General features: G+C 36.9%; 1 protein-coding gene and 1 pseudogene across 7 annotated transcripts; both read left to right on the top strand.

The window, feature by feature from the left end:
• The first annotated feature begins 45,190 nt into the window (after positions 1 to 45,190).
• On the top strand, positions 45,191 to 45,789 carry LOC101973489 (transmembrane protein 126A pseudogene; annotated as a pseudogene).
• Positions 45,790 to 79,120: 33,331 nt separating this feature from the next.
• Wnk3 (WNK lysine deficient protein kinase 3) lies at positions 79,121 to 250,483 on the top strand. 7 transcript variants are annotated; one of them, XM_040281244.2, is made up of 24 exons: positions 79,121 to 79,304; positions 104,249 to 104,902; positions 131,002 to 131,174; positions 131,987 to 132,207; positions 132,912 to 133,069; positions 137,949 to 138,037; positions 140,263 to 140,482; positions 145,757 to 146,051; positions 147,484 to 147,677; positions 147,770 to 147,919; positions 149,915 to 152,095; positions 193,327 to 193,391; positions 196,511 to 196,658; positions 198,685 to 198,801; positions 200,003 to 200,158; positions 200,240 to 200,291; positions 201,043 to 201,180; positions 201,530 to 202,464; positions 208,867 to 209,098; positions 209,500 to 209,630; positions 210,205 to 210,827; positions 215,556 to 215,767; positions 241,834 to 242,036; positions 244,952 to 250,483. In XM_040281244.2, exons 2-24 carry the CDS (start codon positions 104,366 to 104,368, stop codon positions 245,279 to 245,281), a joined length of 7,560 nt encoding a protein of 2,519 aa, XP_040137178.2. In that variant the 5' UTR covers positions 79,121 to 79,304; positions 104,249 to 104,365; the 3' UTR covers positions 245,282 to 250,483. The 7 variants fall into 7 exon arrangements, with proteins under 7 accessions (XP_040137178.2, XP_040137195.2, XP_040137170.2 ...); XM_040281261.2 differs by lacking the exon at positions 79,121 to 79,304 and adding an exon at positions 79,333 to 80,026 and having other exon boundaries at positions 208,867 to 208,957; XM_040281236.2 differs by lacking the exon at positions 79,121 to 79,304 and adding an exon at positions 79,333 to 80,026.
• The last annotated feature ends 276 nt before the right edge of the window (positions 250,484 to 250,759 follow it).

The raw sequence follows: 250,759 nt of genomic DNA, 5'->3' as shown, positions 1-250,759 counted from the left end.
TAATTAATCAATTTTAATTAGGCATATATGACAGCAGAATGCATTTTGATTAATTGTACACAATTTCAGCACAACTTTTCATTTCTCTGGATGTACATGATGTATCGTTGCACCATATGTGCAGTCATATATGTAGTTGTTTTGTTTTATCTTGGTTCTAGGTATCAAACTCTGGGCCTTGCACATGTTAAGAATGCACTCTGCCACTGAGCCACACACCCAGCCCTTAATAACAAATTTTTAAAAACTGAAAAATATAACTAGTAAGAACAAATTTTAAAAATGGAAGGAAAAAAATCTTATAAAAATATGTGAAAATCAAAACACCCTGAAAAATATCATGAACATTTTCAAACCCAGAAAAAATTGTTTTATTTATTTATATTTTTATTTTTTGCAGAAAAATAAAATATTTTACTTCATTGTCCAACTCACCTCTATCAATTTTTTTCCTACACTTCTGGGTACTGTAAACTCTTTGCTGTACTTTTTTTGTGTGTGCCATGCTAGGGATTGAACCTATTACCAGCTGCAGGGTATTGGGTGGGTGGTGAGGGGTTGGTTCTTGTCTTCCAGAAAGAAAGATTTCAGTCAAGTAACTCAAGATTTAACAGAAGCAGTTAAAGCAGCAGTGGTTTATGGGTTTTTTGTGGTTCTTGTTTTGTTTTGTTTTAAATGGTGCCAGGGATTGAATCAAGGGTTGCTCTACCACTGAGCTACATCCCAGACATTTTTTTTTTTTTAAGGCAGAGTCTCGCTAAATTGCCTAGCCTGGCCTTGGATTTGCTCTGTTCCTGCCTCAGCTCTTGAATCACTGAAATTACAGGCATGTAATCTCAGTGGATTTGTGATTTATTAACAAAGCAAAAGTACAAACATATGCTCCAATGGAAGTGAAGCAGGCTGCACCAAGGAGTGGTGAGAACCATTACCTGGGTCTGTGTGACTGTTCTTATGCCAGTAAGGATATAAATTAATCCCTTCTTTTTCTTCTAAGTCATTTGATTGACATTTACAAGTTACGTAAATTTAGGCCCCATGTGCTGGTGCTTAGCATAACCATCTATGTGAATACCACAAGGAGAGTCAAAACTAAAATGTAAATGATATCACAATGAACCCCAAGAAAGTTGGGGGCACAAATTTGCAAGCACTGCATGTGCCTAACATTTTTCTTTCTTCTTTTATTTGTTTGTTCTAATCAGTTATACATGACAGCAGAATGCTCTTCGATTCATTGTACACAATGGAGCATAATTTTTCACTTCTCTGTTTGTGCACCAAGGAGGTCACACCATTTGTGCAATCATAGATGTACCTAGGGTGATGATGTCTGTCTCATTCCACCATCTTTCCCACCCCACCCCCTCTCCTCCCTCCTGTTTGGCCAATCCAAAGATCCTCCACTCATCCCATGCCCCCCCCATTATGGATTAGCATCCACTTATCAGAAAAAAATATTCAGTATTTGTTTTGGGGGGGATTATTTCATGATATTAGCATGATATTCTTTAACTCCATGCATTTACCTGCAAATGCCATAATTTTATTCTCTTATCACTGAGTAATATTTCATTGTGTACATATACCACAGTTTCTTTATCCATTCATCTACTGAAGGGCATCTGGGTTGGTTCTACGGTTTAGCTATTGTGAATTGTGCTGCTATAAATATTAATGTGGTTGCGTCACTGTAGTATCTTGTTTTTTTAAATTTATTTATTGTAATTAGTTATATATGACAACAGAATGCAAATAAATTCAAATTACACAAATAGAGCACAAGTAGAATCATACCATTCATGTTTTCATACATGTACTTAGGGTAATGATGTCTGTCTCATTCCACCATCTTTTTAAAAAAATATTTTTTTTAGTTGTAGATTGTCACAATGTCTTTATTTTTATGTGGTGCTGAGGATGGAACCCAGGGCCTCACGCGTTTGAGGCAAGCGCTCTACCACCAAGCTACAACCCCAGCTCTCCACCATCTTTCCTACCCCCATACCCCCTCCCTTCCCCTCCTTCCCCTTTGCACTATCTAAAGTTTGTCTACTCCCCTCATGCTCCCCCCCAATCCCCACTATGAATCAGCATCCTTATTTCAGAAAAGACATTTGGGATTGGCTAACTTCGCTTAGCATGATATTCTCCAACTCCATCCATTTACCTGCAAATTCCATGATTTTATTCTCTTTTAATGCTGAGTAATATTCCATTGTGTATATATACCACATTTTCTTTATCCATTCAACTACTGAAGGGTGTCTACGTTGGATCCACAATTTAGCTGTTGTGAATTGTGCTGCTATAAACATTGATGTGGCTGTGTCCCTGAAGTATGCTGATTTCAAGTCCTTTGGGTATAGACCAAGGAGTGGGATAGCTGGGCCAAATGGTGGTTCCATTCCCAGATTTCCAAGGAATCTCCATACTGCTTTCCATATTGGCTGCACCAATTTGCAGCCCCACCAGCAGTGTGTGAGTGTACCTTTTCCCCCACATTCTCTCCAACACTTATTGTTGTTTGTATTCTTGATAACTGCCATTCTGACTGGAAGGAGATAAAATCTTAGAGTAGTTTTAATTTGCATTTCTATAATTACTAGAGATGTTGAACATCTTTTCATATATTTGTTGATCGATTGTGTATTTTCTTCTGAGAAGTGTCTGTTCAGCTCCTTAGCCCATTTATTGATTGGGCTGTTTGGTTTTGATGTTAAGTTTTTTGAGTTCTTTATATATCCTGGAGATTAGTGCTCTATCTGATGTTCATGTGGCAAAAATTTGCTCCCAAATGTAGACTCTCTCTTCACCTCATTGATTATTATTATTATTTCATTTTTGCTGAGAAGAAGTTTTTTAGTTTGAATTCATCCCATTTATTGATTTTTGGTTTTTTTGGAGATTATGTTCATATTTATTTATTTATTTATTTATTTCATACATGACAATAGTGGAATGCATTACATTCATAATTATCCATTCACAGCACAATTTTTCATAACTCTGTATATAAAGTATGTTCACGGCAAATTATGCCATTGTACATGAGCGCTCTTAGCTCTTATTGATTTTTTTGGCATTACAATTCTTAATACACCTTTATACCACAATTTATCATATCTCTGTATATAAGGTATGTTGACACCAAATTCACATCTTCATACATGTAATTTGTATAATGATGACTGTCTCCTTCCGCCATCCTTGCTGTTCCCCTTCTCCCTTCCTTTCCCTCCCACTCCTATTCCCTATCTAGAGGTAATCTTCCTCCCCTGCTCTCTCTGTACCCCACTTTGAGTCACCCCCCTTATATCAGAGAAAACATTTGGCATTTGTTTTGGGGGGGCTAACTTCACTTAGCATAATCTTCTCTAATACCATCCATTTCCCTGCAAATGCCATGATCTTATTCTTTTTTAGTGCTGAGTAATATTCCATTGTGTATAAATGCCACATTTTTTAATCCATTCATCCACTGAAGGATATCTATCTTGGCTCCACAGTTTAGCTAGTGTGAATTGTGCTGCTATAAACATTGATGTGGCTGTGTCCCTGAAGTATGCTGTTTTTAGGTACTTTGAGTATAGTCTGAGAAGAGGAATAGCTGGGTCAAATGGTGGTTCCATTCCCAGCTTTCCAAGGAATCATCATACTGCTTTCCAAATTGGCTGCACTAGTTTGCAGTCCCACCAGCAGTGTATGAGTGTACCTTTTTACCTGCATCCTCACCAACATCTGTTGTTTGTCTTCATAATGGCTGCCATTCTTACTGGAGTGAGATGGTTTTGATTTGCATTTCTCTGATTGCTAGAGATGATGTGCATTTTTTTGTATATTTGTTGATTGATTGTATATCCTCTTCTGTGAAGTGTCTGTTCAGGTCCTTGGCCCATTTATTAATTGGATTATTTGTTTATTTTGGTGCTTGTCTTGTTGAGTTCTTTACATATCCTAGAGATTAGAGCTCTATTTGATGTGTGAGGAGTAAAAATTTGTTCCCAGGATGTAGGCTCCCTGTTCACCTCACAGATTATTTCTTTTGCTGAGAAAAAACTTTTTAGTTTGAAACCATCCCAGTTGTTGATTTTTGGTTTTAATTCTTGTGGTATAGGCATCTGATTAAGGAAGTTGGAGCCTGGCCCCACGAGATGAAGATTAGGGCCTACTTTTTCTTCTATTAGAACAGAATCTCTGGTTTAATTCCTAGATCCTTGATCCATTTTGATACCACTCTTCCTGCTTAGAATTGCTTTAGCTATTCTGGGTCTCTTATTTTTCCAGATTAATTTCATGATTGCTTTTTCTATTTCTATGAGGAATGCCTTTGGGATTTTGATAGGAATTGCATTGAGCCTGTATAGTGCTTTTGGTAGTATGGTCATTTTAATAATATTAATTCTGCCTATCCAAGAGCAAGGTAGATCTTTCCATCTTCTAAGGTCTTCTTCTATTTCTCTCTTTAGGGTTCTGTAGTTTTTATTGTATAGATCTTTCACCTCTTTTGTTAAGTTGATTCCCAAGTATTTTATTTTATTTTTTTAGGATATTGTGAATGGGGTAATTTTCATCATTCCCCTTTCAGAGTATTAGTCACTGATATACAGAAAATCCTTTGATTTATGGGTGTTGATCTTATATCCTGCCACTTTGTTGAATTCATTTACTAGTTCTAGAAGTTTCCCGATGGAGTTTTTTGAATCTTCTAGGTATAGAATCATATCATCAGCAAATAGTGCTAGTTTAAGTTCTTCTTTTCCTATAGTTATCCTTTAATTTCTTTCATCTAATTGCTCTGGCCAGTGTTTCAAGAACTATGTTGAATAGAAGTGGTGATAGAGGGCATCCCTGTCTTGTTCCAGGTTTTAGAGGGAATGCCTTCAGTTTTTTCTCCATTTAGAATGATGTTGGCCTGAGGCTTAGTGTAGATAGCCTTTACAATATTGAGATAAGTTCCAGATATCCCTAGTTTTTCTAGTGTTTTGAACATAAAAGGGTGCTGTATTTTGTCAAATGCTTTTTCTGCGTCTATTGAGATGATCATATGGTTCTTATCTTTAAGTCTATTGATGTGATGAATTACATTTATTGATTTCTGTATGTTGAACCAACTTTGCATCGCTGGGATGAATCCCATTTGATCATGGTGCATGATCTTTTTGATATGTTTTTATATTCGATCTGCCAGAATTTTATTGAGGATTTTTGCATCTATATTCATTAGAGATATTCGTCTGAAGTTTTACAAAGGAGCAGTGATACTACCATGCATTTTATCCAATCATAATGGAATGAAATTGGAAATCAATGATAAAATAAGGAAGAAAAATTCCTACATCACATGGAGCATGAACAATATGCTACTGAATGAACAATGGGTTACAGAAGACATCAAGGAGGAAATTAAAAAATTCTTAGAGGTAAATGAGAACACAGACATAACATATCTAAATCTCTGGGACACTATGAAAGCAGTACTGAGAGGAAAATTCATTGCATGGAGTTCATTCCTTAAAAGAAGAAAAAGCCAATAAATAAATGACCTCATACTACATCTCAAAGCCCCAGAAAAATAACAAACCAGCAGCAAAAGCAGTAGAAGGCAAGAAATAATTAAAATCAGAGCTGAAATCAATGAAATCGAAACAAAAGAAACAATTGAAAAAATTGACAAAACTAAAAGTTGGTTCTTTGAAAAAATAAATAAGATTGACAGACCCTTAGCCATGGTAACGAAGAAAAGAAGAGAGAGAACTCAAATTATTAGCATATGGGATGAAAAAGGCAATATCACAATAGACACTACAGAAATACAGAATATAACTAGAAATTTCTTTGAAAACTTATACTCTAATAAAATAGAAGATAGTGAAGGCATCAATATATTCCTAGAGTCATATGATTTGCTCAGGTTGAGTCAGGAAGATATACACAACTTAAAACAGACCAATATCAAATGAGGAAATGAAAAAAGCCATCAAAAGATTACCAATCAAGAAAAGCCCAGGACTGGACGAAAATAGAGCCATGTTTTACAAGACCTTTAAGGAAGAACTAATACCAATACTCTACAATCTATTTCAGGAAATAGAAAAAGAGGGAGTACTTCCAAATTCACTCTATGAGGCCAATATCACCCTAATTCCAAAACCGGACAAAGACACCTCAAAGAAAGAAAACTTCAGACCAATGGTTTTTTATTTTATTTCTTGCATTATTCTTGCTCAGTTGGTAGAGTGCTTTCCTCAAATGCACAAGGCCTTGATTTCAATCCCCAGCACCACAAAAAAGGCTACCACGTTCAACGAGGTGCTAAACAACTCATTGAGACCCTGCTTCTAAACAAAATACAAAATTGGGCTGGGGATGTGGCTCAGTGGTTGAGTGCCACTGAGTTTAATCCCCAGTTACCCACCCCCCAAAAATTGGGGCTTACTTTTTCTTGTATTAGATGTAGGATCTCTGGTCTCATTCCTAGGTCCTTGATCCACTTTGAGTTGAATTTTGTGCATGGTGAGAGAGAGGGGTCTAGTTTCATTTTGTTGCATATGGATTTCCAGTTTTCCCAGTACCATTTGTTGAAGAGGCTTTTCTCCAATGTATATTTTTTGCACCTTTGTCTAATATGAGGTAACTATATTTATGTGGGTTTGTCTTTGTGTACTCTATTCTGTACCATTGTCTCTTATTTTTCCAAATGAATTTCAAGATTGATTTTTCTATTTCTATAAAGGAGGACATTGAGATTTAACTGGAATCACATTGAATCTGTATAGTGCTTTGGGTAGTATGGACATTTTGACAATATTAATTCTGCCTATCCAGGAGCATGGGAGATCTTTCAGTCTTCTAAGATCTTCTTCAATTTCTTTCTTTACTGTTCTATAGTTTTCATTGTATAGATCTTTCTGTTTTTTGAGAGAGAGAGAGAGAGAGAGAGAGAGAGAGAGAGAGAGAAAGAGAGAGAATTTTTTTAATATTTATTTTTTAGTTCTCGGTGGACACAACATCTTTGTTGGTATGTGGTGCTGAGGATCGAACCCGGGCTGCACACATGCAGGCGAGCGTGCTACCGCTTGAGCCACATCCCCAGCCCCTGTATAGATCTTTCACTTCTTTTGTTAAATTGATTCCCAAGTATTTTTTTTTTTGAGGCTATTGTGAATGGGGTAGTTTTTCTAATTTCTCTTTCAGAGGATTCATCACTGATGTATAAATGCATTTTGATTTATGGGTATTGATTTTATATCCTGCTACTTTGCTGAATACATTTATTAATTCTGTAAGTTTTCTGGTGGAATTTTTTGGTTCCTCTAAGTATAGAATCATGTCATCAGCAAATAATGATAGTGTAAGTTCTTCTTTTCCTATTTATATCCTTTTAATTTCTTTCATCTATCTAACTGCTCTGGCTACAGTTTCAAGAACTATCTAACAGTTTTCTTTCCTTTCCTGTTTTTTTTTCTTTTTTCTTTCTTTCTTTTTTTTTCTTTTTTTGTGCAGTACAGGAGATGGAATCCAGAGTGCACTCTACCACTGAACTACATCCCTAGCCCTTTCTATTTTTTATTTTGAGAAAAGGTCTTGCTAAATTGCCCAGGCTGGCCTCAAATTTGCCATCATTCTGCCTCAGTCTCCAGAGTAGCTGGAATTATATCCTCCTTATTCGATAATTATTTATGACAATTATTTTATAATATATTCTAGAAACCATACAAAGAATTCAATTGATTTCAGCTCCGTTTGATTGGCCAATTTTTTTTATTAGTAGTAGTTCAGGAAAGTTTCAACTTTGCAACTCATTATTAGTAAATTTTAAGATGATCATTAAATATTAGAAAATATCTAGTTTCTTTTACTTGTGAGCTATGAGTTCAGGACAGTTTAGTTTATTTCTGCAGTGACAGAGCTTAAATACTCTTCAAATTGACCACACTCAATAACCAGAGGCTTGGAAGTGACCTCTGTAAGCACCAGGCCCTGAGGCTTAAGCTATATTCAACGATAAATCATTCAGTATGCAGTGCTAGAGAAGAAAAGGTGTAGATACTCATGGAAACACAGCAGAAGGTTCCTGACCTGGCATTGGGGGTTATGGCAAGTTTCTGATAGGATATGATATCTGTGCTGATTCTTAAAGATTGAGCAGAATTTTGCTGAATGATAGGAGTTTGTGTGTATGGAAGTGGAGGTGTGTTAATAAAAGCAGGGAAGAACCATCCCCTCAGAATCATCCCATTTGAATTTGTATGCAAATACAGTTGAGTTCAAAGAGGACTGAGCAAAACTACTGGGATTGAGCCCAGAGCTGGGGGTGTGGGTTGTTGGTAAAGCATTTGCATAGCATACATGAGGCCCTGGATTTGATCCCCAGTCCCCACTGTTACACACAAAAGTCCTGTGCAATTAATTTGAGTTCCCAGGGTCTGAGGCCTCTAAAATACATATAGAAAGTAGGCCTGCTAGACATTCCCACGTGTGGAGTCCCATTCTGGGGTCTAACAAACTAAGGTCTCTGGATGAACCCTGAGACTTAGCCTGCAGACTGAAATTCAAGGCTGAGTATCCTGTGCAGCAGACTTGTTCATCTTTTTTTGTGCCTTAGCAATCTTAGATGCCAGAATATTGTTTCTAAATGCATAAAATAAAATATAGGATTACAAAAGACATCAAGTATCTTAAAATACAGTTTGAGGTTGGGTTTGGTGGTACACATATACTCCCAGCTATTTGAGAGGCTGAGGCTGGAGGACCATCTGTGAAACCAAGGAAAAAACCTGAATAAACCTTCTAGCTTTATTTGCTTTTGGTCACCTGCTTTGATCACCAATTTTAGAGTTCACATAGCTCAGCAGTATACTCCCATTAGTTTTGTTATAGATAGATAGCTTTGCTACCTCTAAATATCATTCTAAGCAAATATGCCAAACCCCAAAAACCAAAGACTGAATGTTTTCTCTGATAAGCAGATGCTGATCCATAATAGGGGTGGTAGGGAAGAATGAAAGAGCTTTGGTTTGTGCAGAAGGGAGTGAGGGGAAGGGAGGGGTGTGGGGATGAGAAGGACGGTAGAATGAGACAGACATTACCCTATATACATGTATGATTACACTACGGGTGTGACTCTGCACCATGTACAGCTAGAGGAAGGAGAAGTTGTGCTCCATTTGTGTGCAATGTGTGAAAATGCATTCTACTGTCAATGTATAACTAATTGGAACAAATTTAAACATTTTGTAAGATATAAAGGTTTAAGGATGTAGCTCAGTGGTAGAATGCCCTTATGTTCAATCCCACCATCACACACACACACACACACACACACACACACACGCACACACACACACACATACACACAAACACACAAAATATTCATAATGGTGACAAAATCATAGGTACTGTTAACACAAGTGTGATTGGTTGCTGATTATTAAAAGATGCGTTAAATTTCATCAGAGGTTAGAGCCTTAACAACTTAGTGAGGTCTTTAACAACATAGTGAGGTCCTATCTCAAAAACAAAAAAGAAAAAAAGGGTTTTGGATGTAGCTCAGTGGTAAAGCATCCCTGGGTTCAATACCCAATACAAAAAAACTCATTATAGGTTAGTGAGAAAAATATAAATTTTTTCACATCTAAATACACAGACACTCTGAATTCTATGCATAATACTTTGAGTGTTTATATCTCAACTTAAGTGCCCTACTGAAGAGTGAATATTTCAGACTAGATTTTTGTCTTCAGATGGCCATATTGACGTGTCTAACACTGACTCACAAAGCCTAAGCACAATTTTGACCCCCATCATGACACCTCAGAATGAGCTCTAAGATTGAAATACAGATTGAATGGCCACATCAAACTGCTAGTGTGAGTCAGGAGGGAAATTTTTAGCTTAAGACCCAGCCTGAGACCCCAACACAAAGCCCACCTGACAGATCCCCAGGTGAGTTCATCATATGGAGATCCTCTAGGCTTGACCTCAGGCTAAAATATTATAGGACAAGTTCCCAATATCTAAGCCTCCCAAAACATTCCAAACTGAGCCACCCAGATTGAACCCTGAACTTGACACTCTATCAATGAGAGGCTTAGTTGCATCTCAGATCAAATATCAGACTCCAATATCTAATGCTCTAAGTGACTGGGATACTAGAATAAGTATCTCAAGAATGAACTGTCAACATCTAAACTGTCAAATTTATGTCTTCATAATAAGTCTCTAGTTAAGTCATGGAACCAAGCACTTAAATTTAGCTGCTTGAAGAAGTGTGGGGACCAATATCCTGCAGTGAGCCCTGGCTGAGTTCCTATGAGAATTCCATACATACTGACACCACAGGCTCATTTCCAGACTGAGCCCATGTTCTGAAGCAGATTGCCTCAGACCTAAAATCTAATGTTCAAGCCCCCAAATAACATACCTAGAATGAGCCCTAGAGGAGATCCCCAGAGACAACTGCCAGTATGTACCCCATGAGACTACATGTCAGACTTCAAACTACAGCTAAATATAATTGGTTAAAAGCCCTGGATGCTGTCCTGAAATGCATCTCTGTATCTGCACAGACCATGCTTCCATAAACTACTCTCAGCTAATGATAGAGTACAGATTACTTTGGCTCAAGGAATCCCAGACAGCCTTGCCAAATCTCCCTTGCACTGAACAGCAGTCTAGAACCCTGTCACCCAACATCCCTCTGGCCTCACCTTAGTTTGGGTCAGACTGCATCACATTCTTATGGAAGTGATGTCATTTTCTTTCATGATAATTTCTCTAATAAAATCCCTGCACAATGGGGTATGGTGGTGCATGTCTATAATCCCAGTGGCTTGGAAGGCTGAGGCAGGAAGATCTCAAGTTCAAAGCCAGCTTCAGCAATTTAGCAAGGCCCTAAGCAATTTAGCGAGATCCATTCTCAAAATAAAAAACTAAAACAAATGAAATAAAGGTTTGGGATGTGGTTCAGTGGGTAAGTACCTCTGGGGATCTCCTCTAGGGCTAGAGTACAAAGTAATCTATACTCTATCATTAGTTTATCCCTGGTACCAAAAAAAAACCCAAATATTTCACAATTAATATACCTTGTTGTCTGCTTCTGGAGACTAACACAAATTCCCAGATATAAGACCATGAGGCTAATTGCTTCAGACTGAGCTGCCAGTTTCCGAGCTCCTCAACTTCCATTTCCAGAATAAACCCACAAATTGGGATCATGAATCTGAGTCCTCTGAGATGATCCTGCAGAGTCTCAGCCCCAAACTAGTACCCTAGTCTGAATTCTAAAATTTTTATGGAAGAGAGGTAGACCCCAACTGGGCCATCAACTTGAACCTCCACTCTCAAAACCTTGTTTAAGTTTGCAGAATTAGCCTCCAACACTAAATCCTAATCTAAATACCCCAGAATAAGTTCCACCCTGAAGAAGATGCCATGTCATGCTCCTACACTGAGTTCCCAATACCTAAACTCCCAAGTTCTATCCCCAGAACGAATCCCCAGACAAGCATTTAGAGAGGGGAGGCCCATGACAATCCAGTCTGAGGACCTCACACTGAATCCCAAAACTAATGGCAGAGGCCTAATGCTCTAAAATAAGCTGGTTTCTTTAGACTGAACCTCCAAAATCTGGGCCCACAAACCCAAAGTTCAGAAGAAGTACTAGACTGGCAATATAGAGGCTCAAATATGCCGTGAACTGAGCCCTGAGGCCAGAATCACAAAAATCAGGATCTCAGAATGAATTCTCCTCCTCCTCCTCCTCCTCCTCCTCCTCCTCCTCCTTTTGTACTGGGGAATGAACACAGAGGTGCTTAATGTCTTGCTAAGTTGCTGAGACTGGTCTTGAACTTGTGACCCTCCTGCCTCAGCCTCCCAAGTCACTGACATTACAGGTACACACCATGAGCTCAGGCCAGAATAAATTATATGTGTGTATGTGTGCATATGTGTGTGTGAACCCAGTGCCTCATGCATGCTAGGCAAGCACTGTACCTCTGAGCTACATCCTCAGTCCTATTTTTATTTTATTTTGAGACAGGGTTGTCTTACTAAGTTGGTGGCCTCAGACTTGTGATCCAAACTTGCTATCCTCCTGCTTCGGCCTCTTGAGTAGTTGGAATTATAGGCATGTGCCATTGTGCCCAGCTTCTTAGAATGAATTTTTATACTGAAATACTAGAATGATCCTCCAGTCCCACCCAGACCAAGCACAGACTGAGCCCCCAATAAACAGAACGTTAAGAATGGGAATCTGGCCAGGCACAGTGGCACATGCCTATAATCCCAGAGGCTCAAGAGGCTGAGGCAAGAGGATGGAGAGTTCAAAGCCAGCCTCAGCAGCAGCAAGGTGCTAAGCAACTCAATGAGACTCTGTTTCTAAATAAAATACAAAATAGGGCTGGGATGTGGCTCAGTGGTCAAGTGCCCCTGAGTTCAATCCCTGTACCTCCCCCCAAAAAAAGAATGGGAATCTGAGGGGTGAGGGGGTAGCTCAGTGCTAGGGTGATTGCCTAGCATGCAAAAGGCCCTGGGTTCCACCCCAGCACCCTCCCCCTACCTCCAAAAAAGAATGGGAATCTATATGCTCAATCAGCCAGACTGTCTACAGACTCAGAAACTGAACTGAGTCCTTTAGGGTAAAGTCTTTGATCATGAAATTGATTCCCTCAGATTGAGATTCCAATCTACCATTCTCTAAAACCATATTCCCTGAATTGAGTATTCAAAGTGGTATCTATAGAATCAGAGACCCAGACTGAGAATCTTAGGCTGAGACACCTTGTGGCAAGGCTGCTAGCTTTACACCCCAACATCCATTCTCCTTTCCTCCTTTGTAACAAAATCTATATTTTTAGTTAGGTGAACATCTGTCTGCTAAAAGACTACATTTCCCAGCCTTCCTTGCAACAGAGTATAGCCATGTGATATAAGCTTTAGCCAATAAGATTAAAAGGATAGTTCCTTAGGACTGCTTTTACAAGAGAAATATAGAGGCTCCTATCTTGTTTGAATCAACTTTATTTGATAGTTTATGGTTATATGAAATTGCATATGATGTCAACTAAGGCCTTTTGAGTGGGCTAAAATCTGAGCAACAATGACTCAGCATTCTACGTCTGAATCCCAATGCTGAACATCCAACAGTGAGTGATTCAGAAAGAGCTCCTGAATGACCAGTACAGTGAGACTGATCCTGGGCACCAATGCCTGAGCCTCTAGACAGACTACAGTCGTCCAGTTTCTAGACCAAACCCCCACATTGATGTCCCCAGAAAAAAAAAAAAAAAAACCTCACTTGAGTTCCCTGAGGAAGTTCCCCAGAGTATGTACAAAAGATTCCATTTGTAGAATTAAGTTTCATAGGCCATTTTCTTAGCTTTGCAAAATGAAAATCATACTACCAAACTCTGAGTGAAACCCTGGTCAGAGCATCAACCTGTCACATTCTGAGTGAGTCTTTTAACTGGACCAAGCAGACAAAATAACCCAGTCAGAGTACCCAAACTGAGTTCAGCAGAGTAAAATTCCTAGATGAGAGTTCACTGAAACTGATCTGCCAAACTGAGGTCCCAAGATTGAGTTCCTCAGGCAGGCCAAGATCTCAACCTGGCCAGGTACAGTGGCAGACATCCAGCAACTCAGGAGGCTGAGGCAGGATGATCACAAGTTCAAAGCCAGCCTGAGAAATTTAGCAAGATTAAGTCTCAAAAAATAAAATAAAAAGTGTTCTGGATGTAGTTCAGTGGCAGAGCACCCCTGATTTCAATCCCTAGCACCACACAAAATAAACAAAGGAAGAAAATAAGACCTCAGCCTGATTTACTTACAATAATTCAGACAAGAGACAATGGCATACTGATGTTAGGCTAGTGATAGAGGAGATGTTAAAGTAGATAGCTAGAATCCAGGCATGGTGGCACACACCTGTAAAGCCAGTTACTTGGGAGGCTGAAGCAGGAGGATTGCAAGTTCCAGGTCATCCTGGTTAATTTATCAATACACTGTCTTAAAATAAGATTGAGAAAATATGAAGATTGAGTTAGCCAAGGGGACTGGGGGAGATGGAGAATGAATACAGCCTATGCTGGGGAGATTGCCAACATGGTGAAATTGGTGCAGGTGCACTCAATTTAGGCAGGACACAGCTGTAACCACCCACAAATTCATGTAGATTGAGGACTCTAAACAGTCCATAAAAGTCCACAATGCTCTTGGGACAGCACATTATGCATCCTCTCGTGGAGTATAATTTCATTTTGCTAAATAAACCCTTTATACTTATTTTATCTATGTCTCTCTTCTGAAATCTTTCTTTTGGGGAGACAAGAACTGAGGAACCTCTGCCCAGTAACAGATACAGAATGTGGACAGGTTTAATATAACTTTGAGAGGTAGAATCAGTAGTACCCCATAACAAACTAAATGTTGAAGGGATGATGGAAAGGAGTTATTTTCAGCTTTCTAGTTCAATAACTGCTGGGGGAAGGTGGGAGGAGGTATTTGGGGGGAACATGTCAAGATTTCTCTCTTAGACATGTTCAATTTGAGATTCCTGTAAGATATTCAAGTGGAAATGACAAGGAAGCAATTGTGTTTACAGTCTCAGAGAACTTAATATTTAGAGGTCAGCAAAGGAGACAGAGAAGAAGTAGACATGGTCCAAGGAAGAACTGTTGATTGTCAGGTGCTGCTGAAAAGACAATTAGGTTGAGCAAAGAAAATTACCTGTTGACTTTGACAACATGAGATCATTGGTGACCGTGGAGAGAGCAAGTTCCATGGAGTAATACAAAACTAGAGTGAGTTGAAGACTGAAGGGGAGGTAAAGTGGAGACAATAATGTATAATTTATATCTGGAAAAGTTCTACTATGACAGGAACAGAAAAATAGGCAGTATTGAGAATAGCTTATGAAATTCAAGGCGGGGGGGTCTTAAAGATGGGAAATAATAAATCATATGTATGTGCTGATGGGAATGGCCCCAAAGAGGAGAAACTGGTTATGCAGGAGAGACTTTGCTCATCTTTGAGTATGTGAGGTGTGGTCAAAAGCAGAAGTGGAAGGCCTAGTCTTTGATATGAGGAGGGACAGCTCCTTCAAGAAAAGGAGGAAGTTAGGTGCAAAGAAGATTGTAGATTTGGTGATGAGATGAGAAACTCTCACTTTAATTTTTTTTTTCCGGTTCTTGGGGATCAAACCCAGGGCCTTGCACCTGCTGGGCAAGCACTCTATTTCTATATTTCTCAGAAATTAAAAAAAAATAAGAAAGGACTGGAAAGAGTGAAAAAGGTATGAAATAGTTATCTCTGAATGACGGGAAGTGATCATAGCAGGATCGCTGTGCTATTAATAACCGTTTGAGGTCTGCAATCAATAGTTTAGAGAGAAATAAATAGACTTTTTAAATTTTCTCTAATAACATTCAGCTGCTTTCATGGAGATGTGGAGGAGGTGAAGTATTGACTATCCTGGATTGTTTGACCAAATCAGTATACAGATAGTTTCTATGCTGTGCAAAAAAAAAAAAAAAAAAATCACAACTTAGAGACTTAAAACAACACACATTTATTATCTCACTGTTTCTTTGTGTCAGGAGACTGATAACAAATTATCTGGGCCCTCTCCTTTCAATCTAACCAGGCTGCAATGCAGATGTCAATTGGGGTTCTAGTTTCATCAGAGTATTGACTGGGAAAATGTTGCTTCCAAGCTCCCTCAGGCTTTTAGAAAAATTAGCCTTGAAGATATAGAACTGAAGTCCTCATTATTATTGCTAATTTTTGGCCAGAGGTTGCTTTCTATTGCTAGTAGCCAAATTTCTTACCAAAGCCCTTTTACAACATGGCAGTTTACTTCTTCAAAGCTGGTAAAAAGCCTGCCTCAAAATAAAATAAAAAGGCCTGGGGTGGTAGGTCAGTGGTAAGTACCCCTGAGTTCAATCCCTAGTGCCACCCAGAAAATATATCTAGTAAACAGTCTAACTGTAGTCTACCAAGATGGGGTCTTTTTTGTTTGTTCATTTGTTTTGATACCAGGGATTGAATTCAGAGGCTCTTAAACCACTGAGCCACATCCTCAGCCCTTTTATAAAATTTTTTCAGATAGGGTATCACTAAATTGCTTAGGGCCTCACTAAATTGCTGAAACAGGCCTTGAACTTGCAATCCTCCTGCCTTAGCCTCCCAAGGCACTGGGATTATAGGTGTGTGCCACCACACCCAGCCCAAGAAGGAGTCTAAGAGAAGTAACATCCCCATTACCTTTGCCACATACAATTGACTAGAATTGAAGCACAAGCTTTATACACACTCAAGAGAAGGAGGTTACACAGGACATGAAGACCATATAGTAGGGGTCACATTAGCATCTATCAGCCATGAGGGATAAAATAGCATGTTTGCAAGGTAAGGATTATAATGATGGATAATGAAAAATAAACTGGGTGTATTAAAGTTTTCTATTGCTGCATAAAACATTACCACACAGCAGCTTAAAACAACATAGATTTATTACCTCAGTTTACATGGGTTAGAAATTCAGGCACAGCCAGGTGTGGTGGCACATGCTTATAATCCCAGCTACTCAGGATGTTGAAATTGGAGGATCACTTGAGCCCAGGAGTTGTAGACCAGCCTAGGCAACATAGTGAGATTTCACTTTCAAAATAGGGCTTGGGGTGCAGCTCAGTGTCAGAGCACTTGCCTGGCATATGCAAGCAAAAATATAATAAAATAATGAAGAAATTGAGGCACAGCTTAGGTGAGTTCTCTGCTCATGGTCTTAGAGGCTGTAATCAAGATGTTGACCAGGGCTCTTCTCTCATAAGATGTTTGGGTCCTCTTTCAAGCTGATGTGGCTGTGGCTGCTGTAGTAATTTAGTTCTTTGTGGTTGTAGAACTATACCCCTCAAATCCTAGGGCCTACATTCCACATACCCCTCTCCATAGATAGTATGCAACAGCATAATAGTTTCATGCCTTTAAAAAAAAACAGGGATTAAACCCAGGTGCACTCAGCCACTGAGCTGCATACCCAATCCATTTTTATTTAATTTATTTGTTTATTTTTTGAGATAAGGTCTCACTAAATTGCTAAAGGTCTCACTAAGTTACTGCGGCTGACTTCGAACTTGTGATCCTCCTGCCTCAGCATCCTGAGTCTCTGGAATTACAGGCATGCACCGCCACGCTGGGCAGCTCCTTGCCTCTTTAAGGCCAACAGTTGAGTTCTTTACATGCTAGCAAGAGACAGTCCTACCAATATATATATTGAGAAGGGGCAAGAAACAATCAATGGAATGAAATCCCATCACATTGGCCATATACTACTGCTTAGAAGCAAGTCAGAACTTCAATCCACATTCAAGGAAAAGATTTTATACTAGGAATAATACCATAGGATAGAGATGATATTGCAGGGGGTTGAGGATGTAACTTGGTGGTGGAGTGCTTACCTAGCATGCAAAAGGCTCTGAGTTCAAGCTCCAGCGTCACACTCACACACAAGGCATGAGGACAGGCACAGCAGTGCATGCCTATAATCTCCACAACTTGGGAGGCTGAGGCAGGAAGATTTCAAGTTTGAGGCCAGCCTCAGAAACTTAGTGGGATTCTGTCTCAAATAAAAAGTAAAAAAGGGGGCTAGAAATGTAACTCAGTGGTCGAGTGCCCCTGGGTTCAATCCTTGTTACCAAAACAAAAATCAAATAAAGGCAGGCGATGTTTTGGGGGCCATAACAGATTTTTTGCGTACCACACTGGGTAAGACAGGAAGTGAAGACATGAGAGGAAAGAGGGGCCATTAAAAGGTAGAAGGGTTAAAGAAATAAAGATGAGATTTGTTTGTTTGTTTGTTTGTTTTCTGTATTGTGGATTGAACCCAGGGTTTGACGAAACATGCTAGGCAAGCATTGTACCACTGAGCTTCCTTCCTAAACCTGAGGTTTAAGAAATATTTTTTTTTTCCTTTGGTGGTACTGGGGATTGCATCCAGGGCCTTTCACATGCTAAGCATGTACTCTAGCACTGACCTATACTCCAAAGATGGTTTAAGAATTGTTATATTGGGAAGTATGAGAGTAAATTAACCAGAGGACCAGGAAATGATGATTAGAGAGTGATATGTTTGAACTTGAAATTCGGGGAGGAAGTTCAGTTTTTGCTGATAATAATGACTAAGCTGTGATTGTGAAAATGGGAAAAACAGGAGGCTGGAAGATAAATTTGGAGACAAGGAAGTCAGAGAAATAAGAGGTCAGGATGATGGATGGATCATCTACCTCCAAGTTAACCAGCCCGGAGAACCTCATAAACTGACACCCCAATGAAGCTCTCAAAAGATCCTAAGCTACAGCCCCACAGATTCCATATCCTTCCAAATCAAGTCCTAGACTGAGCCTAAAAGTGTCCAGGGGCCTGAGTAAATTTTCATAGAGAGGCTATGTCCCTAGCTCATCAGAATCCTTTCCCCTATACAAGTTCCTGCTCTGAGTATGCACCTGGGCCTCTTACAACATTTTACCTTGTTTCTATCAGGCTTTGTCAAACTAAGAGCCTCTCATCCTGTATTGTCTCATCATTATCCACTCACCCCAACCTACCCCTTTCACACACCTACCTACCCAGACAGATGCAGCAAGTAAGGCTGTTGCCAGCTCACACAGTGTGGTTGTCTGAATTAGAAAGAGGTACTCCACTGGGAGGACAAATTAGAAAAATGAGCTCCTTTCTCCAGATAGACACAGGTTCACAAAGAGGCAGTTGGAGTGGATCATAGGCTAGATGACAGTCCAGATCCTTCTCATCCTCTGGGCTAGGCACTTTGTTCAATGCATGAACTGTACAAAAACACAGCAGCCAAGGTAGCATGCATCAGAGAAATGACCACTACGAGGGAAGTCTCAGTTCTGCCACCTTCCAGCTAGACAACCTAGGGCAGGATACCCTCCTCTCTCTGAGCCTCAGTCTCCTTGTCAGACAAATGGAGGATGTTCACACCAATCTTACAGGATTTTTGTGAGGATTTAGGGAGTTAATTTGGAGGAATGTGGAAAGGAAGAAACTGCACAACAAAATTGACCAAATTATGTTATGGGAACGTATGTATATGTCACAATGAATTACACTTTTTTTTGCACTGGGGGTTGAACCCAGGGGTGCTTTACTACTGAGCTACACTCCCAACACTTTTTATTTTATTTTGAGACAGGCTTTTGCTGAGTTGCTGAGGCTAGCCTTAAACTTGTGGCCCTCCTTCCTCAGCCTCCAGAGTCAAGGGGATCACAGGCATGTGCCACTGTGCCTGGCTTGAATTTCATTTTTATGTATACCTATAATGTACCAACTGAAAACAATAAATAAATAGAAGGAAGACCAGCAGAGTAGAGAAAGGAACTCCAGGGAGGGAGGAGGGGTGGGAAAGGGGAAGCACTGAGGATCGAAGTGGAGCAAATTATGTAAGATGAATTTATGGATGTCAAAATAAACCCACTTTTTCCACATTTTATTGGCTTATTATAATTATACATGATGGTGGGATTCATTGTTACATATTTGTACATGCACACACACTATAACAATATAAAATCCCACTATTATCTACAACTATAATGTTGTGATAAAAAAACACATTAAAAAGGAGCTATTCTATGCAAAACATATGATGGGGACTCCTGGGGAGAACAGTGGGACTGGGGCTCAGCCATAGAGAATACTGAGGCCTGAAAGTATGTGTGTCTCCCTGTCAGGAATCACCTCTGTTTATCTAGTGTCTTCACTGTATTTTGTTTTCTTTTCTGTGAATGGTCTGTCTATATCCCTTGCCATTTTTTTTTCTTTTTCTTTTTTTCTTTTGTGTGTGTGTGTGTGTGTGTGTGTGTGTGTGTGTGTGTGTGTGTGTGTGATGCTGGGGAGCAAACCAGAGAATCATGCATGGTAGGCCACAGAGTAACCACGGAGTAACACCACCAGCTCCCTTTCCCATTTTTTTTATTCGAATGTTGAGACTGGAATCTTGGGTGATGCAAAGAGAGAAAAAAACATAACTGTCATCCATTCATTTTAAGAATGGGTCTGTGAAGCCAGTTGCAGTATTGCATGCCGGTAATTCCAGTGGCTTTGGAGGGTGAGACAGGAGGATAGCAAGTTCAAAGCCAGCCTCAGCAATTTAGTGAGGCCCTAAGTAACTTAGTGAGACCCTTTCTCTAAAGAAAATATAAAAAAGGGCTGAGGGGGCTGGGGTTGTACCTCAGCGGGAGAGCGCTCGCCTGGGATGTGCAAGGCCCTGGGTTTGATCCTCAGCACCACATAAAAATTAACAAATAAAGGTATTGTGTCCAACTACAACTAAAAAAAATTAATATATTTTTTAAAAGGGCTGGGGATGTGGCTCAGTGGTTAATACCCCTGGGTTTAATTCCCAGTATCCTCCCAAAATAGGTCTGTGGGAACCTATTAATAAGTTTCAGCTACTATCAAGTTCCTTTGTAAATAAATGACTTCTGTCTGTCTAGCCTTCCTTTCAATACTGTGACTTCTTCCCTTATCCTTGAAATAATTCCCTTTTTGTTGAAGGTAGCAACCAAAAACTCCTGACCAAAACCCATAGTTATAACTATGGAGATGAGGCTAGGCTGGATTTCTGCCAATCTTAATTTTGAGGGAAGCCCTCTGTGTTAATCATCTTTTCATTGCTGTGACCAAAAATACCTGACAAGAACAACTTAAAGGAGGGAAAGTTTATTTTGGCAGTTTCAGAGGATTAGTCCATGGTCGGCTGACTCCATTGTTCTGAGGTGAGGCAAATCATCATAACATAAGGGCAAAGTGGAGGAAACTATTCACCTCACAGTGGCCAGGAAGCAGAAAGAGAGTGTGGGGCATTGGGGAAAAAAATAGACCACCCCAAAGACACACCCCTAGTGACTAACTTCTTCCCGCCATGCTCAGCCCGCCTGTAGTTACCATCCCATTAGTCCACTGAAATTATTAATCCAGTCAGGTTCTGTGGTATACACCTGTAATCCCAGTGATTCAGGAGGCTGAGGCAAGAAGATTCCAGGTTCTAATTCAGCCTCAGCAATTTAGCAAGACCCTGTCTCAAGATAAAAAGGGCTGGGGATGTAGCTCAGTGGTTCAATCCCCAGTACCAAAAAGATAATTAATCCAGGAAATGGATTAATCCACAGATTAGGTCACAGTTATCATAACCTAATCATTTTACCTCTGAACCTTGTCTCATGTTTTTGGGGGAGGATACCTCATATTCAGACCTTAATATCCTCCCCAGAATAACATTCTGGATTCCAATGAATGAAGTATTATAGATCTAAGTTTTTTTCTTTATGAATGAACACTATTCAATTAATATGTGGCATAAAATATTTATTATAGATTATTTGCTCATTCTATTTGCTGTCAGGAAATTTCTGGAGCCTAAGGACAAATTTATTTGAATAAAATATTGGCCAGACTAGGCGCATCTCTTGTGACAACAGTAGACTTGATCAAAGCTCACTCTGATTTTTTTTCTTTTTGTTTTTTATGATACTGGGGAAACCCAGGGGCAATTTACTACTGAACTACATTCCAAGTCCTTTATTTCTATTATATATATATATATATATATATATATATATATATATATTTTTTTTTTTTTTGTGGTGCTGGGGACTTAACCCAGTGCCTTGTGCATGTGAGGCAAGCATTCTACCAACTGAACTATACCCCTAGCTTCCCAAATCCTTTCTATTTTCTATCTTGAGATAAGGTCTTGCCACATTGCTGAGGATGGCCTCAAACTTGTGATCCTCCTTCCTCAGCTTCCCAAATTCCTGGGGATACAGGTGGGCACCACTGTTCCCAACTCACTCAAATTTTTGCTTCCTCCACTATGGAATCTGCTCCATACCACGAGTAGCCCCAGATGTAAATGCTATAAGAGTATTCACCCTGGAAGAAAACAAAGCTTAATAGTCCCTGGAATTCTCAACTTCTGGGCCTCATCCATAATGATTCCTGTGTTCCCAGGCATCTATTCTTTCTCTGAGAATCAGAGGCTTCACACAAGAACTTTAATCAAAGATCAGTTATGCTGGGTATGGTGACACACACCTGTAATCCCAGTGATTTAGGAGACTGAGACAGGAGAATCAAAAGTTCGAGACCAGCCATAGCAATTTAGCAAGTCCCTAAGCAATTTAGACCCTATCTTAAAAAAATTCACAGAGATGTTAATTTTTTTCATATTTTTATTTATTTCTAAGATAAAGTTTCTGAAATGACCATATCAGTTGGTAGGTATACACTGAGAAATTCATAACTTGTATTAGAGTTGTGTCTTTGACTTTTTTTGGTGTGTGTTGCAATAAAACTTTATATGCACAACAGGCAGAGGTCCACCCTGAACAGTCTCATATAAAGGTCTTTTTTAAATATATTTTTTAGTTGTAAATGGACCTTTATTTAATTTATTTATATGAAGTGCTGGGCGTAGAACCCAGTGCTTTGCATATGCTAGGCAAGTGCTCTACCACTGAGCCCCAACCCCAGCTCTGAGGGAAGTTGATTTTTTTTAAGAGAGAGTGAGAGAGGAGAGAGAGAGAGAGAGAGAGAGAGAGAGAGAGAGAGAGAGAGAGAGAATTTTTAATATTTATTTTTTAGTTCTCGGCAGACATAACATCTTTTGTTTTTGTATGTGGTGCTGAGGATCGAACCCGGGTTGCACACATGCCAGGTGAGCGCGCTACCGCTTGAGCCACATCCCCAAGCCCATATAAAGGTCTTTATGGACATTGTTTTCATGTTCTTAGGCAAATATCTAGAACTCTGATTGCTCTGTAGAGAGGAGGTGTACTGCTAACTTTCTAGAACTCTGTATCTCTGGACATTTCCCACAGGGGTGGCACCATTGGACAGTACACATGCCAAGAGCTCAGGCTATTACTTCTCTTTTTTGTCTTAACCCTTCCAGCTTTGGGCAGGAATACCTCAGTGGGTTTTAGTTTGCAAGACCCTGATGACTGAAGGGGCTGCGCAGATGCTCAGGAGAGGAGTGAGCACTTGATGTTGTAGTACAAAGACCTTAGTGCCTCTTTTGTGCAGGCTCAGTTATCCCATGGGGCTCCTGAGAGTCCTGCCCTGGTTGTGTGCAGTTTGGAAGTCAGCCCTGAGTTTCAGGAGATGTGTGCAGAGTTGGGAGGGTGGCCTCCCTCTGTAGCTCCCTCCATTTCAGAATCTCGCCTCTATTAGTAGCTGCTGGGGCCAACTCTGACCTCTGGCTCCTCATGTGGCTAGACTTGGCTTCCTTATGAAACTCTGAAACTCTCTCCTCCAGTGTAGTGATGCCAATTGGAGCATTCTGGGTAAAACCTGATTGTGGCTCACCTTTCTTTGTCTTGAAAAGACAACAGCACTTGCAGGCTGTTGGCCCAAGTCCTCCAAATGATTGTTCATTTTTGTCCAGAGTTTTGTCCTTGACTATTTTTTTTTTTGGTTACTGGGGATTGAACTCAGGGGCACTTAACCACTGAGCCACATCTCTAGCCCTATTTGTATTTTATTTAGAGACAGGGTCTCACTGAGTTGCTTAGCACCTTGCTTTTGCTGAGGCTGGCTTTGAACTCGTGATCCTCCTTCCTCAGCCTCCTGAGCCTCTGGGATGCACCACCACACCTCGTTGTCTTTGACTTTTGAAGTTAAGAAGATCCAGTTTGTGAAAACAGTGAGTTTGGGACATTAAGCTCTGATCATCCGTTTATCATATCTCCCTGCAGCCACGTAGCCTTTTATAAACCACTGTATTTGTACTGCCCAATTTTTAGAACATGGCCTTCAGCAACTTGATAAATCATAATAATTACTACGTGTGTGTGTGTGTGTGTGTGTGTGTGTGTGTGTGTGTGGTGCTGGGGATTGAACCCAGGGACACTCTACCACTGAGCTACATACAGCCCTTTTAAATTTTATTTTGAGACAGGATCTTGCTAAATTACCTGGACTGGTCTTGAATTTGTGATCTTCTTGCCTCAGTTTCCTCTATTATTTATTTATCTTTGTTCTTTCTTCCTTTCTTTTCTTTTCTTTTTCTTTTTTTTTTTTGTGTGATCCTGCAAGTCAAGCCCAGGGCCATACGTATGATGGGCAAGTGCTCTACCACTGAGTTACACCGCCAGCCCCAGAACAATTATTAATGGAGATTTTGACATCAATGTGAAGAACCCCATTGATGTGCAGACCTTTTTCTTTTTACCCAAGCAACAAAGCTAGAAGAACAAAACCAAGCACTTATATACATGGTACCCCAGAGTTTTCTTCCAATTGTTGTTAAACAAAGAAACTTCTACCAACTTTGAACACTTCCTAAGAGCCTTTACAGTGTCCCAAAGAGGATCACAAAATAGAATGATTTGATGACATTAGCCACACATAAAGGATGAAAATTAGGTGATGGCTATAGGGAAAGGCAATGGTACTTTTGCCGAGTCACATGGGCTGTGTGCTGAAGGGAAATCCCCTCTCCTCTTTCTCTCAATCCCTCCCTCTTTCCCATTCCTCCTTCCATCCTTCTGTTGTAAGCAATAAGAGTCAATTCTATTACCCTACATATAAAAATAATTTACTGTAAGAATATAGGGGGTTGGAGACATAGCTCAATGGGAAAAGACTAGGACTAGGGTTCATTCCCCAGCACAGCAAACATCACACACACACACACACACACACACACACACACACACACACACACACGAGCTTGTAAAATGGAAGAAATGGCTGAAGATTCAGGTTATAAAGGACAGGATCCAGAGCAGATTTGGATTGATTGTCTTTTAAGGTTGCTGCAACTGGATTAAGATACTACAGCTGTTCATTCACATTATTTCCCTTCTCCTCAAAGGATAATGTGTGAACCTGCAGCATTGGCCTCTCCTGGGAGCTTTGTACAGAGGAAGGATCTTAGTCTCCCCTGACTCAGACTGCATGCAACACAACTCCAAGGTGATTTGTATGTTCATTAGAATTCAGAGAATCAATGCCTTATTTTTGACCCAGTTGATTTAGTTTGGATCATGTGCCATCCTTTGACTAGAGGGGGGCAGGATACCATGGCTGAGAGTCCTCCCAGACAATATCCAGCGGGAGAAAGTGATCATTCAAATCTTCCAAATCAAAGCTGTGGGTATATCTCAGTGAATCCATTAAGTGGTAGAATGCTCACCCAGCATATAAGAGGCCCTGGGTGACCCACATCACCATAAAAGAAAAAAACTGAGAAACAAATTTCCTTAATCAGGGTTCTCCTAACAAAAGAATAGGGAGTGAATTCTGAATGGCCAAAAACCACATTAATGTCCACTTCATCCTTGGCCTTCTTTGAGAGATTTAGAAGGTATTTTCCCCCAGAAGAGTATACAATCTCTTGTGCATTCATCAGATGTGGGCGCTCCTTGGAGGCAATTAAGTTATTTTGCCAACGAAAGGGAATGTCAGGTCAGGCATGGTGATGCACACCTATAATCCCAGAGGCTGAGGCAGGAGGACCACAAGTTAAGAGGCCAACCTCAGCAATTTAGCAAGATCTTGTCTCAAAATAAGAGGTAAAAAGGACTGGGGATATAGCTCAGTGAGAAAGTGCCCCTGGGTTTAATCCCTAGTACTCCTCCTGCAAAAAAAAAAAAAAAAGATGGAGGAGGGTAGGGATGTAGCTCAGTAGTAGAGCTCCCCTAAATTCAATCCCTAGCACTGCAAAAAAAAAAAAAAAAAAAAAGAAAGAAAGAAAGAAAGAAAGAAAGAAAGAAAGAAAGAAAGAAAAAGAAATTTCAGGGGCTTGAAAAGAAAGGCTGTAATGTTTTGAACAACCAATAAAAAAAAGAAAAGAAAGGCCCCTCTACTCCTGGGATGAATCCATTAAGGAATACAAAGAGGGAAGGTCCATGATGACCCAACACCTGACTCAATCTGAACCCAATTCCTCTAGACAGTGAGGTCTCTGATGAGAAAAGCTGAGTGTATACCCAGAAAGACTGGTCACTTAGCTGCAACTTGGGGAACCTTTGAGGGATCACATTGACCTCTACTGGAAGGTGAGGTCAATGAAACTTTGCCCTGGAGTAGACCAAGAGCATCAGATGGAAGCAGACCAGTGTTCAATAGCGACACATTGTGGCAGTGAGGAACAATGACAAGCATGACAGGGGAGGCTTTCCCCCCTGAGGAACAGACATCTAGGCAGCCTCATTTGCAGACAGCATAAATTCCTGGATAAACCAGTGGCAAAGAAGAGCCAAAGAGGATGGTAATGAACTTCTTGCCAATCTAGCTCATAAAGGTTCAAACCAGTTTTCATTTAATTGTAGAAATACAAAAGATATGACTACTTCCATCTCAAGAGCTGTAGAGCTGTATGGTACACATATATATTTATGTAATTGTTAGTTCAGTGTCTCTTTTCCAAACCAGAAAACACCAAGAGGACAGGGATTCTGCTTGTTTTATTCATCTCTGTCTCCTCACAACCTAGCTCATGGGAAGTATTCAGCAATTTCTTACTGAATGAATGAATGTGACAGGGGCTTCAATGTTAGAGGGAGATTTAAGTAAGTCATTGTGGGCCTAGGGGTGTGCTCCAGAAGCTGAGCACCTACTTAGCATGCATAAGGTTCTGGGTCAATTACCAGCATCAAAATAAAGATAGGGCATAGATATTGGACAAAACCAGAAATCACCTAAATGCCTTATGGCTGAATATACCGAAATAATTTACAGCCTGATGTTATCTTCTCGTTCTTTAATGCTCTTGTAAAATGACTCAAATCCTAACCAACAAACTATGGAGGAAAAGAAAACTTTCTCTAATACCTCTGATGATTCTAGTCAGAGTCTCACTTAATCTGGTCAGATTTGCTCTGTTTGGGCTCTCCTGCATACTTTGTACTTCCCTTGGTAGGTGCCATAACCACTCCTGTTTCTGCACACATCAGAAGCAGTCTTCTTCCACTGGGGGGCTGTCCTGAGTGCCACCAACAGTGCTCAACACTGGTTTTGCCCATTCTGCGTTCCCCTCAGAAAATAATTTTTTAAAAAAGTAAACCTCTTCTAAGGTCACTGTCACTATTCCTTTCTCCACTTACCAGATCAAGTGACCCTCAAATAGTTTCTGGTAGGAGAACTCCAGAAAGTGTCCTCAATTTTTTTCTTTTCTCCTTCCAAATTTATTATCATGTGTTCTGCTCAAGTCAAGAATTTCTCTTTTGCACAAAGAACAGTTGGCTCCCCATATCTATAGGCTTCATTCACAGATTCAATCAACCATAGATCAAAAATATTCATGAAAAAATTCAGTTGTTTCTGATATGTAATATGCATTTAGACATAAGATGGTTGCATCTATACTGAACATGTACAGACTTTTTTCTTATTATTTCCTAACAATGGAGTATAACAACTATTACATAGCATTCACTTTTTTAGGTATTTTAAGTAATCTAAAGAGATTTAAAGTTCTGGGCATGATGGCAGATGCGTGTAATTCCAGCTAATCTGGAGGCTGAGGAAAGATCACAAATTTGAGGTCAGCCTTGACAACTTAGTAAGACCCTGTTTCAAAATAAAAAATAAAAAAGGACTAGGAATGCAGCTCAGTGGTAGAGCACCCCTGGGGTCAATCCCCAGAACCACAAAATAAAATAAAATGGATTATTCAAAATAGGAGAGTATATGCAAAGGTTATGTGAAAATACTACACCACTTTTTATAAGGGACTGAACATCTGAGTATTTAGATATTCTCAGCAGGTCCTAAAACCAATCCATTAAAGATATCAGAAGAAGGCTATCCATTGCATTTGTTCAAAAGTCTAAATTAGAAACAAAACAAAGCTGGTGCCATGGCACATGCCTGTAATCCCAGTGGCTTGGGAGGCTGAGGCAGGAGGATTGTGAGTTCAAAGCCAGCCTCAGCAATAGTGAGGCGCTAAGCAACTCAGTGAGACCCTTTCTCTAAGTAAAATACAAAGTAGGGCTGGGGATGCAGCTCAGTGGTTGAGTGCCCCTGAGTTCAATACCCGGTTACCCCCCCCCCCAAAAAAGCTAAAGAAAGCCAAAAATTAAACATCATTTACATCTTTCAGTTTATGTTTCTTCTGTAGCAATCCTAATTCTCTTAGAAACAATAATGTATCACATTGAATAGTATCCTACCCATATTTATGTCCACCCAGAATCTGAAAATGTGACCTTATTTGAAAATATCTGATTAAGTTAAGAAAATGTCATACTGGATTAGAGTGGGCCCTAAATTAAATGATTGATATCCTTATAAGGAGAGGGAATTTTGAGGGGGTGGTACCTTACACATGCTAGACAAGTGCTTGACCACTAAGATTTTAAAAATTGTATCCCCAGTCTTTTTATTTTATCATCTTGTTTTTAAGACAGGGTCTCACTAAATTGCAGAACCTGGCCTCTGATTTGTAATCCTCCCACCTCAGGGGATTACAGGCATGCACCACAGTGCCCAGAAAAAGAGGGGATGTTTTAAGGGACAGGAGTATAGCTCAGTGGTATAGCAGTTATTTAGCATGTGGGAGTCTGAGTTCCATCATCCCAATAACTGAAAAAAACAGCTAAATTTTATGTTATGTCTATTTTCCCACAATTTAAAGAAAAAAATTTGGCAGCACTGGAGATTGAACCCAGGGGCACTCTACTGCTGATTCTACCACTGAGTTACATTCCCAACCTTTTCTTTCTTTGTTTTGAGACAAGATCTCCCTAAGTTGCTAAGATTGGCCTCGAAATTGCAATTCTTCTAGGCTAAGAGTAGGATTACAAATTCGAGGCCAGCCTCAGAAACTTACAGAGACTCACCTCAAAGAAAGGGGATGTAGCTCAGTGGAAAAGTGCCCCTGGGTTTAATCTTCAGTACAAAAACAAAGACAACAACAACAAAAACCTTGCCATCCTCCTGTCTCAGCTTCAGCTTCCCAAATCACTGGAATTAGAGGTATGTACCAACACATTTAGTTTTCCAAAATTTAAAAGAATGATTGGCTTACAAAGCCACCTTTTGTCCCTGTCCCATCCCTTGCTTTATTTGATCCTACTCTCCCCCTTACTTTGTGCCCTAACAATCAGGAGTTTCTTTCTGTTCCCCTAGTGTATCACCTCTGGAGTTTGATAAGATGCTGTTCTCACTGCAGAATGTTCCTCCCACCCTTTTGTCTAACATTCAGTGTCCCTTTCTCAGGGCCAACCTTCCCTGACACTAAAATCCAACTTGGATCCTACCAACTTACATTCTTTTTTTTTTTTTTTTTTTTTTTTTTTGGTACTAGGCTACACCCCACCCCTTTTCTATTTTGAGACAGGGTCAAACTAAATTGCTTAGGCTGGCCTCAAACTTGACATCCTCCTGCCTTAGCCTCTTGAGTCACTGCAGGCCTGCATCACCTTGCATGGCTCTCCGACTGCACATCTTAAGTTTCCCTTAAGATGATAAGATGTTTTTCTTCCTAATGTTTACTTCTACTATTATCTTTTCTTTTTTTGTGATACTGGGGATTAAATCCAAGGGCACTCTACCACTGAGCTACATCCTCAGCCTTTTTGATTTTTTATTTTGAGACAGCATCTCATTAATCACCTAGGCTGGCCTCAAACTTGTGATTCTCTTTCCTCAGCCTCAGGAGGATCACAAGTTCAAAACAAACCTAGATGACTTAGCAAGATCCTATGTCAATATAAAAAGGGCTGGGGATGTAGCTCAGTGGTAGTGGACCCTTGGTCCAATCCCTAGAGCTGCAAAATACTTATATACATATATAAGTTTTGGCCTCCAACTGGAATGTCAGTCCCACAAAGACACTGTGTCTATTTTTTTTCAGTACTGGGGCTCAAACCCAGAGCCTAGTGTATACTAGATAAGCATCCTACCACTGAGTCACATCCCCAGCTCTATGTGTCTATTTTTCTTACTGCTATATCTTTATTTTAAAACAGATATGCTGTAAATATTGGCTGATTGAATGGATGACTGATTTTTGCAGGTTCATTCCTGGGCTTGGGGTGTAGCTCAGTAGGAGAGTGTTTTCCTAACCTGCACCAAAAAAAAAAAAAGAAAAAGAAAAAGAAAACAAAGTCTTCATCCAGGGCTGATAAACCTCAAACTTAGTAGTCCAGAAACCTGGCTTTGAAAAACACAAAGCTGATCTAACTCAAAGCTGGATGATACAAGCAAACTGTACACTCAAATACTCCACCAAACCAAATGTCAATTAATTTATGGAGTGATTGCCTCACTGAGTAGAGAACCAGAGCCAGGTGAGATGGACAGTCTTGAGTGACATTTGCCTGATGAAACAAAATGAAACAGAATGCATTTATTAGTGACGGGAATATTCCTGTCTCTGACCCAGAATTCTTGTTGAGGTTATTGGTTATAAAGAACAGAAAACAACTCTGTCTTAACAATTATTGGACTGTTAAGTGTTTACACAACCCGTGTGTTGAGAGTCTGCACAGGAAATAAGGAAGCTTTAAAAATAGAGTGAAAAATTTAAAACTCTTCCTTCCATCATTCTGTGTATTCTCTGCTCCTGATTCAAAGATATCATCCAGTTGGCTAGCCTTAGGTTTTAAGCCTGCTCCTCTCAACACACCAGAGAGAGCAGAGGTAATATGTAGCCTATTCAAGTTTCCATAGTGGGCTTTACTGCCCACTGAGACTGTAAAAAATGGGTATAACAACTTTTTTTGTGGTACTTGAGAGTGAACCTCAGAGAGACACTCTTATCACTGAGCTACACCCCAGTCCTTTTTAAAAATTTTATTTTGAAACAGGTCAGCATCAAATTCATCTCCTGCCTCAATCTCCCAAGTCATTGGGATTACAAATGTCACTGAGATTACAGACATGTGCCACCATGCCCAGCTACTATTAATTAAATAAGCTACACGTGACTTCCAACACCACTTAAGTGGCTTAAATAACAACCAAATACATTATCTCACACAGAAAGTTCCAAAGTAGGGGGACCTCAGGGTTGGTTAATTTACTACCTCAAGGACCCAGGCCTTTCCAAGATGCACTTGTGTGAAACTCTGGCATGATGATGATCTTAGAGGCTCCCTTGCCTCACTGGCTGCCAAGTTGCAAACATAATTTCTAGAAACAAACATCACTTCTAGACCAGGGAATATCGGGAGACGTGTGTGTGTGTGTGTGTGTGTGTGTGTGTGTGTGTGTGTAAGATCAAGGATATTTGAAAAAGAAAAGAAATCAAGGAAGCCTTTCACAGAACATGTTCCATAAAGACCTACTTTTCTCTCTCAGGTGTCATGACAGTATCACATTGCCTTCCTCTAACCAATTCAATTTCTGGAAAGAAGAAAGGAATCTTATGATTGGCTTAAACCAATTTTCAAACGTTTTAGCCTCAGAACATCTTTACACTCTTAAAAATTATTGAGGATCACAAACAGCTTTTGTTTACATGAATAATAGCTGCAAATTTTTATAGTATTCGAAATTAAGAAAGAGATAGTTTAAAAATATAATCATAGAACAACAAAATGTACTTAATTATTGTGTTTCCACATCGATGCAAGGAAAACTTTGGAATTTAAATGTAATGATGTATTGTGTAATGGTTTAGATATGAGGTGTTCCCCAAAAGCTCATTATGAAAAGATGCAAGAATTTTCAAAGGTGAAATGATCAAATTATAAGAGATGTGACCTAATCAGTGATTAATCCACTCATATGGAATAACTGGGTAGTACCTGGGGGCATGTCTTTGGGGTTTATGTTTTGTCTCTAATGATCTCTCTCTCCTTCTGGTTGCCCTGCAGTGTCCTGAACTGCTTTCTTTTATCATGCTCTTCTGCAATGGTGTTCTGGCACACATTGGGTCCAGAGCTATGGAATTGGCCATCTATGGACTGAGACCTTTGAAATTGTAAGCCAAAATAAACTTTTCTTCCCCTAATTGTTCTTGTCATGTCTTATGGTCAGAGTGACAAAAATTTTGACTAAAACATATTATATGATAATAAAATTATAGCATTTATAGCAGGAATAACTGAAAATAGCTAGTGAGAGCACAATAAAAGTACCAAGATCAAACAGACTGAACCTCTAAAAATGCATATGCTATACCTTAGAAAATTCTAGAAAACACAATACATAGTTACATTCTATTAACTGTCAGAGTGTCAACATCCTATGTCACATAATATCAAGAAAACACCTCCACATCCTTGTGAAAGAATGAGAATGAAAAACACAAATAACATCATGAAAAGAGTTGCTGGCTAAACAGGTACTGGGGATCCCCAGGGATTCCCAGACCACACATGGAGCCCTATTGGCTTAAACCAATAAGGACTTTGTCTTTGAGCCAGAGCAGAGTGATGACAGCCTGTGAAAGTGGGGAACTGCCAAGCACAGTATCACATGCCTGTAGCCCAGCAACTTAGGAGTCTGAAGCAGGAGGATGGCAAGTTCTAGACCAGCCTCAGCAACTTAGTGAGACTCTATTTCAAAATAAAATTTGAAAAGGGCTGCAGTTGTAGCTCAGAGATATTGTCACAGGAGAAGGGATGTTTCCAGAGAAAGGTTTGAGGTGTTCCTAGAGAAAAGGAGAAATCAACATAAGACCTGCAGTTCTTGGCATACATGATAGAAAAGAATTTCAGCCTGTGTCAAAGGCATAGACAGAGATTTATTTAGGAACTAGATACACATTCAAGGGAGATTGTGGGCTATCTCCAAAAGAAGACAGCAACTCGTTGGTGTGGGATGTTGTCCTTGATATTTACAGAGGGCCAGTGGTTGGGGCTGAATTATAGGTGGAGCCAGGGCAGAGATACACAATTTCTCCCCAGTGTGTGCCAAGGGCATGCAGCTCAGGAGTTGCAAATTGTTCCTGGGCAATTTCTGCATTTCAATGGTTTATGGGCACTTTGGGGGGGACTAGTATCTTTCTCTTTATCCTAAAGCCCACCTATCTCAGTAGAGTGCTCCTGGGTTCAATTTTCAATACCAAAAATGGGGGGGGTATTGACAAGGGCTCCTACAGCATGGCCAGACAAGTCCCCAAAGGTAATCAGGGTGTGGTTAGGAATGGGGAGAAATGAGCCTGGGCAAGCAAAAATCAACAAGTAATATTGTGACGCTCCAATTTTGTCCTTCATTTTCAAGGCTGGGTACACCTGTCCATTAGAACCATTCTTCCTTCATATGTGTTCCTAGTTCTGATGACTCTGTGCAGATATTTGACCCCCTCCCTATTACATTTTGATTTAATTAGATTAGTGTTTTCCAAACAGCAGCCACTGGAGAACCACCTTAGAATGTTCGCCAGGACCAAGTGCCACCTTGGCTATTATTTAATCTTCATCTTTAAATCAACTTGATTTCAAAAAGAACATTTTATTCACTACCCCAGTGATTGAAAGTCTCTTTAAGCTTCTCCAAGGAGTCCCAGGAAAAATGATCCACCAGACTATTGATTCTTCATTAGAATTACATTTGTGTGTGGCTTAAATTGGTTTTAAAAGCCTCTTCTGTTTTCATTGTCTTATCAGATGCTGTGGTTCACATCAAACCAAGTGTTTAAACGATGTGGTTTCTTAGAAGAGCTTTCTTTCCTAGAAAGACAAACCAACCGCTTAGACCATCATTAATTGCATGGGGCAAGACAAAAGAGGAAGTTTTAAATTCCTCCTGTGTTTCACCATCTCTCTTCAAAATGAATATCAAAAAAGAAGGCTGGGAGGGCTAGGGACGTGGCTTATTGGTAGAGGTTTTGTTCTAGAGAAGTTTGCATTCTCTAGAGGAAAACTTACCCCCACCCTATGATCACTATAGTGAACTACACAGGCCCTAGGTTCAATCCCTGGCAAAAAAGAAAAAGAAAAAGAGAGAAATATCCTGGAGAGTACTATTGTAATGCCCCCTTTTTCTGCTACTTCTTCCCCCTCAGCACCTCAACACAACTATGAGAGTTCCAGACTTTCAAAGAGTGCTCAGTCTTAAACCTGGGCTCCGGGAAGAGAGGCAGATTGGGGACAGAGAGGACACAAAGGAAAAGAGAGCTGGCGGGGGCTGGAGAGGTAGAAAGATTCTAAGAGCCACAATTGAAGGGAAGAAGAAAGAGAGAAAAAATAGAAAAGCATTAATCTGAATTCCAGAAAAAAATAAAAGGACACAACACAGTGGAAGGCCAGAAAGAAGAAAAGGTCAGAAAAAGACCAAGTGAGGGAGACACAGGAATAAAGTAAGAAAGAACAAGGAAAAGTAGGGGAACCAGTTTCCTCTAACTGACCCCTCCTCAATAATCATTGTAGTAGTCTGAGTTCCACTCAACTAAATAATCTGTGGGGCTTTTTTGTTTGTTTGTTTGTTTGTTTTTGGTATCAGGATTGAACCCAGGGGTGCTTAACCACTGAGCCACATCCCAGCCCTTTTTATATTTTGAGATAGGGTCTTACTACATTGCTTAGGGCCTTGCTAAATTGCTGAGGTTGACTTTGAACTTGCAATCCTCCTGCTTCAGCCTCCCAAGCCAGTGGGATTATAAGGCATGTGCCACTGTCCTCTGACTAAACAGTCTTAGGGCAATAACAATTCTGTCCTATTCAAGTCAGTGCAGGGTACCTGGCTGTCACTTCCCTCTACAGAGTCAGTGGGCTCTAGGGTAACTATGCATGTGTGTGTGTGTGCGTTTGAATGTGGTACTGAGGGTCAATCATGTATGCTAGGGAAGCAATCTACCAAAGCTATTTCTCACAGCCCTTTATATTTTATTTATTTATTTTTTAACATTAAAATGGATTATTATTTATTTTCTTTTTTCTTTTTTATTAGTTACACATGACAGTACAATGATCTTGACAATTCATACATTTGAATCAAATGTATAATTGAATCAAATGTGTAATTGGGGTATAATTACTCATTTTTCTGATTGTTCAGGTTGCAGAATCACATTGGTCATACAGTCACCTATATACATACAGCAATAATAATGTCTATTTTATTCTGCTTTATATTTTATTTTGAGACACGTTCTCACTAAATTGCCAAGTTGCTGCTTCTGTGCCTGGCTCATGCCCCAGCTTATTTATTTATTTGTTTGTTTATTTATTTATTTTGCAGTTCTGGGGATGGAATCTAGAGCCTTGCACAGGCGAGGCAAGTGCTCTACCACTGAGCTATATCTCCAATTCCTCTTTTCAGGGAATGTTACAGTGCACAAATGAAAAAAAAACTGTATCTTAGAAAGGTGAAGTGTTTTGTCTAAGAAACCTCAGTGAGTCTATGGAGGAACTAGGACTAGGGCTGAGTCTGAGTGCTCAGTAGGTGCCAAGCTGTCTAGTTACTTTGGAACATTTAATTGATACTTACAATATTAGGTAGGGATTAATCATTTCATTTTGCACAATTTGCATAGAACCACAACTGCTCCTCAACTCCCTTAGGAAGGCAGCTTATTAGCTGTTTTCCTTCCTGAGGAGTAAAGCTTCCTGGACAGGAAGAGAAACTTCTCCCTTGATTCCAGGAAAAAATAAGTCCTCCTAGGGCTCCCACCTCACTCAGAGTCAAAACCAAAACCAAATTCCAGGCTGGGGATGTAGCTCAGTGGTAGAATAAGACCCTAGTATCAATCCTCATCACAAAAGAAAAGTATTTAAAGTGACCTACAAGGCCATACTTGAGCTGACCTTGCAAAACCTCTCACATCTTATCTCCCCTCACCCAATCTCCACTAGGTGTACTGGCCTTCTGGGTTTTTGCAGTGCTTGGCTTCAGGAGCTTGTACATGCTAGTCAGGTGTTCTACCACTGAACTACATCCACAGCCCTAGATTTTCATTCTTTCAGGTTCTTAAATACACCAAACATCCTATCTCAGGGTTGTTTTGTTTTGTTTGTTTAGTGGTATTGGGTAGTGGAGATAAAACCCAGGGCCTCCCACATGCTGGGCATCCACTCTACCACTAAGCTACATCATCCCCACCCTGATTCAGAGTGAGGTAGGAGCCATAGGAGGTTTTTTTTTTTTGTTTTTGTTTTTTTTTTGAGGAACCAGAGATTGAACCAAGGGACACTTAACCACTGAGCTATATCCTCAGATCCTTTTTTTTATTATTATTTTGATACAGGGTCTCACTAAGTTTCTGAGTCTGACTTTGAACTTGCAATCCTCCTGCCCCATGCCCTGAGCCATTGAGATTACAGACATGTGCCATTGCACCTGCCCTGCCATGGGAGGTCTTTAAAATTATTATTATTATTTTTTTTGAGAGAGAGAGAGAGAGAGAGAGAGAGAGAGAGAGAGAGAGAGAGGGAGGAGAGGGGGGATTTTTAAAATATTTATTTAGTTTTTGGTGGACACAACATCTTTATTTTATTTTTATGTGGTGCTGAGGATGGAACCCAGCGCGCCGCGCATACCAGGCGAGCGTGTTACCACTTGAGCCACATCTCCAGCCCTTAAATTATTTTTTTCTGAATTACAGGAAGCTACATCTCCAGCCCTTATTTCAAATTTTATTTTGAAACAGGATCTCCCTAAGTTTCCAAGGCTGGCCTCAAGCTTGTGATTCTCCTGCCTCAGCCTCCCAATTATCTGGGTTTACAGGTATGTGTTACCATGTCTCACCCATTCAGAATCTTCACACTTGCTTTTCTTTCTTCCTGACCTTCTTTTCCTCTAGATACCCACATCACTGATTCTTTATCTTTCCAGTCTCAGCTCAAATGCCACCTTTTTTAAGAGGACTTTCCCCTATATATCTTATTTAATTTTCTCTCCTATACTCCACCTGCAAGTTCCACTGGATTACACTTTTCCCATTATATTTTCTTCATAAAACTTTTACTATCTGAACTCATGTGTTTAAGTATCTGTCTTGCTCAATGGAACATATGCTATTCAGAGCCAACACCATCTCTTTTTATATTGAATTATTTTAGTTGTCAATGGATTTTATTTTATTTATTTATATGCAGTATTGAGAATTGAACTAAGTGTCTCACACATGCTAGGCAAGTGCTGTACCACTGAGTCACATCCCCAGCCTTCATATCTGTCTTATAAATATTATATCACCATGGGCTGGGGATGTGGCTCAAGTGGTACCATGCTCCTCTAGCATGCATGAGGCACTGGGTTCCATTCTCAGCACCACATAAAGATATTGTGTCCACCTAAAACTAAAAAATAAATATTTTTTAAAAAATATTATATCACCTAGAAGAGGAATTTCCCCAAATCTGAATAAACTTGTGCTGAATAAATTTTTGTTGAATGAATCTATGACTTTTCTTTAATAATCAGAAGTGCAGTCTCAGTTAAAGGGTGCCATGTAATAGACTCAAACCTACTGGGGAAGAAAATTCATATTTAGGGGGCAGACTTAGGATATCTTCTCTGTGTGCTACATTCAAGCATAGAACACAAGTTATTTTCATTCTTGATCTGGAAGGGAAGGAAAAAAGGAAATTTTTTGATGGCATTGAAATTGCAATGGACAATCTCACTTCTAAAGTTTCTTTTATCATTGCATCATTCAGTAAGAATTCAAAGTCCTAAGAGTGAGTCAAATTTCGGAAAAGTATCTATAAAGACAGGTAAAGAAAAGATCTGGCCCCTCTGCTTTTGTAATAGGATCCACTAGTGGTGAGCAGGGGTTAGGAATTCCCCTCTTGCTAACACTACACACAGTGGAAAATATGAAATTGGATAGCTCAAAAAAAAAAAAAAAACAACTGTTGAGTTTTTAGGCAATGAAGTGGGCGCCTCAGTCTGAAGCAATCACTTGACAATTTCTATGATGAAGTGAAAGGGACTGGTGAGGTCCTTAAAGGTACTGACTAGTATGCCCATCTTTACAGGATATGCAAAGCCAAAGCCAGATCAAAAGTCAAAACTTGTCAAGTAATATTTACATCCATTTGTGGGAAGCAAGAAGTCTAGAGTTGCCAGGCTTGGTGGCACATACCTGTAATCCCAGTGGCTTGGGAGGATGAGGCAGAGAGATCACAAGTTCAAAGCCAGCATCAGCAACTTAGAGGCCCTAAGCAACTTAGCAAGACCCTGTCTCAAAATAAAAATTAACAAGGGCTGGGGATTTGGCTCAGTGTTAAATTCCCCTGGGTTCAATTCCCAGCACAAAAAAAAGAAAGAAAAAGTGCACAGAGTTGTACAAAGTTGAAGATGGAGCTCATCTGTTTTTTCTTTTTTAATTAAAAAAACAATTTGTTTTGGGTTGGGACTGTAGCTCAGTGGCAGAGTACTTGCCTAGCATATGTGAGGCACTGGGTTTAATCCTCAGTACTGCATAAAAATAAACAAATCAAATAAAGGCATTCTGTCCCTCCACAACTCCAAAAAAATATTTAAAAAACACAGTTTGTTTTAAAAATTATTTAAGCTAGGAGCAGTGTCACACACTTCTAATCTCAGTGACTCTGAGGTTGAAGCAGGAGGATTGCAAGTTCAAGGCCAGCCTGGGCACTATATTGAGAACCTGTCTCAAAAAAAAAAAAAGAAAGAAAGAAAAGAAAAGGATGAGGGATATAGCACAGTGGTAAAACATCCCTGGATTCAATCTCCAGTAAAATTATTATTTAAAATCCTGAATCTCAGGCTACGTGTGTGGTATAACACAATGGTAGACCACTTGACCTAGCATAGGCAAGGCTCTGGGTTTGGTACCCAGCACTGCATAGGACAGAAGTAGAAGGAGGAGGGTGGGGAGGAGGAGGAGAAGGAAGAGAAGGAGAAGAGGAAGAGGAAGAAGAGGAAGAAGGAGGAGGAGGAGGAGGAGGAGGAGGAGGAGGAGAAGGAGAAGAAAGGAAAGAATGAAAGAGGGAAAGGTAGAAAAAAATCCCTGAACTCCAAAGACCAAGATTTGAATTGATTTGTTCAATTATTGTGCCAGACAGACCCTAGGATGAATCCTAAACTCCTGATATCCATGCATTTGTATGATCTCCTCTTGCTTCTAACCAATAGAATATGACAAACCTATCACTTACTTCTAACCAACAGAATATGGCAAAGGTGATGAGTTATGAATGGTTTTTGAAATTTATTCAATTATATGATGATGATGAAGAGGAGGAGGATTAAATGGAGGGCCTCAATCATACTAGGCCAGTGCTCCATCACTGAACTATACCTTTATTGGTTTTTTTTTTTTTTTTTTTTTTTGGTATACTGGAAGGATCAAACCTAGTGGCACTCTCCAACTGAGCTACATCTTCAACACTTTTATTTATTTATTTATTTGGCAGAGTTGAAAAACCTGTTCTTATGGCTGGGGGTGTAGCTCAGTGGTAGAGCATTTGCCTAGCATGTTTAAGGCCCTGAGTTTCCATCCCTAGCACTGAAAACAAAAGCTTTTGTCTTTCCCATTAAAAGGTCCTGGAACTGCTGTTAAAAATCAAATGATCATGGATACATGGTTTTATTTCTGAATTTTAATTCTATTTCACTAAATAGTTGTATTTTTTAACATATTCTCTTGATTACTGAATCTCTGTAGTAATTTTGAAATCAGGGAGTTTGAGTCCTTTTACATTCCTTTTCCAAATCGTTTTGGCTATTTGACAGACCCTTTTAATTTTTTTTTTTTGTACCAGGGATAGAACCAAGATGCACTTAACCACCATGTCACATCCCCAGCCTAGCCATTTATTTTTTTTTCAAAACAGGGTCTTGCTGAGTTGCTTAGGGTCTCACTAAATTGCCGAGGCTGACCTCCTGTCTTAACCTCCAGAGCCACTGGGATTACAGGTATGTGCAACCATGCCCAGGTAGACCCTTTTAATTTTTAACATCCATAGCTTACATCACTCTCAGTAACCTGGAATTAGTTTGGACTTTTAGTAAGAACAATACGACTCCCATTATCTTAAAGCAGCTTGAGAAATATAATCATGTTAATTTCTTGTTACTGGAGATTAAACCCAGGGGTGCTTTACCACTGAGCTATACCCCAAGTCCTTCATTTTATGTTTTTTTTTTTAAATTTTGAAGCAGTGTTTCATTAATTGCTGAGGCTGTCCTTGAAGATGCAATCCTCCTGCCTCAGCCTCCCAAGTAGTTGAGATTACAGGCATGTACCATTCCTGGTATAAGTGGCCTGTCAATTTCTATGAGTTCAAAAGTCTTCAGTTGCCTAGAAATACTAGCAAAGTGTTTTTAAAAGTCATTTCTTCCTTATAGTTTTACAAATTGAAACATGGGGTTGCAATTTTTTTTTTCTGAAGACAACAGGATCAGTGCTTCAGATTTCATTTGCTTAAGGCTGCAGGGCGTTCAACCTGAATTCAATCAAAAGATTTTGTATAAGCTACTTTGTTTTGAGGTAGCATTCTCATCTAGCAATGTAAGCTACAGTGAGACTTACATACACAGTTCAGCTTACGTTTTTCTACCTGTTTCCATAAAATGAAAATGGAATTGTCATGTTAAAGATCAGTCCATATTTCTCTTTTTGGGGGTACCAGGTATTGAACTCAGGGGCACTTGACCTCTGAGCCACATCCCAAGCCCTATCTTGAATGTTATTTAGAGACAGGGTCTCAGTGAATTGCTTAGCACCTTGTTTTTGCTGAGGCTGGCTATGAACTCATGATCCTCTTGCCTCAACCTCCCAAGCCATTGGGATTACAGGTGTGCACCATCACGCTCAGCAATCAGGATCAGTCCATACTTTATGACACAATAATAAGAATAGCATTGCTATTAAATTTAGTTTTTAATTTTTTTAGCAATGCTGGAGATTGAGCCCAGGGATTTGATGCTAAGCACGTTTTACCACTGAGCTACTCCACCCAGTTCATTTTTTTAAAATTTCTAATTGAAAAATGTTTTCACATAATTATAGCTTAACATGCAATTATAAGAAATAATATAGACAAATCTCTTGTACACTTTGCCTAATTCCCCCTAATAGTACCATTTGCAACACTATAGTATGACTGCAAGTTGGAGCCTGCTTGGGCAATTTAACAAGAACCTATCACAAAATAAAATTTTAAAAAGGGCTGGAGATACAGCATAGTAATAGGGACCCTGGTGTTCACTCAAAAAGGAAAAGAAAGAAATTGATTAATTGGATTCCACTGAAATAAAGAACTACTGTTTACTTTTTGCAGTATTAAGACAGTAAAAAGGTAAGGAAGATATTTTTATACACTTTTCTTGGGGGTGCTGGGGATTGAACTCAGTCTTCTGCAAATTAGGCAAGTGCTATCTATACTACTAAGTTGCATCCCCAGCCAAGAAATAATAATAACAATAATAATAATAATAATTATTATTATTATATTATTTTGCTGTATTGGCAATTGAACCCAGAAACATCCTCAGCCACTTCTGTTGATTTTTGAAGAGTTCTTCATCACATTCTAGATGCTAGTTCTTTGTTGGATATATGGATGGGAAATATTTCTTTCCATTTTGAAGCTTATCTTTTCATCCTCCAAATAGCAACTTTCAGAGGCCAAAGTTTTTAGTTTTGTTGCTATTCTTGCTTTGTTTTGTTTTTGCTGAGATAGACAAGCACTCTGAGACTAAGGTACATTTCCAGTGTAATTTTTCAGTTTTTATTCAAATGTAGCATTTTTTTTCTTTTTTGAATTGTGCTTTTGGTGTCACCTAAGATCTCTGCCAAGCCATAGGTCCCAAATATTTTCTACTGATTTTTCCTAAAAGTGTTACTGTTTTATGTTTTAAATTTAAATCTATGGGATTTAATATCAATTCCAAGTTAAATTTTCACATAAGGTTTAGGTTGAGGCTCATATTTTGTCTATGGGTGTCCAATTGTTCTTTCGTTGAAGAACTATCCTCACTCCATTGAATTGGCTTTTGCTTCTTTTTCAAAAATAAATTGGGGAGGGGCTGGGGCTGTAGCTCAGTGGTAAAGCACTTGCCTAACACATGTGAGGCACTGGGTTCGATACTAGGCACCACATAAAAATAAATAAATAAAATAAAGGCTTGCAGTCTATCTACAACTACAAAAAAAAAAAAACTTTAAAAAAATCAATTGGGCCTCGTTTGGTAATGCATGCCTGTAATCCCAGTGACTTGGGAAGCTGAGGCAGGAGGATTTCAAGTTTGAGATTAAGTGATTAGATTCAGCCTCAGCAATTTAGTGAAAACTTGTCTCAAAATAAAAAAGGGCTGAGGCTGAGGATATATAACCCAGTTGGGACTGTCAGGGTACAACCCAGTTTGAGAACCCTTGCCCCGTATTTCCAAGCCCATGGGCTCCATCCCCAGCATCAAAATAAAAATAAATTAGGCATGTGTTTATGGGTCTCTATTCTGTTCCATTGATCTGTGTGCTTAGCCATCTGCCAGTACCACAAAATCCTGATTACTGTAACTACACAATAGAAATTGAATTTGGGTAGGCCAATTCCTTCCACATTATTATTCTTCTTTGTCCAGATTGTTTAGCTCTTCTATGGTGTGTGCCATTTCACTTATACTTTGTTTTTATTTTTATTTTTCCATATTTTTATTGGTGCATTATAGTTGTATATATGGTGAGATTTATTATTACATATTTGTACATGCACACAATATGAAATATAATTTGGCCAATCTCTTTGTCCAGAATTTCTCTTTTCCCTTCCTTCCTCCCTCCCCCAGTCCCTTTCCTCTATTCTACTATTCTACCTTAGATCTTCATGGAATGCACCCCCACAACTTTCTTTTCCTTCTTCCTCACTACCTTCCACATAGGAGAGAAAACATTCAACCTTTGACTTTCTGGGTCTGGCTTATTTCACTTAGCATGATAGTCTCCAGTTCTATATATTTATCAGCAAATGCCATAATTTCATTCTTAATTATGGCTGTAAAATTCCATTGTGTATGTAGACCACATTTTCTTTATTCACTCATCCATTGATGGATACCTAGGTTGGTTCCATAGTTTGGCCATTGTGAATTGTGCTGCTATAACATGGATATGCATTTATTACTATAGTATGATGGCTTTAGGATAAATACTGAGGAGCAGTACATAGCTGGGTCTTATGGTAGTTTCACACCTAGCCTTTTGAGGAACCTCTATACTGATTTCCATAGTGGTTATACTAATTTACATTCCTACCAACAGTGTAAAAGTGTTCCTTTTTCTCCACATCCTCTCCAGAATTTATTATTGTTTGTATTCTTGATGGCTATCATTCTGAGTGGAATGAGATGAAATCTCAGGATAATTTTGAATTGCATTTTCCTAATTTCTAATGATTTTGAACATTTTTTCATATATTTCACATACATTTTGTAATAAACTAGTTTTTGACTATGCTGGGAGTTTGATAGGAATTGCATTATACCTATAATTAATTTTGGGAGAATTGACATCTTTACTTTGTTGAGTCTTCCAATCCATGAACATAGTAAAATGTTAGGATTTCTATTTTACACGTGTGTGTGTGTGTGTGTGTGTGTGTGTGTGTGTGTGTGTGTGTGTTTGATACTGGGAATTGAACCCAGATCTCTAATGTTAGTCAAATGCTCTACCACTGAGCTAAGTCCCAAATCCTTTTAAATTTAAGACAGGTCCTCACTAAATTACCAAGGCTGGTCTCAAATTTTCAATCCTCCTTCCTCAGCCTCCTGATTAGCTGAAGTTACAGGAGTACCACCACCACCAGCTTCATCACCATTTCATAATTCCTAGCATACAAATCCTGTGCACAGGCCAGGCATAGTCACACACTCCATAATCCCAGCAACTCTGGAGGCTGAGGTAAGAGGATTGTAAGCTTAAGGCCATCCTCAGAAATTTTGAGACCCTGTCTCAAAAAAATTAAAAAGAGCTGGGGCTGAGTATGTAACTCAGTGGTAGTGCACCCCTGAGTTCAATACCCTCTACATACACACACACACACACACACACACACACACACACACACACACACACAATCTTTTACACACTTTGGAAGTGTAAACCTATTTAATTTTCCTTGGAATGATTATATTTAATATTGGATTTAATATAGGTTTCTGTGTGTTTATTGTTAGTATATAGAAATGTGATTTTTTATTTGTTTTGGTTTAGCTTTTTTGTAGTTTCTGTGAGACTTTCTATGATAGGTGACTGTATCATCAATAAAATGGCAGGGGGCGGGTAGTTTCTCTTTATCAAGTTGAAGCAATTCTGCTCTATTTCTGGCTTTTGTGAGTTTTTTAATAAATGGATGTTGCATTTTGTCTATTGCTTTTTCCTGTGATAATTGATATGTTCATATTATTTTTTCTTTACCTTGTTGACTTGGTGAGTTATATCAATTTACTTTATTTATTTATTTTGGGGTACTGGGGATTGAACCCAGGGGCACTTAATCACTGGACCTCATCCCCAGCCCTTTTTTATGTTTTATTTAGACACAGGGTCTCACTGAGTTCCTTAGCACCTCACTTTTGCTGAGGCTGGCTTTGAAGTCACAATCCTCCTACCTCAGCCTCCTGAGCCACTGGGATTACAGGTGTGAGTCACCATGCCCGGATGATTTATTATCTTATTTTGAACCAACTTTGCATGCCTAGAAAAAGTTCCACTGGGTCATGGTGTATAAATCTTTTTCATTCACGGTTGGTATAAGTTTATGTTTGAGCAGAACTAGAGGACTTTTTAAATTTTTTTGCCTTTTTGTGTTTGTTTTAATTCCCCAATTTGACTTCTTTCTTTCTTCCTTCCTTTCTTTGTTTTAACCCTCAGACTCTGGTCTCGACACTTTTTGATTATTGTGCTTCTCTCACTTCAATTTTCTTATTCTAGTCCACCTGTATCCTAGTAAAGTTTAACAATGGCTCTCTAGAAAAAAAAGCTCTGATTTGCAGCATTTGCTGATTTATCCAATGTAAATATCCCCATCGTAATTAATTTCAAGCTAACAAGATGTCAATTAGCTTGCAAAATTCCTAACCTTTTAACAATCATCTTTCTTAAGAGCTGATTGGAGCTAGCTCCAGAAAACCACTGGCACAATTAAATCTTTGTACCATCCAGTTTGACCAGATCAGTTCTCTGATAAAACTTTTGAGGTATGCCGAAGATGGCTGCACCGGAAGGAACGGAGTAAAGGTTGTGTCTTAGAAAAACTGGGGAGGTACCAGCTATTGGGAGGAGAGCAGCAGGGTCAAGATGGAAAACCATAAACCACATGATACTATAAAGGAAAACTCAGTTTTTGATATCATAGCCAGAAAAATTGAACTACTACTAGGAGCAGAAAGGAACCTTCTTGAACATGGATCCATGTATATTGGATTTAATGCTGCTCTCTGTGGCCTAATAAAATAGCAAGCAGTCTTTTTCGGTGTGTCTTGCATGTAACACAGGCCAAAATAGCTGCTGGCTTACCAATGGCAGTGCTCCCATTTTTGGCAGTGACTGCATCTTTCAAAGGTTTTGTAAGTTTACCTTTGAGTACAGGTGAGTTGAATTGTGAAACCTGTACCGTGGCACGGGGTGGACTTGTTGGTTTTGTTTTAGGAGGTCTGTACCCTGTTTTCCTGGCTATACCTGTAAATGGTGGCCTAGCAGCCAGCTATCAGTCAGCCCTGTTACCAGAGAAAGGAAACACATCAACTTACTGGATAAAGTTTCTAAGCCTATCTTCAGAAAGATGTTATTTCCCATTTTACTTCAGACTATGTTTGCAGCATACCTTGGGTCTAGAAAATATAAAGTACTTATAAAGGCCCTTCAGTTCCCTGAACCTGGCCTAGAAATTCACTGATTTTGAGCAAATGTGTATACAAAATAAATTGTTAAGATAACCTATCTCTCTAATGTTAAAAATAAACATAGACTTGTAATCAAAAAAAACTTTTGAATACTTCTCCTTCACCAACCAGGATAAAAAAGTTCTCAGCTGGTCTGAGTTGGGGGTGTAGCCCAGTGGTAGAGCCATTATTTAGCTTTGCAGACTCTGGATTCCATCCCCAGAAATGAAAGGGCGGGGAGAGGGAAGGAGGGGAGGAGAGAGGAGGGGGAATGGAGGGAGAGGGAGAAAAGGAAAAACAACTGAAATTCTTTAACCTAGTATTCCCTTTTCTTTATGATTTAGCCCACTACAGATTACATCTGCCTCATTTCTCAACCTTCCATCCTAATGTCCCATTCATTTTCAGTGGTCCAACATTCTTCCACACTTACCAGGTTGTTTCACTTATTTAGATCTTTTCTTTTGCTTCCCTCTGCAGCTGGTGAACACCTATTTATCTTTTCAAGGCTTGGTTGATGCCCTCAGGTAGAACTAGACATGCCTGTATTGATAGCCACTGAGACCACTATCTTAGCACCTGTAAGTCCTTGTCATATCTGTTCTTTTATCTTCCTTTCTCAGCTACCAACCTGTTAAGCTACTTGAGAATGGACAGAATCTCATTGTTATTTATCTCCCTAATGCCTCAGAGCACAGCCTGGTCTATAGATACCATTTAATAAATAGTTATTAGAGGAAAAATAGGTTTGGACTAAGCCTTGAGGAGGAGATAAGAGTTGGCTAGACCATCAAGAGAGCATTGTAGGTGAGAGAACAATGTGTGCAAATATACAAAGATATAAGCTCTCCAGCTCCTTAGAGGGCAAAGGGTGTGTATGCTCCTGGGAAGTTTTTAAATCTTCCTTTGATTAAATAGATGAAAAGGCTAATAGTGAACCTATTACATTGTGGACTTCAATTATGATTAATGGCAAAAAGCACTATAATGCTTTTCACTCCCTACTCCTGGGCTTATTTGCCGAAGGTACAAGAAGCATGCTGCTCTCTGATTAGGCAAAGTACAAATTCCCCCTCCCTTCTTCCTTTTTTTTTTTTTTTTAAATCAATGATCCAAAAAGAAAGAAGGGGAAAAAATGGGGAAAAAGCAGACAGAAAATAGAAAAAACATGGGCTGGGGATGTGGCTCAAGCGGTAGCGCGCTTGCCTGGCATGCGTGCGGCCCAGGTTCGATCCTCAGCACCACATACCAACAAAGATGTTGTGTCCGCCAAGAACTAAAAAATAAATATTAAAAAAAATTCTCTCTCTCTCTCTATCTCCTCTCTCACTCTCTCTAAAAAAAAGAAAATTTAAAAAAAGAAAGAAAATAGAAAAAATAAACATAAATAAACAAAAAAAGAAAAGAAAATCAATGATGCCCCAACCAAGATTCCTTTTTATTTTTTGGTGTTGCTGGGAGTTGAATTCAGCGCTAGGCAAGCATTCTACCACTGAATAACATCCCCAGGCCCCTTCCCAATATTTCTTAATGTAGATAGTGAGAAGTGGAAAGATTTAGGATATATTTTGAAAATGGATCTGGAAAGATTTGATAGATGTGACATAGAGTGCAAAGGAAAGTGAGATATCAAAGATGACAAGCTTTTAATATGAACAACTGGAAGGATGGAGTTGTCATTAACCCAGCTGAATAAGACTGCAACTTAGTGAGGCCCTAAAGCAACTTAGTGAGAATCTGTCTCAAAATGAAAAAGGAGGGGGAGTTGGGATTGTGGCTCAGTGGTAGAGCACTTACCTAGCATGTGTGGAGGCACTGGGTTTGATTCTCAGCACCACATATAAAGAAATAAAATAAATGTCCATCAACAACTAAAAATTAAAAAAAAATGAAAAAGGGGAGGGACTTGCAAATTTGCTGAGGCTGACCTCAAATTTGTGATCCTCCTGCCATAGGCTCATGAGTTGCTGGGATTACAGCAACTATCTTTAGAAAGATGTTATTGCCCATTTTACTTCAGATTATTTATTTATTTATTTATTTATTTATTTATTTATTTATTTATTTTTGGTAGCAGGAATTGAATCCAGGGACACTTAACCACTGAGCCACATCACCAGCCTTTTTTGTGTTTTATTTTGAGACAAGGTCTTGCTAAATTGCTTAGAGCCTCACTAAGTAGCTGAGACTGACTTTGAACTTGCCATCCTCCTGCCTCAGCCTCCTGAGCTGCTGGTATTACAGGTGTGTACCACCATATTCAGCTATTTATTTTTGAAACAGAGTCTCAGCAAATTGCCCAGATTGGCCTAGAACTTGCAATCTTCCACTCTGAAGTATCTGGAATTGTAGGCATGCACTACCACATCTGATTTACTAAATTTTCAAATCAAGAGGTTAGTGACTAGAAATTTGGCAGCAAATATGACAATTGATTGTACACAAGTTAAAAAAAAGTGTATTTTGAGACTTATGCTGTATCACAAAGTCCAACCTCTGGCTTATTAATAACTTATAAACAAAGACAAAATTTTGAAAGAGAAATAAAAAAATATCTGGAAGGAGAGACACACACTTGTAATCCCAGTAATTTCGGAGGCTGAGGCAGGAAGACGAAAGTTCAAGGCCAGCCTCAATAATTTGGCAAGACCTATGTCAAAATAAAGTTAAAAGGGCTGGGGATGTATCTCAGTGGAAAAGTAACCTTGGGTTTAATGAAAGAAAGAAAGGAAGGAACAAAGGAACGAAACCCTTGTATTCAGAAGCTAGCTCAACACTCAAAAATTAGGCTATGATATTCTCCAATTTATATGTAAAAAAATCTCACAAAATGCCAACTTCAAACAAGTTTACTCTGAGACCATAATAAAATGGGACAAAGCAATCATTTCATAATTTTGTCTAAGCATCTTGCCACTCACAAAATACCAAACACCCCCTTTCTTGGCCAAAATAAATGACTGCTACTTCTTTAACAATTACAGATCTATCCTCTTGATATTCCTCCTTCCTATTGACAAGATTTATTGAAAAAAAATTCAATTTAGAATTGTCCCCCACTTCCTGCTAGTATTCAATCTAAATCAAACAACCATTTTCTTAGACACTGCAAATCACCAAACTGAAATCCAGTAAAAGGTTATTTCTGACAGGATCTTACTGACACACTACTTGATTCCTCATGGTGGGTATTCTCCCCTTGCTGCAATGAATAAAAAACTCAACTTGTTCAATTACACCTGTTACTGTTAGTCACTGGCTGGAAGGTCCTGACAAATTTTAAATATTTATTTATTTATTTATTTTTATTTGGGGGCCTTGGGGTTGAACTCAAGGGCACTTGAACACTGAGTTACTCTCCCACTCCTTTTTTTTTTCTTTTTCTATTTTGAGACAGAATCTCACTAAGTTGCTGAGGGTATCTCTAAACCGCTGAGGCTGGCCTGAGACATCCTCTCTCTCTCTCTCTCTCTCTCTCTCTCTCTCTCTCTCTCATTTCTTTCTCTGGATTGCTCACCCCAGAAGAAGTTGATTGTGTGCCATGAGGCAAATCTATGGATAGATATTCATGACAAGACACCGAGGTCATCAACTGCCACATAAGCAAGTTTGTAAGTGGATTTTTCCCTCATTCAAGCCTTCAGATAAGACCCCAACCTCAACCAACACTTTAATTGCAATTGCATGACAGATTCTGAATCAGAAGTTAAAAGACATTTGGAATTCTGATCCACAGACACTGCGAAATAAAAGTTTGTTTTCTTGGGGCTGGGAAATAGTTCAGTAGAGCATTTCCTAACATGTGTGAGGCCTGTGTAAGGCCCATCTCCATCACTGCCCTGCCCCAAATTCTCTAATATGTGGATGTTAATTCACAATAAGGCAGGGGGCACTAGGGAAGAACAGATTAGGTAGAGGGTCACGATGGAATATTACTCAGCATTAAAAGAGAATACAATTATGACATGTGTAGGTTACGGATGAAGTTGGAAACTATCAGGCTAAGTGAAATAAGCCAGTCCCAAAAAACCAAAGGCCAAATGTTTTCTCTTATATGTGGATGCTGATCCATAATGGAGTAGGAAATGCAAGGGAAGAATGGAGAAACTTTGAACTGGGCAGTGGGTAGTGAGGGGAAGGGACAAGGAATGGGGGTAGAAAAGATGGACATCATTATCCTAGGTACATGTGTGATTGGCACCCTGATCTCAGATTTCTTACTTCCAGAACTTTAAGAAATAAATTTATGTTGTTTAAGTTAAAAAAAAAAAAGATTAGGTAGAGGGAAGTGATGGGAGTGGAGGGGAGGGGATGATGTGGGGATAGGAAAGATAGTAGAATAAGATAATAGAATGAAACAGACATTATTACTGTATGTATATATGTGACTACATGACCAATATGATTCTGCAACATGTACACTCAGAAAAATGAGAAATTATAACCCATCTATGTATGATATATCAAAGTGTATAAATGATTCTACTGTCATATATAACTAATTAAAACAGATTTAAAAATTTAAAAAGAAATTTTTTGTCTTAAACCACTAAATCTTTAGGTAGTTTGTTACTTATTGTTAAATATTCATTAAAAGATATGTAATTAGGGCTGGGGTTGTGGCTCAGTGGCAGAGTACTTGCCTCATACATGTGAGGCACTGGGTTCGATCCTTAGCACCACATAAAAATAAATAAAAACAAAGATATTGTGTCCATTTATAACTAAAATATTTTTTTAAAAAAAGACATGTAATTACCAGTGACTTGGGAGGCTGAGGCAGGAGTATCACAAGTTTGAGGCCAACCTCGGCAACTTAGTGAGACCCTGTCTCAAAATAAAAAGGGCAAAGGGCTGGTGATGTAGCTCAGTGGTTAAGTGCCCCTTGTTTCAATCATCCCTGGTATCAAAAAATAAAGTCTTATAATTAAAGTTAAATCATAAGGCTCTAATCTGGGAGATAATATTTTAAATACACATGTTGACAAAAAGATTGATATCCAGAATATAAATCAAGAACTCTCACAAATCAAAATGGGAAAAAAATGACTGAACAGAAAACTGGCAAAGGATAAGAACAGGCATTTCACAGAGTAGAAAACACAAATGTCATATAAACATATGAAAGGATATCATCTGCATTAGTAATAAGAACTATGAAAAATAAGACCTAAATGAGGCACTACATTTTTACTCATTAGAATGCCAAAGGCTTGAAAGTTCGCTTGTGCAAAAGGATAGAAAGCACATTATTTAAATACTGCTGGTGGGAATGTAAATTAGCACAAATTTCAGAAGCATTTTGACATTATTTAAGTAATATAGGTGGTCATTCCCATATTCTTAACCTACTACTCCAATCTTAGGTATAAGTTCTGGAAAATGTCTTTCATTTGTGCCCTATGAGACATGTTCATAATAATAGTATTTGTGATATAAAAAATTACAAACAATCTAAATATCCATTGAGAGAAAAATAAATTGTTATATGTGCACATTCTTTTAAAAAGAATGGACTAAGTTCCATATAACAAAATGGATGAATCTTGGGAACATATTAAGAGTAAGATGCAAAAGGCTACATAGATGAGTCAAGTGTGGCAGCACACACCTATATTCCCAGCAACTCGGGAGGCAAAGACAAGAGGATCACAAGTTTGAGGCAGGCCTCAACAAATTAGGCCCTGTGTCAAAATACAAAATAAAAAGGACTAGGGCTGTAGCTCAGTGACAGAGCGGCCCTGGGATTAGAGTTATGAACCACTATTCCCAGGGGCAATATAACTTTTTTTGGTAGTGTGGATTGAACACAAGGGGTACTTTACCACTGAGCTATATCCCCAGCCCTTTTTATCTTATTATTTTTTTAAATTTTGGGACAGGTTTTTGCTAAATTGCTTAGGGTTTCACTAAGTTGTTGAGGCTGGCCACAATTTTGCCATCCTCCTGCTTCAGCTTTCCCAGTTACTGGGATTACAGGCATGTACCACCATGCCCAGTGGCAATATAACTTAAAAAATGATAAGCATACAATTTAAATTAGTGGATAGCTATATGGGAAGTAGTAGCCAATACTTTCAAACAAATATAAGTTAATGGTCATGTTCTGGTTTTAAAATTTAGCTGTAGGATCATGGGTTTTTATTTTATTATTAAGCTTTATAACTTAGAAATATTTTTCTGTGTGTATTACTTGATTTTAAAATTTAAACTTTTAAAATTTTTTATTTTTTTAACTTTTAAAATTTGTTCTAATTAGTTATATATGATAGTAGAATTCATTTTGACACATTATACATAAATGAGGTAAAATTTCTTATTCTTCTGGTTGTACATGATGTATAATCACACTGGTCATGTATTCATATATGCACATGGGGTAATAATGTCTATTCATTTTACCTTTCTTCCTACCCCCACACCCCTCCCTTCCCTTCATTCCCCTCTTCTTAGTCCAAAGTACCTCTAATATTCCCTAGCCCTCCCCCCACCTTATTTTAAACTTAAAAAATATGTGGGGCTGGGACTGTAGTTCGTGGTATAGCACTTGCCTAGAATTTATGAAGTCCTGGGTTGGATCCCACAAAAAAGAGGAATACTTATAACTTTTTAATTATGGAAATTAAGAGCATTTTTTACATCTAAAGAAAGCAATTAAATTCATTTTGTATTAATAGAAAGGAAAAATACAGGAGGAAGAAATGTTTGATGAGCTCCTTAGAGGATCAACAGAAGGAGTACAATTCAGGGAAAAAGAAAAAAAAACCCTTCCATTTTAAACCTTGTTATTATTTTAATCCTAGATCATTCAGGAAGCTATGCTGGATAAAACTAGAATTTATTAAGAAGATTATACTTTCACCTGCAGTTCACATCAAGTAATTTCCATCAATGTTTGCTGTCCACATCTTTAAATGGTGTTTAATGCTCCCCTTTCTCAGTTGGACCTCAAACTTCAGAAACTTCCATATAGCGAAGTAGATACATTTTCTTTAGCTGGGGCTACAGTTATACTCTTGGGGCTCTCCTAACTTGTTCTGGGATCTTAAGTAATGCCCAAACTTCAGAAGGTGGTAAGGGGGATCATTTGCACCCATTGTTTACGTGGCATCTTTAGATTGGCAGACTTTCTGTGACTTCTCTGCCAAACTTGAACACAGAGATCTCTTATAATATTTGTCAACTCCAGGCCTTGCATTCTTGTCCCGCAGATTCATGAAGCAACTATCACTCTCTTGAGTCTCACCAGGAAGCTGTGGGAAGCAAGGCCCAGGTCCAAGCTGACTTCTCCCCAACCCTACAATCTAAGGGAAATCTCTTTGCTTTGTGTTGTCTTAGCAGTGATGGGGATCAAACCCAGTGCCTCCAGAATGCAAGGAAAGCACTCTACCACTGAGCTATATCCCTAGGCTTTTTTTTTTTTTTTTCATAGTGGCTTTAATTTTTGTTTGTCTGTTTTGCTTTGTTTGCAGTCCTGGGGACCCCCAGCCAAGGACATCTCTTTTTAATCTGATGGAAACCCCATTCTTCTTCAAACCCAATTCTTCTTAATGAACTTAGAAAAGAGAAGCTCGGGGCTGGGGATGTGGCTCAAGTGGTAGCATGCTTGCCTGGCATGCATGCGGCCTGGGTTCGATTCTCTGCACCTCATACAAACAAAAAAAAAATGTTGTGTCTGCCAAGATATTAAAAAAATTCTCTCTCTCTCTCTCAAAAAAGAAAAAGAAAAGAGAAGCCCCAACAAGGCCTTGTGGTGAAGGCCTGTAAATCCCAGGTACACAGGAGGCTCAGGCAGGAGGATCACAAGATCAAGGCCAGCCTGGGCAATTTAGGGAGACCCTGTCTCAAAACTTACAAAAATTTTAAAAATTAAAAAGGACTGGGAGGGGGTTGCAGTTGTAAATTGCTTGCCTAGCATGTGTGAGGCACTAGGTTCCATCCTCAGTGCCATATAAAAATAAATAAATAAAGATATCATGTCCATCTACAATTAAATTTTTTTTAAAAAAAGGGGGGGCTGGGAGGGTAGTTTAGTGGTAGAGTATTTAGCTAGCATGCATGAGGCCCTGGGCTCAATATTCCTAGCAACACAAAGATACAGAGAAACAGAGAGGGTGGCACTAATTTAAGTATCTTGCAGGCTAGCCTGCTTTCATCTTAGTGAGACCCTGTCTTCCTAGAAGGCAATGAAGCACAGAGTTTGCTATCTGGTAGAAAAGTAGAAAAGGAAAACAGTAAAATACAGGAAAGAAAAAAACCTAATATTTCAAAATATTACCTCAAGATAAGCAAAGATATTTTTTAAATGAAACACCAAAAAATGCAAACCATAAGAGTAAAGAAATTGATATATTAAGCCGAGCACAGTGGCACATGAATGCAACCCATGCAGCTGGGGAGGCTGAGGCAGGAGGATCACAAGTTTGAAGACAACCTAGACAACTTAGTGAGAATTTATATCAAAATAAAAAATAAAAAGGGCTTGGAATATAGCTCAGTGGTAGAACACCATTCTGGGTTCAATCTTTGGAAAAAAAAAAGAGAAGAAAAATTGAAAAAATAAAATAAATAGATGAGTTGGATTCCACTAAAAGAACTGCTGTTTACCAAAACTCTGTTAAACTGGTCATAGTGACACATGCCTATAACCCCAGCAATATGGGAGTTTAATTTATAAGGATCACAAGTTCAAGGCCAACCTCAGCAATTTTTTGAGATCCTCAGCAACTTAGCCAGACCCTGTCTCAAAATAAAAAAGGACAGGAGATGTAGTGACCCTGGGTTCAATCTCCAGTACTAAAACCCAAACCAAACCAAGACAGTAAAAAAGCAAGGAAGTTATTTTTCTAGACTTCTTTTTTGGTGCTGAAGATTGAACTCAGTGTCTTCTGCATGCTAGAAAAATGCTCTACCATTGAGGTACACTACTAGCTAAGAGTATATATATATATATATATATATATATATATATATTTATCTCCACCAGTATGGCTGAGATGGAAAAGACTTAGAAAATCCTGATGGGAGAAACATAAAATGGTTCAACCATTTTGGATTTGATTTGTTTTTCTTTCTTTGTACTGGGATTGAACCCAGGGTTGCTCTACCACTGAGCTATATCCCTAGCCCTTATTTTTTTGAGACGGGGTCTTGGTAAATTGTCCAGGCTGGCCTTGAACTTGTGATCACTCCTGCCTTAGCTTCCTGAGTCACTGGAATTACAGACATACACCACCACATCTAGCATTACAACTACTTAGAAAACTGGCAATAAACACTAAACATACGTGTACTCTGTGGCCCAGCAATTCTACTTGGACATATATAGCCAAGAGAAATGTACAATATGTTCATTAATAGATACATAAAAGAATATTTATGACAACACTACCTATAATAGAACAAAATGGAAACTACCCAAATGCTCAATTACAATAAAACAGATAAAGTGTAATACATTCATACAATGGAATAACATACAATGAGAATGAATAAACTATTTCTACATGAAACAGCGTGGAAGATGCAATGTTGAATGAAAGAATCCAGACATGAGTACATTCTGTAGAATTCAATTTATATAAAGTTTTAAAAGGGGCAAACTTAACCTTTGGTCTTAGAAATTAAGATATAGGGGATACCTTTAAGATGAGTAGTGACTGGGATGACACAGGATGAGGTTTTCTTTTTTTTTAATATTTATTTTTTAGTTCTCGGCGGACACAACATCTTTGTTGGTATGTGGTGCTGAGGATCGAACCCGGGTCGCACGCATGCCAGGCGAGCACGCCACCGCTTGAGCCACAACCCCAGCCCGAGGATGAGGTTTTCTGGGGGACCAATCTTGTTCTGTTTGGGGATTGTTGCCAAAAGCTCTATCCTTGTCCCTGAGGCCAATCCAATAATGAGGACACAGTTTTGAGAAAAATGAATAAGAAGTTTTGTTGCTTTGCTAGCAAAGGAGAAACACAGAGGACTCCTGTCCCAAAGGCTGTGATTCTGCCCATCAGCAGGAACTTAGGGGGTGGGGGTAGAAGGAGTTAAAGAGGTGACTCAAGGGCTACATTCCACATGTTCTGTGTGGAGTTGTAATTCACTTATTTGGGAGATAGTCCTTTCTGAGATCTTTGGTACCATCCCCAAAGTCTGAATTACTTTGTTCCTATGGTGGATGTGTACTCAGGAACAGATAAATCTGCTTAGCTGGGTGTGGTGGTACACGCCTATAATACCAGTGACTCAGGGGGCTGAGGCAGGAGGATTGCAAGTTCAAAGCCAGCCTCAGCAAAAGCAAGGCACTAAGCAACTCAGTGAGACCCTGTCTCTATATAAAATACCAAATAATGCTAGGGATGTGGCTTAGTGGTTAAGTGCCCCTGGGTTCAATCCCTAGTACCCCCAAAAACCAACAACAAAAAATCAACTTCCTAGGATGGGGAAGAAAGGTAATTCTGTTTCCCCTGAGACTGCAGAGGGGCAGAAATTAGAGAGGATCAGGGAGAGAGGAAGAGAAAAGAAATATGTCCATTTTAAAAATAAGTTCCAGTGGCAGAGCAGTAAGGGTTATATTCAAAGTATAAAGTGGACCACTGTTACAGGATCTGGGTTCTGCTTACATAAGTATGCTCTCTTAATATTCATTGAGCTCTACAATTGAGATTTGTGCACTTTTCTATATGTATATAATAGTTCATAAAAACTTTTTCTAGGGACTAGAGGTGCAGCTCAGTGGTAGAGTGTAGGCCTCCATCGTGAGTTGAATCGTGTTTCCAAAAGGAAAGCGAGTAACCGGGAGACAGGCTAGGGAGAAATGAAAGACAGAAACCAGGCAAAGATACACATGAGAGTTTTTCAAAGCTGACAAATAAAGGCTATCTCTTCATTGACAGAGAGAGGCAATACAGGCTTGAGTTCTGTGACTTTTATGGGGGGAGGCTCATTAGAGCTGGGTGGGTCCTAATGCAGCAGTTAAGGGTTGGGTTGGTATGAGGAAGTGGTGAGCCTTTCTCAGAAATGCCCTTGGGCAGGAAAGCTAAACTTTTTCTTAAGATGGTGGCTGTCACTTAAGATGGCCATCCAGATGCTAAGCAAGAACCTCATAGTCCCCCATTTTTTGTTTGCTGTTGGGCCCATTAAGGGACAGGGGCATAGACCAATCTTCTGTAGCTTCTTTCTGCTGGGAAGGGGTGGCATCTGGATCCTTGTTAGGGGCACGGGGTGTCATTGAGGCAATGGTGATGGTCAGGAGGTGCCGGGCAATGCTGACTCCAGATGGCCCAGTTTTGGTGAGGGGTTGGGAGTCCTGTAACAAAAGCTTGTTCATGGTTTGGTTAGAGATCCTTTGAATCTGATCTTGAATAAATCTAATGATGCAGGGGGCAAGCATTAACAGAAGGCCTATGACTAGGAGAGAGGTCAGAAAAGGAAGTACCCGCTGGAGAAGGGGGGGTTACTTAGCTGCCATCCCTTCAGTTCCAATGGCAGTGGGAAGCTTTGAGGCCTGAAGGAGATTGGAGATAAAGGGAGATTGGAGATAAGTAATTGAAGTTCTCTTGGTGGTAAGGAATCCGTGCTCCTTCCAAATAGCAGAGTGGGAGAGAAGTATGTGGAAAGCGTATTTAAAATCAGTGTAGACATTGAGAAAGGCTCCCTTTGCCAAAGTGAAGGCTCTGATGAGGACAACAAGTTCAGCCTGCGTATTGGATGTATTATTGGGGAGGGGAGCCACTTCCACAACCAAGGTTAGAGAGACTATAGCATGCCCTGCCTGAGGAACTCCCTCCTGAAGGAAGAAGGAGCCATCTGTGAACCATGTGTATGTTGCCTGGAGCAAGGGCCTTCCTGGGTGTAGGAGGGATGTGGAAGAAGCTCCTCCAGAATTTCAGTGGATGAATCGGTAAGAGGAGAGGTGGAGAGTCCTGAGGAGCAGGGAGGAGAGTAGCAGGGTTTAAAGATGAGCTCATGTGGAAAGTATGACTGGGATCTTCCCACCAAGGAAACCTGTGGAGATAAAGGAATGGAAACCCTTGTAGGTGAGGAGTTCCTTTAGGGGATGGGGAGCCAGGATGGTGAGTGGGGCCCAGAGGGAGTTTCTTTGACTTGGCAATGAGTAGAGAGGCTGTGGCCAACATTCTTCATAGGCAAGGGGACCATCCCTGAGCCGTAGGGTCAAGACCCTTCGATAGATAAGCCACAGGGGCAAAGGTTGGCCCCAGCATGTGTTTGAGGATCCCTAGAGTAAATCCCTGCTTTTCAGTCACGTTAAGGTGAAATGGGCACGTGAGATCAGGGAGATGGAGAGCAGGGGCCTGGAGGAGGGCCTGCTGGAGCCTGGTGACAGAGTGCAATAAGGGGTTCAGAGAGTGGGCCCCAGGCCACATCATATAGAGGCTTAGCCAATATACAGTAGTTAGAAATCCAAGCTTTAAGGAATCTTGCCATACCTAGAAAGGAGAGAATTTCTACTTTAGTAGAGGATGTTGGTATATTAGCAATAAGACCCTTTCTATCAACCGTAATGGCTTTGTGTGTAGAGGTCAGGAGGAGGCCTAGGTATGTTACCATTGCCAAGGAAAGCTGTACCTTGGATGGAGAAACCCTATAGCCATGCGCAGAAAGGAAGTTAAGAAGTTTATAGGTGTCCTGATGACTGACCCCAAAGGAGGGACTGCAAAGAAGGAGGTCATCAACATACTGGAGCACCATAGACTGAGTGAGATGTACGGATGCTAAGTCCTTAGCCAAGGCCTATCTGAAGATATGAAGGCTGTCTTGCAACCCTTGGGGGAGAACTGTCCATGTCATCTGAGTGGAGTTATAAGACTCAGGGTCTGTCCATATAAAAGGCAAAAATGTCTTGAGAGTCAGAATGGAGGAGAGTAGAGAAGAAGGCATCGTTCAGGTTTAGTACTGAGAAGTAAGAGGTCCTGGAAGGAATGGTGGAGAGAAGGGTATAAGGATTGGTTACCATGGGATGAATTGGGACAACTGCAGAGTTGATGGGATGGAGGTCTTGGATCAAGCGGTAGGAACCATTAGTCTTTTTTACTGCCAAGATGGGGATGTTGTAAGGGGAATGAGTAGGTCTAAGGAATCCCTTTTGTAAGAGGCTATAAGTCTAGGAGTTTTTGTTGGGAGAGCGGATATTGTGATTGGGCCAGAAAATGGAGGGGGATCTTTGAAATGGATGTGAGTGGGCTCATGGTGTGAGGTGATAGAAGGACTTGAAACATCCCAGACAGTAGGGTCCACCTTGGAAAGGATTAATGGGAAGGCACTGGCAGACAGAATAAGGGATGGTCCTAAGGTAAGTAAGGGTGAGGATCAAAGGAGTGGCAGGGGAGTCTGGATGGAAGCGTATATGAGGGGAGAAGGAAAGCATAGGCCCCAACTTTGTAAGGATGTCCCTTCCCATGGGGGGACAGGGCACTATGGAATGACCAAAAGGAAAGTGAGCAAAAATTAGGGAGTCAAAAGCCCAATCAAGGCTGGGTGTCTGTAAGGTTGGTAAGGTTTACCCTCTACCCCAACAATAGAGGTCATAGAATGAGTAGTAGGCCCCCAGAACTCCTTGAAGACTAAATTTGTAGCCCCAGTGTCTAGGAGGAAGGAGACAGGCTTATCTGAAGTACACAGAGTTACCCTGGGTTCCCACGGAGTGATGGTAGTGATGGGGATCTGGGCCTTGTCAGTTCTCTGCAGCCAGTCCTAGGAGTTGAAAAGGGGAACCAGAAGGGCCAGATGGCTGGGGGCCACTATAGGCTCGGGGGACAGTCAACTGCTCCTTGACCCATCTGATGGCATTCAGGACAAGGTCCCAGAGGCTTGCAAGACTTAGGACATGTACAAGCCTAGTGACCCATCTGACCCCATTTAAAACAGGATCTGGGTGTTCCCGAGGGACGCTTCTGTGGGCTAGTGGGACCATGGACAGATGCTAAGGCCGGATGGACAGCTTGAGTGAGCATATGATGTTTCTGCTTCCAGGCCTTCTGGTCTCTCTCATTATACACCTCAAAGGCCAATTTCAGAACCTCAGCTTGGGGAATTAGGAGCCCCCTCTCAAGGTGCCTTAGTTTGGCCTTAATATTGGGGAAACTCTGGGAGAAAAAGTAGGTCATTAGTAGTTGTCTCCCATCTGGAGTGTCAGGGTCCAGATTAGTATATTGTAATATAGCCTTGGTCAAGCAGTTTAGAAATGTTGAAGGGTTTTCATTCTTATCTTGGAAGATTTCCTGGAGTCTTTCATAATTGATAGCCTAATGGGCTGCCTTTCTAAGTCCTGCCATGAGGCAAGTACCGAATTGGTTTCTACTAGTTACTCCTCCAGGCTAATTACAATCCAAATTGGGGTCCTGATCAGGGACCACTTCAATGCCAATCGGATGGGCAGGGAGGTCTGATATACCTCATCAGCATAATTTCTAGCTTGCTCCCACACTTGCCTGTGCTCCTCAGGCAGGAGGGTGTTAGACAAAATCATATGGATATGGACATCGTGGAAGATCAAATTATATGACTGAGTCAGATATAGAAACTCTTTGATCTTATGTGGTGGGACTTAAAGTATAGGACCCAAGCCACTTTTCTATCTGTGAAAGATCTGACAAAGAGAAAGACACATGAACCTGGATTACACCATCAACCCCAGCCAACTTGCATAGAGGACACAGAGATATGGATTGGGCAGTGGCAGCCCGTGAGCATTGGCAGGAGGAGAAAAAGGTGGAGGGGACAGTTGCTGCAGCGGCTTCATTAGAAAGAGAATTGTGGTATGGTAGGGGCTCATCTGCTGGGTCAAAGGAGAAGGAGTCCTGGGTAGGATCTTCTGTCCCTTTGGAAGCAGGTATAGGGGAGGTGAGAGCTAAGAGGACTTGTGCAGGAGAGCAAGAGTTGCAGAGAGGGCTTAGAATGTAGAAAGGAGAAGGCCTGAACATATGATGTCTCTTTCCATTTTCCTGAATGCTCACAATAGTTGAAAAGATCCATGATAATATTGGGATCGAGTGTTCTTAAGCAGCCATTTAGAGTCATTATCCAAAAGATATTGAGGCCAGATATGATTGCACAAGTGAATAAGTTTTGGGGGGTTTAAATTCAGGGTGAGAGAGAGACCCTAGGTTATCCAGGAGGCAGCCTAGGGGACTATGGGAAGGAATTGATAAGAAGCCGCCCATGGTGAGATGTAGGAGGTGAGTTTAGAGGTAGGGCATCCCCCAGTCTCTAGTATCACCTAGTCGAGAGGACGGTTATGCTCAGGGGGTCATCACTACTGCTGGGTAAGCATTGGTGCAGGAGTCCATAGAGGTACTTGGGCACCCGGCAGGGACTACATAGTAGGGGCAGAAGCCCATAAAAGGGGCAGAAGCCATAGAGATTAACCCAAGGCAGAGAGGTCTCACCAGGAGCAACATCCCAATCATCCTCCGTGGTTTATTTCTCAAAACCCAGGACCCAAATAAAAGACCATCTACAGACTCAGTTGACAGTAGGGATCAGCCATTACTGTCAAAGCTGTGGCCGTGGCTGCCTCTGACCACATGGTAACCCTGGGAGTGCCAAACGATCAACAGTCCTTCCTGGGGCCCATAGGTCGCTTAGGTTAACCAGAGACAGGGGTCTTACCTGAAATGTCCAGTGGCGGATGCAGAGAGGGCATTCGGCAGAATGGAGAGCCTGGTCCCATAATAGAATCCATATCAGGGCCCAGAGGTGCTCAGTGATCCTTGAAGAGAGGAGCGGGCACACCTGGGAACCTGATCTCTGGTTTTGGCACCAAAATGAAGGGAAAGCAAGGAAGGAGAAACAGGTAATCGAGAATGAAAGAGGGAGACCAGGCAGAGATACATGCAAGAGTTTATTTGTCAGAGCTGACAAATAAAGGCCATGTCTCTATAGGAGAGAAAGGCAATACAGGTTTGAGTTCTGGGACTTTTATGAGGCAGGCTCAGGAATCAGAGCCGGGCAGGTCCTAATGCAGGTTGTTAAGGGTTGGGTTGGTATGAGGGAGTGGTGAGCCTTTCTCAGAAAGACCCTTGGGTGGGAAAGCAAAACTTTTTCCTTAAAATGGGGACTGTCACTTAAGATGGCCATCCAGATGCTAAGCAAGGACCTTATAGAAGGTCCTCACTTTAATCCCTAGTACCAAAACTAAATAAATGAATAAATAAATGCCAATGTGTGTTTAAACAATTAATAAGAAAAAGAAGTAAAGTAGGGGCTGGGGATCATTGGTACAGCTCTCGCCTAGCACCTGCGAGGCACTGGGTTCAATCCTCAGCACCACATAAAAATAAATAAATAAAATATTGTGTCCAACTACAACTAAAAAATATTTTTAAAAAGAAGTAAAATAGCCACTATTTACAGATTTACGTGGTGAAGCTGGTCATAACTTCATTCAATGAATATTATTGTTGTTTTTGTTATTATTATTCTGTGATACCGGGGATCAAATTCAGGGGTGTTCTTCTACTGAGCTTTGTCCCCAGCCCTTTTCATTTTTTTTTTTATCTTGAGACAGGTTCTTGCTAAATTTACAAGTCTGGCCTTGAATATGTGATCCTCTTGCCTCAGCCTTCAGGGTAGTTGAAATTATAGGCATGCACTAGCATGCCTGGACAATAAATATTGTTGAGTGCCTATTATGTACCAGGCATAATGGTGTACTAGGACTACAATGGTGCATAAAAGAAGCATGGGTCCTATCTCTCTGAGATTATAATCTTGTGTGTGTGTGTGTGTGTGTGTGTGTGCACGCGCGCACGTGCACAGTAATGGTGATCAAACCCAGGGCCTCATGCATATTAGGCAAGCACTCTACCACTGGAGTTTATAATATTATATGGGATACAGATATTAAATAGATGAAGACTTGGTTTCTCTGCTAGCTAAGTGCTCATGTGGCCTAAACATGACCCCCATCCCCATCCCCCAAAACAAGATTCCAATTTTTTAAATTAATTAACTTATTTTAATTAGGTATATAAGACTCCAACTTTTTATCTTTATTAGCCTAGCACCTGTATGTAGCTAACTTAATTGTCTGATTACCCATCAAAATTCTTAGAGAAGAGAAGCTAATTAGCGCAGTTTAGGTTAGGTGTCTACCCTGGTCCAATCAGCTGTGGCCTGAGAATGAGGTAGCAATGGCCCATTGCCCACTTAGTGGGGCTTCTGGAAGGCTCTGTAGAAGTGAATATGAGGGCAGGGCTATTAAAAATAATGGATATCTTATTCACCCATCTCTATATATTGGATTTCACACTATGTACAGTAAACTACATACAATAAGTATAATATAATAGTAATAGCAAGTCCTTTCATGAGCAAGTGAATCTTTTCTTCTTAAGAAAAAGTGGAAGCTCCAAATAAATCCAAGCATTCCCTCACCTCTCATTTTTCCTCACCTGAGTGGCTGGCAGGGGGCCTGAATTCCTCTTCTGTTCTTATGGGTAGGCTGTTTTTTTTTTTTTTATCACTGCTGTTTTGTTTGAATTCCTAATTCTGTTCTTATGGGTAGGCTGCTTTTTTTTTTTTTAATCACTGCTGTTTGTTTGACCTTGGGAAAAAGTTCTCAGGAAGGGGAGAGACATGGCTCCACCTCCCCACATCCCAAGGAGCTGGGAATGGAATCTAGCACTTGTCAGGAAAGTGCTCTAGCAGCCCCTAAAATTCCTTTCCCACCATGTTGGCCTATCTAAATCTTTTTTTGTGTATGTGTGTAGTGGGGATTGAACCCAGGGCCTTGTGCATGCAAAGCAAGCACTTTACCAACTGAGCTATATCCCCAGCACCAAGGCTTATCTAAATCTTATGACTCATTCAAAGGCCACAACAATGTTACCCCTACTCAATCCCTCATAACTCCTTTAGCTGTTCTAAGTTCAATTTCTTTTTATAGCACACATTATTTTCTATTAATGTTATTTGAATTCATGGAAGGTTGTCAGATTTCATATATTTGACTTTTATAAAATCTGTATAGTCATAAATTATACATTAACATACCTGAACCATCTTCTTTATGCTGAATTTGGACTTGAATATAACAGGTGACAGACATTTCAAGCTATTGCCTGTGAGCCAACACTCCAGTTTCTACAATAAAGCCATCTTGGTAGAGCAGATTTCACACAGCACTTCAAATATCTTATTACATTTTCTCTTATGAAAATACAAGTGGAAAGCAAAAATAAGAGAAAGGATTACAAGGCTGGGATGTAGCTTAGTGCTACAGCACTTTCCTAGCCTACATGTGGCCTTGGGTTTGATGCCCAGCTCCACCAAAAAAAAAAAAAAAAGTGAGGGGAATAATACTATTGATATTATTAATAATTTAAAAGAATACTATTAAACATGTCAAAATCAATGAATTTCAGTGAAGCATATTAGATTAGCTGGTCAATTGGACATTTGATTGTGAAGAAAAAGAACAAGGTACAATATTTACACATGACTGAAAATACCTAATTGAAAGTAGAGTCAAAATGGTACAGTGTTATGAAGCAAATACAGAATTTTTTAAAATTTTGGACAGAGAATCAGTAGATTACTGATGTATACAGGCTTCCAGAATCAGAAGAATTCACAGCTCCACAGAGCTATTGATTAGGGCACAAGTTATCATACACAATTTTATCATATGAAAAAGAAGGATTGTTTAAATTGATTTGGACAAATTTGACAAGGGATTTTAAAAGATATGTCAACATCAGCATAAAAAATTTTCTGCTCAGTCTTTTAAAAATCATTATCAACAATTCATTCTTCCTGACATTAAAACAGAAAAAATGTTTGAAGAACTAATAGGTGAACATTTTCAAAATTTACTGAAGATTTTAAAACCACAAATCTTTTTCTGATCTCCCAGAGAAAATGTGAGTTCAAATGCTGGGATTTGGCCTAACCCTCTGTCCTGGTTCCCACCTCACATTCACAAATTAATGAGTTTAGTGAATAAATGAACCTCATTGTTTTCCCACGAATGTTTGCTGAGGTCCATAGAAAAGATGACACAGTTCTTGAAAGTAGAATGCTTTCAAGTGTAAGGCTTTCTTATAAAGGGAGCTTCTGTTCCCAATAGATTACATTATTGTTTCCAACAAGAGGTCTATAATTCTTATCATTGTTCTGTACAGACTTCTTCACAAGCTGCTTTTATGATTTTTTCTTTATCATTGGTTTTAAGCAATTTGATTATGACATGCCTTAATGTAATTTTGTGTTTCTTTCTTTCTTTCTTTCTTTCTTTCTTTTTATAGTCCTGGGGTTGGGCCTAGGGATGCTTTACCACTGAGCTACATTTTCAACCCTTTTATTATGTATTTTGAGACAGGTTCTCATGAAGTAGCCACACCTGGCTTAAACTTGGCATCTTTCTGCCTCAGTCCACCAGGTATCTGGGATTACAGGTATGGATCTCCATGCCCTATTTGTAAATTTTGTATGTGGTGGTGGGTTACTGGATTACTTGGGCATGACAAGGCAAAAGCATTCTACCACTGAGCTACTTAGCTATATACCCCCAACCCTCTGTGTGTATGTTTTGCTTTGCTTCCCCCTCCCCCATCTTCTTGAATCTGTAGTTTTCTGGTTTACAACAAATTTGGAAAAATTTCAGCCATTAGTTCTTTCTTTGTTTTTGTGGTACAGAGTGAGGGGTGGTCTTGCACATGCTAGACAATTGCTGTACCAATGAGCTACATACTCAGTCCTAGTTCTTCAAATAATTTTTATAATCCCCCTCTTTTTCTCCTTGGAATCGTTTAACAGTTTATTAATGCTCTGTTCATTTGTCAGTCTTCTTTTTCTTCTGTGTGTTTCATTTTGGATAGTTTCTATCACTAGTTCTTCAAATTCACTTATCTTTTCTGTACTATCATATGTTAATCCCCAGTAGTGTCTGTTTCATTTCAGACAATGCATTTCATTTGAGTTTTTTAAAAATATATTCCATGCTTGTCTTTAACATGCTCGCTCTTCCTTCTATTTTCTTCAACTTACAAAATGCATTTATAATCACTATTTAAATGTCCTTTTCAATGAATTTTATCATCCATGTGATTTCTGGAGTCTCCTTCTGTGGATTGATTTTTCTTTTTGGTATTGGTTGCATTTTTATGCTATTGTATGTACCTGATAAAATTTATTTTTGAAGAGCTGGAGATTGAACCCAGGGCCTATAGCATGCTAGGTAAGTGCTCTATGACTGAGCTACACCTCCATCCCTTGATAATTTTTGATTGGACACCAGACATTGTTAATTTTACCATGTTGGGTTTGGATTTTATTTATTTTTTAAAAATCCATTTTAATGATTTTTTAGCTGTGTTAGGAAGATAAGTTACTTGAAAAATCATTCTTACACTTTTGAGGGTTACTTTCAAGGCATTGTAGATGGGATAAGGAAAGTCTTAGTCTAGGGATAATTTCACCTTATATCTGATACAATACCTCTGAGTATTTTTCCTTATGTCTCTGTTATTGCAAGGTTTCCTCACTCTGTTAAGAATGAGATTGTCTCAGCTCTAGGCAACCTCCAAGAATTTTTACCTCTGCTTTGGACAGTATCCTCACATGCATGTGCTGTTCAGAACTGGGCTGAAGACTCTAGGGGAACCTTCTGAAGGCTTCTGGAATTCTTCCTCTAGGCAGCTCTCTACTTCCCATACTTCTTTCTCTGGTATTCTGCTTTATGAATTCTAGCCATTGTGGCTTCTCTGAATCATCAGCTTCATCTCCTCATCTAAGAGAACTCCATTAGGATTTCCCTTCTCTGTACTGTGGCCTGAAAATTCTCTTAAAGGGTAAGATGTAGGTCAGGCATGGTGGCACATGCCTGTAATCTCAGCCACTTGAGGCACTGAGGCAGGAAGACCATGAGTTCAAAGTCAGCCTCAGCAATTTAGCGAGGCACAAAGCAACTTAGTGAGACCCTGTCTCAAAATAAAAAATAAAATGGTCTGGGGACATGGCTCAGTGGTTAAGCATCCCTGGGCTTAATCCCTGGGATTAAAAGCCTAAGATGGGGCAATCATAGAACAATGTTTCCTGTGTCTCAGGGCTCGCTTCTCTACACTGCTTGATAACAAATATCTGAACACTTTCCTTAAATATATTTTGTCTTTTTTTTTCAAATTATTTAAGGCAGAGGATAAATCTGGTCCTTGTTATTACATTGTGGCTGGAAGCCCATTGAAGGGTTTTAAGCAGGTGAGTGACATGAATGGATCTGTGGGTTGGGAAGGTCACTGATGGTTGATGTGAGAGAGAGATTGGTGGTACTGGACCATAGGCAGAGACTGGCAAGGTTACAGTTTGAATCCACATGAGCAGCATCAAGGAAATCTGGCAGCAAGAAGCACAAGCTTATCTAGTTCAAGAACAGATTTCAGGACCAATTTCGTGGGAAGGAGAAGGACAGGTGAAGGAAAGGCTGGACTCCAAACCCAATGCATAGGACAGATTATGTAGATGATAACAAACCAGCATATCAATCACCTAAACTACAGAACCAGATGAGAAATAAGCTTCAGGAACCTATTTTGAGAAAGGCATAATGCAGAGACAGTTACCCAGTCAGGGTCTAACTGCTTGTGCATTAAAATACTATGAATGAATGAATGAATGAATTCCTGTAGGACTTATTGTAAGCAACATGTGCATGAGAATTAGTTGTTCAATATCCTGTGATAATTCTTGAATTATTATTTTCCTCTCACTTGTTTATGACTTTTCTCTTCATCTGCAATCTAAGTCCGCCACAGGCATGGAAATAATTGCAGGCTTCCCTTTCTTCCAAGTAGCAGCATTAGTGTAATTATTTTTCCCAGGTTTCATGACTCTCAGTCCAATAATTTTTCTTTTGTTTTTTTGTTTTGTGTTTTTAGGTACTGGGGATTGAGCCCAGGACCTCCCACATGCTAGGTAAGCATTCTACTACTGAACTAAATCACCAGCCCTTTTTATTTTTTATTTTGGGACAGGGTATCCTAAATTGCTTAGGGACTTGCTAAATTGCTGAGACTGGCCTCTAACTTTCAGTTCTCCTTCCTCAGCCTCCTGAATTTCTGGGATTATAGGCACACAGCATGCCACCTTGGCTCTTTAAAAATTTTTTTGGACTGGGGATTGAACCCAGGGGCATTTTACCAGTGAGCTATATTTCTAGTCTTTTTTATTTATTGTAATTAATTCATTAATTTTGCTGTACTGAGGATTGAACCCAGAGGTGCTCTACCACTGAGATACATTCCCAGCCCTTTTTACTTTTTATTTTGAGACAAGGTCTCACTAAGTTGTCCAGGCTGGTCTTGAACTTGTGATCCTCCTGCTTCATTTTCTTGAGTTGCTGGGATTACAGGCATGCACTACTTTGCCCAGCCAGACCTTTTTATTTTATTTTAAGACAGTGTCTCACTAAGTTACCCCCAGCTGGTCTTGGACTTGCAATTCTCCTGCCCTAGCCTGCTAAGTAGTTGGAGTTTTCTTGATGTTTTTATTTCTATGGGAAATATTCCAAACAGCTACATCAAAGTGTAAATGTATATAGCAATATGGTGGTTGCCTAATTAGCTAGTATTCTCCCCCTTCTTTCTTGTTAACAGAATGCTAATTTTGTTCAGGTATTAGAGTACCCTGATCTCAAGGAACTTTGTAGGCTGGGGATGTAGCTCAATAGTAGACCTCTTGCCTAGCATTGCCTAGGTTTGATCCTCAGCACCACACATACACACACACACACACACACACACACACACACACACATACACACACACAAAACAAAAACAAAACAACAACAACAACAAAAAACTACTCAAGGAAGATGGTCCTATGCTTTGGTCTATAAGTAGCATGTGATACAGTTAATGGCAAAGAAGAGAGATGGGTAGGTTGTCTCTTCCTCTGAAGATTGCATACATTCTCTCTTGAATGTGCCTCTACTTTCTTAAATAAACATTTATCTGTTAAAAAAACAGATTAATTTATATTGATGAATTTGCTGGGAGTGTGTCTGGAAAACAATTGACTTCCTTGAAAAAAGGAAAGTGATCTTTCTTTTGCTTTCCTGGTCACTGCTATCCCTTTACTCCTACTTCTTCCTTTTAATGTGGTTGTATTATCCAGATTTAGCAGCCCATCTTGTGAGAATGAATTAAAACCCTAGAGACAAAAAGCCAATATGTCAAAGATGGTGAAGTAGAAGAATGGAAAAATCCTAGGTTTGTTTTCTTTCCTCCTCCTCCTCTAACTCCAAAAATTACTGTCAGGCACAGTAATCCCAAAGGCTCAGGAGCTTCATGTAGGAGGATTGCAAGTTCAAAGCCAGCCTCAGCAATTTAGCAAGGCTCTAAGCAACAAGACCCTATCTGAAAATAAATTATTAAAAGGGCTGAGGATGTGGCTCATGGTCAAGTGACCTGGGTTCAATCCTTGGTACAAAAAAACAACAACAACAACAAAAAAAACCCACCTTATTTTAATTTAGGCACCAGAGATTGAACTTGGGGGTGTTTAACAACTGAATCACGATTCCCAGAACTTTTTATTTTTTAAGACAGGGTTTCACTAAGGTAATGAAGGTCTCACTAAATTGCTGAGGCCGACCTTAAACTAATGATCCCCCTCCCTCTGCCTCCCAAGTAGCTGGGATTACAGGTGTGTGCCACTCTGCCCAGGTATTATTTACTTTTTTTTTTTTTTTGGTACCAGGGATTGAACTCAGGGGGCACTCAACCACTGAGCCACATCCCTAGCCCTATTTTGTATTTTATTTAAAGATGGGGTCTCACTGAGTTGGTTAGCACCTCACTTTTACTGAGGCTGGATTAGAACTTGTCATCCTCCTGCCTCAGCCTCCCAAGCTGCTGTGTATTATTTACTTTTTAATTGGCAAATGAATATTATGTGTGTGTATTGTGTGCAACATATTTTGAAATATTTATACATTGTGGGATGGCTAAATCAAACTAATTAATATATATGTTACCCCTTATACTTATCATATTTTGTGGTGAGAACACTTAAAATCTTCTCTTAGAAATCAAGAACACAATACATTCTTATTAACTATAGTCAGCTTGTTATACAATAGATCTCTTGCACCTATTTTTCCTGTCTAGCTGAAATTTTGTATCCTTCAACTTACATTTCATCAATCTCTTTCCCCCCACCCCTGGTAACCACCATTCTACTTCTATGAATTTCTACTTCTATGAACTTTTTCTGTGCTGAGGTTGGAACTCAGGGCTTCATGCATGCCAGGCAAGTGCCCTAAAACCCTGAGCTACACTCCAATGGGCCCTTCAAGACTTTTTAAGACTAAATATTATCCACTGTATTTTTATACTATATTGTCTTTATCCATTCATCATTGATGGACACTTAGTTTGATTCCATACTTTGGCTATTGTGTTTTGTGACTAGTGCTACAATGAACATGGGAATGCAAGTGATTCTTCAATATACTGATTTCATTTTCTTTGGCTACATATCCAGTAGTGGGATTGCTAGATCATATGGTAGTTCTATTTTTAAATTTTTAAGAAATCTCCATATTATTTTCTACAATGTGTGCACTAATTTACATTCCCAACAACACTTTTCTCCTCATCCTCATCAGTACTTTTTTTTGTACTAGAGATTTAACCCAGAGGCGCTTTACCACTGAACTACATCCCCACCCTATCCTTTTTTTTTTTTTAAGACAGGGTCTCACTAAGTTGCTTAGGGCCTTGCTAAATTGCTGAAGCTGGTCTTAAGTTTTCAATCCTCCTGTCTGTGCCTCCCAAGCTGCTGGGATTATAGGCATGCATTACCAAGTCTGACAATACTTATTTTTCTTTTTTATATATAATATACTTTATAACACGTGTGAGGTAAAGCTTAGGGTTTTTGTTGTTGTTGCTATTGCAGCTCTGGGGATCATCAAACCCAAGGCCTTGTGTTTGCTAGGCAAGTGATCTGCCACTGAGCTACATGTCCAGACCATTTTATTATTTTTTATTTATATATTTATAATATTTAAAAATATTTTTTATTTTGATACAGTTGTCTAGAGTGGCCTTAACTTGGGATCTTCCTGCCTCAGCCTCCTGAGTCATTGGGATTACAGGCATCTACCACCACACCTAGTCAAGCCTAGGTTTTTGATTACCTTGTTGAGCAGCCAATCTAATACTGGCATCTGTATTCCTCCAGATTTCTCATTATGTGAGATTTCTTGTTATGTGTTATATATATATAAAACATTATATATATAAATATAACATTTTATATATATATATATATATATATACATATATACATACAATACTTTATATATACATTCAGGGATGGGATCAAAATCTATTTGTTTAAGTCACTATTAATCACATTTTCTGTTACTTGGGACCCAGTCTAAATTGTTCTGAACTGATACTGTAGATTTTTAATTGGATTACATTTTTTTCCAGATTACTTTGGTAAAAAAAATTGGTAGTAATGATTCATATTTCTATCATCAATGGATGGATATAGGGAAATGGACATTCATTTAGAATTTATTTTTGTATATGGCACAAGATAAGGATCTAGCTTTGATTTCTTTTTGCTGGGTTTTTGTTTTGTTTTTGCAGTATTGAGGAATGAATCCAGGGCCTGCTGCATGCTAGGCTAGTGCTCTGCTACTGAGCTATACCCTCAGCCTTTGGTTAATTAATTTTGAAAGTATCATTTGTTAAAATATGTACTTTTGCCACAGAAATGAAATTTAGAAACTTAGATATATTTATAATTTCTGAAGTTATTGCTTTTATTTATTTTAAATTAAAAATTTTTGGTACCAGGGATTGAACCCAGGGGCTCTTATCCACTGAGCAACATCCCCATCCCTTTTTATTTTTTATTTTGAGACAGGGCCTCACAAAGTTGCTTATGGCCTCCCTAAATTGCTAAGGCTGTATTTGAAATTGTTATCCTCCATTCTCTGCCTCATGAGCCTTTGGGATTACAGGCATGGGCCACAGTGCCCCGCTGTAGTTATTGCTTTTAATTTTTATATATCCTCTTTACTCTACCCTGGTTTCTATCATTTTAGGGGAAGGAATCTGGCAAGACAAAAAACAAACAAACAAACAAACCTGAAAGACTTTACTTTCCCATCTTTACTTTCCCATCTCTGGAGTCCTTAGGGGAAAGGGATTAGGGACATAGATAAACTGTTTAGGGCAGGAAATATAAAGGCGGAAGTACTTTATGCAACCAAAAGACAGATTCTGGCCATTCCTGCTCTCTAGGGCTGAGCATAATGCAATGCTATTAGGGAGATCCTTGAGTCCTTAGTAGAGTCCGATCTATGTCCTGCTTCCTGGCACCATCCTTGGGTAGACAGCAAAACTTGAGAGAAAAGGGGCTGTTCTAGGCAGGCTTAACAAAAATTCTCACATCACTGTCATAGCCCCAATGTAACAAGGACCTACATACAGGAACACTGTAGACAGAGGCAATGAACCTTTGACTGTTAACCTGTATAGTCTGATGATCAAGAACTTAATGGACCTTTCCTCCTCAGCTTCAGCCCAGAGTTATGGCTTGAGCCTGGAAGGGAGGAGCATCAAGAATTAAGAGATTATTTTTGGGGGCTGAGGTTGGGGGCTGGGGTTGTGGCTCAGTGGTAGAGCACTTGCCTAGCATGTGTGAGGCACTGGGTTCGATTCTCAGCACCACACAAAATATAAATAAAATAAAGGTATTGTGTCCGTCTATAACTAATAAAAATATTTTTTTAAAAGGAGTTATTTTCTACTGGGTGTGGTGGCACAAGCCTGTAATCCCTGAGGCTCGGTAGGCTGAGGCAGGAGGATAGCAATTTCAAAGCTAGCCTCAGCAAGACCTTATCTCAAAACAAAACAAAACAAAACAAAAAAAAGAGGGTTGGGGATGTGGCTCAGTGGTAAAGCACCCCTGGGTTCATTCCCTGGTACCAAAAAAATGAAGTTATTTTCCAGTCTCAAAGTAATGGAGCTCAATGTTAAATGGAATCAGATAATAAAGACAGAACAAAATGTTTAGGAGTATAGACTTTGAACTAAACTAACTGCGTCCAAATTCTAGTTCTGTCACTTAATTGATGAGTTACCCTGGGCAAGTTATTTTACCACCTTGTGTCTTGGTTTATTCATGTCAAAAATAATATTAATAATAATATCTCATAGGATATACTGGGTTTGTAATAAGCGCACAGTCTTAATTATTAGCTTCCATTATTATTAGCATTATTATACAACTTAGTGGTTACACTTAGTGGTCATACTTGCTTTGTGAGAGATTTCTGACAAGGCTATTTTGTTTTGTTTTGTTTTATGGTGCTGGGGATAGAATCCAGGGCCTTATACATGCTAGGCAAGTTCTCAACCACTGAACTCTATCTCCAGCCCCAGATAAAACTGTTTTGAAAGACTTACAGAATGCTTGGGTAGATAAAAAGGGGTCAGGGGAAGGGACAGAAGAAGAGTGGAAGGAAGGGAAGGCAGGCAGACCAATGAAGCCTAGTTAGTTAGCAAAGGAGACTGAATTTTCTGATTCCCAAAAGATTATACTATGTTAGTCTATATATTTTTTCTTTCCTTTTCCTTCCTTCCTTCCTTTCTTTTTTGTATTGGGGATTGAATCCAGGGACACTTTACCATTGAGCCACGTCTCCAGTCCTTTTTACTTTCTTTTATTTTAAAAGACAGGGGACAGGGTCTCAATAAGTCTCTGTGGCTGGCCTTGATCTTCCTACCTCAGTCTCTTGAGTTGCTGGGATTATAGGTGTGTGCCACCGCCCCCAGCTAGATTGTGCATTTCTAAAAGAACTGATATTCTTCTGGAGAGGAAAGGGGTGTTCTAGCAATCCTAACTTAGGCTTTATAGCCTAGCACTATATGGATTTTACAGAAGAGTTTAGATCTAGGACACTTCACAAGTTTTATAGAAATGATATGGATTTAACAATTTTAAGGTTCTCTAAGAGTCAATTACCAAGGCAACTTGCTCCTGATATATACCCTGGGCACATAAGGAAAGACTGTCTAAGAAGAGGAGACCAGTCTCCATAGAAAAGCTAGAGAAATTGCATTGTCTAGTCAGCGAGGTGGGGAGTGTTTTCAAATTAGTCACTAAACCAAAGAGAGCTATTCACTTCTAAGGTTGGCAATGATCACCTTTACTCAGAGGATATTCCTTATATTGGGAGGAAGGAGAGAGGACAACAGTAACCCCTTGATGATCCATGTGAGAAATTCTCCCAGTGCTAAAGCTTGCTTAGGGAAAAGACCACCCAGGCATATATTTTTTTTAAAGAGAGAGAGAGAGAGAGAGAGAGAGAGAGAGAGAGAGAGAGAGAGAGAGAGAATTTTTTAATATTTATTTTTCAGTTTTTGGCAGACACAACATCTTTGTTTGTATGTGGTGCTGAGGATCGAACCCGGGCCGCACGCATGCCAGGCGAGCGCGCTACTGCTTGAGCCACATCCCCAGCCCACCACCCAGGCATTTAAGCTCTGAGAGTTACTGTCTTGAGCAGGGACCACCTGGATAACAAATACATTTTCTTCATTAGGATATTAAAATTTAATATAGGAAGAATGTTGCTTAGTATTATTTTGAGATATAAATGAACTTTTTTCTTTCCTGTATGTTTCTCCTCCACCTTCCTTTCCACATAGTCAGTTTTGTGGTATATCTCAAGGGAGGGGGGTAACAAGGCAGGAAAACACTCTGCTAGTCTTTCTAGGTTCTTTTTTTGTTTTGCTTTTTACTCTACTGGAAACTAAACCCAGGGCACTCTACCACTGAGTCACATCCCTAGTCCTTTTTAATTTATTTTTATTTTTATTTTGAGAAAAGATCTCACTGATTTTCCCAGTCTGGGCTTGAACTTGTGATCTTCTGGCCTCAGCTTCTGAAGTAGCTTGAAGGTGTGTGCCCCCACACCTGGCTGTCTTTTTAGTTTTTGTGTTCCAAAAGCACAAACTTTCAGATAAGGGGGATTAGGATGCAGGGGCAGAGACCAAGTATTTGGCCAAGAGAACTTGAAAGAAGAAATATTTGCACAAAAGAGACAGACATTATTACTCTATATACATGTGTGATTATATACTGGAGTAACTCTGAGCCATGTAGGGCCAGAGGAATGAGAAATTGTGCTCTACTTGTCTACTATATGTCAAAATGCATTCTACTGTAAAATAAATAAATAAATAAATAAATAAATAAATAAATAAATAAATAAATATTTGCACGAACCCTAAAAAGCAATTATTCTCTTTCTCATTCCACTCTCATTGGGGAGAACAGAGAGAGAACTCTGTGGGAGCTCAAGCAATGCAGACTGGGCTCAGCTTCCCCAGAGAAATACTTGGTTGGTGGGAAGATTCAAGAGAGAAAGAACTTTGTGGAATGTCTTGAAAGACAGATCAATAAATGACTTCAGTAAATTATTTTGTGCCTCAAGTATGTGAAAGACTTGGAGAGGACCTTAGCACTTGAAAGGACTCACATGGGCAGAGGGCATAGCAGTAATTGCCAGTATCTAAGGAATTAGATGCAGGTACACTTATTCTACCTTTACTTTCCACACTCATGTCTGTGCACCTCCTAAGATCCCCAAATTGTGCTATCACCTGGGTTAAGGGAAGTAAATGTGAACAATTATTGATACTGTTCTCCTAATAAGTTGGTAAAAGGAGGGCACAGAACCATAAATTGAGTTTCAGAAGAAGTCACAACTTTACCCACGGCTGCAGTAGTCAGCTCTGAATTCTGAGGTTCACCTTGTTGATGGAAGATGTTACCATCCCATGTGGAAGAAAGGAGACCAACAGCTAGTAGGGTCATAAAACTAATCCCTTGCTCCCACCCCTGTGGGATGCTGGGTTCTAAAAATAATTTCAGTGAAAGCTTTTGTGCTTTCTTGGCACCAGAGCCTCCAAAAATGATGAACTATATTATTGAAAGATGTTTTCCTGGAATAATGTAAAGCCAAACTACAAGTGGTTAATGCAAGTCAAATTTTTCTGTTTGATGGGTAGGAACACCACAAATACCACTTGAGAGACAGTGGAAGCCAGTGGGTAGAGAAGAGAATGTTCCCTGATGTATACTGGTGATTAGCTATAATTGCCCACTCCCCTTTCTGCATACAGTGGCATTTGTGCTGAGTTCTGGATTAGAGCGTCTCAAACAGAAGAGTACATATGCCAATAAGAGGTCTAAATTGAGAAGGGCCTGTACTTGGAGGAGAGCAGACTTATTTGATTTTCAAATTTCTAAAGCTTGTAAAAGTCACACTACTTAACCCATTTTGTCCCATTGTCCAAAATGTGGCACAGCTATAAGAACTTAAATTGAGGAATAAATATACCCCTTATGGTAACTTTTAAGTAGTATTTGAGGGTTCATGGATGTAGCTCAGTGGTAGAGCTTGCCTGGCATGTGTGAGGCCCTAGGGTTCAATTTCTAGCACTGCAAAGACAAACAAACAAAAAACCCCACAAAATAATACAGAATCAAAAACTTGGGACATAATGGGTTAACAGGCATTTTTATTATAATTATTATTGCATATTTATTGTACAAATTAATGTGTTTTGCTGTGACATTTCCATCCATGCATATATCATGCTTTGATCATATTCAACCTCTCTTCTACTTACCATCTTCCTGCTTCCCTGTTCTCCTTCCTTTCTCTAATAGGCCCTCTTATGCTTCCAAGTGATTTTTTTTTCTTTTTGGTTTTCACATATGAAAGAAAACATATCATAATTGTCTTTTTGTGTCTGGCTTATTTTGCTTATATTTAAAAGAGGCTGTCAAAGAGGGACTTCTCAGAAGAGTTCACCTCTGAGCAGGTTGAAGGGCTAACATTTCTATGTATCCTTGTATTGATTACATCATTAGGCTGAGAGACAAAGGTGAGAGGGACAGGGCCATAACTGAGCTAGGTGCCTTGCTTTTCATAAAGGAATGTATGTAGGAGTTTTATGATTTGGTCAACATTGAGAAACAAAAAAGGTGGCCACACATTTCTTACCCTGTGAGAGTCAGGACCTACAAAGACTTGGAACGTATTGGTAATCTTTGAAACTACCCCTTGGTGGTTAGTTAATCTTCCAGAGTTTCCCTCCACAGTAGTCAATAGCTCAACAGAGAATAAGGACTATATTTAGGAGCATTGAGGAAAGAAAGAGTACAGGATAATCCATCCATTCTTCAACTAACTGGGAATGCAGAGAACTTTAAGAGACAAATCTGGTATTATTTAGAGAATACATACTTTGTTCTTCCAAATCTGCCAGAAAGTAACATCTCTACAGGTGGAGTGTCTGGACTTCTTATCCCTGATTATTGTTCACTGTCTCCCTCCATGGTCAAAATTGATTGAAGATAGGAGTTTAAATTTATTAAGTTCATGGTCTTGTTACCTTACAAATTCTGGCAATACTGGGAATAATACGTGAACTTTGGCTGGGTACAGTGGTGCACACTTATAAACCCAGCTATGTGGAAGGCTGAGGCAAAAGGATCACAAGTTGGAGGCCAGCCTGGGTAATTTAGCAAGACCTTGCCTCAAAATAAAATGAAAAGGTCTGGGGATGTAGCTCAGTGGTAGAACAGTTGCCTAGCATATCTGACCTTGAGTTCAATCTCTCTCTCTCTCTCTCTCTCTCTCTCTCTCTCTCTCTCTCTCACACACACACACACACACACACACACACACAGAGAACAATCCTCAAAAAAAAAAAAAAAGGTTGTAGATACAAGAGACAGAGCTACAAGGCCTCCTTCTGTTACATTCCATTTGGACCTTGGAAACTGCAGTTAACTTCATTGATAGTCATATTTATTTATTTGGTGCTGAACCCAGGGGGCTTTTCTTTTCTTTTCTTTTTTAACCAACAAGCTGCATCCCCTGCCTTTTTAAAAATTTGAGACGGGGTATGTCTAAATTTCCCAGTCTGGCCTCAAATTTGTAATTCTCCTGCTTCAGCCTTCTGAGTCCTTTGTGCCACCTTATCCAGCTGATAGTTCTTTTGTGGTGTTGTTTTTGTTCCAGGGAGTGAACCCAGGGGTGCTTAATCACTGAACCACTGAGCCACATCCCCAGCCATTTTTATTTTATTATTATTATTTTTTAAAATTGGAGACAGAGTCTTGCCAAGTTGCTTAGAACCTCACTAATTTGTGGAGGCTGGTCTCGAATTTGTGATCCTCCTGCCTCAGATTCCGGAGTCTTTGAGACTACAGGTATGCGGGGGTGGGGGGGGTACCAGGGATTGAACTCAGGGGCACTCTACTACTAAGCTACATCCCCAGCCCTATTTTCTATTTTATTTAGAGACAGGGTCTCAGTTGTTTAGCTCACCTCCTAGTTGCTGAGGCTGGCTTGCAACTTGCAATCCTTCTGGCTCAGCCTCCACGCCCGGCTGATAGTTTCTTTTTAAAGAGCTGAAAAAGGCTAAGGTTCTGGGAAAAGTTTTTTTAAAAAGTTGGGTAGAGAGGAGAGGTGTGTATAACTCAGAGAATAGGCTCTGAGGGTGGGCAGTTGTAAAGAGTAGCTTGGTATTTTCCATATTGCCTCCTACCCTCAAGACATCCTGTTTGAGGGGCATTGCTAAAGAAATCCTGCCCTTTAAGAGTTTTCATTCAGGTGCTGATACCAGATGCATCCTGGGGGACTGAAAATGCCTAAGCTCTGGAGAAAGCACACCTAAGCTCAAGTTTCACTCTTCCATACATAGTTATGTGAACTTGAGCAAGTCAAGTCCATTTTCCCCTCATGATCCTCAGTTTCCTCTTCTGTCAAGTCAGGATCGTTGATGTGAGCATGACAGAAATAATTCTGCACTGTCTCATACAGCACAGGAAACACTTCTTAAATAAAGCTGCTGGGCTGAGGTTAACATGTAGGGAAAGCTGGAAGAAGGCAGCATCCAGCAAGAGGACCTGGGAATTTTTCAGGAAGGTGGACAGTGGGAGACAGCCAGCCCCAGGGGGTGGCCTCTTCGCATGCGCGCAGTCCAGGAGCCCATAGAGCAGCGAGGAGGCGGGGCCAGGTTTCTGAAGGGGTTGCTATGGCACCGAGGGGCCAGGGGAGGTTAACTGAACCCTTAAAACATTGCTCCCTCCCCCTACCGCCATCGCCAGGGCCTAGGGCCATTGTTCCCGGCAAAATGGCGTCGGTAATCCCCCTCCCGGTCAGAGGCCTGAGTAAAGCTGAGGGTGGGAGTGGGACTGAAGGTGGGAGCAAAAACTACAATTCCCAGGATACACCACACCCGCCTGTGAGGCGCAGGGCACGTGCCCAGGCCTAGCGGTTACATGCCGTCAAAAATCCGTTTCATAGCTTCCCTTTCCCATCCCTGCTTTGGTTGTTGCCCAGCCCCCGCGCGCGCGCACTGCGGTCCTGGGGGGTGGGGGGGACATGCCGTGGCCGTTGCCCTCGCAACGTAACCGGGAGACCGGTATTTGTAAATCTGTGCTTCGACTTCTAATCCCGAAGCCAGCAGGTACGGGTCTCGCGAGAAAAACTGGGAGTTGGAAAAAGGGAGTTAGGGGTGGTGGGTGAAAAGGTACTGGCGGGTACCACTTCTCCACACAGCTACCGCATTTAAAGGCTTGCGGAGAACTGATAGTGGGCGATGGGTGGCTAGGAAGTAGTGTGTACTTAGATTTTTTTTTCTTTTTTGAGGGGAGAGGGCATAGAATTTGTGGAAAGAGCGAGAGCTTCACAACACTCTGGGGGTGTCGCGTGTGGCTCCTCAAAGAGATTTCTTTTTGGAAGGGGGAGAAGCCTTTCTCCTCGACGCGCATCCCTCTCCCGCTGCGTTGAAGAGGGCGGGGGAGGCGTGCGCACGCTCTAGTTGGCTAGCCACTCGGCACCTCGCTGCGATAGGGGCCGTTCGGAGTTGGGGCTGCTCCGTTGGCTTTCTCCGCCCCTCCCCCTCTCCTTTCCTCCCCTCCCTTCCCCGCCCCCCTCCGCCCCTCTCTCCTATCCATCTGAATTCCCTGGCTGGAGTACGCTTGCGCCTGGTCAGCTCCCGGGCGAGCGCGAGCTCGAGCTCGTACCCCGCTCCCCTAACCCCGCCCGCTCTTTACCTACCGGCCGTAGCTGGCCCGGTGGGCTCGCGGGGAGACGCTCACGCGCGCACGCGCACACGACGGGGAGCAAAGCCCCAGACATCGAGGAGGGGAGTAAGAAGCATCCGAGGAGGCGATAGAGGAGGAGACGGTGTGTGTGTATGTCGCTATTCTACAGTGTGGCTCGTCGGGGGGCTGGAGAAGGCTTGAGAGAGGGCAAGGGAGAAGCGAAAAGAGTCAGTCTCCCTCCGTGAGAGTCTCTAGTCTGGTGAGGGTCCCGGGCCGGCCGGGCTGTGGGAGAGAGGGAGGAGGCCGGGGGGCGTGTCTGGGATCGGGCTGAGAGATGAATGGGCCGGGGATGAATGGAGGGAGGCAGCGGCGGCCAAGAGTCTGTTCGGAGTAAGCGCCCTAGTGGGGGGCAGCTTGACCCAGGCAGGATGAGTGCCGTTACCAATAGGTACTGGATGAGGCCAGACTAGGGTCTAAGGGGTTGTCGGAGCTGCTGTCGAAGTGAACCGATAGGCGGGGAGGAAAATTAAGAGGAGAAAGTGGGAAAAGGCAGATTTGAGATTGAGGTGTGTTTTTTGTTTTCTTATCTTTTTTGTTTGGGGGGGGGTTGGTTTGATAGTGGCAACTTTTGAAACTGATGGAAAACCCTGGGACAGGGAAGGTGAGGAGGATACAGGAGAAAAACCAGGAGACGGTTGACAAAGGACTGAATGATCATTTAAAGTGAGATTACGACTGAAGATCGCTTCGGGTGTGGGAAGTTGAGTAAGGTTTCTGTTGGTTGTGTTGATGGAAATGGGATGGGGGAAAGAGGGCATAATTTAGAGATTCAGTTGATTTGTGAGGGTCAATAGCACTGGGTAAGGGTGAAGGATATTGCAGGCTATTTGTGTAAATGTGTTTGTTTCAAGGGAATAGACATGTGTAACTTGCAAAGGGGTGTTGTGTGTTCTGTGACTGACATGACGGGAATGAGATGGTATGATAGGGTTAGGATAAAAGTGGTGAGGTGGCCTCATTGTATTGAAAGAGATTTTGTTTGACTAGAGTGGTGAAACATTTAGGTAGTGGAGTGTGGGTGGGAATACTGCACGTGTGTATCTCCGTATCTTGGGAGTTGATAGACATTCTTAAAATGAGACTGAAGTCTCAAAATAGATGCGAGTGGTATGGCTATTCCTTCCTAAGAGTTACTCTTGAGGCAGTTATATGAATAAAGAGCCTTTGAGTTGTGAGTCTTATATGTAGTGGTGATTGCATCCAATTTTTGGATGCTTTGTTATCTGTTTTTCATCTATAGTAAGTTTTAATACCAAGAGAACTTTCAAAGAGGTCTTAGTATATGACACAGAGCAGCAGGTGTCTTCTAGACAGTATCTAAAAATTGTTTAAACTCAACAGTCCCAGGAAAAGATACCTTGGTTAAAAGATAGCTAAGATGCACTAAAGCTGATTTTGAATGCTTAAATAATTATGTGATTTTTTTGGTCATTCTGAATTTATCTTATTTGAAAATTGGCATTTGCTTTTTGGTGTGAGTTTAAATTATAACCATTGCTTAAACATTTTGTTCTCTGAATACATTTCGTATCTTCTGGTAAGGATGTCTTGTCATGGTTTCATTCTGTTCTGGATCAAGATTAATGGTTATAGATTTTTAACTTTTCATGATAATTTTTACAAATTTTACTGACATGTATTGTGTTCTTTTGGAAATGTTGCAAATTTGAGAACATTTCTTGTATTCTATTTAGATACTGGAAGGAGTGTAATCTTTTTTTGGCTACCCACAGTTTGAATACAAAAGTTAATACTGTGTTCACAGTCTCTCAGATTGAGATGAATACTTAGTATATACATTAAATACAGTAGAAGTGTAATGGCAACTTTAGAGCCTGGAAATGTTACAGCAACTGGGGCAAGGTAGTCTCCCAGTTTTGAACTAGATGTTCCTAGATTGTAAGAACATTAAAGTATGGAGGATTGAAAGTGTAAGCATGATGTATTTGGGAGCAGAATGAGATAAGACTGGAATCTTAGGTTGAGGCTGAGGTGAAGGATTTACTTATGCCTTCATCTATTCTTGAAAGCCTATCTTGGTCCCAACTTTCTTCTTTGTGCAGACATCTTCCAAGAAGCTAGATTAGGGTGCCCCTCTTTAGAGTTCCCATTGTGCATAATTTTATTACTGTATTTCTGTTGGGAGGCAGGCAGGAAATATATTTTCCACATTTTATCTGAAAGAGAAAGCTCAGAAAAATAAGACTTGCCCTAATAAGTGGTAGATCCTGGAGTTTTGATTTCTAGAACAATGTTAATTCTTATATCACAATCTGCATTTGTTGCTCTAATTATTCTAGACTGTTTCAGGATTTAGATTTCTGTAGTGTTAACTTGACTGTCTTCCTTAAAATAGAGGAGTTTGTGTTTTTACCACGTTGTCCATTGCTTAGCCAAGTCAATGATAAAACCAGTGGCTGCAAAGAACCATAGTAAATAGAAATTTTAAAAAAAGGTGTGTGTGTTGACCGGGGGGCTGTTACTTTACCAACAGACTTCTAGTCAGGTAATTGAATTAAAAATAATTAATGGAGTATGTTTTTATGCTGGGGGAGGATTGTGTGAAAGAAAAAACAATCTTTCGTCTCTCAACATAAGTAGACCGGCTTTATTTGCAGGTATACTTGATTACATCTCTTGGCTAAAAGCAGGAATTCTTTCAAAGGAGTTTGTCTTTTTTTGTTGTTTGAGATATCATAAAATTTGTGATATTGTTAGGAGACATTCTATGACTATAAAGGACATCTATAAAGGTATTTATTGAGAAATCCCTTAATCTTCAAAAATAGAATTGATGCCCCCTTCCCTTTTTGGTACTGGGGATTGAATCCAGGGCTGCTTAATCACTGAGCCACATCTCTAGTCCTTTTTCATATTTTATTTAGAGACAGGGTCTCACTGAGTTGCTGAATTGCTGAGGCTGGCTGGACATCGAAATCCTTCTGCCTCAGCTTCCCAAGATGCTGGAATTACAGGCATATGCCACTGTGCTCAGCAATTTATGCCACTTTATATTGTTTTGGTAGAATTTGTTATGAGATATTTGGTTTGAAAAACGTTGATATTGACTTATTGCAGAAATGAGCCTTTAATGCTCTTTTTATTTTTTATATATTTTATATTTTTTCCTGTTTTCTTCTTTTCTTTATTTTTTTTTTATGGTGCTAGGATCAAACCCAGGGCCTCACACATGCTAGGCAAACACTCTACCACTCAGCTATGTCCCCAGCTCTTTTTTAAAAATCTTTTTTATAATATTTGTTTTTTTAGTTGTAGTTGGACACAATACCTTTATTCCATTTATTTATTTTTATATGGTGCTGAGGATCGAACCCAGGGCCCCGTGCATGCTAGGTGAGTGCTCTACCACTGAGCCACAATCCCAGCCCATTTTTTTTATAAAAATCTTAATGGAAATGAAGTACATTGATTTCTGCCTTTTAGCATGGTAACTATTAAAATTGTGATACAATTCCTTAACAATTTACCATTTGAACCATTTTAAAGTATACAATTCGAGTTACAAAAAGCTGACAAAAACACAGGGAAAGTTAAAGAGGGATATCTTCTTTTGTTTCCCTTTTCATCCTCTTGGTACTATTTAACATCTTAAATCATGTTCATGTAGCAATTTTATAATTGAACGGGCTGGGGATATGGCTCAAGTGGTAGCACGCTTGCCTCACATATGTGAGGCATTAGGTTCGATCCTCAGCACCACATAAAAATAAATAAGTGAAATAAAGGCATGCTGTCCATCTACAACTAAAAAATAAATATTTTAAAAAATGATAGAAATGAAGTCAGAGAAATAAAGTGTACAATCAGAGGCATTAGGTAACTTTATGTTATGTAAAGCAGAACCACTGTGTTTTCATCACCACAGAGGGAAATGGTACCCAATAAACAGTCACTCCCCTTTCTTCCTTCCCTCTAGTCCCTGGTGACTTTTTTTTTTTTTTTGGTGTGCTAGGGATTGTACCCAGGGTCTTGTGCATGGAAGGCAAGCACTGTACCAACTGAGCTATATTCCCAGTCCTGTCCTTGTAATTTTAATCCTCCTTCCTGAGCCTTACTACTAGCTGAGATTGTAGGAGTCTGTCACCACACTCATCTCACTTAGCGTGTTTTTGAGATCCACCCATGTTGAGGCATAGTATTAGTATATAATTCCCTTTTAAGACTGAGTAATATTCCATTTTATGGCTTTACCACATTTTGTTTATCTATTCATCTGTCTATGGATATTTGGGATATTTCCACCTTTTATGTGGAGTGCTGTTGTGAACGTTCATGTACATGTTTTTGTTTGAACCCTTGTTTTTAATTCTTCTGGGTGTGTACCTAGAAGTAGAATTTCTGGGTCATATAGTAATCCTGTGTCAAACTTGTCAAGGAACCACCAGTTTTTCCATGGTGACAGCACCATTTTATATTTGTACCAGCAATGCCCGAAGATTCCAATTTCTTCACATCCTCATTAACACTTGTTGCTTTTTAAAAAAATGGCTGTTCTGGTATGTGTGTAAGTATCATTGTGTTTTTAATTTGTATTTCTCTAATGATTAATGATGTTGGGCATCTTCCCCTGTGCTCCAGGATTATTTATTTGTATTTCTTCTTTGGAGAGAGATCTATTTAAGTCCTTTGCTTAATTTTAAAATTTGGGGCTGGGTATGGTGTGGGGCATGCCTATAATACCAGCAGCTCAGGAGGTTGAGGCAGGAGGATCAAAGCCAGCCCCAGTGCCTTCAAGGTGCTAAGAACTCAGTGAGATCCTGTCTCTAAATAAAATGCAAAATAGGGCTGAGGATGTGGCTCAGTGGCCAAGTGCCCCTGAGTTCAATCCCCAGTAACAAAAAAAAAAAAAAAAAAAAAAAAAAAATTCAGTTCTCTTTTTATTTAGTTGTTCTCTTTTTATATTCTAGATACTAGATTCTGATTAGATATGTGATTTGAAAATAGCTTCTTCCATTCTGTGAGTTGTCTTTTTAGTTACTTTCTTCTCTCTCTCTCCCTCTCTCCTTTTTGTTTGGGGCAGGGTGGGGGGTTGGGAACTGGCAATTGAACCCAAGGTTGCTTTACCACTTAGTTAAGTCCCCAGCCTTTTTTTTGTTGTTGTTAAATTGCTTAGGCCGGCCTTAAATTGCAATCCTCCTGCCTCAGCCTCTGGAGTAGTTTGGATCACAGGTGTTTTCCACCATACCTGACTTCATTTTCCCTCTCTTTTTTTTTGGTATTGGGGATTGAACCAAGGAGTGCTTAAACACAGGGCCATATTCCCAGCCCTTTTTATTTTTATTAACTTTTGAGACAGGGTCTCACTAAGTTCCTTAGGACCTCACTAAATTACTGAGGCTGTCTTTGAATTAGCAGTCCTCCTGTCTCAGCCTCCCACTGGGATTACATGGATGTGCCACTGTGCCTGGCTTTTTTTTTTTTTTTTTACTTTCCTTATAGTGTATTTTAGGCACAAAATTTTTGAAATTTGATGAAGTCCAGTTTATCTATTTTTTTCTTTTGTTCTTGTGCTTTTGGTTTATATCTAAGAAATCACAGCCTTCAATGTCATGTCAATTTAAAATTTGACTCTACTATTTAGGTCTTCAATAAATTGTGAGCTTATTTTTGTATATGGTATGAGATAAGGATCCAGCTAGGTACAGGGAATTTAACCCAGGGACTTACACCTGCAAGGCAGGTACTCTACTACTGAAAGCAACATCCTCATCCATTTTTACTTATTTTGATTTGAGGCAGAATATAAGTTGTTGAGGCTGACCTCAAATTTGTGACCCTTCTGTCTCAACCTCCAGTTAGTTGTGAGTATTGGCTAGCTTCATTCTTTTGCAGGTGGATTAACTTGATGTTTTTCAACTATAAAATACATAGCACACAATACTATTTATATTTGTTAAATGAAGCTATTTATGGTGATATCCAATTACTTTTGGGGTAGTGTTGGGGAGAAATATTTTCTGTCTTTGAGCTACATCATCAGCTTTATTTTTAAATTTTATTTTGAGATATCATCTCACTAAATTGTCAAGCCTGGCCTTGAACTTGGGATCCTCCTACTTCAGTCTTCTGTATTACTGGGATTACTGGTGTGGGCTAATGCACTTGACTGGAGGAGAAATATTTCTAAATGCATCCTTTTGTCAGTTTGGGGTTGGAACCACAGGTCTTGTACATACTAGGCAAGTGCTATACCACTCACCTACTTCTGCAGCCCTCTAAATGCATTTTTGAAGGTTGTGCCCTATATTTGCAGTGTGGTGATATTCCAAAGCTTATGAGTCACTGAGACTTTTATGATAAAGAAACTTCAATATGACGAACTAAATAATTCTTATGCTAAAGTTAGTTATATAAGTGATTTTTTATTGAGTATTTTGTTTTCAAATTGTTTGTGTGGGGTGAAATCTTTGCTTAAAACTAAGGAAAACATATATTTGGCCTACAATCTGTTATTTAACCAGAAATGGGTATTAGATATATCTTATAAAGCAATATGTGTTATGTGTTATATAGTTTATGAATGTTCAGATCTGGAGCCTATCCAAACGTCTTCAGCCAGTGTCTTAACTAAAATGTATATCAATCAATATCTTGTGGAGACTTTTCATTTGTAGCTTAGGCTATAATCACCCATGTATTTTCTTGTTTAGGAATAATGTAAGACTTTATTATTTGATTACTTATATAAATCAGAACTAAATTTAGGATAGCACAATTGGTTGATAAATCTCAGCCTTTAGTTAAACATAATTAAAATAGGGACATTAATTTGAATTGCTTTTAAAACAAGGAGATGTGTTTTAAAACAAGAGTAAGAAATCTGTGCTTAATCAGCCCCAAGAGTTATGAGGTGATTGTTTAGCTCTGATTATATCCACTGCTGTCCAGAGAATTATATTTTGCAATATAATTATATTTTGCAATATAATTTGCAATATAGTGCTAGGCAAGCACCCCCTGAGCTACACCCCAGTCCCAAGAGAATAATTTTTGATATGTTGGGCTACTGTGACAAAGGTTTCCAGCAGAAGATAAAAACCCTTGAAGACATGCAGTTCATATATTAAGGAGTCTTTCAAAAGTACTGATAAGTTACTCTGAAGCTATTAGCTTAAGTGAACCACAGTGTATGACTTACCTGACCCAAAGTATTTGTAGGTTCTATTATTCATTCAACAAGTACTCATTGCATTTCTACAATGTGTCAGAGTAGGTGTGTTGGGAGTAGATGAAAAAGAAGCAAAGAAGGCAGTGATCCCTGCCCTCTTGGAGCTTTCGTTACAGTGAAGGAAGACAGTTGGTTAGCAAACAAATCGTTCATAATATAAATACCAAGAAGAATTTTTTTTTTTTTGGTACCAGGGATTGAAGTCAGGGCACTCGACCACTGAGCCACATCTCCAGCCCTATTTTGTATTTTATTTAGAGACAGGGTCTCACTGAGTTGCTTAGTGTCTCACCATTGCTGAGGCTGGCTTTGAACTCTCAATCCTCTTGCCTAAGCCTCCTGAGCCACTGGAATTACAGGCGTGTGCAAGAAGAAAACTTTCATGAGTGTTAGGATGTTGGGGAAGAGCTTCTTTAGCTCAGCTAGGTAGGGAAGGCTTCTTTTAGGAGGTATTTCAATGTTAAGAGTCCTGTTAATGTCTCTTAGTGGAGGCTCTAGGGAATGAAGGGAAAGACCCTGATTTGAACTTCCTCTTTTTACCCTTTTCTCCTTCCCAAGTGCCCAATATATTCTTTAAACTGACTTTATTATTAAATGAAAATTCTTAGTATCTTTTGTTGATTGAATTACATCTTAGATTTTTTTTTTTATTTAAAATGGAGAATTGGGCTGGGGATGTAGTGCAGTGGTAGAGTGCTTGTCTAGCGATTGTGAGCCCCTGGGTTTAATACCTAGTACTGCACCCCCTCCACACAAAGGTGAATTACTGCTTTTTTCCCCTAAAACAACGAAGCAGAAAATAGATACATTCCTGTTTTCCCCAGTATACATGTTACTGGAGGGGAAGTAGGTTCTAGCCTTGCCTGTGTGACTATAATTTTGTGGATCTGTTAGCACCTACTTCCTGTTTTCTTATTAGGTAAAACAAAAACCCTAACTACTTTGCAGGGTTCCTTTCTTAATCAAATTAGAAGTTAGACTTTGTGTAATACATATGAAATGCAATGTATTCTATTATTATACTTTTGGAATCAAAGAATCTCAATTGAGAAGTGTTTTCCTACCAATTTAAAGCTTTTATGTTTCTACCCATCTGGTAAATTTTAGCACCAAATGTCTAAACTCATTGATTAATCCAGAGAGGTTGGATTCTTAGAAAGTGGTAGTATGGTAGAAAGGATTTCAAGCTAGAAAACAGGTGCCAGAATTCTCCCCTTTTACTTACTAGCTCTGTGACTTGGAAAAGCTGTTAAATTTCTCTGAGCCTTCCTGATTTTCACAATTCAGGTTAATACCAACTAGCTCACAGGGTTGTTATTAAAAGTAATTGAGTTAAACAGATGAAAAATTTTTTCCCGTGGTACTGGGGCCTCACATGTACGCTCTACTACTGCACTATGTACTACATCCCCAGTCCCTCAGTCCCTGATGAAATTCTTCTCTCCCACCCCCAGTGCTGGGGATTGAATCTTTGTGCTTGAGGCAAGTATACATCCCCAGTCTTGAGGTTCTTTTGAAAACTACAAAGCAAGGGTCAACAAACTTTTCTGTATTAAGGGCCAGATAATAAATATTTTAGGCTTTGTGGGCCTTAAAGTATCTGGTGGAACAACTCAGCTCTGCTGTTGTGGCAGCCATGGACAGTATGTAAATGAATGAACATGGCTATATTCTAGTAAAACTTTATTTATGGACACTGAATTATGAATTTCAAATAATTTTCATTGATCGCAAAATACTATATTCTTCTTTTGATTTTTTTAACCATTTAAAAATATAAAAACCTGTCTTAGCTGTCTGGCTTCACAAAAACAGGCAGTGAGCTAGATTTGGCCTGAGGGCAATATGTAGTTTGGCTATAGCCATTATAAAGGGTTAAGCAGAGTAAGGTGTTAATTATGGATGAGAGGATAGGTGATTGATACATACAAATTATTATTATTATTATTTGGTACCAAGGATTGAACCCAGGGGTGTTTAAACCCACTGAGCCACATCCCCAGCCTTTTAAGATATTTTATTTAGTATGGGTCTTGCTGAGTTGCTGTTGAGGCTGGCTTTGAACTCTGGATCCTCCTGCCTCAGCCTCCCGAATTGCTAGGATTATAGGCATGCCCAGCTATGAAATTATTTAATTTTGATGACAAAAGAAAGTGGGGATGATTTCAACCCCTCTTCTAATTTGGACCCAGAACTTTTTCACATAAAATGGGCATTTTTAATTGAGGAAATGATTTTACCATAACAAAACTAGAAGATGGAAGCAAGGAAGGAAATATTTTTACTGTTATAAATTCCCATGAACTGTGTGATTTTACAGTATATATATCTGTGCAGTTCAGGGTTGTATATAGTGTGTGCATATGGGTGCACATAATATGCTGCCCCTTACTAGGAGTAGTTACAAATTTTCTTGGGAATGAGATTCCTGGGTTGAATTTGGGCTCTTCACACTCCCTCTTCCTTTTGCTGGGGATCTAACCCAGGGCCTTACATATGCTAGGCAAGCCCTCTGTTCTACCACTGAGCTACAATAGTCCTATCCCTGTGGCTCTGGGTTTGAACCCAGGAGCACTTGGCCACTGAGCCACATCCCCAGCCTTATTTTGTATATTATTTAGATACAGAGTCTCACTGAGTTACTTAGTACCTCACTTTTGCTGAGGCTGGCTTTGAACTTGTGGTCCTCCTATCTCAGCCTCCCTAGCCATTGGGATTACAGGTGTACACCACTGCTGGTTCTGGTTTTTACTAGCTAGTATGATCTTGGTCAAGTACTAAATTTTTTCTTTCTCTTCTCTTTTCTTCTTCCCTCCCTCCTCCCCCTCCCTTCAACCCCAGCCCATCTTCCTTTTTTAAAAAAAACTTTCATTTATTTATTTATTTATTTATTTATTTATTTATTTATTCATTCATTCATTCATTCATTCATTCATTCATTCATTCATTCATTTATTTATTTATTTATTTATTTATTTATATTTATGTGGTGCTGAGGATCAAACCCAGGGCCTTGCATGTGCTAGGCGAACACTCTACTGCTTAGCCACAATCCCAGCTTTTTTTTTTTTTTTGCTATGTTGCCCATGCTGGCCCCAAATTCTTTGGCTCAAAGGATCCTTCTACCTCAGCTTCCCAAGTCTTAGCTGGGACTATCGGTGCCCACACAGTGCCTGGCAAGCTACTTCATTTTTTGTGCCTTAGATTCCACATTTGTAAAATGAGAATAACAATATTACTTAACTCAAGATTCTAGTTATGATTATATGGGAAAATGCATGAAAAGGTTTTCTAGTGCTTGGCACATACACTTAAGTGTGAACTGGTAATATTCATCTGAGTATAGGCTGTACATACCTTGTGTTTTACTTCCTTGTGCTATTTTAAGAGTATTTCTGGGCTGGGGTTGTGGCTCAGTGATAGAGCACTTGTCTTTCATGCATGGGGCACTGGGTTTGATCCTCAGCACCACATAAATAAATAAAGGTATCGTGTCCATCTATGACTAAAAAAAATTTAAAAAAGAAATAGTATTCTTAACTGGTTCTTTGTGCAGGTTGTTAGTGTATAATTTTGTTTTAAATGATTAAATAATCTAGAAATAGATTAAAATCTGAAGGTTAAGCTGCCATAGTGGCTCATACATATAATTCCAGCAACTCGGAAGGCTGAGGCAGGTGGATTGCAAATTTTAGCAGAGCCTAGGCAAATTAGTGAGACTGTCTCAAAAATAAAATAAAAAGGACTGGGGATGTGGCTCAGAGGTAAACTGCTTCTATGTTAAATCCCTAGTATTAGACAAAGAAAAGAAAAAAGAAGCCTTTCTCCAAGGTTATGTTATGCCATGTTTTCCTTTAATAGTTTTGTAGTTTTTAAAAAAATGTTTAGCTCTTTGATCCACATGGAATGTGTTCACTTTTTAGTAGTGCTGGGGATTGAACCCAGGGCCTCACATGTAGCCCTGGAATTTTGGGGGGTGTGTCTGGTTTCAGGTAAGGCTTTCACTTTTCATCTCCAAATGGTATCCATTTATCCCAGCACAATTTATTATACTATTTGTTCTTCACAAATTTGAAGTCATCTTTACCATGAACTGTATTTCTATATATAAATGTTTCTGTTTCTGTGCTGTTTCTTCTATTCCATGAGTTCATTTGTCTGTATCTATGATGAAACCTTACTATTTACATTACTGTACTTATATGTTAATAAGGCAGATTCACATTGTTCTTCTTTTTCAAGATAGTCTTGGTTTTCCTTGTGTTCTTTTGAACAAAAACCTGTTGGTTTGGGATAAAATTCTGTCTTTAGGATTTTGAGTTGTTTTGCAGTGGTTTTGGAATAATCTGAGAGGGTATGTGTTCGAGATTGTAAAAATGTTGATATTGGGTCTTTCCACCAAGGAACATGGTGTAGTTTATGTATTTCAGTAAAATTCAGTTTTCTTTTTCTTTCTTTCTTTTCTTGCTGTACCAGGAATTGAACTCAGGACTCTGCACATGCTAGACAAGTGTTCTACCACTGAGCTACATCCCCTGGCCTTTTTATTTTTTTCAAGACAAGGTCTGACTGCTGAAATTGGCCTTGTGATCCTTCTCCCTCAGCTTCATTATTAGCTGGGATTATAGAAATGTATGCACCACTGCACCTGGCTGGATAGTTGTATTTTTATGCATTTTTCTAATGATTATTACTGATGTATATAGGAGAATATATTTATATATGTTGATTTTGACTGGCATTTCTGCTGAACTCTTTTGTTAGTTACTATTACCATTTTTAGTGATTTGTTTGGATTTTTCTAGATAACAATATTGTACACAAATTTTGGGTTTTGTCTCCTACTTTCTAACTTTTGTACATATTGTTTTATTTCCTTCATTGGTAGCAGTAGTAATAGGAATTTTTGGCTTTTTTTTTTTTGGTAGTGGGAATTGAACCCAGGGGTGCTTTGCCACTGAACTACATCCCCAGTCCTTTTTATTTTTTTGAGACAGGGCCTTGTGAATTTGCTGAGGATGGCCTTGTACTTGGAATCCTCCTTACTCAGTTTCCTGAGTCTCTGGGATTATAGGTGTGCCACAGCTGGCTATGCTTGACTTTAATGATTATTTATTTATGTGAAAGATTCTTAACCTCACTCATAAAGAACATGTTAATTGAAAACATATTGAGATTGTTTTTAGAACTTATCAGAGGCCAGGCATGGTGGTGCATGCCTGTAATCCCAGCAACTCAGGAGGCTGAGGCAGGAGGATGGCAAATTCAAAGCCAGCCTCAGCAACGGCAAGGCGCTAAGCAACTCAGTGAAACACTGTCTCTAAATAAAATACAAAAATAGTGTTGGGGATGTGGCTCAGTAGTCAAGTACCCCTAAGTTCAATCCACAGAACCAAAAAAGAAAAAAAAAAACTAATAGAGTGAGAAAAATGTTTGGGGCTGGGGCTGTGGCTTAGTGGTAGAGCGCTTGCCTAACATGCATGAGGCACTGGGTTCGATTCTCAGCATCACATAAAAATAGACAAATAAAATAAAGGCATTCTGTCCATCTACAACTACAAAAAAATAAAAAATAAATAAAAATGTTGGATAACATTTTTTGTTGTAAAGGATATGGGATGAAAGACCCTCTTGCATTTTGGATGAGAATAACCAACTTCCACTGCCCCATACTGGGCATGGTGGCTGCCTGTAGACCAGGTATTTGGGAGGCTGAGGCAGGAGGATTGCTTAAGCCCAGGAGATTTTGGCCATCCATTCCAGGCAACATAGAGAGGACACCCCCTAGTGATGCTTTACCACTCAGCTATACACCCAGCCCTTTTAATTTTTTATTTTATTTTTATTTTTTAAAACATTTATTTTTTAGTTGTAGTTGGACACCTTTATTTTGTTTTTCTATGTGGTGTTGAGGATCGAACCCAGGGCCTTGCACATGCTGGGTAAGTGCTCTATCACTGAGCCACAACCCCAGCCCCCTGTTTATTTTTATTTTGAGAAAGAGTCTCAGTTAAGTGAGTTGCTGAGACTGACCTCGAATTTGGTGATCCTCTTGCGACAGCTTTCCAAGTAGCTAGTAGTAGTAGGTGTGTACTACTCTGCCTGGCCAAATGAAAGTTGTTATAATGCCCATGAAAGGCAATTAGGCAACACTGTATTAAGATGCATATGTGTTGTGCATTATTTTGTATATATTGGTGTACTTTAATACAAGTTAAAAATGTATTATTTTGTTTGATCCAGCAGTCCTAGTTGAGGGGTGTGTGTGTGTGTGTGTGTGTGTGTGTGTGTGTGTGTGTGTGTATGTGTGTGTTAGTATGCAATATCTGTAATAGCAACCAATTTAATGCTACAAATAAGAATGAGACTTCTGTGTACATCTCAAAATTAAACACAATAAATAAATAAAACAATAAAAGCTTACTATACACTGTATTATTTTTGTGTAGAAAGGGGAGGAGAGGCTGAGCATCATGGTGCATGCCTATATTCCCAGCTACTTGGGAGACTGAATCAGGATTGCAAGTTCAAAGCCAATGTCAGCAACTTAGCAATACCCTAAGCAATTTAGTGAGACTCTGTCTCAAAATAAAAAATGAAAAGAACTGGGGATGTGGCTCAGTGGTTGAGCATCCCTGGGTTCAATCTCCAGTAACAACAACAACAACAACAACAAAGAGAACATATTTGTCTAAAGAGACTCTGAAGGGGTCTGGGGGTGTAAGACAGTTTCCTAGCACATGTAAAGCAATGGCTTGGATCACTAGTACTGCAAAAAATAAACAAAGGACATGACCTGATTAGATAGTACACAGGATGAAAAAAAAGATTGAATAAAAACGAAAGGATGGTAAATTTACTTGTAATCAAGAGCGTTAAAATTAAGAGACACAGAACAAAGGAGATTGGACTTATTCCCACTTCTGTGCAATCACATTAGTAATATTTCATAGCCATAAAGCTTGGAAAAATTATACTTTAAATATAGTTGTCTATTAATACAAAGTGTTGGTAAGAAATCAAAGAAAAGGGAACTCAGAAGTTGATGGGGGGAGTATGAATCAGTATAACCACTTTGAAGATTAATTCAGCAGAACTTAGTAAAGTGAAAGGTTGATATAGTGGCTCAATCCTGTAGTCCTAGGTACTGGACTACTTGTGGGGCTGAAACAAGAGGATAATTTGAGCTCAGGAGTTTGGGGACAGCTTAGGCAACATAGTGAGGCCCCACCTCTTAAAAAATGATAAAAAAGTAGGGTGAGGGTATAGGTCAGTGAAAGAGTGCTTACCTATAATGCCCAAGGCCTTGCATTCAATCCCAGCACTGCAAAATAGACAACACACACAAATAATAGTAATAAAATAAAAGGAATACACAAGAATCTAATGAGTGTTTTTTTTTTTATGGTTCTGGAGTTTGGATACAGGGGTGTTCTACCACTGAGTTATATCACCATCCCTTTTTATTTTATTTATTTATTTTTATTCTTTTGGTACTGGAGATTAAACTCAGAGGTGCTTTACCCTGAGCTGTATTCACAGCCTTTTTGTTTTATTTTTTAAATTTTGAGACAGGGTCTTGCTTAAGTTGCTTAGAGCCTCTCTAAGTTGCTGAGGCTGGTATGGAATTTGTGATCCTCCTGCCTCTGCCTCTTGAGCCACTGGAGTTATAAGTGTACACTAGGCTGCCTACAATTGGTTACCTTTTGAGGGAGTGGTGGGGTCAAATGGATGGGAGACCAGTTTGTACGTGAGTCTGTTTATACATGTCTTTTTTTTTCACTTTTTCATGCAGTTCAGCTTTTATTTGATTTTTATGGTTACATGTAGTAGTAGGTTTATATATCTTTGATTTTTGAGCCATAGGATTGTATTATATTTTTACGTATGAATTTAATTTTGCAGTACATGCTAGGCAAGTGCTCCACTGAGCTATAACCCTATCCCCATATATTATGTTTAAATTTTTTTTTAATTAAAAATTATTCCTTGCTGGGTGTGGTGGCACATGCCTGTAATTCCAGCAACTCTAGCTTGGGAAGCTGAGGCAGGAGGATCTTAAGTTTGAACCGAGCTTCAGGAATTTAGTGAGGCCCTAAGCAACTTAATGAGACTTTATATCTCAAAATAAAAAAGTGTGGAGATGTTGCACCCCTGGGTTCAATCCTCAGTACCCCCCCCAAAAAAAGTTCCTTGAATTATTTCAGCTCCAGAAAGGATTTTTTTTCTTTCTCTTCTGTGTTGTACATTTCTTCATATGGTTGTCTCCTGAGTCTATTCATATTTAAGAATGAGCTAGTGTAGGGCTGCCTAAAAATTCTGTGTACCTGGGTAGTGTTGGTAGTAGGCTTTGTATTGGGGTGTATGGGTGGGCATCTGGTGATTATTAGGAGTGCCCAGATGCCAGAAGGTAGAGGTTTGTTCATTTTCAGCCTTTTTTCCATTTTGTTCTTCTGTGGGATCAATCTTCTCTGGTATATGGAGACAGTCTGGGATTTTGCCCTCAAGTCTTCTTCCTCCTGTGTTGGAACCCTTTTTATTATATATTTTAGGTTGTATCATCCTTTGATTTGTGTTATCAGACCATTCTTTCTGCCTATGCTTTGTCAGAAATTGATAAAATCTTTTGTATGTCATGCTGTTTTCTATTTGTATCACTGATTTGTGATTTATATTTTGGAGTTTTTTAACATCATTTTTTGGGGGTCTTTGAAAAGGTGAGATATAGATGTTCAGTTCACCTTCTTGAACTAGAAGTCTACAATAGTGTATCTTTTTTGCCTTTATTGCAGGGGAGTACCAGGAATTAAACTCAGGGGCACTTTACAACTGATCCACATTCCCAACCCTATTTTGTATTTTATTTAGAGACAGGGTCCTACTGAGTTGCTTAGCGCCTCCCTTTTGCTGAGGCTGGCTTTGAACTTGTGATCCTTCTGCCTCAGCCTCCTGAACCACAAGGATTAAAGGCATGCACTACCGTGCACAGCTCTTTTTTTGCTTTTTTCAATCTTGGGGATCTGACTCAGGCCCTTGAGCATGCTAGGCAGACACTCTTTAACACCCTCAGCCATAGTAGTGTATCTTAAGCTTGGAATAAACTATAGGCACTTTGAGGATAAGGAGTGCTTTCTTTTTATTTCTAGATATTTTCTTTCTTTCTTTTTTGGTAGTACTGGGGATTGAACCCAGAGCCTTATGATTACACTTGCTAGGCAAATAGTCTTATTACTGAGCTACACCTCCAGCCCACAGTAGTATATCTTAAGCTTGGAATAACCTATAGGTGTCTTGAGAACAAGGACTAATTTTTTTTAAGAGAGAGTGAGAGAGGGGGGAGAGAGAGAGAGAGAGAGAGAGAGAGAGAGAGAGAGAGAGAGAGAGAGAGAGAGAATTTTTTTTAATATTTATTTTTTTTAGTTCTCGGTGGACACAACATCTTTGTTGGTATGTGGTGCTGATGCCAGGCGAGCGCGCTACCGCTTGAGCCACATCCCCAGCCCTTTTGTTTTCTTATTCCTAGATATATCTCTTTCTTTCTGTACTGGGGACTGAACCCATGGCCTCATGATCTCACTTACTATGTGGGCACTCTGCTACTAAGCTATATCCCTGCCATTATTCCTAAATCTTGACACAATGTTTGTAGTGTGGTATTTGGTAAATGTTTATTGGCATGAATGTACGTATATTAGAATTGAAGAAGATTGTTAATGGAGAATTTGCAGTGTAATATTGACTTTTTTTCTGTATGAGAGATTGAACCCAGGGTACTTTACCACCAAACTACATTTCCAGCTGTTTTTAATTTTTTTCTTTTTTAGTTTTGAGACAGGATCTCACTAAGTTGCTGAGACGTCCTCAGAAGTGGGATTCTTCTGCCTCAGCCTTCTCAGTCACTAGGATGTGCCATCATACCCAGCTATCATTTTAACAGTTTATGCATTCTTTCAATTGTTGGTTATAAAAGTTGAAGAAATTGGGCCGGGATTGTGGCTCAGTGGTAGAGTGTTTGCCTAGCACATGTGAGGCACTGGGTTTGATTTTCAGCATAAAAATAAACAAAATAAAGTCCATGGACATCTAAAAATATTTTTTAAAAAGTTGAAGAAATTACTTTTATTTATTTTTTAGTTGTAGATAGGCACAATGCCTTTATTTTATTTATTTTCACGTGGTGCTGAGGAATGAACCTAGTGCCTTACACATTCTAGGCAAGCACTCTCACTGAGTTACAACCCCAGCCCTGAAGAAGTTATTTGAGTAATTGGTGGTTTTTTTTTTTTTTTGTAATTGTTGTTTGTTTTGAGATGATTTCTCACCACGTTGCCCAGGCTGATCTTGAACTCCTGGGCTCAACTGATCCTCCTACCTCATCCTCCCAAGTAGCTGGAGGTACAGGTGTGCACCACCATGCCTGGATTGACTAAGTACTCATTTTATGTTGGATTTTCTATAGGTAAAACCAAAATAAGCTACAGGAGGAAATTATTTTGAACTTTCAACTCAAGTGTTCCAAGCTTATAGCAAGCTTGTTGAAGAAGAAGAGATAGGGCATGGATGTGTAAGATTTTCACTGTAATTTGAATGTAATAGAAGTGCTTTGTGGTTCTCTTTATGCATAATTCTTAGCCTTAGATCAATGTATTTGGCATTTTATAACAGTAAAATGGTCACACAGAGGTTATGATATATGAACTTAATAGGAGACTTTAAGTTTGAGGCCTATTTTTTTAAACTGAGCCATGATTCTATGTTGCTTAATGTAAAAGAGATATTATCCTTGTCACTGGGGCATATCCCTTTAGCAATGCCAACATAGTTATTATTGGAAAGCTTTTAAAAATGTATTATATACTTTTCTGCCTTCCCAAATAGAGTCTCCTGAAAATTGCTTAATGTTTTTGAGTATTGTTAAATAGTGCTTTTAATATAGTGCTTCCCCTAGGAGTTCTTATGAGGTCGAAAATAATAGCTTTTATTTATTGATTATTATGTTGTGCCAAGCACTGTGCTAAGTATTATATATATATTTTCCCATAAGTCTTATGAGATTTCACAAATGAAATGAACAAGTGAGGTTAAATTATTTGACCCAAGTGCTGGGTGCATTGGTGCATGTCCATAATCCCAGCAACTCTCTAGGCTGAAGCTGAGGCAGGAAGATAGCACGTTCCTGACCTGCCTTGGCAATTTAGCAAGACCCTGTACCAGAATAAAAATATGAGTCCCCAAACACCTTAACCACTGATGATGGCAAAGTGTACTGCTGGGGACAAGCCTTACATAAATACCATCCAGGAGCTATAGCACAATCGGGTGTCTGACCAGTGACAAAGCAGAAACTGTTGATGGCCTTTTGCCTCTGGTCCTCTGTTTCTCCAGGTCAAGGTCAGTAATGCTGCCTTGGTTTTCTTAACTTACTTCCTGGGGTGCTGAAGTAATGGTAGCCCTTGTGGGGACAGGCCATGCTGGCATTGATGATCACAGTGCCTATATTGTGATTGCCCATCAGTCACTCTGAGTTTTGCAACTTGGGGTTTAGCTGCAATGCAGAGCCTACCTTGTAGCTGGATGATGTTGGTATCCTAACAAGGAAGTGAGTCTTCTGTACCTCTTGTACCACTGGTTCTGTCATAGTACCTGCTTCTGTGTCCAAGTGCATATATGCACCCCTGCAGTGAGTGTTTGCTGGGGTGATACCGCAGTGCTGGGCCTTGTTTCCCTGTTACTGTTCAAAGACATCCTGATATGTGTGTGTGATTTCGTTGTGGCATGTTCATTCACTTAAGTGTTTCTGAGGAAAACAGCTCCATGTGCTTCATGTTCTTTTATTTAAATTTTTAAAGAGTACTTTAAACTTTTGGAAACACACAGCTTATTTGTACATAGAACTATTTTTTAATGAATAAATCAAGCATCACCAACAAATAAAAAGAATTAAAAATGTGAAGAGGGCTGGAGTTATAGCTCAGTGATAGAACACCCCTGGTTTCAATCCCAAGTACTCCCTAAGAATTAGGGAAAAAAATTATTTGCCTGAAGGTAGAACCAAGATTTGATTCCAGATTTCTTCCACTTTAGAGCCTGTGTTCTTTAACTTTGTTTTATGGTAAAAAACCTATTGAATCCACAATGAAAAGGCCTTAAATAGAAGATGCTTAGTGAAGTTCTTGGCCTAATTTTTAAAAATTTAATACTATTATTTTTTTATGGTTCTGGGAGTTGGACCCAAGGCCTCACTCATGCTAGGCCGGTGCTCCACCATTGAACTTGCAGTAGTTATTACATTTTATTATTGTCAGAACTTCTCCCTCTAAGTCAAGGATTTTTTTTATTACTAAAGGGATATTTTATATAAATAGAGAAAAAGCACCACGATGCTGAGGGCAGGTCAGGCTAAAGATGAGAGTGGAAAACTGAGGGTTGACAGGGCAGTACAGTTTTAAAAGGACATATTTGATATTATGATAGCTTTAATTTTAATCCAAGTCAATATCTTTTAAGATTCTTAAAGAGGTACCTCATATTTTATGGAGATATGATTTACACAACATAAAATTCAAAAATACACATTTGGACATGATAGCACATGCTGGAGTCCTCAACTACTTGGAATACTGAGGCAGGAGGAGTTAGAGGCCATACTGGGCAACACAGTAAGATCATATCTAAAAAAAAGTCAGTAGCATAATTTTGTTTATTAATTAATTTTTTTTTAGTTGGAGATGGAAACAATACCTTATTTTATTTATTTTTATGTGATGCTGAGGATCAAACCCAGTGCTTCACACATGTTAGGCAAGTGCTCTACCATGTTGTAACCCCAGCTCTATAATTTATTTTTGTGGTACTGGACATGGTGCTATACCAGTGAACTACATCCCCAACCCTTTTTTTTAAACTTTTATTTATTACTTTTTTTTAAAAAAAAATTGAGACAGTGTCTTGCTAAGTTTCCCAGGCCAGCCTTGAATTTCAGATACTTTGAGATACTCTTGCATCAGCCTCTTGAGTCCTCAACCATTTTTTCTTTATGAAATATCCCTCTTTGTCTCTAGTAATGTTTTTGTCACAGAGTGTTAGTTTTTTGCTTGCTTTCTGTACTGGGGAATCATATTGAGGGTCTCCAGCCTGTGCTATACTACTGAGGTATACTCCTAGCTCTAACCTAGGGTACTGGGTTTTAAAAGACTAAGGAAACACTCCTTTCCCCATCCCTCTTATTTGCTGCTGCTTATTATGTAGCTTGGGAAACCACATATCAAAATTGTCATGCCAGAGCACCATTACTTGCCACTCTTTTTAGTATTAGGTTTTGATTTTGAACCCAGGGGCACTTTACCACTGAGCTACATCCCTAGCCCCTTTTATTTATTTATTTATTTTTTATTTTGGGACAGTGTCTCACTAAGTTGCTTAGGGTTTTGCTAAGTTGCTGAGGCTGGAATCAAACTTTGTATCCTCCAAGTTGCTAGGATTATAGGCATTCATCCCTGTGCCCTCCTAGCATTAGGGTTCTGAGTAAGATTTCTTTCTTACTCTTTGTCTCTTGACTAGGCTGGACTCAAACTTCTTAGCTTCAGTGAGCCTTCCACTACAGCCTTCCTCTTGAGTAGCTGGGACTACAGGTATATGCCAGTGCACCTGGTTAAGACTTCATTTTTAGGACTGGTTTTGTAGCTCAACAGTAGAGCACTTGCCTAGCAATCACAAGGCCCTGAGTTTGATCCCCAGCACTGCCAAAGCAGGGGTGGTGGTGGGGAGATATTTCATTTTTAAAAAAGTGCTCTGCAGTAAATTAAGTTTGAAGACTTTTCCAAAAATTCTCTGACTTTACCTATTTTTGGCCATTAAAAAATCTTTTTGTCTCACTTTTGGATTTCTGCTCTTGAGGTTTCTGGATAATTGACCTTTAGCTAAGTGAAGTGAATAACTATCATTATTCTTACTTAAAAATATCTTACCTAAAATGTTAACATTTAGGGAATTTGGGTGAAAGGTATACTGGATTCTTTGTATACTCTTGCAGGTTTTTTTCCTAGTCAAAAATTATTTCACAGTGGCACATACCTGTAATCCCAGTTACTCTGGAGGCTGAGGTAAGAGGTTCTAAGTTTGAGGCCAGCATAGGCAATTTATTGAGACTCTGACTTAATAAAAGCAAAAAAAAAAAAAACACATGGACACATGGACACTCCCAGTGGTAGAGTGTCCATGTGTTCAATACCCATTACCACAAGAAAAAAATTAAAACAAATAAAATGTTAAAGAAAAAAATCACCCAAGTAAGGCTTTTCTAGGCAATTTTTTTCTTGCAGGCAGTAAGTGACATTGGAAGTATATTGATTTGACAACATAACATTTTGGAGTATTTATGAGTCTTTAGTTCAATTCTGGTATTAACATAGATATATCCTAGTAGTGCCGCCATCTGGTTGACAAAATTTCTGGGAGTTTTCATAAGACTTCATTTTCCCTTGCAGCCATATTCATCCAAGTAGTAAATCTTGCATTTAGTACTTCCTTAATGTATCTTGAATGTATCCCTCCTGCCACTATTTTCATTCAAGCCTCATAATTTTTTATTGCAGTAGCTTTTTAATTGGTCTCCTTATTTTACATCATATGGATAAAAATGTCCTTAGTGACTATCTGCCTCTCTGTCCTCAGCTGCCTGCTTCTAATATGCCAGTAACTGCTCATGGTACCAGTCATGTACTTATTCCATGCCGTTTCATGTTTTTGTTTTTGATCTTCCCTTTGCCAGGATCAGTTAATTTTCTTCCTTTGAGATTCAGCTCAGGGATCTTTTCTAGGAAACCTTGCTAGAGAGTCCAACTTCGTATTTTTCATATGGATATCCAGTTTTCTCAGCACTAATTGTTATTGCCTCTCCCCATTGAGTTTACTTGGCACCCTTGTTAAAAATCAGTTGACCACAAACACATGGGTTTATTTCTGAATTCTTTACATGTATCCTTATGCCACTATGCTTTATTAATATTATAACTTTGTAGTAGGGATGGGGGACAGTTCAGGGATTGAACCCAGGGGCGCTTAACCACTGAGCCACATCTCTAGATTTTTTAATTTTTTAAATTTTGTGACAGGGTCCCACTGAGTTTCTTATGGACTTGCTAAATTGCCAAGGCTGGCTTTGACCTTGCTATCCTCCTGCTTCAGCCTCCTGAGTTGCTGGGATTACAGGTGTGTGCCACCCACCTGGCTTGTTTTTAAATCAGGAAGTATGAGTCCTCCAACTTTGTTCTTTTTCAAGATTTGTATTGGCTTTGGCTGTTATGAGTCCCTTGAAACTCTTTATGTATTTTATAATTAACTTGATATTTTCTGCAGAGAAACCAGCTGGAATTTTGACAGGAAATGAGTTGAATGTATAGAATAATTTAGGGTATTTCTCTTTGTTTTTTTGTTGTAGTTTAGGTTTTTCTCTTTAGTTTTTCAAAATTGATTGTTCTTTTGGTTTGGTATAATTCCTTTTTTAATTTTTTATTTAAATATTTTAAGATAAACTCCATCTAAGGTTAAGTTTGGTGTAATTCTTTTTTTAATATTTATTTTTTAGTTGTAGTTGGACACAATACCTTTATTCATTTATTTATATGTGGTGCTGAGGATCGAATCCAGGGCCTCGTACGTGCTAGGTGAGCGTTTTACTGCTGAGCCACAACCCCAGCCCCGAGTTTGGTGTAATTCTTAATAAATCTTTATGATAAATTGTGACTTTCAAGTTATATGACAGTAATAGTTGTAAAGGCACTACTCCGTGTTACATAATTGTAGTAAGAATGGGGACTATTTGTGTGTGTGTGTGTGTTGTACTATTTATTTATTTATTTTTATGGAGCTGGGGATTGAACGTAGGGCCTCATGCATGCTAGGCAAACACTTTACTACCAAGCTTCATCTCCAGCTCTTTTTTGGTGTTTTGACCATTCACTTGGAATATTTTTCTTCCCTTTTATGTTCTGTGTATTTTCACATATTAATTGGAGGAAGTTTTAGAAAATGTAAAAAGGCAGAAAAAATTCATAATTCCATAATTCAGTAAGTATTATTTATGTATTTGTTTTTCTGGTTTTCATGGTCCTGGAGATGGAAGTCAGGGCCTTGCAAATGATAGGCAAGTGCTCTACTGCTGGGCTACATTCGCAGCCCTTTTCCAAAAGATTTATTTTGAGGCTTTCCCAGGCTAGCCTCGAACTTGCAATCCTCCTGCCTTAGCTTCCTGAGTAGCTGGAATTACAAGAGATTATTTGTGTATTTGGAAACTTGCATAAATTTTTTTTTTCATTGACCCATATAATATGTAGGAAACATCTTTTTTATCTCACTGAAAACTATAGTGTTGGGCTGGGGATGTATTTCAGTGTTAAGGAATTTGCAAAGTTTAATGCACGGCCCTTGGTTTAATCCCTGCACTGGAGAAAAAGAAATTTTGTTTTTGTGGTACTGGTGACTGAACCTGGGGTGTTCTACCTCTGAGCTATATCCTCAGTCCTTTTTGTTTTATTTTGAGTTAGGGTCTCACTGAGTTGTCCAGGTTGATTTGGAAATTGCTGTTGTCCTGCCTCAGCCTCCCAGGTAGCTGGGATTACAGGTGCGTACCACTGTACCCAGTTGGATAGGGAAGTTTGGTTTAATAGGTACAGAGTTTCACTTGGGAATAAGGAAAAAGTTTTGGGAATGGATAGAAATGATGATTGCACACCATTCTGAATGTTGTGAATTAATAAATTCTACTTACTTACACACTTAATCATGTTAAATGGTAAATTTGATGTTATGTATCTACATCTGTTATTTAACTCAGGGTTTGGACACTTGTTTTGAATTTACTGAATAGATATATAGGGCTAAGAACTAACCAATATTCATGTAATATGAAGATAGGTTGAACTACACAAAGTGGTCTGCTAGGCACTGTGGGCTACCCTGGTAAACAAGAGAAGAGTCCCTGGAGGCTATTGGTTGCTAAGGTTAGAAAAAAAGAATAAACTTGTTAAGAATAAAGGGATTAAAATCAGGTGATTGTTTTCTCCTTAATGATTTCCTTTGTGGGATGATTTAAAAATATCCTTTTTCCCCCTTCAGGTTGCTATGGAAATATATGACCACATAAAAGGAAGTCCATTCTGATAATTCTGATACCTGAGATGTAACTGGACTGAAGAGTTGAACAGGAAAGATTTTAGTGCCAACCTAGTTACAATGGCCACTGATTCAGGGGAGCCAGCCAGCACGGAAGATTCTGAGAAACCTGATGGAGTTTCCTTCGAAACCAGGGTTCCTCAAGTTGCTGCAACTTTGACAGTAGAAGCTAAACTAAAGGGAAAAAACAGTACCTTTTCTGCTACTGGGGAAACCATAGAAAGAAAGAGATTTTTCCGTAAGAGTGTTGAGATGACAGAAGAAGACAAAGTTGCCGAATCTTCCCCCAAAGATGAGAGAATAAAGGCTGCAACAAATATTCCTCGAGTAGATAAGCTTCCTACAAATGTGCTAAGAGGTGGACAAGAAGTCAAATATGAACAGTGTTCAAAGGCAACATTGGAATCCTCAAAAGATTGTTTGAAGGAGAAAAATGAAAAGGAAATAGAAGAAGAAGCAGAAATGAAGGCTGTTGCAACTTCTCCTAGTGGCAGGTTCCTGAAGTTTGACATAGAGTTGGGAAGAGGAGCATTTAAAACAGTATATAAAGGACTGGACACTGAAACATGGGTTGAGGTTGCTTGGTGTGAGCTGCAGGTAGGTATATACTCTTCTTGGTTTTAATAAATTCCAGTTTTATCTGGCCTGACCTTCTGAGTGATCCAAATTGAAATATATCATGGATTTTAAAAAATGAAGGGTTTGTCCTTCACTGATCAGAAATTATGCTTGTTTCCTAGATCTTTCTAGGAGCTCATGCCAGACTTTTTCTCCTATTATTTCCCCTCTGTTTTTAAAATTAATTAATTAATTGGTATTTGAATTGAACTCATGGACACTTAACCATTATGCTACATGCCCAGTTCTTTTTTTTTTTTTTATTTTGCGATAGGGTCTTGCTAAGTTACTTAGGGCCCCACTAAGTTGCTGATGCTGGACTTGAACTTGATCCTCCTGCTGCAGCTTCCCAAGTTACTTGGATTATAGACATGCACCACCACACCCAGCCCCCCCCCTTTTTTTTGGTACCAGGGATTGAACTCAGGGGTGCTTAACTACTGAGCCACATCCCCAGCCTTCCCATCTGTTTTTAATTTAATTTAATTTTTTTTTGTGATGCTGGGGCACTGGGATATACTATCATCCCCTCCTGTCGTTTAAAAAAGAAAATGTATGTGATGGCTTTTTTGGGTAAAGTTATCTTTATTTTTTATCCTTAGGAAATTGCTGAAATCTCCTTTTGAAAACTTTTAGTAAATATTTGCCTTATTGGTTGATCATTGTACTAAATACTTGAGTATGATTGAAATATGTGCATTGTGATATCTAGCCTTTCTCTCTTTCTTAACAAAATGGAACAGTTCATGTGCTTTTCATAGCAGAAAAGTTTTTTCCTGATTTTTTTTTTCTTGTGGTATTAGGGATTGAATCCAGGGCCACTGTACCACTGAGCTATATATCCCCAAGCCATTCTATTTTTCATTTTAAGACAGGGTCTCATTGCCCAGGCTGGCCTGGAACTTGGGATCCTTTTGTTTCAGCCTCCCAAATTGCTGGGGATTATGGATATGTGCCTCAGTGCCTGGCTTTCTTGATCCTTTGAGGACATCTGTTGATATACATTCCCCATGCCTTTGAGTTTACTGCAGTGAGATAATCACCAGATTCTGTTTATGTTAATCAGCTGAAATGTGTTTTAAGGGGAGAAATGAAAACAATGGAAGAATTATTAAATTACCTAGATATTTGGCTCCATGATAAATGTTTATGTGGCACTATTAACTAGTGAAAGACTAAATGGGTGGAGGGGACAACATCATAAAGGAGGTTATAATGAGAGTAATTTCAGATAGGGCTGGCTGGCATTGTAACTCAGTGGTAAAACATTTGAACACGAGGCCCTTGATTTAATCCCAACACTGAAAAAAAGTTTCAGATAAATGTAGAACCTTTGTGACCTCAATTAGCTCATGAGAAATAATCAGTGTTTACTTGAGATGCTTAAAATTAAGATAAAATCAATCACTAAATATAGGTAGGTTTTTGTTCAAATTCTAATGGTCTCTGTGGTTTTGTATGTATTAAAGCACCATGATTCTATCTGTTCTGAATTTGTTGTAGGTTGCCATCAGATAAGTTAGAACTTTGTCCAGATACTTGGATTTCTAGGAAACTCTTTTAAAAATTTTTCTTTGAGACAGGGTCTCTCTGTGTTGCCTAGGGGTGACCTTGATCTCCTGGCCTCATGTGATCCTCCTGTCTCAACCTCCCAAGTAGCTGGAACTAAACCATCTACTAAGCTGCTGCTTCCACCCCCCACCCCAGTGTTTGGGATCAAATGCAGGAACAGGATTTCTCATAAATTAGGCAAGTGCTCTACCACTAAGCTACATCCCACTCTGAGTATTGAGTATGTTTTAAGCATTTTTCATTATATATATATCTTTTCATAAGGTTCTGTAACCTTTATTTTTACTTACCTTGAACATCTTTTCATTATTATTATGTGTACCTTTAGATAACTATTATTATTATTTTTTTTTACGGTACTGGGGATTGAATCCAGAGTTCATGCATGCTGGGCAAGTACTCTGCCATCAAGCCTCATCCCTAGCACTGTCTCCCCTCTTTTGAGATAGGGTCTCATTAAATTGCTGAGGCTGGCTTTGAACTTGCAATTCTCCAGCCTTACCCTCCCAAGTTACTGAAATTGTAAGTGTGTGCCACCATGAGAAACACACATAAGTATTTCTAATAGATGCTTAGGATTTCATTGTAAGTTTCATTTACATTATTTAATTAGTTCTCTGTTAGATATGTAGTGTTTTTCCAATATTTCACTAAGATAACCATGGCTATGATGAATACCCTTCAATATATTATTGAAAATTATGTACATTTATATTTCATCTCTATTATATCAGTAGCACTCACCTTTTAGTGGTACTCTTTCTGTACATGGGACGGATAATTTCCATTCACTTGGTAGTAGAGTACCTAAAGATCAAGTATTTTATAAATTATATATTCTAGCTGTGTTAATGGATGTTTAGGTAAAACTTGAAAAAATATTCCAGTGGTAGAAAATTGCCTAGGGGAATGTCTATTATCATTCACCTGTGGAAATGTTCAAATAGCCCATGAGATCTTACTACGCAAAGTTTTATCCTCAGCTTAGTGGTAGAGTACTTTGCTAGTGTGCGTGAGGTCCCTGGGTTCAAGCCCCAGCACTGCCAAAAAAAAAAAAAAAAAGAGTAGTGGTGGTGGTGGGGGAAAGCATCCCTATGCCAATAGTATAGATGGACATCACCTGGGAGCTTGTTGGAACTGCTGAGTCCCAGGACCCATCTCAGACCTACTGAATCAGAATCTGTTGCTGCATAAAACCTGCAGGTGATTTGTATATGGAGCAAGTCAAGTTTGAAAAGCACTGAAATATAGAACCAATCCCAAGAACTTGCTGAACCATATAGAAATTCCCTTAATACACTAACATAAGAGTTATATTTTATCAAATATAATAATTCCTGGCTTCACTTTACACTTTTCAAATTGAAATCTCTAGATGATGGGTCCCAGGAATTTATTTAAAAATTTCCCAACTGATAGGATATACAACCAGTATGGGGAATCTCTGTGTGGAGCAAATCTATATAAAGTAAATAAAGTACATTTTTCCCTGTGTACTGGGGATTGAACCAGGGAAACTCTACCATGGAGCTATATCCTCAGCCCTTTTTGTTTTTAATTTTGAGGCAAAGTCTCAACTAAGTTGCTGAGGCTGGTCTGGAATTTGTGATCCTCCTGCGTCAGCCTACTGAGTTGCTAGGTTTACAAGGGTGCACCACCATCCCTGGATATAAACTACATTTTTTATTTATACAGAGAATGACAATTTCAATTTTCTATTCTGAAAGAAATGTCAGAATTAGTGAATTTATTTACTTAGATTTTGGATATGCTTCATTTTCTGCATATTTAGAATTAAGGAAAACTAGTTTATTTTGAATCCCAGGATTTGGTACTTTGGGGTGATTTACCACTGAGCTACATTCCTAGTCCTTTTTATTTTTTATTTATTTATTTTTTGGTACTAGGGATTGAACCCAGAGGCTCTTTATCAATGAGCCATACCCCCAGCCCTTTAAAACTTTTTTGTTGTTGTTGTAAATGGACAGAATACTTTTACATTATTTGTTTATTTTTATGTGGTGCTGCTGAGGATCAAATCCAGGGCCTTACATGTGCTAGGCAAGTGCTCTGCCACTGAGCTATAGCTCCAGCCCCCACTCCCCCAAGCCCTTTTTATTTTTCTTTTGAGACAGGGTCTTGCTGTGTTTGTAAGGGCCTCACTAAGTTGCTGAGGCTGGCCTTGAACTTATGATCCTCCTACCTCCACCTCTTGAGAAACTGTGGGTATGTGCCACTGCACCTGGCTGGGGCATCAGTTTTTAATTACTTTCTTGAGTACTATGCAGTTTATAATGTATAATTTCTCATTCGTCTATGAAATCTTATTCTATAAATAATTTTATGGAAAAACTGCAGTGAGCAATTTAAATCTTTAAATTCTAGATTTTTTCTCAAAATTTCTGTGTATATATATGTGTGTGTGTGTGTGTGTGTATGTGTGATTTTATACACACATACATTGATATGTCCTTTTATCAATTTGATATGTATTTTCTATTAACATTATTAAAATATGTAAACTATCTTATTGTATTCATACTGTCTCTTGCTTCTTCTTCCCTAGTATCATGCAGCTCTTTTCAAATTTTTTATTTATTTAATTTATTTTGTTCTATTTACTTTTAAATTTTATTTTTATTTTTGTGGTGCTGGGAATTGAACACAGGGTCTGATACTTCATACCTATTAGGCAAGTACTCTACCACTGAGCTATGTCACCAGGAGATTTTTTTTTTAAATTTATTTTGAGATGGAGTCTCCCTAAATTGCCCAGGCTGTCCTTGAATTGGAGATCCTTCTACTTCAGGAAAGTACCTGGGATTGTTGGTGCAAACCACCATATCTGCTTTTTAAATTTTAATTTTGTATATTGGGTTTGAAATTCATAGCTCAATAATAAACTTGATTTCATTGTTTTGCTTTTTGGTGTTTGGGATTGAACCCAGAGCCTCCCCCATGCTAATAAGTAGTTGCTACCTCGCTGGCTCAACAATAGTTTTTTTGGGGGTGGGGGGGGTACTGGGAATTGAACTCTGGGATACTGGACTACTAAGCCACATCCCCACCTATTTTGTATTTTATTTAGAGACAGTGTCTCAATGAGTTGCTTAGGGCCTTGGGATTGCTGAGGCTGGCTTTGAGCTCTTGATCTTCTTATCTCAGACTACAGAGCCACACCACTGCACCCAGTTCAGCAATAGGTTTAATACCATCCTATACAGGCATCCCCCTTCTCCCTTTGTGAATATTTGAACTTGTGTAACAATTCTTTTCAACTCACATCTATTTATTTTAGTATATATTGACCTATCATAGAGATTTTACTTCCAATATTTAACTTTGAGAATGTTAAAAACTCTTTGATTTCAGGATTTGGCTATAAACACCTGCATTTCAATACTTTGTCATAATTTATGGTTTCCATAAGTTGATTTTTATGCATTAGTGGAAAAACTTTGACCTGTTGTTTTTTCTAAAGGACTTGGGGGTTTGGGATGTAGCTCCATGGTAGATTGATGATCTGTCATGTGCATGTCCCTGGGTTCTATTCCCAGCACCACAAATAAAATAAAAGAATTGGTAAATTGGTAAATTACTGTGAATAAGGGTTAGTCATGAGTGGTATTTAGAAGCCTATTTTATTTTATTTACTATTTTAAGAGACAGGATGTTGATATGTTACTCAGGCTGATCTTGAATTACTGGGCTCAAGTGATCTTCCTTCCTTGGTCTTACAATTAGCTGAAACTACAGGCAGGTGCTGTGTTGCCTGGTTTTAGAAGACTATTTTACTGTTGAAAGACTTAGTTAGATGTTCCTGAAAGATATGTTCAGTAACTCTCAGAAGGAGTCAGTCATAGGAGTTTGTAATTATTTCCTTCTCCATTTAAAACTCAAGAATCAGTAGCACTCTACTTCTATGTGTGGAAACACCAGTTTTTATTTTACTATAACTAGGACTTTCTTTTTTTTTAGTTGAACATGGACACAATACACAATACCTTTGTTTTATTAATTTATTTGTTTTATATGGTGCTGAGGATCAAACCAGTGCCTCATGTGTGCAAGGCAAGAGCTCTACCACTGAGCCACAACCCCAGCCCCTAGGACATTCTTAATTCTAATGAATTTTCAAATAATGTGGCTATTTTCCAAATGAAGAAATGAAGAAACATCATAGATACCTGAATTTTTTTGTTGTTCCTAAAATGTATTTAAATGTTTGTCGTAAGCTTTACTCTGGGGCCAGGTATATGATTGTGTTCTTCTCAGGGTAAACAGGAATCCTTTAATAGCATCTAGACATCTAGCAACTCTAGTTGGTGAACTAAACCAAAGATGATACTGGGAAAAGAAAAAAAAAAAAAAAACTACCAGAAGTTGGGGGTGTAGCTCAGTGGTAAAGTGCTTGCCTTGTGTCTGTGAGGCCCTGAGTTTGATCCTCAGCATACATATGCATGTGCACCCGCACACACACACATACCCCAACACCATCAGGAAAAGAAAAATACATAATAGACCATAACAGGTTGACATGTTGAGTAATGCTAATACACTTTCATTATGGTATTCTGAGCAATGCAGTAAAGTTAACAGCTTAAAAATCCATTATTAATGTCTGTGCCTGAAGTATCTATCAAAATTGTGATTAAACTTGTTTCTATTTTATTTTGCTTCATCATATAAGAATACCTTGGGGAAATTTAATTTTTATTTAAAAATTTTTATTTACTTATTGGGATGGTATCTTACTGTATTGCCCAGGCTGGTCCCCAGAACTTCTGGGCTCAAGTGATCCTTCTACCTTAGCTGCCCAAGTATCTAGAACTATAGGCACATGCCACTGTGCCTGGTGGAAAAAAAAAACACTCATTAATTTTTTTTATATATACTGGGTATTGAACCCAGGAACTTGCACATGCTAGGCAAGTGCTCTGTCACTGAGTTATACCACATCCCTTATTTACTTTATTTATTTAGTGGTACTGGGGATTGAACTCCAGCCCTCAAACATACCAAGCACTCTACCATTAAGTCATATCCCCAGCACTATTTATTTATTTATTTTGAAACTGATTTTGCTAAGTTGCCAAGGCTGGCCTCAAATTTGTGATTGTCCCGTCTCAGACTCCCACGTAGCTGGGATTTACAGGTGTGCTCTATTATGTATGGCTGAAAGTCTTATTTTTAGGTATCAGTCCTGCATTTAATTTTGAAATTAGAACTAGATATGAAAACAGTTGAATTTCTAATAAAGGAAAAAAATAATTTAAAAAAGAGATGGCAGCTGGGTACAGTGACCCACACCTGTAATCCCAGCGACTTGGGAGGCAGGAGGATCATAAGTTCAAAGCCAACTTCAGCAATTTAGCAAGGCGCTAAGAAACAGCAAGACCCTGTCTCAAACTAAAACACAAAAAGGGCTGGGGATGTGGCTCAGTGGTTAAGAGCCCCTGAGTTCAATCTCTGGTACAAAAAACAAACAAAAAACAACCAAAAACAGATGGCAAAATTTCTGTTTCTGAATAAATGTAGTTGTTCAAAGTATTCACTCTGAGACACTTAATTTTTTGTGGTGTTTTGAATTGAATTAATTTTGTTCTTAAAATATTTTTATGACTCTTGGAAAGGTTTCTAGATTCTGTTTGAGCTACACAATAAATTGCTTTATTAAATTATAGACACACCCCAAGTAGTAGTATTCAGTTTAATTTCCCATTGTCATCAACAGATTCAGCCCTAGAAGTAGAATACACTCATGGATAAAGTGTTATTATGTTGAAGGAGGGATGGATAAAACTTAAGTATTTATGTTCTCGTTTTTGTTTAAAAGCTATTCATATTGGGCTGGGGATGTGGCTCAAGCGGTAGCACGCTCGCTTGGCATGTGTGCAGCCCGGGTTCGATCCTCAGCACCACATACAAACAAAGATGTTGTGTCCGCCGAAAACTAGAAAATAAATATTAAAAATTCTCTCTCTCTCTCTCTCTCTCTCTCTCTTAAAAAAAGAAAGAAACTTTTTTAAAAAAAAGCTATTCATATAATTTAAGTCTAAACCAAAGGCAAATACTTCTACAAAATGATAAAGGATGGGAGTGGCAGGAAGTAGCTCTAGTCCCGGAAGTAGCATTAATTTTCCAAATTGGTTCAATGAATTAGTTTTGACCTATTTACTGGATAGATTTAAAAAATATAACAAATTGATATATGTAGTAGGCTGAATAATGATATCCCAAATATGTACATGATTTTCTCACAAGAACCTGTGACTGTGTAACCTTATATTACCAAAAGGACTTTGCAGATGAGATTAAGAGATCTGGAGATGAGGATATTATCCTGAATTATCTGGGTAGACCCAGTATAATCACAAGGGTTTGTAAAAGAGGGAAGATAGAAGGCTGTAGTCAGAGATCTGAGAATGGAAACAGGTTGAAGTGATGCTGTTGCTGGGCAGTGACAACAAGCCAAAGAATGCATACAGCCTCTAGAATACTGGAAAGGCAAGGAAACACATTGTTCCATATAGCCTCCAAAAGGAGCATAGCCCTGCTAACACCTTGTTTTTATTCTATGGAAGCTCTTTGTGGAATTCTGATCTCTATAACTGGAAGATAATACATTTGTGTTTGGGGGAGTGGTACTGGGAATTGAACCCAGGGGCCCTTTATATGGAGCTACATCTCCAGCTCTTTTATTTTATATTTTGAGACAGGATCTCACTAAGTTGCTTAGGGTCTTGCTAAGTTGCTGAGTCTGGCCTAGAACTTGAGATCCTCCTGCCTCAGTGTCCTGAGTTGCTGGGATTAAAGGCATGTGCCACCATGTCTGGCTGCATTTCTGTTTAAGCTACTAAATTTATGGTAATTTGTTGCTGTAGCAGTAGGAAATGAATAAAATAATATAGTTGCCATTCATTTGTTCATTCAACAAATAAATAATTCCTGCAATGTGGCAAATCATTGATTGCTAAGTGCTAGGGACACAATGGGGAGAAAAAGCAGACATGGACCCCATTTTCATAAAGCTTAAAGTAGAAGTAGTTTATAGTCGGTAATAAGGAGGCTTAGAGTTTGGAGTTAGTGAAAAGATGAAAGGGCTCTTAAATATATGTTATGTAAAGGAAATGGTAGGATTGGAAGTAGGGAACAAGGACACCACTCCTTTACTACTTAGTTTTCTTTTTTTTATTTGGAGATAATTTTCTCTTCTACAGAAGAGTTAGGAAGATAGTGTGGAAAATTCCTGTGTACCTTTCACCCAATCTCTTGTATGTTTATATCTTAACCAGAGGACATTTATCAAAACTCAAAATTAACATTAGTATGATACTATTAACCTAAGGTATAGAACTTAATTCAGAATCCATCACTTTTGCTACTGGTCAGCATTTTTCAGTTCTGTAATCCAGTTAATGATTCCACATTGCAATGACTTGTTGTATCACCCTTATCTCCTCAAATCTATGACAGGTTTTTAGTCTTGAGCTTTTGAAGGGTATTATTAGTTATTTTGTAGACTATACCTCAATTTGAATTTGTCTTACCTTTTCTCATGATTAGATTTAGCTTGTGAATTTTTGGCAAGGATACCACAGAAGTGGTATATACTTCGTGCAATATAGTAGAAGTTACTTGTTATTAATATGCATTATTGGCAATAATAGATTTAATCAGTTGAAAGTGTTGTCTGCTAGAGTTTTTCCTACTTTAAAATTATTATTTTACTCTTTGTAAATTAGTAAATATCTTGGGGTAGATACTTTGAGACTATGAAAATATATTATTTATCCTCAGATATTGATATGCTTTGGTATATCTTACCTGTAATATCTGTAACGGTAGTGTTCTAATTGTATTTTTGTATTTCCCACATTTTTCTGTATTTATTAATTTAATTACCTCTTAGGTTTTTTGGTGTGTGTGTGTGTGTGTGTGTGTGTGTGTGTGTGTGTGTGTTGCTGAGGATCAAGCTCAGGACCTCATGCATGTGAGAAAATGTTGTACTACTGAGTTATACCCCAGGCTTTACCTCTTACTTTTATGTGGTCTTTCCCCAGTATGTCTGAAGTTTCTGAAAACAGCAGAGGAATTTGTGGTTGAGGTGCTTTAGTATATTTAGCAATAATGGATACTATGTATTTTTCATTTATCATAATTAACATTTTTTTTGGTACCAGGGATTGAACCAAGGGATGCTTAACCACTGAGTCACCATCCCAGTTCTCTTTTATTTTTTTTTTATTTTGAGACAGGGTCTTTCTAAGTTGCTTAGGACCTCACTAAGTTGCTGAGGCTGTCTTTGAACTTGCAGTTCTCCTATCTTTGCCTACTGAGCCACTAGGATTATAGGTGTGAGCCTCCATGACTGGCTTACCATAATTAACATTGAGCATTTATACGGGTATTTAATTTGAATATCTTATTTAATCTTGGCAATAGTTATATGAGGTAAGGATTATTAATTTTCAGGTGGTGCAGTTGAAATGTAGATACATTAAATAACTTGCACAAAGAAGTCAGATAAGGATTTATATTTTATCATTTATATATACAAAAATTTATTTTTGATTGGTTATGGTGGTGAATGCCTATAATCCCGGTGATACGAGAGACTGAATCAGGAGGATCCCAAGTTTGTAAGCAATGCCTTCAGCAACTTAGTGAGACCCTGTCTCAAACTAAAAAGGACTGGGGATATAGCTCAGTGGTAAAGGGCACCTGGGCTCAATCATTTTTTGAAATGGGGACCTGCTATGTTGCCAAGGCTACGCTTCAATTCATGGGTTCAAGTAATCCTCTTGCCTCAGCCTCTCAAGTTGCTGGGACTACAAGCATGTGCCACTGTGTCTGTATTATAAAAATTTGCATAGATCACTTAAGAATTTTCTTCTTACTAGTTATTTGAACATATCATTTTTTTTATGGTACTCAGCATGGAATACATGGCTTCCTGCATGCTAGGCAAGTTTTCTTTTGAGACTGGGTCTGAGTGTGTTACCTAGGCTGGACTTCAATTTCTGGACTTAAATGATCCTCTGACCTCAGCCTCTTGAGTGTCAGGGCATGTACTACCATGTTCATCTTCTCAGCACTTTGTTATGTTTTGAACTATTGTGAAACAAATGAGTTCAGCATACTGGGCTTTCAGTGTTGCCTGTATCACTTAGGTTTCTTGGGCAAGCCAAGTAACTTAACATTCTGGAGCCTTAGCTTTTTAACTTTACTTTTAAAAAACACAATAACCTTTTTGGATGTACAAAAAGTAATAAATTACAAGAATGGTAATTGTGTATCTGTTGTTCAGCTTAAAAAGCAAAACTTTGACAACTAGAGATAATGCTTGTAAAGCGTGTGACACATGTGTGCTTAGTAAGTGGTAGTAATAAAATACCAAACAGTCTCAAGTTCTTCAAGAATATTCATTGATAGTGCTTTGTAAGAGAAGCACCATTTTGAAGCTTTTGTAGAAGTATTCATCCTTACTGAACAAGGGTTTTTTTCTTTCTCTTTTTTAAATTTAAATTTATCTTTTTGCAGTACTGGGGATTGAACCCAGGGACACTTTACACTGTTAACCCATTTTATTTTATTGTGAGACATTGTCTCAAAAAGTTCCCTGGAATAGCCTGGAATTTGTGATCTTTCTCCCTCAGCCTTGTGAGTTGCTGGGATCATAGGTGTGCACCACCATGACAGCAAGCAAGTTGTTTTATAATACAGCTTTTATATCATAGTTGTTGATGCCTTCTTTCTTTAACATTTGTAGAAATAGATCCATGCAGCCTCTGACCTGGTTATGTAGATCATTTTTGGTGTTTGCATTAAGAGACATAGCTGATAAGACCATAGTTTACCTTTTGGAAATGAAATGTTTCTTATCTTGAGTAAATACATATGCTGGTTAGTCATGTTGGAATTGTGCCATGACTCAGGAAAGGTTTTGTTTGCATTTTTACTATTCCATTTACTAAGCTAATATTCATGAAAGGACTCTTTTTAAAAAGTGGTGTGGAGTAGCAGAAATTTATTTGATAATTTGTACTTGACTTCTATTTATTAGTCATAAATTAATATTTATAACATTAAAAATTTGATGCTTTTTTGTAATCTTTCATTGACATAGCAAGATTTAGAGATTGTTTTCTTTATTTTTCCCACCTTTTTATTGGTGAATTATAGTTGTATAAAATAGTAGGATTTGTTGTTACATATTTATACATGCATACAATATAATTTGGCCAACATCATCCCCCAGTGTTTCTCCTTTCTCTCTCTCCTCTTCCCTACTCCTAGCCTCTTTCTTGCATTCTATTGATCTCCCTTTGATTTTCATGAGATCCTCTTCTACCTTTCTTTTTAGGGATCATTTTCATATACTAGAATTTTCATGGCTTCTTTTCAACTCCAAAAGCTATCACTTCTCTCTAGTTTGACTTTTGTGGCTCATCTTTTCCTTCTTGTGGAAGAATTCTTCTCACTGATTATATGTGGAAGTTAGTCTATAAAACAGTATCATACGTAAAATGTGTGTGTGTGGGGGGTTGTGTGTGATTAAAGGAGGATTACAGGATTACAACAGTAGCAGAAAGTTCTACTTTGGATTATTTTGATGCTCCTTTGAGTTTTACTACTTTTCATTTTGCTGAATTCACAGTTTTTTTTTTTTTTTTTTTTCAGTGCTGGGGATTGAACTCAGGGCCTTGCATATGCTGGGCAAGTGCTCTACCATTGAAGTACAGCCCCAGTCCAGAAGTAGAGTTTTTTTTTTTTTTTAAGTACTGAGGATTGAACCCAGGAGTGCTTAACCACTGAGCCATATCCCCAGTCCTTTTTATATTTTATTTAGAGACAGGGTCTTGCTGAGTTGCTTAGGACCCTGCTAAATTGCTGAGGCTGTCTTGAACTCCTGATCCTTCTGCCTCAGCCTCCTGAGCTGCTGGGATTATAGGTGTGCCCTCCCACGCCTGGCCCCAGAAGCGGAGTTTTAAAAGTCTTGGCACTAGCTTTTTAGTGGACCTTACCCCTAGCAATATGTCTAGATATAGTCGTAGTAATTTTGTAAAGTTGTTTACTCGTAATGCTGACTACTTTTGATCTGTACGATCAAAGGATGAAGTGGGGTAGTTTAGTTTGACACATGGAAGACTTGTATTGTACCAAATTAATAATCAAAAGGCATCAAATTTTATTCATTATTCTTCAGAGTAGATCTGCTGATCTATCATGAGTGGATGCATGACCTCTAGCTAGTTATAGGGGTATTTAGGACTTATTAGTCATCTTAGTGAGACAGAAAAGCATAAATGCTTTACTGGTTTCCAGGTGTCTTCTAACTTTAGCATTCCTTGGGTTTGTTCTTTGAGCTCCTTAACTTTTTTGAATATTTTTATTTTGTGTATATAATAAAACTTTATCACTTTAACCATATTTTATTTTTTTTTGTTCTTTTTAGTTATATATAACATTACGATTTTTGACCTAATTTTAAAAGCATGGAATATAATTTTTAATTGTTTTTTTTAAAAGAGAGAGAGAGAGAGAGACAGAGAGAGAGAATTTTAATATTTATTTTTTAGTTTTCGGCAGACACAACATCTTTGTTTGAATGTGGTGCTGAGGATTGAACCCGGATTGCACGCATGCCAGGCGAGCGCGCTACCGCTTGAGCCACCGCTTGAGCCACATCACCAGCCCAAGGAATATAATTTTTTAATTCAGTCTTCAGTACTTCCCCTTTTCCTCCCCTCCTCCCTTCCTTTCTTCCCTTCCTTCTACTCTGCTGATCTTCCTGCTATCTACTTACAGTTTTTTTTTTTTTAATCAGCATCCTGTGGATACACATGATCGTGAAATACACTGTGGCATTCATATTCGTACATAGGAAAGTTAGGTCAGATTCATTCTCTAGTCTTTCTCTCTCACATCCTTCTTCCCTTTCGTTCATTTCCCTTTGTCTACTCCACTGATTTTTCTTCTATTCTTTTTTGACCTTCACCCCATATTGTGGATTAGCTTCCCTATATCAGAGAAAACATTCAATATTTGTTTTTTTGGGACTGGCTTTTTTTCACTTAGTATGATAGTCTCCAGGCCCATCCATTTACTTGCAAATATAATAATTCATTTTTTATGGCTGAGTAATACTCCATTGTGTATTTATACCACAATTTCTTTCTCCATTCATCTGTTGAAAGGCATCTAGATTGGTTCCCTAGCTTAGCTATTGTGTATTAAGCTGCTATAAACATTGATGTGGCTCTGTCACTGAAGCATGCTGATTTTAAATCTTTTGGATATAAACTGAGTAAGGCTGTATCAAATGGTGGTCCTGTTCCTAGTTTTGAGAAATCTCCATACTGCTTTCCAGAGTAGTTGCACTAATTTGCAGTCTTACCAATAATGCACAAGTGTACCTTTTTCCTCACATCTTTACCAACATTTATGGTCATTTGTGTTCTTTTTAAAAAATATTTTTAGTTGTAGATGGACACAATATCTTCATTTTATTTATTTATTTGTTTATGTGGTGCTGAGGATTGAACCCAGTGCCTCATGCATTTGAGGCAAGCGCTCAACCACTGGGCTACAACCCCAGCCTTCATTTGTATTCTTAATAATTGCCATTCCGACTAGAGAGATGAAATCTCAAGGTAGTTTTAATTTGTGTTTCTCTAATTGCTAGAGATGTTGAACATTTTTTCATGTATTTGTTTAATATTTGTATTTTTTCCTTTTGAGAAGTGTCTGTTTAGTTCTTCTGCCCATTTATTGATTTTTTTTTTGCTGTTTTTTTTTTTTTAGTTCTTTGTACATCCTGGCTATTAATACCCTATCTGAGGGGCAGGTGGCAAAGACTTTCTTCTATCCTGTAGGCTCTCTCTTCACACTCTTAATTGATTTCTTTCCTGTGAAGAAGCTTTTTAATTTGATGCCATCCCACTTATTGATATTTGATTTTACTTCTTGTGCTTTAGGACTCTTGTTAAGGAGTCAGTTTCTGTGCTGACATGTTGGAGTGTCTGGCTTACATTTTCTTCTGGCAGTTGAAGTGTTTCTGGTCTAATTCTTAGGTCTTCATTCCACTTTGAGTTGACTTTTTGGGTACTGGGGATTGAACTCAGGGGCACTTGACCACTGAGCCACATCCCCAGCCCTATTTTGTATTTTATTTAGAGACAGGGTCTCACTGAGTTGTTTAGCACCTCACTTTTGCTGATGCTGGCTTTGAACTCGTGATCCTCCTGCCTCAGCCTTCTGAAAAGCTGGGATTATAGGCATGCACCACTGCACCCAGCTTGAGTTTACTTTTATGCAGGATGAGCGATAGGGGTTAAATTTCATTCTATTACATATGGATTTCCAGTTTTCCCAGCACCATTTGTTTAAAAGGCTATCTTTCTCCAATGTATGTTTTTGGCACATTTGTCTAGTATCAGATAACTGTATTTATGTGGGTTTGTCTCCATGCCTTCTATTTCATTAGTCTTCATCCCTGTTTTGGTGCCAATACCATGCTGTTTTTGTTACTTTAGCTCTGAAATGTAATCTAAGGTCTGGTATTGTGATGCCTCTGGTATCACTTTTCTCACTAAGGATTGTTTTGGTTATTCTGGGCCTCTTATTTTTCCAAATGAATTTCATGAGTGCTTTTTCTATTTCAATGAAGAATGTCATTGGGATTTTGATAGGAGGAAGTACATTAAATATAGTGCTTTTGGTAGTATAGCTATATTGACAATATTAATTCTGCCTATTCAAGAACATAGGAGTTCTTTCCATCAAAGGTTCTTTTCAATTTCTTTATTTAGTGTTCTATAGTTTCATTGTAGAGGACTTTTACCTTTAACAGTAACTCCCCATTCCTCACCCTACTTCCTTGTAACTAACATTCTCCTTTCTTTCTCTATGAATTTGTCTCTTCTAGATGTGGAATCAACAATGGTAGTTATTTGTGTCCATGCTATTTCACTTAGCATGATGTTTTCAGTATTCCTCCTTATTGTAGCACATAGCAGAAATATATTTCCTTTTTAAGGTTGAACAGTATTCTCTTGTATGTCTATACTACATTTTCTTTATCCATATCTGTTGATGGGCATTTGAGTTTTTCTACCTTTTGGCTATTATGAATAATGCTGTTGTGAACATACTGTACAACTATCTATATGAGTCCTAGGTTTCAGTTCTTTTGAGTTATATACCTAGAAGTAGAATTGCTGGAGATATGGTAATTTTGTGACATTATTTCAAAGAAGTCCCATACTACTTTCCATAGTGGTTGCACCAGTTTCCAATTTCTCTCCACCATTGCCAACTTGTGTTATCTATTTTATTAGTTTATTAATAGTCATCCTAATAAGTGTGAAGCAGTATCTCATGGTTTTGAATGGACATTTCCCTAATGACTAGGGATTTTGAACATCTTATCTCCAGGTTCTGGAGCCTATAATTTCTGATCAATTTCAGGAAAAGAGGCAAACAATTAGTAAAAAGAAAAATAGAATATGCTCTTAATAGAAAAGAAACAAAGTTTAAAAATTAGAACATAGAATAAGATAAAGGGGGTAAAATTAAGTATAAAAATTTGCTATATCAAATGTGGACATGTTGCATTTGCTTATTAAAAAAAAATCAAGACTGCCAGGTGTGGTAGTGCACTCTTGTAATTCCAGTGACTCACCTGTAATTCCAGCACTTCAGGGGGCTCAGCAAATTAGTGAGAACCTGTATCAAAAATTAAAAAGGGCCAGGTGCAGTGGCATATACCTATAATCCCAGCAGCTTGGGAGGCTAAGGCAGGAGGATCATGAGTTCAAAGCCAGCCTCAGCAAATTAACCAGTTCCTAAGCAACTTAGTGAGACATTGTCGTTAAATAAAATATTAACAGGGCTGGGGATGTGGCTCAAGTGGTAGCGCGCTCGCCTGGCATGCGTGCGGCCCGGGTTCGATCCTCAGCACCACATACCAACAAAGATGTTGTGTCCGCCGAGAACTAAAAAATAAATATTAAAAATTCTCTCTCTCTCTCTCTCTCTCTCTCTCTCTCTCTCTCTCTCTCTCTCTCTCTCTCTCTCTCTCTCCCCCCTCTCTCACTCTCTCTTTAAAAAAATAAAAAAATAAAATAAAATATTAATAGGGCTGGGAATGTGGCTCAGTGGTTGAGCCCGTCCCTGAGTTTAATCCCTGATACCAAAAATAAATTTATAAATAAATAAATAAATAAGGTCTGGGGATGTAAATCAGTGGTAAAGTACCCCTGGGTTCAATCTCCAATATAAAAAAAATAAAATGAAATATAAAACTCAGAACTGTGAGAGGTTAAAAGAAAAACAAACCCAGCAGTATTGTTCACTGAAAACATTCTTAGAGAAAGGTTAAGATAAATGGTGATGTTAATGTTTGTCAAAGGAGGAGGAAAGTATGGCTAACACATTAGACATGAGCTGGATGTGGAGATACAACTCTGTAATCCCAGCTACATGGGAGCATCCCAAGTTTGAGGCCAGCTAGGGCAATTTAGCAAGACCCTGTCTCAAAATAAAAAAAAAAAAACCAACACCGGGGATGTAGCTTAGTGGTTCAACACTTGCCTAGCATGTGTGAGGGCCTGGATTCAATCACCAGTACTCAAAACAAAACATTAGACATGAGATTATGAAATTATACTTCATTGTTTAAGAAGATATATCAGGCTGTGTGTGGTGGTGCATGCCTGTGATCCCAGCAATTTGTGAGGCTGAGGCGGGAGAATCACAATTTCAAAGCCAGTCTCAGCAACTTAGCAAGGCCCCAAGCAATTTAGTGAGACCCTGCCTCAACATAAATACAAAAAGGTCTAGGTATGTGGCTTAGAGGTTAAGCATCCCTGGGTTCAATCCCTGCCCCCCCCCCCCCGATTTATATGTATACACACACACACACACACACACACACACACACACACACTTACACACATTTATATATGTATATCACAAATATATAGACATCAAAAATACTTCAGCTAATAATGTCAACCAAGAATATCTAGTTCTAGTTCTAGTATAGTTTTGTGGGGGAGTACTGGGGATTGAATTTAGGGACATTTTACCACTGAGTTACATCCCCAGACTGTTCTATGTTTTATTTATGAGACAGGGTGTCAGTAAGTCACTGAGGGCCTTGCTAAGTTTCTGAGGCTGGCCTTGAATTTGTGATCCTCCTGCCTCAGCTTCCCAAGTCCCTGGGATTATTGGCATGTTCCATTGCACCTTGCTCCACCTGGTAGATATTTTCAAAGGATAAACACAATTAAAGTAACAAATTTCAGTTGTACTTCTTTCAGAATAGTACACAAAAAGTAAATAAATACAGAACAATTGAAAAATCCACATTTTCCATTTGATGGATGTATAGAACTTTATATCCTTCAAATAGGAAAATATACATTTTTATGTCTGTAATTCACTAAAAAATTCATTATATATGTGGCCCAAAGAAATCCTTGAGTTAAAGATTTTATATTCTACATTACTCTGTAAAATTAGAAATAATAATGAAATAAATAACTAAAAGGCTTAACTAATTGGAGAGTAAAATCATCACTATGTAAATTTTTAATCAAGGAGCAAATCAAAATTGAAATTATAGACTTGAAATCAATGAAAAAGAGAAGACATTGCAATAAAACCTGGGGGCCATTGTAAGAGTTGCTCCTGGAAGAAAACTTACAGCCTAAACTCTTCACTATTAATGAACAATAAGTAAATTTAGTGCTTTAATATACTAGAAAAATAACAGCAAAAGAGAGGGAATAGGGTCAAATAAAAATAAAAAGGAAGAGAGAATTATCAAAAATAACTGAAATTAATTTAAAAATATAAATATAAAAATAGTAGGATCATTAGGTTATACTATTTTTGGTTATCTGGGAAATGATTAATGAGCCTTGTGAAGAAACCCAGGAGGGATTGGGGATGTAGCTCAGTAGTAGAGTGATTGCTTAGCATGTGTGAGACTCAGGGTTCAATTCCTAGTACTGAAAAAAAAAATCAGTTCTATATCAGGAAACCAATCAACAAACCATATGATCATATCAGTAGGTGCTGAAAAAAATATTTGATAAAATTCAGCAGCCAGTCCTAATTAAAAAATAAAAGTAAGGTAGGAATATAAGGAAATTACTTCATTTTTAAACTATTTGTGAAACAAAACCAAAACTCAATAAATAGTCTAAGCTATGAGATGATAAAGCTGTTTTTTTATGAAAATCCAGTGTAAAGCAGTAATGATTGTTATCACACTTTGAAAAAAAATGTTGTGGCTGTTTTAGCAAAATCAATAAGATAAGAAAATAGAACAGTACAAATATGGGAAAGAGATAACTTTATCTCTTCCTGCTGATTGTAGAATGTATTCCTGGAAAATGTGAGTCTCTGCTGCAGGGTGGCAAAGTGGAGGCCTAAATCTTCCTTTATGTACTGTCTTGTCCAGAGCAATAATTGCCTCAAGACAGCAGTACAAGAGTCAAATCAGAGTCCTGCACCCATGTGATACCAGAAGCAGATAAAGATATTACATTATAAGAAAACTATAGACTAATATTCCTCACAAATATAGATGAAAATATTCAATGTAACATTGAACATTGATTATTGAATATTGAATAATCATATTGAATCCAGCAATATGTACAAAAGGACATGATGATTACATATGGTTTTCCCAGGAATTCAAGTATTCTTTAACATTTGAAAGTCAATTCAATTTGTATATTAACAGACTGAAAAAAAGAAAAACACATGATCATTTCAATAGATGCAGAAAAAAAACATTTGATGAAATTCAGTATTTATTTATGATAGAACCTCTCAGCAAAATTGCAATAAAGGGAAACCTCCTTAACTGATAAAGCGCATCTACAAAACGCTATAGTAATTAAGACATTTATGGTATTGGCAAAGAGATAGACACCTAGGTCAGTGCAACATCACAGAGTTCAGAAATAGACCTAAACAAATGTGACTGATGATTTGAAAAAAAATGTGCTGTGGCAATTCAATATAGAAAGGATGGTCTTTTCAACAAAAGGTGGTAGAACAATTGGGCATGCATATTTCAAAAAATGAACCTTAATCTAAATTTCATATTTTTTTGGTACTGAAGATTGAACCCAGGGTACTGAGCCATATCCTCAGCTCTTTTTTATAGTTTGAAACAGGGTCTCATTGAGTTGCTAAATGCCTCACTAAATTGCTGAGGCTGGCTTTGAACTCATGATCCTTCTGCCTCAGCCTCCTGAGCTGCTGGGATTACAGGCATGCACCACTGTGCTGGCTAAATCTCATCTTATACAAAAATTTACTCAAAATGAATCATAGGCCTAAAAGTAAACCATAAAACTGTAAAACTTCAAGAAGAAAACATGAGAAAACCTTTGTGACCTTTGGTTAGTCAAAGTTCTTGAATATATTAACAAAACTGTGATCCAGAAAAGAAAAAAAAATAGCAACTTGACTTCATCAAAATTAATATTTTTAACTCTGTGAAAGACACTATTTATAGAATGAAAAGACAATCCACAGTTAGCAGAGGATATTTTGAACCCAATATTTTGAAATTGAATGACAAAAGCCTTGTATGTAGAATAAAGAACTCTCAATACTCAACAACAAAATCAGACAACCCAATTAACAAATGAATTAAAGATGTGAATAGACATTTCACCAAAGAAGATATTTGTATGACCCAATATCATTCATCATTAATGAATATTGAAACCGTAATCAAATACTTCCAGTACACCTGTTGGAATAGCTAAACACCAATCCTTGTACCACCTGCTGATGAGGATGGTGCATGCAGATGAACTTTCACATATTGACCTTATGTATTGCTGGTGGGAATACAAATGGCAGAAACACTTTGGCACATCGTTATTTCTTGTAAAGTTAAATGTACTTACCAGGTCTGTGCATATATCTTAATAGTAGAGTGCTCAATAGGATGTATGAGTTCCTGCATTCAATCCTCAGTATTGCAAAATAAATTAAAAACCAGATAAACAAACAGAAAAACAAAAAGCAAAAACATACTGACTATGCAACCCATCAATCTCACTTGAGGTATTTATCCAAGCAAACCTGTATTCACATGAAAACCTCTATGGGTTTATTTAAAGTAGCTTTATTTGTAATTGTCCTAAACTGGAAACCACCCAAATGCCCTTCATCTGGGGAATGGAGAAACAGACTGTGGTACATTCACAGATGTTTTCAACATTCAACAATTAAAAGCAATATCTACTGGTACTTAAAATGGTATGCATTAATTAAAATACATTATAAAAATGAAAGAAGTCAGATCAAAGAGTATATATATATACTGTCTTTTTACATTTATAAGATTTCTGGAAGGAGCTGGGGTTGTGGCTCATCGGTAGAGCTCTTGCCTCGCATGTGTGAGGCCCTGGGTTTGATCCTCAGCACCACATAAAAATAAATAAAGGAATTGTTTCCAACTACAACTAAAAAAATTTAAATATTAAATAATTAAATTATTAAATATTATTATTATTAAATATTAAATATTAAAAAATATTTCTGGAAAAGAAAGGGGGATAACAAATAGGTAAGTGATTTCTAGAGTATGAGTAAAGAGATGGCTTAACTGTAAATGGACAACACAGGGGAATTTTTTAAGGGTGATGGAACTGCTTTGTATTTTGATTGTGACAGTGTACATGATCATGCATTTGCTTTAACTCATGGAACTGTCTATCAAAAAGGTCAGTTTTACTGAAGGAAAATTTTAAAATCATTAAATATGTGACTCAGGAAGAAAAGCCAAGAGAGTTAACACTCCCCTCCCCCCCCCAAAAAAAAGAAGTCTTATTAAAGTTCTAATCAAATGGGAAAATGTGTACTATGTTCTTCAATAGCATTTATTTTTACTTTAATTTTTGAGACAGAGTCTCACTGTGTTGTCCAGGCTGACCTCTAATGTGTTGTTTTTTGTGTGTGCATGGGGGGGTGTGGTGCTGGGGATTGAACCCAGAGGGCCTTGTGCATGTGAGTCAAGCACTCTACCTACTGAGCTATATCTCCACACCAGTGTTTTGTTTTGTTTTGTTTTTTGTGTGTATTGTGGATTGAACCCAGGAGGGCTTAACCACTGAGCCACATCCCCAGCCCTTTTTATTTATTTTTTTATTTTGAGATAGGGTCTCACTAAGTTGCTTAGGGCCTTGCTAAATTGCTGAGGCTGGCTTTGAAATTGTAATCTTCCAGCCTCAGCCTCCCAGTTAGGATTACAGGTTTGTGCCACTGCATGTGGCCAGCATTGGTTTTTTTGCTCAGGATTGCTTTGGCTATTCTGGGTCTTTGTTCTTCTGTATGAATTTTAGGATTGTTTTTTCAAGTTCTGTGAAAAGTATCATTGGCATTTTGGTGGAAATCGTATTGAATAACTTTGATAATATGGTCATTTTCACAATACTAATTCTGCCTGTCCATGAACATTGGAGATCTTTCATCTTCTGGTGTCTTCTTTGATTTCTTTCTTTAGTGGTCTATAATTTTCATTAGAGATGTCTTTTAACTCCTTGGTTAGGTTTATTGCTATGTTTTTTCCCTTTTGGTTCTGAGTTTTGAGCCCAGGAGTGCTTTGCCACTGAAGCTACATCCCCAGCCCCCGCCCCTTTTAATTGAAACAGATCTTGCTGAGTTTCCAAGGTCAGCCTGGAACTTGTGATCCTCCTCCTTAGCCTCCCAGGTTGCTAGGATTACAGGTATGCATCACTACACCTGGCTCCTAGATATATTTTTTTGAAACTATTGTGAATGGAATTGTTTTCCTGCTTTCTTTTTCAGTGGATTCATTATTGGTGTGTAGAAAAGCTATTGATTTTTTTTTTTTTTTTTTTTGCGTGTGTGTGGTCTAGGGATTGAACCCAGGGCCTTGTGCGTGCGAGGCAAGCACTCTACCAACTTAACCCCTAGTCCCTAGCTATTGATTTTTGTATGTTGATTTTTGTATTCTGCTTCTTTTCTTAATTTTTCAAAATCAGCTCTAAAAGTCTTTGGTAGAACCAGTAGGATATTCTAAGTATAGGAACTTATCATCTGCAAATAGGGATAATTTGATTTCTTCCTTTCCTATTTCTATCTCTTTTTATTTCTTTCTCGTATCTAATGGCTCAGGTTAAGATTTCAACTACTATTTGAATAGGAGTGGTAAGAGTGGATGTCCTCATCATGCTTCTGAGTTTGAAGGAAATGCTTTCAGTTTTTTCACATTCAGTATGATATTGGCTTTGGATTTGTCATATATATCCTTTATGATATTGATGTGAGTTCCTTCTATCCCTAGTTTTTCCAGGGTTTTTATCATGAAAGGATACTGCATTGTCTTTGGTTCTATTTATGTGGTGTATAACATTTATTAACTTGCATATATTGAACCAGCCTTGTATCCCTGGGATGAAACCAGTCTGATGATCATGTATCATTGAATTCAATTTGCTAATAATTTTCAGTTTATGTTCAATGATACTGGTCTGCAGTTTTCTTGAAGTGTGCTTTTCCAGTTTTGGTATCAGGGTGATATAGGCATTGTTTGGGGTGTGGAAGCATTCCTTCCCTTTCACTTTCATGGAGTAACTTGATGAGTATTGGTATTTGTTCTACTTTAAAGAAATGGTAAAATTCAGCTGTAAATCCATCTGGTTTTGTGTTTTTCTACATCAGAAGATTTTATTACAGTTTCAGTTTTCATAGTTATTGATCTGTTTAGGTTTTCTATATCCTCTTGGTTTAATTTTGATAGATTATAGGTGTCTAGAAATTTGTCCATTTTTCCTAAATTTTCCAATTTATTGAAATATAAATTTTCAAAATAGTCCCTAATAATTCTGTGGATTACTGTTGTGTCTGTGTGATATCCCCATTTTGTCTCTAATTTTATTAATTTGGGACTTTTCTGTCTTTCTTTGTGTTAGTTTGGCTAGGGTTTTATCAATCTTGTTTTTTCAGAGAACCAATTCTTTGTTTTATTGATCCTTTGTATTGTTGTTAATTTCTAGTTCTGTTAATTTCAGTTCTAATTTATTATTTCTTTTTTCTTCTAGTTTAAGATTCATTTGGTCCTGTTTCCCAGGACCTTAAGATGCAGCATTAGATTGTTTGAAATATTTTATTTTTCTTTGCAGTGTTGAGCTTGAACCTAGGGACACCCTACCACTGATCTATAGCCCCAGCCCTTTTTATTTTTTATTTGTTCTAATTTGTTATACATGACAGTAGAATGAATTTTGACACATTGTACAAAAATGAAGCACAAAGTCTCATTCCTGTGACTGTACCTGTTTTTTTATCTTGTTCTTAACTAAGTTGCTAAGGCTGGCTTAGAACTTGGAATCTTCCTGCTCAGCCTTTTGAATTGTAGGCACAAATGTGTATCACCAAGCCTGGCTGGATTTTTAAATGTAGGCACTCAAGTGTAAAACTTCCTTCTTAGAACTGCTTTCATTGTTATGTTAGAGCTTCTGATATGTTGTGTTTCCATCTTCATTTGATTCTAAGAATGTTTAAAATTCTTAATTACAAAACCTCTTTAATGGAGAAGTTTTCCAGTTTATGTTTATGGAGTTGCCATTTCCTAGACTGTCTTGAATTTTATTAAAGTATATTTCTATCAATGTATGGATTTTTATCTTAAAATTTTTGTTTGAATCCTTCTCACATTTCCATCACTGCTCTGGGTTTATTTATATATTTCCTTTGTCATTTTGTGGGTTTTAGGAAGGGGGGGAAATAATTTAATATGTTGTCTACCATCTTGAAATGGAAATTATACATTATACCTAAAAGTTAAATAGATACACTTGAATTTATTTCTCTAAAAACATCAAAACTTAAAAAATTATTCTATCACTCCCTTCTCTACTGCTCCCCTTTGAAAAAGACAAAAATTGTTTTTATTATTTCTTCTCTATTAATTAGCTTTTAATGAAGTAATCTGGAATTTTAATTCCAGGTTGTTCCTTTTGCATTGTGTTACTTCAATTTTAATTAATGCTGAGAAAACTTATTCAGTTTTACCAATTACTTTAGTCATTACTACTTAGGCTTAACTCTAAACTCTAAATTTTGGAAATTTCTGACTTTATTGTAAGCCAGCTTATCTGTTTTTCCCCTGAGATGAGGTTTCACCTTGTTGCCCAGACTGGTCTCAAACTTGTGGACTCATGTGATCTTTCTGCCTCAGAGGACTATAGACAAAAACCACCACACTTGGCTGGCTGCAGTTTTTTTCCCTTCCCCTTGTACTGGGGGATTAAATTCATGGGTACTCTACCACTGAGCTAAATCACTAGCCCTTTTTATTTTTTTATTTTGTGTCAGGATCTCACTGAGTTACTCAGACTGGCCTCAAACTTGAAATCCTCCTACCTCAGCCTCCCATTATAGGCATGTGCCACCACTCTGGCCCTGGCCATGCTTTTATTGAAGCATGTTTAAATAATATTTTCAGAAATAGTGTGAGGGATGGTTTATTTCAGTGTTCCTGCTGTCTAGAAATGTAGGGTTTTTTTCCCCTTTTAAACTTGATTGATAACTTGTCTGAGTTTAGAAATATAGGATCACAGTCCTTCCTCAGAATTCTATAAAGGTTTTTCCTTTAATTTATATCATTTAATGAAATAGATTAGAAGTTGAGTGCCTATTTGAAGTTTTTTCATTGGTTGGTAACCTGATACTTTGGAAACCTAGAATATTTTGTTAATTCAGAAATTAAGCCAGAGTAAATGTTTAGGTGTCTGACATTTTGATTATTCTCACTCTGACATTATAGAGCTTTTAGATATGAAAACTCAGGGATTTCTTGGGGGTGGGATTCTTGTATTCTTTTTTTATTACATTTTTGCATTCAGTTTCAGATACTGCTTTTCAAGATACTGATATTTTGTGTGTGTGTGTGTGTGTGTGTGTGTGTGTGTGTGTGTGTGTGTGTGTGTGTATGCTGGGAATCAAGCCCAGGGTCTTAATACATGCTAGTTAAGCACTTTATCTCTGAGCTACATCCCCAGTCCATAAGGTGTCGATGTATTTTGTAGGCGGTTTTATAATGTAGTTACAAAACATAATAACTGCTGCATTGCGTGTGGAAAGAGTCAAAGTAACTATTTAGAAAGAACTGACTGGTGAAAATACATTCATACACATGTAGGAACAATAAAGCACTCAATTTGAGTGGTGTTAGAAATATGCATAAAGTGAGGCATGGTGGCTCATGCCTGTAATCCCAGTGGCTTGGGAGCCTAAGACAGGAGGATCAAAAGTTCACAGCCAGCCTCAGCACCTTGGCAAGGCCCTGAGCAACTTGGCAAGACCCTGTCTCAAATCAAAATACAAAAAGTGTTAGGGATGTAGTTCAGTGGTTAACTGTTCCTGGGTTCAAACCCTGGTATCCCCCCCAATTTTTTTTCTATGGCTTTAATTTGGAACTTGTTCTTCTATTTCAGGACCGGAAGTTAACCAAAGCTGAGCAGCAGCGGTTTAAGGAAGAAGCAGAGATGCTAAAAGGTCTCCAGCACCCCAATATAGTTCGATTTTATGATTCCTGGGAATCTATATTAAAAGGAAAGAAATGTATTGTATTAGTAACTGAACTAATGACATCAGGAACCTTAAAGACGTAAGTTGACGTTGATAGTGACAATGGAGTTTTATTTGAAAATAATTTCAAGGGTCATAACAATTATTTTTATACTATTGATTAAAAGTTTTCTTAAATGTGTTTTCTGGTAAGTAAAAAACTCAGGATGTTAATGAAGTATGTTAGAAAGTATGCATTACTGATAAATTAATATTTTTGGGATATCATAGAAGTTTAGCATTGGAAATTGTTATAGAAAAACATATAATTCCATTTTGTAAAGGAAAATAAATGATTGACAGCTTAGCCATATTCACAAATATAATGAGTAATACTATGTAATTGTAGTCTTACCTTTCTAATAATAATTTTTGTTTTGTAGTATAATCAGTTATACATAATTAAATGTAAGGTTTACTTTTAGTTTACTTTCTTAACATTTTTGTACTAAAATTTTATGTAATCAAACCTGGTGAGTCTATATTTAATAATTATTAGGAAGAAGAGATAGACAATCCTTTTAAAATTGTGCTTCCATTCCAAAAAGGCCACTCTGGCATGCTTCTTATTTTGAAGTAAAAATGCTACACTTGGTAGGATATCTTTTTTTGGGAGAGTCAGACCATTTTATTGAGGGGCAGGGAGGGGTTGAGCCATTGCAGTCACTTGAAAGTCAGTTTTCTTACATAAGAATGAATTCTTACATTAAAATTTTTTATAATATTGGACAACACAGGGATGGCAATCATAATGCATAAATGATCGTCTTGCTTATGTAATGTCCCCTAATAGTGTTTTTACAATAAGTTGTGGCTGTTTTTTTACATGTGGTCTTCTATTTCTTCATATAGGTACTTAAAACGATTCAAAGTCATGAAACCAAAGGTCTTAAGAAGCTGGTGCAGACAAATTTTAAAAGGGTTGCAGTTCTTGCACACTAGGACTCCTCCTATTATTCACCGGGATCTGAAGTGTGACAACATTTTTATCACGGGACCCACTGGATCTGTGAAGATTGGTGATCTGGGACTGGCCACCTTAATGCGTACATCATTTGCTAAGAGCGTCATTGGTGAGTAACGTTTTTATAGTTTACTAGTCGGGATAGGGAGCTTTCTCAATTGTATAGTTCTATTCCAGGAATGAGTTAACTATGGGCCAGCCATAGGCCAAATTTGGCCCACCGCCTGTTTTTGTAAATCAAATTTTATTGGAACACAGCCATACCTGCTAATATATGGACTCTCTATGGGTGCTTTTGCACTGCAGAGTTGAATAACTATGTGACAGAGACCATGTAAACTGCAAAGTCCAATATATTTACTATCTGGTCCTTCACAGAAAAATGTACTAACTCTGGCCTACACTGTAAATGTGCTTTGAAATATCTATTATATATATATATATATATATATATTAACTTATTTCAGAAATGTCTTTGTGTATTTTTTTGTAGCATATATTTAGGATTATTGAAAGTTTCTGAGAACTTATGAAAGTTTATTAAATGAATCCAGAAAATTTTGAACTAAAAAGAATAGAAATAAAAACAAATTTTATTAACCATAACCTAATCTTGAGCATTATAAATTTTAATTTATCAGTATGGAAAGTTAAGGAAATTCTGTAGGTGCTTTGTTTATATAATACAAATTTTATACTTTTAGATTTGCTTTTTGAAAGCAGAAATTAACATGGATAATCTTTAAGGAAATGGGTACCTTGGTGGATACAGTTTCTCTTTAATCAAAATATGGCTATGGTGTTATTTTGTAGGAACACCTGAGTTTATGGCTCCAGAAATGTATGAAGAGCACTATGATGAATCCGTAGATGTCTATGCTTTTGGAATGTGTATGCTGGAAATGGCTACTTCCGAGTACCCTTATTCTGAGTGCCAGAATGCAGCTCAAATATACCGTAAAGTTACCAGTGTAGGTATAACTTTATTCTTTTTACTTTACAAATTCCCATATTTCATGTTGAAGTTGGTAAACTTGACTTAGTCAAGCCTAATTTTGGGACTGCAGTTGTTACTCAGTGGTCAAGCATTTGCCTAGCATGCATGAGTCCTGGTTATAATCTCAAGATGTGTGTGTGAGAAACATCTAATTTTGGTTTAGTTTTGTATAACAGTGTTACATTAACAATTGTGCTGTGTTTTGGTTTAGATGTGATGTCCCCCAAAAGCTCATGTGTGAGACAATGCAAGAAGGTTTGGAGGAGAAATGATTGGGTTATATCCTTAACCTAATCAGTGAATTAATCCCTGGAGGCAGGTAGGGTGTGACTGGAGGAAGTGGTTCATTGAGAGTGTAGCTATGGGGTAGATATTTTGTATCTGGAGAGTGGACTCTCTGCTTTCTGATGGACCTGTGAGCCACTTCCCTCTGCCACACTCTTTTTTAAAATTATTTTTTAGTTGTAGATGGAAACAATACCTTCATATTACTGTTTTTTTTTATCTAATGCCAAAGATCAAACCCAGTGCCTCATGCGTGCAAGCACTCTACCACTGAGCCACAACCCCAGCCCCAAGTATTTTTTTTTCTTTTTGTGGTGCTGGGGATTGAACCCAGGGTTTTGTGCATGTGAGGCAAACACTCTACCAACTGAGCTTTATCTCCTCCCACCCTCTGCCATACTCTTCCACCATGAAGTTTTGCTTCAACTCAAGCCCTGAGGAATGGAGCTTGCCTTCTGTGAACTGAGATCTCTGAAACCTTGAGCCCTCAAATAAACTTTTCCTCCTTTACAATTGTGCTGGTCAGGTCCTTTAGCCACAGCAGCAAAAAATCTGACTAAAACAGACTTGAGATAATCTTTAGATTTATAATACATACCTGTACCCTATTGGGGTCATCTAAAATGCTCTATATTAGTGTCTTTGGGAAAATGTACAGGTGTTATCATCTGTATTCTTTCATTTGTAATGAAGTTTTAGATATTTATTAGATGGATCTTATTCTTCAAATCTGAATAATATTGACAAGAAGGATTTGAAGGTTTCTTATAGTTTTACAAGCCTGATTATGAAAGGCAATTTAAATATAATTCAACAGATACAGTATTTGAGTCCTAGGTATATGTAATTTTTCTGTTAGAGCTTGTAAGGAATGAAAAGATGAGGAAGAGGTGATTTCTACCCTCAAGTATCTTATATTCCTAGTAGGGGAATAATATAAATTCACAAGCAACTATAAAATAAGAGGAGGAGAATATAATTAAAATATAAGGAAATAGCAACAGGAGTTTTATGATTGTTCAGAGGACGACTACTTCATATATAGTCGAGTGGCTCAAGATAGGCCATGGAAGAGATTATTGTGAAATAGCTAATACTAATAGATAATGCTTTTTTTAAATTTTAATTTGTTATATATGACAGCAAAATGCTTTACAATTCATATTACACGTATAGAGCACAATTTTTTTCATCTCTGGTTGTATACAAAGTAGAGTCACACCATTTATGTCTTCATACATGTACTTAGGGTTAGATAATGCTTTTTAGCCCCTTAAAATTACTATTATTTTTAATAGAAAAAACATAATTGTGTACATTTATGAAATACAGTATGATGTTTTGATATACGTATATGATATGTAATGATCAAATCAAGCTTGTTAACATATACATCACATTTCTTGCTTATATTTTTTGTGATGAGACATTTGAAATTTACTGTAAGTTATTTTGAAATATGCACTGTATTATTATTGACTATAGTCACTCTGTTGAACAAAAGATCTCAAAACTTATTCCTGTGGTATAATTGCAACTTGTACCCTTTGACTATCAACTCCCCATTATCTCCTTTCCAACCTTTGGTAACCACCATTCTATTCTTTATTTCCATGAATTTTATTCTTTTCAATTTCACATATAATATGATTATGTTATATTTGTCTTTCTTTGCCTGTCTTATTTTATTTAGTACAATGTTCTTTAGGTTCATCCATGTTATTACAAATGACAGAATTTCTTTTTTAAGGGTTAATAGTATTCCATTTGATGGGCATTTAAGAGACTTAAGAGTAGTATTGAGCTGGTAAATGTTTAGCAGTTGATTCCATGAAAAACAAAAAAAGAAAAGCACTGATTTCTAGTATTTGCTAATTTTTGTGGTGTGAATACTTCCATCTTGGCTGATTTCAAGTTATTGGTGTGGCCTCACTGAATGCAAACTTGGGAAGAGATGCATACTGGCACTCATTGTATGATATTTCCACTACACATATACAATAGCTATCAACAATCTCAAATGCATAAGTAATGACAAAATGTGGTAAAATATGGAATGGTGTTTTCAATATTTATTACCTTGGCTTTTAATATAATTTATTTATTTGTAAATTTATTTAATTCATTTTTTTAATTGGTTGTGTTTAAATTGCTTGCAAATTTCTTGAAAATGTAATAGCTCTTATGAGTTTATATGAGAGCTCCAGCACACCATATACGTGATATATAGACTTTGGATCTTGACTTGAACAAACCAACTATAAAAGAAACTTCACTTGAACAATTTTGAAAATTTAAAAGTGGACTGGGTTTTAAATAACACTAAGGAATGATTATTTGAGGAGGGAAATGACTTTTTTTTTTTTTTTTTGGCAGTGCTGGGGATTGAACCCAGGGCCTTGTGCATGTGAGGCAAGCACTCTATCAACTGAGCTATATTTCCAGCCTTGGGATAATGACATCTTTTAAAAAAGAATCTTATCTATTAGCGATATAAACTGAAAAAATTGTGGATCAAATTATATGATGCCTTAGATCTCCTTTAATGTGCTCTAATGTATGAAAGTTATGTAGGTAGATAGATGAAACAAAGTTTACGAAATAACGATTGTTTTTGAAGCAAATGATAGTTATGTGGAGCTTCAATATTCTATTCTTTTTAGTATGTTTGAAATTTTCTTTAAGAGCACAGTAAAAGAGAATATCATTTTAGTTGTGGCTCACATTTTGGAAATCTCTAAGTAGAAAAGTATTTTGTACTTGATTTGTAAATTATAGTTCCGCAACTATTTTCACTTAGAAACAGAGAAAGGCAATAATTACTCAGGGCTGGGAAATGGATAATAGGCTAGTGGAAAAGTCAAAGATGACTGTTTCTATAAATAGAATAACACAAGTTCATTTTTAATGACTTTGTTATTTTACCTTAAACTCACAGAATTACCATATCACAATTCATATTTTCGTTTATCTTAAAATGTGTTGAATTTGGGTTCAAATTAACTCCTTATCTTACCAGATTTGTCAGTATATGATACTGGATTTTCTGATTCTGTGGTGTGTAGGGTAGTGTGACAGGCATAGAAGTAGATCCCCCTCCCCTTTTTTGGTACTGGTGATTGAACACAGGGGCACTTAACCACTGAGCCACATCCCCAGCCCTTTTTTAAAATTATTTTTTATTTTGAGACAGCATCTTGCTGAGTTGCTTAGGGCCTTGCACGTAGTTGCTGAGGCTGGCTTTGAACTTGGAATCCTCCTGCCATAGCCTCCAAAGCCACTGGGGTTACAGGTGTGCACCACTATGCCCACCTAGAAGTAGATCTTGAATTTCCTCTATTCATGATAATTTTTATTTCTATTATATTATTCTGTTACTAATTTAATTAGGAATTTTGTATCAAATGATTGCAGTAATATATTGATTTGAAAAAAATCTAGAACTCAAATAAAAGGTAATATAACATATAAAATAAGCAGATTCAGGCAGTTAATACATTTATCATAGGAATATTTAATACATTTTTTGGACCTATTCAACATTATGAATTATGAATTTTTGTGGAACCTGTTAATTACCATGTAGGATTCTGTTGGTATTACAGTATTGCTTAAGTAGAAAAATATATATATTTCTCAAATTTTCATACATAGGCATATACATTTCATGCATGCACATATATATATATGTGTGTATATACATACACAAACTGCTTGTTTATTGATTCTTGCCATTGTAGAAGACTTTGAATTATATTGAATTGGAGTATTTGAAATAAAAATACTTTATTTGAAATTTTCAAAAGTTTTTAAAATAATAGTTCTCTGATTCCCAAAAGTAGTTATTATAGGGGTTGGGATTGTGGCTCAGTGGTAGAGCACTTGCCTGGCATGTGTGGGCATTGTGTTTGATCCTCAGCACCACATAAAAAAATAAATAAATAAAATAAAGGGATTATGTCCATCTACAACTAAAAAAAATAAAAAAACCAGTTATTATAATTTTTCTAATTGGTTTTATACTATATGTACATATTTGGGTCCTTCTTTTTCCCTATTTGATATTAAATCATGAGGATTTTCTATATCATTAATTATTTTTACCCCCTTTTTTTCACTACTAGAAATTGAATCCAGGAGTATTCTACCATTGAGCTTTATTATCTGAACTCTTTTTAGTTTTTATTTTGAGATAGGATCTTAGTTGCCCAGGTTGGCCTTAAATTTGAGATTCTCCTGCCTAATCCATCTGAGTTGCTAGAACTACAGTCATGCATTGGCTACTTTGAGAACATTTTTAGTTTTTGTGTACTATCATATAATATAAAACATAATATATAAGTTTGTCTTTATTGTTGGTTATTTAGCTTTATAATTTTCACAGTTATTTGTAGAGTTATGGCAAAATTTTAGTTAAAAAAGTTATTAAAGTTTTTCCATATAAATATATATATTTATCTCATTTAAAACTGGAATGTGATTTAATGATAAAAATGATGTTAAAACAATCATGTTGATTGGATTTTCAATTGCTTAATTTGTGGAAAAAAACATGTTTGTTCTTCCAGGGCATTAAACCAGCCAGCTTTAATAAAGTCACTGATCCTGAAGTGAAAGAAATCATTGAAGGATGTATTCGTCAAAACAAATCTGAAAGGTGGGTGCAAGTCTAGTGAAATGACATAACTGATGGATGTATTTTTTTCTAATCATACACTGGGTCATTTTTTTGTCCTTTTACTCATGCTAGGTATGACTTTTGAGTGGAAGCCAAACCATATGGTATAGAGTGAAGTGTATCAATGCATGTTGTTTGACATTTTAGACTTTAATATTATGTGCTGAATTTTCCTTGAGCTGACATTTGGGTTGTTTGTGTGTATATATTCTGACAAGCTTTCATCACCTTTAACCATCAGCTTAATAGGCAGTAAGCCTACACAGGTTACCTTGCTTCTACCAGTTGAGGGTAGATAGATATATTTTATTTGATCCTATATCCCTGTGTCACAATAATGATAATGTTGATATAGTTGTTTTTGTTTCAGAAGTAATATTGTAGATTTATTATTTGTATCCCAGTGTGTGTTTTCTTATGAACAAGTCATTTTAGTCTTATCTTTTACTTCTCTTTAATTTGAGCCTTGGAAAATTACTGACTTAAATTAGTGGGTACATCTTTTAATTTTTACTACCTTATCAATGATATATACTTTAAACAAACAAATAATCTGCATCAGCGTTTCATTGACCCTCCACATTTTTATTAGTTTTCTAACTTGATTTAGTATTGTATATCTGAGAATACAATAGACCTTAGGTCTATTGAATTATGGCTTTATTATAGAACACTTAATAAAAGCTAGGTGTGGTGAGACAGGCCTGTATAGCTACTCTGAGTGGCTGAGGTGGGAGATTAGCTTGAACTCACAAGTTCAAGAAGACTATATCTTGAGCAACATAATGAGACCCTGTCACAAACAAAAATTTTAAATGGACTTGACAGGCCTGGTGGTTAATGCCTGTAATGCTAAGTAAGGCAGAGGTAGGAGGATTGCAAGTTCAAGGCCAACTAGGGCAACTTAGCAAGACCCTGTCTCAAAATAAAAAGAGTTGGAGATGTTGCTCAGTGGTACAGTGCCACTGGGTTCAATCCCCTGTACCAAAGTAATAAGAACAGTAGTAATAATAGTAAAAAATGTAGAGGGTTGAAAATCCTCCATTTATAGGACACCAAGTTGTCCACATGATTCTTTTCTGTTTTAAGTGGTACAGGAGGGGCTCTCTACATAGACATTAGGCAGTATATTAGTTTCAGCGCCCACTGGCCTGTAATACAGATTGATTAAATATTATATGTCTTTTAAACATTAGTTGAAGAAGAAACAATTGTCCTTCCTTATGTTTTATTTTCTTCTCAGTGATGGTTAATCCTTGATATTAAGCTAGAGTTGATTCCATTATTTGTACACTGTGGCCTAGAGCCAGAGTTAAATACTTTAAGAAAACCACTGGACTTTGCTGAACCACATTAGCTACACCACAACGTTCTTCTAAAGAGTGAAGCACACCATTGCTAATGAAGTCAATGACATAAATATTTGTGAAACAGTTTTAATTTCTAATTTACTTTAGAATTTATATTGTTGGGGGAGTTTTTGTTTCATTTGCTGAGATTCTATTATTGGAGTTGTGGTAACTTAAGCTGATGGTTTAAGGAAAATCAATCCACCCAACATGTACTTCTCTAATTCTTTCTATGTATACTTTTATATATGTTAAAGTTCATTATATAGTAGGTGTGGTGGCACACTCCTGTAATCTCAACAACTGGGAGACTGAGGCAGGAGGATTGAATGTTTGAGGCCAGCCTGGGCAATTTAGCAAAAGCTTGTCTCAAAATACAATGAAATGGACTAGGAATGTAGTGCTATCACCTGGGTTCAATCCCCACTACAGAGAAAAAAAGCAAAGTTTGTTGTCTAGATGCTTTACTAGTAATAACTAATCTTTTTATTTATTTTTTCCGTGTTACTGGGGGTTGAATAGAAGGGTACACTACTACTGAGCTATATCCACAGCCCTTTTTTTCAGTTTTTGTTGATGCTGGCCTCAAATTTAAGATCCTCTTGCCTCAGCCTTCCAAGTCAATGGAATTATAGGCCTGCACCACTATGCCTGGCATAATTAATCTTTAATTAAAGTTATTATATATGCATGTTATTTGGGATTTCTTTGTATCCTTTACAAGATTTGGTTTTATAACAAAGCAGATTAATGGTTTAATTACTAGAAAATTTAAATAAGGTTGTTGCTTTGGTAGAAATAATTTTGACTTATTATTGGAAGAATTTATAATGAGATATGTATTTTGCTTATTAGGTTGTCTATCAGGAACCTACTAAACCACGCATTTTTTGCTGAGGATACAGGACTGAGGGTAGAGCTAGCAGAGGAAGATGATTGCTCAAATTCATCCTTGGCTTTAAGACTCTGGGTTGAAGACCCTAAAAAATTAAAAGGCAAACACAAAGACAATGAAGCTATTGAATTCAGTTTCAATTTAGAAACAGATACACCTGAGGAAGTAGCATATGAAATGGTAAGTTTTACCACTGTTTTCCCCTGCCATATATGGTATCAGGTTTGATTACTTTCTTGTATTCATTGCTTTCTTTTCTCTCACTTTCTCCTGGTTTTTGTTTGCTTGTATATTTTCAGAATAGGGAATTGAACCCAGGGGCACTTTACTACTGAACTATATCCCAGACCTTTTTATTTTTAATTTTGAGACAGATTCTCATTAATCATGCAGGCTGGTCTCAAAGTTGTGATCCTTCTACTTCAGCCTCCCAAGTCACTGATATGACAGGCTTGTATTACCATGCCCAGTCTTTCACTGTCTCCTGTTTTCTTTATTTAAATTGTTGTGTTATTGTGAAATGTATCTCAATAGCAGAGTATACAGGATTTGTATGCACACTGTAAAGAACAATAAAACACTACATTTGTTAAGAAATAGAACATTGTCATTGCCTTTGAAGCCACCAGTGTGTTGCTCCCAGCTACATTCCCCTTTCTCAGCTCCTTAGGCAGTATCTATCCTGACTTTTCTGTTACTTATTCCTTTGCTTTTCATTATAGTTTACCTAAGTAATATATTGTTTTATTTTGTAAACCTAATAGCAAACACACACCTAGCTGGCTACACAGGGGCATTATTAGTATAATTAGATGAAAAACCCCAGGAGAGGATAAACTGAAGAGAGTCTCTGGATCAACATCTGGTTTCAGCTTCCCTAAGAGCATACAAGAGCTGCTTCTAGGGAAATCAGAGTATGCGATTAAGAGTAAGTTCAGGGAAATAAACCCATGGATCAGCACAGTCAGAATACTGGAAAAGGCTGTTGTACAGATCAGAAATTAGTTTGGTAACCATACGGTTGGACAGGAAGTGGACCACTCTGATTTTTCCATTTCTAATTTCTCTGTGACCAGCCCCCACCCTCAGTAGATCATAGCCTGTAACTAACTGCTAGGAGGTGTAATGCATGTCTACACCTGCTCCAAGCATCTGCTAATACTGATAGGAAGGGCATGCATAAGTTTTAGCAGCATTTAATCAAGACTGGCTGGATATTTTGACCTCAGGTTAAAAAGGATGGGACAGTGACAGTGGGGATCTTGGAGATGATAGCCCTTTACATTATTGAATTAAGGTTATGCTGTTCTAATCTGAAATGTTTTCCTTGGACATCTGGTGTACAATTGGCATCTGGATACTTACCTTTTTACTATCTTCCTAGATTTTTCTTTGCCTCACTCTTGTACTGGGTTTTATGTTTCCTAAATCCCATGTTTTTTTTTTTTTTTTTTCTTACCTGGCCTGTCCTTTTGTTTTAGTGGAACACTTTTCTGCTAGCTTCTTTTCTTAAAGTTTTGGGGTATTTTTGCAGTACTGGGGACTGAACTGAGTGGCACTCTACCACTAAACCACATCCCCAGCCCTTTTTATTTTTCATTTTGAGACAAGAGTCTTGCTAAGTTGTTGGGTCTTGCCTCAAACTTGTGATCCTCCTAAGTTTCCTAAATTGCTGGAATTATAGACATGTGCCACTGAGCCTGACATTCAAACATATTTTATATATCTTTGTATTGTTTTAATATTTACAATGAGCACATGATATTTTAGAATGAGTAAAACAATGTAAAATGACTTAAATTTTAAAAAAATCTATAAAACTAAAAATCAGTATTCCTTTGATTCTGCCGACATGCAGAGGTGTAAAAATTCAATATATCCTGTCTATACTGTAGTATAGTGTTTTAAGTTTTCTGCTAGCTTGTTAAGAAAGGGGTACATAGGAGATAAATACTTTGAGACTTGGAAATACAAAAATTCCTTTTTCCATCTTTGTATTTAATTGATTATTTTGGCTGACCAAGGCATTTTTGGTTGACAGTTGTTTGCTTTTTTAAAATTTGAAGTCATTGCTACTTGCTCATCTAGCTTTTAGTATCATTGTTAAAAAGTCCAGAGTTGTTGTGATACTTGATTGTTTACATGTGATGCATTTTTTTCCCACTCTGGAAGATCTTTTTCTTCTCAGTGATCTAAAATTTCACAGTAATGTATCTTGATTTGAGTCTGTTTTCATCCACTGTTGCATACTCTGTGGATCCTTTCAATCTGTGAAAGCATATCCTTTAGTTTCTGGAAAGTTTCTTGAAGTATTTTGATTTCTTGTTTGTTTCTCCTTCTGGAACTGCCAGTTACTTGGATGTTGGGCCTCTTAGAACTGGTTTTCTAATATTCTCATCATTTCTATTTTCCATCTCTTTTTCTTTTTATTCTCCTCTGGTAGATGTTAGCAACTCTGTTTTCTAACTCTTCTATTGAATTTTTCATGTTTACTAATGTGTTTTTAATTTTAAGAGTCCTTTTTCATTTTTTTATCTATTCCTTTTTAGGGTAAATATCTTGCACTTTGTTTTGTGAGTGCACTATTGTCACACCTCTCTATAAAATTAGTATTTTTATCTCCTCTTTTGAATAAAGAATTTATTGTTACATTATAAATTACTACAAATTTAGTAGCTTAAAACACCACCTGTTTACTATCTCTCGGTTATATAGGTCAGAATTCCTGGTAAGCCTTACTGGATTCTCTGCATAGGATCTCAAAAGCCTCAAATCAAGGTGTTGTCTAGCCTGTTCTTATCTGGGAGTTCTGTTGTGAGATCCTTGTTTCCTTGCTGGATGTTAGCTGGAGACTGTTTTCAGTTTCTTGAAGCTGCTTTTTAGTCCTTTCATGTGCCCAATCATGTCTTCAAAAAACAGGGTTGGCTTGGTGAATCCTTCTAGTGTCATCTGCTTGTAAAATATCACTCAGATAATCTCCCTAGTTTAAGGTCATCTGTGCTATATATACAGATACAATAATGATGGGAGTGATATCTCATCATGTTCACAGGTTTGGCCATCAGGTGAGGGCGTCCTTTAGGGGCCATTAATTTTACCTGCTACAGGAACTAACAAACTATCTGGATGGAATTATTGCTTGCATAATAAGACTTGTTAACTTTGACTACTATAGAGTACTTGAGTGGGCCATTATTATGGGAATCTCAGATTGTTATTTATAAATCTTTCATTTTCCTTTGGTAAGATTCTCTAGAGAAGCATTTTTCAGTCTCCTTCCTGGAGAATAAGGGTATTAATACCAGAATTTTGGTAACCAAAAAGGAAAAGGTCTGAACATTTCTGCATTTGATATCCAGCTGTATATGGTCGCTTAATAGTTTTGTTTTTAACATGGTAGCCATAATATCAACTGTGTTTGATGTTCTGAAAACCAGAGATACTTTCTTTTGCCCTCTTCAGAGAACAAAACCCTAAATTAATGGGTAGGGAGAAGCAATCATACAAAGGTGTGGAAGGAAGGGTGAGATGCTGAGACCTAAATAATTGCTTCATAAAACCTTATAACTGAGTCTTCCTTATTTTCACTTTACCTTCAGTTATGAAAGTACCTAGTACCATCAGTTCCTGTGGTTTATGATTATTCTTCAGTATAAATGGTTCTTAGTTTTCTGTAGTTCACCTTTCCCAGTTTTTTTTTTTTTTTTTTTTTTTTTTTTTTTTTGTGTGTGTGTGTGTGTGTCTTGTGCTGGAGCTTGAACTCAGGGCCTTGTGCATGCAAGACAAGCACTCTACCAATTGAGCTATATCCCCAGCCTCACTAGGTTTGTTTTTATTGTCTGTTTGTTTTCTATATTCCAAAGTATTCAAAAGGTTGTTACCATTGCTGTTCTCTTATTTACCCTGTTCTTGTGTGTTTTTAACTTAATTCATTTATTATGGGGTAGTTTTTCTTTTTAGAATTTTGGGAGGGAGCACAATTAGGTTACGTGTGTTTCACCTAACTTTTGTTTTTTTTGTACTGGGGATTTGACCCGGGGGTCCTTTACCAGTTAGCTACTTCCCCACCCCCTTTTATTTTTTATTTTGAGACAGGATCTTGGTAAGTTGCTTAGGGCTTTGCTAGGTTGCTAAAGCTGGCTTTGAACTTGTTGTCTTGCCTCAGCCTTCCAAGTCACTGGGATTATAGGCATGCACCACCATGCCTGGCTGTTTCAACTAACATTTTATTCATCTTTCAACTACTGTGACATATTTCAAGAGTCTGCAGACCCCCAAGACTTGCTTTAAAAAGCAGACTATAGCATTGAGAATGATGTGCCATGGTACCTTCTCAAATCATTTTCTCTGCTGCTCACCTTTGTTGCTCTGAGACAATAAGGCAGAACTGTTTCCTCTCCTCTGATACTTCTAATGCCTAGTAAGATGTAATATTTTGTGGTAAATATACTTCTTTTGCCTAGAATGTTGATCTCCACTCCAGACTTCATTTGTACTTTCTTCAATAGCCTGTTCATTCCTTTGTTTGCCTTTTACCCAGGTCCAAATTTACCTTCCACTGTAACCATTTCCCTATTTCCTCGGGCTCTTTTAGCAGCTCATTTCTACTTCATTTCATTTTAAGTTTGTATCTATTTTATACCTTCAAATTTTGTGTTCATATAGGACAAAAGATCGACTTAGTTACTTGTATCTATCTCTCTTGTCCCCAGTACTGGGCATATTGTAGACATTTAATGCTGCTGAATGAAGAAACCCTTTTAATTTTTTACAATTCTTAATGGCAGTCATAAATTATCAGTAACAAGGCTGCACGTAATGAAACATCAGAGTTTTTATTTTTATTTAAAGTCCAAACTATTTCAATAATGCTTGGTAATACTGTTGTTTTTTTTTGTATTTATTAAAAATATTTTCTTATATTTTTGCATGTATGTATGTCTTTGATTAAGAAAGAATATAGAGATCAGGCATGGTGGTATATGCCTTTAATCCCAGTAACTTGGGAGGCTGAGTCAGGAGGATCGCAATTCGAGCCTACCTCCACAATTTAGCAATGCTCTATGCAACTTAGCAAAATCCCATTTTGAAATAAAAAGTAAAGAACCTATATGGCTTTTATATGGCTCAGTGTTTGAGTGCCTCTGGGTTCAATCCCCAGTACCAGGGGAAAAAATGAACAAAAGAATGAATGAATGAATATATAAGCAAATTGACTGTTGATTAATAGAGTTTGGAGTTTTGGGTATAAATTAATGATGTTAGTTGGGCTGGGGTTTTATGTAGTTCAGTGGTAGAGCACTTGCCTTGCTTGTGTGAGGCACTGGGTTTGATCTTCAGCACCACATAAAAATAAATAAATAAAATAAAGATATTTTAAAAAATAATGGTGTTAAAAATAGCCAAAATCTTAAATGTTAAGGAAGTGCCTTGCTTACTATGTTTTGTTTGTAGGTCAAATCTGGATTCTTTCATGAAAGTGATTCCAAAGCTGTGGCTAAATCCATTAGAGATCGGGTGACCCTGATAAAAAAGACAAGGGAGAAGAAGCCTGCTGGCTGTTTGGAAGAACGCAGGGATTCACAGTGTAAGTCTATGGGGAATGTACTTCCTCAGCAGCAAACTACAACTTTGCCTCCTACTTCTGCTCAGCATACTGGGGCTGAATGTGAAGAAACTGAAGTTGATCAACATGCTCGACAGCAGCTTCTACACAGAAAACCACAACAGCACTGCTCCTCCATTAGAGGTAAAGCAATTAAAATTTATAAAGCACATACAAATGTCCAATCATATTTCCTTATTTTTTTAAATTTTAAATTTTAAATTTTTTTTTTGAGAGAGAGAGAGAGGGAGAGAGAGAGAGAATTTTTAACATTTGTTTTTTAGTTTTCGGTGGACACAACATCTTTATTTTATTTTTATGTGGTGCTGAGGATCAAACCCAGCGCCCCGTGCATGCCAGGCGAGCGCACTACTGCTTGAGCCACATCCCCAGCCCCAATATTTCCTTTTTTTAAATAGTACTTTTGTGTTTTTTAGGTGATTCTATTATCTGTTATTTATTTCATCAAACCTTTTACAAAACCCCTAAAACAGGCCAGCTAGTTTCCTTATTTTAAAATTTAAGAAACTATTATTAACTGACTTGTCCAAAGTGCTTGCTGCAGTAGAGTTAAAATCTAGCAACTAGTCTTATTCAGAGAAAAAGTCAAATGACCATACTAATGTTTATAAGGGTTTAACATAAATCCTTTAATAAAGAAAATTTGAAACTAAAGATACAATGTATTCCTCAGGAAGGAATTTTATAGATGTTAAGACCCTTTGTGTTTTAGGCTAAATTATAAACAGAAACCCTTTAATTTTTATGCTGTCATATTCTCTTTTCCAAAAGGACACAATATTTGCATAGTAATAACCAATTGTTCTACAGAGGCAGTATTTTTTCCTATCCAGTTTCTAGGAGAAAGAAACTATGACTCTTTGTTTTACTGAAATCCTAATGGCAAGTATAATTCAGTTAGGTATGGATATACATGAAACAGCCAGTAAATGGAGTTGATTTTTTGTATGTGATTGTTTTCAGGTTTGTTTTATTAAGAAAATTTTATGGGTAGGGATGTAGCTCAGTGATAGAGCATGTGCTTAACATTAGCAAGACCATGGATTTAATCTTCAGAACTGCAGAAGAAAAGAAAATTTTAGTATATATCACAGTGCCAACATTTCATTGCTTAATGGAGAATTTAAATGATGATTTTGATTAATTCGGCAGTGTAAATATTTTACTTGTTTGTGTTTTCAGAATAAAAAAGAAAGAAAAGAAACACTACTACCTATACTATTTCAATTTTGTGCTTTTTATTTTCCCTTCTACCCTTCCTTCCTTCCTTCCTTCCTTCCTTCCTTCCTTCCTTCCTTCCTTCCTTCCTTCCTTCCTTCCTTCCTTCCTTCCTTCCTTCCTTCCTTCCTTCCTTCCTTCCTTCCTTCCTTCCTTCCTTCCTTCCTTCCTTCCTTCCTTCCTTCCTTCCTTCCTTCCTTCCTTCCTTCCTTTCTATTGTTGTTTTAGGATAGACATGACAGTTGCGTATATTTTGACATGTTATACATACATTTTGTGCAACCCATTATAATTCTGATCCAATTCTTGGGTCTGATGCTTGTTTTCTTTGTTATAGGTGACAATTTGTCTGAAGCAGGAGCTGGATCAGTTACACATTCAGATACTTCAAGTCAGCCCAGTGCAGCTTATTCCTCAAACCAGACGATGGGCACTCAAATGGTTTCTAGTGTCCCACAGGCTGATATAAATGTTCCAGGGCAAATTTATCCATCTCAGCAACTGGTAGGACATTGCCAGCAAGTTTCAGGGGTAAGATGAACTGTTACTTTTTTTAAATATAGAACATCATATTTACTATAAATGGGAGAGTTTATCTTTAATTTTTTTTTCTTTTTTAATAGTTACAAAAGCAGCCAAATCTGACTCAGCCCCAAATTTTGCCTGTGGTTCAAGGTCAGTCCACTATTTTGCCTGTACATGTCCTTGGACCTACAGTTGTTTCACAGTCCCAAGTTTCCCCATTAACTGTGCAGAAGGTCTCACAGACAAAGGTAAGATATCATTTTAGAGACTCTGTATTCACTGAGACAAATTTAACACTGCCTAGATTTTTCTAACAAGCAAAGATTCTCTTTTATAAATCCATCATAGTTTAGATAAAGGTCACAGGAAACTAAAAGTTGTTTATGCTTTCCTTCACCCAAGACATTCCTCTTGAGGATATACCTAACATTGTGCAAACACTGTTTGCATAATTGGGGAAGAAACAGAGGACTCAATGTATGGACAAAAATCTATTTAGGACTTTGATCTCTTTTTCTTGGTAATACTAGTTTCTTCTTGGTATTGAACTTTTCCAGCCTGGTTTGAGTGTGGAGTGATATCTGTTGCAGTTTATTATAAATAGTATTTCATTGCTGGGTGCAATGGTACCTATAATCCCAGTGACTTGGGAGGCTGAGGCAGGAGAATTGCAAGCTCAGGGTAGCCTTGGCAATGAAGTGAGACCCTATATTAAAATTTTAAGGGTAGGAAATGTAGGTCAGGAATAAAGTGCCCCTGTGTTCTATCCCCAGTACCACAAAAAAAGATTTCATAGACTTTAATAATTTTTTGGCACATCCATCTAAATTCTTGACTTGTTTTTGGTTCATGTTTATTTCTGTAGGAGAATAAGAAGTATTTTTGTCTTTCAGACCAGTAAAGTCAGCATTATGTGTTTCCAACAATAATTAAACAGTCTTTGAGTTAATTCATATATTCAAATTATATCCTGTTTACCTAGGTTATGGACTCTGGACCCATGGTTGGCCTTTTCTTTGCCATCACCCTGCTTTCTCCCTTCACTACCCACCATTCCCTGCATGTGCCTTCTAAACTCCTGGGCATTCTCTACTTAGATAGCAGCTGATGTATCTGTTTAAGAGATTGGTGTACAATCAAACCCAGTTCATTGATAAACTTAATGACTGCCATCTTCTAGGGATATAAAGTAAAAAACAACATGGTCTTTAGCCTCCTCAAGGAGCTCACAGTCTTGTAAGGGGAAAGCATACACGTACTTGACAAATGCCAGATACATTTAAAATCTGCAGCGGGCAGATTTAGTCTGATATAGTTGAGCTGTCCTAGTATTTGGCTAGTCTTTATAAGTGATACAGTACATATTTGTAATTGAGCTCATGTTGTGGTTTGGTTTGTTTCTTTCTAAGACTATAATGCAAAGTATGTTGAATAGATTCTTACATTTAACTCAGATTCAACCACATAAGTATACAGGTATGTGAATTTAAAATGTGTTTCCAAGTTTTTTTTAAAGTTAAAATTTTGTGGAGAAAAAAAGCTAAATATTGTTATGAAAGTGTTATGTGCTTATTTTAAAAAGTTAAAGGTCATAAAATTATATAGAAGAAAGTGAAAATTTTGTTATCCCTCCAGCTGGAGACACTTATATTCGGGGTATATAGCTCTATGTTTGTCTGTTTTTCTATGTACCCATGTATAGTTTTGTTATAGATGCATATGTATATTACATGCATATTATCTTTGTAATCTGTCCTTTTCACCTACTATATAAAATCCATGTAAGCAAGATTTTGATCATTTGGGTCTTTTTATGAGCCTGGTGGCCCAAGTTCTTGGAATTATTTAGTCAATCTATATTAATTCCAGCGAATTTTAGGTTCATTTTAGCTGTGATAATGAAATCAGTTTTGTTTTCTCTTGGGACTTCCACTATCTGGTGTGTGAAGGTATCAGATTCATTTACTCTGAATCTGCCAAGGTTCAAATGAGTTATGTGGTAAGTGCAATAAATGAGAAACCATGAGCAGTATATTGCTGGGACTAATCTCAGCTCTTTGTATATTTAACTAGCATTTACTCATGGTATTAGGATTTTTATGGAACTAATGCCATACCTAGCACCTTTTTGATAATTAGATAACTTTTTTTAGAATATAGCATTATTTTATCAATCATCTGGAACAGTCCCATTAAAATGGGCATGGTATATACATTTATAATTTGAATTTTCCTTGCACCAGCACCAGGAACTGCAGCTGGCTCTTGGAACAGATGGACAAACTTCAGCCCAACCCATGATTTTAGACTTGTCAGTTTCTGGAGTTCCACAACCAGTCCTTTCTGCCGTTTCTCCTCAGACATTGCCTGCTTCACAGATGACTTCCCAGCATCCAACAATTGGTCTTCAACTTGAGCCTGGCCCCAAAAATGGGAATCAGGCATTAACCAAAGCACCAGATGCCAATCAGACTTCTAGTTTCTTACTGGTTAATCACCCTCAAGCTTTGTTGAATCATTCTTCTGCCCAATATGTGAGCAGTGCACAGAATGCTGCTGATACAGCTCAGCTCCTTTCTAATTCCATCAGGGGTCATTCAGGGGCCCATCATCCTTCACAAAAGATACAGTCAGTATCACAGCCCTGCCCAGTGGTACATCAGGAGTCTATAACTCCAACTTCTTCAGTGCCACAAAGCCAGACTGTGCAATTGAAGGAAACCGTGCCTTGTTTCCAAGCCTCTATTCAGCAGCAGCCATTATTTTTACAACCTAAGATTATGGCATCACCACAGAAAAATGTTCAGCAGGATTGTATTCTGCAAGAGTCTGAAGCTCTTGCAAGTCAGCAGCAGCCAAAGGGTGGTATTGAAAGTGTGATTCAGCCGCTGGAACGGCCATCTTATTCTGTTCAACACACTTACCCAGGGCCACCTGCAGAACTACCACCTTTCCCACTGAAGGCTCCTGAGCAGCTGCCCTTTGTGATACATCCCCAGGAACAAACTTCTTACTCATCACAGCCAACTTACCCAGTCCAGGCTCCAGCACAACCTATTTATTCACTGCCAGCCCTGGAGCATCCACTTTACACTGTACAACCACCGGGATCACAGCCAGCCTATTCCATGCAGACTTCTTATCCAGTCCCACCTACAGCACAGTCCTCTTATTTGGCACTGGCCCAAGGGCAGTCTGCTTACCTAGTGCAACCTCCAGTTCGGTCACCATTTGCAGACCAGACAGCATATGCGATCCAGGCAGCTTATCCTGTGCAACCTATGGAACAGCCTGCTTATCAGGCACTGCCTCTTGAACATGTCTCTTACTCAGGACAGACTGCTTACACCATCCAGACTACTGAACAGGCAACCTTCATAACCCAGCAAGTATACACAATAAACCCTCCTGATAGCCAGCAAGTACCCATTATAAACTCTACAGATCAAAAGTTATACTCTGTACCACCTTGTATAGCACAGACATCTGAGCAACAAACCTATTTAACACAACCACAAGGTAGTACTTCTTTAACATTGAAGCAAAAGATGTACTTAACACCAAGCTTAGATACGCAGTTACGTTCTACTGAACCTTTATTTAGTGTCCAGCATTCAGTGGCTCCATCCCAAGCAGATGTCAGTTTTGGACACCAGCAGCTAAAAACTCAGGTGCAGTCAACTAGGATTACATCTCAGAGGGCAGCAGAAGGACAACTTCAACACCCTGAGCAGATGTCCTTCACTCAGCGGGCCTCTTCACAGTCCCAGATCCAGCCCACTCATTTCTCAGCACAGATTTCCCAATCACATCTAACACCAAGCCAGGTTTCTCACTCAGCTTTCATTCAGCATCAGCAGATGACTCATTCATCTCGTAGACAAGCACAGAAAATCCATCATTTGTCTACTCAAGACGGTTCCATAAATCAACAGCAGTCTTTGTGTAGCCAAAATACTGCTTCTCTACAGCAGAAGGTACCTGATTCACAGACACCTAACCAAATTCAGCCATTACCAGGTATTCCAAAGACCGTTCCAAACATGGTCCAGATTTTACCTTCTTTGCAAGAACAGTTGCAACTGGTGGCAGTGGAACAACAACATGTAATACAGCCTTTAGAGCAGCCTCAAGTGTTTCAGGCATTAGACAATAGTCAAACTTTTCCCCATGGCATCCAGCGACAGTCTGCTGGCCAGCCACAGTGGCAGCCATCTTGTAGCTTAGCAGCCATTTCTGGGTCATCAGAACCACAATTACAACAGCAGACCCTCTATCAAAACTCTGGGATAGCCCTTCCAAATCAGCCGTCTTCTTCTGTTCATCTCCTGACACTTAGCATTCCAATACAGGCTTCCACTGCCTGTCAGAGCATTTCTGTATTACAGACACAGCATCATTTGCAAGGCCAAGAAATTCCAAAGGTAAATCTTCCTGTGGGGGGAATGTGGATGATTGTGATTTTTTTTTTATAATGTTCAAGAATCAGGGAAGTAGTAGCTATAGTCGAAAAGACACTGAACTGGGTGGGAATCACAGTCCCCATTTCTTGTTCTTTCCTTATTCACTGGGTAACCTTGATTCAGGTCTCCCCTGGGTTTCTTCATCTGTAAGGTGAAGTGAGCAGAACAGGTTACAACAACAACAACAAAAATATATTAGAACACTTACTTGGGATCTATCAGTGAATAAAATACAAGTATCCCTTCTGTCATTGACTTTTGTTCTCTATACGAAAAACACTTAACAACCATTGTAAAAATTAAGTTATATAATACAATATAAGGTTCTCTAGAGAAAGCATAGAGCAGGTTAAGTTGGAAAGTGGGTTGCAGGTTTAAAGAAGGTGGCCATCAGAGTAGGCCTCATTGGAAAAGTGTGATATTTGAGCAAATATTGGAAGTAGATGAGGGAGTCAGCAATGCAAATTCGAGGTTCAAAGGCCCTAAGGCAGTAATGTGGGCATGTTTGAAGAACAACAAGGAAGCCAATGTAGCTTTCTAAGATTTCCTGGGCCTAAAATATTAGGAGCCTATGCTTCTCTTCCAGTTCTACATTTATAATAAGGTATTTGCCCATATGAGAGATAATTAAACAATATTGAGTTATTCTTATGTGCCAAACACTATCCTTTTTTTGTTTTGTTTTGTGGTGCTAGGAATGGAATGCAGGGCCTTGCACATGCTAAGGAAACATTCCACCACTGAGATACATTCCCAGCCACCCAGATACTATTCTAAAGGCATTACATGTATTGTACTCACTCTAGCTCTAGGAATCCTATCATTGTCCTTGTTTTACAGGTAAGGAAGGTAAGGTTCAGAGAGGTTAAATAACTTTCCAAGGGTCATACAAGAGGGCCAGCATTTGAACCAAGACTACCTGGCTCCAGAGGCTATGAACTCAATCATATACTACATGGCCCCTTTGTAAGATACCTACCCTCCAGGTCAGTATTGGAGAAAAAGGGTATGATAACTTCAGTGACAGTTAATCAGGGAATTGATTGAATTAATTATAGGAAAGAACAGAATATGATCCATTCTTTTTTTTTTTCTCTCTTCTGTTCTGTTTTAGATATACCTGAAAAACTCCAAAATTTTGAGCTTGGCTAATGAAATGCCTTGAGATCCATATAGATAAAAGATGTGCTGTGTTGTAGCAATTTTCTAGTGATTATATATTACTATTCCAAACAGCTGTTACTTTAAGTATTATGTGTTTTAAAATTCCCTCTTCAGAGGCTGGGGCTGTGGCTTAGCCGTAGCGCACTTGCCTGGCATGTGTGAGGCACTGGGTTTGATTCTCAGTACTGCATATAAATAAATAAAAATAAAGGTCTATCAACAACTAAAAAAATCTTTTAAAAATTCCTTCTTCATCAGCAATATAAATTATAATGAATGCTGATATGTATATGTTGAATCCTAACAGGATTGAGGAAAGATAAATATATTTACTATTGAGGTTTCATCAGACAGGGCATACAATTCTAGGATTTATTTCATTAGAATTAAGGGTTTCACAAAGTATTTGAGATTGATTGGAATGCTTATTTCTGCATGTGATATATACTTTCCTTACCTAATTAAAATTTTTCCCCAACATCTTATTTGAAAAAATCAAAGGTACAGAATAGTTGAAAAATACTGTAGCATGAACACCCTTATACCTACCCTATTGATTGTACAGTTAACTTTTGCTGTATTTGCTCTATCACATACCTGTTTATTAATTTCTTTAGTCCTTTATTAATCCACCTTATTTTGTGATGCGTTTCCAAGTTAAAATAAGTTGCAAACATCAGTGTACTTCTGCATAAAGACTTTAGCATACATATCATTTATTAGAAATTGGTATTTATGTTTTTTCTTTAAATTTTAATGTAGAATAAAATGCACAGATCATAATTAATTAGATTTTGACAAATGCTTACACCTGTCAACCCAAATCATAATCAAGATATAGGATAGGTGTTGACAAACATTTTCTGTAAATGTCTACGCAGTATTTTAGGATTTCAAGGTGGTACAGTCTCTATTGCAACTACTTAGCACACTGTTGTATGCATGAAAACACCCATAGACTATATAAACATGGCTGTGTTCCTTTTTAGAACACAAGTTTATTATCCTTGTTTGAAAATGTATAGTGCAACAGATTTTGCCCACAAGTGGTACCTTGCCTGCCTGATACAGAATATTTCTATTACTCCAGAAAGTTCTGTTGTGCTTTTCCCTAGTCAGACCCCCCTATACCATTGCTGTTGATTTTTTTTATCATCAGTTTAGCCCATTCTAAACATTCATAAAAATGAAATCATATTATACCTACTTTTTTGGGGTACTGGAGATTGAACTCAGGGGCACTCAACCACTGAGCCACATCCCCAACTGTATTTTATATTTTATTTAGAGACAGGGTCTCACTGAGTTGTTTAATACCTCACCATTGCTGAAGCTGGCTTTGAACTTTCGATCCTCTTACCTCAGCCTTGAGTCTGTGGGATTAAAGAAATTGCCTATTTTTTTGAATTCACTGCACTATTCTATATTAACATCAGCAGTATATGAGAGTTCTACACCCTCACCAATGTTTGGTGTTGTCTTTTTAATTTAAACTATTCTGATGGGTGTATGGTAGTGTCTCATTCTGGTTTTGATTTGTATTTCCCTGATGACTATGATGTTGAACATCTTTTCATGTGCATTTGTTGGCCTTTGTGTGCTTCTTTGTGAAGTCATTTGCCAATTTTATTTTGCCTTGTTTTTCTTTTTTAAGTTGACTTATATAGGAGTTCTTTATATATTCTGGATGATATCAATCCTTTGTCACATGCATGTTTTACAAATATATTCTTCAATCTGTGGATTGCCCATCCATTTTTATAATGTTCTCATTCATAGACACAAAGTGTTTAAAATTTCTGTTATGGTTACTGCTTTCTATGGTCTATGAAATCTTTGCCTGCACACAACTTCTAAGATAAAATCCTATGCTTTATGTTTTTTTCTGTCCTATATTCATGTCTGTGGTTCATCTTGAATTAATTTTTATGAATGATGTAAAATAAGGGTTCAAGGTTCTTTTTTTCCTTATATGAGTATACCATTGATTCAGCTACATTTGTTGAAAATACTTTCATATCTTCACATTCTTTCCAAGATTATTTCTTTTTGATTATAGCCATCTAGATAGGTGTAAACTGATATATCCTTATGGTTTTGATTCGCATTTCCTGAAGCCTAGTGATATTGAGGATCTTTTCATGTGTTTTTTAGGTCCTTCTTATATCTTCTTTTAATTTCCTCTTAGAAATACCAATTGAAATAATTTGCTCATCTTTAATTGTTTTTGGAATTGTTGGCTAGTAAGAATTCTTTATATATTCTGGATACTAGACCCTTATCAGATATATGATTCACAAATACTCTTTCCCACTCTGTCAGTCTTTTCAGTTTCCTGGTGGTCCTTTGTGGGAGATATATATTTATTTTAAATTTGATAAAGTCTTATTTATATTTTTCTCTGATTGCTTTATGCTATTGGATCATATCTAAGAAACTATTACCTAATCCAGGATCATACAGATTTTCCTATTTTCCTCTAAGATTAAATCTTAACTCTTAAATTTAGGCCTTTGATCCATTTTGGGTTAATTTTTGCATATAGTTTGAGGTAGAAGTTCAGTTTCATTCTTTTCATGTACATATCCAGTTTTCCCAGCACCATTTATTGAAAAGACTATTCTTTAACCATTGAATAGGTTTGGCACTCTTATTTAGAATCAGTTGACCATAAACATAGGAGTCCTCCAGCTTCGTTTTTCTTTTTCAAGATTATTTTTGTCTCTTCTGGCCTCCTTGCATTTCCATATGAATTTTAGGATCAGCTTGTCAAGTTTTGCAAAATAGCTGACTGGGATTTTGATAGAAATTATGTAAACTCTGTATTACTTTGGTTAGTATTATTAATGTCAAGTTTTGCAGTCCCAATTATGGAGTTCCTTTTCATTAAATTAGTTCCTTTTCATTAAATTCTTTAAGTGTGTTGATGAGGGTATGGAGAAGTCTTTTATATTGTTGATGGGAATGGAAATTGGGACAGTCATGGAAAACAGTATGGAGGTTCCTCAAAAAATAAAAAATAGAATTGCCATGTAATCCAGTCATTTCATTATCATATAGTTCAGCCATCTCGCTTCTGGACATAATATCCAAAGGAAATGAAATTCGTATCTCATAGAAATAGCTGTACCTTCGTGTTCATTGCAGCATTATTCATAATAACCAAAATACAGAAAGAGTTTAAGAGACTGTTGATTAATGAATGAATAAAGAAAATTCTGTGTGTGTGTGTGTGTGTGTGTGTGTGTACAGTAAAATATTATTCAGCCATAAAAGAAGGAAATATTTCTGTTTGTGGCAGCATGGGTGAATGTGGATGATATTATGCTAAAGTGAAATAAACAGACACAGACAATCCTATATGCTCTCACATGTGTAATCTAAAATGAAGGTCAAACTCATAGAGGCAGAGGGTAGAGCAGAGGTTTGGTTGCTAAGGACTGAGGAATAGGGGAAATGGGGAGATGTTGTCAAATGTATAAACTTTCAGTTACAAGATGAACATGTTCTGAGGATCTAATATATGGCATGATGATTATGTAGTTAAGAATATCGCATTGTTTATTTGAAATTAGCCAGAAGAGTCAATATTCAGTGTCTTCAGTCCACCTCCCCACTGTGTGTGGATTGATGTATTAGTTAATTTGATTGAAATAATCATTTTACAATGAATCTGTATATCATCAAATCATCACATTGTACATCCTGGATATATATAATTTTTTGTCAATTATACCTCAGTAAATCTGGGAAAGAATTAGATATGAATTTCATCAATATTTTGTAATTTTCAGTATGTAAATCTTAAACTTCCTTGTTAAGTTTCTCTAAAGTTATTCTTTTTGATATTATTATAAATGAAATTGCTTTCTTGATTTCGTCTTGTGATTGTTCATTACTTATACATACATATACAACTAACATTTGTCTAATGCTTATGTATCCTCAACTTTGCTCAATTTATTTATTAGCTCTATTAGCTTCTTGTGGATTATGTAGGATTTTCTATATATTTATGCCATCTGGGAATTGAAATAGTTTTAATTTTTTTTTCAATTTAAATATCATTTGTTTATTTTTCTTTATAATTGCTCTTTTTATTTTCTTCTGGTACTGATGATTGAACCCAGAGGCCCATAACCACTGAGCCGCATCCTCAGCTCATTTTTTATATTTTATTTAGAGACAGGGTCATGATGAGTTGCTTAGGGCCTTGCTAAGTTATTGATGCTGGCTTTGAACTCATGGTTCTCCTGGCTCAGCCTCCCAAGATGCTGCAGTTACAGGCATGCGCCACCGCACCCAGCTTCTAACTGCTTTTGATGGAATATATATATACACACATATAGACACACACAAAAAACTATTTTGTTTATTTATTTTTATGTGTTACTGAGGATTGAACCCCAGTGCCTCACACATGCTAGGCAAGCACTCTACCACTGAGCTACACCCCCAATACTGCTCTAAAGATTTCAATGTTACTTTTTAATTTACATCTTTAATTCTCCACAGTTTATATATAGATTTAATGTCACATTTATTGTATCATAAAATGTAAGAACCATGAAACCAGTCATTCCCTCTAGGATGTCACATATACATAAATTATAAATCACAAAATATAATGTTATTATTTTTGCTTTTATATAAATGTATACATTTTTCAAGAAATTAGGGTGAGAAAAACATTTAAAAATTTGTCAATGTTCTAGATCCATTCATTCTGTCTCTTTTTCTCCCACTGCTGAACCCCTGCTTCTCTCTGTAATTGTGCTTTTTTTTTGGGGGGGTGGATGTATAAGAATACTTTGCCAAGCCTTAGATCTTAGAAACTTTCCTCTGTTTTTTCCTAAAAGTTTTATATTTCAGTTTGTGATCTATATGTTATCTATGTTAATTTTTGTATAAGGTTCTGAGGTCTAGGTTGAGGGGTTTTCATTATTTTCCCTATAGATTTTCACTTGCTTTGGCAACATTTGTTTATGATACTGTCCTTCCACTGAATTGCACTTTTTAAAATTTATTTTAATTAGTTACACATGACAGTACAATGATCTTGACATATCATACATACATTTGAATCAGATGGGATATAATTTCTCATTTTTCTGAGTGTACAGGTTGCAGAATCACATTGGTCATACAGTCATGTATATACATACAGCAATAATAATGTCTATTTTATTCTGCTGTCCTTCCATTCCCCCCTTTTAAATGTTTATAAAAAATCAGTTGGGCTGGATACGGTGGTGCACACTTGTAATCCCAGCAGCTCAGAAGGCTGAGGCAGGAGAATCTCAAGTTCAAGGCCAGACTCAGCAATTTATCCAGGCCCTAAGCCACTCAGCGAGACCCTGTCTCTAAATAAAATACAAACAAAAACAAAAACAGGACTGAGGATGTGGCTCAGTGATTAAATACCCCTGGGTTCAATCCCCAGTACAAAAAAAAAAAAAGTTGGACATTTTGGGGGGGGTCTTTATTCTGGGTTTTCTATTCTGTAATTTATGTATCTATTCCTTTGTGAATTAGACACTAATGACTACTGAACCTAAATAGAAAGCCTTATCAGTAAATAGAGTGATTCCTCCCACTTTATGTTTTTAAAGTATTGGTTTAGCTATTCTAGGACTTCTATCTTTCCTTCTAAATTTTAAAATAAGCTTTTCTTTGTCTATTAATAATCTTCGTGGGATTTTGATAGGAATTGCACTAATTCTGTATATAAAATTGGGGAGAAAGAGGCATGTTCACTTTGATGGGTTTTCAAGTTTATGAGCATGTTACATTTGTTTATTTGGGTCTTTGATTTCATCAACATTTTATAATTTTCAGCATATAGATTCTGAACATTGTTTTTATTTGGCACTCAGGATTGAACCCAGGGGTACTTTACTACTGAGCTATATCCTGAGTATTTTTTAATGTTTCTTTTTGAGTCAGGGTCTTGCTAAGTTGCTGAGGATCTCACTGAATTGCTTAGGCTATCCTCAAACTGCGATCCTCCTGCCTCAGCCTCCCAAATTACTGGGATTATACAGGTGTGCATCACCATATCCAGCCTAGATCCTGAACATCTTTTGTAAAGTTTATGACCAAGAATTTAATTTTCCTTGGAAGAATTATAAAAACATTATATTTTATATCAGTTTTCATGAGCTCTTTATTAGTATATAGAAATGTGATTGTGTGTATGTGTGTATGTGTGTGTGTGTGTGTGTGTGTATTGGTATTGAATTCTGTGACATTGGTGAACTTATTGTTAGATCTAGTTTTTATTTTGTTGAATTCTTGGGAAATATTTTTATGTAGACATTCATGTAATCTCCTGTGTAGAGACAGTTTTATTGAGTCCTTTCAATCGGAAAGCTTTATATTTCTAATTTTTCATGTATTACACTAGCTAGATTATCTAGTACTGTGATAAATAAGAATGGTAGGAGGGGTTAGGGATGTGACTCAAGGGGCTTGGCTCAAGCGGTAGCGCACTCACCTGGCATGTGCGGGGCGCTGGGTTCGATTCTCAGCACCACATAAAAATAAAATAAAGATGTTGTGTCCATCGAAAACTAAAAAATAAATATTAAAAAATTCTCTCTCTCTCTCTCTTAAAAAAAGAATGGTAGGAGACAACAGCAAATGTTTCACCATTAGATATGGTATAAACTATATATTTTTCATAGATGACCTATAAAGTTGAGATAGTTCCCTTCTTTTCCTTAGTGAGAATTTTTTTCTTTTACTTTTTTTCCTTATCCTTGGGCTTGAATCCAGGGCTTCATGCATGCTAGGTGAGTGCTGTAGAATTGAGCTACATGCCCTGCCCTTTTTATTTTTTATTTTGAGACGGGCTCTTACTTAGTTGCCCAGGCTGACTTTGAACTTGTTATTTTCTTGCCTCACCCTCCTGAGTAGATGGAATTAGAGGCATGTGCCACCATGCCCAGATCAGTAAGAGTTTTTATCATAAATAGATTTTGACTTTTTTAAGAAAATGAAATATTTTTTATAGACACAATAACTGTATTTATTGATTAATTTTTATGTGGTGCTAAGGACTGAACCCAGTGCCCCTCACATTTTATCATCAAGTGTTCTACCACTGAGCTACAGCTATAGCTCAGATGTTGTCTTTTTTCAAATACCTCTTCTGCATTAATTGTTATGATCATACTGAGTTTTTTTCATTTGTTGACATATGATGGTATACATTGATTTCCTCTACCAAAATAGGCCTGTATCCTTGGGATAAACTAATGTGGTTATGTAACTGGTATATAATTCTTGTATATGTTGTTGGACTTAATTTACTAATATTTTGTTGAAGATTTTAAAATCTTAAGTTCATGAGAGCTCTTAGTCTATAGTTCCATACTTTTCTATCTAGAGGTTCTGTCAATCCTTAAGTAAAGTTGTAGATTTCTGTATTTCTGCTTTTAGCTCAGTGTTTTTTTCCTTCTGTTTGGAGGCTCTGTTGTTTGGTGCATCCATAAAATGGTGGATTGATTTTTTTTATCTTTATATTTTGCCCCTTTTCATCTCTAGTAATTTTGTTTCCTGTGAAGTCTACTTTATCTGTTATCATGTACCCAATCTTACTTTCTTTTGATTAAAGTCATCATGATGCATCTTTTCCATCCTACTTTCAACCTATCTTGTGTTTGAAGTGATTTTTTTGTGGAAAGCATAATTTGTTTTTATCCATTTTTTTTCATTCTGCCAGTGTCTCTTAATTTGTATATTTAGAACAATTGCATTCGAAGTAAGTATTGATATGCCATTTTAGTATTTGGTTTTTGTTTCTCATGTTTCTCTCTTCTCTGTTTCTCTTTTCTTGCCTGCTTGCAGATTACTTGGAAAGGTTTTAGGACTCTTTCTTGTTTTATTTATATTGTTATAATTGTGCTGTTTAGTTTCCTTAGTGGTTGCTCTAAAGTACCGATAATATAAATATCCATGTGCATGCGTGTATGTGTGTATGTATGTGTGTGTGTGTCTCTTATCACCCCCTTTTTGATACTGGCATTTTAATTACTTGAAGTGAAGCATTGAAACATTATATCAATTTATGTCCCTTTACCACTTCCACTTTTTCAATATAATTGTCTTAGTATTCATTCTACATATTTTGTGCATCATAATATGTATCATATAAGTTTCATCTCAACCATTAAATATGACTTAAGATACTCATGAGAAGAATAGAATATTTATCTTTTTATTTTACCCATTGCATTGTTTTTTTCTTTCTGAAGTTCCAAGCCTTTAATTTCTTTTTTCTTTGGAGAGGTTCCCTTAGTCATTCTCTAAGGATATGTCTGATAGAGACAAACTCTTCAAGTTTTCTTTCATCTTTTTTATTCTTTAGTACTTGAAAAATGCTATGCTTCATTCTGGCTTCCATATTTTCATATGAGAAATTTACTTTCACTAAAACTGATATTTCCTTATCAGGAATGTGTCATTTCTTCTTTGTTGCTGTTAAATTTTTTCCTTGTTTTCACTTTCCATAAATTTAATTTTGATATGGACTTCTTTGGGCTTCCTCATTTAGAGTTCATTGAGCTTCATGGCTCTGTTTTATGATTTTATCCAAATTTGGGAAGTTTTCCCGTTAATCTTTTGAATATTTTTTCAGTACCACAATATTTCTCATATATTTCCAGTGCTCTAATTATATGCATTTTTTTTGGACAGTTCTGGAGATTGAGCCTAGCATTTTAATGGATGCTGGGCAAGTATTTTGCCATTGAACTATATCCCCATCCAGTGTACATGCTTTTTTTTAAAAAAAAAAATCAGTACTGGGGATTGAGTCCAGGGATGCTTTACTACTGAGTAACACACCTAGTTCTTTTTTCTTTTTTCTTTTTTGAGACAGGGTCTTGCTTAGTTGCTTAAGCTGGCCTTAAACCTGCAATTCTCCTGCCTCAGTTTCCAGGTCACTGGGATTTCAGGTGTGTACCATAGTGCCCCCTTTGAACTTTTTTTTGTACCAGGGATTGAACTTGGGGGCACGCAACCACTGAGCCACATCCTCAGCCCTATTTTGTATTTTATTTACAGACAGGAACTCACTAAATTGCTTAGTGCCTCGCCATTGCTGAACTCTCTATCCACCTGTCTCAGCCTCCCTAGCCAGTGGGATTACAGGCATGCACCATCATGCCCGAATTCTATTTTCTTTTATTTCCATTCTATTACTAAGCCCATTCTGTTAGTTTTTAAATTTAGGTCATTAAAATTTTCAGTTTCATAATTTCCACATGGTGTTTTTGTTTGTTTACTTGCTTTGGTATTGGAGATTGGACCCAGAGGTGTTTTGCCACTGAACTGCATCCCAGCCCTTTTTAAATTTTTGTTTTAATTTTGAGACAGAGCCTTGCTAAGTTGCTGAAGCTGGCTTTGAACTTGTAATCCTCCTGCCTCAGCCTCTCTAAGAACCTAATCACTGGGTTTACAGGCATGTGCCACTGTGTCCAGCTCCGTGTGCTTCTATCTTACGGTTCTATTTATTTCCTGAAGTTTGCTAATTTTTTCAGAGAAATTACGATTTCTATCGAGGCTCCTTTTTGATGGCTGCTTAAAATCCTTTTTAGTTAAGTCCAACATCTGATTCATCTTGGTATTAGTGTGAGTGGATTGTCTTTTCTCATTTGAGTTGTGATTTTTTTTTCTGGTGTGACTTTTTAATTGTATCCTGGACATTTTGGATATTATATTTGAAGGATCTTGATCATATTGCAATCTTCTATTTTAGCTTTATCTATTTCTGCTTCATTTTGTGGGTCTAGTTTAGTCTTCACTGGCTCTTTGCTGATACTACCTTCAGAAGTAAGTTATCTCTCTGTCCTGTCAGAGGTTGTTAGATGGGAATAGTGGATGTTGATGCTCTTTACTCTATATTTCTGTTGAAGCTACTAGGGCATGGAAATACTTATGTGGCCATTGCCTACTGTTGAGAAGGAGGCCAAGCGTTGCGGAGTCTGCATGGCTTTCTGCCACTGGGTAGAGGGTAAGAACCTAATGCCCTGGATCACCTTCTTTAGAGAAGTGTCAGAAGATGCCTGGCTTGTATCTTTTCTTTCTGCTTGGTGAAACAACAGAAGTTTCCTAGGTCTGGGAGGCTCTGTGCTGTTGCTTGTTGGGCTGGCAGATGCTGACTCTTTATCACTGTCTGCTGCTAAGAGCCAAGAAATAGCAGGTCTGCTGATACTAGTACCCTTTGCATGTATGGGAACCTATACCTGTTCCTGCCCAGTATTGGGTGGAGAATATATCCCAAGCTGCCTTGGTTCCCTTCTTGCCATTCTGTAGGAAGATCAACCCTGCAACTGTTGGCAGTTGTTAGCCTTGACAGGTTGGACTGCTGCTCACATGGGCAGATTAAGTTCGTTGTTATTTTGTGTGAGGGGAGTGGTGAGTCAAGAGTGCTGCGGAAGTGTGTATATCAGGCCTGCTTGGCCATCTTTTATTGTAACCATTGTTGCATTGCTGATATGTCCTGCTGTGAGTGTGTGGGCTGTCTGGTGGCTAGGTTGCTGCTGCTATAGAAAGATCATGCTAATTGCTGCCACCAGATGTGAGGTGGGATAGTGCACCTGTATTCTGCTTTTGTCACTATAGTGGGCAGATAAGACCTATTGTTGACCTGGTGTGGTTTGGCATGCGGCATTCTACTGTTGCTACTGCCATGGGCAGATTAGATCCTCTGCTACCAGCAGAAGTAGGGTGTTATATGGTTCTGGCTGCCTGGGTTCTGCTGCATTTCCTATTTCTTTATTCATTATGAACATATTTTTCTTTATTTCCATGAATTGCTTTGAAGTCCTTCTCTACTGATTCTGTCCAGGTCATTTTAGGGGTTAGTCTTAATTAAGTATGGGTCTTATTTTTCTTGTTCTTCATATTTGTAATGACTTTATGTTTTATTCCAAGCATTGTGAATGATATAGATATTCTAGATCATGTTATATTCTTCTAGTGAATATCCATATTTTTGTTTACTTGACCAAACTCCAAACTTTGTTTTCCCCCATAAATGGACAGTAGTTCTACTATTTGTTCAGTTCTTTTAGCTTTAGTTGGGCTCTTTGGTGTTTCTCTGTGGCATGCCTGGTTCTGGGGTTTGGCAAAGATTTAGGTAGCATTTATATGCATAATTTGGGACCCTTACAGATATTTTCCCTTTCACTTTCCTTATGCTGTGGTATTACTAAACTAATTTTTATTTCTTCAGTCTTATAAGAATGTGGGTTTTCTCCTTTATTTTAACTTGACCATCAGGTTAAAAGCCATAAAAATACACCCACTTCTTTTCTTACAAGTATTCATTTCTACTAGTTTCTGTCTACTTATGATTGCTCTCCCATATATCCAGGTAGTTGGGTTTTGTTTTTTATACTGGACCAGCACTTTTAGTTGATATCTATGGGAGAGTTAGTCTTATGGAACCATTGCAGAAGTTGAACTTCTCTTTCCTAATTTTAATCATTGCAAAATATCATCTTTGATCTTCTTGATATAACCATTACAAGACTATCAACAAACTCTGAAGCATTGATAATAAAGTGGTAAGTGAATTTCTGATTTTTCTTATGTGAAGAAAGGAGGATATTCAACCTTTTCAAAGATGATCCTGTGCTTATAGTTTGTATCTGTGACCCCAATAAAACTAAAAATTCTTTGGGAACTAAACCTGTACTCCATTCATCTCTGTATTCTCTGTATATGATTCATCTCTGTATTCCTAGTACTAGCATAGTGTTTGATACAAATACTTGCTTGTTTCATGTTTGTAGAATAAAATAAATAAAAATGGCTGTATGATATGTTGATGGAACAAATTAATAGTAAGTAATAATTGTAAGGATATGAACCTTCCTTCAATGGAAGAGGGATTTTTTTGAGTATTTCTCATTCTTGTTGCCTATTAGGGGTTTCTAGAGTGATAAATGGATTTGTTTGGCAGGCAACCTAAAATCTATTTGTATTTATCTTTTCTATTTCTATATGGCAATGAACTTGAACAAATAAGACACAGGAAGTATATCAGAGTTTAGATGTGGTTATGATTACTTTATCAAATATTTTGGAAAACCACTGATTCTAACTTTTAGCTATTGCTGCTGAGGTCATTATTTTTCACCTTCAGGAGTGTATTATTAGTTCCTAGTGCATTAGTACTTTTGGTGGTTGATACTGGTTCCTTTTTAGTTGACATTGTTGTCTAATCAAACATACATTTAGATGGTTTCATTTTTAACTGTTGGAGAGAAATCTTAAGTCTGAGGATTCTGTATGAAAATGCATCTCTACTCAGTACATTACTTGACTATCACTTTGATTCTCTACTGTAGTATTTACATTATATTTTGTTTAAAATATTTTTCTAGTTATTTTAATTATGTAAGTTATTTGTTAATCTATTTTCCTGATAAAAATTTAAAAGAATGAAGGGAAGCTTCATTTGACCCTATGTCCTTGTCCCTTTTGTTATCATTTTGATATATACCCTTCTAGATCTTTTTCACTATAGTTAGATACATAGACATATAGAGCATATATAGTACTGTTTTGTGGTTTGCTTTTTGTATTTAGGAATATAAAAGTGTTCCTACTGTTTGTGTCGCTCTGTATTTTATTTAATTCATGTATGAGTTCACATGGAGATATACTTGATTTTATTTAGTTGCCCCGTAGTATTCATTGTAAGACTGCACTACCTTTTATTTAGATATTCTTTTTATTGTTGGACATTTTGCTGTTTCCACTATTTTACTTTGAGATGTTTCTCATAAAACTTTATAACTCAGTGTTGAAAGCCATTGAAGATACTTGTATATGACTATTATAATATGGTGGTGGCCAAATGGTGATTTTCTAATTCTCTTTTATTTGGGTTAGAATGTTCTCTTCCTCCCATTTTTGAAAATTTAATTCTGTGGATTTACATTTATTCTATGTATTCTAATTCATTACCATTATTTATTTACTTATTTTTGTGGTACTAGGGATTTAACTCAGGGATACTTATCACTGACCTACATTCCCAGCCCATTTTTAAAAAAAATCGAGATAGGCTCTCACTGAATTGCCCAGGATGGCCTCAGACTTGGAATCCTCATGCCTCAGCTACTGGAGTAGCTGGGATTACAAGTCTGCACCATTGTACTGGGTTATTATTTGTTTTGATATATAATTTATCATCAGATTTGGCTAGTAGGGTCCTTTTAAGGTGAGTCCTGTGCCATTCTGACATGTTCCTATCATTCTTTGAACTTACCTTTGTACAACAAGATATTTTAGATCTCTACTGTTCTTCCCTGATGTATCTCAGAAGAGATGACATTTAATTTCTAAGTACAGGAGTTGGCAGAGTCCAAGTTGCCAGTGGCAAGAGTCATTGGTATACAAGCATTTAGCAAGTTTCTTTCACTCTTTGACCAAGTATTGATTGAAAGGGATGTACCTAAAACTATCCAAATGATGCAGGATGCTTAAGATGAGATCATGTGCATTCAGGGTAGTATGGCCATAGACAAGAATGCAGGATGCTTTCAGAAAAATCTGAAGGAAAATTATTACAAGCAAGAGTACTCTCTGATGGATTAGGCTATAAAGGGAGGGGTGAGAAGATTCAACCAGTTATTATGAAAGTTTGATCTAAAGGTCTTCCAGAATCTGGAGCCATCAAAATAATTCTATACAATGATTATTTCTTTTTTCTTTCTTTCTATTATTATTATTATTATTATTATTATTTTGTACTGGGGGGTTGAACGCAGGGCCACATTACACTAGCTATATATCCCCAGTCCTTTTCACTTTTTAATTTTGAGACAGTCTTGGTAAGTTGCTGAGAATCTTATTAACTAAGTTGCTGAAACTGACTTCAAATGTGCTATCCTCTTACCTAAGCCTCCCAAATTACTGGGATTACAGGCACACAGCAAAGATTATTTCCTTCTTCTTCTTTTTCTTTTTTGTGGTGCAGAAGGTTCAGTTCAGGACCTTGTGCAGTCTAGCCAAGTGCTGTGCCACTGAACTACATCCCTAGTCCTGGATTCTTTCTTTTTAAAATTAATTTATTTTAATTAGGTATATATGACAGCAGAATGCATTTTGATTGTACACAATTGCAGCACAACTTTTCATTTCTCTGGTTGTACACAATGTAGCATTGCACCATATGTGCAGTCATAAATGTACCTAGGGAAATAATGTTCATCTCATTTCACCAAGTTTCCTGCCCCCATACCCCCTCCCCACCGCCCTCTTCTTTGTCCCATCAAAGTTCCTCCATTCCTTCCATTCTCCCCCCAACCCCATTATGGATCAGCATCCACATGTCAGAGATGGCCTTTGGTCTTTTGGGGATTGCCTTACTTCACTTAGCATAATATTCTCCAACTCCATCCATTTACCTGTGAATGCCATAGTTTTATTCTCTTTTAATGCTGAGTAATATTCCACTGTGTGTATATACCACATTTTCTTTATCCATTCATCTATTGAAGGGCATCTAGGTTGGTTCCACAATAGTTTAGCTATTGTGAATTGTGCTGCTGTAAACATTGATATGGCTGTGTACCTGTAGTACACTGATTTAAAGTCCTTTGGATATAGACCAAGGAGTGGGATAGCTGGGTCAAATGGTGGTTCCATTCCAAGTTTTCTAAGGAATCTCCGTACTGCTTTCCATATTGGCTGCACCAATTTGCAGTCCCACCAGCTATGTATGAGTGTGCCTTTTCTCCCACATCCTTGCCAACATTTATTGTCTATATTCTTTTTAAAATTTTTTTTAGTTGTAGATGAACACAATACCTTTATTTATTTACTTAGTTTTATGTGGTGCTGAGGGTTGGACCCATTGCCTCACATATGCTAGGCAAATGCTCTACTATTGAGCTACAACCCCAGCCCTTATTGTCTGAATTCTTGATAACAGCCATTCTGACTAGAGTGAGATGAAATCTTAGAGTTGTTTATTTTTTATTTTTTAAAATTTATTTATTCTAATTTGTTATACATCACAGCAGAATGCATTTCAATTCATAGTACACATATAAAACAGTTTTTTAAAAAATTAGATGTATATAGACACAATCCCTGAATTTATTCATTCCCATGTGTGCTGAGAATTGAACCAGTGTCTCACACATAAAGCACAATTTTTCATATCTCTGGTTGTATACAAGGTAGAGTCACAACATTTGCTTCTTTATACATGTACTTAGGGTAATGATGTCCATCTCATTTCACCATCTTTTTTACCCCCGTTTCCCCTCCATTTCCCTCCCTCCCCATTTGCCCTGTCTAAAGTTCCTCCATTCCTCCCATGCTCTCCTGCCCAGAATCCCATTAAGGATCAGCATCCACATATCAGAGAAAACATTTGGCCTTTGGTTTTGGGGATTGGCTTACTTCACTTAGCATGATACTCTCCAACTCCATCCATTTACCTGCAAATGACATGACCCTAACCCTAACCCTAACCCTAACCCTAATCCTAATTACTCTTTTAATACTGAGTAATATTCCACTGTGTATATATACCACATTTTCTTTATTCATTCATCTGTAGGGCATCTAGGTTGGTTCCACAATTTAGCTATTGTGAATTGGGTTGCTATAAACATTGATGTGGCTGCATCACTGTAGTATGCTGTTTTTAAGTCCTTTGGGTATAAACTGAGGAGTGGGAAAACTGGGTCAAATGGTGGTTTCATTCTAAGTTTTCCAAGGAATCTCCATACTGCTTTCCATGTTAGTTTTCAGTCCCACCAGCAATGTATGAGTGTGCCTTTTCCCCCACATCCTCACCAACACTATTGTTTGTATTCTTTTTTTTAAAAAAAATATTTTTTTAGTTGTAGTGGACACAATATCTTTATTTATTTATTTTTATGTGGTGCTGAGGATTGAACCCAGGGCCTTGCATGTTCTAGGTGAGTGCTCTGCCACTGAGCCACAATCCCAGCCTCTGTTTGTATTCTTAATAGCTGCTGTTATGATTGGAGTGAGATGAAATCTTAGAGTAGTTTTGATTTGCATTTCTCTAATTGCTAGAGATATTGAACATTTTTTCATGCATTTTTTGATTGATTGTATATCATCTTCTGAGAAGTATCTGTTCAGTTCCTTGACCTGTTTATTGATTGGGTTATTTGTTTCTTTGGTGTTAATATTTTTGAGTTCTTTATATATCCTGGAGATTAGTAATCTGTCTGACATGTGTGTGACAAAAATGTTCTTTCAAAATGTAGGCTCTCTCTTTACCTCATTGATTGTTTCTTTTGCTGAGACGCTTTTTAGTTTGACTCCATCACATTTATTAATTCTCTATTTTATTTCTTGCATTTTAGGAGTCTTGTTAAGGAAGTTATGGCCTAATCCGACATGATGAAGATTTGTGCCTACTTTTTTCTCTATTAGGTGCAGGGTCTCAGGTCTAATGCCTAGGTCCTTGATCCACTTTGAGTTGAGTTTTGTGCATGGTGAAAGATAGGGATTTATTTTTATTTTGCTGCATATGGATTTCCAGTTTTCCCAGTGCCATTTGTTGAAGAGGCGTCTTTTCTCCAATGTATGTTTTTGGTGCCTTTGTGTAGTATGAGGTAACTGCATTTATGTGGTTTTGTCTCTGTGTCTTCTGTTTTGTACCACTGTTCTACTTCTCTATTTTGGTGCTAATGCCATGCTGTTTTTGTTAGTATAGCTTTGTAGTATAGTTTAAGGTCTGGTACTGTGATGCCTCCTACTTCACTCTTCTTGCTAAGGATTGCATTGGCTATTTTGGGTCTCTTATTTTTCTAAATGAATTTCAAGATTGCTTTTTCTTTTTGTATAAGGAAGGACATTGGGATTTAATTGGAATCACATTGAATTTGTATAGCACTGTGGGTAGTATGGCCATTTTGACAATATTAATTCTGCCCATCCAGGAGCATGGAAGATCTTTCTATCTTCTAAAGTCTTCTTTCATTTATTTCTTTATTGTTCTGTAGTTTTCATTGTAGAAGTCTTTCACCTCTTTTGTTGATTCCCAAGAAGCTTTTTTTTTTTTTTTGAGGCTATTGTGGATGGATAGTTTTCCTAATTTCTCTTTCAGAGGATTCATCACTGATGTATAGAAATGCATTTGATTTATCAATATTGGTTTTATATCCTTCTACTTTGCTGAATTCATTAATTAATTCTAGGAGTTTTTTTTTTCCCTCCTCTAAGTATAGAATCATGTTGTCAGCTTTCTTATTTAGAAATGGTGATGTCCTTGGAAGGTATGTAGACTGAAATAAATCACTATTGAAATGAGGTCATGTGAAGGGTCCCATGCAACTGAAAGTCTGAAATCTCTTTTCAGTAAATAATTTCCATATCTTTATTTTATAGTAAACTAATAATATATAAAATAGATAAGTAGATCTATGGGGAGTTTTAGCCTTAGTATAGAAGCTCAGGCAAAATAGTATGGAACAAATCAGATTAGGTGGGTAAGTGGTGTTGTGGAAATTCCCTTCTTGTTGCTTTTAGAATTTTTTTTAGTGAAATAAAAGTAAAGTCATCAAGGAAGCATGAAGTTGGGTAAGGCCATGTTCATTAAAAGTTTAATGACAGAAGAGAAGATATAAAATAGTTGTCTAGAAGAATGGTAGATAAATGGACAAAGGAAGTATAGTGAGGTTGCCAGCAGCAATAAGGACCCTCTTGAAGTTCTGAGAATTGATTTTTTTGTTGAGTTTTGTGCTTCTGTTTTTTTTTTGAAGCTTAGGTGTTTCTCAAGGGTTTCGTGGTTCTTGGTTTTCTTTTCTATTTAAGGATCCTGTTCACTTGTCTGATTAATTGAAATAGCCTGCCTGCCTTGCTCAGGTCATTATACAGGAAGGTCAGATTGTAAAGAAAGCTTATTTACTTAGTAGTCATCTGTAGATTTACCCCCTACTGCTAGGCTCCCACTTCAGTTTTGGGGTAAACATTGCCATTTACTACTTAGCACAACAGGGGTTGGAGGTGGATAGGATTGCCTGGCCTAACTACTCTAATTCACTTTCCCATTTAATCTCTCATATTATTTTCCCAAGGTCACACAGTCTTCTGGTATTCGTTGAATAGATTTGAAGCATCCCCAAATTACTTCTAAGTATGCAGTAATTTTTTCATATATATGTTTGTGAAGTTTGATCTATTGGTCTCTTTTCTTTTTGTGTGTGTTTGGAGGTGGGTTGGGATTGAACCCAGAGACCCCTTACCACTGATCCACAACCCCAGACCCCTTTATTATATGTTTTATTTAGAGATATGGTCTTACTGAGTTGCTCAGGGCCTCCCTAAATTACTGAGGCTGGCTTTGAACTCACGATCTTCCTGACTCAGCCTCCTGAGATGGTAGGATTACAGATGTGTGCTACTGTGCCTAGCTTAGTTTTCATTTTTTTCAGGTGTCCCTTACCATTTATGGCCTGTGGATGGTACTCTTCTTAGTATTTCTTGGAAGTTGTGACTTTATTCTAGTTTTTTTTTTCTTTTGTTAGTGCTGGGCCTTGAATATTCTAGTTTTTAAAATAATTATAATTTCTCTTGCTTTTTAAAGAGTATCTGTCCTACCACTGATAGGACAGATGCATATGTTCATTGTTACCATACTGACTTTAGTCTCTTAGAGTTGTTTTAACTGCATGAATGTGACTTAACATTATCAGAGAAAGATAACTATTTTGTTATCGTTGTTGATGTTGTTGTTGTTACATACATTTATCATTCACAACTAAGAGCGAGGGTTTCATTCAGGTTTTTAATTTTAATTTTTCATACAATGCTGGAGATCAAGCCCAGGGCCTTTTGCATGCTAAAGGTACTTTACCACTGAACTACATCCCCAGCTCATTGATACTTTGAAAAGCACGGACAGAAAATCACTATTAATATTAGCCAGATTTCAGAGTTTGAATGCATAAGGGTCAATAAAATGCTGTATATTTTAATTATTTCCAGTTTACAAATTAACATATCTGAATTGTGCATTTGTGAGATCACACTAGAAGTTGTAGTTTTTACTAGCATTTTCTATTTTACTACTGTTTCATAACTAACTAAACAGAATTATTTATTTTATTGGTCCATTAAAGTTATGTGTAATAGATGATTTCATTTTGAAAAAATCATACATACATGGAATTTGATTTACTCTATTTCAGTCCATGGTATCTCCTCCCCTTTTCCTTCCCTCCCTCTATTCTTCCTGTATTTTACTGGTCTTTCTTTTCCTGCCTTCATCCCTCCTTCCCTCTTTCCCTCCCTCCCTCCCTCCCTCCCCCAGGATTGAACCTAGAGGCATTTTGCCCCTGAGCCACATTCTCAGCCCTTTTTATTTTTTATTTTGAGACAGGGTCTCACTAGGGGCCTTGCTAAATTGCTGAGGCTTGTCTGGAATGTTTCATCTTCCCGCCTCAGCTTCCAGAGTTGTTGGGATAATAGGCAGATAATTTTTTTTGATTAGTGCTTTGTAGATGGATATAAAGAGGGAATTCACTGTGGCATATTTATACGTGCACATAGTGTAATATTGTCAATTTCTTCCTCTTTTCTGTCCTTCATCCCTACCTCTTGATCTCTTTCTTCTATACTACTCATCTTCACTATAATTTTTATGACATCTGATCCCCACCATTCCCCTTATTTTGCTCTAACTTCTGTATATGAGAGAAGACATTCAACCTGTGTCTTATTCTGAGTCTGGCTTATTTCACTTAGTATGATAGTCTCCAGTTTCATCCATTTACCAACATATGCTGTAATTTCATTCTTTATGGCTGAGTAAAACTCCATTGCATATTTTCTTAATCCATTCATCTATCAGTGGGCATCTGAGCTGGTTCCATAACTTGCCTATTGTGAGTTGTTCTGCTGTAAACATTGATGTAACCGTATCACTGTAGTGTGCTGTGAATCATTTATTTTTCAGTATCGATTTTTTTTCTCTTTTGGGTGCTGGGCCTTGTACATTCTACTACTGAGCTAAATCCATAACCCCCAACACTAGTTTGTTAATTAGTGATTTAATATCTTTACACTTCAAGCTTGATCATTTGAATTCTAGCCATAGTATGTTTTAGACTCATAAAGACAGGTACTGTAGATATTAGTGCATTTAATATATTTGCTTTGTCTGTGATCATAGTTCTGTTCTTCTAGTGTATTCAAGACAGTATAGAAACTATATGAATACACTCTCATGATATGTATAATGCTATTGTTAGTTTGCCAAAGATCAGACATGTTCAATTTGTTCAGAAACATCTATGGGCCTACTATGAGTGAAAATGATTAAAATAATCTCCAACTTTGTTTTGGTAAAGATTATTTTTATATACCTTGTAACCAATTTTTGAGGCATTCTAAGGGAATTTATAGTTAGGGAGTTGACATTTTTGGGGGACCTATTGTTTATTAAGCTATATAATCTCATTTAAACTTTCTTGTAACTTTCTATAAATAGCTAATTCTATTAAATGAAAATATTTGTATAAATGGTGAAAATTAAGGTTATATCTGACTTCTCTATAAAGGGATTCTGGTTTCTAGGGACTTAGGCCATTTATGTAAAAATGCTGTTTATCACAGTATTGTATTTATGTGAAATTCCATTATTCTAATTGAATGGAAATTGGTCTAAATGTAGGCGTGTTTGCTGAATATTGTCAAAACATTTTCCTAAAAGGCATATAATGTTTATGTCTTTCATAATGTTGAAATTGGCACTGTAAAGGACATTACTCATTTAGATTGATATCCAGTGATGATATTCAGCTTTCTCTGTTAAAAGATTATAGATGTTGAAAGAGGAACCTTTCAGTTTGATCTCATTTTCCAAGAAGGAGCCAGCTTCTTAAATAGCAGCATAGTTGAAATCCTCAATTTGGGATTGGTAGAATTAGTTTAAAAAGTATCTATATATTTCCATTATAAAATATTTGAACAAAATACAAACTATTGTTTTGGGAGGACAACAGTCAGGAAAGCTTTTAAAAATATTTTTATCATACTGAGTATGTTATATTCTTAATTTTATGTATATGTTCAATTTTGAAACCAACATTCTAACAATTTTTGCTTAGTATTGATATCGGGTTTTAGTATATACCACCAGATTTTCTACCATGACTTCCTTATTCTATTTTTTTTTATTATACTGGGGGTTGAACCCAGGGATACTTAACCATTATTTAGAGACAAGGTGTCACTGAGTTGCCTAGGGACTCACTATGTTGCTGAGGCTAGCTTTGAACTTGAGATCCTCCTGCCTCTGCCTCTCCAGCTGCTGGGATTACAGGAATGCACCACAACACCTGGCTGACTTCCTTATTCTTTTGTTTTCATATTTGAGATTTTATCAGCTGTATTGAGAATCAGTACACAGGCATTTCATTTTGTACACAATTCTTTTTTTTCAGAGAGAGAGAGAGAGAGAATTTATATATATATATATTTTTCCCCCCAGCGGACACAACATCTTTCTTTGTATGCGGTGCTGAGGATCGAACCTGGGCCACACTCATGCCAGGGGAGCGCACTACCGCTTGAGCCACATCCTCAGCCCTGTACACAATTCTTAACACATGTGCTGTAAATCTACAAAGCCTTATACTGTTGATTCTTTTTCAGTTATTCCAGTGACTTTCTAACTTTGAATTTAGAGGCAAATTTTTCTTAATAGAATATCAAGTATAAGTATCTTTGAGTGTTGTTGTTACTTAGGTCCCCCTAATTCAAAACTTTGTCACACATACTATATACTCAAATTTACCATCTTTCACAGCACATCAATAATATTAGGAAAACTACACTTCCATGACCAAAGATGTTACAGAATACATACAATTTTGACAGTAATGATCCAGTAGTGGTCTTTTTTAAAATTTATATATGACAGCAGAATGCATTACAATTTGTATTACACATATAGAACACAATTTTTCATATCTATGGTTGTATACAAAGTATATTCACACCAATTCGTGTCTTCATACCTGTACTTTGGATAATAATGATTGTCACATTCTACCATCATTAATAAACTAATGTCCCCTCCCTTCCCTTCCAACCCCTCTGCCCTATCTAGAGTTCGTCTATTCCTCCCATGCTCCCTCTCCCTATCCCACTATATTTTTTGCCTTCTTAATCCCTATCCCACTATTAATCAGCCTCCTATATCAAAGAAAACATTCGGCATTTGGTTTTTTGGGATTGACTAACTTCACTTAGCATTATCTTCTCTAACTCCATCTATTTACCTGCAAATGCCATGATTTTATTCTCTTTTATTGCTGAGTGATATTCCATTGTGTATATATGTCACATTTTTTAATCCATTCATCTACTGAAGGACATCTTGGTTGGTTCCACAGTTTAGCTATTGTGAATTGTGCTGCTATAAATATTGATGTGGCTGTGTCCCTGTCGTGTGCTGTTTTTAAGTCCTTTGAGTGTAGACCTAGGAGAGGGATAGCTGGGTCAAATGGTGGTTCCATTCCCAATTTTCCAAGAAATCTCCATACTGCTTTCCATATTGGCTGCATCAATTTGCAGTCCCACCAGCAGTGTCTGAGTGTACCTTTTCCCCCATATCCTCACCAACACATATTGTTGTTTGTCTTCATAATAGCTGCCATTCTGACTAGAGTGAGATCTTAGATCTTAGATCTTAGAGTGGTTTTGATTTGCATTTCTCTAATTGCTAGTGATGATGAACATTTTTTCATATATTTGTTGATTGTCTATCATCTTCTGAAAAGTGTCTGTTCAGGTCCTTGGCCCCTTTATTGATTGGGTTATTTGGGTTTTTTTTGGTGCTTAGCTTTTTGAGTTCTTTATATACCCTAGAGATTAGTGCTCTATCTGATGTGTGAGGGGTAAAGATTTGCTCCCAAGATGTAGGCTCTCTATTCACCTCACAGATTATTTCTTTTGCTGAGAAGAAACTTTTTAGTTTGAGTCCATCCCATTTATTGATTCTTGATTTTAATTGTTGCGCCACAGGAATCTTATTAAGGAAGTTAGGGCCTAATCCCACATGATGGAGATTAGGGCCTACTTTTTCTTCTATTAGATGCAACGTTTTTATTCCTAAATCCTTGATCCATTTTGAATTGTTTTGTACATGGTAAGAGGGGTTTAATTTCATTTTGTTGCATGTGGATTTCCCATTTCCCCAGCATCATTTGTTGAAGAGGCTATCTTTTCTCCAATGTATGTTCTTGGCACCTTTGTCTAATAGAAGATAATTGTAGTTTTGTGGGTTAGTCTCTGCGTCCTCTATTCTGTACCATTGGTCTACCAGTCTGTTTTGATGCCAGTACCATGCTTTTTTTGTTACTATTGCTCTGTAGTATAGTCGATAAGTTCTGGTATAGTGATGGCATCTGCTTCACTCTTCCTGCTAAAGGATTGCTTTAGCTATTCTGGGTCTCTTATTTTTCCAGATGAATTTCATGATTGCTTGTTATATTTCTATGAAGAATATCATTGGAATTTTGTTTGGTCTTTAGAAAACAATTCAACTAAAAAACACAGGAATAGAAGTAATTTAAAATATTCAAGACGTTAAATGGAAGACCAATGACTCCAAACGGCCATTTAATATTCTTTGTAGTATATCATTTTAAACTAATCCCCCACCTATGTATGGAATGTTAAGTGGACACCCAAGACAATCCAAGCCTCCCATAATTTAATATCCCACTATTTTCTGATTATATCCCAAAATAAACAAACAACAAATGATTTCACTTAAAAAAATCATTTATACTTAAAAAATGGCATGAGGTGGGATTCCCTCCTTTTAAAAAATGTTTTTAGAGCTAATGAAATTTTTGCATTTACAAAATAGTTGATAAAAATATTCCTCTGGGCTGTACAACAAGGGAGAGGGGACCATTGATAAGACATGGTGTATGATTAATCAATCTTGACTTCTTTCTCTTCTGCTTCATCAGAGGCTGGACTCTCTTCATTTTTCGTTTCTCCGTTTTCTGCAGGTAAATCTTCTTTAGTTTCTTGGTTACCACTTCAGCCTGTTTTCCTTTGCTCCTCTTTTCCCTTTTGTTTGAACTTTTTGTCTGAAGATTTATCCTTACCCACTGCCTTCCTTAACTTGGTGTCTGACTTGCGAGGAGCAGGTTTGTCCTCCTCTGGGCCTTTGGCCAAGCTAACCTTCTTCTTGGGCATCCTGGGGGCTCATGGGAGCCTTCTGAAACTATGCTTCCTGGCTGCTGCTGCTGCTGCTCCTACCACCTGAGCTGCTGCCTGACATCCTTATTCTTGATCCTTCTATGGTATCAAATGCCCACGTAGTTTGGAGAATGCCTTTGTAAATTTTCAAGGTTACTTGGGTATGCAATTTTTGATTCTTTGGGTACTTGAAACTGATTTTTCATTTACATTCACAAATGAAAAATAACTTGGCTGGGTACAGAAAAATTATAACCTTTTCTTTCCTTCTGCACATTTGTTATATTTGTCTCTTTCTAGTTAGAACTTAAGTCCAAGGCCAGTTTGATTTTTTTTTCCCTTTCCCCTCTTATGTGCTTATAGATAGTATTCTTTTTTTTTCTTTCTTGTACTTGGTATTGAACCCAGGGATGATTTTGCCACTGAATTACATCTCCAGGCCTTTAGATCTTTCTGTTTTGTTTTAATTTTTTATTAAAATGCTTAGGATGCAGATTGACTTTCTTTTGTAAATGAATGTTTTACTTTTCCTAAAGTAGGACATATATGCATTCTGATAAAACAGAATGAAAGATCTCCGCTCACGGAGTTTGTGTATAAGGCTCTGCTCTGAGCTGAAATCCTCACAGTAGCTTTTTAAACTATCATTATAAAGCCCATTTAATATTGAGACAGTGTCTCACTAAGTTTCTTAGAATCTCACCAAGTTTCTGAGGCTGGCCTCCAAATTGTGATCTTGCTGCCTCAGCCTCCTGAATCTCTGGGATTACAGGTGTGTGCCACTATGCCCAATTTAGGTGATATTATTTATTCTTTTAAGTGAAATATTTGGTGTACAGGTTTGTATGTCTTATTGTAGGTCTTTTATTTCCTTATATGAAAATAGCTTTTAAAAATAAATTTTCCTGCTAGGCACGGTGGTACATGCCTGTAATCCCAGGGGCTCCCGAGGCTGAGGCAGGAGGATCACAAGTTCAAATCCAGCCTCAACAAAATCGAGGTGTTAAGCAACTCAGTGAGACCCTGTCTGTAAATAAAATACAAAATAGGGCTGGGGATGTGCCTCAGTGGTCAAGTGCCCCTGTGTTCAATTCCCTGTAATCAATCAATAAATAAATGAATGAACAAACGAATAAACAAATTAATTTTCCCCCTTAAATACTTTATTTTAACATGCAGAAAATATTAAGAAAGTTGAAGTTATCTATTTTTCTGTTTCTCAAAAATAAAACCCTTGCCAACACAGTGGCGCATGCCTATAATCACAGTGCCTTGGGAGGCTGAGGCAGGAGGATCACGAGTTCAAAGCCATCCTCAACAAAAGCAAGGTACTAAGCAACTCAGTGAGACCCTGTTTCTAAATAAAATACAAAATAGGGCTGGGGATGTGTTTCAGGGATTGAGTGCCCCTGAGATCAATATCCAGTACCAAAAATAAATAAATAAATGCCCTTAAAGTTGTCCAGGTAGTTTTCTTCATGTCTATATTTATATCTAAACATATAGATATAATCATAGATAATAGATGAACACAATACCTTTATTTTATTTATTTATTTATTTTCTATGTAATACTGAGGATTGAATCCAGTGCCTCACATGTCTATGCAAGCTCTCTGCCACTGAGCTACAGTTCTAGCACTGTCCAGTTAATTTTCTATGTAAACATGTACGTGAGCCCAGTTGTTAGTGTTTTATAAGAATTCGAGCATATCTTTTTAAAAACATTCTTTTTATGGAGATAAATAGGGTATATATACATCAATGCACTCTAATTGTAAATATACAACTTGATGAGTTTTCACATGTGTATCCTATTTTGTTGCATAACTGTCATAGATTTTAATGCCTTCCCCCCCCCCCAATGTGGGATGCAACCATCATGTGAAGCTTGTTTTTTTTTTTTTAAATTGTGCCAGTATTGCTTAAAATCACTTATTTCTAAACTGTCTTTGGTGAAAGATTAAGATGCATGGAATACTTGTGAATATAAACTAATATGGTGGTGATGATTATGTGGTGAAATATGGTGTCTTCATGAAATGCAAATGAATATGGAGAACACTTCCAGCACCCAAAAAGATAAACTGAGTTTTATCTACATTTTTGCATATATCAGTAGTTTTCCTCATTTCTGAGTTGTTCCACTGTAGAATATATCATAATTCAGTTATATGTTTTCCTATTATTTTACATTAGGTTTAGTTCTGATTTGTTGCTCTTATAGATAAAGCTGTTGTGAGTTTTCCTGTATATTTTCCGATGAACACAGGTACTCCTTTCTCTTAGGTTTATACCTAATTGTGGGATTGCTGAGTCATAGGATAAGGACACATGTATCTATGTAAGATAATGCTGAATCGTTTTTCAAAGTAGTTGTATGTGAATATTCACATTAGCAATATATGAGACTTTCAGTTACTCCACATCCATATCAATATTTAATATTGTCATTCTTTTACATTTTAGCTGATGGTATATATTGTGGTTTTTAACCCACATCTCCCTGATTAGCAGTGATGTTGAACAGCTGCTCACATAATTATTAGAGATTCATATACTTTTTTGTAACATGTCTATTCAAGACTTCCTTTTTATTGGGTTATCTTTTTAGGTTTTAAGTCTCTTTTCAATCCTGAATAGTTCTTAAGCCTTTCTTTGTATTTCTTTTCTTTTTTTTTTTTTTTGAGTGTGTGCATGCACGCATGCATGTGCTGGAGTTTGAACCTCGGGCCTCTTGTGGCTAGGCGTGTAGTCTACTAAGCTACTTCCCCAGAAACTCTTTGTTTCTCTTGTCAATGTTGAAAAGCAGAGGCCAGGTGTTTCTTTGTTTTTGTAGAATGGCTCTCATCTTGGGTCTGTCTGAAGATTTTTTTCATTATTAAATTTAGAGCATACATTTTTAGCATGAATACCATGTAAATAATGTTGTATTCTTTTCAGTGTATTATATCAGGAGAAAATGTCAGTGTATCCCAGTATTGCTGTGTTTAACTTTTATTATGTGGCTCACGTAGGTCTTGTCAGTCTTTTTTATTATGAACTTGCCATTTCTTCTTTTAGAGTTTTATAAGTTATTTGGGGGCAGTATTTCGAGATCATGTAAATCTTCCTTTCCTCATTAAACTTTCACCCAGTAGTTTCAGCATCCATTTATTATTTTCTAACCCTGTCATTCTTCTGTATATTAATTAGTGGCCCTTTTCCTTCATTTATTTATCTCATTATGCAATGTTATTTTGTTACTAGGTCACAATATACTATTACAGTTTATTTGGATAGTTAAAATGACCCATATTTGGGGGGTATATCCAATGTGTCCCTTAATGTCCTTTTGTCATGTCTTCATCTTTCTTTGAGCATTCATTAAATTCTAAGATATTCCAGGCTAATTTTCTACTTTGCCTGCCCCAGACTAGGATTTAAGTTATATCTCTATGGAGTTCTGATTCCTTTTAGTGGGTAATGTAATTTAGAAGAAAACCCTTGGAAAGCCAGACATGCCTGTAATCCCAGCAGCTCAGGAGGCTGGGGCAGAAGGATCACGAGTTCAAAGCCAGCCCCAGCAACAGCGAGGCACTAAGCAATTCGGTAAGACCCTGTCTCTAAATAAAATACAAAATATGGTTGGGGATGGGGCTCAGATTTTAAGTGCCACTGAGTTCAATCCTTGGTACCAAAAAATAAAAAATAAATCTTGGTATTGGGTATGAGCTCTACTTGCCAGTCATTATTCTATGGTTCTAAGCAAACATGACAGGAAATGTGTGCAAGTGTGTATGTGTGTATGTGTACATGTGTACATGTGCATGCATGTGCATATATACACAGCTTCATACTTATAACTTATCTTTATGTTCCAGAAGATGATTTTTTGGGGGAATAGATCTAATATTTATTAATTTACTTTTTATTCTAAGTACTTATATATAGCAGCAGAATGCATTTTGATTCATTGTACACAGTTGGAGCACAATTTTTCTTTTCTCTGATTATATATAATGTAGCATCACACCATATGTGCAGTCATTCATGTACTTAGGGTAATGATTTCTATCTCATTCCACCATCTTTCCTGCCCCTATGTCCCCTCCCGACCCCCCTTTGTCTAATCAGTGTTCTCCATTTTTCTAGTGGCTACCACCCCCATTATGGATCACCATCCACTTATCAGAGAGAACATTCAGCCGTTGGTGTTTTGGGATTGGCTTACTTCACTTAGCATGATATTCTCCAACTCCATCCATTTACCTGCAAATGCTATAATTTTATTCTCTTTTAATGCTGAGTAGTATTCCATTCTGTATATACGAGTTTCTTTATCCATTCATCTACTGAAGGGCATATAGATTGCTTCCACAGTTTAGCTATTTTGAATTGAGCTGCTATAAAATAGCTGGGTCAAATGATGGTTCTATTCAAAGTTTTCTAAGGGATCTCCATAATGCTTTCCAGAATGGTTGCACCAATCTGTAGTCCCACCAGCAATGTATGAATGTGCCTTTCCCCCACATCCTCACCAACACTTATTGTTCTTTGTGTTCTTGATTACTGCCATTCTGAATGCATGAGATGAAATGTTAGGGTAGTTTTGATTTGTATTTGTCCAATTTCTAGAGATATTGAACATTTTTTCATGTAGTTGTTGATCGCTTCTATATCTTTTTCTGACAAATGATGATTTTTTTGTCATTTATCTCCAGTGTGCATCTAACATCTCCACTTGGTTGTACAATGCCATTTCAAAATTAGTATTTTACAAATCAAATACTTTTTTTTTCCATTTCCTACCACTGGATATCTGCTCTTTCCATGTCATCCCCATCTGAAGAAATGACAACTCTTTATTTCCTGTTGCTCAAGCCATGTGTCTATAGTTCTGTTCTGTTCTTTTTTTCTCATAATCCCCTTCAAACCATCAAGAAGTCTTTTAATTTTTATATTAACAGTATATCTTTAGCCTACCTTCTCACATTTCCACCATTTTTTTTTGTTGTTGTTGTTGGTGTGGTCCATCTCTTACTTGAATAATTCCAGGGGCCTCCCAATTGTTGTTCTTTCTGCCTTTGGTCCTTTATAGCATCTTTCTCATTATATGAAGCAGAATGGTCCTTTTAAAATGTCTCAGCTCTATGCAAAACCATCTCATGCAAAAAAAAAATAAAGTTACAATGCTGTACCTAATTACCTGTAAAGCTCTATCAAATCTAGACTACCCTGCCCAACCCTCTGACTTTATAAATATTTTCTTTGACTTCCATCATCCTCTTCAGCAATGTTTAAATCCTTTTTATAGATTTACAGATTGAAGTCAAGGAGACGTGTATTTTCTTTGTATTAGTAGGGATTGCTCTGTTGTCATTATTCTGTACTGAGATGAGGTATACTTTTATCTCCCTAATGATTTCTCTAATGCTGTGAAATAATCACATATATTAAAGACTATGATCTCCAACATGCATAAGTACCCCAATTTTTCCTTTTGATATCCTTCCCACTTTGGCTTTATATGAAAGAGCTTTACCCTCCAGAATGCCAAATGGCTCTGTCAGTCCTCTCCTTTTCCATCTATAATCCTCATTGTCCTGCCTTTTTTTTCTGTACTGGGAATTCAACTCAGAGCCTTGCACATACTATGTAAGCATTCTATCACTGAGCTGCACCCCAGCCCTGTCTTTAAATTTTATTTTGAGACCTAGTTTCAGTAAATTCATAAATAAATGAATCTACTCTCTTCAAACGTGTGATCCTCCTCTTTCACTCTGCTAAGCAGCTGGGATGTGCCACTGTACTTAGACAACACCTGTCATTAAAACAAAACAACCAAACAATTTTAATTGTTCTTTCAAATATCTGTTAAAAGCTTGGAGGGCTAAGACAATACTAATTCCTGATCAGTTTGCTAGTTGGTACAGATTCTTGGGTTAATCAAGTGGGGGCAGATATTAGGGTTAAAGTATGAACTTTAACTCTCTGTACAGTTAGGTTCTCCTTAATCTAGTTCTTATAAGCCTCAAAATTAATGAAACATCTTCCTAACTTCTTTTAATTTTTTAAAAAATCTTTTGGTCTTTGTGGCACTGATATGTTTTTATCTTTTTGGATAAAAACTTGGTGTTAATTTAGTAACGTGGGTGTTATTGTGTGAATTACTTCTAAGGAACTGCGCTTTGGAACACTTATTTTAAAAAATATTTTTAGTTGTAGGTGGACACAATATCTTTATTTATTTATCTTTATGTGGTGCTGAGGATTGAACCCAGGGCCTCACACATGCCAGGTGAGCACTCTACCACTGAGCCACAACCACATCCCCTGGAACAGTTATTTTTTGGGGTAAATTTCATTATTTAAAATTTTAGCTTTACCAAGAATGGGGCTTAGATAATCCATAACTTTATAGATGGATTCTATATAAATACAAAAAATGTGGAAATGGGACATCATTTACAGTGATAATTTAACTCAATTAAATTAACAAAAATTCTCCTGCAAAGAAGATATATACCATGTATATATAACAGAGTAGTCTAGATACATATTGACTTTAGTCCGTTTGTATTAGACCTGAGTTTGAACTCTAACTCTTGAATTATTCAATGCACGATTTGAGGAAAGTTATTTAATCTCTCTCATGTTTGATTCTTTTCGTTTGTAAAATGAAGTTTAAAACTATCTTTTATTTGCAACTTAAATTTGAAATGTGTAATAATAAAATGGATTGCATGATAGTGAATTGCTTGATAATGAACTTATAGTAAAATGCTATGGACTGTGTTTGATGTATATATGGGCTTTTGGTGTACAAGTCATTGAACTTTTCTGTTGGAAATATGTTAGAAAAACTCCTATCTTCTAGGGGTTTGAGGATTAGATAAGCTAAAATGTGAAAAGTTCCTGGCATGTAATAAATGCTCAATAAATAAGGGGTACTAAAATGTACTGAAAGGGAGTGCTAGTAATACCATGAGGCAGTTTATAAAATGTTTAAAATTATCTCTCAGTTTTACTGTTGTCCTTCACTCCAGAATAGCTAAATAAGAATCTCTGGGATGTTGTCCATGTGCTTAGCTTTTCTTCTTCTCCTCTTTTCTTTCTGTTCTCCTTTTCTTCTTCACTGGGTTTTCTAAAGTGTAGGTAGGACTGAGATCTACTGATGGAGGGAGAGGAGGCTTGGTGAATGTGTAAAAGAGAAAGAATCAGTTTGCACCTAGTAGAGGGCCTCTATAAGGTAGATAAATTGTCTTTGTATTAGGTATTCCTTGGAATCATTTATTGATTCTTCTTTTGCTTATAGTAGCTTGGGGCAGAAAAATCTTTTTTTTTTTTTTTTTTTTTTTTTTTAAAGAGAGAGTGAGAGAGGAGAGAGAGAGAGGAGAGAATTTTTTTTAATATTTATTTTTTAGTTCTCGGCGGACACAACATTTTTGTTGGTATGTGGTGCTGAGGATCGAACCCAGGCCGCACGCATGCCAGGCGAGCGCGCTACCGCTTGAGCCACATCCCCAGCCCGGGGCAGAAAAATCTTGAAGCAAGTTTATGAAGAGTATCTTAAGTGCCAAGATAGAAAGAAAAGAATGGTGTGGCCCATAGAATTCCAGACCTGCTTTTGCTTCTTGTTTTAGCCTTGTCCTCATTCTACAGGAGAGTATCCAGGGATGCGTTGGGTTTATTGGACGTTGCTAGCAGGTTATCAAGGTCTCAGATATCCAGCTATCAAAGTTTCATTAGGAAAAGGGATTGGTATTCGGACTTAACATTTGGACTTCAAGTTGGGGGATGGAGGGAAAGATGATGACTGTGTACCATTTTGTGCCTTCCTCTCCCCTCTAATCTAGTCAACCCACATTAAGGGATTGTTTCTTTCCTGGATATATTAGACTAACTTCAAATTATACATTAAATAATTGGCTCTTTAACATAATCACTGTTTAGAAATTGACAGTAAATACCTTAGCAAGTACATATTTTTGTACATATAAGATTCAACAAAATGTATCCAAATTGACAAATTTTGGATTTAAAAAATTTCACCTAGGCACTGTGGGATACAGCTGTAATCCCAGATACTCAGGAGATAGGCAATAGGATTGCAAGTTCAAAGCAACCTTGGAAATTTAGCAAGACCTGTCTAAAAAAGTAAAAAAAAAAAAAAAAAAGGCTAGGGATGTTGCTCAGTAGCAGCTTGCCCCTTGTTAAATCCCCAATACCACAAAACAAACAAACAACAACAACAAAAAAGAAACTTCATAAGAATGAAGGTGAGTCCTAGCAAGATGGAACAGTAACACGGTGTCCTAATGCATAAGTCCAGAGGCAAAGCTTGTGTTTTAAGAGAAACAAAATATAGTTACTATAACAATTATTTGGAATTATATTTAATTATATTTTATGACCACTTATAGTTATTAATAGGATTATTAATGTTGCTTTGTGTTAGTCCTCAGAATCATGGGATTTTGGCTTATCTGTCTTTTTATCTGATAGCTTCAAATTAAGTTCTATTATAATATTTATAATACTTCCAAAATTACTGTTTACTAATAGGTGCTGAGTCATTTTTGTAGCTGTCTTTTCTTTTTTTTTTTTATTCAATGGTATGTTTTACTGTTACATAGAACATTTAATCAAGTGGAATATTATGATGTCTGTCATTTAATGACAGGATGCCATACATGAGTATAACATATAAACAAATATTCAGTTATAAGAACATATTGCATACATCAGGTAAATATAGGTAAAAAACGCACTGTAAACTGGGCATGATGGTCCATGCTTGTAATCCAAGCAAATTGGGAAGCTGAGTAGTTTCAGAAGTTTAAAGTCAGCCTCAGCAACTTAGTGTGGTTTCAAACGACTTAGAAAGACGAGTTTCAAAGTTCACAAAAGAGGGAGAGGGCTTAGAAATGTGACTCAGTGTTTTAAAATCCTTAAATTTAAGCTGCAATAAAAAATAAAGTTTAAAATATTACAATTCAGTGTTAAACATCAAAAAATAGATTTCTTATAATTGTTTTCTCCAGTATTCAAAAGTGAAAATAGTTAGTAATCTTTGATTTAGAAAAAAATTTATATGCTTTCAAAGATGAGGTTTCTACACTATGCATGTATGATATTTAAGATTGATATTTCTACAAATAACTGGATAATGTTTAATAAATTTAAGCAAAAGTTAAAGACAGTGACTCATTTTCTATATTTAAATGAGTTCTGTCTTTTACTGATCCCCATACACATCAAGGTGTAATGTATAGTTAATGACTTTACATTTGTCAAGGTATTTATTGTAAATGTTTTGTTGTTATATAAGGCATACATTTTCGACAAAATCTGTTCAATGTTCACTGTTGGTATGAGTTTTCAGATGTTTGATGAATTTAAAATTTGAATAAGATTTGGAAATATTATTTAACTTCTTAGGGTTTCTGAGAACAACGAATTCTCCAAAAATCAGTAGTGTTTAAGAAACATGTGGATTTGAAAAGTTTTTTTTCCCATTTGTATTCTCTCTAACCAGTATGTATCCTCATGTGCTGAGTATTGGTGAATAAATTTTGGAGGCATTGTCACATTGTCAGTTTTCACATTTCAAAAATTTATCTCTGCTATGATTATTGTGGTGAGGATTAAATGTTGACCCATTCTCAATGGTCTCATTTGTAGAGCTTCTCAGCAGTGTGTTTTCTCTGATGTCTAGTAATGTATTATATATAATTTAAAATGTTTCTACATTCTCTACAATTGTAGGTCTTCTTTCCAGAATAAATAGCCTAGTGTTGAAAAGGTTTTGATTTTTATTAAAAGCTTTGCTACGTTGTTTCCATTTGTAGGGGTTCTTTTCTGTATAAATTCTGTTGTTAATAAGGTTTAATTCTTCTTTAAAAGTATTATAACTTTATTCACATTTTGAGGCTTTCTCACCAGGTGACTTCTACTGTGGTGAAGATAGTTTTATTTTTGATTAAAATCTTTACCACATACTTCACATTTGTAGGGCTGTTCTCCAGTGTGAGTTCTGCTGAGGTGAATAAGGCCTGTTTTTCTACTAAAAGCTTTGCCACATTCCTTACATTTGTAGGGCTTCTCTCTAGTGTGAGTTCTTTTGTGGCAAATAAGGGTTGATATTTGAGTAAAAACTTTGTCAAATACTTTGCATTTGTAGGGCTTCTCCTCAGTGTGAGTTCTCCTGTGGCAAATAAGGCCTGTTTTTCGAACGAAAGCTTTGCCACATTCTTTACAATTGTAGGGATTCTCTCCAGTGTGAGTTCTTCTGTGGCAAATAAGGATTTATATTTGAGCATATACTTTACATTTGTAGGGCTTCTCTCCAGTGTGAGTTCGGCTGTGGCAAATAAGGCCTGTTTTTCTGCTAAAAGCTTTGCCACATTCTTTACATTTGTAGGGCTTTTCTCCAGTGTGAATTCTTTTTTGCTAAATGAGGTTTGATTTTTGACTAAATACTTTACGATATTTTTTCAAATTTGTAGAACTTCTTTTCAGAGTAAATCCTGCTTTGCTTAATATAGATTGTTTTTTTCTTTAAAAACGTTATCACATTCTCCAGTGTGTGTTCTTCTGTGGTAAATATGATCTTTTTTTTTTTTTAAAAAACTTTGCCACATTTTTTATATTTGCAGGGCTTCTCTCCAGTATAAATTCTCTGATGGTGAACAAAGCCTGATTTTTGATATGATTTGTGGTGTTTTCTCTCCACTTGTAGTTTTCCATATTTTCTTTTTTTGTAAATGGTCAAGATAACAATTTCTATATTTTCCACTTATAACTTTGTGAAATATATGTTTTATGCCCTTCTCTGGTGAATATTCTCGGGTATGATAAGGAGTCATGGCCAGGAAGGCCAATTTTCTATAGTTCTCTAACATCACATCTCTTTATAAAGTTTTCTGAGCAGGCTGAAGGCATTCACTCTCCTCTTCAGTAAAATCAATGGCTACATCCCTGAATGTTAACAGTTTCATTATGAAAGTTGGTGCTTTTAAAAAGCAAATGAGCCAGGTCTTGTGATGGACAACTGTATTCCAGTGACTGAGGAGGATGAGGCAGGAGGATCATAAATTCCAAGACAGTCTGAGTAACTTAGTAAGGCACTTAGCAACTCAGCAAGATTCTGTGTCATTGCCTGGAGCTTAGGAGTTGGGCCTGCTTGGGATCTTCAGCTTCTGCACAGCAGAGCAACTTGAAACTCTGAAGCATGAGACCAAAGTCCAGCCAAATGGCAAAAACAGAGAACTCAGGAGATAAGGAGTAATAGTGAAAGCCCACCCTCCTCCTTCATGATGACATATAGGATTGGACAGTTCTCACTAAATGCTCTTGATTGGAAAGGACTTTAGAATATGCGCATTGAATCTGAGACCAGTGAGTCTTCTTTTTGGGTGACAGGGAATATCATCCAATCCAGGCATGAATAGGGCTAGAATTTCAGGTTGTTGAGTGCTATTTTTTTTCTTTTCTTAGATCTGGGAAATGTACCCCAAATTTTAAGGCAATGTTTTCTTCCATAAGTGGGATCTAGTGAAAAACCAGCCTCTACCTCAGAGCAAAGCTGTATAGATGTCTTTTCAATTTAATGTTTCATTTTTTACTTTTGTTTAAAACTACTAAAATATTATATATGGAAATAATGGGGACCTTCCCTAAGATTATCATATTTGAGGGTTGATAAGTCTCTTTATACAAAGTTGAATTTATTTTTCTTATTACCAATTCAGGATTAATATACAAAAACTTATTTAATGTCTTGGGATATACTCCTCCAGACCATTTAGTATACACCTACACAGATGTATTTTTAAGGTAATCATAACATATTTACTCTTTTATGGTATTTTTCACATAAAACATTATCTTACAGGGCTGGGGGTCTAGTTCAGTGATAGAGCACTTACCTAGCAAGTGTGAGGCCCTGGGTTTAATTCCTAGCACAGCAAAAAAAAAGTATGTTTAAATATATTTTTAAAGAGCTACATAACATCCCTGAGGATGGCTATACCATTATTTATTTAGTGGAGTAAGTAAAGGAGATAAATATCAATATTTTGCTGTTTATAACTATATTCCATGTTGTTATATATTTTTATAGCTATGTCTTTTTAAAATTTGTTTTATTTGTTCTTTTTAGATATACATGATAATAGAGTGCATTTTGGCATATTATGCATACATGAATTATAATTTATTGTAATTAGGATCCCATTCTTGTGGTTGTACAAGATATTGTATATATTATTAATTGTTTCTCTTTTTTTTGAGAGAGTGAGAGAGGGGGGAGAGAGAGAGAGAGAGAGAGAGAGAGAGAGAGAGAGAGAGAGAGAGAGAGAGAGAGAGAATTTTTAATATTTTTTTTTAGTTATCGGCGGACACAACATCTTTGTTGGTATGTGGTGCTGAGGATCGAACCCAGGCCGCACGCATGCCAGGCGAGTGCGCTACTGCTTGAGCCACATCCCCAGCCCTATTAATTGTTTCTTTAGGATAAATTTTTCAAATTAGAAGTGTGATAAATTTTTAAGACTTCCTTTATTGCCATCCCATCAGTTATGTACTTGCTATCCTTAACAATTCTCATTTTTTTTTTTTTAAAAAAGTCTCTATTCTGGGCGATTTAAGTGAGTATCTCAGCTTCTGATAAAGTTGTTGCCCAAAATTTTGCCCAGAAGTCTCAGGCATGTAAAGTCCATGGCCACTGTTGTGCTAATACAAAGATGGCATGTAAAGACAGGCACCCAGTATTCATAAAAATGCTAAATTATAGAATGTATATAGTAACATAAAAATTGGGGAAATGGAGGGTTGCCTAAAATGCTGTTTCTATAACATGGCTATGATTGTAAAATTTGTGAAAATACTGTAGACTTTTTCATAAGTGGTTTTAATTTTCCATCAGTTTTGTTTTCTGCTTTGTTTTTCATTCATTGTTGTGTATTTTCCCCTGCCTTTACTTGGCCTTCATGATTCCTTTCCCCCTACCTTTTTTTTTTGAGGTACTAGGGATTGAACCATGGGTACTTTACCACTGCTATATCCCCAGACCTTGTTTTTTTTGTTTGTTTGTTTGTTTTTTGTTTTTTTTTTTTTTTTTTAATTTTGACAGGGTCTTGCTAAATTGCTGAGGCTGACCTTGAACTTTTAATCTTCCTGCCTCAGCTTCCTGAGTTGCTCAGATTACAGGCAGACATGATGGCACCTGGCATGATTTCATGATTTCACTTTTTAATAGTCATGTGGTAGTATGATAAACACTCCTATTTACCTAATCCTTCCCTTATTCCTAGACAACTAACTTGCTGCTAGTTTGTATTACATATAATACTATAATAAAATACAGGTATAGCTAACATTTTATTGAACATTTACTGTGAAACAAGCTTTATACCATGTTGTTTTCTTTCCTTTGTGTTATTTTTTAATGATTGATTTTCAGGAATCCTAATATCAGTTCACAAACATTTTTGTGGCACGGCCTTTATTTCCATGTCAAACTTTCCTTCCCTATTTCTTTCTAACTTCACATATTTATTGGAACCCTAAAATGTGCCAGGTACTGTGCTAAGAGGCACCAAGAAGGCAAAATGAATCAGTGAGTCCTTGGAGTTTGATATTAAACATGCATGATAAAGAGGGCTATGATAAAAGACACTATTAGATTACGGGTCTGTCTGTCCATTCCCTTGTCCAATAATCCACCCATCTACCTATGCTTTTCCCCATGAATCATATGAGAGAGCTAGTTGCAAACATGATGCCATTTTACCTCTGAATATTTCAGTACAAGAACAAGGACATTGGCTGGGAGTATAGTTCAATAGTGGATCACTTGTCTAGCATGAGTGAGGCCATAGATTCAATCCCCACTGCCAGCACATGTGTGTGTATGCATATAGACACATGCACAAATATAGACATTTTCTTAAATAACTACAATTTAGTGACCAATTTAGAGAATGTTAACATTAACAGATAATAATATAATATTATTATCTATTTTAATAATATAATATTATTATCTATTATCCACCTCAACATTTTCATTAATTATTATGATGTCCTTTATGGCAAGTTCACCCTGCTTGATCCATGATATAATTAAAGGTCATGTATTACCTTTAGTTGTTTTATCTTTTTTTCTTTCTTTAATATTTATTTATTCAGAATATTTATTCAGTCTTTATTTTTCATAACATTGATATTTTTGAAGAATGAAGGCCAGTTATGTTACAGAATGCCCTTCAATTTGAATCAATGTGAAGTTTCCTTTTCTTTAGATTCAGATTATACATTTTTTTTTCAGGAAAATCATGTACATTAAATGTGTTTTTATTTGCACATAGTAGTAGAACGCATGTGATGTTGCTTTGTTCCAGTGTTGGGGAAGTTAAGTTTGATTAGTTTGTTAAGGTTAGGCCTTCCAAATTCTTCCAGTGTAAATTTACCCTTTTTTTTTTTTGCCTTTGTACTTAAAAAGCAATCTGTAGGAAACTTTGAAACTTTGAAACTAGTAAATATCCTATTCTTTATTCAACCTTCACCTTCTGGTTTTGTCATCCATTTATGATTTTCTAACTCCATCATCCCTCTTTATTTATTAGTTGTCTTTTACTGTAAATAAGAGCTTTTCCTTTTCTATTTGTTCATTTGTTCTTAAGAGTATGAAGTCATGGATTCTTATTTTATTAAGTGTGTTATATTCTTTTACTATTATTATTTTGATGCCCAAATTGTCCCAGATTTTGACAGTAGGAGCTCCTTCAATTTTGTCCTCTCTGTTTTTGATATGTCCTCATCATTCTTTTAAGTATTGTTTTACTTTTTGGCAGAGTAAAGCTCTTCTAGTACTTTCTTGTCCCATTGATGGAAAATCATCCATTTCTACATGGAACCTTCTTCCTTTCTAGTTTAGAAATCAGAATATGAGCTAAGATATATGTTTTTTTTAATTCTCCAAGAAAATTTTGCTGATCTATTTCTGAAACCTCATAGAGGTTTCTTATATGTAGAAGTTCTGTCCACATATTTGCTAAATGGACAAGATAGAAGATGGCTTGAAATAAATAGCCTGGGGAAGTAGAGAAACATAAGTAGAGTTATAGCATATATGGAAGGATCCAACTCATGCAGAGAACTCCAGCTTAGTGTGGCTTCAAGCAGAGATGAAGCTAGAGAATCAGACATGGACCAGTTCATTGTGGACTTTCATCATCTGAAAAATTTAATCTTTTGGAAGATGAGATGCCATCACAGAGTGGTTAACCGAGTAGGGAAATTATTGTTTTTATTAAATTTACATTCTAAGATTCCTCTCTGTTCTCACCAGTGAGGAGTATGTAGAGTATTGATTAGGTAAATATTTAAAATTATTTTCCAGCAGGATTGGTATTTTTCTTTCTAAGAGGAAGTTTGAGTCATTGATTCATCTTCTTGTGGAATGGCAAAAATTCTTTTAAGTAGTAGTTTTACAACCAGGACTACAAGTTCAATAGTAGTGTTCTTTGTTCAAAAATGACAAACAAAAGTACATAAAAATGCTAATTTTAATGAAAATATTGATGAATAAGATGTACTTGATTTATTGCTACATTTATTTTTCTTTATCTTTAGTAAAAATGTCAATAACAGGATTGGTATAGACTTTCAATAACAAAGACATTCTACCTGGTTTGCAAGGTAACCAAAATAGGAAATGTAACAATGAAAATTTCTGAAATAACAACAGATTGCCTCCTTAGGTTGAATTTTGCTCTTGTAACAATCTTTATTTTTATTACTTACAGACCATACCCCAACCAGTTGGAGTTGAACAACAAGCAGCTCTTCAAAAACCAGATTTAGTTAGAAGGTAAGTATCATCAGATTCATACCTTGGAAATAATGAGGGTGAGCAGAAGTATGTGCAGTAACTAGGGAAGCTTCTGTGTTCTTATATGTATGTGTAGGTTTAATAAACATATTGGGCATTATTTTTACTTTTTTAAAATTTTCTTTAATTTTTATTTTGCTTATTTATTTTTATGAGGTGCTGAGGATCGAACCCAGGGTCTTACACGTGCAAGGCGAGTGTTCTATCGTTGAGCCACGACTCCAGCCCCATTATTTTTACTTTTTAAAAAAATATTTTTTAGTTGTAGATGGACACAGTACCTTTATTTACTTATTTATTTTTATGTGATGCTGGAGATCAAATCCAGTGCCTCACACATGCGAGGCAAGCACTCTACCACTGAGCCCCAACCCCAGCCCTATTTTTTACTTTTTTAACATCAATAATATTGACCATTACCTTATTTTCTTTACTTATAGTGTTCTAAGAAGAGCATAAAAGAGTTTAAAAGGAAATAATAATGTAATTTACAGTCAAATGTCATATAGTTATATTAGTAGTCATAAATTTGCATTTTCTGTATTTGTTCAGATTGGATAATTTCTATTGTTCTGTTTTTACATTCATTATTTCTTTCCTATATATTTCGTTATTGTGCCCCTTGTCCTTTCATTAAGTTTTTATTTCTGTGATTTTATGTTTAGTTCTATAATTTCATTTGTTTCTGTTTTTAACATCTTCTACTCCTTTGAAAAGCTCGTTTTGTTTGTTTGTTTGTTTTGTTTGTTTGTTTGTTTTATTTTGGTAATGCTGGGGATTGATCCCAGGGCCTTGCACATGCTAGGGAAAAACTCTCCAACTGAACCACACTCCTAACCTTCATTTTGATAAATGCTTTTAAAATCTTTTCAGATAAAATCTTTTCCTGATTCATCTCGATGTTGACACTTGCTCATTGTTGATTTTGTACTTGTTGATGCAAAAAGATTTAAGTTGTAATTTTCCTGGTTTTTTGGTATGACAGGGATTTTATTTTTGTCTCCTGGATATTTTGGGTATTATGTAAGGCTACTTTGGATTCTACATTTAAATCCTCTATTTAGCTGTCATTCTGCCTGTTTAGGTACATTGGTCCTGGACTACTTCTAGGGCCTGTGGTTCTAGTGACAATGTAGTTTTGAGAGTTCATGCTTTGCTATTCTGGTCTGTTTCATTCATCTGGCACCTTGGTGTCCATGGTGGAGCTGCAGCGTGGAGATTTGAACTTCTCTAGGTCCACCATACAGATCACATTTTACTGCTGGAGCTCCTGCCACTGCCACTGGGGAAGCAAAGGGCCTACATAAGCCATCTTTTGTTGAAGGGTTAAGTATCAGGAGACACTAGGTCTGGGCTGTCTTTCTGCCTGACCTGTCTTCTGCCATTGTGTTAGTATTAGGAGATGGTTAGTTGCTTTATTTTTTAAGTCCTCAGAGTTCCTAATCAATCTTTTATCTTTTCATTCTTTAGTGCTATCCTGATTTTTTACTGTATTATTTCCAGATTTTATTTTTTTAGCTCTTCTTAGTGGGGACAAGCAGGCAGAGTTGAGTTTTTGCTACGTTGCCCCAAACCCTAAGCTAGTGTTTTTAAGGTTACTTTGGAATATGAATGATATAGCTCTATTGGCTAAAATTAATGTCTCTATTACCCTATGAAGGTGTTATTTATTACTGCCAATTCTCTGTATGTTTTAGAACTCTAGGGGCATTATTATTATTTTTAATTAAAATGTTTTCTTTGTGGTGCTGGGATTAAACCCAGGGACTCAGGCATGTGAGGCAAGTTCTCTACCATTCAGCTATGCTGAAAGAACTTAGGAACGGTATTACTATGTCTTCTTTTTCATACAGACATAGAAGAATTAGGAATTATTTTTATCATTTTTGTGCATCTCTATAGCAATATTTTATGAATAGTTTTTAGCAAAAGGACTTAATCTGAAAATTAATATCTGAAAAAGGTTGTCTGATACTTATTGTTCTTTTTATTTGAATTTCAGATATATTGGAAGATATTTACTCAAATATTCAAATATCTTCACTTTTATTAAAGAAAAATCTGAAAAATTTCACACAGATAAACTAAGTTAACCTTCCCTTTCATAATCATACTGATTTGAACCTATAAAATATAATCAGTTAGAATTAGTTATATTGATCTGGGTACAGTGTCACATGCCTCTATTCTCAGTAATCCAGGAGACTGAGGCAGTCTGTCAAAAAAAAAAAAAAGCTACCCAAGAACTATAAAATGTTAATCATTTTGAACATTTTATTGATGGATTGATTGATTGATTGATTGTACTTGATATTGAACACAGGGGCACTTTACCACTAAGCTACATTCCTAGCCCTTTCTATGTTTTATTTTGAGATAGGATCTCACTACATTGCCCAGACTGAGCTCAAATGTACAATTTTTCTGCCTCATTCTCCTGAGTACTTGGGATTATAGACATGAGCCACCATGTCTAGCTTGAAGAATTTTTTTTTTCAGGGGATGGAACTCAGTGCCTCTGTATACTAGGCACGTGCTCTATTTATGAGCTACTTCTCCAGGTGTTCCACTATTGTTATATGATTCCTTTTCATTTATTTTTCTGCCTCTTGCATTATTTTTGTCTCTCACATTTGGTCTGTCTATCCTTATTGAGGTCTCTCCCTTATTTTGAGTGAGATTTTTCAGTTTAGAAGTTTTATTTGAACATGTTAATGAACTAACCCCAAAACAAAGAAGATAAAATTTATCAAGAGCATTCTCTTTTAAAAGGTTTCACAAAGGTCTATAACTGGCAATGTTTTCTCTAATTTCATTTTTACCAAATATATATGATATAATCACATTTTTCATAACTTTAAAAGATAGCTTTATTTATATATAATTTGCATACAATTCAATTTATCTTTAAAGTGTATGATTCAGTAACTTTTAGTATATTCACAGAATTTAGCAATTATAACTTTTTAAAAGATATTATATTATTTATTGATTTTCCTTAAACATTATTTACAATTAAATAATCAAAAGCTTTTTTGTTAGATTTTTATTATCAGGATTGGAATGAGTTACTGTTTTTTGTTTTTTTTTTTTACTAGCTTGAATCAAGATGTGGCAGCTGTGAAGGAAAACACCAATAACTCTGATAACCCAGGTGGAAATGGCAAACAGGATCGGATCAAACAGAGAAGAGCTTCCTGTCCTCGACCAGAGAAGGGGACTAAATTTCAACTTACTGTCCTTCAGGTCAGTGTGTTGATATGGTTTGGTTGTAGTGCATGTAGAGGTCTTCGAGAGTCGGGAGGGATGGTACTGTGATAAGTGTAGAATATTATGAAACCCTCTGTAAGCTGACTTTTCCTCCATTAAAAATTTTCTGATAGGAATGTTTTGTGTTAATTTTTAAAGGGGAATAAAGGAGAATAAAAGGCAGAAAATAAATCACTTATAACTACCACTGAGAGCTAGCTTCTACCATTTTTTAATTTGTTTTCATTTCTTTATTCTACATGTATATTTAGCATTTTACATTAAGATTGTGATAGTACTAGTAATTATAGCAAAACTATTGAATTCTTTTGTAATAGACACCCCAAAGGTTACATATTAATTTTTTTGTGTGTGTACTGGGGATTGAACCAAGAGGCACTTTACCACATAGCCACATCCCCAGACCTTTATTTTATTTTATTATAATTTTGAGACAGCATCTCACTAAGTTGCTTAGGGCCTCACTAAATTGCCGAGGCTGGTCTTGAACTTGCAGTCTTCCTGTGTCAGCCTCCTGTGTCTCTAGGATTATAGGCTTGTGTCACTGTGCCCAGTTTTATGCATAAATTTTTCATGTAATGCAAACACTCTATATAATAGGTGATAATATACTCTTAAGAAATGAGAATGTCAAGAGAGATAATTTGCTTAAGGTCATACAACTAGTAAGTGATAAAGTCAGATCTTAACCCAGATTAGACTTCAAAGTCTGTATCTGTAACCAGTACAATATATATTTCAGTTGGTTGCTGAAGCCTACATACAAATTTATATCCCCTCTGTTTTTTGGCAGCACTGGGGATCAAGCCTGGGGCCTCATGCATGCTTGGCAATACCCTACCACTGAGCTATATCCTCAAACTATTTTGTCTTTTTCAAAACTTAACTTATTATGTATATATTCCTATATCACTAAGTAAGTTTTTTTTTAATTTTTTATTTTTTTTATTGGTTGTTCACAACATTACAAAGCTCTTGACATATCATATTTCATACATTAGATTGAAGTGGGTTATGAACTCCCAATTTTACCCCAAATGCAGATTGCACAAACTAAGTAAGTTTTCAATAACATTTTAAATGGCTACATTAGATAGGCCCTTGTATGCAAATATAATTTTAGCATTCCTTTCGTTGTAGTACTTTTAAAATTTGTTCTGTTTTTGCCAGTCTTTTTCCCTAACTTTGTCTTCATTCTCTGCAGCAAATATCCTAGAACATAAATCTTTATATCTGTCCCCGATTATTTCCTTAGAATAAATAGATCCCTAGAAATAGATTAGTGGTTTAAAAAGTGAAAATTTGAGGCTTGAGGGTGTAGCTCAGTGATAGAGCATGTGCTTAGCATATGCAAGACCCTGGGTTCAATTTCTAGCATATGCACATAAAAACATTTCTAAAATTTCTAAATACATGTTGCTACATTAAGAGAATTTTGGAAATGAGTGACTGGATTTAGATATTGCATTGCATATAGCTATAGTGACTATTATAACCTTTTTTTTTTGCTTTTTTGTAAGAGTTTTGTTCCATTTTCTTTCCTACTTGATCACATTTCTATTTCTTTATTTATTGTAACTATGGGGATTGAACCCAGGGCCTTGCACATACTAGGTAAATGCTCTACAACCTAGCTACATCCTAGCCCTTTTAATTAAAATTTTTTTTTGAGACTATTGTCTCAAATATCTTGCTAACTTGCTCAGGCTGACCTCAAACTTGCATTCTTGCTAACTTAGCCTCTCAAGTAGCTGGGATTATGGAGGTGAACCACTGCATCCCACTCTCATTTAAGATTTTACTGAGTAATTTGTACCTGTTATATTTGTCATAGGATGGCTCTTTATGTAGTATTTCACAAAGGGAAAATAGAATGTTTTTAGAGTGTTAATGTATAAGTCATTTTCAGCATTTATTATATGTGAACTCATCCTAGATAGTCTGTGTACAATTTACAAAGTGAAGACAGTGAATCTTAAACTGGTGAAATATGTATTCATAGGTGTCAACCTCTGGAGACAACATGGTAGAGTGCCAGCTGGAAACACACAACAATAAGATGGTCACCTTCAAGTTTGATGTTGATGGTGATGCACCAGAAGATATTGCAGACTATATGGTAAGTATTGTAAATACAAATTATTTTCCCTTCAACATTATCTGTCTCTTATCTTCTCTATATTTATTTGGAGCCATCTCTCTTTAAAGGGCATGGTTAGTTTTAAAATTTATACAGAGGTTCTGATCAGGGATAAGCTGCTGCATCTTATTTAGTTTCGGCATATTCATTTGAAAAATATGAAAGACTTTTATTGTGGATCAATATTTTTTCCCTTTGCCTGTATGTTGAGATAATCTAATAAACTTTATAAAAATAATTCCATTGTGTGGGTTACTGATTAAATCAGAATCTTTTGAAGTTGAGGCCTAAACATCAATAGTTTGTCAAGTTACCAAGGTAATTTCTAATGTGCAGACTACTCATCTAACATCTTCCATGTAAATGTTCAAGTTATTTTCTTCATTTCATTTAGTTTTTTAATATTTTCTTTGAATTAGTAGGCTTAAGTTAGTATTTTTCTCCTTTATTGGATAGGTATGGGATCTGGGTAGTAAGAGAGTGCATAATGCATTTGTTTCTGCTTTTCTGGTGAAGTGGAAATAAATTTTGGGGGGGGGTGTTATCAGAGATTGAACCCGGGGTACTTAACCCCTGAGTCACATCCCTAGCCCTTTTTAAAAATGTTTTACTTAGAGACAGGATCTCACTGAGTTGCTTAATGCCTTGCCATTGCTGAGGCTGGCTTTGAACTTACAATCCTCCTGCCTCAGCCTCCTGAGCTACTGGGATTACAGGCATGCACCACTGCACCCGGGCAAAATAAACATTTTAAAAGTTAATTTTGTTAGTTATGCCTCTTACTTAGCAGAGTATCTTTTGAGATGACTATACTTTCATAATTCCCATGTACACTTAGCCCAACTAGAGGTCTTTGGGCTGTTATGAAACATCTCCAAAGATGATGAATTTTATGATTTGTGATTGAAAACCTTTTACTTTGGACATCTTTGTTGTAAACACATAAAAAATAAATAAGTAAATAAATAAAGGTCCACTGACAACTAAATAAAAATTAAATAAAAAGAATAATTGAATGTACTATGTGGTGTTTTATTGCTAGCCTTTATTCTGTTTTGACACTTGGATTTAGATACTCTATTTATGTTTTTCTTTATGGTAACCACCATTAATACAGTATTATAATTTTGAAGAAACTAAATTCATTCTCATGAATAGACTGACTTTTGTTGTGGGGCAGGTTGAAGATAACTTTGTGCTGGAAAATGAGAAAGAAAAATTTGTAGAAGAATTGAGGGCTATCGTAGGTCAAGCCCAGGAGATCCTTCATGTCCACTCTGCTGCAGAAAAAGTCATTGGACTTGACTCTGTTACCTTGGAATCTAACAGTAACCAAGTAAGAACAATTGTTTAGCAAATGGGTCTTTTTGAATACGTGTCAGGAACTTCTTTATTTATCTTTTCATTTTTAATTCAGACAGGATCATCTGAACAAGTCCAGATAAATTCTGCTTCTACCCAAACCAGCAGTAAGTATATTTAATTACATTTACCATTTGGCTTTTGAAATAAGACATTTGGGAACTTTAGATTATATCCCTTCTTGGAGAAAAATGTTAGCCAATAAAGTAATTTGATAAATTGTTATTTTCTAACACTTTGAAAGGACCTTGTATCTCAGAGATAAAAATTCATTCACCAAATTTCCTCCAAGTTTTGGTTCTTTATCTGATTAATTTATTTCTGAGTTGTCACATGGTATGTTACCAGAAAAGCAGTCACAGTATGATGACTTTTAATGGCCTGTTTGAAACAAAACTGGTCAATTGATTTTTCATATATAAGATGGACAGAAAGTTTCTTAACTAAAATCATTGTATTCTAAGTTTGCCTCATGTTTTAATAGTCATATTTTATCTTGATTTTATTCCACTAATGATAGACTTATACAGCTATGATAAGCACTACTATTATACTTATCCTATTACTATTGGGAATATAGGTATAAGACAGATAATTTTTTAAAAAATATATTTTTATTTTAGTTGTAGTTGGACACAATACCTTTATTTATTTGTTCGTTTGTTTGTTTTGTTTATTTATTTATTTTTATGTGGTACTGAGGATCAAACCCAGTGCCTCACACGTGGGCACTCTACTGCTGAACCATAACCCCAACCCCAAGACAGATTCATTTTTGAAATTAGTTTTATTAAGTCAATAAGATAAATGAACTGACATTTGCTTGGCACATTGATTTCTTGCTAATTATTTCTACAGATGAATCTGCTCCTCAGTCATCTCCAGTTGGTCGGTGGCGATTCTGTATCAATCAGACAATAAGAAACCGAGAGGCTCAGTCTCCTCCTTCTCTTCAGCCTTCAATGGCTGCAGTCACTGGGCTACATCCATTTCCTAGTAAGCTCTCATTCACTACCAGGTTTTTCCAGATTTGGAGGATATGAATGTAAAACATATACCATATTTTAACTTATTTCTTGAATATTTTACAACAATTTTCATAAGCATATTTGAAGACAGTGTATAACTTAAAATATTTTTATTTAATATTTATAAAAAAGCAAAGTTGGTTTTTTTGCATTCCAGCTTGGATTGTTTGATATTTTGAGTCTTGTTTATAAGCATATTCTCTCTCATATTAGTTCTCATTTGTCCCTTGCTTTTCCTGTCACTTTTGAACTTTTGTATTAGTCTATGCTTTGCATTCATCAGCATGTAATTAACTTTTACTTTGTTATTGTTCCAGGTTCACGAAGTAAAAATAATAAGGAAATATCACAGGACACACTGCTCAGTATAGAAAATAATCCATGCCAACATGCACTTTTTACCTCCAAATCAGAAAACAAGGATGTAGTTGATGGTAAGATTTCTGAATGTGCTGGTGTGAAAAGTGAACAGCCAGCTATACTTTTTCAAGTGGAAGATAACAGGCAGATAATGACACCAGTTACCAGTAGTTCCACTTATTCCACTACTTCAGTTCCAATTGAATGTGAGGGACTCACTGGCCAAACAGGCATGTTCATACCTGTATATTCATGTCACCCACCTGCCAGTCAGGCTGATGTGCTTGTAGCTCATGGTGGCAAATCAACTCAGATTGCTGGTAATGCTGTTACAACCTCAACATTTGTATCTGATCAAAAACCTCAGTTCTTACCAGGACAGCAGCCAACTATGGATGCAGAGTTTATTTCCCAAGAAGGAGAAAACATAGTGAACACTGAAGCAAATTCTCCAAAAGGAGTCGTTTCCACTCAGACTCCTAGCCTTGAATCTACTACCCTTTTACCCACTACTGTCCTAGAATCAGATGGGGAAAGACCTCCAAAAATGGAGTTTGCAGACAACCGAATTAAAACTCTGGATGAAAAATTAAGAAACTTGCTCTATCAGGAACACAGCATCTCTAGCCTCTATCCTGAGAGCCAGAAGGACACGCAAAGCATAGACTCTCCTTTTTCTTCCTCTGCTGAAGATACACTCTCCTGTCCAATGCCAGAAGTCATAGCCATCAGTCACTGTGGAATTCAAGATAGCCCTGCACAATCCCCTAATTTCCAACATATGGGCTCTAAGATTCTGTCCAATGTGGCTGCAAGTCAGCCTGCTAACATATCAGTGTTCAAAAGGGACCTGAATGTGATAACTTCTGTACCCAGCGAATTGTGTTTACATGTAAGTATCAGTCTTTTTGTTTCCTTATGATTTTAAAGAAATGCCTTCTCTTCTAAAATTCTGTGTTTTGAAATGAGATTTTAAGGACACAGGTATTTAAGGATGCCATGACCTATGCTACAGGTGCTCAGAAATTCTCAGTAGACCTGGTAGACTATGGGTAAGAGAGCCCTCTAGTGAAGTAACTAGGAACTTGCAAGCAGTGTCTATATTTGTTTTAATGATAGGGGGAAAAAAAACCCTCTGATTTATAGAAGATTCTAATAGAAAGAACTTACTTTTTGATTTCTACTTCATAGTTTAATTTAAACGTGATTTGATAGGTTTAATTTATTTGAAAAAAAGTAAAAGTCATCCATAGTCCCATGACTTTTTTTTGAGGGGGGGGGGTACTAGAGACTAAACCCCGGAGTGTTCTACCACTGAGCTACATCCCCAGCCATTTTTATTTGTTTTCATTTTGGGACAGGGTCTCCCTGAGTTGCTGAGGCTGGCCTTGAACTTGTGATCCTCCTCCTTCAGCCTCCTAACTTACTGAAATTATAGGTTTGTACCACCATGCCAGGCCTATACTTAAAGTATATATAAACACATACATACAGGTTGAGTATCCTGTATCCAAAAGGCCTTGGTTGAAAAAAGTGTTTCAGATTTTGGAGTTTTTTAGATTTTAGAATATTTGTTTAATGAGATACCTTGTGGGTGAGACCCAAATCTAAACACAGAATTCATTTATGTTTCATGTATACCATATACACAGAGCCCATAGACAATTTTTTCCAGTATGTAGTGTAAAAAACATGGATTGAGCCACATTATATAAAATCATATGTGAAATTTTCTACTTGTGATATCATGCTGGGGCTCAGAAAGTTTAAGACTTTTTTTGAGCATTTTGAATTTTAGATTTACAAATTAAGGGTACTCACCTATGTAATGTAGGAACACTAATTTTCCTTTTTTTCTCTCCTCATTTCAATTTTATATTATTTTGTGTTACTTGTGATTGTACCTAAGGCAAGCACTGTACCATTGAGCCATACCCCCAGCCCTAGTTTCCCTTTCCTAGCCCTTCAAATCTCAGAGGTAAACACTAGTAATTTGGTGCTTATCCTTATTGACTTTTCTTAAGCTTACACAAATATGTTTACATATATATCATAATATTTTCTTCAGAAATATATCATGCTCTGCAACTTATTTTAAATATTTATGTACAAATACTTCACATATGTTGCTCTGCATTATCTTTAATTATGGACATGCATCAGTGTCATTACATATAGTTCCACCTTTTAACTATTAAAAGTAACTGCATAATAAATTATTGAATAGATATAATTAGTTTTATTGATAAACTAGTAATTTTAAATTTAAAAGGTAACAAGTAAACACAAAAGTCATTCATAAAGATTATAGATTTAAAGTAAACTGTTGACTGGGGATGTAGCATTCTTGCTTAGTGTATATGAAACCCTGTGTTTGATCCACAGCACTACATTCAAATAAATAGTTAACTGTTGTATTGCTACCTCTTATTCCCTGAACCCTTTGATGTTCCCAATTCTAATTCTGTGGTCATCACCATTAGTAACTTGTAAATTTTTTTTTTGTGTGTGTATATGGTATATATTTCTTGATTTGGTAATTTTAGGTAATACCCATCTACTTGCTGCTACAAGAGTGAGGGTTTGACTCTATGAATAAAAACCAAAGCCAGTTGCCATGGTACATGCCTGTAATCCCAGCTCCTCAGGAGGCTAAAGCTGAGGAGGATTGCAAGTTCGAGGTCATCCTCATCAACTTAGTGAGACTATATATCAGATAAAAATAAAAAGGAATAGGGATGTAGCTCAGTGGTAGAGCACCCCTGGATTCAACCCCAGTACCAAAAAACTGAAAATCAATAAATATGCATTTATATTATGATCATGTGCATGATACAATAACAACAAATGACTAGAACCATAAGAAATGAAATGTTTTTCTCTATCATTTAAATTTTGTTGCTCAGAGGAGATTATTTTAAGCATCAAGGTCAAATGGATTATTTTATTTGTTTCAGTGTCCATTGCTATATCTGAATCATATTTAGTTGTCACTGTTTCTGTTGTCCTCAAATTATTCTTTTTTCCCCTGAAATACTTCTGTGAGTAATGTTTTCAGATATGTTACATGGTTATATAATTTGTCTTTGCTGTTGTTTTTGCATTTCCTAACATATCTTAATTTTGCTTCACACTTGATTAAGAGTGAACGGTAGGATCAAAATCTTTTCTTCTCAGAACTTAGAAGACATTGTTTTACTGTCTTTTAGCCTCCTGTGTTGCTGATGAAAGTAATGTTAATTTGATTATCATTCATTTGTAGGTGGCTTGTTTTTATTCTAGACCACTTTCCACAATGTGGAAATGTTCTATATCTATGTGGTCCAATATGATAATCACTAAACCACATATGACTATTCAGCACATAAAATGTTACTAGTGTAACTTAGGGCTTAAAGTTTTAATTTAATTTAAATTAAATTTGAACAGCTACATGTGGTTAGTGACTTATAAAACACAGGATATAAAACTTTTTTTCTATTCATTGTGAACATAACTTTGATGGCCTTTTGATTTTGAAGATTAGTGTCTTTTTTATTTCTAGTAAACTTTATTATTGTCTTATTTTTCCTTCCATTGTCTTTCTGGCTTCAATTTAGAAGTGTTATAGATATCCAGTCTCCTGGATATATCCTCCATATCTCTTAACAGTGTGTTCTCATTTTTAATTTATGATCTCAGGCATAACTTCATTTTCAAAAGTATGTCAGGTTACTATCCTGCTACTTAGCCTTTTCCAGTTAATTTTTCATTTGACAATCATGAATCTGAGTTTTGAAATCACTCTTATTCTTGGCTTCTTTTCCATAGCAGTCTATTTTTGCACATATTTTTTTCCCAAAATTAAAAAAAAATTTTTGGGGGGGAGGTGGGTACTGGGGATTGAACTCAAGGGCACTCAACTATTGAGTACCATCCCCAGCCCTATTTTGTATTTTTATTTAGAGACAGGGTCTCACAAGTTACTTAGCACCTCACCATTGCTGAGAATGGCTTTGAACTCTTAATCCTCCTGCCTCAGTCTCCAGAGCTGCTGAGATTCCAGGGATACACCACCACTCAGCCAAGTTTTGTTTTTTTCCTTAGAAAATGTACTAAAGATTAATAGTTGAATATATAAATCATGTTTACAAATCAGAAAGAAAAGATCAGACCACTCAGTAAAAGAATAGTCAAATCATTTAGACATATGTCTCACAGAAGTGGAAATACAGATATCTATATAATGCTTAGCATTTGGTCAGAACCTTTCTGCTGAATCATGATATGGCAGATAGCATCACATGGTGAGGCAGAGCAAGCCAGAGAGAACTTGCTTTTATAATGAAGCATCTTTCACATAACCCATCAATTCTCAAATCCATTAATCTATGAATAGACTAATCCATCTAAGAGGGTGGACCCTTCATGATTCAATCACATGTTAAAAGCCCTACATTTTTCTACCCCCACATATGACACAATGGGAATGAATTTTCAACATGAATATTTTTTCGTTTGTTTTGAGACAGGGTCTCACTAACTTTCTCTGGCTGGCCTTGAACTCGTAGTCTTCCTGCGTCAGCTTCCAGAGTATCTCCATTATACAGGACCACTGTCATATATGTTATCCATTCTTGACCTAAATGTTGTATAGTTCATGACTGTATATTCACACATCTTTCTGACAATATGAAGGTTTTACCCAATGTTATTAATGCCATTTCCTTGGCTTTTCCTCTATTTCAATTTAGTATTTCTTATAGTGTTGGATTTCCATAGTGGTGATTCTTAGTATGTGTGCATTTTTTTCTTTTTCTCTTGCAAGATTCCTTATTCATTTGTCTATAAACGCTATGCATAATCACCAAATGCTAGCCTTCCTCCAATAATTGGAGGAAAAACATGGGATGTCCTTTCTGGCATTGGATATTATCACTTGACTCTAATGCTACCTGGAGGATAGCCCAGTAGCTACTCTCTGAAGGCAGGAGAGTTTACCCTCCTCCAAAATATTGTCTCCTTTTGACCTTTCTCTTGGCCACATACCATTTCCATTTCTACTCTTATTTGAAGGGTAGATGTTCTACTGTCTTTTGTTTGTTGTCGAGATGGGAAGGGAAGGGGCAGAGCTGAGTGTCTGTTCCTCTTTGGTATCCCAACAAATGCACTCTTCAATACAGTGAGTATCTTTTGAGCAGTGAATAAATAAAAACCTCTATTTTTGTGGAGTTCACATTCTAGTGGGGGAAACAGCCCCTAGACAAATAAAATTTTTATAAAAAAGGGTAATGATAGCTTAGAGGATTACTCTACACAGAGTGGCCAGGGAAATACTTGTATATAGTAATGACATTAACAGATAGATATTTGTTCAAGCAAAAGAAGGCCACTTAAGTAGAAGGATGTTGAGAGATAATTTTGATGAGACAAATAGGTGATAGATTTTGTAGAGTTTTATAAGCATTTTAGCCAAGCACTCATCCTTTTGGTGAACCACAGCTCATTCTTGCGGCTCATGTATGTCACTGGAGTTTGCAGCATTTTGAAACAGTTCCTACATAGGACATGATCTGTTTTTTATTCCTTCAGTCATATATGTTTGTGTCTATATCTATTTTTCCTGTTTTATCTAGGTATTTGGATTGATATGGGAGGCCAGAACATATATTAAATATGCCATCTTGTTCCAGTTACTATACATTAAAAATCTGTAATTTCAGTGGAATCAATTCAACGTGTCTAAATTGTAATATTGAGAGTTATTTCACTTCCTCATTGAAGTAACATTATTACCATTCCAAACTGGGACTTTGGACAATAAAAGCTGATTGTTCAGAATTCATTATAATCTGCCCTAAGTCAAATAATGCTTATCTAAGACAGTATGCTTACTGTCATATAGAACATCTTCCTGCAGACAAATGCTAAATCCCATTTTTTTTATTTGTTTGTTTTGTTTTATGGTACTGGAAATTGAACCCACTCAGAAGTACTCTATCACAGAGCTACATCCCCAGCCTTTTGTATTTTTAATTTTGGAACAGGGTCTCACTAATTTCTTGGGGCTGGCCTTGAATTTGTGATTCTCCTATCTCAGTCTCCTGAGTCACTGGGATTACAGGTGTGTGCCACTGTGCCCTGCCCATTCTTTGTGCTTTTATGTTTGCCTTTAATCCTCTAGATTTATACTGACCATTCTTGTTTCCCAAAGTATTTGTTGTTGTGTCTATTAATTTTGTATTAATTATTATAGGAAATATATTTTTAAGATAATTGGATACAACAGTTAATTCTGGTTTTAGGGGGCAGTATATAGGAAGACAAGAAGAGTGATTTTCATAGCTAGCATGGCCTAATGTTAACAACAATTTTTAGAGGATGAATTTAAAGTAATTTTGTGTTTCTTTGTAAATTTCTGTGTGCTTACATAAAGTAAAAAGCTTGATTCATTGATATTTCTCTGTTACTCTAAGTGCCTTAGATATTTTGTTTTTTTAAATATATTTTTAGTTGTCAATGGACCTTTATTTAATTTATTTATTTGGTGCTGAAAATCAAACCCAGTGTCTCACAAATGCTAGGCAAGCACTCCACCACTGAACCACAACCCCAGCCCATATGTCAGGTATTTTTAACTCTTAAATAATATGATAACAAATGAACATTTCATTTTAATTGCATGGGATTTCAGTAATCTTTTTAGTAAATTGGTACATACAAAGGAAATAATTTAATTTTCAGTTTTCAAAGGTGACATAATGATGAAAAATATTCTGTGGAAGATTAATAGTCTTCTCTTATATTCATCTGAAGTTTAAATGATGTTTTCAAAGAAATGGTGGCAACTGGGAATGCAGCTTAGTAGTATTATGATTGCCTAGTATGCACAAGGCCCTGAGTACCATCCCCAATACCTCAAAAAATGGAGAAAGAAATGAAAGGATTAATTTCTATAAATTGAGTACTTCAGGTTCAGTCTGATATAGTACTATAATATAATTGTATACAGTATCCTATTTTTTTTCCATTACTGGGAAGTGAACCCAGGGGCACTTTGCTACTGATCTGCATTCCCAGCACCTCTTTTTTTTTTTTTTTTTTTTTGTATTTTGAGATAGGGTCTCACTAAGTTGTTGAGACTGACCTCAAATTTGCAGTCTTCCTGTTTAGTCTCCTGCGTAACTGGGAAGTATCCTATTTATGATTAATGATTAGTTCACATAAGAAATTGCACTAGGCAAAAAAAAAAAAAATTCTCCAACTTAACTAAATTACTGCTACTTTGTGTTTTCTTATTTTTTGTCTCCATTAGGAGATGTCCCCAGATGCTTCACTTCCAGGGGATCCAGAGGCCTATCCTGCTGCTGTGTCAAGCGGTGGAGCCATTCATCTGCAGACAGGAGGTGGATATTTTGGCCTAAGCTTTACTTGTCCTAGTCTCAAAAATCCTATTAGCAAGAAATCCTGGACTCGCAAATTAAAAAGCTGGGCATACAGGCTACGGCAGTCAACCAGCTTTTTCAAGAGATCAAAAGTCCATCAAGGTAGTGTGCTTACAGTCAGGGACATAGACTAGGTAACATCACTTTTCATTTACTTACGTTTTTTTTTTTTTTTTGGTTGTTCATACACAAATCTTGTCACTTTTTCCACATAGCCCATGTATGTGACATGTCCCATTAATGTCATTGCCATTTTATTTTTTCCTTTAGTAATTAATTTGGTTTTCTGGTTATTCATTTCATATAGATACTAAGTCTTGGGATAAATCTTGCAATGTATGATTAGAGTTAGGGACTTATACAATTTTGCTTATTACATTAACACCTTTTAATTGTCTAGCAGGAGTTAAACTTTTTCTGCTTTTCTTCATTTTTTGATAATGTAAACAAATTTAGTCTTAACAATTTTCTCTTTTCTGCTTACAATTTGACAAAACTTACAGTGGAAACAGAAGATATAAGATCAGCAATTGCTCCTGATCCCATTCCACTGACACGGGAGTCCACCGCTGATACTAGGGCTTTGAGTAGATGTAAAACGATGCGTGGATCATTTCAGCGGGGTCGGTTTCAGGTTTGTGTCTTTGGTTGAATCCTTAATCTACAAAGGCCTTATGAAAGGTAACAGCAGGGCTGTGAACGTAGGTAGCTCAGTGATAGAGCACTTGCCTCAAATAAGTGAGACCCTGGATTTGATCTCCAGCACTGCAGAAAACAAAAACATTTGCAGATTGGTCTTTAGATCATACTTTTTTGGTCATGTTATACATATCCTCTCACCTTTTGAAGCCATCAGTAAAGGTGAGTCTAATGAAGTGGGGATTTTAGTAATTGGACTGGATCACACAAATGAGTCATCGGTTTTGGTGGGCGGTTGTGTCATCTATTTTATGAATTTAATCTCATGCCCTTTAGAATCTCAGCAGTTTTAATTGTGGAATTTTATTTGAATAATATGAAATCAACTGTCTTTACACAAGGTGTCCAATTAAAAGATGATATGGGGAATAGAGAGGAACTTTCAGATTTTGGTAATAGCAATACATGTGCATTGTAGCATTTGTCTATGCTGTATATTGATGAATTTTTTTCATGTAGTTACCCTTTACTTAGGTGGAGCTAGACACTTACACCTTTTTATGTCTCAGGTGATTACAGTTCCTCAGCAGCAATCATTGAAAGTGACATCTTTTGGAATAGAACACAGATCAGCATTCAAGGAAATATCGAATCAGTCCAGTGAAGAAGCTCTGGCCTTTAGTGAAACTGCAAAGTCTCAGTTAGTAGAAGTGGAACCTGCCGTGCACAATCCTCAGACTTCAGTCTCTTCTCAGAAGTTACAGACTCTTCATGAAACCTTTAAAGAAGATAAAGGGATTTCCAAACAATTAGACAACTTCCTGTCTTTCAGCATAGCTTGTGAGACTGATGTATCTTCAGTGACCCCAGAAAAAGAATTAGAAGAAACTTCAGCCACGGGAAGTAGCATGCGATCTGGATCTGAACTGTTGCTTAAACAGAGAGAGATACTGCCTGCTGAGAAACAGCCTAGTTCTGCTAGTGAATTTTCAGCCACTCTTGCTGATAATGGGAAGACAGTGGCAAAAACTGGTCCAGAAAGTGATCAGGGCTTACCCCTTCATGAAGAACAAGCCTATGCTCAAACGCAGAGTTCACTCTTCTATTCTCCATCTTCCCCAATGAGCAGTGATGATGAGTCAGAAATAGAGGATGAAGACTTGAAAGTGGAACTTCAAAGATTACGAGAAAAGTAAGGACTCTGTTCTGTCACAAATCCGATTGTCTTGGGTTTTATAGAGCTTAAAATTTGATTTGTGGCTAATTTAGTATTGGTGACATTTTAATGATTATAATCTTTTTATGATTAAAAACTACAAAGAATGGTAATGTAAGACCTTTATGAATGTTAAAATGCTTGCATACAAAATATTTTCATAGTTTGGAGACTAATTTTAATTGGCTGTTTATTCTTTTTGCTTACTTTCTAAATCCTTATCCATCAGGACTATTGGATTAAGATTTTATAATTATTCTTGTCTAATTACATATTTGGTAAGTAAGGTCAAGTTTGTTATTTGGTAAATGAGGTTATCAACCTTCACTAATGATATTGTGATAATGTTTTGTCAATGTTTTGTATTTAGAGTTATAAACTAGGTTATATATTTTCAAAAATTAATATAAAGTTGCCATATTCTTACTCTGTTCACATGTTTCAAAATTCAAAAGGTTTAATCAGTTGGGTCTCCCTCCTACCACTGTACCCAAACTACCCAATTTTTCTCCTTAGAGGAAACAAATATTACCTGTTTCTGGTATATCTATAGTTTGTCTATGGATGCACAAACAAATGTATACATATTTTGTTCTTCATTTTCCCCCAAAGAGTAAATTATAATACAAACTATTTTATCTTGCTTTTTCACCATTTCACTGTGTTTTAGAACTATTTCTGCATTATTAAATTTTTTCAGTTCCATAGTAACCCACTATATATACATTCTCAAATTAATTACTTGCCTCTTATTGATGGCTTGATGCCATTACTTTGAAAAATTGAAAACAATTTGGGGGATGGGCAGTACTGGGGATTGAACCCATAGCTCTGTATCATTGAGCTCTATCCCCAGTACTTTTATTTTTTATTTTGAGACAGGGTCTTGATAAGTTGCCCAGGTTAGCCTCAAATTTGGGATCCTCCTGCCTCAGCTTCCTGAGTTGCTAGGATTATAGGCCTGCACTAGCATACCCCGTTAACAAGCAATTTTTAGTGTATCTTTTGCTTTAGTGAATTTCTATTCTGTTATGGGACATAAAACTTGAAAGCAGGAAGAATCAGAGAGGAGAGAAAAATAAAGGTATGGAAAAAACTTAGATTTTAGCCAGATTCTTACATATTTGATTAATGGTTCAATTGAGTACTATGTTTTAGTGCTTTAAGAACTAAAGCTGGTTAAAATCCTTGGAATTTTCCCAGTTTTTAAGCCCTTGCCCAAAAGAAAAAAATCCAAACCTCAAATTTCACATGTCAATGAGATAATTATAATACCATTTTCTGTTCAACTAATTTCTGTGGTTGTGTTGTGTTTTGTTTTTGACTGGAGCCTAGAAGGAATTTGAGAATGTTTTAAACATTCATCAATGGAAGATTGTTGTTCTATTTTTAAACTATATATACAGAGATATGCAGAGCCAGGCTCAGTGGTGCATACCTGTAATGCTGGTGACTTGGTAGTTTCAGGCAGCAGGATGATAAGACCAGCATGAACAACTTAGTGAAATCCTATCTCAAAATAAAAGGCTAAGGATGTAGCTCAGTCATAGAGTACTTGCCTAGGATGTATGAAGCCTTACATTTACTCCCTACTACCACACGCACACAAAATATACTTACATAGGTTTTACTTTACTACACATTATGTATATATCAACTTTACTATACAATAAGTATTATGCAGTACATGTACACCTATACTTTTATAATAAAATAGTTCTTTTTAAAGTGGTTTAATACTTGTGATATCAGTACTATATTGCTGGGATTTTTTTGTTTTGTTTTGTGGTGCTGGGGGTCAAACCCAAGGCCCAACAAATGCCAGACAAGTACTCTGCCACTGAACTACATCCCCAGCCCTTCAATGATGTTTTTATGATTATTTTAAACTATTCTTAAACTGTTGGGTTTTTTTAGCTGACTATAATGGTTGTGAGTACTTTATTTATTTTTTAAGTATTTTTTTTAATTGTAGGTGGACACAATACCTTTATTTAATTTATTTATTTTTATGTGGTGCTTACATGTACTGGGTAAGCACTCTACCACTGAGCTACACCTCAGCCCCTTATGAGTACATTAGTTTAGTATGAGACATGGGTTCTCCTAACCTTATAGAACCCAAGACCTGGAAGGGACCTTAAGACATAATATATTTTCTACTTTTTCTTCAATATGCTTTTGGCATTACATTTGTTCACAAATATTCTAGACCCCAGGATATTGTCTCCAAGGTATATTATCCTCTATGCCCACATGGTAAGCTTAGTTTTTAGATTGAAATTATTTTAAATAAACTATAGTTATGGATTTTATGCATTAACAGTGATAAATGGAAACATTTTCAAACAACAGTTAAAAAAAACAGTTTTCCATTTCTCATGCCACAGTCTCATTTCTCAAAGACAACTACTGTGAATTATTTAGTATATCTTTTGGTTCTTTTTTTGTGGATTTACAGATATAGGTTTTGTTTTTTACAGAAGTAGGATCATAACATTCACATTATTTCACAATTTTTGAATTAACATTGTTGCCTGTAGATATTCATATCTGCATCATATCTAATTGTTTTTTCAAAGTTGTTGTATCCTATTATAATACATGGGTATAATATATGGGTATATATTTTTTAATCCCTCCTTTGCACTATTTCAGTGTTATCTGAAATCTGTTTTGTTTTTTAATAATTTAAAAAACTGGGCTACATCTCTAGTCCTTTTTTAATTTTTTTTTTTTGAGACAGGGTTTCACTAAGTTGCTAAGGCTGGCCTTGAACTTGAATCTTCCTGCCTCAGTCTCCCAAAGTGCTGTGATGAACAATATGCATCACTGAGTCTGCCTTAAGTTCTACTTATATAAGCAATGCTGAAATAAATATATTTTGTATGTTTTACATAGCTATACAATAATTTTTATGATAGATATGTAGGCAGTTCTTGGTGTCCCTTGGCTTGCAGCCAGGCCAGGCCACTGTCCCTCCATCAGCACATGGCCTTTCCTGTGGGTCTCTATCCTCACATCACCTTCTTATGAGGACACTGGCTATTGGCTTAGGGTCCACTCACCCTAACCCAGTAGATCTCATCTCAGCTACACACATCTATTTCCAAATAAGGTGCATCCCGAGGTTCTGTAGAACATGAATTTGGGGGAAACAGCAGTGAAGACCCCAAGGTGCAACTGAACAGGTCAGAGCCATGTACATCCCACATGAAGGTCAGCAACTCCACAGTCCCTCACCTGCTCCAGGTGACATCGGGGCCCTGGACTCTCCCTCAGAAGCTTCTGAAATTTACTCCACCACTGCTTCATGATGCCACTGAGGAGTTTCTCCTGGGAAGCCAGCAGAGCTACTGGTCCTTACAGGCCAGAATGCCCTCAATGTAGTGAGGTGGCACCCCTGAAAGTGGCCCTCATTCCAGGTAGCATTGGTAGGGATCTAGCAAATGCCCCCACAGGCTACATTCATCACCCATTGCCTCCCTTCAAACAAACTCGGTCCATGGCTGCTGTTCATCTGAATGGCACAACCCTGAGCACTTCTATGACTCCCAGCTCTTGGAGGCCAAGCCACAGACAGTACTTGGAATGGGCTTCAAGCAGAGGGAAAATGTTCCAGGAGAAGGAGCTCTGTGAAGGCAGGATATAGGAGAGTGTGGGGCACACAGGAAGCCCTAAGGAGCAGTGAGGATGGAGGCAGGCGAGACAAGAGTGGGGTGCAGGGACACCACGTGGAAAGACACTAAATCAGTCCTGCAAACACATCACCTCCCATTGACCAGGCAGGCCTGTGGACAAGACTTTAGGTCACACCTGCTTCTTCCTTGTTTAAAAACAAAACACAGCTAATAAACTATTTTCATATTTAGCATAAATGTCATTATAAGCTAAAAAATGTAATTGCTAAATTAAAATGTTATAAATTTTAAAGTGATAGTGTTAAAACTGTGTTCCAATATAGCTATACCATTTTGTACTCAAAAAAATATCTGAAAGTATCTGTTTACCCACATCTTAACAACTGTAGACTGGATATTATGAATTTTTAAACTCATATTCAGATGAATTAAAAATATTTTATTAGCTGGGTGCAATGTCATGTGCCTGTAATCCCAGGCTTTTGTGAGGCTGAGGCAGAAGGATTATAATTTCAAAGCCATTCTGGGCTTTATAGCAAGACCCTGCCTCCCAAACTATGTATGTTTTCTTCCCCCAGTTATATTTTGTGCCTTTGATTAATAGCAAGTTTGAACATAATCTCATACTTATTGTTATTTATATTTCCTCTTCATTGGAATCACCTTTTCATATTCTTTGCCCGTTTTTCTATCAATTTGTTTTTTTTCTTACTGATGTTTAGGATCTATTTATAAATTCTGAATATTAACTCTTCTTTTAACATTATAAATATTTTCTTCCTATTTATACTTTCAACATTTAATAATGAAAAGGTTGATGTTATCAACTGTTAACATTTAAATTTTGTTTTATCTATATTGAAATTTTAGACATTTGTTCTTGTCAATTTGTTCATGTTTTTCTTTAGGACTAATTAGTTTAAGGTTATGCTTCAGAAAGCAGTTCCCATTCTAAAATAGTGAAAATACTCTATATTTTGCCATTCTTAATCTAAAATTTTGTTAACCTTTACTTTTATTAGTATAAAATCATTAAATTACTTTCTGCATGGTTTCCATTCAGACACATTCAGGAGGTGGTAAATCTTCAAACCCAGCAGAATAAAGAGCTTCAGGAGCTCTATGAACGTCTTCGGTCAATTAAAGATAGCAAAGCACAATCTTCAGAGATTCCTTTGCCACCTGCATCACCACGTCGACCAAGATCTTTCAAAAGTAAACTTCGCAGCCGCCCCCAATCCTTGACACATGCAGACAATTCCTTGGTTGCAACAGGTAAATCAATCATGAAAGTAAATGTTTAAAAAAACCTGGTCAAAAGTTAAGCAAAAATAGAAAGGAATGAAATTTTAGTTTGGTTTTTATTAAGATAAAATTATTTAAATAAGTGCAAATTATTCCAAAATTCTTTACTCTATTTTTTTATGTTAAATGTTCTTTGTGTAGGAATGATGAGGATAATTGACAGATGTTGAGAACTGCTGAGTTTGTTTTATGTTTTCATTCAGAAAACAAACAGCTAGAAACCCAGTATTGTTTTCCAGAATTTTCCTTGAAATGTTATCAGTCAATGAGAAACACTGGTCTTGCATTTTGAGTTTCTTGGTGAGTTCATTGATCACAAAGATAACCTTTAAAATAGTATCATACTTTATCTGAAGTAAGAGATCTTTATTATTCATAAGAATATTAGTAAAATACATATATTCAGTTTGGAAAAAAGAGGGTCACTGTCAACTATTAAAGAAGTACTAATCAGATCAGGCTTCTTTGGTTACATGTACCAAGTCAAAGTTGAGCTTGAAGAGTATATTGTAAAGACATAGACATGTGCAAAATCTCAATAGAATTTGCAGTGGGAAGAATAATGGTCATTTAGAGATGTCCATATTCAGAGACCTAAAACATATGACTGGATTTGATTATATAACAAAGGAAAATTAAGATCGCAGATGGAATGAAAGTTGTTAATCAGGTGACTTTAAGATAGGGAGATCATTGTGCATCCAGTGTAAGAACAGAGTCCTTAAAAAAGGAAGAGGGAGGGCTGAGGATGTGGCTCAGTGGGAGAGTACTTTCCTAGCATGCATGAGACCTTGGTTCCATTCCCAGCACTAAACAACAATAACAAAGTGGAAAAGGGAGACAGAAAAGGAGACTAGAGAAAATATATGATAAGGGAAACAGTATTAGAGAGATGTAACACTGCTGTCTTTAAAGACAAAGGAAGAAGGCCACAAACCAAGAAATACAGGCAGTTTTTTTTTTTTTTTTGGTACCTAGTATTGAACTCAGGGGCACTTGGCCCGTGAGCCACATCCCCAGCCCTATTTTGTATTTTATTTACAGACAGGGTCTCACTGAGTTGCTTAGTGCCTCGCTAAGTTGCTGAAGCTGGCTTTGAACTCATGATCCTACTGCCTCAGCCTCCCAAGCTGCTGGGATTACAGGCATGCACCATCATGCCCAGACCAGGCAGCTTTTAGAAGCTAGAAAATCTAGGAAACAGATTTCTCCTGCTGCATCCCAAAAGAGTGCAGCCCTGCCATCACCCACATTTTATGACCTGAGACCCATGTTAGACTTTTTTTAAATATTTATTTTTTAGTTATAGGTGAACACAATATCTTTATTTTATTTTTATGTGGTGCTGAGGATCAAACCTAGTGCCTCATGCATGCTAGGCAAGTGCTCTACCTCTTAGCCACAACCCCAGCCCCCATGCTAGACTTTTAATATATAGAACTTTAGGATAATAAATTTATGTTGTTTTAAGCCACTAAATTTTTCATAATTAGTTATAGCAACAACAAACAGCTAATACAGAATTCAAGAGTGGGAACTAGACTTCTTTTTTCCTTTGGTTCTGGGGACTGAATCCAGAGCGTCATGCTTGCTAGGCAAGTACTCTACCACTGATCTATACTTCCAGCCCTGGAACTGTCTTTGTATTGTCCTCATAAAGGTAGACTTAGATTGAAAGTAGCTTTGGGGATTTAATAGCAGATGTATGATGACCTTCAGTCTGATGCTATTCTATTACTAGCTCTACTTCATTTTATTCTTTTTTGTCCCCAGATGGCTGGCTGGCTGGCTTTCCTTCTGTCTATATTTCTTTCTTTCTCTCTCATCACTTTCTTTCTGACTTTTTATATTTCTCCTTCCTTCCTTCCTTGCTTCCTTCCTTCCTTCCTTCCTTCCTTCCTCCTTCCCTCCCTCCCTCCCTCCATATGTTGGCCAGGCTTTTGCTTTTTCCCTTGCCTCCTCTCCCACCACTACCCTCCCCTCTCCTCCTCTCTCTTCCTTTTCCTTCTCGTTTTCCTCTCTCCCTTTCCCTCCACCCACCTCCATTTCTTTTTACAGTGCTGGAGATTGAACCCAGGACCTATACATGCTAGTTAAGTGCTCTACCACTGAGTCACACCCCCAACCCACCCACATGACTTATTTTTAATCTGTTTTCTGATTCCCCAAAACTTTGGCTTTAAGATGTCTTTGGATTATTATTGTGATGATCACTGAAGTAGATTATAAAGCTTGGTGTAGTGGCCCTTGCCATCTACTTAAGAGGCTGAGGCAGGAAGAGTTTAAGGCCACCCTGGGCTATAGAGTAAGACCCTGTCTAAAAAAGGAGGAAATGAAAGGAGAGGCAAGGGGAAAGAGGGTTTTTGTTGTCTCCAACCATTATTAAATTTCTCCTTTCAGTTCTGTTCATTTTTGCTTCATATATTTTGAAATTCAGTTGTTATATCCATATATTTATAATTGTTATCTTCCTGATATTCGCAAATATTTCTGATATTAATAAAGCAAATACAGCTTTCTATTTTTACTGCTATATCTTTGGGGTTGGAAGTATCAGGGATTGAACTCGGGGATCTCAACCACTGAGCCACATCCCCAACCCTATTTTGTACTTTATTCAGAGACAGGGTCTCACTGAGTTGCTTAGGGCCTCACCAATGCTGTTCATGAGGCTGGCTTTGAACTCATTATCCTCCTGCCTCAGCCTCCCAAGCCACTGAAATTAAAGGTTTGTGTTAGGCTTTTCTTTTTTACTGCTATATCTTTTTATCCATTCTTTTATGTATTTATGTTTTTTAATCCAAATAGTGTTTATTATGGTTATCTATCCTGTTTTTTTAATCAAGTCTGTGACAATCTGTGTTTTGATTCGGGTATTGAAACCATTTCCATGTAATGTAATTATAAATAAGATAGGATTTATGCCTGCTATTTTACTGTTTGTTTTGCATATGTGCTAAGCTTTTTTTGTTACCTTCTTCCTTACTTGTTGCCTCCTTTTGTGTTAAGCAGATATTTTGTAGTTTAACTTTAAAATTCTTTTGTTCCTTTTATTTTTTTACCAATTTTCTTTTGATGTGGGATTATAATTAGGTTCTTAATTTAAAGCAATCTAGTTCTGATTCAAACCAACAATTTTAATGGATTACAAAACTTTTCTCTACAAGTATGTTCCCTCCCAACTTCTCTATACTTTTATTGTTATACACGTTATCTATTTATACATTTTATAAGCCTATCAACATTTTTATAATTATTGCATGTGCAGTCATCATTGAAATCAGATGAGAGAAGAAAAAAGTCATAAACACAAAATAAATTTATGCTGAATTTTATATTTACCAATATATTTCCTTTCAACAGTGTACTTTGTTTCTTAATGTGGACTTTTATTTCATACTAAAGAACATCCTTCAGTATTGTAAGATAGGTTAGCTGCAATAAATTTCAATGTTTTTTTCATGATATATACTTTCATTTTTATTCATTTTTTTAATTTGTGGAATTTATTTTGAAAACAGTGAGATAGAAAACTATCCTTTTCAATGAAGGCTGTACAAAGGGCCTAGTATAAACACAACTTGTAATAATTTTTCTTTCCACAAAACATAAGATAGAAAAAATGTGTTTGTATTTTGTTTGGTGGCTAGGGAATTAGAATAAAATTTTGGTGATTATTTTAAATTCAAAATAATATAGACTCCATTCCATTCTTTTTTGCCCGTACATGGGCTTGAATTCAGGGCCTTGTGCAAGGTAGGGCAATGCTCAACAACTGAGTTACATTCCCAGCCCTCGCTTTTAAATTTTTATTAATTAATTTATTTATTTATTTTAGTAGTACTAAGAATTGAACCCATGTGCACACTACCATTGAGATATAAGCTTAGCCCTTTTTAATTTTAATTTTGAAACATGCTTTCACAAAATTGCCGAAGCTGCCTCAGCCTCCCAAGTAGCTGGGATTATGACATACACTACCATACCCTTCCTCTACTGCATTCTTATTAAAAATAGAAATCAAAATAATGGAATATTCAGAAGAAAGGCCTATTCTAAAAACAATAAATTCAGTTGAAATTTGGATGTTTTAAATATATGTTTATTGTAGATGGACACAATACCTTTATTTATTTATTTGTTTATTTATTTATTGTGGATGGACAATACTTTTATTTGTTTATTTTTATGTGACAAGCACTCTACCACTGAACCACAACCTCAGCCCTTGTTTTACTTATTTTTATGTGGTGTCGAGGATTGAACCCAATGTCTCACACATGTGAGACAAGCACTGAGCCACAAACCCAGCCGAGATTTTTGTATCTAATTTGTATGCCAATCATCGAGAAAAACTAGTTATCAGAATGAGCACAGAAAATATACAGTTCATTCAGCATGTTTCCAAGAATTATCCATCTTCCCCTTTTCACATTTTTTTTTCACAACAAAATTTTTGTTTTTGGTATTTGACATTATTACTGAACACAAGTCAATTTACTCATTGCTCTAAAGGGGGCTCAGTGAATCTAGGACAAGTTGTTGGGGTAAAGAAGATGATTTATTTGGAATGCCAATGCAGTGAGAAATTGATAGGCTAGTCTCTGGGCAGGGGATCTTATCTCAGCATAAGTTTTAAGATCTTTTTATCCTTAACAAGGTGAAAAGCAGGATTCCCAGGTTAGGAAATGATTTGTGAATAGAGATTTCTATGCCCTTCCAGAGATCTAGAATAGGACATCGTGAAACCAGGTTCTCTCCAGAGGTCTAGAACAGGATATTGTGAAATTGGCGGTAGGTATTCATGTAATTACAAGGTACTGATTCTCCTTTGTATATTGAAAATATCTGAAGTTGTCTTATCTTGCTGTCTTTAACCTTAAAGGTGGAAGAAAAAGATTAGGTAAGTTTTGGGCAAATTAATCTCATACTGCCAGTCCCTGACAAACATTCCTTAAATGACTAACATGTCTATCTGCAGAGTTGAGCAAAAATATGATCCAGAGGTCAAGGTAGGAAAGGAGACAGATACAATATGAAGATAAAATGCCAAGCTCTTTCACCATCTTTTAGTCAACCATTGGGCAGTTTAGCAGGCCTTCATGAATAGTCAGTGCTTCCATTAATCTCCAGAATATATAAAAAACTCAAAAACTTAACACCAAAAAAAACAAATAACCCAGTCGATAAATGGACAAAGGAACTGAACAGACACTTCACAGAAGAAGAAATATGATCACTCAAAAAATATATGGAAATGGTCGACATCTCTAACAAATAGAGAAATGCAAATTAAAAACTGAGGGCTGGGGCTGTACCTCAGTGCCAGAGCACTTGCCTAGAATGTGTGAGGTACTGGGTTTGATCCTCAGCACCACATAAAATAAATAAGTAAAATAAAGACATTGTGACCATCTGTACAACTACAAAAAAATTTTTAAAAAGAAACTAAGATTTCATCTCACCCCAGTGAGAATGGCATTATCAAGAATACATAACAATAAATGTTGGCAAGGATGTGGGTTTGAAAAGGGTACACTCATATGTTGCTGGTGGAACTGCAAATTGGTGAAACTACTCTGGAAAGCAGTGTGGAGATTACTCAGAAAACTTGGAATGGAACCACCATTTAACCCAGCTGTAACACTCCTTGGTATATACCCAAAGCACTTAAAATCAGCATACTATATTGACGTAGCCACATCAATATTTATAGTACCTCAATACACAATAGCTAAGCTATGGAACCAACCTAGGTGCCTATCAACAGATGGATGTATAAAGAAAATGTGGTATATGTACACAATGGAATACTACTCAGCCATAACAAAGAATGAAATTATGACATTTGCTGGTAAATGATGGAACTGGAGAATATCATGCCAAGTGAAGTAAGCCAGTCCCAAAGAACCAAAGGCTAAATGTTCTCTCTGATATGCAGATGCTAAGATACTAAAAGAGTACTTTGGATAAGACAAATGGGAATGAGGGGAGGGAAGGAAGGAGGGATTGGAAGAGGAAAGACAGTAGAATGAGTCAGACATAACTTTCCTATGTTCATGTATGAATAAACAGTCAGTGTCACACCACATCATGTACAACCACAAGAATGGGAAGTTATATTCCATGTATATATGTTAAAATACATTCTACTGTCATGTATAACTAAAAAGAACTAATAAAAAACATTTTTAAAGAGTCAATGATTTCAACAAAGCAAGCTTCATGTCTCTGAAAAGTAACCTAGCCTGCTGTTACCATAACCCATTCACCAGAAGTATCATCTACAGCAAAGCTAGTTGGGGGACTAATCTACATTGGACAACTGTGTAAACTACAAATCAGTGATTTTTAAAGTGAACTAAAAACAAATGAAGCTAGAGGGTTTGTTTACGTTTCAGTTGTTACACCATTAGTTTCTCGAAATACAGAAATATAAGCAAAGTAAATATGGAGGTATGATAGTTTTGTCATTGTAACTGGTTATTTCCAAATTTCATTTGTAGTGTTTGTATTACCCATCCTGTCTTGATGCATAGATAGGATTTTATCCACCTTTTATCAATTCTTAAAACTGAACAGTTGGCTCCAAAAATATGGTACACTCTTTGGTATCCTTAACTCTGTTGCACAGATTTCCCCTAAGACATTCATATATCTTTTTCAATAGATTAAAATTTGCCTGCAGAAAACTAGTATTCATTTCCACAAAACAAGAATCTCCATCTACATGTAGTTCATGGTGTCTGTCACTATAAAAAGGTCATCTCCTTAAGGAAACACATAGTATAGTGTTTTGTGGGTCTCCTTCATTTTTGAAAGAGGGTATGGCAGGCTTCTTGTTTGAGAGGTTTTCACTTTCAGCATTTTGATAATGCCATCCCATTGTCTTCTGGACAGCATGAATTCTGATAAGTCAGCTCTTCATTTTAATGGGGATTGCTTATATATGATAAATCTATTTTTGTCTTTGAGGATTTTCTTTATATCTTTGACTTTCATCAATTTGATTTTGAATGTCGATGTACAGATGTGATGGAGCTTAATCTAGTTGTAGTTCATTGAGCTTCTTCAATGTATAGATTAATACCTGTCATCCAGGTTTAAAAGATTAGGGATGTTGTTTTTTCTTTTAATTGGTTCTTTTTAGTTATTCATGATAGTAGAATCCATTTTGGTATAAGTATATAAGCATAGAATATATCTTATTCTAATTAGGACCCCATTCTTGTGGATGTATACAATGGTGGGATTCACTGTGGTATATTCATATATTTACATAGGAAAATTATGACAAATTAACTCCTCTTACCTCTTCCTGTCCCCCTCCCCTTCCCTTCATCCCCCTTTGTCTAATCTACTGAATTTCTGTTCTTTCTCCCTCTCCCCTTAGTGTGGGTTAGATTCCATATATCAATGAAAATATCTGACCTTTGGCTTTTAGGGACTGGCTTATTTGACTTAGTCTCCAGATCCATCTATTTACTGGCAAATATCATAAAGTCATTCTTCTTTATGGCTGAGTAGTACTCCATTGTGTATATATACCACATTTTCTTTATCCATTTATCTGTCGAAGGGTGCCTTGGTTGGTTCCATAGCTTAGCTATTATGAATTGAGGTGCTATAAATATTGATGTGGCTACATCACTGTAGTATGCTGAGTTTAAGTCTTTTGGATATGTACTGAGGAGTGGGATAGCTAGGTCAAATGGTGGTTCCATTCTTAGTTTTTTGAGGAATCTCCATACTGCTTTCCAAAGTGGTTGCACCAGTTTTCAGCCACACCAGCAATATATGAGTGTACACTTTTCAAACCTACATCCTTGTCAATATTTATTATTATGTATTCTTAATAATTGCCATTCTCACTGGGATGAGATGAAATCTCAGTGTAGTTTTAATTTTCACTTCTCTAATTGCTAGAGATGTTGAATATTTTTTTTATATATTTGCTGACCATTTGTATTTCTTCATTTGAGAAGTGTCTGTTCAGTTCCTTTGCCCATTTATTGATTTATTTGTTTTCTGGTGTTGTTTTTTGAGTTCTTTATATATCCTGGAAATTAGTGCCCTACCAGAGGTGCTCATGGCAAAGATATTCTCCCATTCTGTAGGCTCTCTCCATGCTCTTGGTAGTTTCCTTTGTTTTGATGAAGCTTTTTAGTTTGATACCATCCCACTTATTGATATTTGATTTTACTTCTTGTGCTTTAGGAGTCCTGTTGAAGAAGTTGGTTCCTGAGATTGTTGTGCCTATATTTTATTCTAGTAGGTATGGGGTTTCTGATCTAATTTCTAGTTCTTTGATCTACTTTGAGTTGAGTTTTTTTGCAGGGTGAGAGATAAGAGTTAAATTTTGTTCTACTGCATATGGATTTCAAGTTTTTTGAGCACCATTTGTTGAAGAGGCCATCTTTCTCCAGTGTATGTTTTTGGAATCTTTGTCTAGTGTGAGGTAACATCATTTTTGTGGGTTTGACTCTGTGTGTTCTATTCTGTTTCATTGCTCTTCTTGCCTATTTTGGTGCCAATACCATGCTGTTTTTTGTTATTATAGCCCTGAGTATAATTTAAGGTCCAGTATTGTGATGCCTCCATCTTCTATTTTCTCGCTAAGGATTGCTTTGGCTATTCTGGCTATTCTTTTATTTTTCCAAATGAATTTCATGACTGCTATTTTTTTTCCTATGAAGAACATCATTGGAATTTTGATAGGAATTACATAGAATCTTTGTACTGGTTTTGGTAGTATGGCCATTTTGACAATATTAATTCTGCTTATCCAAGAACATTGGAGGTCTTTCTATCTCTTAAGGTCTTCCTCAATTTCTTTCTTTAGTGTTCTGTAGTTTTGTTAGTTTGATTCTCAAGTATTTTATTTTTTTGATGCTACTGTGAATGTGATGATTTTCCTAATTTCTCTTTCAGCTGATTCATCTAGGCATGCAGTTGAATCTTGGGTGTTAATTTTCTATCCTACGATTTTGCTTAATTCATTTATGATTCTTAGAAATTTTCTGGTGGAGTGTTTTGCATCTTCTAAATACTGAATCATGCCATTGGCAATAGTTTGAGCTATTCTGTTTCTGTTTGTATCCCTTTTATTTCATTCTTTTACCTAATTGCTCAGGATAGAGTTTTAAGGACTATGTTGAGTAGATGTGGTAGGTGTGGGCATCCCTATCTGTTCCTGTCATTTAAAGGCACTTACTACCACAACAAGCTAGACTAGGTTATTGTTTGTGCCAGCTGAAATCACAGCTTTAGGCAGTTGTATTATTCCCAGCATCCATTTTCTTTCAGTAATGCTCTGCAGATATCCCCCTATTCTCCACCCCATTATGTTACTCCACTGCTAGCTGAGCTGAGCTTTAAATGAAATCAAATATCCTCCACATTCTGAATATAGAGATTTTCCAAGTTGCTGTAAAATATTGTTGTTCTCTGGGGTGTGTTTCTTTGAAGGGAGCTCAAAAAGAGGTCTGATCTATCCATTGTCTTTATTGTTATTGGCTTTTGGCTACAATAATACTCTACTGGGGATAAAGGGGGAATGGGAATTGCCCCAAATTAAAATATCACAGGCACCAGTAGCTTGTTTTATATAGACAGTTTTCATTTTATACTATGTCTTTGGATAATTATCAAAGATCTGTTACGATTGGTTTGGGTTGTTTCTGCCCATATTTTGATTATTTTAGAAGACAAATAAGCTCACCTAGGCCCTTATTTTGCACTTGTAGAAATAGATCTCTTCCCTTCATTTATACTTTGAAAAACAGTGTGGTTGAATTGTTATTATTTCTTCTTTAAATATATGGAAGAATTTCTTTTGGGGAGGTTTTAAATATAACTAAATTTTTTGTGTGTTGGGGGGGATACCAGGGATTGAACCCAGGGTGATCAACCACATCCTTAGTCCTTTTTTATATTTTTTAAATTTTGAGACAGGCACTTGCTAAGTTGCTGAGGCTGGCTTCAAACTTCCCATTCTCTCACCTGAGCCACTGGGCAAATTTGAATTTTTTAATAGTAGTTTATAGGATTCTTGAAGTAATTTTTCATTGTGTTGAGTTTTGGTAATTTGTGCTTTGGGAGGACTTGTTCCATTTCATCTGTGTTGAGATTTTTGCATTTAGGAGTGTTCATTATCTGTTTAGAATCTGACAAATCTGCATTAACATTATCTTTTCATTCCTGGTATTTATAATTTGTATCTTCTTCCTCTATTGTTTTTCTATGTCAATTTTGATAGAGGTTTATCAATTTTACTGATTTTTTATAAGGATATAGTTTTTAGCTTGGGGGGGTGAGTATTGGGGATTGAATCCATTGGTGCACTTCCATTGAGCTAGATCCCCAGCCTTTTTTTTTTCTTTTTTTTAAATTTCTTTCTTTTCTTTCTTTCTTTCTTTCTTTCTTTCTTTGTTTGTTTGTTTGTTTGTTTATTTTTTGGTGCCAGGGATTAGAACTCAGGGTCTTGTACATACAAAGCAAGCACTCTACCAACTGAGCTATATCCTCAGCCTCCCTCCCTTTTTTGAGACAGCATCTCATTAAGTTCCTTAGGGCCTCACTCAGTGGCTGAGGCTAGTCTTGAACTTGGCAATCCTTGTGTCTGAGCCTCCCAAGTCACTGGACAAGAATAGAGTTTTTGCTTTTATTAAATTTTTATTTTTTAAAACATTTTTTTCTTTGGTTCTGGGATTGAACCCAGGGGCACTTTACCAATGAACTATATCCTAGCCCTTAATATTTTTTATTTTATTACAAGACAAGTTTTCACTAAATTGCTGAAGGTCTCACTGAGTTTCTGAGGGTTTCCTGGGACTTGTGATCTTCCTGCCTCAGCCTCCCTAGTTACTTGGAGGACAGGCAAGCACCAACAGACCCAGATCTTACATTAAATTTCATAGGGCTAGGAGTATACCTCTGTAATAAAGCATCTTGTATATTTCTTACCCTAATCCTAGAAGCAGTGTTTTCCATAAGGAACCCTAATTCCTTTCATAGGAGAATGGCATTAGAGTTCTTGAGCTATCATTGCTTCTAGGACCTCTTAGCTGACATATAAGGGTACACAGATATATACCTACCTATATCTATATCTATATCTATCTATCTATATCTATATCTATATCTATATATATCTATATCTATATATATATATATATACCCCCATCTGTGAATATTTCTATGTATAGCCATATATATCTATATTAAGGTAAACTTCAATTCATATTGATATCTCCAGTTCTACTCCATTATGACATGGACCATGCTACCCTTCTCTGCTTGTCTATCTGTAACATCCCCTTCCAGCAGAGAGAAACTTGGCCCCCACCATCCTTTATCAATGTACTGAATTGTTCAGTTACAGTATATAGGTATAGCACTTTCAAAATTGTTAACTCAAATCCTAGTTGTAAACACCTTTATCAGCTAAAATACAGTGCTTATGAAAAATTCTGGGGTTTTTATTTTTGCCTTTAGTATTACAGGTGCCACTAATTTCCAAAGTTAAATCATTTAGCACTTGTTCCCAAGATCTGTTAAATCAGATTGCTTCATACTTGGGCAATATGGTTAGATTCTTTTGTCGAAATCTACAGTCCATTCTTAGATTTCTGACTTGCTAAATGACTTTTTTTTTTAAGTCGCATAGAGTACAGTTTACTCTTTGTTTTCTAGCATCCCCATAGTATTATTTTCTGGTGAGGGTAGGGTCAAGGAGAAGCCTGGGATTCGTGAACCTATCATACTTAAGAAATTTTTAAAATTATACTACTTTAAATTGATACAGTATAATCATATTTATGGTGACAATTCAATATATGTATGCAGTGGGTAATGATCAGATCATGGTAATTGGCATACCATCACCTCAGACATTTATCTTATTTTTGAGACCATTAAAAATCCCTCTACTACTTCAACCAGCTATCCAATTGTCCTATAAAACAGTAGAGGTTATTCCTCGGATCCAACTTCATTCTTATAAACATTAATGATCTTGTCTCTGTCCCTCCCTCACCTACACCCTTCCCATGTTGCCTTTTTTAAAAATATATATTTTTTTAGTTGTTGATGGGCATTTATTTATTTATTGTGCTGAGAATCGAACCCAGTGCCTCACACATGCTAGGCATGCGCTCTAACACTGAGCCACAACCCCAGTCCAAGTTGCCTAACTTTTGATTATTTAAGTTCCAAATATTTTCTAATTTCCTTGAGACTATTCTTTGATACATGGATTATTTGGTAGTGTTATTTAATATTCAAGTGCTTGGAAAATTATCTCACCTATTATTAATTATGATGGAGGACAGATTTTCAACATGTTTAATTCTTCTCTATTTAAGTTTGTGCCTTTTTTTTTAAACTGAAATTGACCTTTATTTGTTGAACTAAAACTTTTTGTTAAGGTTGATTTTATGGCATACGATCTATCTTGATGAATATTCTATATGCAATTGAAAATAATGCATGTTCTGCTATTGTTCAGTAGATTATTCTTTTTTTTTTTTTTTTTTGTACCGGGGATTGAAATCAAGGGCACTCATCCACTGAGCCACATCCCCTAGACCTATTTTGTATTTTTAGAGATAGGATCTCACTGAGTTGCTTAGCACCTCACTGTTGCTGAAGCTGACATTGAACTAGTTCTTGGTGTTTGGTGATCTTGTTCAATTCTATATACTTGCTCACTTACTACCCACTGATTTTGTTGTTTATTGATAAAAAACTAGAGATGACCCCTCTATACTTGCCAATTTGTTTTTCCTTTTAGTTCTGTGACGTTTTTTAATGGATTCATTATAATTATGCATAATACTGGGATTCATTATGCCATATTTGTACATGTACATAATTTGATCAATTTCATTCTCCTGTACTTACCTTCCTCCCTCCCTGATCCATGTGCCATATTTTACTGAGCTCCCTTCTATTATTTTTACTTTAATTACATTTAATTATTTAATTGTATTAAATTGTCATATATAATTATTTCATTGTAGTATATTCATACATATACATAGCACAATTTAGTAGATTTCATTCCCTAGTATTTTCCTATGCCCTCCCTTCCTCTCTCCCTCTTTATCCCTTTCCTCTATTCTATTGGTCTTCTATTTTCATGAGATAATTTCCCCCCGCCTTTCCTTTGGGAAATATTCATTTTCCCTCCTTCTCTTTCTACCTTACATGTATGAGAGAAAACATTAGATCCTTGACTTTCTGAGTCTGACTTATTTCACTTAACATCATGTTTTCCAATTCCATCCATTTACCACAAATGACATAATTTAATTTTTCTTTATGGCCAACTAAACCTCTATTGTGTATATATACCACATTTGCTTTATATATTCATCTGTTGATGGACATCTAGGCTGGTTCTATAGCTAGGCTATTGTGGATTATGCTGCCAAAAACATTAGTATTCATGTATTACTATAATGCTGAGTTTAGATCTTTTTGATTAATGCCAAAGAGAGGGACAGCTGGGTCATATAGTGGTTTCATTACTAATCTTTTGAGGACTCTCATACTGCTTATCAAAGTGGTTAAACTAATTTGCAGTCCCACCAACAAAGTATAACTGTACCCCATTCTCACCAACAAATATTGTTATTTGTATTGTTGATGATTGCTATTCTAACTGTAGGGAGATGAATTGTTAATATACTTTTGTTGCTGTTGTTGTTGTTGTAGTACCAGGGATTGAACTCAGGGGACTCAACCTCTGAGCCACATCCCAAGCCCTGTTTTTTTATTTTATTCTTTTTAGTTGTAGGTGAACACAATATCTTTGTTTTATTTATTTATTTTATGTGGAGCTGAAGATTGAATCCAGTGCCTCACACATGCAAGACAAACACCAACCACTAAACTACAACCCCAGCCCACCCAGCCCTATTTTGTATTTTATTTAGAGACAGGGTCTCACTGAGTTGCTTAGCGTCCCACCCTTGCTGAGTTTGGCTTTGAACTCGAGATCCTCCTGCCTCGGTCCTGAGCTGCTGGGATAACAGGCCTGTGCCACCATGCCTAGATTGGCCTCTCCCAGATGGCTAAGCATGTTGAACATTTTTGCAAATATTTGTTGGCCATTTGTATTTTTTCTTTTGAAAAATGTCTAATTAGTTCTATGGCCCATTTATTGGTTGGATTATTAGTTTTCTGGTGTTAAATTTTTTGAATTCTTTACTATTTTGGATATTCTTCCTCTGTCAGAGCAGTAGCTGACAAAGATTTTTTTCCCATTCTGCAGGTTCACTTTTCATGTTCTTAATTATTTTGTTTGCTGTGCAGAAGCTTTTTAATTTGATGCCATCTCACTTATTGATTCTTTGTTTTATTTCTTGAGCTTCAAGAGTCTTGTTAAACAAATTGGTTCCTCTGCCAATATGTTGGAATGTTGCCCCTATATTTTCTTCTAGTAGTTGTGGTGTTTCTGGTATAATGTCTAGGTCTTTGTTCCATTTTAAGTTGATTTTTGTGCAGAGTGAGAGGGGTCTAGTTTTAGTCTCATACATAAGAATATACAGTTATCCTAGCACCATTTAATAAAAAGACTACCTTTTCTCCCATGCATGATTTTTTGCACCTTTTTCAAGGATCAGATAACTATATGTGTGGGGTTTATTTGTTTCTTCCATATCATTCTACTGGTCTTCCTATCTGTTTTTATGCCAATACCATGATGTTTTTGTAGTATACCTCTGTATTATAACTCAGGATCAGGTATTATGATGCCTTCAGGGTCACTCTTACTGCTTAGGATTTCTTTGGCTATTCTGGGTCTTTTATTCTTCCAAATGAATTATTCTTCTAAATGACTGTTTTATCTAGCTCTGTGAAGAATGTCACTAGTATTGTGATGGGGATTGCATTTAGCCATTTACACAATATTAATTCTGGACATAGAAATTGGAGGTCTTTCCAATGTTCCTCTTAAATATTTTTTTATACTTTTCATTGTAGAGTTCTTACACCTCCTTATTTAGATTGATTCCTCTGTGTTTTTTGTTTGTTTGTTTGTTTTTGGCTATTGTAACAAAATAGTTCTCTTGATTTCTTTCTCAGCAGATTTATTATTGGATTATAGGAAAGCTATTGATTTTCGTATGATGATTTTGTATCTTCAACCTTACTGAATTTGCTTATCAGATCTAGAAGTCTTCTGGTGGAGTTTTTGGGTCGTCTATGTATTTGGCCATGTCATAAGCAAATAAAGTTTGATTTCTTCTTTTACTAATTGTATCCCTAAAATTCCGCCCTCCTGCCTGATTGCTCTTCTTAGAGTTCCAAGAACTATATTGCATAGGGTTGGTGATAATAGATGGACACCCTTATCTTATTTCTTCTTTCAGAGAAAATGCTTTCAATTTTTCTTTGTTCAGAGAGGTTTTCCTACACAACCTTTAAAATATTGAGGTCAATATTCTATCTCTGGTTTCTTCGCTGTTTTTTAACATGAATGGTTCTTGGGTTTTGTCAAAGACTTTTTCTGCATCTATTGAGATGATTGTGTGAATTTTGTGCTTGATTCTGTTTATGTGATGAGTTATATTTATTTATTTATTTATTTATTTATTTATGTTGAATCAGCCTTGTATCCCTGGGATAAAACCAACTTGATTATGTTGTACAATCATCTTAGTGTTTTTGAATTTGGATTGCTAATATTAAGGATTTTTGCAGCTATGTTCAACTGGGATATTGAGCTATAGTTTACTTTCTTTGATGTGTCTTTAATGTGTTTTTGGTATCAGGGTGATACTGGATGCTTAGAATGTATTTGGAAGCGTTTGATTCTCTTCTGTTTCATAGAATCATTTAAGGAGTATGGGCATTAGTTCTTTATTAATGGTCTGGTAGAATTCAGTTGAGAATCCAAGCTTTTGTTTGTTGGAAGGCTTTTAATTGTTGCTTCAATCTTATTTCTCATTATTAGTCTGTTTAGGTTTTCTGTATCCTTTAAATTCAATTTGGGTAGGTCATATTGTCAAGATCTTCTATATTTTCCAATTTATTGGAATATAAATTTTTTAAATATCCCCTAATGATTCTCTTTCAGAAATGTCTGTGGTGATATTGCCTTTTTAATATCTTAATTTCATTACTGAGGCTTGGAAATTTTTCTGTTATTTCACTGAATAGGTTCTAAATGCCATTAACCTCTCTCTCCATTCCCTCTTCTACTCCCAGTGATTCTATGTAAAGTGATTCTATGTAAAGTGTTTTCAGTGTTGTCCCAGAGTTCTTATATATTTTGCTTGTGGACTTTTATTTATTTATTCTTTAGTGTATACTGATTATTCAAGTTTCATATACCCTGTCTTCAAGGCCTTTGAAGTTCTGTTTTCTGTATAATCTTTTGGTGATCCTTTCAAATAAATTTCTAGTTGACTTATTATGTCTTTCCTAGAGGTTTATTCAGTGTCTATCTCTTTAGTGAAATGGTCTTTTACCTCCTATATTTACTCTCTTAATTTGTTCCTTAGATCTTCTTTTATCTCATTAATCTTTTTTATAAACAATTTTTGTACTCTTCTTCTGGAATTCCATTCCCTCAATATTTTTGGTTTCCTTTTTGAGGGAATTGCAAATTCTCCAGGGAGACTTCTTTGCCTGCTCCCTCATATTTGCAGAAGTATTTAGATTAACCCATGTGTTAGGATTGATTCCTCTTCCTCTTTCATGAGGGTGTCCTTTGGTATGCAGTTATCTCTTTTATAATACATCCTGTGTTTTTGATATATCTTACCTTCAACACCCAAACTCGGTGTAATCCAAGTGTTAATTTCATTTGCCAGTGACTCTCAGTTTCCTGCTCCAGAATTGCTGATTTAATTCACTCTTGGAGAGTTGTTACAACAACTTCCTTTGATTCAGCAACTTGGAATCTCCATTTTGCTGAGGATCAGATACCCAAGAGTGGTACCTGAGGTGCCCCCAAGCCATCCTATCTGGGGCCTTGTGGGTTTCTGATTTTTATCTTCCCTATTCTATGTAAAGTATTGTTGAGCTTGAACAGGATTAATTTGTATGTGGAACATGGTATGCTGTCATGATGAGTTGTAGGTAATGATGTAGGTATAGCTCAGTAGTAGAATTACTTATAATGTCAGAGTTGCAGGGCTGGAGTTGTGGCTCAGTAGTATAGCACATGCCTGGCATGTGTGAGGCACTGGGTTCAATCCTCAGCGCCACAAAAAAAGGAGTAAATTAAATAAAGGTATTGTGTCTATCTGCAACTAAAATTTTTTTAAAAGTCACAGTTGCTTCCCAGCCACTTTCAGAAAAAGGGGAAATAAACAGTAACTATAATAGCATTAAAATAAATATCTGGTACCTACTATGATATATATAACACCAATTAGTCCAAACCTAGGAATGACAGGGTCAGCAGTTAAGAAGAGCAACAATAAACAGCTCTGAATTAGATCTAGCATTAAAGAGCAAGTGTCAACTGTGCCATTTACAGTATTAATAACCACAACAAAATGAATGGTGGGACCAGATAGGTATAAATGTAAACTAAATAGTCATAAAAGATATTATAATTAGAATTAAGAGGAAAGAAAATGAGTAAGAAGGCAAAAGAAAATTCAAAATATTCAAAAAGTGAACAGAGGGAAAGCAGAATAGAGGTAGCAAGTGATGGGTATAAAGAAGTAGTTTAAAAAATCTAAATGGAGAAAGAGAATTTGACTTTTCCGGGGGGAGGGAGGAAGGGTAACAAGAAAGACAAAAATAAAAGCAATATCATACAAAAAAGCAAACCAAAACAAATGAAAAAAAAACTAATCTCCCAAAAACAAAGAGAAAATGATGAACTGTTGAACAAAAATAATAAAAATGGAAGTGTATATATATCCATATATGATTCAATGCAGCAAAAGTGCATGCACGTGCGCTGTGCATGTGTGCGCATATGCGTGCGTGTGTGCGCACACGCGCGCACACACACACACACACACACACACAGAGAAAAATATTTCACAAACAATGAGGGGATCGTCTCCTCCGAGGTGGTCAAGGATGGATGTTCCCTGCCTATGCCATTCTGTGCTACTTTCTATTTCTTGTTGGCCTGCATATCCTTTATAATAAGGGCTGAATTTTTAAAACCTGTCTTCTCTTTTGGTGATCTGCCAGCTGGCACGGCCTGGAGTTGAATCTTGTTGTAATAGCTCTCAGCTTCCCTTCTCACCTGTATAAAGTTGGACAAAATGTGAAGTACTGACAATTCTGTCAATTAATGATCTCCTAAATATTTGTAATCTTTTTACAGTCACTGGTTCCATGCTTATTTTTCCCCCTTGTTTTCCCTTTTAAGCCTGGCTTCCTAGGAGCTCCCCCTTTGTCCACATTTCTTAGTGTTCAGCCGGAATTTAAATATCTTAACCCAGAAGGGCTTCTATTCTGTGCTGATGGTTCTGTTTTGAGCTTAGAGATCCATTCATATATCAGGCTATTTTCTAGTATGACCCAGCTTTTAATTTCATCCAAGATCCATCATGCCTATTCTTTGCATGGCCTTGTTCCTTAAGTCAGTGGTGTGTATGTGGTTTGGGCCATCTAGTCTCTGCCATATATGGGATGCTTTTCTAGTCAACCCATGAGACATGTGGAGAATTTGTCAAACCCACTGTGGCTATCTCACTTCTCAGATCGCAGGCTAATGGAGTCCCTGCTTCTAAAGTTCTAAATCAAGAGAGTCATTTCATCAGCTGCAAAGTTAATTTTTTCTCATCCTGTCCTATCTTGGTAGAAATGGTGGACAACAGATCTGAGCAAGGGTGATATGAACAGCCCTGTGCAAGAAGGCTACAGATTGCACAGTTTTTGACTTGAATTTCATTCATTTTCATGAGTAAACACTTATCAATTTGTTGCATGCCTTTAAATAAATTCTGGAATGCTAAAATATATATTTTAAAATTTTATCCAATTTTATTTCTTTTAAGGGAGCCTACTCATTTTGTCATTATAGAAGTCAGAAATTATTTTCAGCAAATAGGAAGCAAAGTATCTGACTACTATACTTTCTTTAAATTAATTCATTTATTCAAATATTTAGATGGGTTACAAATCATGCTCTAAATTGTCTTCATGTACATTTCCCAAAGAATTTTGTCAGAGAACCCATTTTTATTCTATTTTTTTCCTTTAGTTTATATCTGACACTAGAGTCCATTTTGATATAATTACACAAGCGTGGAATATATCTTATTCTAATTAGGACCCAAGTCTTGTGGATGTACATTATGTTGAGGATGAACACAATGAAATTCACTGTAGTGTATTCATATATGTACATGGGAAAGATTCATTCTACTGTTTTTCCTTTTCCTATTCCCCTCCCTTCCCTTCATTCCCCTTTGATTAATCCACTGAATTAATTCCATGTGTGTTAGCTTCCACATATCAGAGAAATCATTAATCATTTGGATTTTTCACTTAGCATGATAGTCTCTAGATCCATCCATTTATTGGCAAATATCATAAAGTCATTTTTTATGGCTGAGTTATACTCTGTTGTGTATATATATCACAATTTCTTTATCCATTCATCTGTTGAAGGGCACCTAGTTTGGCTCCATAACTTGCCAAGTGTGACTTGTGCTACTATAAACATTGATGTGGCTTTATCATTGTAGTATGCAGATTTAAAATCCTTTGGGTATATACTGAGGAGGGGGATAGCTAGGTCAAATGGTAGTCCCATTCCTAGTTTTTTGAGGAATCTTCATACTGCTTTTTAGAGTGGTTGCACCAAGTTGCAGTCACACCAATGATGCATGAGTGTACCCCTTTCCTCACATCCTAGCCAACATATATTGTTACTTGTATTATTGGTAATGGCCATTCTGATTGGAGTGAGATGAAATCTCAGTGTAGTTTTTGTTTTTGCTTTGTTGGGGGAGAGGGTACTGGGGTTTGAACTCAGGGGCACTTGACCACTAAGCCACATCCCCAGCCCTATTTTGTATTGTATTTAGAGATAGGGTCTCACTGAGTTGCCTAGTACCTTGCTTTTGTTGAGGCTGGCTTTGAACTCACAATCCTCCTGCCTCAGCCTCCTGAGCTACTAGGATTACAGGCTTGCACCACTGTGCCCAGCTTCAGTGTGGTTTTAATTGGCATTTCTCTAATTGCTAGAGATGTTAAACACTTTTTTCATATATTTATTGACCATTCATATTTCTTCATTTGCCGAGTATCTATTTGGTTCCTTTGCCCAGTTATTGATTGGGTTGTTTTTAATGGTGTTAAGTTTTTTGAGTTCTTTGTATACCCTGGAAATTAACACCTTGTCTGAGGTGCAGATAGCAAAAATATTTTCCCCCATTTTATAGGCTCTCTCTTCATACTCAGTGAACCTATTTTTATAGAACACGTCTTAAGTGCACTGCCTTAAAACATGCGTGCACACGTGCGCGCACACACACACACACACACACAAATACACACCGCTACTGTCTTCCTTTTCTATCCGTAACTACACTTGTTCTGTGGGACACATGAGTGGATGCATGGTATTGTAATCTAATGTTATCCACAGTGTACATGCATATTTAACTCATAACATTAGCACTGTGCTAAACTGCAGAATAGAGTTAATATAACAGGCATCACACTGCTATGTTTAGAAAGACACTTGCAGCATTGGCCCTTGATTGGTGTGTGGGAACTTGGTTTTCCTCTGTTACCTAACTGGGAAATTGTTCACTTTGAGGGTAATAATTTGGGGGTACAAATATCAAAATAATGTTATTTATACTGAATACCTGTTTTGCATTGGGATGTCAGGAAATTTGGGTATTTGCCTCTAATACCACTCACTAATGAAAACCTTGCGCACGAAATCCCTGATGGGCATCTTGTTAAGCAAAATAAACTAGATTCAAAAAGTTAAGATTCGTATGTTTTCTGTCCTGTGTAGAAAATAGAACAGCTGGGCAGAAACTTGCATACCTGTTCCTGCATTTTTTTGTTGTTGAAGAAAGGAGAATGCTCATGCTGGCCCTTTACAAAAGAAGAGAGAGTATAAGGAAGTTTGTACATAATTTTCTCAAGACTTTTGTCTTACCCCTAATCCTATTGTGTATCTTTTCATGGAAAACAAAACCTTAGCCATGAATACAACTATACATTGACACCTGTGAGAACTTCTATTTAATCACAGAATATGTGGGTAATATTAGAGGGATGCTGGAAGATAATCATATTACATATATTATCTTAATCCTCAAAAAACCTCTGTTAAGGTGGGTAGCTATCAATGTTTTCTCTTATTGATATGGAGACTAAGATTAGTGAGGTTAAGCAACTTCCCTAGGATCTTACTTAATATACGAGAGAATCCAAACCTGTGTGACTCCAAAGTCTTAGCTTTTTACTACATACTGCATTGAATCCTTATACCACAAATTGCATCTGCAGTGATAGTCAAGTTGTGGAACCAGGCTAAGTGTCAACAGAAGAATGGATGAAAAAATGTGGTATATATACACAATTGAGTTTTATTCATCCTTAAGAACAAAGTTATGTCATTTGCAGGAAAATTTATGGGACTGGAGAGCATCTTGTTAAGCGAAATAAACCAGATTCAAAAAGTTAAGATTCGTATGTTTTCTATCCTATGTAGAAAATAGAACAGCTGGGCATGGTGGTGCATGCCTGTAATCCCAGCAGCTTAGGAGGCTGAAACAGGAGAAACTTAAATTCAAAGCCAGCCTCAGCAACAGCGAGGTGCTAAGCAACTCAGTGAGATTCTGTCTCTAAATAAAACATAAAATCGGGCTGGAGATGTGGCTCAGTGGCCAAGTGCCCCTGAGTTCAGTCCCTAGTACCACATCACCACCCTCAAAAAAAAAAAAAAGAAAATAGAACAAAAGGGGGGAAAATAATCTTATGAAAATAGAAGGAAGACTGATAGCATAGATCAAAGAGATCAAGGGGAGGAAGGAAGAACAAGGGGAGATACTGGGGAAAGAATTTGATCAACTTATGTTATGTGCATGTTTGAATATACCATAGTGAAACCCACTATACTGTATAATTATTATGCACCTATAATTTTTTTAAAAAATTTGTATCTGTAGTGGGTTGGGAGGAGTGAATTATCAAGGGTGATAGTGGTCTGAGAATATTTCATGCAGGAGGGTAGGATATGGGTTGATCTTAAGGATAAATGGTCAGGATTAAAATTAAGTGGCGTAAGGGCTGGGGTTGTGGCTCAATGGTAGAGCACTCACCTAGCATGTGTGAGGCCCTGGGTTTAATCCTCAGCACCACATAAAAATAAATAAATAAAATGAAGGTATTGTGTCCAACTACAACTAAAAAATAAATATTTTTTTAAATTAAGTGGATTAGGAAAGAATATTTTGAGTAGGTAAATCTGCATGCTATTAAGGCATGCAAATGATAAAATACAAGATTTATTTGGGAGAAAGACTATATTGGGCAAAATGGAGTGTTGACACTAGACAGGTTTTCTTCCATATTTAAAAATAAAGAACTTTGACAGCTGCCACTATATGTCCATTCTAGTGTTTGGTAATAAGATAATTTGTCTGATTTAACATAAAATTATATATTTAAATTTAATAAGTGAGATGTATTTATTTAAGAATAATAAATGATAGGGTCTGGGAACGTGGCTCAGTGGTACAGCACTTGCTTAGCAAGCTTGAGGACCTGGGTTCAACCCAGCACAGCCAAAGAAGAAGAAGAAGAAATTAAAAAAATGGAATAATATATTTGTTCAAAAAGTCAAGCATGATTTCCAAAGGACATTGCCATGTACACAATTTGAGAACCACTGTTAGCATAAAGGTACTGTTCCCCCCACCCCCGAGCATACAAGTAGAATACTGAAAACCACATTTAACTAATGCTAATCTGGTGGCAGTGTGAAGAATATATTGACTAGAACCAGGAAGTTAGTTCATTTACATCATTGTAATCATAGTACAACATACATGAAATGATTAAGAGTTTAGAGAATTATGGAAATGAAACTAGAAGAGATGTTATATAGGATGAATTGCTATACTGTAGTGGTGAAGTAGATATGTGTGTGGGTGTTTAGGAGATCCAAAGGATCTCTGTCTGGGTTATTTGAAGAAAATTTGGTATCTTTAACAGAAATATGACATATTGGTGAAGTATCATATCCAGGACCATGAGAATTTTGATTCTAGGTATATTGAATTATTCCTTAAATTCCAGGTAGGAGTTGGGTGTGAGCTTGGGATTGCAGAGAAAAATCCGGGTTTCAGATTAGAAATAGAAACATCTGCAGTAGGTTAATAATCATCAAAACTATCTGAGTATAGGCATTGTCTTAGGAGAAGTTCTTAAAAAAAGCAACAAAGACTGAACTCTTGTTTTATTCATTTCATCAATAAGAAATGAATATTAAAGAGTACCTTTGGAGTTCATAAGTAATGTTGCTACCACCTACCATAAACTATTTGCAGAAAACTTGTTTTACTGTGCATTGATCAGGTATTTCCTGGCTTTTAAAGTTTAAGTGGTCTTTTATAGTATGATATGAATTGTAAAATCAATAAATAAATGTTCCTACCATATGGAAAGCATAGCTAGACACCAAATAACTTTCAGATAGAATTTTTTTCTTATATAATAATGGTTCTTAGTGTGTGTGTATGTGCGTGTGTGTGTTTGCAGATGTATGTATAGAGATTTCAGTTGTCTATTTAGGAGTGGTATTACCCCAGCTCTTTCCACTTAAATACTTGTTTTGATTTATTAGTTTTTCCTATACATGTTGGCTACTGTGCTCCAAGTGCAGTAGCTATCACTGACAGCCAATCTAGTTGTATATGGGAAGAATTCCTATATTGTATTTTCTTTTAGTACAGGAATGGTCTTAAAATTTTTTAAGAAAAAAAAGATCATAACAAATGTGTAGGAAATGCTCATGTGCTTGCTTAATTAAACCCATGGTTGTCTCATTCATTCATTCATTCATTTATTCATTTCATTCATTTGGTACTGGGGATTGAACCCAGGTGCACTTAACTGCTGTGCTCCATCTCCACCCCTTTTTAAATTTTTTCAACTATTATGTTTTTATTTTAATTTGTAGTTGTAGATGGACAGAATGCCTTTATTTTATTTGTTTATTTTTATGTGGTGCTCGGGTTGAACCCAGTGCCTCATGCATGCTAGGTAAGCGCTCTGCCACTGAGCTGCAGGCCCAGCCCAATTTTATTTTCTGTTTTCAAAAAACAAAAATGATATACAATATGCACTACTCCACACTTTCTTTCACTTATCAATTTATCTTGGTGACCTTTCCATACCAGACCCAGTGTTATATTTTTGTCTTTTTAACTAGTAATTAGTCAATCTGCATTGACAATAAAATGCATTTTGATCATTGTACACAATTGCAGCACAACTTTTCATTTCTCTGGCTGTACACGATATAGCATCACTAAGTTTTTGAGGAAAGGTCTTGCTAGGTTGCTGAGTATGGCCTTAAACTTGCAATCCTCCTGCCTCAGCCTTCTGAGTCTCTGGGATTATAGGTGTGCACCACTGGGCCTGGACCTAGAAATATTATTGCCCTGAAATTTCTCAACTTCTTAAAATTGATTTTGGACTCAATCTATAAGCCATTAGCTTGCAAATCACTCAAAGCAGTTGGAACTCTATGAATCTTTTCTATGAAGATGATTTAGTAAGCATGAATAATATTACTAAATTATGAAGACTTAGTGTGATGTTCACATTAGGAAACTGCACTGATGCAGTCATATGTAATTGATTTATTTCATTTATTTGAACATATCTTTGTCCTCGTTTCTGCTATTCTACATATTCTTTTAAAATTTTAATCATAAACAGAAATATTGGCAAAAATGAAATGTGATTCTAGTTTTCTAAAGCTTGTTGAAAGTCAGTATGGTATATTGAAAAGATCTATTTTTCTTTCCCAGGCTTTAGAGTTCCAAGGCCTATCTCTGCTGGGTATTGCTTGGAAAAACTTAGGCTTTTCACTTAACTTCATCAGGGTCTATTTTCCCCATTATAAAATAAGTTGCTTTGGCTGTACATTTAAGGTTCCTTAATTTTTTTTCCTGGTAATGAGGAGTGAACCCAGGGTGCTTTACCACTGATATACATACCCACTTGCTATCTTCCTTCCTCACCCTCCTGAGCAAGTGGGATTGGATCATAGGGCATGTGCCACCATGCACAGCTTAGTTTTTGTTTTATAGTGCGGGGAATCTAATCCAGGGCCTGAGGCATGCCAGACAAGTACTCTACCACTGAGCTATATCCCCAGCTCTTAAGGTTACTTTTTAAATTTTTTTTTTTATTTGGGGTGGGGGGTACTAGGGATTGATATCAGGGGCACTCTACCACTGAGCCATATCCCCAGCCCTATTTTGTATTTTATTTAGAGAAAGGGTCTCACCGAGTTGCTTACTGCCTCAGTGTTGCTGAGGCTGGCTTTGAATTCGTGATCCTCCTGTCTCGGTCTCCTTAGCTGCTGGAATTATAGGTGTGTGCCACTGTACCTGTCAAGGTTCATTTTTTAATGTTATGTGATTCTCCTCCTTCTCCTCTTCAACCCTTCCCCTATTCAATGGGTTGAAATCAGGGTCTGGCACATGTTAGCAAGCATTCTCCCACTGAGTTATACTCCTAGCTCTGTGATTCTTTTTTAACTCTTCTACCTGAGGAAGTTGATAAAAAGATTAAAGTTTAAAGGAGATTCTTTTTATTATACTTGAAGTACACTTAAGATAATCTTCTAATTCAGGATCCAAACAATAAGAAATTTTGGAGAGTGAAAAGGGATATTGTTAGTGAATTACTGCAGGACAACATGTTTAAATCAGAACTGTCTCAGGTAAACTAAAATGTCTGTTTATTCGGTATGTTCCACGTATTGTTCTGTTAAGTGCATTTTTGGCCAAAGAAGTTATCTATATCAATCACCCTTTACATGGTTTCCCTGTTTTATCTTATAGATCCACTATGTGTAGAGAGTAATAGAGCATCGTGCCAGCAATCTCCAGCCAGTAAAAAAGGGATGTTCACAGATGACTTACATAAGCTGGTGGATGACTGGACAAAGGAAACAGTGGGAAATTCTCTTATTAAGCCAAGTTTAAACCAACTTAAACAGAGTCAACAAAAAATAGAGGCAGAAAACTGGAACAAGGCATATGAAGTAAGTTTTTTATACTTAATCCTCTTTATTTATGAGAACTAAAATCATAAATGTGGATATACTTAGGCCTATGATTATAGATAGTGTGAAAAAGAGATATGACTTGAAAACATAGATACTTTTAACCTTGTCTAGATTTTTCATATCTTTGAGCAAATTATCTTTTAGATCAAGGGTCAGCAAGCTTTTATAAGGGGAAAAGCTAGTCAATATTTTAGGTTTTGCAGGCCATGCTGTTCCAATTAGTCCAGTTTGTTGTAGTGCAAAAACAGCCTTATACAACATGTAAAAAATGGGTTTGGCTTTTTCCATTAAATTGTGCTGTATGAAAAGCAGTGGCAGGCCACGCTTTGCTGATCCTTTTAGGCTGTTCTATGTTAAAATCAACCAAATAAACATCAAAAAAGAAAGCATCTGGAATGAGTGTTAATTCAATCTGGTACCACAAGAAGAGTTTGCATTTTGAGGCAAGCTATCCTATGTTGCATGTCAATATTCGTAAAGCTCATTAAGTTAACTATCTTTGTCTAGTATTAGAATTAATTTTAAAGGTGCTTAAGCTAAAATATTATAAGAGGTTTGTTGAGTTTATGGAATGGAAACCCAGTGGCCTTAGGTGTACATGCAATTAAAATGGAGAAATATGTCTATAATGTATTCTGCAGTGGGAAGAATACATGCTTATTAAAGAGCATATATAGTATAATTTATTTTAAAAATCATACACATTTGATATGTTTACATGCATAGAAAAATATGAAAACCTATAAGGAATATGCTAGATGGTAGAATATTGGCCTTATTTTATTTTGAATTTTTCTGTTTGAATTTTTAAGGTAACTTTTTTTTCAAAATAAGTGAATCTGTTAAAATATGAATCAAGGCTTAGAATCTCATCCCTCATAATTAAAAGAGATATATGTGGGTGTTATGTTTGTGTACATGCATATGTGTGCATATATAATCATTAAACAGTTCAGTAAAGAAAGTATGAAAATGTATTTATTGTTAATTTTGAAAAAACTATTTTAAAATCCTTTATTTTGCAAACTAGTAGGCAATGTATTGCTTGTGGGCTCTGTGTTTTCATCTTATTCCTGGCTCCTGTTAACACACAGATAGTATCACCATTATAAAATTTGTAAGCCTTTAGAGGCAAATCAAGACATAAATGCATTTGTACTGCCAGTGAGAGACCTTCTGAATACTTTGTGAATGGAAGCTTTTTATTACTTATAAAATAATACTTACCATAGAAAAGTACAAGTTTTAAAATATCACCATCATATCTTACCACCTAGAAATAGTTGTCATCAACTTTAAAACATCATTTCAGATTTCTTTCTGTCTAAATATGGATACATGGAAACAACTTTATAAAAAACGTGATCATACTTTTGGGGTTGGGGTCATAGCTAAGTGGTAGAGTGCTTGCCTACCACATGTGAGGCACTGGGATTGATACTCAGCACCACATAAAAAATAAGTAAATAAAATAAAGTTATTGTATCCATCTACAACTAAAAAATATTTTTAAAAATGTGATCATACAGTATATGCTGTTTTGAAGCATTACCATTAAATTTACTTTAACAGAAGGAAAACACTGATATAAACAAGGGATGGCTGAACTTCAAATCAATGTTTTTTCACCTCAAAAGATGAATTTTATTTTTTTAAATTTCTTTTTTATTACACAATACCTTTATTTTCTTTATTTATTTTTATGTGGTGCTGAGGATCAAACCCAGGGCCCCTGCACAAGCTAGGCAAGTGCTCTACCACTGAGCCACAACCCCAGCCCCTCATTTTTACCTTTATTTATTTATTTTTATGTGTTGCTAAGGATTGAACCCAGCGCCTTGCACATGCTAGGCGAGCACTCTACTGCTGAGCCACAACCCCATCCCCTGTCATTCATTTTTGAGTTAAACTAATACCCTTTAATACCCTTTACCCTAAGTTGAAAGTTTCTTAGTTGAAAGTTTTGTTTTAGATTGATAATTCAGTTTACAAGATCTAAGCATGAGACTGATAAGAGAATTGCTTACATCCAATAGAATTATTATTTCCATGTGCATGAGATTTCTATAATCTCTATACTTGTGAATAGTCACAATACAGTATAAGAAGAATCAGGCAGGAATATATTTATTAATACTGCCAAAAATATAATTATTTCATTGTCTTCTATAACAAAAATGTCAGACTTTAAGATAGTGAATAGAGGGATGGGGTTGTAGTGCAGTGGTAGAGCACCTGCCTAACATGTGTGAGGCACTGGATTGGATCCTCAGCACCACATATAAATAAATAAAATAAAGGTCCATTGATGACTAAAAAATATTTTTTTAAAAAAGATAGTGAATAGAAGTGGGTAGGAAGACGACATTTATTGAGCACCCACTATATGCTAGGTTTTTCTTCTAATGTTATACTAAACCATGCTCCTGTCTCCAGAGAATTATATAGTAAGATGGGCTATTCTCGCCTATAGCACTATATGAAGTCATGCTGAGGACTGACAAAAGGAAGTAAGAATTGAAGGATAGTGCTAACATGAGGAAAGGAGGAAACTGAATGGGAATTTAGTATGGGCCTTGCAGTTAGTTGGAACTGAGTTCCAGTCACCACTTCACTATTAACGTGCTTAGTGCTGTTGCTTGGAGTTACCAGTTTTGAGATTCTGTTTCCTCATCTGAAAATGCCTACCCTGCAAAAGCCGGGCAGTTATGAAGATGAACCGAAATAAGGTATGTAACTATGCTTAACATGAAGAAAAGTTGCTCCCAAAATGGTACCACTCAAAGTATTAACAGGAGTAGTAAGCCAAAAAGAATAGGAAGGAATATAGATTGATAAAAGCATATAAACAAATAAACTGATCTTTTGTTTTTATTTTTGTTTTTTCTTAGAATACTCCATCTACTATGGGCTACACATCAACATGGATTTCTTCTCTGTCCCAAATTCGTGGAGCTGTCCCAACCTCCTTGCCCCAAGGACTGCCACTCCCTTCATTTCCTGGGCCATTATCATCATATGGAATGCCCCATGTTTGTCAGTATAATGCTGTGGGGGGTGCAGGGTATCCAGTACAGTGGGTAGGAATTTCAGGGACAACACAACAGTCTATAGTAATTCCTACCCAATCTGGGGGACCGTTTCAGCCGGGGATGAATTTGCAGGCATTTCCAGCTCCACCAGTGCAGAATCCTGCTACAATCCCTCCTGGTCCCAAGTGAATCAGAGTAGATGATGAAAAAAAGGGAGATTTTTTCAGAATTATTTTCAGGATACCTAAGATATAAAAGTTTCTTCTCCTTGGGTTCTGCCATATTTTCCCTCATTTGAGTTTACTTTCAACTGTATTTTTTGTTGTTACAATGTGGTATTTGATATAGCTCATCATTCTGTAGAAATGTGCAATGTGCACAAAGTACACTGCACACAGAAATGTTTTTCACTTCAATCCTATCCTCTTTGATACTTGATTTTTAAAAAAAAAAATACTCTTCAGAATGCTTTAATAAGCTCAGCCTGAGCATTACCATTTCCAGGACACTTTCCACACATTGCTGAGAAGCCCCCATTTTTTACTGCTGCTATCTGCAGCTGGATATTTTACTTTAAAATGTATAAAAATTACCTAGATTGATTATCCCCAAGCATGGGTGAAGTGAGACCCTCCAATAGCCAGAGTCTTGTGGGTTTCTTCACGTGTTTATCTTAGGTTTACCTTTCATAGAAGGCAGGGTAACTTGCTGCAGGAAATTTTTTGGTATTTAAATTTATGATAACTTTATCAACCAGTACAGAACATGAGCCCTTTTTAATGTGATTTTCTTCCCGTCATCACAGCAGTAGGAGTGAAGCCTTGTTTTGAGTGAGGCGGAGGGAAAGGAAAAAACAGAACTGTAACAGTTCCTAGATTCTACAGATATTATAGCTGCTTTAGGATTTCGGTAATAATTCAAAGCAGCTATCTCTTTGTTTCTCATGTGCACACTATATTGGTTTTGAGCATCTGAGAGGCATTGGTTTGGCTTGCATTCTTTCGCAAGGGATATATTGCAGCTGATATGAATCTCATTTAGGGAGAATCCTTGTATTCCTAATAGGGGATTCAAGGTACACCTCTATCGATCCATTCTTCTGAAGTGAAATTTACTTGACACAGTAGGTTTTGTAGGTTTTGAGACTTACACATGAAACACTGGCTTTACAGGGTTCTAAGAGATGTGGGGTATACACTGTCCTGCAGTGAGATAATAGACCCTAGAAGAATACTATTTAATTTGCTCTTAGATTTTTTGGATTTCATTTTTAGTTGTTATAATTTCTTATTAGTATCTATAGTGTCTTAGATGATTTTAGATCTTAGATGAGTTTGGCAGCCTCTTTAGAATCTGAGAGAGATCACTGTCAAGTTGCACTTTACTGGGTTTTATCCAGTTTTAGGAGGAAGGGAGGCAATGTCAAAATGTACACCTTTGGTTTTTAAGAAGGTTAAATATAATAATTTTAAAGGCTGGTCACAAGGTTACCTAATGCTCAGTCTGTGAAACCCAAATAAAATTCTTTAATGGTATTTTCAACTCCCAGTTATACATGTTCAAACTATTTACCTTCCACTCCAAAGATTTCAAGGTCATTTCTAGTACATCTTTACCTAATTAGGAGTTCCGTCTACTGGTAAACATTCCAAAATTTCACTCAAGATCTCTGTTAAGATTTTCCACCATAATCCTCTAAAAATTGTACCCCATGGGCTTGCCAGGTAATGAGAAAAACAATGGGTGTACGTCTCTCTCTCTCTCTCTTTTTTTTTGGCACAGTCTACTTTGTAACATTTAGTATCCTTTATAAAATAAAAATATGTCTTATTTGGTTACCTGAGGATCACACCCACTACCACAAAGATTCTGTCACTATTACTTGGGGCATCTAAGGCAGCATTTTAAGAATTGCTGTTGATAAGAGTGAGTTTCTTTTCATTAAACATCCTGTTTTGGATAAGGATGTTTTATGAAACGATTTCTTTCCAAATCTTACGTACAGAGTCTACAAATTTCTTCTACAGTATTAGTTTGCAATTTGAAGTGATTTTAGGACATTAGTGCACTGCAAATGCTTACACTGCAGTGTTTTCCATTTGTACAAAAACAATGCTCCTAAAGTCCATAATTCTTTAAAACTATTTGTGTTTTATTATAAAAGTTGGCATTGTGTAATTACATTGAGACATACAACCTATGAAGTGAAAGTACTATAGATTTTAAGACCTCTTCTTCTCTAGTTCTCTTTTTAAACAATGTACCCCAGGATTAAAAAAAAAAAAAGATCCGTGGATGACATGTACAATTACATTTATTAATGGCTGCTCTATATCATATGTCTTGCATTTTTGTCACCACCTCTGTTTTATGTATAATTCATCATTCTTGTTTGCCTGCAGACTTTTGCAGTGCCTTGTAATATTTAGAATCTTTTCAGGTTTTGCTGGAAAGAAATGTAGTCTTCTAAAGTTTGAAGATGGTGAATAGTGTACTGCTGTCTCCATGCTGACTGCAGTAGCTGGATTAACATATATGTTATATATACGTTGTGTATATATAACGTGAGTGTAAATTTAAAACTACAGAAAAAAAGTGAGTTTGTGCAGAAATGAAGAAAACAATGTTATTCACATCGCTGTGGGTTTTTATTTACTATTTCCCATTACTTAAATGAGATTATAGTCACTTTGACTGTAAATATTGGCTAATTTTCTATCTAGGGGTTTTGCATTATTTCATAATTTTACTAAGTCATATAATAGTGCTGTTTTCATCCTTGCCTGAGGTACTTTTTCTTCCTAGAAATAATTAATTCTTGAGGTAAAGCTCAGAAATTCCCTTCTTACTTAACAAAGAGCCTACTATATAAAAAAGGCCTTCTATTCATTTCCAAAAACACACAAACCTGTCCTTTTCATTTTCTTTCTTGTAGAAGAGAAAAAGGTTGTGCTTAACCATTGTGCTTGTAAAGTTTATTTGGGGGGATAGTCTGTATGTCCAGCCACCATGTTTACTTCTCAAAGTGCAAGTCTGATGAACAGTACTGTATCTCCATATGTGGCAATGTGAGTATTTCATCATGAAGTACCTGCTGCTATGTTTGTGAAGTTGGGTGTAAGATCATAAGAATATGAAACCAGTATTGGTGTAAATCTAAAGTAAATAACCCTATGTATATTTGTAGCAGTCTTGAATCTCTATTTAAGGTAATTTGCTGTAATATAACAAATATCCATTCTGTTTTTCTTCCCTTCCTTGTCAGTTTTATATCAAGCATGAAATCTCATGGTTTGACAGCAAAATTATCTGTGAAAGTTTAAAAGGCACTTTTCCGCTGTGATTTTTGGATTGAGTTTAGAGTGTTATGTACAGTATGATGGATGTATCATCTTAGAACCCCAAATTTAATTCTAATCCAGTTACTTTTGTTTATCTACCTCGTTTCAGTGCTGTTTTGGGTGCACAAGTAAACACTGCCTGTGAAACTTGCATTTTTGCCTTGATTCTCAGTATTCTTTCAGATTATGAATCTGGCTTGCCTCTTTGTCCCAGCACTAACCATGAGTTTGAGATGAGAGAGATCATCACTCAGCCACCAATCTGTGTTTAAGTGATGAGAGCCATGTGCCTATGTGAAATAAGCTTAGGGGATTTGGGGATGGAGAGCAGAAAACTAAATCTAAGTGGTGGTGATAATAGGACTTAGTTGTAGGAATTAGTTTAAAAATAAACAAATGGTTTAAAAGTACCTAAATTAGTCCAGTGCCTGTAACTTTGCATTTTTTACTAGAGATGCATTTCTCGTCTCTGTGCCTAAAGGGCTATGGGTTGAAATTGCTTTAACTACCACAGTGAAATATTTGACAAATCCTACAGCAATGACCTGTCATTTAACGTATTAGTGTACTGCCAAGTATTTGCGTGATATTTTGTTACTTTACAATGGTTGAATGCATTTGAGTTGAATTATAATTGGTGGTAAGGGTTGTATATAACTATCCAATCTCTAAAGTTTATGGAGGCATTGACTTTATTCCTTGCTGTATTTTCTGAGTGATAAAAATGATGCATTCCTTTTTCCCAAAAAATCTCAGCAAATGTTTGTAACCAGATTTTCCTTGTTTCACATGTTTACTGTGTAACACTACAGCATATTTAATATTAGTAAAAATTGTAATTTCAGTCATCATGCATAACTACATTCCTGAGGTATATTTACCATCAGTTTGAGATTTCAGTTACTTCATCTTCTGTTTGGTTCAGAAAAACTTGGGCCATGAGGTGGTATGCAGGCCATTTTTTAGAATAGATTATTTTTTTAATCTGTTATTTTATTGGGGATTTGTTTTCCCTCCCCATGTTTAGAAGACTAGAAAAGGGGGTGTGTGTGCACAGAAAAGGCCTTTGATTTACTGAATGTAATTTCTAGGATTCAATTTTTTTAAAATCCAGATTATAAAATGATAACACTCAAACTTGGTAAGATCCTTTAAAGTGGAATAAGTATGAAATTTTTATGGAGCCAAGTGCTTGCAAGTCACCCTGGAAATAGTCTTTTTATGAGAAGGATGAACACAAACATTGGTCAGGAACATTGACAACCAACATATGAAAAGGCCTGGGGTAGTAACTAGGTTACACTAAAGTTATTTTCAAGTGAGATAGCTAGAAAAGTGTGCAAACCACCAGCTCCAATTCTAGAAGGTTTTCTTTTAATTAAAAAAAAAACTCAAATAGAAAGGCTAAAAGTCAAGCAAGAAGGGAAGATAGAAACTCGGCTCTGAGGAAAAAAAAAATGTGCCAGTGTAAAATAAACTTCTAAATGTGTACTTGTCATCCTTCTAGTTTTTTAAGTTGCATTTCTTTTTCCACTATAACTTAAGGTTTGAGGTTGAGATTTGTGGTCCAGAACATACCCTCAGCAGATATAGTGACTAATCGGAAAGTGCAGTTGTTCAAGGTCTGTCATGCTCAATCACTTAAAGCTGTAATTTGTTTGATATGAATATTAAGCATGTAGACCTAGTGCAGCATGGGAGCCACTCAGGAAGTTTATGCAATTAATAAACTTTCATGCATAATTTACTATGAAGTATGCAGAATTTCCACCACTTCTCTACACTTAACATTTAGTTGTATTTGTGAATTCTCCTTTCTTAATTGGGGAATGTAGCATTATATAGAATGTTGTTAAACTTAATTTTAATCCTTTATGACATTAACTTTTTTTTTGGGTAAACCAAGTGATCGGCCTTTCAGCAGTTGTCTGACTTTGGTTCTTTGAAACTGTGATTTTTATTTCATTTGTACCCAACCATTGTTAAGTATTTTGTTTTGTTTCCTGGAAATTTTGTTTTGAAACAGAAAATAAAGGCTGTGTTAAATGAGTATGTTATCTTATCAAAATGCTGTCATAATCACTGCTATTACCTGGTTTAAAATGATTATTTATTTATCAAATATAATTTAGCAGATTTAGGAAATTAAATCCTATGGACTATTCTGGCCTAAAACAAACAAAACTAAGCCATGTGTTACATTTTGATTTACAGGTCCAACAGATTTCCAGTTTGACTCCTCTACACTTGCAAATGAATCATAATTGTAACCTACTGTGAAATTTTTAACACACACGATAGTCTGTAAGATAGGTCTATTACTATC

This window comes from Ictidomys tridecemlineatus, chromosome X (genome assembly GCF_052094955.1).
Source record: "Ictidomys tridecemlineatus isolate mIctTri1 chromosome X, mIctTri1.hap1, whole genome shotgun sequence".
NCBI lineage: Eukaryota > Metazoa > Chordata > Mammalia > Rodentia > Sciuridae > Ictidomys > Ictidomys tridecemlineatus.
This window is presented reverse-complemented; position numbering and strand designations above follow the sequence as displayed.

Bases quoted from the DNA above. Each gene is read 5' to 3' on its own strand.
- Wnk3 (XM_040281244.2), top strand. From the start codon at position 104,366: ATGGCCACTGATTCAGGGGAGCCAGCCAGCACGGAAGATTCTGAGAAA. The intron at 133,070-137,948 runs GTAGGTATAACT...TTGTTCTTCCAG, and splicing joins TATACCGTAAAGTTACCAGT to GGCATTAAACCAGCCAGCTT. The intron at 200,292-201,042 runs GTAAGTATATTT...TTATTTCTACAG, and splicing joins TGCTTCTACCCAAACCAGCA to ATGAATCTGCTCCTCAGTCA.